Raw genomic sequence first — 252,445 nt, 5'->3', positions numbered from 1 at the left:
GGCAGTTCAAGGAATCTTTAATCCTCATTCATTTGGATTGGGAAAGCTGCATTCTGGAACAAGCTGTTTCTCTTTAAGGCTCCAGTTCTGGACTCAGATTTCTTTGGATAGTTGAGGTCAGGCGAGAATGAAATTGGGCTGTGGAAAGATGTTGGGAATTGTTTTACTTCTTTCTAGGGATTGTATCTTTATTGTTCTGAGAAATAGCTGTGGTTCTTACCACTACTGGTGTGCTGTATGTCAAATTGAGAAATTGATAGACCCTCCAGAAAATTACACAGAATCTTCCTTATTATTTATAGAGTTGTTAAATTCACTGAATTGAATCCACTGAAGCCCGTGTGCTTTTGAAATGAACTGTTGGTCATTTTCTCCCCCTATTTTTGTAAAGACCTCTGAAATTTCAATAGGGAATCATTCTGGGCAGGAAGAGTTTTTCCATTTCAGCCAGCATACAGTGTAGAGGCAGCAGCGGCATCAAAAGTGATTCCGGGGCACCTTCATGTACTTTGTAAGTTCCAGGCCAGCAAGGGCTGCATAGTAAAACTCCATTTCAAAAAAAAAAGGTGATTTTAATTTCAATGGCATATCAGAATTATCTGAGAGATCCACCAGTCCCCATCTCCTCTCCCATTACCAAGCAGCACCCTGTGTCTAGTGATCGTTTGTAGACAGAGCGCAGTGCTCACTTTTTAGTGAGGAGTCATTGGTAGGGAGCCTGTGTGCTGACAAGGTGTAGATGCTGAGACCTGCTTTATCATGCTTCTGTGAAAGTATCACAGAACGCATTTGTGGATTGAGGAAGAGACCAGTTTTATCTGCCATCTTTCAAGTTTTTTGGCCAATCCTGCGTATACCAGAGACTTGTGTTGAATCCTCTCCACAGCATAGGGCAGAGATGGGCTGCAGTCAGCTGTGGGGTATGGAACTTTTGGGTTTAAGCTCCAGGAGGGTGTCTAACATATGTTAGTTACTTTTTTATTGTTGCGAGAAGACACCATGACCAATTTGTAAAAGAAAGTCTTTAAGTTGAAGCTTAGGGTTTCAGAAGATTAGAGACCATGGCCTTCATAGCAAGGAACATGGGAGCAGGCAGGCAGGGGTGATGCTACAGTAGTAACTGAAAGCTTATATCTGGAGACACAGGAGAAGGAGGGAGGGAAGGAGAGAGGGAGGGAAGGAGAGAGGGAGGGAAGGAGGGAGGAATGGAGGGAAGCTAGGAGTCTTTTGAAACCTCAAAGCTCTGCCCCAGTGACACATCTTCTCCGACAAGGCCATACCTCCTAATCCCTCCTAAACAGTTCCACCAACTGGGAACCAAGTATTCAAACATATGAGTCTATGGCTGCCATTTTCATCCAGGCTACCAGTTTCCCATTTCAGAGTGGTTGCTATGGAAGCATCTCTTTGATGAAGAGGCCCTGTTACTGCTGCTGACCTCACAGCCTCCATGGTGGTCATTAAGTCACACCAGTGCCAGAGATACATATAACAAATGCGACTATCAAGGGGACCATAAATTGTAGCACTAGACAGGTCATTTTTGGGAGCTCATGTATGCCACGCCAGTTGTATTGGGCTACTCATTGTACCAATGAGTACTCAACATAAGGTACATGACTATATTTAAGGACATTTTACTAAAAGTACCCAAATATTAATTAAGTACTTGTGAACTCATTCTTAAGCCCATCATTGTTTGTGTCTAGAATATGCATTCTATGTGTAGTTATATATTAATTATATATATTAAATTGTTCATTCCTGCAGTCAGCCCTCTGACATGGCTTAGTCTACTGATTTCACATACATGACCTTTAGGGTTAGATAGGCCACCAGGGTTCAGAATCCTCCTTTACCTGGAATGTCTCCTAGAATGTTTAACTCTCCGACTTTCTTGTATATAAAATGAAAATCTCAAAGATTTAGGCTTAATTATGCAATATATAGTAACACTTGGCAAAATAAGTATTTTATACGCAACAGCCAGTAAATTGGTGTCTGCCTAGCTGCTTCATGCTGTAAGAGCAGGCTAGTTTATTCTGTGGATCCCTTTAGAGGTCAGGATTTTTGTTTAACTTGTGGTTGGGGTATAGTTCATTGGTTCAATGCTTGTTGAGCACACACAAGACCTTGGGCGCAATTTCAAGCGCACAAAGAAAACAAAATTAAACTAAAACGATCTCCTATTTAATGTAGAGTCACATTAGGGAGGTAAAGACTGGAATGTGGCCTTAGCTGACTTCTTGCGCTCTGGTTTTAGAGTAGCCCATGCTGGCTTTCCTGAGAACCATGAGCTGAGGCTGCGGATGTCAAACCCCAGTTGTACGAACACCTGCCCCCCACACGCACACATACACACTTTATTTCTCTCTTAAAGTCACATCATTATCCTGAAGTAAAGAAAAACACATAACATACACAGTGTGGCCCATTAGGCTGAGGCAGTTTGTCTCGACCACCTTGCCCATGTTCCCCTAAGGGTTGAGAGAGGCGTGCTGTACTGGGCGGTGACCCTGTTTCTGTCCCTGGAACAAATGCTGTTTTCGGTGGCGGTATGATCACAATTCACTTACTAGGAACTAGAAGATAAGTATGTGCGTTTTGGTTAGAAAAACACTGTTAATATTGGGAAAATAGTCCCCTGCTGATTTTCTTCTCTTCACTGGACATGTTGGATGTATTCAGGGTGAGACTAGAGTGGGTGCTGGGAGCCCTGTATCTTCCTTCCTTCAGTCCTTTTAAATTAATGAAAAGTATACTATTTGGAGAGATTTTATTAAAAAATTAAATCATGTTATTTAAGTGTTAAGGCAATGAGATGATGGAAATTACCTGGCATGGTCGGCCGGTCTTCAGAAACTTGTGATACGCGAAAGTAAGCATCGCCCGGTGCTTGTTGCTGTTACAGGCGCATGGGAAGCGTGTTTTCCTCAAGATGTTTGATGAGGATTTAGAGTGTTTTCTGGAGAAAATAACTGTCTTAGTCTACTGCTATGAAGAGACACCATGACCAAGGCAACTCTTAAAAGAAAGCATTTGCTAGGGTTTGTTTACAGTTTCTGAGGCTGAGAGCATGGCAGTAGACAGGCGTGGTGCTGGAGAAGTGGCTGAGAGCTCCGTCCTGAGCCACAGACAGAGAAAGGTACAGACACACAGACACACAGTATGACTGGGTCTGGCCAGGGATTTTGAATCCTAGCGGAGTGACACACTTCCTCCAACAAGGCCACACCTCCTAATCCATCTAATCCTTTCAAAGAGTTTGACTCCCTGGTGAGTAAGCTTTCAAACTTATGAACCTATGGGGTCCATTCTTATTCAGATCACCACAGTAATATTTCTTAGGCTTATTTTTATGTTCATGAAAACTAATATGATGCTTGTTTAAAGTAACTAGGCAGATGGGGTGAAACATACTTATTGGGAGCATTGTCCCTTTGTCGCTGGTGTTTTCTCCAAATACACTTGAATTTTAGAGTTCTGCCTCACTGTGTGAGTGGCTACGCCTCATGCACACTGACTGGCATTCTGGCAAGTGTGTCCCTTTCAGATACTTAGAGGAGCAGAATCTGGTCAGCACATTCCTGTCTGCTGTAATGGTTTACCTAGGCAATCATGTCGTGCGAGCATTTATCCATGTGTTAGCATAATTTAAACTTCAGCGTTGTCACGTGGGTATGGTCGCTCCTGAAAATACTGTGGCTTTACTTAGCTCCATCACCTGGAGGATTGTTTTAAAATGCAGAATTGTTGGCATTCTCTTAGGAATTCTTTTGCAGCGTTTGTCTGCAACCATCCTGTCTGGGGTACTCCGTGTTTGTAAACTGGAAGTCGTATATAACTGCATGTTATTACTGGTCACATGCGAATCCGCTTGCTGTGTTGCTCTCTGATAGCTCACAGAGCAATAATCTGAGAAACGGCACCCAATATTGAAGTACCTATGGTGTGCCTATGGAAGGAAGGAAGCCCTCTGTTCCCAAGGCACTGTAACTGTATCAGAGGCTGCCTGGCTCCCTTTACCTGTGGACTTGGTCCCAGGAGAGAGCAGATGTGTCTTGGAGGGTTGGTTTAAGGGTTGACAGTTTCTCTGAAGACTCTTCTGCAGTGTTCCACGTGATGTGCTTTCTCCAGGGCCCATCATGCTGCCAGTTATACAGGAAATGTGTTCTTCTGTATCCATCAGTTAAACTGTTTATTCTGCAGCGGTATTGTGTGAATAATATTTGTTGCAATGCCTTTTTTCCAAATTTTAATTTACTGATCTCTAACTTACTGGTTTATTTGGAGAAGAGCACCTGGATTCCAGGGCTGGACCAAAGTCTGTTAGTACGCACAGGGCTACTACACGGTAGAGAGCATGGACTGCAGGCTTTCACCCTTCTGTCCTGTCTCTGCAGAGCTGAACTCACTCAGGCACAGAGTGTCCTCTGGCACAGAGAAATCAGTGACTTTGTGCCTCCACGGAAGCAATCAGTCCACTCTTTGTTTTTTGATTGGACATCTAAACACCCAAGCCCAGAGGGAACTGGGTTACAGAGAGACGGGATGGGACCTGAAAACTTGTACTCCCAGAAAGTTGCTGAGTGTCCATTTCTGACCCAATGCTGAAGCCGCTGCTCTAGGGCCAGATACCGGGAGACGGTGGTGCCTATGCCTTTAATCACAGTACTTGGGAGGCAGAGGCAGGCCGAGCTATGAAGTTCAAGGCCAACTTGGTCTACAAAGCAAGTTCTAGGACAGCTAGGGATGTTACACAGAGAAATCCTGTCTCAAAAAAATTAAAGAAAAAGAAAGGAAGGAAGGAAGGAAGGAAAAGGAAGGAAGGAAGGAAGGAAAAGGAAGGAAGGAAGGAAGGAAGGAAGGAAGGAAGGAAGGAAGGAAGGAAGGAAAGAAAAGGAAAGAAAAAGAAGAACCTGCCATGGATAAATGGATCAGTATGCAAATGACCCTCTGAATGTGCACCGTTCATGTGAGTGTGTGGGTCGACGTGCTTGTTCACATTTGCAAAGGCCAGAGAGCAGTGCCGAGTGCTTTACTCTTACTTTCCACCATATTATCCCGTCAAGAAGTTGCACACACAAACACATATCCTATAAGCATTTTGATGTAGAAAATATAGCGATTAGAAATGCAGCTCTCTTTCATCTAATCTCAGCAGTATAGGTATACAGTCGTCTGTATGGTGCTTTATCACATTATTACCGATGTTAGTCATAGTTTATCTATCATTGGTCAAGACCACATGCTAGTGCCTGCTATTTTCCCGTCTTACTGCACTTCATTCTCACGACAGCCGTTGTGGGCGCACTGTGATTACTCTGCCCCTGTGTTACAGATGGTAAGCTGATACACAGAGAGCTCCCATGATTTCCCAAGGTTGCACAGCTAGTAATCCATAGGATGGCGTGGAAAAATCAGGCTAAGCAGCGTCCAGAGTGCTGGAGAGAAAGTGAAAATTATAACTCAGGTCTTTTGTTCTCTCTACCATGCTAAAGACTTCGGGATAGACTTGGAGTTGAGTGGCCACACCTAGAAAGAGAAAGATGAGTGGCATTGGGCCAGCCTGTTTACCCTTGCAGCTAGGACTTGATATTTAAGTTATTGTTGCTGTGGAAGCTGCATTTAAGTGAGGGCATGTTGGCAGTTCTTTGGAGAAATGTAAGAAATCCAAAGCATAAGATTTAGAAACAAGTCTTGTCAGTCAGGTGTTTATGATTGTAGGAGACATGTGACAGAGCCTGAAGACATCAAAAGGGGACGGGGCCGCATCCACAGTAGGTTTTCATAATGGGAATGTCGATGGGAAAGTATGATGGGGAGCATAGATGAGAGCACCTAACACCCCCCCCGACCTTTACATGTGTGTGAACAAGCATAGACACACGTATGTTCCCAACTCTTACACACTGCATACATGCAGGTAACACGGGTGCACTCTTTACCCAGGCTGAGCTTTTGTTAATGTCACCTTAATTGTGTCTGTTATTGACCCTTGTACTTTGAGCATATTTTAGTTAATTAATCAAATTATTATTTTATGTGTATGAATGTTCAGTCTGCATCTACCACTTGCATGCAGTACCATAAAATGCCTGAAGAGGGCATCACATCACCCGGAACTGTACGTACAATGGTTGTGAGCCTCTGTGTGGGTTCTGGGAGATGAACCTGGGTATTCTTCGCCACTCAGCCATCTCTTTAGCCCCAGTGTATATTCTTTAAAACAGTAATTTGAACCATTGGAATAAAAGTTATATACATCATGGCTATTTTCCTCTAAACACTTGAAAATGCATGGGAGTTTATCTTTGTAGCCACACAGTAATCAGCTATGTAAATCTACAATGGTGTCATAAGTTAGTCATGTATTCTGTTGGTTGATCTGCATTTTCTCACAGGACAGGATCCAGTCCCTCACTGATACTGTGCTTCGTTCCTTCCCTTTACCACGCTTTAATCAGAAAGAGTTTAATAGCCTTTATGTAAACATTGAACATTGCTAAGTGTGTAGAATGTAGGTTTTCAATAAGAGCCTCCTAGACAAAGAGAAAACACATGATTTAATCAGTATCTGTGTATGCGTGCTCGGTCTTACATGTTCCTCTGGTTCCAGTGTTACAGACTAAGCCCTGTGAGGGGAACAAAGTTTGCTGAAAGTATATATGGGGGTACTCCCTGCTGTGCTCAGTCTCAGCCTTTGGATGCCAGTCCACTGAGCCTGTGCAAGTAAAAACTGTCAGCTGGCAGAAAGCCCCTGGGCCCCAGTTCTCTGCTCTGAATCCTATTATAGGTTTAGAGTATGGAAAATTAGTTTATTATAAAATCTATTCTGAACTTAAAATTATCTTGTGACATGAAAATTACTTTTCCCTTTTTGTCTATTAGGGTGATTTAAGCCCTTTTCCAATGAATATTACACTTGTCGACTGCTGTTTTAAACTAATTATTAATAATTTAGTCAGACAATTTTAGTTCAATTTTGTCGATTATAATTTTCCTTTTCTTTTACTTCTTTCCTTTTCTGATCATTATTACCATTGCTCTTTCTGCTTGCTGATTGCCAAATGCTGCACCGGTTAGTATACAGTAGACAGACATGTCAGTCCTCATTTTACCATGAGGCTCATGGGAGAAGATGAGGTAGTTTTATTGGCTCCACATGACAGAGCTGGAATGTGTCACAGCTGAGATGTAGTTGGCTCTTCTGACTCTAGAGAACTTCTCTGTGAGGCCATGGCTTCTGTTGGCATTCTTCTTTAATCAGTATGCTTTGCAAGAGTCTAGAGATACAGATAAAAGTATGCCAAGAAGCCAGGCAGCATTCCTGAAGGTCAAGTCTATTAGCTAGAGACAAGTAATGACTAGGGCATTTTCAAAGACAAAAAATAACTATACTTTGATCGGTGGTGTTACCATTCCCAAAGCTTGTTCTTCGACCCTCTCCATCAGAAGTCTGAGCACTCTGGTTGCTAAACTGACGCAGACTTGCAGTGTTACTAATGCTAGACTCTAAGCTGCACAGGTGGACACGGCTGTCTCATTCATTACACAGCGCGTGCATCCCCAGCCTTTGCGTACTGTCAGGTACACTGCTGTTTCCTTACACCACACTGAAGAATGTCTTGCTTAATGAATGAAGGTGAAACCACATTAACCCCCCTTATATCCAGTTTATGAAGTAGAACTGTTCCAACACGGAATTATGAGGGTCGGTTTGCTAGGAGTGAGCACAGTCTTCTGGGAGACCAACTCAAGATGAGTTCCTCCTCTTAAAGCTGAAAAGGCTCGTTTCACTGTGTGTGTGCATGTGTGTTTGTCTATGTGTGTGTACATACATATACACGCTAGTTACCTTTTTGTTGCTATAACAAAATTCCCAAGAAAATCCACTGTATAGGACTCATGATTTTGAGATTTCAGTGTATGTGTTTTCTGGTGGTCTTAGGTGATCCTGCAGCTCTAGGCTCAGTCGCCACACTGGGAACGTGTGATAGGTTTGTCTTTGCGCCACCAGCTCACAAATAATGACACGGAGACTTCTTATTAATTATGAAAGCTCGGCCTTACCTTAGGCTTGTCTCACTTTCCCTTATAACTTAAATTAGCCTGCTTTTATTAATCTATGTTTTACCATGTGACCTTTAACCTTTCATTCTGTGTGTCCACCTTCTTCCATGTCTCCTTGGTATCTCTCGAGTGCCTAGATGTCTCCTCCTCTTCCCTCCCACCTGTACCTCCAGCCTAGCTATTGGCTGTTTAGTTTTTTATTACACCAGTCACAGAAATACTCCTTCATACAGTGTACAAACTTCCCACAACAGGAATGCTTAGGTATTCAGCCGTGGACTGAGTAAAGGTCTATGAGGTTCTTATTCTAGTGTGCAGACAGCCCTTGTGGGACTTGACAAATTATATAAACCAATCTGATAAATTCCTGTTTTTGCTACACTAGAAAAATGCTAATTAGTACAGTTCCCATCCCCTCATCTCTAAATAGATTCAGGTTTCAAATGCCTCGCTGTACTTCTTGCTACATTTCTTAGCATTGCTGTCTTGGGAGGGGTCCAGGGCAGGTATTTTGCCTGCATGGCTCTCTTTTCTCCTCCTCGGACTTTCAGAGGGTTCATACTGAATTCATGTATAGTCTTAGGATTGGTAGTACACAGTTGAAAGAACCTAATCCATCCATCATAGTCTCTGAATTGTGGAATACCCTACCTATCCTGTTGGTAAAGGCACCTCTGGCTTAGCAGATACCTGGGTATAGCCCGCTAGCTAGACCCCAGTAGTCTGTTTTATAAGCTGACACCAGCTTATAGGCAGTAGACATACTGCTGTGTAGTATCTCTTCTCACTGCTCCCCACAACCCAGTGGAGGTGGTACGGTGTAGTAGTTATGAATGGTTTCTAGACCAGTGGTTCTGTCTTTGGGGGTAGAACGACCCTTTCACAGGGGTCTCCTAAGACCATCCTGCATATCAGATATTTACATTATGATCCATAACAGTAGCAAAATTACAGTTATGAAGTAGCAATGAAATAATTTTTTGGTTGGGGCTCACTACAACATGAGGAACTGTATTAAAGATCGCAGCTTCAGGAAGGTTGAAACCACTGCTATCCTGTGGTTCTCTTGTGGTATGATTTTGGGCCTTTTGTAGACTTTCATCTTCTCAGAGATTAAGAACAGTTTCTTCTTACCATAGTTATAAAAGGTATCAAATAAAATTATGCAGATAAAGTTTTGAACCCACTGCCTGGTACATAGTGAGGTTTTATGCATATGCACATTAAATAAGCTGTTTTATTCCCTGTAACAGTGGATATTTAAACCCATCTATCCAATAGCTTTAGACTTTCCTATTTTTCATAGCAGTGGCAGGTGCGGTCTTAACATTTTTTATGGGTTTGAGTACTATTGCTTAGATATTGAACTAGGAGCTGACTCAATTGTCCAGCTGTGGTAGTTTTGCAGCAATACTACCTTAAATCATACCAGCTAAATGGTGGGGTCTAAATTAGAAAGTGTTTTCCGTGGTCTGGACAAGGCCCGTGGTGACAGAGCTTCCCCATTCTGTGACTAGGACAGTTTGCAGGGAGATCCTGTGAGCCATAGAGTCACGGCTGACCTTAGCCTCAAATTTCTCAGAGCCACAACACGCAGGCCATGTTGGCTTCCTGCCTGAGCAGAGACTGTGGCATGTGGTGTAGTTAGGATTTCCTACACAAGTTAGCATTTCCACCACCCAGTTTACCCCCACCCAACCAATTGGTGTGTTAGATCTCTGAAACCATCACACACAGCCTTCTGAATTACTGAATAGTGTAGATTTAGATACGGGCATACCGGAAGACTGACTAGGTGTCACTCTGTTCTCTAAAGATAGAAGTGATTCTCATTGATCTCTTGACTGAGTTAATGAATATTAATAATTTGCATTAATTTATCACAGTTTGCTTTTGTTTCCAAAAATATCTGTATTTTATATAAACTGAAATCCTTTGCCCACATTTTGGTTTTACTGAGCATTGTATGTAATAATTTAATAAGAATTTCAAACTTCTTTGTCTTAAATATATTTAATTTATGACTACCACTTTGTTGGTTTTCTTTCCCCCAAAGTTGGCAAATCAACCAACCACTCGAGTGCAAATGCACACACACACACACACACACACACACACACACACACACACGAGCAGCCCTTCCCAAATCAGGTTCCCACGTGAAAGTGCACACACACACGAGCAGCCCTTCCTAAATCATGTTCCCACGTGCAAGTGCACACACACACACACACACACACACGAGCAGCCCTTCCCAAATCATCTTCACATGTGCAAGTGCACGCACACACGAGCAGCCCTTCCCAAATCCTGTTCCCACGTGTAAGTGCACGTACTCACACGAGCAGTCCTTCCCAAATCCTGTTCCCATGTGTAAGTGCACGTACACACACGAGCAGTCCTTCCCAAATCTTGTTCCCAATGAAACCAGCACTGTGAGAGTCAGGTGGGGGAGGGAGTGTGGAGGAGATAAAAAGGCTTCCATATGCAGGAGCATTTGGAAAGAAACGTTATCCAGATGAAAGATTTATGTTACATATTAGCATGTGAAAGACTGGCCAATTCTTCTGCAAGACAAACTGTTGGACATGGTGGTTCTCAAGCCTATTTTGCTTTTGTCTAATAGTAGCTATTAACATCCTTCTGGAAGCGCTTTGGGAGAGCTTTAAAGTAATTACTTTTAAAGGAATATAGTCTTGAGTTACAGTTAGTTATTCTGACAGTTACTGTTGCCATGCTTTGTCACAGGCTTTTTTTTTTTTTAAAAAAAAGGGCTCATTACTTTTGTAATTATTTAAATTGTAACTGAGTTATTTCTTTCACTGTTTACAATTTGCCTTTTCTGCCTTCCCCCTACTCTCTTGGGCCAGACTAAGGCAGAAGACCTGTGTGCTAGCTCTTCCGTATTTGAAGAAGCCCCTTTTCTGTTCAGTCAAGCAGTTCTGTCTCCTTTGTTTCATTTACATGTGATTTTTTTTTTATCTTAAAAATATAGGCTTGCCAGGTGGTGATGGTGCACGTCTTTCATCCCAGCACTCGGAAGGCAGAGGCAGGTGAATCTCTGTGAGTTCGAGACCAGCCTGGTCTACAAGAGCTAGATCCAGGAAAGGCTCCAAATCTACAGAGAAACCCTGTCTTAGATAATGTCTCATCTTCAGTTGACACGTAGTAATTATATGTACTTAGGGTACAGCGTGACATTTCAGGACATGCCTACAACATGCAGTGGCCCGATTGTTCATTTGTCACATTTGCCATTCCTCCGCATTGCAAATACACCTCTCTCTGCCCCACAGTTTAGCTGTATTGGATGTTTCCTGACACACCTACATTTGTTTATTTTGTTGTTCTTCCAATCTGCTCATTTTTTTTGAGACAGAATCTCTACATGTGATTAAAAAATAAGTCATTTTTCTGAAATTTTCTCCATTGGTTTTCATGTTCATTTAAAATTAAAGTTGAAGGAAAATCAGCCATGTGGTCAGAGCACTGGGGAAGCTATCAGAATGGTGATCTTAGCTAATCTTAGGTGATCTGCATCCTCCTGCCTCCACCCATGCAGAGCTGTTGGCTTTTCACACTCTGCAGAGTTGCCACACTGTTAGACAGTGCTTAAGACTTAACTATTCTTCGTTCAGTCTACAAAGAACATATATGTTTATATATGTATCTGTGCCTACACACATAAACAAACTTTTGTTATTTTTGTGGAAACTTGGTCTTCTTCACTCTTAATTTGCCATAGCAATAGAAAACGATGGGAAAGCTCAGTTTTAATGGAGTTAAGAGCTGGTAATGATGAATGTGCCTTCTCTTGTTCAAGCCTGGGCTGTTCTGATAGCGGTAAGCATGCTAAGGGCTGTGGTCCAGAGCCAGCCACAGCCTCTTTTCTGGTATGGTTCTTGGATGATGAATCGTTTTTAGATTTTCAAACAATTGAAATCAAATTGAAGAGTATTTTGTGCTGCATGAAAGTATTTATGAAATCTGAAGTGTAATATTCATGAATAAAGCAAAACCCCAACACAGTACTCGTTGAGTATTGTCATACTACGGTACCCTCAACCCCAGTAGCTTTTTGTAACCTAAGTCTCCTGACTTTTGTCGTTTTCTTTTTCTTGTTTTTTTTTTTTTTATTATTGAATGTCCGACTTTGCACATCCCAGGCAAGCTCTGTACCTGGACTAGCTACGTGCCTAGCTCCTATCTCTGTCTCAGGATAAGGTTTTGTATTAGATTTGGGGCAGAGTTTTATGTGCATTTGCCTCTGCAGTGAGGAAGGGATCACGTCCTGTGTTTCCCAGAATTCCTTTGTGAGGGAGGCTTTTCCTTCCTATGAGAATGAGAAGTTCTACTACGGCTGCTTTTCTGAACATTCTTCCCTCTTTGGTTCACTTCACAGAGTTCTAACACATGCCCGTTCAGTACATTGCCTTGCTGCTCAGACAAAATTTATTTATGTGGTAATTATCTTTGACACAAGATATGGCTTGCTGGTTAGTGTTTGTCATTCTGACACAAACTCGGGTCACCTGTGAATGGGGGAACTTCTTCTTGAGGCACTGCCTCCCTAAGATTGGCTTGTGAGAGTTTGTTGAGCATCTTCTTTATTAATGATGTCACAGAGCCTAGCTCACTGTGGGTGGTGCCACTCCTGGGCAAGTGGTCTCGGGTTGTATAAAAAGCAATCTAGGAAAGAAAAATAGGACCATGATTTGTGGTAGTGTGTGCATTTTGCTGGGTCACATATGTAGGGTCTGGAGAGAGGATGATAGAACATGGAGCTATGAAGGGGAAATGGGAAGCATAGGGATGGGAGAGAGGAGGGTAAATAACATGAAAGATTTTTGGAAAACATACTATAGATGTGTTTATTTATACATACATTTTATATGTATACACAGTTTTATGAATGATATACATATAGTTTAAATGACATTAAGCCATGTTGGGTGATAATACTCTCATCAAGAACCATAGACTATGTAACAACTCAATAGAAAACCTCTCTTCTTTTGAGTTATTGGCCATGGGAGTTTAAGAGACTCTCAAAACAATATAGACTGTTGCTCCTGTATAGCAGAAGATGCTATACAGTTTGCCTAGGAAGTAAGGCAGTCACTAGTCCTACCCAGCTGTGAGGCCCATGAAGCACACAAGGACCTGCATGACAAGATATCCTCAGAGATTCAGTAGTGACTCAGTAACCAACAGCCATTTAAGGCCTGCTCAGTAGGAGGGACTTCATGTCTGGCATAGGCAAGGTCATGGGCCCTAGAGCAGAACCTCTATCTACCACTAAACTATTTGTTGTGCGGCAAAACTTTTATCTGGGGAAATGCTGCACACATGTCTACTAACCCCAAACAGGGAGCCCACGGCAGACCAGAGTTGGGAAACTACCCAAGTCCAATAGTAAGCCAGTGAGTGGGAGTGGGCAGAATTGGAGGTGGAGAAGATATACAAATACAGTAGTGTATAAAATTCTTAAAGAGAGAAAACTGGGCAAGCCATGTAGAAGGAGACAATACTGTTCTCTTGGTCTTGCTTCAGTTTCTCCCTTGGTGGCTGTGGTGGGCTATCACTTAGAAATATCACTTAGAAACTCACTCCTCCACAAGTTGCTTTTGGTCAGTTTTTTAGCACAGCCACTGAGAAGCAAACTAGAATGTGTGGTTGCCAGTGCTGAGTCACTGAAAGGTGGCTCTAAGGTGAGATTTCAGCAAGCATCAAGATTTGGAGTCTCTGCAGAACAACCCTTAGCAAGCCTTTCCTCCTTTGTTTAAATTAGACCTTGTTACCTTGTACCTACAACTTTACCATTTACTTTCACTCTGAGCCACAGACTCCTCTTAGGTCTAGATTGAATATTCATAGTGATTGAGACAGCTTTTGTATTTTTATCAATATTATGATCTGACCTTTTAAGTATTAATGTATAAGCATGACACCTTTTTCAGTAAATCAAATCATGATTTTTCTTTCTTTTTGATTTTTCAAGACAGGGTTTTTTTCTGTATAACAGTTCTGACTGTCCTGGAACTTGCTCTGTAGACCAGGCTGCCTTTGAGTGTTGGGATTAAAGGTGTGCGCTGCCACCTCCAGGCAGTCCCTGTGCTTTATGAACTTCATTATACTGCTGTTACTCCTTTTAGATTCTGATATACATACACACACACACGTATACTTGATATATGTATATAGATTCTGATATACATACACACACGTATAATTGATATATGTATATATGTATGTATGTATATATCAATGTGAATGCTTTGCTTCCTCACTTTTTAATACACAAGAATAATTTTGTTAAGATATAATTTACATTCATGAAATTTACTTGTTTGAACTCATGTGATTTGACAGGTGGTTTTTTGTTGTTGTTTTGTTTTCATTGGTTCACAATTTTATAGCCACTGCCATGGTCCAATTTAAAAATATTTCCATCACCTGAAAAATAAACTCTGCATCCATTTGCCCTGACCCCCCTGGGTTCCCTGGTTTCAGCTCCAGGCAGTCGCCGACACTCTTTCTTTCTTGCTAGATTTGCCTTTTCTGAACATTTTGACTGAATAGAATATCTTAGTTAGGGTTGCTGTCGCTGTGATGAAACCCCATGACCAAGGAACTTGGAGAGGAAAGCGATTATTTGGTGTGCACTTCCATATCACAGTTCATCATCAAAGGAAGTCCAGGACAGGAACTCAAACAGGACAGGAACCTGCAGTCAGGAGCTGATGCAGAGGCCTTGGAGGTGTGCTGCTTACTGGCTTGCTCCTCATGACTTGCTCAGTCTGCTTTCTTAGAGAACACAGGACCACCAGCCTAGGGATGGCATCACCTACAGTGGGCTGGGCTCTTTTTCAGCAATCACTAATTAAGAAAATGCACTGCAGGCTTGCCTCTAGCACAGTCTTATGGAGACATTGTTTTTATTTAATGCTCTCTTCTCTCTGAAGACTCTAGCTTGTGTCAAAATGACATAAAACTGGTCAGTATGCAGAATAATATATCTTTTGCCTCCGACTTTCTCAAGTAACAGTGTTTTTGAGGGTCAACCATGTTATAATGCTCTTTCCCCTTTTGTAACTCCACTGGTAGTTGTGACACAGTTTACCTGTTAATAGTGGGCAGACATTTGGGGTTCCTCTTTATGGCACTAAATATGCTACTGTGATCGTACGTGTGTGCCTCATTGTGTGAATGGTATATTCTCATTCCTAGGGGTATAAATGCTGGCTCACATTGTAAATCTAATTTAACAACTAAGTAGCTGCTGAATTGTTTCCCAGAGTGGCTATAGTATTTCATGTTTCCCTTAGTAGTGTGTGAAGGTTTAATCACTCTGCATTCTTGTTTTCACTGTCCTTCTGATTTTAGCTCTCCTTTTCCTCCCCACCCCCCCTCATGTGTGCGGTGCTGCCGTCTCTGTGTGATTTTGATTTGCATTTCTCTAATGACTAATGATGTCAAGCATCTTTTCATGTGCTTACATTCATCTGTCTGTGTTCTTTGACCACGTGCTTTTTCATGTATTTGCCTGTAGCTGGAGGTAGGCACACTAATAATGGGGTTTTCTTTACCATCTGTGCTTTTCATGGTGCATATAAATGGTTTTCTAGCTAGTTGTGGTGATCACTGCCTATAATCTCAGCAGCTGGGATGCTGAGACAAGAGGATCCAGAGTATGACCCTAGCCTGGGCTGCATAATTGAAGACATTATCATAAAAATAAATAAATAGCCTTCCCTGACCCAAAATATACTGCTGTAATTTAATCTAGTAATTATGTAATTTTAGCTGCTGCAACTGAGTTTATGGTTTCTTTTGAGGAAAGGCTTCAAATGAATCTTTTTGCATGTGGATACTCATTGAATCATTGCCTAAGCATCATTGCTGAAAAGGATGCCTTCTGCTAAGTTGCTTCTATTTTACCAGAAAACCTATGTTATTAAAATATTAAAAGTATGCCATATTATATATATAATACATCATAAATATATTGTAACAAATGACTTTTGCGCTCCATTCTGTTCAGCTTTATTGCTGAGGTCCGTCCCCATACCCTTCCTAAACAGCTCTTTTCTCATCATTTTTAGGTAGGTAATAGAACATGCAGAGGAAAACACGGACGCTTTTTTTTCCGTGAAGTTAGTGACTCAGCAGCATTCGTACAGATGTACTATGGGAGGTGCCATCATGGGTCCTGGGAGCAAACTCCAGGCCTCTTTGTCATGGAAGAGGCTCGGTGGATTGTGTATCTGTTTCTGGAGTTTCTCTTCGTAAGCATCAGCTGAGCAGGCACCAAGGTTCACAGTTGAGAGCATGGCCAAGGTTAATTGCAAAGTGCCCATGGCTTGTGTTTTTATTCATTCAACTTGCATTGTCTATGTTTCTGAAAGGCGCTTTGTCAGGCTGTTTAGAATCTTGTTCTTTTAAGGTGTTCACGTTAATGTGTATTGTGAACATAAAACCAATCTAGAAGGAAAGTGATGATAGACATCCTGAAATATATATAGACGGGAAATACTCATGAAAGATAGAGTTTTGTCAATTTTCCTATATACGAAAAGAAAAGGCTAGAGGAATGTATAAAAAGAAAAAGCTAGAGGAAAAAAGAAAAACTACCCAATCTAAACAAAAACCAGAGTCAAATAAAGCTTCACCTAATTGCAGAAAAATTCCCATCCTGACTTAGAAGAGTCACCATCTTGATTCAAAGAAAAAAGAAATATCTTTCTTAAATTTTCTAAAACTACAACAAAACCATTGAGAGCTTACCTTGATATACCTGTGATCTCCATAAAAGCTGTGCATAAAATTCCCTGAATCTTAGTGTCTTGTCAGTGCAGCTGAATCTTTTAGCTGCCACAGTTCCACCTTGTGGCCAGACCGGAGAAGACTTTTGTTTAGTTGATACTGCACAGGTTTCAAGAAAGAAACCTGTTGTTCCCTTGAAGAACTGATTGAGCCCACTATGATGTAACTATGTTGTTTCCATTGTCTCGTTGCCAGCATTAATTTGCATGACATCAAATGGGGTGTTTTTTCTCATAATATCTAAACATACCAACTTAGAATTCATAACAGGGAAAATTGTGGGGTTGAGTTTATTCTTTCACGATTCTTGAAGAGAAGAAAGAATACTGAAATTTGTAGTTCATAAAACAACTCACATAACTTCCTGAGAATATTCTTAAGCCTTCCTGTGTATTTTAAAAGGATCAGTTACTTGTCTGTAATTCATATAGCAATATCAATATTTAATCTTTTTTTTTTTTTTTTTGGAAAAGCGTTTTAAAGGAGCTGTTCTGGGAGAACTGTTTGGCCCATTTTTCATGCATTTGTGTGAGCTATAGAAGGAACCAAAGTGTTTTATTTGATAGTTTTCACTAAAGCCGACTGGCCCCTCCTTTTCGCTAATTGGTACAAGGCAGTGAAGAGTTCTTAGGACAAGCCTTCTTTTATCATTTATGCCTTTTAAAAGATCTCCGATTGTGTTTGAGAATCCTGTGTCCTTTAAGAGAAGACTGTGAGTCCTTTATCTGGTGAGCATTGCTTCTGGGATGTTGCTTCTGTATCCAGGACTCACTGACACAATGTTCTTTCTAGTTCTCTCCAACTCCCCTCCTCCAGGCCCTTTTCTCGACTGAAAGATCTGGCCTTCGGCTTTTGTGATTTGACTTCATTGGAGATCACAGTATATGGGAAACTCGTGAGAAACAGTGTAGGAAAGAATAATTCTCAGTGGCTTTTAGTTGGAACCCACCATTGTAGCAAAAGATTAAGAGAAATAAAACAAATCTGCTAACACATTTCACATATGTATGAGAGATAGATCTAGGAGCGAGGGAGCTTCGACTCCAACTTGTCTAGCATATTCAACAGAGAAGGGTAAATTTTTAAAGGGACAAGACAAATATATCACTGAGTCTCAAGGGGTCGTCGTGGCAGACAGAGGCTAGTTACTAAAGCGTGTTCTCGTAGCATCTTCTGGTGACCATCTACAGGAAGGTGCAAAAGAGTCTTCAGTGCCCAGTGCTCTTCTCTCTGGTTGAATTAGGAATCCTGCTTTAGGCTTCATAGAAAGTAGGCTGAGATTGTTCATGATTCTGCTTCCCACTAATTTTCCTCAGCTCAATGCCTCTACATATGTGGACCAGCCTTTTCTGGCTCCCTAATCTGAAGTGGTCTTCAGCGCTTCTTAATGTATAATGTATGAAGCTGCCTGATTTCCTGGTCCCCTGCTTGCCTTAACTCCCACCTCACTTTTCCTTGACTGGGTGGCTGCCTCCTTCCCTTGGTGCCTTCTATACAGTTTTGGACATCTGTCTCCACACTTCCTCTTCTGGACCTGACATACTCCTGTCTTCTTTGCTAAGTGCAATTCCGGAGACAAAAGTGGGGAGACCTACTCTGATTGTGGGCAACCTATCCCAAAAGGCTGGAGGTGTTCTCTTTCTGCTGCTGGCTTCCATGATGTCACGTGCTCAGCTGTGCCACTCCTTCCGTGCTGTGTGGCCCGCAGCATTGAGACCATAAGTAACAGTAAATCCTAGCTCCTTTAAGAGATTCTCCCGGGTGCTTATCCCAACCACAAGAGTCTTGATATGTATGAGTTTCAAAATTCTTGTGGAGTTTTTCGATGAACTAACATGATGTCAAACTTCTGAGAAAGACCATTTTGAATATTGAATAAGCAGATAGACATCTCTTCAGAGTTGGACTTGAGTTTTAACTTACGTAAAAGTTTAACAGCATGGATCTTTTGAGTACCAACTTTGTTGTTTTTCCATTTGTACTTTTCTGTTGGCTAAGCTGTGTATGGGTAACACAGGTCTGGCATAGTTACCTTTGTTCGTTCCTAGGTCACCTCCAGCCCCTTGAGTTTATTCTCATTTACTGTTTTCTTGTCGATTTATCTCCTTCCTTAGGTCATTCTCTTTAGAATAGATTAGCGTCCCCTGTGGGTGCGTGTTAGATCCCAAGCAGTACAGACATTTTAGACAGCACTGGGAGCCAAGCAATCTTAGTAGCACACACCTTTAATCCTAGCACTAGGGAGGCAGAAGCAGGCAGATCTCTTATTTCAAGGCCAGCCTGTTCTACAGAGTGAGTTTCAGGACATCCAGAGCTAACATAATGAGACCCTGTCTCAACAACAACAACAACAAAAACCAAATAAAAAAAGAGAGCCCTGGAAAATTCTGGGAAGATTGTGTGAACCATGGAAAATGGTGCTTTGTCTTAGTTACATAAGTTGGGTTGTATAACTTGACCTTAGTGCCCCCTGCAATGCTTTTACGTTCCTCGTCACTTCCTTGACTCCTATTTATCCAGACAGGTTTTTTTGCCTCATGGGGGAAAACTATCCAAAGGAGGGGGAAACAACTCTTAGCTTTAAATGGAAAGGAGAAGAACACGGGCAGTTATGTAACAGTCGTCTGGACTTAGCCAGGCCAAATGTCTATGACTCAGATTTTGGACAAAAGAAACAGTTAAGCCCCCTTCTGTTTAGATTTAACTATTTAGTTTCCATCCTTATCTTAAATTGACCACTTGATCAGAGCCCAGAGTTTGATCTCTCATGTCATTACCGTTACTGTCCTTCCTTGTGAAGTGAATTTTAGGCATCTTAAAAGGCTCTGTGTGTGTGTGTGTGTGTGTGTGTGTGCGCGCGCGCATGCGTGTGCTTTGTGTGACAGTGTACCTGTGGACTTAGAGGATGTTTTTCAGGAATCCATTCTCTCCTTTCACCCTTTTGATAAGAACAACGAAATTTGCTTTTCTTAAATTGGGGAGCAGGGAAACACTGCCTTTGTTTTGTGTGCTGCAGCTCTAACCCAGTATCCACAGCTATCAGGCTCTACTGCCGAGCTTCATCCTGCCCTCTCAGGGTCAAGGAGCATAGTTTACAATGTATATAGTGTAGCGTATAACTTTATAGTGTTTCTTTGGAAGGGTCAGCCAAAAAGGCAGGAAGGAATAAGTAGTCGCCACTATCACAGGTGATTTGATGTTGTTTTTTTTTCTAAAAGTTTTGAGAAATTTATACTCCCAGACTTAAGAGAAACTTCTTGTTTTATACAATTTCCTTAAAATTAGCAAATCATTAATTTAAAAAATGGCAAGTCTGTCTTGAGACTAGAGAATTTTTGTTTTTTAGTTTAGTTTGAACTCAAGGTTTCTCTTTCCACAAATTCATTTTTACCAATAAAAAAAACCTGAGGCCCAAATAGCTTTGGCAAAGGGTTCAAGGTCATGGATCAGAGTGATAAGCAAAGTTAAAATGAAGGTTCCAGATTCTTTTTTCCTTCATACTTAGTTTCTTCTTTTCATAATTTGGGTTTATGTGATACAATATTTTCCTTTTGAAGCATGCTCAGCTTTTTTTTTATTGTAGCATAAATATAATGGTGAGAAATGACATTTAATTCTGAGCAGTTTTCTGATGAGGGGGGCTTGGCGCAGTCTGTTAGCAAGACAAGTTGTGAAATTGCCTTTCTATGAGATAAGTGTTCAGAATCACACCCTGGTTTAACCCGTCCTGGAGGGAGAAGGATAGGAAATGGAATGTAGGCGGACACTGTGTCTGGCAGGATTCCGCAGCACCCTCCTCAGTGTTGGCTACTGGTCTTGGGAACCCGGCCCCCGGGACATGCTTGTTTACCTTTGTTTTGTGGGCGGAGGATGTCAGATCTGTACAACAAATTCATTTATTTGAGAGTTGAAGCAACTGGCTGAGCATCAGTAGTTACTGATGTCACTGTGTAACGGTGCTCCCTGCAGCTTCCTGGCTGCCCTGGAGATACAGGGAAAATGAGTAGGTTTAGGTGCACAGTGGGCATACCAAGCACCGAGAAGGTCTTACCAATCCAAGTCTGTTTGGTGGAAAGGAACTGGGAATCTTTATAGGGCTTTAATGTGCAATTAGAAAATTATATACTGAGTTCTTTTCATTAAGTGGTGTGCCTGTGTGTCATGTATGTTCCCCCCAAAAGTCCTTGATATGTTTATGGCATATATGGTGATATGTATACTTCTTGTATTTGCCATGTATGTAGAATGTGTGTTCCTAAAAAGGCCCTTGAAAAGGATTTTATTTCTGAATTATGGTTAAGACCCTGAGGGGGATTGTCAATTAAAGATATCTTGAGGTAAATATGATAACACGACAGTAAAACTTTTATAAAAATGAATATTACGTAAAATTATTTTCAAATCATATTTTTTTCTGCCCAAGAGAAAATATTTTCAGTATTTTCTTTACTGTGTTGTAATCTGTGATCCCGGTGCTGTTCCGTGGGAATGAGGAGGTCAGACTGTAGCTCCAGGTGTGATCTGTGATCCTGGTGCTGTTCTGTAGGAATTAGAAGGTCAGATTGTAGCTCCAGATGTGATCTGTGATCCTGATGCTTTTGCATGGGAATGAGGAGGTCAGACTGTAGCTCCAGGTGTGATCTGTGATCCTGGTGCTGTTCTGTAGGAATGAGGAGGTCAGACTGTAGCTCCAGTTTGTAAAGATGGAGAATCGATTAAAAGCAAGTCAGTTTTGCCATGACAAGCACTGCCTTAGCATTGGGGCCTCTGAGTCTAAGTTTTGCCTGTGTCTGTTAGTACGATGCCAAAGGTATATATATACGTGAGTGTTCAAAGATCCTGTGACTTTTGCATAAAGTCTCACACACTGGGCATAGAAACAAGTAAATTTAAAATATGACACTCTTAAGGCGATATATTTTCTAACACTGTTAAAATAAATTGCCAGGGATAGGCGTATGGCTTGGTAATAGATTTCTTGCCAAGCATATAAAGCCGTGGGTTTTTATTTCTATAAAACAAACAAAACAGAGATTATAGAACACACACACATACACACCCCACACAGATACGTAAATGTGTGTCCATGCAACATGGGTTATATGTCAGGTATTTATATTACAATTCATAACAGTAGCAAAATTACAGCTATGAAGTATCCACAAAAATAATTTCACCACAGCATGAGGAACTATAATAAAGGGTCACAGCGTTGGGAAGCCCGAGAACCACTGTGCTAGTATGAAGACCAGCTGGAGGCAGAAACAATGCTTTGTGTTACGACGACCCTGGTTGTGTCAGGGACCATGAATAAAGTCAAGATATTATGTATACTTAAAACTTACAGTCCTGAGGCTGGAGAGTTGGCTCAGAGGTTAAGCACACTGGCTGCTCTTCCAGAGGTTCTGAGTTTCATTCCCAGCAACCACATGGTCTCACCACCATCTGTGCCCTCTTCTGGCATGGAGGTGTACATGCAGGAGGAACATTGTATATATAATAAATAAATCTTATTAAAAAAAACTTGTAAGCCCATATAGTAAGTAGTTCATGATAGTACTTAGTCTGAGGTGTTAAAAAGTTAGTAGTTCTGGTCATCTTTATGAATAGTTGCTCTGAAAATCATTTTTTTGTTTTAAATTAAGTTTTCAAGTAATGAGAGAATAAAAATGCATAGGCGAACACCACGTGAAGGAATGGTAAGGCCGGTTCTGAGTTCCAGGACTGAAGAATGTTGTTTCTTCTGCGCAGGTTCGGAAACACGTGAACGATCTCTACGAAGACTTAAGGGACGGGCACAATTTGATCTCCCTTCTGGAGGTCCTTTCCGGAGACACCTTGGTAAGTTAGAGGTTTCCTCATTTATTTTGCTAAGCCTATAGTTCTGTGCACACGTGGCCAGGGTGTTTGCAGCACAGATGTTAGGCTTTTTGTGGCATTTATTCTTCACACTATGAATTTCAACCAGAAGACAAGAGTTCTGGTCAGTTGCTTCAGCATCCCATCTCCAGCGTCCCGTCTCCACATGACGCGATGTGGCCCTGAAGACGCCTTTGCTTTCGTGATAGGTTCTATAATTAACATTACTATTTTTCTTTGTGCTTCTTTTTTGGGTTGTTTTCTGTTGTTTTGTTTGGTTTTATTTTGGTTTTGCTGAAAAGAAGTCCATACACGATGTAACCACACATGGAAAGACTCCTGCTCAGCAAGGCAGTAGATTCCCTTTCTGAGAAGGGGGCTACCCCAGGTGTCCTCGCCTTCCTGTGTGACCATTTCTCCGTCTCTGTGATCTGCTCTCCCCCATTACACCCTGCTCATGCTCTCCTTTTCATTCCCGGTCTGTCTGTATCCTTGCTGTCCCGTCTTCTGTCTGTTATGTTCACTAGCCAAGGGAGCGAGACTTTTTGAAGACCTTACGGTTGGTGAGTGCACCAGCAGCATGCGAGTGTGAGCAGCATGAGGATGTGGAGGATGAGGACAAGGGGGTAGGTGTCACCCCCGTAACTCACTAACCTAGCAGGGCGTGCGTGCGTGCGGTGCTAACACGATAGGCCAGTAACTCACGGGCTCCGGCTCACAGAGGAGACGCAGGCACCCAACCCCAGAGCAGGCTGGTCTTTGTTGAGAAACTGGACAAAGGAAATACTTTCTCTTTAAAGGCTTCTTCAGAGCTGAAATGACTGACTTATTTAGACATTAGGGTTTTTTTTTTTTTTTACACTGCATATAAACAGAATACTGATGACTAGTGCACTAATTTTTTATGCACATTCGTTTCCTTCTGGAATTGATATTTCAAGCCTGACAACTTTCTGGAGTGGGGCTTAGGGAGATTTTTATCGGTTTCCTTAAATCATACCCATCTATGGGATGCAGAAGGGGCAAGATTTTAAGTATCATAGCCTGTAAGATCACAAGGCGGTCTGACACTTAGCTGACAGGGGCCGCCTACCTTCTCAGAGACAGATGAGCTGCTCTGGCCATCTGCATCCCACTCCCCACTGAGATTTCCTTGGAAATCGTCCTTTTATAGGATCCAGTTTGTGAACTTTCAGCCTCATTTCTGCCCTGACACTGAAATTATTTTTCTCTTTTATGGTCTGCTGTCTTTTATCATGGCACCGTGGATGTCAACAGCTTTTATTTCAGAAGTGAAGACTTCAGTTTCTTCTGCCTTTTTGCTTTTAGACTATTTCATGTATTTCAGCCCCATTCTTTGTATTTTTGTGAAGTGTTTTCCAGCTCCGATTCTTTTTTTCTTTCTGCTGATGTGTACCATTTCTTAAGGAGAATGGCAGTAAAGAAAATAACTATGATTTGATAACTTTTCCTGAGACTGGGAAAACAATTGCATTGCATCCAATGAAACACAGAAGTACAGAGTCCTTTCTGCCTAACATTAAGTCCAACTTTGTGTAAAAGCTGAAATAAAATACAGAGGAAAAGTATTGCATAGTATAAACTGCGTTTTCCTCTGAGTCACAGCTAAATAAACCTCTTGTCTTTCTCCTTGGTGTTTTTTTTTTTTTTTATTTTTCAAATACTAATTGCATGCTATTTTTATCTCATTTTCATAAATCCATAAGTATAATTAGAAAAACTGTCTTGCTGATAGTGTATATTAAGAAGGTGAAATGGAGATTTATGATTATTTTATAGCTAAGCACCAGTTGGCCAGGATTGTTCTGTTGGTGGACAACAAAGGTCTCCATGGTTGAAGGTTTCCCTTTTATTTAAAGGAAGCACTTGGAATAGAGCATATGTTTTAACTAAATTTAGAAAAAGTCCCTCAGACTTGAAATTCAGTCCAAGATGATAGAGAAGGATTAAAAACCTCTTTTAAAAAGTAAAACAAACATGTATGGGTCTACCTGAAAAGCAGATAATATATTTAAATTAGCATGGTCAGTAGTGTTGTAAACTGTAGTATCTTTACGCCTCTGATTTTCTGTCCTTAGCCCAGAGAGAAGGGTCGGATGCGCTTCCACCGACTGCAGAACGTACAGATTGCACTGGACTATCTGAAAAGACGCCAGGTAGGGGACTGTGCAGACGCTAGCCTTAGAAACACAAGTGATTAAATACACCTGCGTAGGATTATGTCGGGTAATGTGAAGGTTTAATTGGGTCTGTGCTATGGTGCATGTTGCTGAGGCAAATGTTTAAGGATGGTTTCAGACATCTGTTCCTACGGAAAGGAAGTTAGTCTGGAGTGCAAGCTCAGAAGAATGGGGTGTGCCTTATTCCCCCTTGAACTGACTCTCCCTGCTGGAATGAGAGTGCTTTGCCTGGGGAGTTAGAGCCATCTGAGTAGCAACGGTATGTCAGGAAAGCCTGTGGATGCAACAGTTCCATGTAGGGGTGCGGCCACACCTCACTTTCTACACTGCATAGATTAGAATATTTTCCTAGCTTATACCCTGCTTCTAGAAACAGGGCTAGTAGTGTTTGTACCCACCAGTGGGGCGACAGTCTTTTGTTGGTTGTGAGTAGATAACTGGCTTGGTCTTCTTTGTGCTGCTCTCGGAGACTAACTGTATAATTCATAAAGACCAAAGTCCTTCCTTGTGGTTCTAGACTCTAGAGGCTGGGATTGAAGGGCAAGACAATGACAGGTGCCCTGGCAAGGGCAGCCTGCATTCCCACATGACAGAAGGGACAAGGGACAGGGTGAAGAAGGATCGTCCTTGCCTCATCCTTCTCTATTAAATAAGGACACAAACTGTGCAACAAAACGACATATGTCTTGGTATTTAGTTCGCCTGTGTAAGGAGCGAGTGATGGAGACCATCACATTTGTCTACCTGAATGCCAGAGGTGAACAGTTGAGAAGCTTGGTTTTGCATGTCTGCTCAGCTTCTAGATATAAAGTAGTTTTTTAAGGCTGTGTAGTAGATGGACAAGCTGTTAAACTTGTGTATGGCTTGGGCCATTTTCTGCTTGGTTGCAAGGGGGAAATAAGCTCATTTCAAAAGAAGCTGTCCCCTGATTTTCAGATCACAATGTTTTACCCAGGCCCCATCTTTTGAATTGCATTTTTGACAAGTGGGTACTTCCAGTCCTTGTTCTAGAAAACCACAACACACCCAGTTTAGACCGTCTTTTTTTTTTTTTTTTTTCTAGACCACAGAAGGGAAGGGAAACAGTATTAGTGGTCTTTGCACTCTTTGTATGATTTAGCCTTTCTTTTCTAGGTAAAGAGAACTCGTGCCTGGTTCATAATGAAGTTTGTTTATCTCTCCTTCATCTATAAAACAGGTGAAGTTAGTGAATATTAGGAATGATGACATAACAGATGGGAATCCTAAACTGACTCTGGGATTAATATGGACAATAATTTTGCACTTTCAGGTAAGTCCGAGCTTTCTTCATTGCTGTTTCTGTGTCTTGCGTCTGGTTTTCAGGTGGTTCACGAGACGGTGCTTAATATCCTCTGAATGAAAAGCAAATTTCAGGCTATTTTCAGAACAGTACTCCGGTTACCTTTCTAGTGGCACGGTGAGCCTGGCGTCTCATCTCCTGGTCTCCGAGAGCTTCTCTATCTGCCTTTAAAGACATTCTTTTGTAATCTTAGAGCTGAGAGGTAGAGATCTGTTTTTCCTAAATGCGGACATGTTTCTCTTGTTCTTTGGGCGGTGCTACTTGTTTTAGTATGCAAAGAGTTTATGACCAAAATCCAGAGTATAAGAAATTCAATTTCCTCTAGTAGACACTAGATGGCAGTAGACGTATTCTAAAAAGCCAGATTAGAAAAAAGTCTCACCTAACAGCTGTGGTTTATATAGGTCTGAGGACAGCCATATGGTTTGAAAAAAATCTGACGTTGGATTTACAGTGAGCCTTGTGCTTTGCTTTAGTTCTTTGGCTGATCATCTCACAAAACGTTTGTCAGACCCTCAGTAGTACTGTGCTAAACAGCTTACTAGCTCCAGAAGGAAGTAGGTGGGGTTTTAAATCAAATCTTGGGGGCGTGGGGAGGGAGTAAAGGAGCTCTTTTAGGAACAGGATCTGAGCCCTATGGAAAGGGAAGAATCCTCTAGAATGAAAACCCAGGGCTGATAGGACTGGGCAAGTGGGGATGTGGTGTTGACCAGCCTGCCTACGGGACTATTGATGAAGGTGTCCAGTCGACCGGATTGCTGAAGTCAAGGCAAGCCAGTGAATAGCACTTCAGAGCACTAAAGGTTGTCATTATCAGAAGACCACACCCTGAAAAGCACAAAGAGGCCTCGGCACTAAACCAGGGCAAAGCTTTACTTGTGGGACACAAGCCAGACCATGCTACCAGACTGCATGAAGTAGAGGTGACTCAAGAGTGATTTCATGTACAGGACTCGGTTGTTATCTCCTAGACATCAGCGCATTAGGTCAGTCCTGTCGTTTTATCCCAGCTCCCAAAAACATACACAGAGTCTTATTATTACTTATGAATGCCCGGCCTTAGTGTGGCTTGTTTCTAGCCAGCTTTTCTTAAGTCATCCCGTCTACCTTTTCCCTCTGGGCTTGTACCTTTTTCTATTCTATATTCCTTTCTTTGTTTCTTACTCCGGGGCTGGTGGTGTTGCTGGGTGACTGGCCCCTAGCATCCTTCTCTCCCTTCTTTGCTTGCTCCTTTTCCCCTCTTCCAAGATTTCTCCTCTATTTATTCTCTCTGCCTGCCAGCCCTGCCTATCCTTTCTCCTCCCTCACGATTGGCCGTTCACTTCTTTATTAGGCCATCAGGTGTTTTAGACAGCTTCACAGAGTTAGGTAAATGCAACATAGAAGAATGTAACACATGTCTGCATCATTAAACAAATGGTCCCCAGCATAACAAATGAAACACATCTTCAACTAGTATCCATAACACAGCACTTTCTAAATTATGGTTGAAACTGCGAGGACCCAGATGGGAAAGTCTGGGGCCCCCTCACTGGAGGGAAGCCAGCTAGTTCATCACATGACTGATAAGGCAGGCTGTGTCTAATTCGACTATCACCCTGGAGATCACTGTGGGGCAGCTGAAAGAACTTCAGAAGAGGGAAACAATTTCATTCTTGGCTTTTTTTTAATTCTTTCTTGTGATGGCCACTCTGACTGAGCTCGAGGGAAAAATATTTTAATAAGATAAAATCTGATGAGCTAGCGGAGATGAAGGTGCAGCGGGCAAAGGCTCTTGTCGACAAACCCAAAGGCTCGACGCTGAGCCCACGTGGTAGGAGAGAACTGACTCCTGTCAGTGGTCCCCCGACCTCCAGTTGTGTGCTAGCATGTGCACCCTTCTCCAATAAATAAAATGTAATTCATTTTTTAAATCTTTAGTTCTATGTAAAATACATGAAAATAAAGTGGCCATCGTGCGGGAAAAGAGCCAAGAAACTGAATTACTTTCGGAGATGAGGGATAGAGGTTGGGGGTTGAAAATTGTATCCAAGAGGTGACATTTTGAAAAGGGAAGAAAGAAACTTGGCCACAGGGTATATAAATGGAGAGGAGGACTCAGGTTAAACTCTTTAGGACATCAGAAAACATATTGTGCGATCTAAGGTTGGTAGCAGGGAAAAATGGTTGACCTTCTGGATGGGTTTGAAGGGCAAGTGAGCTATCCTGTGCGCTAGTCTGCTGAGCAGAGCAGACCCGAGAAGTCAAGGGACAGAGATTTATCAACACAAAAAGGGTTTTGACAGTCTGAGTAAAGGGTCCCCTGTCGTCAGGAGGGCCCATGGGGACGATGGGGCAGGAGCAGGTCTTGCTGAGGAAACAAAAAGGAATGAATATTCAGAGAGATGTGTGAAGCAAAGGGAAAACGGATTGACGAAACCATGGAAGGAAAACAGGAGTAGAAAAGGCTGGTTAACAGTCTCAAATGCCACCAGAGATGGCAGAGGAAACATTCCCCAGCTGCTTGCAGCAGAAACAGGGAAATAACAGATGGGAATGTGGCTAAGCAGGAATCAGAGGCAGCATATGTAGACTCCGCATTTGAGGAACTCTAAAGCAAAGGGTCATTTAAGAAGAATTGCATGCTAAGCCAGCCATTGCGGTACTGCTCGTGTATCAGAGTCAGGGATGAGAGGCAGGAGGAGTAGAGTTTGAGTATGGTTGCTTGAATAAAATGTAAATGAAATAAAGGTCTTCTTACTGCTGTGCTAATCGAAGATTCCAGCTCCTGCCAAGCCCAGAGAGAAGAGTGGTCACCTTCACCCAGAGTGTGGAGCCTTTTATTTCCTCTACTTGTTGCATGAATAAGACAAAAATTTCAGACAAACCAGGGGTCTGTTTTTAAAGATGCGTCTGAGCATCACAGGTTGAATCTGTTCTTCAGTCTGGCATTCAGAAGGTAGGAGTTATACTCCTGACAGTCTCATGTCCTGAAGCACTGTATGCTCGATCACGATGAGGTGTGTTCTCTGTTAAAGGGTAAGCTAGCTGTAACCAAGGGTTATACATCCACTGGCAATATAAATACAAATCTAAGTGCGTGAAGAAAAGTTGAGGGGTTATGGCAGGCCCAGCAGGGCATTTCGGGAGAAGGCTGGAAAAGGTACCAGTTACCAGGCAGATGCAAAAGCTGAGCCATTTCTGGAAGGGAACGGTGCACGTGACTTAACCATGGACAGTTGCTTAGTTTAGCAGGGCCAGGGGGAAGTGGGGAGGAGTGCCAGCCACGGTTGCTTCTCCACCCTGTCAGTGCACATAGCCGCAGCCGGTCTGCATTTAATTGCTGCTCCGTTACTGTTGAAGCCATTGAAAACTTAAGAGCAAACAAGCCCAAGACTATGTCACTGGATAATGTTTAATTTTTTTTAAATAATTAAGAAACCCTTTTAATACAGATACGTTACAGACAGACACCTACAACATCTGTGTTAACCTGAGCTTTTGATTACAGATCTCTCCTCAGAAGTACAGCGTGTGTTGCTTCTGTGATTGGTGGAGGACTAGGGCTACCTTTGGGAGGTATTACCAGCTCTCCAAATGGCTTTGGCCTGTGTGTCAGTCCGTCTCATGTCACACCAATTTCCTTTGCACCAGGTCTATGACTCAGCGTTAGAAATATGCACAGCTCAAAGTATCAGTCTCCGTACTGGCTTCTTAATTTTCAACCGTGGCCCCACTAAAGCTGTTTAATATGTAACCCAAGTGCAATTACGGAGCAGAAAGTTGACCTGCCCTGATGTATGTGTCAGATGTGCAGGAACTTCCACCTTTAAATCACTCCCTATTCGTTTGCTCATGTGACAAACCTAAGGAGCAGGCATCCGAGAGCGTTATTATTTGAAAATATATCAAGCTGTATTAAAAGACTGGCTTTAGAGATGATTAAACTATTTTTGGCATTCAGTGTTTTGTCTTCCCTTCAACCCATTGTTGAATCTTATTTTTACTCCATTTTTTTTTCTGAGTTAGTCTTAACATAGAGAGACTCTTAAGGTTTTCATTTATGTAAGCCCTAAAATTAGTTGGTGATTTTTTAGGGGTGTGGGAGTCATAGAGGAGAGACTTTCTGCACTGGAGTTTGAAAGGCACTTTGAGACAGGACTTGAAGGGCACTTTACCATGAAGTCTTCCTGCTGTGTTTACTTTCCCTTTGCCCGGCTTCAGAGGTTAAGGCAGATGGTGATAGTGTGTGCCTGTTCAGAGGCGCTCTGTTAATCTGCGGGTGGTGGTCTCTGGAATGAAGTGCAGGCCTTGGTGTCCTGTTTGATTGTGAGTAGTCTTGTTAGTCTGAGAGGACTGGCGTCCAGGAATAAGCCACAGTGCCTAATAAGACACAGAGACCAGCTGGCAGGGTGCCACGGCATTTCTTGCAAGTGATTTTCTCATAAACAACATGGCTTCAGGCTGAAGAGGATGGTCACACAGTCTGCTAGGAATTACGGGTCAGAGTGGAATCTCAGGACTTGGTGGAGCCGGTCCTGGACACTCCGGAGTTTGAAATGAGTGAGTTCGTGTAGCCGTGAGTGCCTGTGGATCAAATGGGGAATGTCTGCGGCTGTGTTCGGGCTGAGAAAGAAGAACAGTATTTTGATCCTGCCAAAACTCCCTTGAGCCCTGAAAAATACTCTCCCGGAAGAAGATATTTCAGAAGAAAACCATCCCAGAAAGCTGGAGGTTACTCTGCTCCTGCGGAGCGAAACAGCAAAAGAGAAGGCAAGAAGGGTGGCGGTCAGCCTGCCAGGGAACAGCCAGCTGTGCCAGCCAGAGAGCTGGTGCCAGAGGACCCCGCCACAAGCCCCGCACCGTAGGGTGGTGTGCAGCCAGCCAGGACAGCTGCAGCAGATCACAGTGAGCAGAAACCTCTGCTGGGTGCTCCGGACAGGGGCTCCTACCGAGTGATAGTTTCCTCTGCTCAGAGCAGCCACTCAGAAGTACAACTTAGTGCCTGGGACAAGACGACTTCAGAAAAAGATAGCCCTTCCTGTCGCACAGAGACAGAGAGACATCTAGGCGATGTCAACACAAAGAAGAGACCATTCCCGAGAAAAGACAGCGTTTCTCTTTTCCAAAAGTCAGCCAGCTTAAGTTCCGTCTGTGTCACAGAGAACACACCCAGAAACAATGTGTTTGTGGGAAACCTGTCAAAAAGTTACAGCAGTATCCAAGAGCACCGCAGGAGAGTTCACCCTCATGAAGCACACTCTCCTCCGTTTACAAAAAGGAGGTACCATTCCCTCTGTGCTGGTGTGCCCTCGGTCTCCGGGGGCACACCTGGGAATGATGGATGTGAGGTAAGCGAGAGAGTGTGAACGAACGCTCCCCTTCTCACACCAGACTCGAGCGTTGTGATTTGCCTTTCTAAAATGCCATCTGTGTATTAGCTCATGTGAAATTGAAGAGTTTTCATATGTGAACACTGTAATGTCAACTTTTGTGTTAGCCACGTCTCTTATCCTCACTTTAATTTCAGCAGTATAAATATTTTAATTGTTGCATAGCTTTGGAAATCCCTGATTGAACAGAATACTTAGCTTTAATTTCTTTAGTCTGTGGCTCTTAATTTTTCTTTTGGAATAGCTGCAGAAACTTAGCTCTGTGTTAGATGAAAGTTAAATTAGAAAACAGGACAGCTGAATGTCTTGATGTAGACGGCATAGAGGATTTTGATGTTCCTAAGGCACACACACAAAGACCAGTGTTTGAGATACCAGATTGCCCAAATATTGCCTGTTAGATCATTGCCAGTTATACACATATACACACTGTAGTTCCCAAATACATTCAATTACTGAGTGTCAGTTAAAATATCAAGTGTTATATGTTATTTAAAGGAATAAGCAGTGGCAGGACAATATGCAGTTCTTTCCGCATTCTGCTCTTCTGGTCCATAGTCCAAGAGGCCAAATTCCAGTTCTCTATCAGTCTTCATGCGCAAAACATTCACATAATTGCTTTCGCTTGTTCTGTGTGTTGAGGGTGGAGACACAGATTAACTTGCCCAAATTCCATGGCCCTGATTTGACATCAGAAATTGTTGGGGCATCATGTCATTGGCACTGAGATATGACTCAAGCTACAGGAAGCTGAGATCTTTTCCCCTAACACTGATATTTAGCTTTGGACAAATCATTTGTCTTTCGAAAGTAAGTAGGTCAGTGTCATTTACTTCCTAGGGAAGTACATTACCTAAATGTCTTCTCCGTGCTGCTGATGCAGGGTTTTCTTTCTTTCTTTCTTTCTTTCTTTCTTTCTTTCTTTCTTTCTTTCTTTCTTTCTTTCTTCCTTCCTTCCTTCCTTCCTTCCTTCCTTTTTTTTTCTTTAAACTTTTCCTAACTTTATCTCTTACCCCAAAATACCCGAATACAAGCAGCATTCGTGATGCCCGACTTCATGGGCAGGTCAGGGCAGGTCATCGTGTCATTGGTGTGGATCGTTGGCGGTGGCAGTCAGAAGTTTGTTAGGGTTAGTATGCACAGTCATCACTGACCTTGGTGCCTGAGTTCCTGTGTATGTACACCACAGACATAGCCAAGGTTCTGCTTCATGAAGTTCTGTTTCTGTTTTGCGGTGGTTGCATTTATAAAGAAAACATCCAGTTGTAGCATTATCTGTGTAGATCAGGCATAAAGGCCAGTGCAGAAGAACACATGTTAGTTGCCCTGTGCTTATGAATGGAGCTTGGTTTGGTGTCTTAGATTTATTTCCCTCATTTGGCTTCACGTGAACTCTGTGTTTTTGTTGTTGTTTGGAAATGATTACAACCTGTTTAGGTGCACATAAGCCTTTTCGTCATCATCCTCATGCCAAGTATTTTGTGATCTGTTATAGCAAATGTGTTTTTAAGTTTCCTTGGAAAATAAATGTAGAAACCTGCCACTTAGGTTTGTTAAGTGATTGTGCTACAGCAGCGTGTAACTAAGTGGAATGTCGTCTAGATCAGAGTAGAACGAGACAGCTATGCTTTTATCCACAGAGAGCCAGCAGGCTCGGCTGTTGTCTGAGGTCCTTCTTCCTGTATCATTGCAGGTGTCTTCTAGCCTTGGTTTGTTTCGTTTCAGTGTGTTCCAGTGGGACTGTCTGTAGAACTCTGTCACAACAGACTCTTCACTTCTCATAGGTAATTAGAAGGAAGTTACCAGCCCAGCCCCTTCATTAGTGTCTTTCCTTCCTCAGAAATCTCTCCTTTGGCCACACAATTGTCTGTCTGAGGTTATTCTTCACCTCCTCTCATTTGATTCATCCTTGAACACTGTAGAGGTGGCTTTGCAGTAGAATTTGGTACGATTCTTTGAGCTCCTCTTAACCTGATTTGAACTCCTTTGGTCTTGTGACACTGGTCATTCTCTGTGCAGATGACCAGCCTACCTCTCCTTGAAATCCTTGCAGTCATATGCTGAGAGGCACTCCAGGCTAAGGGCTTCCCTTTCATACATGTCTGACGAGTATATCATATAAGCATACAAACATGTGTGGGACACATGTGTGGATTTGAAAAGAGATGGGTGTGTATGATTAGTACCCAGGATTAGTATCATGCTCCTAAATTAGAAAATGCTCCAGAACATGTTATGGCCTTGGATCTCCCCAGCAGTTCCATGAAATAGCCAAAATAGGTGGATCTCACACAGAGCGAAGAAGAGGAAGCGCAGAGTAGCTCTACAACCCAGTATGTTCTAAGATAGTACAGTTATTGTCGGGGACCAGCCTCCACAGAAATATCACTCTCCATGGTAGGGGTGTGGGGAACCTAGAAACATTAATAAAGAATATGAAGACATGAAAAAAGTAAAACAGGAGAAACAGAGACTAGTTTCTGGAGGGAGTTCCAGTGAATATTGGAACCACCCATATTTAATTTCTAATTGCTTAAAATACCCCTGACCCCAAAAGGTAGAGTAAGACAAAAAAAACTGCATTAACAAGGTACAAGGAAATGAACAAACCAGTGAAGGGCGCAGGCCACCTCCATACCATAGTTAACCATTTTGTTGCTGTTCTAAAACAAGTCCTACTCACACCCTAGACTGAAATATTCTGTAGGCAAACCTCTCCCTGGGTGGAATCCAATGTTATCTCCTTAATGGAATTGGAACTCTGTTGGATCCTTATACTTTTGTTTGAGGTAGAAACTTCTACTTCTCTATTTCTGAAATATAATCTGACTATTAACTACACAGTTGACAATAACCTTGAGAGAGCAGAACTCTCTGATATAAATCTAGCTGGGACCATTGTTTGAGGTAGAAGCACAATAAACTTGAAGGTATTAGAGGTAACTTCCAACTCTCTGACCTTTGGTCAACATGGTAATAGGCCCACATTTTCCGGGGCCTCCACAAGTTATTATGATTAGCTGATTTAGACAACAGTACAGTATCTGTTACGTCTCATTGTCAGAGAAGTTCTGCTGGGCATGGTTGCCAGTCTGTAGCCCTAAGTACTTACTAGGCTGTGGCAGGAACTCTGTTTGAGCTCAGGAATTTCAGGAAGTAGTCCACCATGCCCAAATAAGGGATGTGGACTGCTTAGCACAAGAAGCAGTGAGCCAGCCCAGTACAGAAATGGAATGGATCAGAACTCATATCGTGCCTGTGGTAGCCACTGCATTTTATCCTGTGCAACATAGTGAGACCACAGTTCTGTAATTTAAGGCAAAAAGACTTAAGAAAACTTCTAGAAGAAATCAGAGCCAGGGCTGATGCTCATAAGATCATCTGTGAAGGCTGGAAATGATGAACATAAGAGGCAAGGCTTAGGTACTCCTTGTGAACAGGTAGTCTTTGTAATGGATTAAGTAAAATGCTGCAGGATCTCCAGTGGTTGCAGCGGCAGAGACATTGCAGGTCCCCAAGCAGTGGCAATGGGCAGCGGGTCCCGAGAGCAGCCAGTCCTAAGCAGGGATTAGTGCAGTTCCCCAAGTGGCTACAGCAGGCCACAAGGAGAGACAGACAGATGGGCATGCCACTAGACCATGCCGCAGGTCTCCAAAGGCGGCTGGTCCCAGGCAGGGAACCATGCTGCGGTGGGCAAGAGATAAAGACATGGATAGGCATGCCATGCAGAGTGAGGTTGGCTATTTATTTATTGGTTATGGAGGGGAAAAGGAGAAGGGGAGAAGAGCAGAGAGGCAGAGATGGGGGGGAGGAGAGAGAGAGAGAGAGAGAGAGAGAGAGAGAGAGAGAGAGAGAGAAGGGAGTGGTGGAAGCTGCCTCTTTGATAAGGAGCTAGAAAAGGAAGGGACTCAGGCTGGACTGGGGGGGAGTGGGTGTGGCTTGTCTCTTAAAGGAACAGGACAGATCATTATATTCCCATCTCTTTTTTTATAATAAAAATGTGGGAGGTTAGGCATTTTTATTATAAAATGGTTAAATGAATTGGGGCGACAGATTCTCAAGACTGCTTCCTGCTTATTTGTGGGCATTGACTTTGGGGGGAACCTGAGAAGGCTGGGTGCTGGTCACATCCTGGCATAGGTGGTCTCTTTGCTCCTGTTCAGTTTTGTGGTATGGAAATGTCTGATGTCTCTTATACCTGTTTAAGGTATTGGCAGAACAGAGGACAAAGTTAAGTTTAGGAAAAAAAAATTATTATGACCAGGGACTTGAGAGGGGTGTATCTGATCTGTATAAGAATGGATTCTTCAATTCGGCTCCCTGGAACTCACAAGAATTCTTTGGGATTGTGAAAACAGAAGTTTTAGACATATGCATTACATAAACAGTAGCATATTTATGTCAAAATAACTGTGACAGATATTTTTGTACAATGAAAAGTATTTTTAAGACTATGGAAGGCAGCGTGAGAGAAATTTGATAATTTGTATTTGTCCTCACACCTTTGTAACTTGTAGGTCTTGTATTTGTATTTTACTGAAATTTGCTTGGTGAGGTTGTCCTTTTATAGTGACAAAACCTCTCAGTTGTCCAACTGCATCAGAGATCTTTGGAAGGATAAAATTTTACTTGAGTTACTGATTTAAAAGCAACAGAAAACTTACTTGGTTGGCACCTCGAGCTACTTACTCCTCAGGGTCCTCCATGGTCGCTGAAGGTCCTATTTGCCTTTTGCTGTTTAGCACAGGGCCTGTCAGGCTCCAGAAGATCCTGTGGGCTAAGAAATCTGCAGGAAGACAGGCCTACCTTGACCTGGGCAGCTAGGCTGTTGTTTCCAACAATTCTGTCCACTGTCTGGTGATCTTCAGTTTAGATGAAAGGCAGTTTCCCCCAGTGGTCAGCGCTTGGCAATTGAAGCGAATTGTGGATGGACGCTGTTCTGTGCCCACCCTTCTTCTGCCTTCTTGGGAGGAAGTAGAGTACTGCTAGGAGCCAAACTCTCTCTTTTTGTTATGAAAAATTTTTTAATAATTAAATATTTAAATGCCATATTCCCTAGATATCAGAGCAGTTGAGGGCTGTTTATCAGGTGTAACTACAGTATGAGAATCTGTCTGGAGAACTGAGTCTGAGCTTGACTGTACTGGCTTTTAACCTAACAACTAAGATTTACTCTCATAAAAGAACAGAAATAAGAAAAAAACTGCTTGCAATAGAAGGTTAATGGCAGAACCAACAATAGTAGAGAACAGCTTAATATATTTTAAACGAGGGTTGGATTAAATATAAAGTATTTTTGTAAGAGACTTAAAAGTATATACAAGTTTAAAACAAAACTTATTGTTTTTGTTGTCTGAAATGAGATACAATGAACAGACAATTATAGCATTTAACAGTAAGCATAGGTGCATTTAAGTTACATGTATGAACACACACACACACACAGAGTGAACAGGAATTGGGTGAAGTGGATGCCCTTGGTGGGCCCTACCAAAGGCATGCCACTGTGCAGAGCACACATGCAACAGAGTTAGGCATTGTCATTTCTGTAATTTCATATTCTTTCAGAAGCTATTGGAGTAGATCATGGTTCTTCTATTAACCCTAATGCTACTCTTCGGGTCCTGCTATGCTAGCCTCTTCCCCCACAACATTCATTTTCTGAGGATGCCTGTGAAGTGGTTCTAGGTGAGGCTCAGAAGGGTTAGACAGACCACTCAGCCTACTTGACTAGCACATAGAGAACCTCGCTTTGACCCGGTTGTCCAAGCTGAGTTTTTCCTGCCCACGCCTTTCCCAGTTTTACATTTCTGTGAATTCTCGTCTGTAAATGTACACTTTTTTTTTTTGTGCTTTCTTCCCCTTCCTTTCTGACGAACATTTACTGTATACTGTATGTTGGGTTAAAACAAGGCCCTGAGTTGAGTAGATCACCCTTTTCTGCATGGCACAGCCTACTGTTTGCCACAAGTGGGGACCAGGCTATAAGCCTAAGTCTTTGAAACTCCGGCTTCTGAATGGGGTTGAACTTCCTTCCCATGAGCCTTATGTGTTAGCTAGTGAAAGTAATACTTCCGTCTGCCTTTTGGTACTTGGATGAATTGCCGGTCAGGGGTGCTGATGTCAGCCAGGCATCCTCGAGAGGAGGATGAGGACTAGAAGTGTGGCTGCTGTGGAGATGTTAGCGGTGTCTGGACAAATGAGGAGTAGGTCTTTTGTTTACATTAACCTTTAGATCTGAAGTTTTGAAACCAATTCGGAGCCATCTCAGAATGTAAGGGGAACACGGAAACATTCAGTTACACTGAAATGGATATATTCATTATTATTTTTTCTTTATGGTTCAGTTTCAGAATTCCTAGGATTGTGCCAAACTCAGAATGTCTTCTTTCTGACCTGTGCTAGGCTAACCCTGCATCCTGAAACTGAAGATCATCTTTTATATAACTGAGTAATTTGTTTCTTTCTGAATCATTTTATCTTCTTAATGAAAATGTGCTTATTGAGTTTTGACTGCCTCTAGCTATTTAAGTAATGAAAATGTAATCACATAGGATTTGGACCCCAGTCAGCTTTATAATGTTTGTATTTTAAACTTGATGGAGGACCTATAAAACTGTGAACTCCTTTCTTTCTTCTACCAAAGAAACGGGTATATTTTTTTATGTTCGGACAAAAATGAGTATCCTGAGTAGTCCTCAGCTTAGCTTTAGCACTTTGTTTTTAGCAGGTTTTTTTAATTTTAACCTAAAACCCCAGCCTGAATTTTTGCCAATGTGTAAATCACTTTAGTCCTTTCCTCATGTAGGCGGTTTGTAATTGTTACGGTTTCATGGTGTCTGAGCAACATTTTCACTTAAAGTATTTTGCAGAACATTCTAACACATTTTTTAAACTTGGAAGCAGCCACTAAAAATGTGTTGATTACACTTATTTCTGCCAAAATAGTAAATGCTTTCTGAAAGAGTTGTCTTCAGAAGCAACATCTGAACCTGAAAATACGTGCTTGTGTCGACAGCTCTGCGTGGAAGCGGACTCGCCCACCGCAGTGGCAAGTGGTGTAGATCAGAGTTTAATTAGCACTCCCCCTTGTACACTGGCCTCAGTTTACCCTGGAGTACCCACTGTCCTAGACCTCTATGAGATGCCATTGCTACCTTGTTTTATACAAAAGGAAACTGATGCCCACAGAAGCCACTGGTTAGGAAGGATGGGATTCACTGCAGGCTGCCAGGTTCCGCAGCTGTGGCCTGGTCTCCATCTCCGGACGTCCCTGGGTGAAAAACTTCTTGGATTAGGAGCAAGATGGTCCGCTCCTTCTCTCCAGCTGTGGCTTCCGTTCTTAATACTATCAAAAGTCTCACATAGAATATTTTATTCTAATACCACATGCAAAGAAACGTAATTTCTGTTTGATGGCATTTTTTCCGTCCAACTCTGTCTTAGGGTTTCTGTTGCTGTGTATGAAAACAGTGAGCAACTTGGAGAGGAAAGGGTTTATTTGGCTCACACATCTACAGTTCATCATCTAGGGAAGTCGGGGCAGGGACATTGAAGCAGGGACTGAAGCAGAAGCCCGGGAGGAACACTGCTTACTGGCCTGCTTACCCTACTTTCTTACAGGACTACCAGCCCAGGGATTACACTACCCACAGTGAGCTCAGCTCCTCTCCCATATCAATCCCCAAGAAAATGCCCCCAGATCCTTGCCTACAGAACAGTCGGGGGCATTTTCTCAGTTGACTGTCCTTTCCTAGAGAGCTCAAAATGACGAGAGACTAGTCAGCCAAGCCCACCTAAGGGGTTAAGGACTTTGTGTTCTGTGTAGGTGGTCCTCTGACTAGCTGTCATTTCCACATAGCCATAGGTCTCAGATGTCAGGTCCTGTATTAGTAGAATGAGATGGTTCATCAGTGGCTAAAACTCCTAGGATGTTATGGAATACTTGTGGTAGAATAAAGAACACACTGATCTTCAGTCACAAAACTTAGAGGTCTTATTATCCCCATCTCTAAAATGGGTGTAGCTGCTTGTTATTACATGAGGTAATGTAGGAGTAGATTGGATGCAAGGTGCGCCATGGCCTTCATCCTTTCATCATCTTTTCCTGCAGTACAGAGAGACCCTCTAACTGTCCTCTGAAGCAAAGAGCTCTGTAAGTTTTCAGGTTTTACCGAGACGTTTTCTGCTGTCATGAAATCTTTTACATAGCAATAAGGATGCTGCATCCTGTCCTCCTCCTCCTCGTTTCTCCTGTTCTCACTCCTTTCTTGAACCATTGTAGATCAGTTTGTTTTCAAATTCCAGAGGTACCTTAAAGCTTCAACATATTCAAACAGAAATTCTCCTGTTGGGAAAAGCCGGTTCTTGAAGTTACCTTGGCTTCAATAAACACCTTAGTTGAAGATTCACTTCAAAGACATTGCACACTAGAATAAGAGAGGCAGATCTGTGTCGGGGACCATGCTTCGACAATATACCACTCTTAGCAGGGTAGAAAAATGTAAAGTAGGAGGAACAGAGATAAGAAAGAATCACTAAGACTTAGGCAACTCAGCTGAATTCACTGAATACTGAATGCAGAATTTATTTTCCATACACTTTTATACCCTAATACAAAAAGTGGAAGAAACCAAAAGACTGTGTTAATATGATACAAAGGACTACTTGAACAGTAACTTATGTCAGCAAGGCATTAATTCTTGACTAAAGCATTCTGTTGTTTAGGCACCCTAAACCAAGTGTCCGGAAGACAGTCTCTCCCAAGGTCAAACCCCCATCTCAAAAGAAGGTGCAGGAGTATGCTTGAATTTCCCACCATTGGTCAGGGGAAAGTGGATCTACCTGTATGGGCCATCTTTTTGTCAAAAGGACTAAGCAGCCACACCCTAGGTCAGGATGTGTAGCCCTGGTTGTTGTCAACCATTTTGAGCAACCTCAAACTCTGACATTCAGATAAGGTGGAAATAGGTTCATTTTTGGGCCTCCACAGATCTGCAGGTCTGTGGGGAGAAGGCTGTCAGTGAAGGAGGGTAACAATGTATTTATTTATTTATTGTAACAGTTTATTTCAGATAGAATCTCTTAGTATGTTTTCCAAGTTGGCCTTGGCTCTCTGGACACAAGTAATCTTTCTGCCTCAGCCTCCTGAGTAATCACACATCACCCCACCCAGTTTACTGGGAAGTTTTTTGGTTTTGTTTTTTAATGAACCCTCTGTCTCCCATATATGTGAGAGAGCCAAGTGTGTTGATGCCTCAAGAAAGCTCTGATTTTCTATGTATTAGCTGCGCTGTCCCTGTTGAAATGGACATCCCCCCGGGCAGGAGAGTTTGGCTGTAAATGTTGAGGTGGAAGAAAGGCATGCGTGCCCTTATGGGATGAGTCTCTGGAGCAGCATCTTCCCAGCAGTGGCCTCCTTTCTGTTAATACTGGAAGGTGAAGGTAATTAAAGCTGTTGAGTTAGTGGCGTGCACTCTGAGAAAATTTGAGAAAAACAAATTCATCAGTGGCAGTGATAATATGTTTTTCTAAATATGAGGAGAAATTTCACTCTCAGAAACCGTGAGCTGGAATTTAGGGAACCTAGTTGCGAGCAAAATGTTAGGCCCTGGGCACAGTGTCTTATTTACTTTCACTTTATGGTCTCCACTAAAGGGACAGCATTCCACAGTGGCTTTGCTTTCTGTTAGTTTGAATTCTGTGATTCCTTGACTTTCTTTTTATAGCCTTGCCTACAGGAAATAGCTTATGTTGGCTTTTCTACGTTTTGTACACAATAGCTACTTATCAAGTTGATAAAGCTTTTAAATTTTATTAAAAATAAAATTGCGATTTTTTGTGTGGAATATTAAATGCATACATGTTTTAAGTGTACGCATGAGGCTAGGCTAGAACTCTGTGTCAGAATGCTTCCATAACATGCTTGTGGCCTAGAACTCGGTCTCCCATAACCAAGATAAATTTAACCAAGTTAAATAAATGTGAAAAATTTCAGGGAGTGTTGGAGCTTGGGGATCAGCTGTGCTACGTGCATGTCATGATGGTGACAGCTTCTATAAAAATAGGCTCCTCCCTTTCCCGGTTGTCTGGTGATGTTGACTGCTCGGAGACCTTTCTCATTTGCAGATCCCGTGGCTTCACAGTGATGCTCTTGTTACTCACTTCCAGCAACTAGGACATTTAGCAATGCACTGTCAATGAAATCTGAGAACCCAGATGTGTTAGTGGAGTTTCCAGGTTATGTCCTGTAAAGTTTGGGACTTTTTGTTTTTGGTTTGTTTTGGTTTGATGATGAAGGTGAGGTGTAGCATCTCTACTTGGTACTGGTTCCCTGCGGGACCCTTGTGCACAGTGGTCAGTCTGGAAGCTTCTACTGGAAAGCCCAGCTGACTATGATCACTTCATTTCCTACAATGGCTAAGTTTGCAGAGGTTCAAATGACAGCATACAGTGTTTCTGATTTATACTTGGTCTTCTCTCCCCCAATCCATGCCTTTTCATCTAGTAGGCATCTACTGAATACCTATACCCACCTGATGGGTCTGTATTAGGCAGACAAGGAAGAGAACATTCTAAAGGTAGAAGTCATTTACAGACCTAGAGAGAGGGAGCATGTTGGGTTTTCTTTTTTTCCCCCGAGAGAGGGTTTCTGTAGAATAAAGAATTCACTAAGTCAGGCATGGTGGTGCATGTCTTTAATCCCAGCACTTTGGAGGCAGAGACAGGAAGATCTCTGTGAGTTCGAAACCAGCCTGGTCTACACAGTGAGACCCTGTCTCACAGAACAAAAAAACAAGCAAACAAAAAGAATAAACTGCACCGCTCACACAGGTAGGGCAAACTCTCGGTATAGTTGGATGGCTGTTAACTAATCTGCGGGCATTTTAGTAACTGGGTATTGCTCTTTGTAAGCCAGCATTTGTGGGGGCTCTAGAAAGTATTTGTATTTGATGTAGAAATCCCAAAGACTCTTCTTTCTAACTTAGAATCGTGTATCGTGGAGGAGTATATGCAGAGTGGTGGTGATGGCGGTTGCTGCTGCACACTCTGCTGTGCCAGGGCACAGCCCTGGTTTGCTCTATGACAAGCAAACAGCATTTCCTCATTCATTCTGTGAAGTTGGGATCGTCCATGTGTGAATATCAAAATGCACGCAATGGTTGGGATGCATCTTAGCTTGGGTTGCTGTTGCTGTGAAGAGACGCCATGACCACTGCAACTCTTATGAAAGAAAGATTTAACTGGGGCTTTGCTAACAGTCTCAGAGGTTTAGTTCTTCATTACCATGGCAGAGAGTGTGGTGGGGAGCATGGAGGCCTGCAGGCAGACAAGGTGCTGCCTACATCTTGATCAGAAGTCAACAGGAAATGGACTATGACACCAAGTGAAGCTTCAGCAAATGAGACCTCAAAGCCTGTCCCCAAAGTGACACACTTTCTTCAATAAGGCCACACCTACTTTAACAAGCCTACCCCTTCCAATAGTGCCACTTCCTTTGAGCTTATGGTGGCCAGTTACATTCAAACTACCACAAGGTGTTTCTGTGTGAATACACTAAATGAGTTAAAACTTTCACGTGTGAGTGGAACTAATTATATCTTGTAGTAGTAATGAATTGAAGTAGAATCTAAATGTTCACAGTTGAAGCAGCAAAGTAACAGAAGCTTCTGAATTTTCACAGTTGAAGCAGAAAAGTAACAAAAGCTTCTGAGAGAATTCGCTTAGTTGAAAAGTTAAAGAACATCCCCTTACGTTAAAGGCTGGTGTTAGCAGTGAATAAGAAGTTTTAAGCCCCATGCCAAGATATAACACAATGCCCTCTGGTTTCCATGAACAGAGAAATTCCATTCTGGAAGATGGCGGAAGTTTTGCTATGGCCAGGATCATGGTAAAGCCACCGGAGCAGTGTTTTACATTGAAAGTGACACTGGAGCTTACTTGGACTTCAGGCACTGCATTTGTTCAGGATAAAGAGCAGCTCCTTAACCTTGGGCAGAAAACAGCTTACACACCCCTCCCTCTGAAGGGACAGCCCTGTGTGCTTAACATCACTGCTTGGTTCCCCTAGTGCTCTATCTGTGAGCACAAGGACCTCCTTCCCTCCCACATCTCCCCCTGTGCTGTGGTTGAAGGGACCAGGAGTGTCGAGCAAGGCTCTGTAACACTGCGCTGCAACATTGCAGTTCTTGTTCCTTGTTCCGGGTATGAGAGTTACTGAGGGTGGGGTTGGAGGTGAACGTGGGTATAGAGGTTGGAGATGCATCATTGTTGACAGATGACTGTGCAAATGATGGGGCACTTCTCTGTGGTAGGAATATAGACAGGAGTGCATGAAGGGTAAAGAAAACTCCGGTTTCAAGCGCACTGAATTTTAAAGGTTGTAATGTGCATCACAGTAGTCATGCGTAGCATCTGAGGCTGGCATGGAGCTCGGCGGGAGCCTGTCTGCCAGAAGTTAATCTCTGAGATAGAAGGGCGTGGCTTGTTTGAAGCTCATACCAAGGATGCTGAATCTGAGGGAAAAGAAAGGACTGTGAGTTTTCCGTATTAGGTGGAGCTGAGGACTGGGCGTGTATACACACTCAAGTGCTTAACAGTTGTGGGTATATCATTTCTGAGGAGTAGAACAAGTGTGTCCTATAAATGTGAAAAGTTGAGGCCTTTGTACCCATAGGTATTGGTTTGAGAAATACTCCTGCAGGCCTAGAGGAGAGTTACGATAGTGGGGGAGACCTGACACTCAAAAATGAGGAGCTATGTGAGGTCCTTAAGAGGCGTTGTTTCTCAGGGGCTGCGATTTCTGGCGAGTCTGGAGTTGTGGGAGGCAGATCAGAAGTGAAGCGAGCACACAGCGTAGATGGGAAGGCTCAGCAGGCGATGGACAGTTACCTGAGGACGGCCAGAGAAGAGGAAAGCAAGCTGGTGTGGTGTGTTAGTGTTCAGGGCAAACCGTGGTTCATGACATAATTAAATGTGTGTTTTTAAATTAGAGTTTAAACGTAGTGTGTGTGTGGGGGGGGGTGTGTGGTGTGGTGTGTAACAGTTTGAACTAGTGTGTGTGAGTGGCAGTGTAGAATTCATCTGCTGGAAATTATTTAATAACAAGACCAATTATTTTCTGTAAGTGTTGCAGACCTGTAAACTCACCTTGACACCTCTCAGGGAGAACAGCACTCACGCCTTTACACTGGCACCTTATCACTGAAATGTACTGTCTTTCCTAGTTAATGGATAATTCCTCTTGTAACTAGGCTGGCCCAGAATGTTCTTCAATCAGCTAGAGACAGCAGAAACCATCCATGATACATTGAGAACTGGGAAGTGCAGGGTTTTGCTCCTCCCTTTTAAAAAGGAATAACAACAGAAATAAAACATATTCAACGTGTATTTCCTGTGTTCCAGGTGTTAATAAACCATGCTGATGCTGAATAAAATATCCAGCATACACTGAGCATGTATTTCCTGTGTGCAAGACATGGTCACACCATGCTAATTTGGAATTCTCATACAGAATGTAATAACTCTTATACTGTTTCAGGGAGGGAACATTCTTAAACAGCCGCATGACTTGAGTATGTAATCATGAAGAAGCAAATTGGTGTGGGCTGTGTCACTAAGCCATCTATCATAATTATTTCTCAGAATCCTCGGAAGTAATTAAGTAGAAAATAGTGGTAATTATTTTCCACATGGAAAATAAAAACACAATTATTCTGTACGTTATGTGTTATGTCCATGTACATAATTCTTTCCCATGATGGAGAGGTTAGTTAGCACAAGTTCCTAGGGAAGATGATTAAAATGGAGACAGTGTTTCTCTTTCCATTTCCAGACATTTAAAGGCCAGTGTGGCAGACTTTGCTTAGCTTGGAGCTCCACCAGGCTGACTGCCCTGTAGAACCCTAGGTGTAGAGGGAGTGAGGCCCCACCTTCATCTACAACAACAGTAGACAAGGTAGCATCTGCCAGCCTGGGAAGAACTCTAATGCTTTGTTCCTTGGGTCCTTGGATTGTCCACGCCCCTCCCTGGCTGTTGTAGCTGGGAAGAATCAGGAAGGGGCTTGGCATTGTCCCGTTCTCTACTTTCAGATGCTTGACTCTGTGTTTGATCTCTGGGTTCTTTGTTGTGTTTATATGTTTATAGTGTCTTAGATAGATTTTAGATGGAAAGAGGCCTTCAACCTTGTCATCAGCACCCTACCCCCTCATTTGATAGATGAAGAAGCTGGTTCTCAAACCAGAAACAGATCTCATTGCTCTGATTTGGGCCTTTGTTTCTGTTGCAGATGTTTCTGTTGTGATGATCACACACACACACACACACACACACACACACACACACCTCCTTGTTTGCAAATCTCTTCCAGGTCCTGGCTTGCTTTCTTTTCTTCATCTCTCGGTGTCAGACATTTCTCTGATGGAGGGAACACTCACATATTGGTGTTAATCCCACTGTGAATCTACTGGGGAGCCCCTGCTGAAGTCACTTTGTGCCCTGAGTAGTTAGCACCGTGCCAAGAAGGACCCAGATGGAAGAGTTGCTCTTGGGACAGTGTGTACCATGGAGCTCCGTGTTCTTTTCTGTCACTCAGTGGAAGGGACTCTTGGAGAACAATGCAGATCCCTGTCCTGTTTTGTCACTCAGTGGGAAGGGGCTCTCAGAACTGTGCAAATAAAACACACATGGAAGTTCTACTAAAACTGAACAAGGAGCTCCAAATAGTTTATAGGCTGTTAGCCAGAAATGTTACAGAATATAGTTAAAAATGAGAGAGGGCACCGCGTCCTTATTCTTGACACGGAATATTTGTTAGATCAAATTGTACATGGAGTAATGTATGACTTTTACTTCTGACCTATTTTCATCTGGAAAAAAATTCACTTAAGTTGTTTTAAGAGATCTCACTAGCAAAGAATGTTGAATTGTTTTAATGATGTTAAGTTTTGATATAACACAAAAGCAGGTTAATGCCTCAGCCCTGTAGCATGCAGACAAACCTGCAGGGCAGCTTCTGTTGGGTTAGCATGAGGGTCACCACGGCGTGTTGTGTCACCTTTGCGACCTACTTTGTGGTGTGCCACTAAATAAATTTAAACAGTACAATATAGTTACCCTGATTTGTGTTGTGTATAAACAAACAAATGAAATGAAGCTTTTAAAATATACTATGTTGACTACAATGAATCACTGAAAAGATATCTGGGAACAACTGTATAAAAGAACTGGTAAAAAGCAAGTTGTTGATTTGAGGTGAGAACTCTAATTCTCAGGGTAAAACAGCACGAATGTATTTGTCTAGCATCTGCTAATTAGTGAAGGCTTTAATAAGGAAATGCATTGTAGCACGAATTCTAATTGGTCTTAATAATAATAAAAACTTGGAGTCAGCTATCGAGGTGAAAGCTGAAGGATCAGAGAAACAGAGCAGCAGCTACTAGAGTTCTTACCTGTACCAATGCTCACCCAAGGGGCGATCCTGTCCCTATGAATCCTCAGACTGAATCTCAGATTGGATCCTCAGACTGAATGCCCTGAGCTCTTGTCTCCGCCCACCTTATTCCTTTCTCTGCCTAGCCATATCACTTCTTTTTTCACCTCCCTAGTGCTGGGATTAAAGGCATGTGACCCCAAGAGCTGGGACCACCTGTGTCAGCTCTATTTCTCTCTTAGACAGATTGTATCAATCTCATGTAGCCCAGGGTGGACTTGAACTCGCAGAGATCTGTCTGGCTCTGTCTCCTGAGTGCTGGGATTGAAGGTGTGTGCCACCACTGCCTGGCCTCTATGGCTAACTAGTGGCTTAGCTCTGCACTCTGAGCTCCAGGCAAGCTTTACTTGTTATAGCATAAATAAAATACCAGTGCAATGCATTAAACAGAAGTTCAATAATTTGCTTCAGGTATAAGAATAAAAGCTCAAGCTGTATTTTTCATATTTTGTGTGTTTGCTGTTACATGAAGATTTCTGGGAATTCTGTTTTACTTGTTTCTCTTACAACAATTCATTGTGCTGCCTCAGTTTGGAGTAGTTCGAATCCCTCTGCATGTCAGGGTTTTGTTGTTGTTTGTCTTTGTAGAATCTGTGTGCTTTACACTTAAAAATAAATTGGATGATTTTAACTTGGACACAGATAAGTCAAATCCGGAAGCCTGCTTGAAATTCAGTTTTCCTCTGTAAAACAGGGGAAATATATTTAGTATAAAAAACAAGAGTTGCTAGGATCAAAGAAAATAGGATTAAGTACTTGGCACATAGAAGATTTTAGTCTCTCTGCTTCCTTCTTCCTTCCTAATGATTTAATGCTTCTGTTATATTTAGATATCAGACATCCATGTAACTGGAGAGTCAGAGGACATGTCTGCGAAAGAAAGGTTGCTCCTGTGGACACAGCAGGCAACAGAAGGTTATGCTGGAGTACGGTGTGAAAATTTCACTACTTGCTGGAGAGATGGGAAACTATTTAATGCCATCATTCATAAATACAGGTATGGAATCTGTGTGTTTGCCCTAATGTAAATATAAGTCATTCTTTCATTTCTAACATTTTAAGTAACATGTTACTATTGAAAAAGCAGTTCATGTGCATAGCAGAAAGTCAAGATAAAATGAAAGACAGCGTAGGCCCACTGCTGAGTTAGTTCTCTAAACTGTAATGCATGTGTACACAGAGAGAGACGCAGAGACAGACACATACAAAGAAGGACAGACAGACAGACATGCACGCATGCGCGCGCACGCGCGCGCGCACACACACACACAGAGGAACATGACCGGTAGACAGGGAACAACAGAGCTGTATTATGTCTGGATTTTTTTCTACAATTTAGCAGGTATTAAGCTCTCGTGCCTACAGTCTGCAGGTCGATGATCTAGATTTTATCTCTAGGGAACTGATGAGTAGAAAAGCAAAGGTTTATAGTTCTCAGGCTTAACAACCCATGAATTTCCAAGTCATATCATTTTATCATTCTAAGGGGTGGCTGGACAGCTGATCTGGGCTTGGTGAACCGTTTTCTTAAGGAAATGATTTACTCTTACTGTTAACATTCGAATTAACACTGAGTGTATAGCATTGCTCTACTCATTAATTCTCACAGCATCCCCTCTTGTCTCCATAGTTATACGTGAAGTCAAGACACTGGGTAAATATTTGCCTAGTCACAAGACTAGCAGGTGGTGGACTTGGGATTCAAACCTGGCAGGCTCACTCTTGAGTCTGTGCTTTTACTATCTCACTAGAAATTAAATTCACAGAAAATGTTTCTTGAAAACTGTGGTTTAACCTCGATTATTTTCCTTGATTTTACAAAGAATGCGTTGTATTGAAGAACCAAATTGCAGTCACAAATATGTTAAGTCTAAGCTATAACCTTACTAAACTGAAAAAGGTATTGACTATAATAAAAATTGTACAAAACAGTAATGAACTCTTCATGGGTCCACACTCAACAACGTGTATTTTTAAACAGTCTGATAGCCTCCTTACTTGATGAAACAACTTTGGGATAGAGGTGGGTGGAGGTTGCTGAATTAGGAAGAAAACCTGGGTCAACCTGCCTGCCCTTGTCTAGGGTACAGTGCAGACACTGAGTCAGTCGCACGGTGGCACAGACATATCCCTGCCTGTCCCAGGCATTCAACACTGGAAGACCGTGGAGCTCTTTCCCTGAAACCTTGTAGGTAGTATAACAGTTGTAGAGAATAGCTTTTCTAAAATCATCTGCTTTAAAATTATTGATGCCTGTATTGGCCATGGTAGCCCATAATGGCAGCTGAATTTGAAACCAGCCTGGGTTCCATAGCAAGACCTTGCCTATAAAAAAAGTAGGTAGATGGATAGAATAATCCCTCTCTCTCTCTCTCTCTCTCTTTCTCTCTCTCTGAAATCTGTCTCTTCAGTACTCATTAAGGATTATATGAGCAAATTGGCATCCATATGTATTTTTTTCTAATTACTGAAATAAGTCACTGTACATCAGAGATCCTAAAAATTCCAAGAAAAATTAAATAGACTGTCATTGCTTATGGTGAGAAATGGAATCTTTTTAAAGACAATATTTTATGCGTGTGAGTGTTTTGTGTTTCTAACTACTAGCTTGCCTGGTAGGTACCCTTGGAGAACAGGGTTGTAAACCTTTGTGTGGGCTTAGGTCCTCTGGAAGAGCAACAGCCTGCTCAGAGCCACTGAGCCTTCGCTCTCCAGCCCAGACATTGGAATTGTAGTTCTTTTTCTCCTCCAGAATTCCTGGTAAAATTGAATGCCAGCTCTAAGCTTTCAAGGTCTCTGTTGCTGAAGTTCTGTTACAGTATTCTCTGTCCCATACTTGGTTTCTTTCGAAAAAAAAAAAAAAAACCTGTAAGAGATGTTTTAAAGCTTTGGGGCCTTTTGTAAGAGTCCCTTTTCCCCAGTGTGTGTAGGAACTAAACAGATAGGCTTGACTTGCACATATTTCTTTTTTTCCAAAGTTTATACTATTTTTTAAAACATTTATTCATTTATTAAGTGTACATGTTTCTGCCTGCATGTATGCCTGCATTCCAGAAGAGGGCACCAGATCCTATTACAGATGGTTGTGAGCCACCTGTAATGGTGGTTGCTGGGAATTGAACTCAGGACCTTTGGAAGAGCAGCCAGTGCTCTTAACCTCAGAGCCATCTCTCCAGTCTTATTTCTTATTTCTTAATACCTTAATTTACTCCAAAGACCAAGTAGACAAAGGCATTAACAAGGAAAGTATCAACATAAGTGGGTTTTTAGATATTAACAGTCGTAATAATTTAGGAGCCGTTGGTTTTACTTATCATTCCCATACATTTTTAATGGTTTCATCTCTTGTATTTATTTGGATAAGAAGCTTTACTATTTTATTGGATTTCATTTTGCTTTATTAATAAAACTTAGCTGAGCTAACACGTGGACCTGTTTTCTAAGCAAATCGCTAGCTGTTGGAGGACCATTAGAGAGAGTGATGGCTGCAGTGGCTGGGGTGGCTGGGGTAGATGGAGACTGTGGTTCTCACACCCTAGGAAGACTAGGGGTTAAAAACAAAAATATGTCTTTCCAAAGTAAGCAACTATTACTTCCCATGGTGATTGAGTAAGACTTTCATATATAATAGCTAAGGATTTAGAAATATTGATCTGTCATAAAAGCAGAATCATGACAGATTTTAAGCTTTGAAATTATTTATACACAGAGCAATAGGTTTCCTTATGGTATTTTCAAACATACTTTGGTTTTGTTGTATATACACACACATTCAAAATTTTGGATTAATATAAACTATTTTGTGAAAAGCCACTGGTCAAGTAAATTGCTTTAGATAGTCTACCATAATTTTTATTAGAATTATATCTAGAATATTTGAAAGTAAACAGGTTTGCTAACCTAAGTAGACAGTATGTTATTAACAATTCAGTATCCTAAAATTTTTCATAGGTTAACTTTTTAATTTTTATCTCTAAAGAACTATTATAGGAAATTAAATGTAGAGGAATTTTAAAGGTAACGTTGATTTTGTATATTAAAACTGTCCACAGAGGTAAAAAGAACATAGTTTTAGAAGATAAGCACTCACGAAACACATGCAGACCATGTAGGTAGATGTTTCTGCTCCAGCAGAAATCTGTATTATAATAAAAATAAATATTTTACTTTGAAAAAAAATTATCAAGCTGGGCTGTGGTGGCGTACACCTTTAATCCCAGAACTTGGGAGGCAGAGGCTGGTGTATTTCTGAGTTTCAGGCTAGCCTGATCTACAGACTGAGTTTCAGAACAGCTGGGGCTACAAAAAAAAAAAAAGAAAGAAAGAAAGAAAGAAAGAAAGAAAGAAAGAAAGAAAGAAAGAAAGGAAGGAAGGAAGGAAGGAAGAAAGAGTCTCATGAAATAGCTGTGCCTTCATTTTTATCAATAATAAAAAAATATTCAAATGCTTTTTAATATGCTCAATATTATATACTTTTTAAGAAATAATGAATGTGACTGTTCTGGATTTTGCCATTACTGACATAATTTCTACATGCTTACAGTTTTAAAAGATGTAAGTGTTGACCTGAGCAATGTAGACGTGTGTCCTCAAAGACTAATGAGAGCTAGCAGAGAACCATGGAAATGCCTGCATGTCTGGAACTGCCAACCGGGCTTTTGTTTCTTCCTGTAAATTATTGGGGGACAATGTTAGTTGCTTAATTTATGATTAGCTAACAGTAAAAACATGTAATATGTTAAGAACAGTTAAAATTAAAACATATTAAAATACTTGGCTTACGTAAGAGCAAAATCACCAATTCTATCATGTTAATATGTCACGTTATCTGGAAGAGATAAAGAGCCTAGATTATGGTCCAGGTAACAACAATGAGAAAGTAGGGAGATTATAAAGAACAGGAAGATTAAAAAGAAAACTTGGTTTTTTTTTTTAATAGATTACGGGTAAGTTAATTTCCCACTGTTAAGTGTTGTTAGGAGATTTTGTTGCTGTTCCAGTTCTTCAAGGAATGTTTGTTTCATTCAGTTCTCAGCAGAAAGCGTTGAAATAATAAAAATTACATATGCCTGCCTGTTTTGTGTGTCCAGTTCAAATAACTTGAACACTTTGATCTATAGTAAAACCTTGGGAGATTTGAAACACGCCTCCCCGTTAATAAGCTCAGAACTTTGTCGCTCGGAAGAATAACAGTGAAGACTGGGTTTGGTGAGTTTGGATGAAAAGACTGTCGCAGGAACATCCGATGAGTAGGGAAGAAGAACTGGTGATGAGCCACTAGCCAGCGCATCTCTAACAGGGTGTGAGTTAGGGTGGAGGTTCAGAGTACCCTGCCCACATTCCTCAGAGGTGGAGAGAGAGCTCCAGCCTTGCTCCTGCCCTATGTGTGCTCTGGTCTCTATCCTAATGAGGTAGAGCTCTGACTGAGTGCTTGAAGTTCTGCGCTTGAGCTAACTTCAGTCAGTCTCTCTGGACTTCCTGAAAGCCAGGTTCCACACAGCAGCCTGTCCACACATTCCCTCAGGAGGCCAGAGAGCTTGGAGAAATGTAGCTTGGCCCTGCAGAGCAAGGTGGAAAAACTCAGGATCTCAGGGCCAGAAAGCTGGATGTGGGGGTTCATTTCCACTTACTAGTTTCTGCTTGTCCTGTTCTTGTTTTAATTTATCCATTCATGTATTTCAATCTCCTGCAGAGTCTCTGCATTCTTTCCATGGGCATGTTTTAAACATATTAGCCAATTAAAACTGGGAAATTTAGGCAATAGTTTACAAGAGCGTGTCCTTTAAACTACTTTCTAATTAAGAAGGACATAATTTAGTATTAATTATTTTGCTCATAATTTGCATTTTCAATTAAAATTTATTGGGACTGCTATGCTTCATCATATTAAAAGTTTAACAGTCTTTTAATTGGGTAAGTCCCCCCCAGCCTGTGGTCAGAGTCATTTGTTTAATCATATGACCTGCAGGCTGGTGAGTCACTCTTAGTCTTGGATTCTGTCACTCCTTAGAAACTAAACCGGACTGGACTGGTTCAGTGCTGAGAGGAGGCCCTCCAGGGGCTGAAATGTTCTCAGAGGAAGGTGGTTTAGTGTTGACTGGCAGTTCCTTTCCCTCTGTCCTCAGGCTGTCCTGGCACAGGAGGGTGTATGTACACACCTAGGTGTTACAGGCTCTGCTCCCTGTGGCCAGAAACGCTGGTTGTTACTAGTACCAAAACCAAACAGCAACAGCAAAAAGTATTTCATTTTGTAAAGCCAACCAAATCGTTCATTTACAAAAATGAACTCAGAGTGATTGCACTCAGAGGAAAAAAAAAAAAACTGGTCACTGCTAACTATTAACACATTTCAAGCCCTTAAAGAGCCAGTATGCACTGCATGGAAAAGAATTCGTTTGTGTCCAAATAAGGAACATGGCTTTAGTGGCATAAATCTGGTTGCTGTTTTCATTGCATCTATTTTTACATGTAATTTGGGGGGGGGTATAGTTTGGCAAATAAGTATCAGAGGAAATTCCAGCCTGTTTTATTTTGTTTCTGTGTTCCTTGCCCTCTTGCCCAGACTAATCCACAGAGATGCCCAGTGACGAGCCTTGGGTTAGCCTTAAGACTGTGAAGTGAAGTCAGTGGTCACCTTGTTCTGCTGCTTCCGTTCTTGAGACAGAGCACTGAGGTGATTTCATGGCCGTAGGAGGGTGACCTGCGCAGCTGCCTCCTAGGAGCCCCATAAGCCTTGAAGTCTACAGTATACACTACTGACATAGGCCCCCACTTTTCTTCTGTCTGTGATTTCCCTTGAGGTGCCACATAGTTTTCGGTTCTGTGAATAGAACATAGTTTATTTAAAATGCATAATTAATGGACACCTTTTGGATTTTGCCATCAAAATGTTGAATTTAACTTTGTGTGTTGGGCAAATGTGTGGATCTGTGTAGAATAAGGTCCTGGGTCTGTATTGTGTCCCTGCCATGAGGCTTTTGAGAAAGAAGTGTGTCTCGATTCTTAGTTGTATTCTGCTAGGTCTGAGAACCTTGTCTCCTGTTCTCCACTTTACCTCTTTACTCACCAAATGATTTATGTTGATTTCTTAAAGACATACCAAAGCTGACGTCATAGGCATGTTTTTCTGTGTTTGATGTTCACGGTGTTCTTCAAAACACAGGTCCATTGTGAGCTGAGAGAAGGAAAGCAAATTGGGCAGGACATTTCAGAGTGACGTATCCACTTGAAAAGTTGGAATGCTACGCCTGGGCAGGGGGCTTGGTGGGTAAAGGTGCTTGCTGTGAAAGCAAGGTGACCTGAGTTCAAATTGCCAGTTCCTACAGGAAAGTGAGGCATGGCTACATGTGCCAGTGACCCCAGCATTAGCATTAGGTGCTGGAGACAGGTGGATTCTGGGAGAATCCTGGGCCAGCCTAGCTGAAATGGTGAGCTTCCAGCTTAACGAGAGTCCCTGTCTTAGAAAATAAGGTAGATTGAGATAGAGGAAGACACCCAGTATCCTCTCGACTTTCACACATGTGTTCATTTGCACGTGCACACACACACACACACACACACACTCTAGGATGCCAACAACAGAGGCTGCCGTGATACAATACAAGCATGCAGGCTGCAGTACCCGAGTTTCAGGCAGCCTGTGGCAAGCACTAGTCCCCCTTCTCCCTGTGAGCTGGAGAGCCCAGGGGGATGCTGATCCAAGTCTTGCTGTCTCTGAGCTCCTGTCTTCATCCTGCCTTCCCTTCAGGAAAGAGGTTTCCCCAGAGGAGTGGGGCAGGCATGGGTATCCTTCCCTGGGCCCGTTTGTTTGCTTCTCAACTTCTTTGCTTATAGGTTCATAGTCTCATCTTACTGTGTGATATGAAGTCGTTGAAGTTGTTTGTTTTAATACAGTGAAAGTAAGTTGATTCTCACCTCCCTGTTTGGGGGAGGTCTTGGGTTTTTTACAGATGAGATCTGAGCAGTTCACGCAACCTGCGTGTACTAGAAGGAGGCCCCTCTTGGTTAAAGCCAGCAATTTTCTCTGGACCTATTCAGGTTTAGGAGACAGTATGGAAATGCGTTACTGATTGTAATTGTTTAATTGCCTTTTAATTATCACAATTGCTAGACGTTAATCTTGACGTACCAACAAAGCTTGCATTAAATTATAGTGCTTCTAATCTTTGCTCTCTGCCTTGTTAATAGAGGGGTACTTTGTAGGGGGGAAAGATAGAATATTTTAAATAAACACCTAGTTTTGAGAACAAGAGAAAACTATCTTCATATTCTGTTGCTACCTAGGAGTTCTTGGCCTTGATTCTCTCAATATTATGCGTGCCCAAATATGTGTATAAAGGGATGCCTACACCCTTGTTACATAACTCCGTGTGGTTCTTCTGCAAGCCATGTTTATTTGCTGCGGGACAGGGGAGGAGACAGCTTACAGACCTTGGGGGGGGATGGGTGGGGAGGGAAGGAGGTGAGGTGCTCGTTGCTCCAATAAGAACAATTAGAGTGTGTGAAGTCTGAACACGATTTGATCCGAACAGTCATCTTCAGGAATTTGTTATGGTAACTGCTGTGCTGTCTCGGGAGGAGTGAGGCATAGGGAACGTATGTGCTTACTGTGTGATCTATTGAAAAGATGATGTTATGTAACATGTGCTGCGGGGTGTGTCTTTGTGTGGGGAATATGGTCTCCAGCAGAGCTGTGTTAATACTGGACTCTGGGTAATTGCAGTGGAGTTTTTTTGTCTTTATATTAAAACTTGATAGAGTGAATCTCTTCTTTGCAAACTGCTGAGTGTGTGTCATTTTTCTTCGCAAAGCCTGCTCCTGCATGAGCCCAGCCGTCTGCCTTGTCTGTGCTTGTCCCTCAGCTGTGATGCACACCGTGGAATGTCACACGTCAGGGGAAAGCCTGAGTGGGAGCAGGCTGGGATGACTATTAGTCTCTCTGCCCATTGTATTACTTCTTCCTCCGTTCCTCACCTCGTTACCCTTAACGGATGAGCTGGTGTCTGCTCTCAGGGAAAGTGGACACCAGCAGGTATAAAGATTTTATTCTCTCTTCCGGATATACCCCCACCTCCTTGCAGCCATCTTCCTCTCTTGTGCTCCTGTGAAGCACAGCCATCGTGCTCCACCTGTCTGGTGCCCCTGCTGCTGTGCGATGACTCCTCTCTGCCTTTCCTCTCACCTCCTTTCTCCGGGGTTGTTTGACTTTTCCCTCCTGTTGATCTTTCTCAGTGGATTTTAAGAATGATGGTAGTTTCTGCCAATAAAAGAATCTATAGATGTGTTCCTCTACAACCCCATTATTTGTGTGTGTCAGCACGTGCACATAGCGGCGTGTGTGTGTGTGTGTGTGTGTGCATATGTGTGTGTGTGTGTGTGTTATAGGGGTGCTTTTTTCATTCTCAACTAGTCTTTTTGGAAGAGTTGTCTGTCTTCATTTTTTCTCTTGATACTTATTTCTCCACTGTGCTTACTCTGAATCTGATTCCATAGTCCACTCCAACACTTGTAGGGCCTTGGGTGACTTCCACGTGGTTAACAGGTCTGGTCTTGCTTGTCAATGTCTGGCCTTTTGAGCATTCATTTCTTCTCTCTTAGCTGCTGTATTGGAGTGTTTTCACTGTTGTGGCTCCGGCCCCCTCCCTTCCTTCTTTTCTCTCAGCCATATTCCAGCTTTAGTTACTGCAATCAGCATTACAGAACAGGGTGCTGTGGGTATGATCTTCTGGTCCCCTCTTCCTCTCCCCATCTCTGCCATTCCTCTGCAAGCCACCATGGTCTCCAACCTGAATTCCAACCCGAATTCTATGATGATATCTGAACCATTTTAAATTTCCTTGTCTGATCTCAGACCTGATCGTTTACTCTCTTATTATAATCCTACTTAACGCACTTGAATGGCTTTCTGTAATCCTAGGGGAAAAAGTTAGCAATCCTGTAAGAGGTTCCTAGGTTCCTGTGAATCCACTTTTGGCCCCGTGCTAGTGCCAGCCTTGCTGTCTCTCCATGCCCCCCCCCCAGCTGCTCCTACCCTTCCTTTGCTGCCTGCACTCGATGAGTTACTCCGTGTTCTCACTGCCGGGTGAGGACATCCTGATGTGCTCCACTCTCCACACACCCGCCTGTTCTCAGCATCCGTTACCTGGAATGTGGTCGGTTAGGTTAAATCCCCTGTAACTGAAGAAGTAGACTCGCTGCTGTGTTGGGAAGAGCTGTGTATCTGCATGCCCAAAGCATCCAGTTACCGCTTCTCCCGGTGCATTTTCATGGTACTGTGCTGTGACAATAGGTGCACCTTAGCCTGCGTACGTTATTCTTCCTGCTTGGTTCACACCTGCTTTCTCCCGAATCCTCTTGAGACCTTGGGAAACCCACGTGGGTCCTTGAGCCTTGGCCCAGCGGCAGATGGGAATCCCCTACCTGCCACAGCCACCACATTTCCCAGTGCTCCATGGGTGTAACTGGAATTCTAGATGGTTTTGTTCCAGCTTGTGTAACTCCCGATTTTCCCTGTAGTAAGTGGAGTTGTGTATCATGTGTATCCTAAGGAAACAGAACAAATCAGGTCGAGATCACAGGACACCTGCATCGAAGCTCTGTGTTTTTTGGTTGTAGTTATTGTTTTTCCTTAACATGGCCTTCTCTCTCAATTATATTAAATTTGTCTTTCAATAAGTAAAAGCCTAATGAATAAGAGATTCATAAGATGTCCCCTCTTAGCTATTTTTCAGTGAGGCGTAGGCGGCATTAAGTACTTTGTTGTGCAACTGTCACCAGCTTCCATGTGTAGACCACTTCATCTTGTGTGACCTCCTGTTTCTATTGCAGTGATGCTAAAAACACCATGCAGTGACCAAAGCGCCGGTGGAGAAAGGGTTGAGTTTAGCCTGCACGTCTAGGTTATATATAGTCCAGCATTTCAGGGGAGTCACAGTGGCAGGCACACATCACATCTGTGCTCAGGAGCAGAGAGAATATGTGCAGACGTGCTTGGTGCTCAGCTTGGTCTCTTCACTTCTGCACAGTCCAGGACTCAAACCCACTACCATGTTCCTTTAAGCTGGGTCTTTCCACACCCACAGAAACAACAAAGACAGCCCTCCCACATGCCCTCAGGCCAACCCAATCTAGACAGCCCTGCACTGAGATACTCTTCCCAGGTGAGCTGTTATATCAAAGTGACAAATAAAAGCAACCATTGTGACTCCACCCCTTATCAACCTGGCACAGAAAATACCACTTTAAGCTCTAACCTTTCACCTTCAGTCTCAAAAACCTCATGTTTGTTTGTTTGTTTTTATAAAATATAGTCTACCTTTAAAAGTCCCTGAAGTCTTTAAAAACCTCAACACTTTAAAAGTCCTGTCTCATAACTGTGAGCTCCTGTTATCAAAAACAAGGTAATTATTTCCGAAATGTGTTGGCACATTCTCCAAAAGTGGAGAAGAGGGACATAGGAGCAATCAGATCAAAAACAAAAGGAAAATCCCGCAGTGCAAATGGCAAACCTGTGTGCAGCACCACTGTTGCCTTCTGGGGCTTTTAAGGTAATCAGCCGGGCTTCAAAGGGTGACTCTGTCCTCTGCGCCTGTCCACCTGCAGCATATACAGCTGTCCATTTAGGCTCAGGGAGGCTCCATTTTCAAACACCTGAGGTTCTCCTTGACCAAACCCACAGCCCTGACATCTGCAATGTCCAGAGTCTCCATTCCAGCAGAAGCTTTGCCTTCCCAGCTTCATGTTGCCGACTCTCTAGACCTCACCTCAGGGGCTCCCAACCTTTCCAGCCCCACTGTTCTCCACTACCATTCTCAGTCTTGTGTCCTTTGTGCCTTTAAAATCAGTTCCAGGCAGGCTTTGCTTCTGATATCATCCAATACTGATGCCAACCTGAGGTGTAGCCTCCTTAGCCCACAGCCATACCAGCTTGTGTGCTGTCCCCTCCGAGGAGCAGGGAATGCTTTTAGGATTTCTTTAAAGAAATTAATATCCCACCAGGTGGAGCCTCCAATAGGGTTTGCCCAGGATATCCTTCCTGTTGTCCATGTGCAGCACAGGTTTCACCAGAGCCTCTGAGCTCCTGCAGCTGCTTTCTCATCTAGCTAAATGCACCCCATCCTGCAGTCTCCCTGACTTACCAATGAAGCAATTGCGTTAGCTTTAGTGTTAACGCCATTCTTAAACTGGTTTCTTCCCCATCATTTAAGCTTTTTAAAGACAACATCCTCCCATCTCACCCACCTCCTTGGCACAGGCCACCCTGATCTGGACAGTCCCGCATTGAGACTCTACCCAGGCCTTTCTAGGTTGTGTTAAATTGACAGCTAAAAGTAACCATCATCGTGACTGCATGCGACCCAGTAAAGGATCTTCCCCCAGCAGCTAGTAGCCACTTTGAGTTGATATTCGAAATTATTCCCTACTGTCTTTTCAGATGATTGTGTCATTTCAAACCACTCTGTTTTAACTATTGTTTTTAATTCTAATTTAAAAAAAATCTGTCTTGTACTACAGACCCAGTAATTTTACTATGTACTTCAGAGTTCAACCAATCCACACCCCTCCCCAATAATCTGTATCTTTGCTTCTGGCTTAAACAATAAAAAACAAATACCAGAAATGAGTTCAACACAGTCTCTGGTGTTGTACCAAGGGGAGAAAGCAAAATATGCAGTGTTAGTATTTGTATGTGCTTTGTGTTTGCATTTATACTGTGGGGTTTTGTGCTAATAAAAAACTGTTTGAGGGGCTTCCTTATAATAGCTATCTGCTGTTTTCATTTCTGAGTTAAAGGGAATAAAGTCATTTTATTTAAAAGAAATAAAATAGGATTCAAGTTTTAAGAAAGATTGTAGCTTCAAAGGAAAATTCAACTTATTATAGATGCACAATGCTAACCTGAAGAGATATCACACTCACACACATACACACTTCACACTGACACACAGAGAGATGCACAATGCTGACATGGAGAGATATCACACTCACACACACACTTCACACTCGCGCACACACACACCAGGGCTATCAACAGGAATATGGGTGAGAGGTTACCTACAGTGTCAGGAATGACTCAAAGACAGCAGCATCACAGAAAGCCTAGCTCAGCATGGCCGACAGCTTCTGAAAGTTTCACTGTAGGGCATTTAGACAGCAGGTCAGCATGCTGGAGAGTGCCTTTAGGCAGGTTGACTGATCTGCAATCCTTCCAGGCACTCAGCTGCTTTGTCCCTTTAGTTACTCTTCACTCTTTATGAAACTCTGGGGAAAGAGGAGAGATTTGCTCAGTTTCAGGGCTTCCTGAAACTTGTGTGTTGTTCTCCTCTTTTAGAGCTTCCTAAGCTTCAGAAGAAAGTGCTATTCAGGTAGGAAGACCTGGGTATCCCTATTGGATATTTCTCCACAGCGCCCTACCTAGTTCTCATAAGTTAATGTAGTAAAGTGTCTAGAATCTGGGTAGTCAAATTGGGGTTATTCCCCACCCCAGGTCAAATCTCCTGTGGAATTTTAGTGTTTAGATAGCTTTGGCTGTTACTATAGAGATATTTTGAAATTATGTATCGATCCATATATGTTCCTATGTGTACATAAGTCTCACATATGAATATGTGTACATATATGTATGGGTGATTGTAAACATTTTTGTCTAAAGTGAGTGCTTTTTAAAAATTGGTACTATACAGACTTTTAAATATTAATTTTATTCAGACACTTAAGCTTATGGCAATAGCCATTTCTCCTCCTTTTATTTCTGTTACCGTGATTAACACCATGGCCAAAAGCAACTGGGGGAGGGAAGGATTTATTTCATCTTGTAATTTACAGTACAGCATTGAGAGAAATCGGAAAGAGGCCATGGAAGAACGGTGCTTACTGGCCTGCTCTCTATGGCCTGTTCAGCCAACTTCTTATACCACCCAGGATCACCTGACAGGGATGACACCACCCAGAGGAGGCTTGGTCCTCACATATTAACCATTGATCAGAAAATGCCCCCACAGTCTTATTTACGAGCCAACCTGATGGAGGCAGTTCTCAGTTAACATTGCCTGTTCTCTGGTGATTCTAGTTTGTGTCAAGAAAAAACAAACTAACTAACTAATTAACCAATGCTCTCTTTAAAATCCATTTTTACTTTATATTTTTATAGTAAATTCAGGCTATCAAGCATGTGTAGAATTAGTCTGCTCTTGTTTTTAAGACAGGATCTCACTGTAGCCCTGGCTGGCCTGGAATTCTGTACATAGACCAAACTGGCCTCATATGAGAGATCTGCCCATCTTTGCCTCCTGAGTGCTGGGATTTAACTGTGCACCACCACATCTGGCAATTTTACATTTTCTGATCGCACTTCAGCAGGAGTTCATGTCGTTTTGACCTTATATTTTCAATTTAAAATTTATATCATTTTCTCATGTCTTCACCTCAATTGTAATCATTTCTAAAAGCAAAGATGGGGTATGGTGTTTAAAAAAAAAGTATAATCCGTGGTGATTGGGTCATAAGATAAAAAAAATTGAGAGTTTGTCCATAAAAACACTTTCCTATAAAAACATCTATCATGTGTTTTTTGCCAGCATTGCTTTATATTATTAGGAAAATTGCCTATAAAATGGGACTGCTCAGCGTCTTAGGGTGGAATGTAGGAAGAGAGGCTTTGTGTGCCTGCAGTGTGGTCTGGTGCCCTTTTGAACTTAAACTAGGTTGAAAATGAAATTCCTGCTAACATTCCACAAAAGTGAGATGTTAGCTTTACAATGGGAATAGGTGTCTCCAGTGAGTGGAAAGTCCCCGAATTTCTTTGTGTGTATGGCATGTATGCATGGGTATGCGTGATGTGTGTGGTATACAGGTGTGTGCCCTTGAGCCTCATGTAGAAACCTGAGCAGGGTCTAGAGTGTCTTCTATTGGAGTCTGCTTTACTGCCTTGAGACAGGGTCTCTCCTGAACTGAAGCTCACTGTTGGCCAGCCACTCTCTTGGGATCCGTCTCTCTGCCACCCAATGTTGAGAGTATATGGGATCCGTCTCTGCCATTCAATGCTGAGGTTATAGACACACAAAGCCACTCCCAGCTTTTTATTTGGGTGTTGGGGAATCGAATACAAGCACGCAGGCGGGCAAAGCAAGTACGTTTTTCCACTGAGGCATCTCTCTAGCCCCAAACAGATGAAACTTTAAAGACTGTGTTACCTGACGAGATTGCCAGGAGAGGAGGAGGTAGATAGAACACCTCTGGGTGCTCCAGGCATAGGAGGAAGGCCACTGAAAGGCTAGCAGGGCCAGCCAAGCAGGATAGCAGTACAATTTTGAAGACTCCTAAGTTTTTTGTTTTTCCCAGTGGCTTTATCTCCTATACACTTTTATTAGGGCCAATCACTGTAGCCACTGCTCTGGTAAAGTGTTCAGTTCAAGAAAGAAGAGGGGGCTTGTTCAGACTCCCCATACTGTGCAGCTGTTTCTGCGCTGGAATGACATCATTCTAAAGGAAGTTTTGTGTTTTATTCTCTTGGTCAAAAACTTCATTCTTCAATGACTTTATTCATTCTCCTTGGGATTACTCAGTGTTTACGCTCTTTGCTAATGGCAGGGTTCTCATAATGGCATGCTGTTTCTTGTTCAGAGATTGGCAGACTCAAAGTCTGGTTTTTATTTCTCCAGGAAATTTGAATTTTGTGGAAGCAAAACAATGTTTTTATTGGAAGAACGTTAGATCCTGGTCTAGACTTTTGCACATACCTCTTCAGTACTCTTGACATCAGTAGATGTCATAGGTCTGTGATTTTTTTTTAAGTATTATTTGTAGAGGGCTGCCCCTTACGTGTCCTGCTGTCAGTGGTAAAGTGTGCCCACACTCGTCAGTGGACGTCACTGAGGAGTTTCTGATGAGGTTTCAGGATGTGAACAAATAGGAAGTGGAGCTACGTTTCCAGTTTATGAAAACCTCCTCCTAAATCCTAATAAAAGTGCACATAGATTTTTTTTTCCCTTTGGGTGTGGAATCCTGCATTTTCTTTAGGTTAAAAAAGCAAACAAAAAAGAAGCACACATTTGTGCTTGCCTTTCTTCCCAATATTGATGATACACTTGAGTTTCCTGTGCAAATGACTGCTAAGCAATGTTCAAGTAACTTACTACCCCCCCCCCCCCCCCCGACATCACCTGGAGCACATAGAGGACCCACTGTTGGTGTGTTTCCCTGGGGATTACTTTGAGCAAACCTGAGAGCCTGTGGGATTATAGTAGGCTTCCTCTAAAAAGTGATAGAGAAGTTCTAAGGAGATCCAAGGGTGCGGGTGCTGTCTGTGTGCATGGTGTGTGTGTCTGCCTGCCTGCCTTTCTGTCTGTGCATGTTTGTCTTTGTGTAGTTTGGTGTGTGCATGTATGTTTATCTGCATGTGTGCTGTGTGTGTGTGCCTGCTGTGTGTGTGTATGTGTGTGTGTCTATATGTCTGAGAGAAAGAGAGACTATGAGGGAGGTTGTAAATGCACAGGTGAATGAAATGTTGTGAGTCAAATTACTAACCAATCTGCTCACTAACATACCTGTAGATATTTCTTAATGAATGTATACTTTAGTAGGAGGATAAACTATACAAATTTATTAGGACTTGGCCCTTTGCTATCTTGGAATTAATCTTTGAGAGAGAATCTTACACACACAGAGAGAGAGAGAGAGAGAGAGAGAGAGAGAGAGAGAGAGAGAACCATAGATTACTAGGCACAGAAGTATGAGCACAGAAGTTGCTGCTCTCAGTCCATCCTAAGAGTACAAGAAGCTCAGGCAGGGACACATCATGACGGGTTGGGATGGTAGTCAGCGAGTGTCCTACAGAGAGGCCAGGCCAGCTCAACTTGAATGGAGAAAGGAGTGGAAACAGCAACAGCAAATCGGACATCCTGAGCAGAGAGGAGCACAGCCATGGCTCTAAACTAAGCACAAAACTGGCATCTGGGGAGAACCTGAGAGGATGCTGGCTGGTGAAAGAGAGGTGTTTCAGTCAGTTGAGGAGGACAGATGTAGTCATGAGCTCCAATCACGGGGCATTTATAGATCTGGGAGTTCAAAATATGCTCTCATTTTTATATTTCTCTTGTGTTCCTTTGGCCCATACAAGCCTCTGGGACAAGTAAGCAGTGCCAAGTGTTTAAAGGTGGCCTCGGATTTAATATGGGTGTAGTACTGGTGTTTGTGGGCGCTGTTATCTAGGAGGCTGATACTTGCACCTTTCAGGTGGAAGTGGCCTGTAAGAAACTAAACACTGTGCTTTTTTTCTAGGCCGGACCTGATAGACATGAATACTGTTGCTGTTCAAAGCAACCTTGCAAATTTAGAGCACGCTTTTTATGTAGCTGAAAAAATTGGTGTTATAAGACTTCTGGACCCCGAAGGTGAGGTGTTTTCTTGAGTCCTACCTCTGCTGGCATGTGCTTCTCGCCAGAGGTCACCTGTCAGCATCGTGAAATAATTCATTTCTGTTGCTGCTTTAGATGTTGATGTCTCTTCACCTGATGAAAAGTCAGTAATAACTTACGTGTCCTCCCTCTATGATGCATTTCCCAAAGTCCCCGAAGGTGGTGAAGGCATTGGTGCAAACGTGAGTATTGGTTTTCCTGCACTCAAGCTGTTGGTTCATAATTCAATTCAGTAATTGAATTGCTTGCTAATCAGTGCAGGGCTTTAAAAATGGATTTTAAATGCTGTGTAAATAGTTGGGCTCCTGCGCTATTTTTCTGGCCACACGTACATCTCACAGCGTTGTTCTGCCATTGAAATGAAAGGGTAACTGAAAAAGTTGTTCTGTGTCGCAGATAAAGGAAAGTGCTTGAGAGTCACAGCACATCTGTGAAAGAAAGTAGTGAGTTACTGGGATGTAAATATTTCTGTGTTAACCTGCTGTCCTTTAAAAACTGCTGGTCTCCTGTCTGTGTAGATAGGCCATCTCTCTGTAGAATTCAACTTAAAGTTGATCCGGGAGACCCTGTGAAATAAGTTGACTAGATAGTTGTTTTCTGACTTGCCTAGGTGAAGGTGTTTGACCAGGTGAGCAGAGCTAGGTTTCTGACACACAGTTTGGCTACTGTGACCTCACTAGAGTCACCGTTTCTCAAAGGCTTGTGAAATCTAACCCAGCTATGTGCTTTGACATGACCATGCTGAACAAACACTGTGTCTCTAAGTGAACACGATGCTGTGTTTGAGGGCGATGCCCCTTTACCACAGGCTGCTCCCTTCGTTCTCACAGATATAGAGATGAATATGCATTGCTTGGAAGCCTTACGCTCCCTTTTCCGATTGCTTGTATCACGGCTCCATAGTCTTAGTTCTAGATCTGTTTTGTTCTCTTCCCCTCGCCTTTCACAAAAAGATCCTAACCATTTGGCTCTCCTGGCAACATGTTCCTGTTTCACTGCTCCTAGCTATTGCTGCAGAATGGTTCCTGTGCCTCCTTCCTTTACTTTCTTGCTACCTCTTCTTCTTCATGTAGCACTGGGCTTGATAGCGTATGCTTTTCTATCTGTGCATTAACTCTACACATGGGAATTAACTTTGCCTACTGTCATGTCTTTAGTACCAGTTTGCAGGGTGACTGGTTGAATTCATTCACATGCCCAGTAGTCAAAACTGCATTTTAATTATCATTATTAGCAATTCCATCTGCAGTTTTGTGGTCTTAACCAATTATTTATAGGTAGAGCATTTCTGTGTCAGTGCCCTGCCTCCTTTGGGACTTGGATCTTTTATCCATCCCTGCTCTAACCACATTATCACTCATGGTTCACTGCTCAGAAGTCTCTGGTGACCGTTGCAAGGCACACATGTATCCTTCCCTCCAGTTATTAGTAGATGCTGTTTCAGTCATTCTAACATTAGACACTACCCCGCATGCCACTTAACTATTCTTACAATGATTCCCTCTTCTCCCTAGTTAGACCGGAACTTCTGACTGCAGATACTTTATCTTAAAAGTTTTGCTTTTTATTGTAACAGTGAGCATAATCCTGTCACCTAATAAGTGTTCTTCGGAAGCTTCATTACACAGCGGTTGTCAGCCTTCCGATTCCTTCCTTTTACGAGAGTTTGTTCAATGGGTACTTGAAAATCCCATCTTATCCAACCTGCCCCTCTCCGGTCCCTACATCTCCTGTAACTTCTTTGGATGTCAGATATTAGGAACTTAGATGCTCAGTGGTCGTAGGAGATGGCTACCCTGGTGTGTACAAGCTGTTGCTCCCCTTACATTGAGCCCTGGAAAACCTTCCAGATCATTTTTTGAAGCCTCAGAAGCCTCCTCGATGTAGTGCCCCAGACAGCCACTATTTTTGGACACTCATTGGGCCAGGGTTAGTGGCCAAGTGTTGATAGCATTTTGTTTGTATGGAAAGAATTGTAGCTGAGTGGAAACTAAGAAAGCGTTTACCTGATGAATGTCTCTGTCAAGCTTCAAGACATCTGCACTCACAGGAATATGTCTGACAGATGAGTGCAGTTACCCATTGACTACAACTGTCCCTGCTGTTTTGTTGCCTAGGATGTTGAAGTCAAGTGGATCGAATACCAGAATATGGTGAACTACCTCATCCAGTGGATTAGACACCACGTGGTCACAATGTCTGAGAGAACATTTCCTAACAATCCTGTTGAACTAAAGGTTGGTATATTGTAGAAGATCACTAGGATTGATTCGATCAAAAGCTGTAAAATAATGCTGGGTTAATCCCATAATCTTAGCATTCAAGAGAAATTGCCATTGGCAAGCCATCGATTTTAGTAGGCAAAGTTATAGCAGCAGCATCTTTAAGAAGTTTCGTCACCCAAGCTTTTAAGTTGTTGAGAATTAAAGGTATAATTTGAGAGCTTCTGAAGCTAACACTGCCAGATCTTACATGATGAGTGGGAAGTGCAAGGATGCCAACAGATGCTGGGACAGAAAGATCCCTGGGAGCTCACACACAGAGCAGTGATCAGGAGCATGCCTCTGCTTGAATCAGGTTAGAAGCTGCCCTGAGGGCCTCTTCTGTTAGAGTACAAGGCATATCCTGTATGTTTGGAATTTCAGAGTGCAGATCCTGCTGTGTTGCAAGTGAGTTTAGAGTCGATGCTCACAGCCTCGCGTTAGTGGCCAAGGGTTAGCAGACCTCTGCTGATATTGTCATCTTAGGTAAGGTCGTTGAGGTGGAGCTATCCCAGCAATATAAAGTAATTATGCATACACAGCTTTTCAAAGAATAAGCTTGTACACTTATATTTGAATTAGCAAAAGCAGTTTATTGTTAACAAACCACTAATATGAATATTGACTACAGAGTAGCCTTAATTCTTTGACTTAATAAGCTTTGTTTTAACTCTCAGACTGGAATTACAATAGCTGCAGTAACACAGCCTCATGAAAGTTCTTTGTTATTCCCACACATCTGTTCAGAACATCTGTGGTGTGACTCTTCTCATTACCACAGGGAGTTTGTCCTTGGCACAGAGTTACTTAGTATTGTTTAATTTTTTTAAAAACCTTTTTATGGGGTCTTATCATTATGAGAAGCCTCCCTATGTGGATATGAACTATTTGAGGGCAACAAAACCTGGCCCCTTTCTACTTCATATGGTGCCACAGTGTTTTGCACATGGTGACATTTGGTGACCAATGACTGATAGCAACCTACAAGATTTTGGTTTTGGTTTGATATAGTTTTTGGATTTAATGTACAAATACACATGTTTCTAAATGAATTCTGGGAGTGTGGTGGGGTTGTTTGTTATGTTTTTGTTTTGACCATTGGGTAAATTTGTGCTGATCTCTGGCTTCTGCAGGTCTTTAAGAATTGTAGGAGTCTGAGTATTCACACAGGTTGCTTGCTGATGGGTAATGTAGGAGAGAAAACATATCCTTAGGAATTAGCAAATAGTTTTCCATGTTCACAAGCCTCTACAGAATCTTACAGAAATGTGTTGTGTATTTTAATGTAGCATAAATTAAGCTAAACTGACTACCATGCATCTATTAAATGTGAAAGTGTTTTATTTATGCAGTTTCTAGAAAGGTCTTCCAAGATGAATCTAATAACATTTTAAGAGGTTCACAAATGAGATAATTACACAATTGGAGTGTCTATAATAGTAATGTCAACTAATAACATCCACTCTCCTTTGTCAGGAAAAAAAATCCCTGTTAAAATCGGCAGTGGTATGAAGAGGCCACAAATTAGCCCTCCTTAGCTTGCACGGGTTCCAAAATAGAGCCATGGAATGGAAGGGGAAAAGTCTTTTCCTTCCTTTATGCAAATTTCATCAAACTGTTTTCCAGAAACTAAAAACCAGTGTATGGTGTTTGGGAAGCTCAGTCTCTCAAGGATATGCTTTCATGTTTGGTCATCATGTGTTGTTCAGAGTCCTGTGTGGCACATGCTAGATCATGGCTCTCATCCGGTCCTGCGCAACCCGGCACACAGCTGCCCGGCAGCTGGAGCGTTGAGTCCGTAAGGGAGCTCTACTGAGTGCTCGTGACACGGGAAATGGTCTTTGCTCTACTGACATGATGAAAGCAGGCTTTGCGGGTGGGCCGTAACTTAGATTCCTTCTCTCTATAGGCACTTTATAACCAGTATTTACAGTTTAAAGAAAAAGAAATCCCACCAAAGGAGACAGAGAAATCAAAAATTAAACGACTATATAAGTTATTAGAGGTAAGTAAGCCAAGAATATCCCTTGGTCCTTTCAAGCATTATTTCTGAATTGTTTTCAGGCCTTTGCCGCACATTAATTATGTTGTTTCCTTCAGATTTGGATAGAGTTTGGACGCATCAAACTCCTCCAAGGTTATCACCCAAATGACATTGAAAAGGAGTGGGGCAAGCTCATCATTGCCATGCTTGAGCGGGAGAAGGCGCTCCGACCAGAGGTGGAGAGGTAGGGAAGCTGGCCCGGTGCGGCGTCTGCCGCAGACACGATCCCTTCTGCTTCTCCTAGAACTCGACTTTCACTTGGTTTTGTTGGTTGGTTTCTCTTTCCATGCTGTGTTCACGTCTGCCTGGGTACTTGTGTGTCCTTATAGGTGGAGGTCAGAGTTCAACCCTGACCTTTCCTCAGGAACTGTCCGCTGTGTTTTAGGAGACCTGAGACAGGAACTGAGGCTCACACAGATTGTATTTTCCAGTTACTCGTTTGTGTGACCTTGGATAAGTCTCTTAGTGTCTTTGTTCCTCCATTTCCTTATCTAGTAATGGTAGCAAGAACTCTTAGAGAATTAATTAGTAACTACATACAGGAACTGGTAGGTTGGTTTCCTGTATGGAATCTTGTCTAATAAGGTATTTATTACAGTTTAAGAACAAAAAGAAGTCTTTCTTAAAATAACCTTAAGTCACCAAGGCCCAAGTGTGGAAGCTCATAAGTTAGAGATTAGCTATTTTGTTTATTATTGAAGTTTTTCATATGGTCTCCTTCTCTGAGGCTGTGGACATACTTTCATTTAAAAGCCGATGGAGGCTGAGCGTATAGCGTATAGCTCAGTTAGTGGAGTACTTGCCTCCCTCCCATTCACAAAGCCCTGTCTTCCATCCCTAGCACCACATAAAGCTAGGTGCAGTGACACATGCCTGTAATGCTAGCATTTGGGAAGTGGAGGCAGAGGAATTGGAACTTCCAGATCATTCTCCCTTTGCTATGTTGTGAGTAGGAGGCCAGCCTGTGCTACCTGAGACCCTGTCTCAAGGAGCCACAACAGAAACAGTCAGCGAAGGTCTCTGGGTTCCCTTCTGCCGTGTGTGCAGTTCATGAAAATAGCACTGCCTGCTCATTGTTCTGCTGCTCTGAGTGTGTCCCACTGCTCAAGAAGGAACCACCCACCCACTGGGCTGCATGCTCGGCCATGTCCTATGACTTTATTTCCTTGTGGTCGTTATCCTCCAGCCTGCTGTAGTGTGTGAGACTTGTGCTCTGTGCCTCTCCTTCCAGCCGGGGGCACGTGTGGTCAGGCATCGCTCTGGCTGCAGTCTCTTGGGAGCTCACCTGGCCTGTGTTCCACCCGCCTCTATTCACAGGGGTTTTGTGTAGTTTGTTCTTTTGGCAGGGAATCCATTGCACGTCCCTATTTTTCTTAGTCCTAATCCTTCTCAGATTTCAGCCTCCCTGTTCCTCCCATCAGTGTCCCAGGTTGGATGACATGCCCTTTTTTATGACTAATAATTTATGAGTATTTTTCAAGAATGCCTACTTTGGTTATAACTTCATATTTATTCATGTTTCTTTCAAGCCACCTGTTTCTAAGAAAGTAGCTCTAATAATATGGAGACACGCTGTCGTTTTGTGTCCCTTAACAGTGCTTTTGCACAGTGCCAGGCACATGACAGAGACACCCAGTATAGTTGTGTTATGCTCTCCCATACTGACTTCAGTGCTGACATGGAATAATATGTTTAAGATACAAAGACAAGTTCCTCTTGTCAGCCCTTTCTTACTAGTTTCAGTCTTGTTAAAGCGTAAAGTTACCATGTCTATGTAAACAGAACATAAGAATCAAAATGAGCTTTAAATTCATGAGCTGCAGATCTTACCAGTGATTAAAATGAAGTGTTAAAGGAACCATTTGAATTAAAGATGCAGAGAAAAGATAGAGAATTTTAGTCACTGCATCAGTAGTTGAATTTTAATATGTGCTAGAATCCACTTTGTGCTGCTGCAACAGAATGCTGCAGACTGAATCACATAAAAGAAGTTTATTGTTGAGGGTTGTGGAATGGTACAAGTCTGCTATAGCCCAACTCTTGGGAAGCTAAACAGGAGCATGAAAAGCCTGGGCTGTATAAAAGATTGTCCTGTGCTTAAGACAAGAAAAAAGAGAAGAGGAAGCTGGTGACTGAGAAATGCTTGCGCTGGCACCTGATGAGGGCCTTTCCTGGTCGGTGGCAGAAAGACCACAAGGAGGAGAGTGGAAAAGCATGGTGGCTAGGGGACCAGACAGGCACAGGAGAGAGCAGATGCTCACTGAAGCAGCAGAGCCTTCTACCCAAGTCACTCCCTTGATAGTGGCTTTAATTTATTCATGAGGGTTGAGCCTTTATGATCTCATGGCTCTTAAGCACTTCACACTAGGATCATGCTTCCAACACAGATACACTCAACCCCAACAGCATGCTACTGGAAGAAAGCTCGAGATCCAGGAGCCGGTCTGTTCTGGACTAGGTGCATTACTTCACCTTGGAAGCTATGTGATTTTAGAGGTGTTCTTAAGTTTCTAGGCCTTTTTCTCACTGTAACAGTGTGTAACAATATCTACCACATTTGGTGGTTATGAATATGAGATGAGGTTATGTGTGTAAAATGTTTAATTTCCTGACACATAGAAACTGTATAGAAAGTGTAAAGTACAGCTTTTCCTGTTATAAATTGTTCTATTTTATCTGGTCATTGCTTTTGGAAAATTAAAATGTTTTAACTCGGAACAGAGAGACACCACTGTGGCTTTGTATGATTGGAGGTAGGGAAGTGTCTGGGAACTTGGTTGGTAAAAAGCCTTCCTTTTTTTTGACACAAGTTTTTGGTCCTGGCTGCATATTACAAATTATAGTAGCTGTGTGGCTTGGAGTGTGTAGAAGACAAACAGGAAAGAATTGATGTTCTTGGGCCCTCTGCTAGTCTGTGTGAAGGAGAAGCAAGTCCAGACACATTTGCCGTTAGTGAGTCAGTATTCTACTTGGATTCTTTGTCTTTTCAAATATGAGCTGTAGTAGTTAGAAGTAACATTACTGAGAGAGTTCATCATACAAAGAAAAGTAATTGAATGTTTTTCTAGTTAATTTAACATGATGGACAAATGACCTGATGGTCAAATGGAAATCAATTTTGTTTGTCATTAAATTTGCTTGCTGTGTGTCCTTGATTGTTCCAGCATTTTGCCTTGTGTTATCCAGCACATAGCATCTCTTCCCTGAAGTCCGGCTGTGATGCAGTCTTTGTGTCCTCTTAGCTTGTGGTTGGTATGGACAGAATTACCTTCACTGGTGGTCATTCCTGGGTTCCTGGGTACCGGAGTTGTTTTTTAGGTGGTTGCAACTGGTTGACTCTTAGTGAAAATATTTGGCATATCTTTTCCAGTGACGCCCAATCATCCTGCTCTGTCTGTACTTGCAGGGCTTTAATGCAGACTACAAAAGGCAAACCTCAGCAAGCAAATGAATGGCTTCAGGCATGATACTTCTGAATAGCTATCAGCATAATATTTGCAGTGTATTGCATATTCATGCTGAGGCATATTTAAGGATCCATTAAAGCCGTATCACTCCACCAAGGCCACTTTCCACCAGGTAGAACTTGAGCCTTCCTTCTCCGGTCCTACTTTCATGGTCCTAGGATATCATTTCAGGACTGAAAATGCACAGCAGTAGCTACAGTTATCGTAGCAGTGACTCTGTGTTTACTAACACTACGAGCACTCGGACTAGTCTAGATTCCAATGACAATCTTCTGTCTGTCCATTGTGGCCCCACATTGATCAACTCCTGCATTAGCTTCGGCAATGAGTCCTTTGACGGACACAGGTATGGAGTCAGCGGTGCGAGGCTGTCTTTGCTTCCTGGGCAGGGTCGGTTTTCACGACTGCTGAGCTCTTTGGCTTCAAAAAAAAGAAATTTCTTTTTTCCTTTTGTCTCTTTTAGGTTGGATATGCTGCAACAGATTGCTGCCCGCGTTCAGAGGGATAGTGTCATCTGTGAAGACAAACTGATCCTAGCCCGAAATGCTCTCCAGTCTGTAAGTTGGTTTCTGGAGCCAGAGCTTGCTGTAGAGGGGTGGTGTGTGCCGGGGTAAAGTGGAACCTTTCGTTTTATATGACTGATTCCTGGTACTCACTCCCTGCAGAAGCTTGGATAGATTATGATCAATATTTTCTCTCTTGGGAGGCAGTGAGTGAAAGAAAAACATATATTTGAACCAAAAGAAATAAAGACCAAATAGGCTTCTCTTCTTATATTTTGGACTTTAAAGCTAGTTTTAACCTTTGTTTTATGAAATTAATGCTGAGTTCTTTTAAATACAGGATTCCAAAAGATTAGAATCAGGGGTGCAGTTTCAGAATGAAGCAGAAATTGCCGGGTACATACTGGAATGTGAGAACCTTTTACGCCAGCATGTGATTGATGTGCAGATTCTGATCGATGGGAAATATTACCAGGCCGATCAGCTGGTGCAGAGGTAGGAGTGGGCTTTATACCTTTCCAATACCTGCTTCAGGAGAGCACGATGGGACTGTAGAATATGAAATTAAGTTTTATGTGAGCTGTAATAGTTTGATGAAATAAGTAGGATCAATATTTGCAGTAAATGTAAATTTGCTGTCATAGTAAATACCAGAGTCATCAAAATGAGTATTTTAAATATCTGTATTTATTTACAAGCATGTAACATATTTATGTAGGTCTTTGGTTGTGACCCACAGACAGAGTGAATATTTAACTAAGCATATTTAAGGCCCTGGGTTTGATCCTCAGGCCACCAAATAATAACAATTTACATTAGAAAAGGGAAAAGTTCCCATCTTTCAGTTAGTTTTGTGTTTACTATTATGAAAATGATTGTGACCAAATATTTGAAAAATATATGTGTATAAAATGGCAAAGCTGTGTAAGCTGGCGAGGTGACTCAGCTGTTAAAAGCACTGGGCTGCTCTTCCAGAGGGCCTGGGTTCAATTCCCAGCACCGACATGGTGGCTCACAAGTGTCTGTAACTCCCGTTCCAGGTTACCTGACACCCTCGCATAGGCATACACACGGGCGAAACGCCAGTGCACGTTAAAAGGGGAGGGAAGCTGTGTGCGGTGACACGCACATGGTCTCTGAGCTCAGACGCAAGTAGGCAGTCTTGTGAGAGCCAGATAGCAGGACCCCATCTTGAGGAGGAAATAGTAAACGGCAAATGCACAACGTTTCTGACAAGTTAATGGGGGCAGAGAGACCAGAACTTGGTCAGCGGTGGTCTCTCTTTCTCTGTGTACATGAGAAAGTGACCTTTGTAAACCGTGTTTGAGCCACTAGTTTCACTTTTAGGAATCACAAATTATTCTCTATGTGGGTAATAAGCAGATCTAATTAGAAAACTTTATGTTCATGCCAGAAATTTTATAAGAAATTGTATTCTCCTAAATATCAAATAATAAAACCATCACCATATGGTAATAATTATGTTTCTTATATGTGATGGTTATAAAGACCAATAATGTGGAGAGTTTTTAAAGCATGATATTCAGTGAAAACAAAACATGAGGCAACATTTTACTTCATGGTTTCAGTGATGTTTTTAAAACAAAATGGGTACTTCTTGAGTAGTGTAGGTTTGCAGACAACAGTTGAAAGCAGCACTGTGGAAGGCCTTCTTGCTCCCCACCCCCGCTGTTAGTGACTCGCTGTAGTGGTGCGGGACCGATAGCCCCGCAAGGCCAGTATTGGTGTGTGAGCTAAGGCCAGCAGTGTACACTAGCCTTTCGATCACACCATTTCCCTCTCCATGTTCCTGCAGGGTTGCAAAGCTGCGCGATGAAATTATGGCCTTAAGGAATGAATGCTCCTCCGTGTACAGCAAAGGACGCATGCTGACCACAGAGCAGACAAAGCTCATGATATCAGGAATCAGCCAAAGTCTAAACTCAGGATTTGCACAGACCTTACACCCCAGTCTGAACTCAGGGCTAACCCAGAGTCTCACACCTTCCTTGACCTCTTCTAGTGTGACTTCCGGCTTGTCTTCGGGGATGACTTCCCGTCTGACTCCATCGATTACTCCAGCTTATACACCTGGCTTCCCTTCAGTAATGGCTCCAAATTTCAGTTTAGGAGTAGAGCCAAGCTCATCACAGACTCTGAAGCTAATGCAGATCCGAAAGCCCCTGCTAAAGTCGGCTTTGCTGGATCAGAACTTGACAGAAGAGGAAGTCAATATGAAATTTGTTCAAGATCTCTTGAACTGGGTTGATGAGATGCAGGTAATGTTTATGTTTACCCCGGTTCCCCAGTCTTAACTCTGGACACAACTTCTCCATTTTTTTAAACTGGTATTTTGCTATTTAAGGTGCAGCTGGACCGCACTGAATGGGGCTCAGATTTGCCAAGTGTTGAAAGCCATTTAGAAAACCATAAAAATGTTCACCGAGCCATTGAAGAATTTGAAGCAAGCCTTAAAGAAGCTAAAATTAGTGAGGTATGTGAATTCTTAAAAATATTTTGTAGCTGTTCATTTTTTTTTACATAAAGACCTTATAACTCAGTGATTGACATAAGTATTAGTCAGAACTTGAGATCCTTAACTTCCGTGTCTTTCCCCCATTGTTTTAGATTCAGATGACAGCGCCTCTTAAGCTGACTTACACAGATAAATTGCACAGATTAGAGAGTCAATATGCAAAACTCTTGGTAAGTCTTTTTCCTTTGTTTGCTTGAAACTCTCCATTTCCATCCCACCTGTTTACTGACAATCTATTTCTTACATTGCTTTTCCTTAAAAAGAATACATCCAGAAATCAGGAGCGGCACCTCGATACGCTCCATAATTTTGTAACACGGGCAACTAATGAACTTATCTGGTTGAATGAGAAGGAGGAGGAGGAAGTTGCTTACGACTGGAGTGAGCGGAACACCAACGTTGATCGGAAGAAAGGGTACCATGCGGTGAGTGAGCCGCGCACTCCAGTGCCAGAGCTAGACCCGGAGCTGGCCGCATCTTCTGATACACTCCTTAATGCTTCCTCACTAGGAGCTAATGAGAGAACTCGAGCAGAAGGAGGAAAACATAAAAGCCGTCCAGGAGATCGCAGAGCAGCTGCTTCTAGAAAACCACCCAGCCCGGTTGACTATAGAGGTAAGAAAGTGAGAGGTCTGGGCTGAGTACGGATGGCTCTATCAACTTAAACCTCTTTCTCTAAACTACCAAGTGTTTACTCCAGTCTGGCTCAGAGAAAATGTTCTCAGTGAACCGTAGTGCTTCTTCTCTTCGTCCTGTCTTGGAAGAAAGGTAGCAGCTTTCTTTAGGCCGTGTGAAGCCGCTTTTGAGTAAATTCAACTGATTGGGATGGAAGGGTGTTGCTTGGTGGAGCTTATACATACTGTGTGTGACAAACAAAAATGTAGCTTAGCTTGAGGGAGCAAATAATAGTGTAGGTTACTAGATTCCCAGGCAGGAAAGCCCGTCTGAACTCAGCTCGGAGGCCCTGGGGTCATTCCCATAGGAAGAACAGGCCGAACATACAGTGGACACAGAGCTCCCTCTCCTGGGAGGCAGGGATTTGTACCTTCAATAAAAACGAGTTTCATAATTCATGAGGAACTAGGTGTGCTTTCTAAAGTATTTCCTTCATGAAAGATATACTCTGTATTAAATAATAAGCATTCAAATAGATGAGTTTTTAAATTCTTATTATAATATTATTAAACCTGGTAATTGCATTGATATGAAATTATATGTTCCTTTTCTATCCTCCCTACGTTTTCCTCAGCAAAGCACAGAAGAAAACTACAGATCTGTCTATGTGTGTTAACACACACATGGTGTAGCTCAGTAATACAAACAATCCATAAACAGGGAACACTGGGAGGCCGTGGAGAAAAACACACTCAGTATTCTAAAAATGTGATGTCAGGCAACACTAGTGAGTACGGAGTGAAGACAAGGGTGCATTTTATAAATAGAGGGAATAATTTGCATTTATTTTAAATTAAATTTTTCATATAGCCATAATTTTTTTCTTATTCTAAGAAAAAAATCAAGGAATTAGAAATTTGGGGAAATTCTTCTGGACTAATTTAAAATTATATACAAATTTTAAGACTGATTGCATAAGGAAGAACTCTCAAATAAGAAAATTTACTACCCCAATTTTCATGATTCAGCCCATTAGAATTTTTTTCCATCTCTTTGGATAAGTAGAGTGTTTTGTCATTTGAAGCCATCAACGCTGATCTGGGCATGATGGCTCATGCCTGTAATTCCAGCCTATAATGAGAAGCTGAGGCAGGGGGATTGCCACAAACTTGAGGATAGCCAGGGCTGTATGTATACTGGCATCCTTTCTCAAAAAAAAAAAAGTTAATAAAAGAAGGAAACTGCATCAGTATAGCCCTCCGCACCCTACTTTCCCGCCCGGCGTTCAGTGTGTGTCTTCTCTCCAAGGCTTACCGAGCAGCCATGCAGACGCAGTGGAGCTGGGTCCTGCAGCTCTGCCAGTGTGTGGAGCAGCACATCAAGGAGAACACCGCCTATTTCGAGGTATGTGAGTGGAGTTGCAGCTGTATAGATGGCCCTGAGCCTGCCTAGACCACAGCGCTGCCTGTGGGGCTGAGGTGTGGAACACACGGGGAAGGGGGGAGGAAGCAATACTTTCTTTACAGGACGTCAGTGCTGGTGTCAGGTCTGAGGGGAAAGTTTAGCTGTACGAAGAGATCCTGTGGCTGGAAGATGGCTTAACTGGCACATTGTTTGCCGTGAGTTCCACCCCCAGAACCCACACTTCAAAAGAAAAAAGTGAGCTGCCCAGTGCTGTGGGCAGGTAGAGACAGGAAGATCCCTGGGGCTCGCTGTCCAGCCAGTCTTGCCAAATGAGAGCGTTCCAGGTTCAGTGAGAGACCCTGGCCCAAAAAACAGGGTGGGGAGAAGTGAGGAAAGCATCCAGTTATTGACCTCTGATGTATACACACACACACACACACACACACACACACACACACACACACACATGCACACACGCACAATGAATCTTTTATAAAGCCTTTAAATGTTGTAAATAATTCTACAATTTTTTTTTCTCATACTAAGGGAAATTATTATAGAGTCAACCAAATAAATATTTCAGTTTATTCTTTAGAAATTTTCATACATTCTTTGAAACTTCACCCCTACGTAAAAGATTGGTTGAGCCCTAAAGTAAAACAGACTTCCAATCAAAACAATATAGATCCAAAGCACAGTATACATGTACAGTTTGGATAATTAATATTAATCTGTAGCCATCTAAGTGCAAATGTTTTTTTAGTTTCAAAAAGGATGATGCTGTTAAGTTTTTTTGTGCTTGGGTTCTGCTCTCCCCTGTCAGGGGCACACAGAGGGCCCGAGTACCCGGATTTAACAGCTCTGCCTTCCTGGCGTTCAGTGTAGCTCAGCTGTCGAGTTTTCTCTTTCCTTAGTTTTTCAATGAAGCCAAAGAAGCTACTGATTACCTAAGGAATCTGAAGGATGCCATCCAGCGCAAATACAGCTGTGACAGATCGAGTGCCATTCACAAACTGGAGGACCTCGTTCAGGAGTCCATGGTACTGACGCGGAAACTGTCGATTAGTGGTTCATCAGACATCTGCGTGTATAGATTTGTATTTCATCAGCACTGTTAGCTCAACCAGGCCTTTAGTGTGTTTAGTTTTTGTAGTGTGCTTTATATGGTGTTGTTTAAACTGCTCTAGCAGTAGTCTGTGTGGTCAGTCATTCCACAAGGAGATCCTTGGGAAACACCTGTGTCTGCCCAGTTTTCAGTTCTGGAGATACAACCGTGAACAACAGAGGCAGGACCTGTTCTCCCTTGTGGTCCTAGATACCATAGGGTAGCTGCACAGTAGTATGCTAAATAAAAAAACGCATAGAGAGGATTACATAGCATTAATGCCACACGGGGGGGGGGGGAGGAAACAAAGTGAGGAAGGAGGGAGTCAAGACAGGGTGATGAGATGCAGAAAGTGTAGCATCTTTATAGTATCAGGGCATCTTTGTAGTATCAGGGCATACTTTGGTGATAAAGTTTCATTTGTATAAATCCCTGTGGAATGGAGAGTTTGAATCACTAATCAATCTGAAAACCCCGCTGTGTTTCTAGGAAGAAAAAGAAGAGCTTCTGCAGTACCGAAGCTCAGTGGCTTGCCTGATGGGGAGAGCCAAGACAATAGTGCAGCTGAAGCCACGGAATCCGGACAATCCACTCAAAACTTCCATTCCCATCACTGCTATCTGCGACTACAGACAGATTGAGGTACCTGTCATTCTTAAAGCAGACCAGATTCTGTGACGAATCCGTGCATTTTACAAAGGAGGTCATAATGCTTCCTAGTCATAAGGCTTTTCTCTGCCTCATAGAAATAGTAATTCTTAGCAAGATTGTGTATACATGAGTCAGTGGTGACCTCGGTTTTTCCTCTTTCATTTAAAACCAGATAACCATTTATAAAGACGATGAATGTGTTCTGGCAAACAATTCTCATCGAGCTAAGTGGAAGGTCATTAGTCCCACCGGGAACGAGGCTATGGTCCCATCTGTGTGTTTTACTGTTCCTCCACCAAACAAAGAAGCAGTTGACTTTGCAAACAGGTTAGTATTGGTTTGGGGCTTGCTGAAGGTTAAAGAAGCAATCAGTGCTTTGTCAGGGACCCACAGGACTGGAAGTTCTGTAGAGCGAGTACTTAGGGGGTATTTTAGAAACGAAGATTGTAGCATGTTTTCAGAAGGGGTAAAAAGGCTTAGAAATCTGTATTTTCCTGCATATGTTTCAGGATTGAGCAACAGTATCAGAGTGTCCTCGCTCTTTGGCATGAATCTCACATAAACATGAAGAGTGTAGTCTCCTGGCATTATCTGGTCAATGAAATCGACAGAATTCGAGCTAGTAACGTGGCTTCGGTGAGTATAAATGTGCACATTAATCCAATGTTTTCAAAAATGAGGGGTGCCTTGTCATTTGCAGGGCCAGGCTTGCATTTGTTCTGGAAAAGCGTGGAGCCCCGTGGAGGCTGATATTCCGCAGTCAATGAGTTCTTGGGAGGGCCTGTTGGGGGTGAGGCATGCTCGCCAGGTGAGGGAAATCCAGAGCGCATGCCTTGCTCAGTGCTCACTGAGGGTGAGAAATTAGAAATAACCAGGCAGTGGTGGTGTATGACTTTAATCCCAGCACTCGGAAGGCAGAGGCAAGTGGATCTCTGTGAGTTCACGGCCAGACTGGTTTACAGTGCAAGTTCCAGGATAACTAGGGAGATACCCTGTCTTGAAAAAAACAAGAAAGGAGGTGGAAGAAGAAGGAATAATAATTAAAACTAGATGCATGGACAGATAGAGTGGGTTTATTTTAATTTCATTTATTGAATTCTGTCAATGTTTTTATTTGTCTTCCTTTAATAAACACTATTGTAAAGAATTTGCAAATAAAAAACAATCATACCCCCAAGTTGACAGACCCAAAGTCTGTACATCTGGATGGCTAGACTGGCCATTCTGAAGCTGTGGCGCTTCACATTCGACTTTACCATCAAACATATTCTGTATTCACTTATCCATCACAAAACCTGACAGTCCATGAGAGAGCTGAGATAAAAACCAAGTAGTTTTATCCCATCTTTCCTGACTTCAGTCCTTTGCCTGTATTCAGTCTTCCTCACCCAGGTACTTACCCTTTCTACTCGACTGTCTACATGGCCTACTGTACACACACGCACGTTTGTTTTCTTATCTATGTATGTATTAGAGGTGATGCTTCACACATGAGGGAGACCCTGTGCTTTTTATCTCCCTGAGATTGTGTGGCTTCCTTTCATATTACATGTTTTTCCATTTTTCTACAGTGTTTTATTCCATTCTATATGTGTACCAAATTTCATTATCTGTTCATCTATTGGAGGAAAACTAGGTTGGTTCCGTTTCCCCACTATAGGGTATAAGCCTAAAATAAATAGAATATTAACTTCAGATGTTTCCTCTAACTGTGACTAACTGAAGTATATACAGTGGTATCAACTGTGATCTGAACCATTCAGATACAGCTCTTGGCTTTATGTCTTAATCAAAGGACCTTTGTTCTTTCAGATAAAGACAATGTTGCCTGGCGAACACCAGCAGGTTCTGAGTAATCTCCAGTCTCGTTTGGAAGATTTCCTGGAGGACAGCCAGGAATCCCAAATATTTTCAGGCTCAGATGTCACTCAGCTAGAAAAGGAGGTGAATGTATGTAGGAAGTATTATCAAGAGCTTCTCAAGTCTGCAGAAAGAGGTAAACTGTGGGGTCTGTTGTTTACTTGCCCTGCAGGGGTTTGCTCCAGGCCTTTTTTTCTGCTCTCATTGGAAATCCTCTGGTTATTGCATCACATGGCTGGGATATGTAAGCAAGATTAATGAACACTATAGAAATGCATGTGTGCAGGGCAGAACATAAGAGCAGGCATATGTGCAGCCCTGAGTCCAGGCACAGATCCACCAATAACAAACAAAACTTTTGAGGTAGGAAGATTCTAGAAGGGATTATTAATTCAAGATGCCAGCCAAGCAGTGGGACAGACGACATGTTTTTACCTCATCTGCATTTTAACATTTGTCCTGCATTGCAGGGCAACACTCAGGATGAAGGTCCTTAAGGTGCATAAAAGATTTGATTTTCCTCTGTTCAGTTTTACACAGGAGTTAAAGCAGAATGCTTTATTTAGTTAACATTTATTTGATATAGATCTTAGTCTTAACTCTTCATACTATTTAAAAACAAATGATTTTTATTAATGGTATTCTGTTTTAAAATCTTAAAACATTAACACTTTCTTTACCTGCTGCTTTTTACTTTTGGATTTTTTTATTCAATTTCATGGTTAATTGATAGCATATAATTCATATTTTTGTGAATATAGAAACAGAACAATACCTTGTTTCCTTTGGATATTTCCGTGATAATTTGGTACTTTAAATGACCATAGGGAAATTTGATTAGTATTTTTTTTTAAGTTTTAAAATTCATATTTTAAGATTTCTGTTTTAAGGTTATACCTTTAACATTTCTGCTAATAGAACTGGTTTGCCTCAGTAAGAATAAAGTTGTTTCATTGAAACTTGCACAAGAGCTTCCTAGGGATGAGAAGCCTGTAGCTGAACATGTTTGCTTTCTCAGAGGAGCAAGAGGAGTCGGTTTATAATCTTTACATCTCAGAAGTGAGAAACATTCGACTTCGGTTAGAGAGCTGTGAAGACCGGTTAATTCGGCAGATACGGACACCCCTGGAAAGAGACGATTTACATGAAAGCATGTTCAGAATCACAGAGCAGGAGGTAAGAGTTACACATGTGTTAGAAAACCCAGGTCATTTCCTCTTAGTGACCCGATGTTCTGCGTGCTCATCTGTGACTTCAGTTCCTGGGGTCCAGTTGTACATATCTTGCTGGATATAAATTAAGATCCTATAATTCTCCTGTGCCTCTGAGTTAGGTAAACATAGCATGTTGCCTTTCACCTATCCTCATGGACTTCATTCAAAGAGAGTCCTTGTACACCTGCTGTATACAAAATTAGAGGTTTAAGTCAAGGGATCTAATAATAAAGACATTCTTAATTATAAAGCTCCAGGCCATGCTTCTGTGTATTTGGTAATGAAAAAAGTTATACGGACACGTGTTGGTCATAACACTGAAATGAATTGTTAAGCAGCTGTAAGAAAAGTTACCCACATGGGATGATAACTTATAGCCTCCGTTTTCTTCCTTGACTAGAAACTAAAGAAAGAGCTGGAACGGCTTAAAGATGATTTGGCAACTATCACAAACAAGTGTGAAGAGTTTTTCAGTCAAGCGGCAGACTCCCCGTCCGTCCCCACTCTGCGATCAGAGCTCAGCGTTGTCGTCCAGAGCATGAATCAGATCTACTCCATGTCTTCCACCTACATAGAGAAGTAGGTTGACATATCTGCCTACTGTCCTGACGCTGGTTGCTTTTTATGAACAGTGGGTTTTATCTAAGAAACTAGACTGATGGTGTTTCTCCACGTCCAGGGGAATTGCCCTGGAGTTCTGTAGATCACCTTATGTCATCTTTAGGGTTTTCCTGTCATGCATAGTGTGACCTAGAACTGTCTTCTCTTCGCATCAGTAGATCTCCCCTGGGGGTGGAGCATAAGGTGGCACATATTAGGAAGAGCGTCGACTGAATGCCAGACGTAGAGGAGACCAGTGTTCCTGTGTCACGAGTTACAGTGATGCTTTAGGGCTACAGTATGTTTATTTAAAAAAAAGTTAAAGAGTATGGTCTAGTATTTATTTCTCTTTTAAAGGTTGAAAACAGTTAATTTGGTATTAAAAAACACTCAAGAGGCAGAAGCCCTGGTCAAACTCTATGAAACCAAACTGTGTGAAGAAGAAGCAGTAATAGCTGACAAGAACAATATTGAGAACTTAATGAGTACTCTAAAGGTAAGAGTCTCACAGAAATTCTGGACATGTTTTCAGGGTCATAGTTCTGAGTATTTCTCTAGCACAGAGCTCGAGTTTCAGACACCCAACCTGAAGTATCTGGCATAGAATATGCTTCTGCATGTGCCATCTCCATTTATTTCTAATTCTACAGCTTCCTGTAAAGAAGTGCATTTCTCTTTATGTAGCTGTACGTCACATAGTTATGTATACATTTTAGCATTAGGTGAATAATGTGTTTACTATATGACTTGTTGATACATTTCATGATGTTCATTGATGCGCGTATTTTAGCAATGGCGATCAGAAGTGGATGAAAAGAGAGGGGTGTTCCATGCATTGGAGGATGAGTTGCAGAAGGCAAAGGCCATCAGTGATGAGATGTTTAAGGCACACAAAGAACGGGACCTTGACTTTGATTGGCACAAAGAAAAGGCAGACCAGCTGGTTGAAAGATGGCAGAATGTCCACGTGCAGATTGACAACAGGTGGGTCCCCTTTCTGTTCAGGGGCCACATGGGTTGGATTCCCTTTGGTGCAGAGGGCAAAGTCTAAACTTAACAGGCTTTAACTGACATTCCATAGCTAATGTGTTAACTGCAGGATTGTTTCCTAATTACATTTTTTTCTTACATGTGTGCTTTAACAACACATGTAACAACACGGGAACTGGAGTTACAGACAGTTGTAGACCTACTAGCCTAAATCATCTGTAAGAGCAGACAGTGCTCTTCATGCTGAACCATCTCTTCAGCTTCAGAAATAAAAAAAAATTCAATTATGTATAATTAAAAATGCTAGTGTATCTTGGTTTCTTAGTTAGGGTTTCTATTGCTGTGAAGAGACACCGTGACCATGGTAACTCTTATAAAGGGGAACATGTAATTGAGGTAGCTTGCAGTTTCAGAGGTTTAGTCCATTGTCATCATGGTGGCAGGCAGGCAGGCATGGTGCTGGAGAATGAGCTGGGAGTTCTGCATCTTGATCCTCAGCCAAGAGGAAGTAAACTGTGTACCACACTGAGCATTTCTTGGGCAAAGGAGATCTCAAAGCCCACCCCACAGTGACACCCTTCCTCCAACAGGGCCACACCTATCCCAACAATGGCATACATCCCAATAGTGCCCCTCCCTATGAGCTTATGGGGGCCAATTACATTCAAACTGCCACACCTCACATTTGTATATTCTGTCTTTTTAAGAGAAAATAAAATAATGCTCTAAAAGTTATTATGAACAGTTGATGTTCAAATAACCATGAATTAGCAAAATAAAGCATAAGCTTATTTCTTGGGCTCTGCATAGCAGTTTCTGCTGGACCTAAGAGAAGAGAAGAGGCTTTTAAGAGAATTAAAACCACGGAAGAAAATGGAATCGATTTAGGCTTCATCTTAAAAGGAACAAATAATGCCCTTTCATGCTCATTTTTATGTTTATATTAATATAAATTAAATGCCTTTATGATATAGTACCTCTCAAGAAATGAAGTTATATTCATACATATTTTTTTTTCTCTGGAAAATACATGATGAGTTTGTTTAGTGTTCTGATTTTAAAAAAAATCATAGAAATGGATGTTTAATTTGCGTTCCTGGAAGCCTCCCTCTAAGACCATGTTGAACCATCCATGGAATTGCATTCTTCCAAAGGTGAACTGTGATTTGGGGTGAGCCTCAGCTGTTCAGGATGCGTTGACTGATTATAATGCAGTTAATGTTGCTGCCCTTCAGCTTTAGTCTCAGTGCTATAGTAAGACAGCAGCACCAGTTAGCAGCCCCAGAGCAGAATACCTCTGTGCGCCCTGATGCTGTACGGAGTGCCCCAGGAATCTGTCTTAGGTCGCCCCTGCACATCTGCCCTGCTGTGCATAGTGACTCTTGGGTCTCCACTTGTGTTTTTCTCTTCCCATTCCCTTCTCCTCTCCTGCTGGAGCCTGACTATTTGTTGCTCTTCTTGTAGGCTTCGGGACTTGGAAGGAATTGGGAAGTCGCTGAAGTACTACAGAGATTCTTACCACCCTCTAGATGATTGGATCCAGCAAATTGAAACTACCCAGAGAAAGATTCAGGAAAATCAGCCAGAAAACAGCAAAGCTCTAGCCTTACAGCTGAACCAACAGAAGGTACCCAGAGAAATACTTGTCCTGTGATTCTATTTGCATTTGGTTGGCCACGAGCCTCATCTTTCTCTCCTGTGCTGGAAGAAAAGGCAATTATGTAGACAACTATGGGGGAGAACAGTCTACATGAGAATTCTACACCCCAGACCTACCTGCATTTATTTTATTTCCTGGAAGTCATTTTTGAAAGCACAGATATTTAACAGAGTGTTGGAATAGTTTTCATGTACCTCATCTTCCTGATTTCATAATCTGGGTCTAATTTTTCTTGATACTTTTCTGGCAACATAGTTTTATGCTTGCTGAATTAGTAAGCATGGCCAGACGTAGTAGGCAGAACCCTTATTATAACTGGTGGGAGGGTGAGCATTGTAAGGATTTTGTTTTCATCTGGAGTGGGTGTCATGAAGAACACCAAGACGGCTCTGCACGATTCTCATTTCCACTTAGACAGCCTCACAAGGGGTAGATGGCTTAGGAGTCTTGTTCTGGAAGTGTGTTGTTTATCCGCAAGTCAAGGCCACGTGGAAGGTGTGAAGCATTGAGACTTGCAGTGTTGAGTGGCGTGAGTATCTCTCAGTTCCTGAGCATGAGGTGGAATGGGATAGAATTCCCATCGCTGTTTCTCTAAACTGTGTTTACAGATGCTGGTGTCTGAGATAGAGGTGAAACAGAGCAAAATGGACGAGTGTCAGAAATATTCCGAGCAGTACTCAGCCGCAGTGAAGGTGAGAAAAGTCACTTACTTGAGGCAAATTTAGTGTTTACGTGTATCGTGCTGTAGTATGTTTTTAAAGCAGTTCAGAGCATTTCGTCCCGTGTTAAAGAGCATTTGAACCCTTTTCAAACCTCAGTCGAATCTTTTTATACTTACCTAATAATAATTCTTTGTGAAACCCTGACAGGTTCATTTTCACTCTCCATGAATGCGTGAAAATGTACACACACCCTAGACATACAGCTCTGAAACTTGTTTCTTATTGCTTTCCTTTTTTCTCTCTTTAAAATGGAGAGAACACTTAACTTGTACTTAAGAGATACTTTCAGGGGCTCAGAGGTTAAGAAAGTTCAATTCCCAGCAACCACGTGGTGGTTCACAACCATCTGTGATGAGATCTGGTGCCCTCTTCTGGCCTGCAGGCATACATGCTGAACATTGTATACATTGTATAAATAAAATCTTAAAGAGATACTGTCATTTTTATAGGATAGTATTGGCAGTTTCTTAGCTTCCCGACTCCACAGTTCTGTTGTTGATGTGGAATAAGTGGAGGTTGCTATACCAAGAGTATTCTGCAGTAAATATTTTTGTGACTTCTAAAGACAGTTCGGATCTTTGCTGACCACTGTACAGGTCTCTACTTACGTCAACACCTTACAGATATCTCTAAGGTCAAATAGATTTTTTTAAATATTTGGTTTTCTTAATTTATTTCCTTATTCAAACCTAATTTGTTGAACTGCATCCTAGTTCTCTGGGGTGAGTCACTGTGGACGAGCTTTCAGGTTTCGCTTGTAATGAACTTGATCATACTGACTCTCTGATGCAGGACTATGAACTGCAGACAATGACCTACAGGGCCATGGTCGACTCGCAGCAGAAGTCTCCAGTGAAACGCCGGCGGATGCAGAGCTCAGCGGACCTCATTATTCAAGAGGTAACAGACAGAGAGGAGCTGAGGGCGGGCAGAAAAGAAACATTATAAAAACAGTTTTACTTTTATCATGGTAAAGCATCCCTTTTGTAAAACTGGCCATTTTAATTATTTTTAAATGATTTAATGGAATTATACATCATAATTTTTTACATTCATCACTATATACTTTTAATACTTCTTTCTAACCATCCCTGATAGAAAGTTGTAGTTGTGCTTTCTTGTTAGACTTTCTTGGACTGCCAACCCTCAAATAAAGATACAGAGACTTATTATTAATTGTGAAACTTAATCTTAGCTTCGGCTCTTTCCCAGCTTTCTCTTATAACTTAAATTAACCTGTTGCTATTAATGTACAGTCTGCCATGTACTCAGTTACCTCTCCTCTGTACTGTATGCACAACTTCTTCACTGTCTCGCTGGCTTCTCTCGAGTGCCTACTTTCTTCCCGAAGTCCCGCCTATTCTCTCCTGCCTAGCTGTTGGCCATTCAGCTCTTTATTAAGCCAGTCACAGTGGCAAATCTTCACACAGTGTAACCACAGAAAGTGCTGTAACACTACATTTTATTAAGTTTCCTTAAAACCATCACCTGCAGGGTGATGGTGGTACATGCCTTTAATCTCAGCATTCAGTAGGCAGAGGCAGGTGGATCTCTGTGAGTTCAAGGCCAGCCTGGTCTACAGGGCAAGTTCCAGGATAGCCAGGGCTACACAGAGAAACCCGTCTCAAAAAGCCAAAACAAAACAACAACAACAACAAAAACTTTTAAAATAAAGGTTTTTTTGTTTTGGGGGGCAGTTAAGGGTTGAGAAAGGGTTTCTCTGTATATCTCTGACTGTCCTAGAACTCAATCTGTAGACCAGACTGGCTTCAAACTCAGAGATGGACTTGCCTCTGTCCCCAAGTGATGAGATTAAAGGTGTATGCCACCACTGCCCAGCCAAAGATCATTTATTAATGCAGGGGGGGGGAGTGCTTATTAAACTTAGAAAGAAGTGAGTAGCAAGCACCTTACTCCTGAAATGCCACTCTCTTTTGGATAAGTGTGTGCATTATTCTCAAAGCCCAGTTGGTAGTGAGGGCATCATTCAGAGTTCACTCAACTCATTATTAACAGAGGTAACATTTGTGTCATTTCTCTCTTGCAGTTCATGGACCTGCGGACTCGATACACTGCCCTGGTCACTCTTATGACACAGTATATTAAATTTGCTGGCGATTCACTGAAAAGGCTGGAAGAGGAGGAGGTAACCTTTACCAGTGAACTTCCAAGGAAGCAGGAACTAGATTTGAGCAGTAACTGTAATGTTTTGGGAAGGCGAATATAAGCTTCATGATAATATGGCTGATAGCTAATATGCAAGTAGTTAATTAGAAGCTTACACTGGGAAAGACGGGAAGCTTGGACATTTACTTGCTTGTTTTTAAGAGTCTCCAAAAGAGAAAAGCATTTTTGAATTTTTACCTCAAATGGACTGTCTTTAGTTCTGGTTCAATCCCCCAAGTCCCAAAATCAGTTCAGAACCCTAATATGATAACTGGTCTCATAAATGGTTCTGTTTCAGCAGGAAGATTTTGGCATTTGGGCAGAATTTTGTCCATTTCCCTCATGGCTGGGAAATTCTTTCAAACTCAGTTGCTGCCCATACGGAGGCCATAGAGATGCACTGTGTGCACACATGTGTGTTATGCATCTTGGATTGATATACATCTCTAAAAAATTAAAATTATTACAAGTAATTAAATCTAAAAGATAAGCTTAGTAGTAGATTCTTATTCAAAAGAATGGACTTTTTAAGACTTGTGGAGTTTTGCCCTTTGTGTTTTGCCCCAGAATTATATTTGATCAAAAGAGTAAGTATGGTTCTGATTTGAAGGACTTCTGCAGCTTCAATCCTGAATTTAAAATTGTGTTGAGAAATAGGAGGAATAAGAAGTGACTTGTGAAAATATATTACATGAAAGCCATTGATTATGACGTGAAAGGATCATTCCGTGCTCTATTCTTTTGATAACCTTTCCTTTCCTCATCCAGAACAGACAAAAATAGGTAGAAGAATGCTAAAATGTGTAAATGGTAAAATGTGGGGACTGGCCATCGTAATTGGACTGTTGAAATTCTACAGGTGTTGCTCCCTGGCACGGTACTAAATATGTGTTGAGAGAACAATCACCAGCACCTGTGAGATGGTGGTTGTTTCCTTAGCTTCTGAAATTGCGAACATTTTCTAAGCTATTTTAGTCTGTTCTGAGTCAGCAGTTCTCAGCACTAACCCACTCATGGGCGCACTCCAGGCTTTATAACCAGCTTTCTTTGCGAACACAGAGAACCAGCTCCTTTAGTCCTTTAGTAAATATAATGCACTTATTTTCACTACATTTTGAGAGATGTTATTCCATTTTAAATAGTGTTTAAATCTTGCATGCAGTTGTTAAACATAAATTCATTTAAGTCCTTTCCTATTCTCACAGTATATATTTAATTGTACAGATGTGGACCATTTAGCCCAAGTCCTGCAATAAGATAAAAGTTGACAGAAACAAAGATTTTCAAAGTCTTCAGTACTAATTATTGCTGAAACACTGAAGATTTATGGTGAATTAGAAATGCAATCAATATAGGTTTGAAGACAAAGAGTATAATTTAAAATAAAATTTAATACCCTTCTGTTTAAGGACATATTAATGGAGTGTCCTTTAAGATATCTGTAAGTCAAACTTTAGACCCCAAAGAATAGTACTTCTGGAACAGTCTTGAAGATCCGCAGTATATACTGCCTGAGAGCAGCGTTTTCCATAGTCCACATTTTAGCAAAGATAGGTGTAGATTTCAGAAGGAACGAATAGTGTTGGAGAAATCTAGAACACTGGTTTAGATCTGTATTTGATATGATGGAGAAATTCTGTAGCCGATGCAAAAACCCAACTCTATAAATTGACCTCACTGCATAGAACTGAGAGAGACCTTGTGAGGGTATGATTTTTGTGAGAAAGTTTGATGTCTACAAGATGAACAGTCAGCAATTGAACTAAATTAGTTAAAGACATATTAAGCACGTGTGAAAAAAATCCCAGTCAACCAGACAACATAGACAATTACTATTAAATAACCAGACAATTACTAATAAACCTCCAAAATGACTCTAAGTAAGATATTGAAGACTCGGCAATGGATTTTATTTTTATTTTAATTTTTGCTGAGGTAAGCAGAATTTCGTCAAGTGAAAAAGACTCAAAATACCGTGACAAAAGCTAAGCAATGCAAGTAAGATTTGATACGAGACTGGTTCTTAGAAAGAATTATTAAAAATTAAAATGTGCATTTTTGCTTTTGCGACAGTGGTTGTCTGGGTAAGCCCAGAATGTCCTGCAACTCCATATCCTCCTGTCTCAGCCTGAGTGCTGAAATTACAGGTGTGCATGCTTGTGCCCTGAGAAAACCTCATGTTTTAAACATACAAAATGCTGCAGTGTTCCTAAGCATCGACTTTGATACATAATTGAAAGAAACACCACCACAACCCAACAGTTGTGATGAGATTTTCTTATCCCCGGGGAGGTAGATGGAGGATGCTGAGCTTTTAAGCCCCAAATTATCAAAGAATCAGGAAAGTGGAGGAAGAAAAAGATTCGTTATAAATTAGATCCTCAAAATCCACATATATCCCAGTGAAAACAAATCAGAACTACAAAATGATTTCTGTGTTCCTACTTAGTTTCTTATTGCAGTTACTTTGAGTTGGCACGAAGCCAGCACCGTAGCGATGCCAGCTGAGAGAGCTAGCGTGTGTCTGGAAGCTGGTCCTCGCATGGAGCGCTTCAGCTAGAACTTCCTTTCTCAGTCCCCCCAGCTGCTAACCTGTTTCCTTATTTTCGTTTGATGGAATGGATCTGAATCCCTATGTATATCTCTAAAACATTTGCATTTCACAAGTATCTTTGTGTTTGTGGGATGTCTAAAGGTACTTGACAGAGTGGATTTCAGATGAGGCACGCCAGCGACAACAGCAAAATCTGTGAGTGCTTGAATATCATCTTTTCTAAAGCCAGGGACTGGAGCTGCCTTTACATTAGCAATTCTCGTCGTTGTAATTGTCACGTTTGCCATCGTAAGCAGTGCCTTGGAAATGTCACGATTTATGCAATTCCCCTTTCCTGTGTTAAAATATTATCTCTGAATCTGGCTCTCTGTTCTGAAATTCTGCTTTTTTAGTCATAAACATGGAACTGTGGGTACCATGTTTAATTTCCGCTGGTCTCGTTACTACATACTACATTGTCTTCTTTTTCCCCTGCATGGTGGTTTTGTTTCAAGCTGCCATGATTGACTTGTGACAGCAGGATGGTATCATATGAGCAGAGGTTAAGTTTGACATCTGTTAAAGTTCAGGGTAGAGTACTTTCTTGCTTCAAAACTGCAAGCCAGCTAATGTTCTATATGAAAGTACTTCTGAGGGGCAAAATGGGGTTCTCTGGGAAACATGTCCTGCAGGTCATCTGGGAAACATGTCCTGCAGGTCATCTGTCTCCTCCCTGCTGGCTTGGTGAAGTTTCCGTTCTGAAGAAACTGGTGCTGGTGGCCACTGCTTCTTCTGCACTTGAGTTCCCTTGGTCTCCTGAGTCCATGAGCATGCTTGAGAGGCTGCGGAATCCTTTTCGGTAGAACAGCTTTGACGCTTTAACTGTTTCTTGTAGATGAAAAGGTCTAAGGAGAATTCTGAACACGGGGCGTATTCAGATCTGCTGCAGCGCCAAAAGGCAACCATGGTTGAAAATAGCAAACTCACAGGAAAGATCAGTGAGCTGGAAACAATGGTAGCTGAGCTAAAGAAACAGAAATCACAGGTAGAGGAAGAGCTCCCGAAAGTTAAGGAGGCTGCAGAAAACGAACTGAGAAAGCAGCAGAGGAACGTGGAGGACATCTCCCTGCAGAAGCTGAGGGCTGAGAGCCAGGCCAACCAGTACCGCCGAGAGCTGGAGACCATTGTGAGAGAGAAGGAAGCTGCCGAGCGGGAGCTGGAGCGAGTGAGGCAGCTAACATCCGAGGCCGAGGCCAGGAGAGCTGCGGTGGAGGAGAACCTCCGCAACTTCCGGAGTCAGCTGGAGGAAAACACCCTCACAAGAAGAACCCTCGAAGATCATCTCAGGAGGAAGGACTCGAGCCTCAGCGACCTGGAACAGCAGAAACAGGCGTTAGTGGAAGAACTCCGACTAAAGCGAGACCACGAGGAAGAACTCTTGACGCTGGTGAAGCAGATGGAGAAGGACTTGGCCTTCCAGAAACAGGTGGCTGAGAAGCAGCTGAAGGAAAAGCAGAAGATTGAATTGGAAGCAAGAAGAAAAATAACCGAAATTCAGTATTCATGTAGAGAAAATGGGCTGCCTGCCTGTACACAGGCTTCATCATGTAGGGCTGTGGCGGGTCCCCAGAAGCATGACAGACAGAAAGAGGAGGAGCTTAAGCAGCAGGTAGACGAGCTGACTGTCGCCAACAGAAAGGCTGAGAAAGAGATGAGGGAGCTTAAGTATGAACTCAGTGCTATCCAGCTTGAAAAGGCTTCCTCCGAGGAAAAGGCGCGGCTGCTGAAAGACAAACTGGACGAGACCAATAACACCCTCAAGTGTCTCAAAGGGGAGCTGGAAAGGAAGGATCAGGCCCAGGAACGCTACTCCCAGCAGCTCAGAGAGCTCGGCAGGCAGCTGAACCAAACCACAGACAAAGCTGAAGAGGTCAGACAGGAAGCCAACGATCTCAAGAAAATTAAGCACAACTACGAGTTAGAATTAGAATCTCTCCATCACGAGAAAGGAAAACTCCAGAGAGAAGTGGACAGAATCACGAGGGCCCATGCACTAGCTGAGAGGAACATCCAGCATTTAAATTCCCAGGTTCAGTCTTCACAGAATGAGAAGGAGCTCTCAAATGAAAGAAGACAGCTCTGTCAGAGAAAGTCGGATCATCTACAGGAAGAGTTTGAGAAGAGCCATGCACAGTTGCTTCAGAATATAAAAGCTGAGAAAGAAAACAATGATAAAATCCGGAAGCTCAACGAAGAGCTTGAGAAAAGCAACGAGTGTGCAGAAATGCTCAAACAAAGGGTGGATGAGCTCACGAGGCAGAATAATGAAACCAAATTAATGATGCAGAGGATCCAGGCGGAGTCCAAGAACATAGTCCGGGAGAAACAAGCTATCCAGCACAGATGCGAAGTGCTGCAGATTCAGGCAGACGGCTTTAAAGATCAGTTACGTAACACCAACGAGCACTTGCACAAACAGACAAAAACAGAACAGGATTTCCACCGGAAAATTAAAAGCCTGGAAGATGATCTAGCCCAGAGTCAAAATTTAGTAAGTGAATTTAAGCAAAAATGTGACCAGCAGAGCATCATCATCCAGAATACGGAGAAGGAGGTGAGGAATCTGAGCGCTGAGCTGAGCGCTTCCAAAGAGGAGAAGCGGCGGGAGGAGCAGAAGGCTCAGCTGCAGCGGGCTCAGGTGCAGGAGCTGAATGACAGGCTGAAGAGGGTGCAGGATGAGCTGCACTTGAAGACCATCGAGGAGCAGATGACCCACAGGAAGATGGTCCTGCTCCAAGAAGAGTCGGATAAGTTCAAACGCTCGGCAGACGAGTTTCGGAAAAAGATGGAAAAATTAATGGAGTCCAAGGTCATCACCGAAAATGATATTTCTGGCATTAAGCATGACTTTGTGTCTCTTCAGAGAGAAAATTGCCGAGCGCAAGAGAACGCGAAGCTGTGGGAGACAAACATCAGAGAACTCGAGCGGCAGCTCCAGTGCTACCGGGAGAAGATGCAGCAGGGCCAGCACGTGGAAGCAAACCATTATCAGAAGTGTCTGCAACTTGAGGAGGAGCTGATAGCCCAGAGACGTGAGGTTGAAAACCTCAAGCAAAAAATGGATCAGCAGATAAAGGAGCACGAGCATCAGTTAGTTTTGCTCCAGTGTGAAATTCAAGAAAAAAACACAACCAGGGATCAGACCTCCGCATCAGGTTTCGATATGGCAGGGAGAGAGTGCCACCACCCCTCAGAGACTTCCTCTGGGAACTCTGCACACCTCAGCCTGAAGTCCAGATGTCCACTGTCGAGGTGGACTCAGGAAGCACAACAGGTAGAAGAAAAATGGCAGCATAGGGTCACTGATCCAGTTCCAAAGGAGGTTCAGTTCCGGCAACCAGGGCCTCTGCTGAGCACGGAGGGCAGCCAGCCATGCTACTCAGAGTATTTTTCTCAGACAAGCACTGAATTGCAGATAACTTTTGATGAGAAAAACCCGCTTTCAAGACTGTCTGAATTAGAGAAGATGAGAGACCAAGCCTTGCATACTTCCAGACCACCTGTTAGGTATCAAGATGACAAGCTCGAAATGGAATTGGTGAAGCTATTAACACCCTTAGAGGTATACATTGTTCTGAGACCTTATTAGATATATCAGGCCAGGCTTTTTCTATTTCTTTGTTCTCCAGGACTACATTTTTAACAGTTTTGAATGCTAAGCTGTATATAGTTCTGAAAAGAATATAGTACTATAATTTTCCATCAGTTTGGCTGCATTCTTACTATGAATTACCACTGATTTATGAATGCTTGAGATTGTACATAAACATGGATAAATTGACATATCTATAGGCGTATATATTTAATGTGATTACATTTTTTAAAAAAGATCTAGAAAATGGCTGTGTATGCAGTTCAGTGGTAGAAGACTTCCCTAGCACGTGCAAAGCCCCACAAGGAAGGGGGAAAGCTAGATGAACCAAATATTACCTTTAACTTCTAGCATATTCTGCGGCCAGGTTTCATTTCATTCTTTTTCCACACACTTTAGTGTATTTAATTGTTAAAACCCGAGTCTCTCAAAATATTATTCTCCCCTTATCCTTGGTTTGCCATTCTTCACGTATTTATAAATCAGGGGATGTGTTTGGGTCGAGATCATTTACTAAGGTGCCATCGTGTTCTTTAGGCAACTTTTAACTTCTTAAACGTTCCTATTGCAGATAGCTAAGAACAAACAGTGTGGTATGCACACAGAAGTCACGAGCTTAACACAAGAGAAGAAGCTGGGTTCCAATGCTGGCGGCTGGATGCTGGAAGGGTCCAGGGCATCTGGTGGACTCAAGGGAGAGTTCCTTAAGAAAAGCATGGGGCCAGAGACTTCCCAGAGCTTTGACCTTAACCAAGCATGCTCTGTTAGGGAGGACGAGTTCCAGTTCCAAGGGCTCAGGCACAGTGTGACTGGCAGGCAGCTGGTTGAAGCGAAACTTCTGGACCTGAAAACAGTCGAGCAGCTGCGACTGGGCTTGAAGACGGTTGAAGACGTTCAGAAAAGTCTTAGCAGGTTTCTGACCAAAGCCACCTCCATTGCAGGGCTTTATTTAGAGTCTACCAAAGAAAAGATGTCATTTGCATCTGCTGCCCAGAAAATCTTAATAGACAAAATGATGGCTCTGGCCTTTTTGGAAGCTCAGGCTGCAACAGGTTTTATAATCGATCCCATTTCCGGTCAGACTTACTGTGTTGAAGATGCGGTTCTTCGAGGCATTGTTGATCCTGAGTTCAGGAATAGGCTCCTGGAGGCAGAGAAGGCAGTTTTGGGATATACACATTCTTCTAAGACACTGTCAGTGTTCCAGGCAATGGAAAATAGAATGCTGGACAGGAAGAAAGGTAAACATATCTTGGAAGCACAGATTGCCAGCGGGGGCGTCATCGACCCCGTGAGGGGCATCCGTGTTCCTCCGGAAACCGCTGTGCAGCAGGGCTTGCTGAACAATGCCATCTTACAGTTTCTGCACGAGCCGTCCAGCAACACAAGAGTCTTTCCTAATCCCAACAACAAGCAGGCTCTGTATTATGCAGAGTTGCTGCAGATGTGTGTGTTTGATGTCGATTGCCAGTGCTTTCTCTTGCCATTTGGGGAAAGGGACATATCCAGTCTCAACGTAGAGAAAACTCATAAGATCTCCGTGGTAGATACGAAAACAGGCGCGGAACTGACCGCGTATGAGGCTTTCCAGAGAAACCTGATTGACAAAAGTATCTATCTTGAACTTTCAGGGCAGCAGTACCAGTGGAAGGAAGCCACATTTTTTGACTCCTATGGGCATCCTTCTCACATGCTGACCGATATTAAAACTGGTCTGCAGTTCAATATTAGTGAGGCTGTTGAGCAGGGAACACTAGACAAAGCCTTGGTCCAGAAGTATCAGGAAGGCCTTACCACACTAACAGAACTGGCTGACTTTTTGCTGAGCAAGATAGTTCCTAAGAAGGATTTGCATAGTCCCATCGCAGGCTACTGGCTGACTGCTAGCGGGCAAAGGATCTCCTTACTTAAAGCCTCCCGTAGAAATTTGATTGATAGGATTACTGCCCTCAGATGCCTCGAAGCCCAGGTCAGTACAGGGGGGATAATTGATCCTCTGACTGGCAAAAGGTACAGGGTGGCTGAGGCTTTGCATAGAGGCCTAGTTGACGAGGGCTTTGCCCAGCAGCTGCGCCAGTGTGAACTGGTCATCACGGGCATTAGCCATCCTGTCACCAATAAAACCATGTCCGTGGTGGAAGCCGTGAACGCAAACATCATAAGTAAAGAGATGGGAATGCGATGTCTGGAATTCCAGTACCTGACAGGGGGCCTGATAGAGCCCCAGGCTCACTCGAGGCTGTCAGTAGAGGAGGCGCTGCAGGTCGGTATCATCGATGTCCTCATTGCCACCCGGCTCAAAGATCAAAAGTCCTACGTCAGGAATATAATATGTCCCCAGACCAAAAGAAAGTTGACTTATAAGGAAGCCTTAGAGAAAGCTGATTTTGATTTCCACACAGGACTTAAGCTGTTGGAAGTTTCTGAACCCTTGATGACAGGGATTTCCAGCCTCTACTATTCTTCCCAGTAGGGCCTTTAAGTAACCCTAAGCATGCAGAGGCAATGCCGGCCGCCTCCCGCCATCTGTTCAGAGCAGATGGTGTCTGCTGAATGTGCCATCTAGGAACTGTGTCACTAGCTCGAAGCACTGATTCTTGTAGGCTAGAAATAGCTCCCTGCTCAGAAAACACAGACATCCTTAAATTGAAAATAATAAAAGATTAGCTCCTAAAAATAGTTAACTTTTTTTTTTAATTATCTCACTAAAATAAATGGGCTTTACCTAGAAAATGGGGTCAGCATGGTGGCCATCAACACATTCCCAGACTTCTTCAGTCCTTTCGAGTCCTTCCACTGACTAGATTCAGCATGTTTCTGATGGGGTACAACATGCATACTGAAAGAGCATCTCACAGAGCATCACAGGAGCGAAGAGAACACGCAGATGTGTCCAGACACGTAAGGCTGGAGATTGCTTCCTGCAGGCTGCGATGTTCTTTACATATTAAAGTGTCCTCTGTAATCTCTTATTTCAGTTGAGACATTGGAATTAAAATCTGACAAGTCCTTTGTGTATTGGAGGGGAGGGATCATCTCTGTGTTGCTCACTCTCCCTCTGAGTCCTGTTGTCTGATGGTGTTCGCGATTGTAATGCTAATGTAAAGGCAGCAAGTCCCAGATCTCTCGGTCTCATGAATAAAGCTGAGTCTGCTTATTTGTCATACTCATGAAGCAGCTGGGTGGTCAGAGTGGTGAATAAAGACTGATTCTCAAAGCTTTCCCAGCTACCTAGACATCTGCGGTGTGACATGGTGAACATGGCTAAGTGTATGAATAAAAGATATCATAACCTATGTGCATGATGGGAAAACATTTTTGCATTCTTATTTTCTCAGCGAGGTTAGATTCGTTGACAAGCTCAGTCATCAGGCATTTACTAGAATGTATCTCTCTTTTTTTTTTTTTTAACCACTCGTACCTGTCAGAAGTCTTTGGAAGAAGAGAAGAAACAACATATTGAAAAAGCTAAAGAATTGCAGAAATGGGTATCAAATATCAGCAAGACAATGAGAGATGGGGAGAAAACTGGGAAACCTCTCTTCTCTAAGCAACAGGTATTCACAGAGGTCCTACTGCTGACTGGGTAGAATTTACTTCTGCAAAGCACAGCCTAGAAACCTTTACCTCAATTTCCCCCAGGGTTACAGGCTTTTATAATAAAGATCTAAGAGGTTGGGCCATTAGGCAGTTTGCCCAAAGAGTCATAGTTAGAATGTGCTGGTAAATGGTGTCCTATTCCAAAGCCAGAACCATTGGCATTGACGCCGCTATCAGCAAGCCAATGGGTTATAGGACCTTATCGTACCTAGATCTACTCCCTGATTGGAAAGACTAGGATTGTTGGCCAGTGAAGTCATCAGTCCTCCATGCCACCCACATATGAAAGACATGGAGAGTACCATCGAGGATGTGAACGTTGTTGAGTGTTTAGTCATTCTTTCCTGGATCTTTTCAGTTTCCTAAGGAAACAGTCACTTAGGGTTAGTTGGGAGACTACATCACGGAGGCACTTTTGCTCCATAGTGCACCACTTGAAGCTCAGGACATTGGCATTAATGTCTAAATTCTATTGGTGCTGTTATTGGTGGTGGGAATTCCCTCTAGCTTGTATTTTGTTGTTGGGTTGGTCTTGTTTTGCAGAGACAAGGTTGAGACTATTCTCATCCTTGCTATGCAGCAGAGGCTGGCCTTGAACTCCTGATCTTTGGCCTCAGTTTCTCAAATGCTAGGATTTCAGACATGTGTTATCATGCCTACACATGGACACCAAGAGAAGCTTTTGTGAAAGGAATAGTTTTCCTGCAGGAGGCCAGCTCCAACCCTTGCCTGACATGGGTAGTTTCTAGAGCTATCACTCAGTCTCTGTGTTTATGTCTCTTCTAGCTCTGCCTCAGTACTTGTACTTAGTTGACATTGACATGGTCAGGAAAGGTATCAACTCTCGTCTATTACTGCTTTTGATATAAGGCCAAAGAGATCTGATTTGGGGTTTCTCTTGAAAAGGTTTATACTAAGTATATACTTAAAAATATCCATTGGAAAGGGAGCCAGTTAGTTCATAGTCTTTCATGGTGTGTATCAGTCAAATGGAAGAATTGAGAATTCAAAAAGCATTTATATTTGGTGTGTCTTAAACCAAAACCCTTCAAGGTAATTTGCCTCAAATATTTGATTTACAGCACCTTATTCCCAAGTTTTTCCTTACTAACAAATAGGAAAACATTAAAATAGGCACATAAGCCCTAGGAAAGATGTCTTAAGAGAATGTATTTCTTCAGAAGCATGAATTATATGAACACCTGGTGTCTTCACATTTTAGCCACAAATTCTCTAAAACACGAGTAAGATTTAGATGTAGTATACACAAACACTTTTAAGTAAGATCATGGCCTTAACTGGAATTCTGCCAGAACACTTGCTCTTTCTCTTTTAAAGAAAAATGTAGTTTGATATACATAATGAGTTCTCGAAGATTCTATTTGCTTTCATGATTACCTACAGCCATATAGAGTAGATATAAATTGACTAAGTAGTATACCTGGCATCTTTTAGTTGGCCCAGTATTCCCTCTCATTCCTGATCATTTACAAAAATGGATGCTTTGATCAAATGAAAAGGGGTTAAGGAAAAGTCTTGGAAAAACTACTTGTCTCTCAACCAAAGGGTTTTCCTTCTCCTATTGCCACAGATGACTAGGAATAGAGGCTGTTAGCCTGAGCAGGTATCTCTTGATCTAGAGGCCTACTGAGTACTGCTTTCACCATAATGAAAGGAGCCTCTGGAAGGAAGATCCTTGTCCCACGGTGTCCTTTTGAGAATGATGTTAGTGAGCAAGCACTGGGTTTCTGGCTTTTGGTACCGACATGGTTGAGCCAGGGCAGATGCAGGAACTGTGTGGTGTTGCATTGATGTGGTAGCAGTGTGACTGGAGGGCTCTGCACTTTCTCTTATACTGCTCACAGCCAAAAGGCTATGTGTGTCACCCAGAAAATACAGCTGTCACTTTTTATCTTGATGAAAATGATGTGTTTTTAAATTATTATTTAATACTCATTTTGTGGGGGAGTATTAGAATGTGCCTTCTTTACCTTACAGCTTTCCAGTAAAGAAATCGCAACCAAAAAGGAGCAAATCTCTGAAGCTCTTCAAGCCACCCAGCTTTTTTTGGCTAAACATGGAGACAAGTATGTTGGATCTCATTGTCCCTTTCGTTCAGTGGAGGGTCACCTTCTAAAATCCATCCAGCGGACAAAAGGCAGTGCGTCTTAACCAGCATCTCAACCGTGGGCACAAACCAACCAGACTTTACTTAATAAAAGATGAGTTTAGCAATCTATCACTGCTAGTCTTCACTGTGCTGCGGTGTACCAATCCTCATCTGTTTCTGACCAGCAAACTGTCTCAGACAGGTTGAAGATGAGTAGCCATTGTGTGGCAGTTCAGGCTCTAAGACAGGTTCTACATAGTGCCCTAAAACTACATTTGGGAAACTTCATACATGTGTTCTTTGTATGTGTGTGTTTGTGTGCGTGTGCGCACGTGTGTGCACATACATGCACGTGTGGATGTGTGTTTCTGTGTTTTCTAGTCCTATTTTTCACAAGTTATCTATTTCAACCAGTAATTGAAACAGAGAGAAGGCATTTTCCCCTTGTTTTGAATCCTCTTGGAATGACCTCCTCATGGTTATCCTGAAATGATTTTATGTTATTCCTTGAAGAATCTTTCTCTGATCATCTTGCAGTAGTTATTCTGGTTTTGTTTGTTTTGTTTTTATCCTGGAGTGTAACTAACCTATTAGTTTAACTCTTTAGTCTCTTTCCTAAGCAGAGGAACTAATCCTATACAGGCTCTTTACTTTAATGCATAATCATTTCAAAGTCTGTGAAATAATTCAGGCTCTGTTTTAAGATTGAGTAGCAGAGATGTTTGAGGCAGTTTACATACTTGCACCCTTGAAGGCTGACATTACCTCTTGACACTTTATGCCTACTGTAGACTGACAGACGAAGAAAGAAATGAATTGGAGAAACAAGTGAAAACTCTTCAAGAAGGATATAACTTATTATTCAGCGAATCTCTGAAACAACAAGAATCACAGCCGTCCGGAGATAGGAAAGTGAAGGAGAAGGTAACGTTACTCACAAATGTCAGGTCCGTTCAAGAGTCTGGTTTGTGCATGACTGAAAATTAATGGCAATGTACCTCGAGGTTTATACGTGGAAAATACTTGGAGAGAATTTATTTGAGTGTTTGGAGGCTTTTGTGTTTACAAAGTTCAATCTTACAGTGTGCTGATCATCATTCATTCTGCGCCTTCTTAATCTCTGCCTTGCATGGTGAAGGAGAACGCATTCATTCCCTAACTCTTCTTTTTCAAAACCATTCTTTACTGTTAGGTATTTTATTATAAAATATGGCTAGGAAAGAGCCTACGGTTGATATGCTGTGGAGCCTTTTGGTTGTCTGAGATACCCACAAGAATTATTTGAGTGATGGGGAGCTACATCTTAAAGTGAGAATACTCTCATATCTTAAGCAAAAAGAAAAAAAATAGCAGAAATCGTTTAAAAATTGTCCGGCTCACAGTCATGTGCCGAACACAGTGTCTGATAGTTAAAAGGTGTGTGTTATTTTTAACTCCATGACTTCTAGGAATACTTTCACATAATTTGTTATGTTTGGGGGTATGTAACAAATTTCCTGCCTCCTTAGGTTTTTTTTTTTTAACTATCCTTGCAAAGGTTTGTGTGCTGTAAACATCAATAGCATGGAGTCTGATGCTCTCTCATATCACTAGACCCTAATCTCACCCAGATGTAGAAAGCATGATTCGCCTTCTAGATGTGTGTTCTATTTTCTCACTGTCCGCACCCACTCCTGTGTCCTCACTAACCTTGGTAGTGTGCCCGGGTATTAAGTTTTCAATTCACAGATGCATGTTGTTTTCAAAGCTTTATCACATCCTGTGCTGATGAATAGATCACTGACATAGATCACTTGTGCATTTGAGCTGCCTAACATTCACAAGCTGCCTTGGTAAGTAGAGGATTTTTTTTATGATTAAGTATACTATTATAAAACAAAACCACCGATGTTATAACTGCCTTGGGTACCAGACTGACCCAACCTCTCTGCATTTCCCTTTCAGCGGGATAGAGTGATTGCAGGCACCATGAACCAGGCAACTGGAGAGGTCCTTTCCGTCTTCCAGGCAGTTTTAAGAGGCCTGATTGACTATGAGACAGGAATCAGGTTGCTTGAGGCACAGTTAGTGATTTCTGGTTTAATTTCACCAGAATTAAGAGAGTGTTTTGACCTCAAAGATGCTAAAAGCCATGGCCTCATTGATGAACAGATTCTGTGCCAACTGAGAGAACTGAATGAAGTAAAGCAGATTATCTCCACTGCATCGCCGTCCACGATTCCTGTGCTACATTTTCTGGCTCAAGGCATGATATCAGAATCCATGGCCATCCGAGTTCTTGAGATACTGCTTTCGGCAGACTCTCTGGTGGTTCCAGCCACAGGCGAGCACCTAACCTTGCAAAAGGCTTTCCAACAGAATTTGATCTCCTCAGCATTGTTCTCTAAAGTTTTAGAAAGGCAAAATACTTGCAAAGATCTTATTGACCCATGCACTTATGAAAAGGTATCTTTAACTGACATGGTACAGATAAGTATTCTGCAGGCAAATACTGGGATTTGGCTGTTACCCGTGAGAGCGCAGGAAGCGGGCAGAATAACACTGAAGTGTGGAAGAAGCATCAGTGTCCTGAGAGCAGCTCACGAAGGGCTCATAGACCGTGAGACCATGTTTAGGCTGCTAGGTGCACAGATTCTGTCTGGTGGTCTGGTCAATTGCAACTCTGGTCAGAAAATGACTGTCGAAGAAGCCATGGCAGAGGGAATGATTGACAGAGACACTGCAAGTAGCATCCTCACCTATCAGCTTCAGACAGGAGGAATCATGCGCTCAAACCCTGCTAAGCGCTTGACAGTAGACGAAGCCGTGCAGTGTGACCTGATAAGTTCCAGCAGTGCGCTTCTGGTTCTGGAGGCCCAGCGGGGCTACGTTGGACTCATTTGGCCCCACTCTGGTGAAATATTTCCCACATCTTCTTCCTTAGAGCAGGAGCTGATTACAAATGAATTAGCCTACAAAATTCTGAATGGGAGACAGAAAATTGCTGCTCTCTACATCCCAGAAAGTTCTCAGGTCATTGATTTGGATGTTGCTAAGCAGCTGGGAATCATAGATAATAATACAGCCTCGATTTTAAAAAATATAACACTGCCGGACAAAATGCCTGATTTGGGAGATTTGGAAGCTTGTAAAAATGCCAAAAGATGGCTCTCTTTTTGTAAATTCCAGCCATCTACAGTTCATGACTACAGGGAAGAAGAGGATGGTTCTGATGGTGAAGAGTCAGTCACATTCCAGAGCTCAGAACAAACGAAAAAGTTATTCCTGTCTTATTTGATGGTCAACAGCTACATGGATGCAAACACGGGACGGAGACTTCTGCTCTATGATGGAGACTTGGACGAGGCTGTGGGCATGCTTCTGGAAAGCTGCAGTGCAGACCTCAGAGCCGACACATCCGGAAAAGAACGTCTCTCTGTCTTAGGCATCCTTGGTGCCTTCCCTAATGATACTTCAAGTAGAGAAAAGGATGAGTGTTCGACGCCAGCAGCTGGCTCTGATAAATGTCCTTACAGACAACCTGAACATAAAGAGGCTCTTGACAACAGAGAGCGTGCCGTAAATGAAGAGCTTTGTAAAACAGAAAACAATGACAACAGCAGTGAATTGTATTGGCCAGAAAACCTAATGAATACCACAGCAATTGTTCATCAAGGCAATAGTCCATCTAGTGTGTGTGTCCCCAAACCTGCCTCATATTCAACACAGCCTGCGTTTGCAGAAGGGAGCATGCCCAGACATGATTCTGATGACGTACTTCACGACTATAAAAATCAAAGTGAGCTTGAAACAAGGGCACATCAGGATGAACGTAATCATTCTAAAACCACTCAAGATTTTGCAGGTAATTTTTTGACTTCAAAAACTGGTAGACTTTGTAACTGGAATGAAAGAGAGAATGAAGATTATATGCAGAATGGCTCGTCTGTCTTTGACTATTCCCCCCGGCTGAGTGCCCTGCTAAGTCATGATGAGTTGAGGCACAGTCAGGGGCGTTTCAGTGATCCACAAGCCCCACAGAATGTGGGCTATATAGGTGAAGCTTCCCCGTCGTCATTCAATGACCAAAAGTTGTCATCTGATACAAGTACAGGAGACAAATTCCAAGACCAATTTCTGGGAATCGCTGCTATTAATATCAGCTTCCAGGGGCAGCACGGTGGACAGAGGTCTTTAGAGGCTGGGTGTGGCTATCCTCAAGAGCAATATCACAGTGATGAGTACCTGTCAGATGCTTCAGGTGAGCACAGTGATGAGTACCTGTCAGATGCTTCAGGTGAGAGTGGAAATGCTCAACCAACAGATGAAAACGAGAGAAGCGCATCTGCAGTGGAAGAACGCTCCTGTACTATGGCCCCTGGGGATGGTTCATGCAGTACCAACACACCGTCCCCTGAAGGAGCCATCGATGCCGGTGACTATGAAACATCACTGCTGGCTGATCAGCAGAGTGACACAGGAACAGACACTGAGAGTGATGATTATTTTTATGATACCCCCTTGTTTGAAGATGATGACCATGATTCTCTAGTTCTTCAAGCTGATGATCATGATTGTTTGCACCCTGAGGACTACGACGTGATGCAGGAGGAAAATGATGGGACCCCTCCTCCTGCTGATGTTTATTATGACATTTCAAAAGGGAAGGAAAATGCTTTGTTTTCCCAGGGAGGTATAGTTGACAGCTTAAGTGTGGCGAGCAAAGTGCACTGTTCTCAGGAACTTCTTGTAGGTATGGAGAAACCTGAATTACATTTGGTTGACCAGAAACAGTGCAATTCAGTTGGCTCAGACAAAGTGGATGAACAGCTAATGGAATCTATACCTAAAAGGGAAAACCTGTGTGACCTTGGCAATGATGCTTCCGGCTCATTGACTGATGGTGAAATTATAGGAAGGAAAGAGGGCTCGGGGGCTTCATTAACTACCAATGATGTTAGCCGGAGAGGGAGACGAGAAGAGTTTGACACTAGCCAAGAAAGTCAATCTGATACTGATCATGGAGGTTCTGAAGAAAGTAGAGAAAGTTATGGGCATTATATATATGACGGTAGTGACACGGATGAGGATGACGGTGACACTCACAGTGGGGACTACAGCAGTGAAGATGGTGGTGACGGAGGAGGGGGACAAGGAGTAGAAGATGGGAATGGAAAGCCCATGCACCAAGTTGAAGATCCCCAGTTGTGTGCCGCTGCTGTAAAGGAACGCAGGGATGGAAACCAAAGTCTCGGTCACACAGTCCTCCTAGATGAAATGCGCCACGCAAGTGTTTTGCAGCCAGAATCAACTGGCGAGAGAAGTCAAGGCACTAAGAGAAGCAACCATCCAGAAATTAGGACTGAAACTGATGAGGAAAGCGAAGTAAGTCTGTCCAATCACATAGCAACTAAAGACGTCTCGCTGCCTGGTGCTAAAGACAACACCTTGGAAGAAATCTTTGAAAGTGTTTTATCTGACAATACTGGTTCGGTTTCTGAATTAGAAAGTGATGCAAAGAACACAAAAGTCAAGTTGATCCAAGGGCCAGAATCTACAAACATTCTAAAAGCTGAAGACGGGCATCTTGAGAATGTATTACCCCAAATCAGTCCATCTTCGGATAAAGTCGTTTGTGCTGGAACTGAGTTACTAGGCGGACCTTCTGAGGAAAGCCAGTTGTCATCCACAGTAAATGACAAGGGTCAGCAAGGAGGCAGAAGAGGTCGGGTTAAAGGCAGAGACAGCAAAAACCATCCGCTGGTGGATGAAACATCCATTCAGGAAATGGGCTTGGGTAAAGAAGGGTTGATAGAAGGCCCAGGAGAAGAGGAAAGGTTTCTCAACCCCTTTCCAAACACAAGGGCAGCAGAGAGCCTCAACATGGATGACAGTCAGTTTGTCCGTCAGATGACAAACACCGAGGAACTTAGTCACGGAGGGGACCTGAGAGCAGCAACTGTGATTCTTGGAGATGAACCCGAGAGTATGCCAAGGAGGGTGCGTGCGAGTCCCGTCCCGTCTGAGACTCTTGCAGAAATATTTGACATCTCTGCTTCTAAAGTGACTCCTGCTTACTCGACTTCAGATGCTACGTCCTCCGAGGTGAAGAGCCATGTGGGAGATGATGCCTTTACAGGAGGACTGGAGACAGAGAGTGGTCTGCTTACTTCTTTAGAATATGGTGACAAACGTACAGAAGCGGGTATACTAAACAAAAATACCCCAAGCTGTGTCTCAGTGGTTTCTCCTCCCATGGAAGATGATTTACAGACAGTAAATAATGCAGAAGAGAAGTCTGTCACTCCCCAAGAAGACTGGCCTCCAGGTGCCGAGATCCAGCAAAGTGATCCTTGTATCAAAGAAAGTATCTCAGAATGAAAAACAGGAACTGAAGAATTCACTACAGGAAGTAGTGACACCACACTGTCACCCTCGCCTCTTAAAAGTGTGGAGGACTGTGGAGAAGGCACCAGTTTTGTGCAGTCTAAGCTGTGTCTGAACGGGGTGGGAAACAGCACGTTAGGTGTGGATTGCTCACTGTTACAAAGCAGCGAGGAAAAGGAAAACACGGAGAGATGGCCACACAGAGAACCAGCCTTCTCTCCAAGACTCCACGAGAGAGAGGTTCGTGCTCCTGAGTGCTTGCTGGCGTGTGTAGATGATGGGAAGGGTGTCTTTCAGAGCATATTAGAAGAAGATCATATGAATCTCCAAGAGGTGACAGACCCTTCAGCTTGCACAGACTCCAGAATTTCAATTCAGAACTTAATTAAAGGAGGTGTCTTGTCTCAGTTGCCAGATAAAGTATCTAGTGTACCCGGTCCTGGTGTTTCCCCCTCAAATAACTCATCAGAACTGAAGGCAGAGAGTGGAGGTGATCCAGTCTGTATTGAGAGTCTTCAGTTGGACCTTCTTGATAGACTGCAGCAAAACCAGCAGATCCAAGAGACCCCAGGCACATCTGAGTTGATAAAAGTATTAACCCAAATGGCATGTGATCCAAAGGAGAAAGGCATTGCATCTGAATTATTTCCACCTCAACTTAAAAATGCTTTTCACAAGCTGCTTGTTGATGGGAATGCCGCTGAAAGAGAACAGGCTGAAGCCTCAAGTCAGAACCCTTGTGCTGCTTCTGAGCTGGTGGAAGAAAAGCCGTACAGCTGTAGTGAACCTCAAAGCAAAGAAGGAAGTCACTGCTCCCTGAGTCCACAAACTGTAAGCGACACAGGGGCAGAACACTCTGCTTTGCACATAGCAGCATTGCCAAGAGGTGAGAAGCCTGAAGAGCTATGCAGTGAGCCTCCAGGTCATTCAGAATGTATTTCTGCATCAAAAGCAATGGCCTCTGATGACAGCTCCGTGGAAAAAGTGAGTTGACGTATGCTTTTTTTCCATGACAGTTCCACAATAAACATGTTGGGATTATCCTATACATTTTGTTTTCTTTAATTTTTTTTCATAAAGACTACTAATTACTGTATCCAAATTTGTTTTCAGTGTTCCAATGAGTTGCAACAGTGTTTACAACATACTGAGAAAATGCATGAATATTTGGCTTTGCTTCGAGATATGAAACCCCCCTTAGACAGCCAGCCATCTGCGGATAGCAGTCTAGAAGCCTTGAAGAATCAGCTTGCGCAGTTAGAGGTAAGAGTGACCTACTGACATGCCTGTCAGCTTTCCATCAGTAATCAAGTTAAGGAGGAGATTTATTTGGGTTCTTCACTTTAGAGCCTCTAACCTATGATCTCTTGGTCCTGTAGTTTTGTGGCAAGGCAGTTCATCAACTCAAACTGAAAGGCAGAAGAAAGAGTCCATAGTGCCCCTGTCCCCTTTGAGAGTACCCCTCCCCTGGGATCTGAAGTCCTCTTGCTAAGTCCACTTCTTAAAATTTGTAATCCTCCCCTGTAGCACCAAGCCAAGGACCAAGGTACCAGCCATGGGAAACATCCAGATCCCAACTGCAGTAGCTGGTGGCTCATGGATACCATTTCATGCACAGTTGGAATGCTTCGCTCTTGTGTTTCGTGTTTGGGTTCGGGCTTTCTGCTGTTAGTGAACAGGTGTGCACTGTATTTCTCTGCAGACATTTGAGCTGGGATTTGCTCCAGTTGCTGTGTTTTTAAGAAAAGATCTGAAGTTGGCAGAGGAGTTCTTGAAGTCTTTTCCTAGTGACCTTCCCAGAAGACATCGAGAGGCACTGAGCAAAAGCCACGAGGGTTTGCAGAATGCCTTCTCGTCCCTCAGCAGTGAATCCTCAGAGAGAAAGAAGCTGATCATGCTCGCAATCGAGGCTGAAATGGTAAGCGTGAAATGGTGAATTTTGAATAAATGTGATGGGGAATTTAAACCATACTTTGACGGGTTTTTTTTTAATATTTTTAACAGTTCTCAACTCTTTTGTTGTTGTTGTTTTCTAGTCTAAGCTCGAAGTTTGTCATAAGGACTTCCTACATAAACTCACCTCATATTCAGATTGGGTGTCAGAAAAAAGCAAATCTGTGAAGAATATTCAAACTGTGAACGCCCAGGATACTGAACTTGTAAAGGAAAATGTGAAGTTTCTTAAGGCAAGTGTCGAAGTACACATGACAAAGTACAAGACATATAGATTTAGTGTAAAGTGTTCAGGACGAAGACAGCCTTCCCAAGACTATAAGGGATTATTTCCTGTCTTTGGCTTGAAGAGATGTCTTTTCAGTTGCTCTAGGTCTGGAAGCTATCCCATACCCTGTACCAAGTTCTCATTACCCCTGACAAACTAACGTTTGTGTTTATAAATGAATTATATACGTACAAGATAGTAAAATGGATATGTAAAAGGTTGTACAAAGCTAGTCAAATTATAGGAATCATATTTATATGGTAATTAATTTTGGGCTGAAATTTTTTTTACAGGCTATTAGTTTCAACAACATTCCCATTAACACTGTTGGGCTCCTTGCTTCAGAATCAGAAAACTAAAATTATAGTGTGTTAATTCACATTTTGTGATCTTCATGAGCTTGCTATTTGTTTTCACAATTGAAAGGCTAATGGAAATATTAGCAGCTACTTTGTGATGTTAATGGGCCTTTCATGACCATGGATGAACCTGCTTGGGGTCTTTTGGGTTTTTTGTTTTGTTTTCATCAGTTATGCATTAAGTGTGATTTACCAGACAAAGACCAGATATTCTTGGTTTCTTTTTCTTTCTATGTTAACTATGTCATGTTTAAATACTTTATCATTGGGGTGGAGAAGTGGTTTAGTTTAGAAAGTGCTTCCACACTTCTATGCACGTATGAGGATCTGAGTTTGAATCCTAGATTCTGTGTTAAGTCAGGTGGGGTAGCACACATCTGTAACACTAGTGCTTCTGTGGGAAGTGGGAGGCGGAGACAGGAGAATGCCTGCTCTTTTGTTGACCAGCTGGCTGGGAGAAAGCAGTGAACAACGCATCAAAGGCCCAGTCTCGAACGAGGCAGAAGGCAAGAACCAACACCTGAGGTTGACCTCTGACCTCTACCCTGGTGCCCTGGCATACGCATACCCATATTCACACACATACAAGCACACACACACACATGCACACAATCGCATAGATACATTACCAGGTGATGGATGAGTAGGTTTGTTGATGACTACTGAGAAAGGATCATTAACCCTTAGCGTGCTGATAGAAGGAGCGTATTTAAGCAATTGACTAATGCTGTAGAACTTCCTCACTGCCACCTACCTTCCTGACAACTCGTACTTCTTTTTCCCCAGGATGTGCTAAGAGACCTCACCCATACCAAAGTGCAGCTTGAAACGACGGCCTTTGACATACAGTCCTTCATCTCTGACTATGCACAAGATCTGTCTCCCAGCCAAAGCCGACAGCTGCTGAGACTCCTGAATACAACCCAGAAGGGTTTTCTCGACGTGCAGGAGCTGGTAACCACCGAGGCTGGCCGGTTAGAGACTCGCTTACACCGAGAGCAGGAGCTCGGTCATCAGAAGGTCTGCCTTTTCTGTGCAGTTGTGAAGTGCTCTGTGTGGCCCTGAGTGGGTGTGGAGTTGACTCTGCAGTGGGTATAGGAGGGCACAGCATAGTTTCCCATGTTGATGTTGTCATGCTGTTGATGGTTTTCTAACAGTGTTTTGTCAGGCGAGAGCCTTAATTTTCTCCCTGGAAATGGGTACTGGAGCAATCAGAAGTGTCCAGGAGTAACTGATGGAGGTTTAACTCTGGAGGTTCAGAGTACCATTTCCCCTAGAAGGAGGAGGGGTGAACAGAGCCAGGGCTTGTGCTTCAGAGTACCCGCCTTGAGCGGAATTGCCTGGATTTGTGTCCTAAATGCTCTACTCTGTCTGCTTTGTGTGACGTAGGAAGTCACTCACCCTCACTCTGCTCGTTGGTCAGTTGGAAATGGTGGTGTTTATCTGGTGATCCTGTGAGCACTGATAGAGGGGTTCCTAGGAAACAGCCCTGGGCCTGACCCATGCTGAGCTCTTAGCAAACAGGAGCTGTGTTTACTGTGGCTGTGATCTAGATAAAAGAGTGTGCATGGGGATAGGAACATAAAATACAAGTTTCGACTTGTTAGTCTTTGAGAGTTCGTGAGTTCAGCACTGTGTGCTGACAGTAATGAGCATAGGACATGCGGATGCAGTAAAAGTGATGCATGTGAAGCTCCTTTCATTCTCGGAGCATCCCGGCGTTGTGTGTCGCATGATAACCCGTATATACATATCCATATGTTTACTGACAAACCACAACTAACTTCTCTTTTGGTGTCCTTTTGCAGAATTAATTATGTGTGTTGCAGGTTTCAAGAGCTTAAGAAAATGGAATGTTTCTTCCTGTCGATCAGAAGTTCCATCTCTTACACCTATGCATGGCCAGTATTCTGTCACGCGCCTTCGCCTAGACAGGCTCTCCCGTGTGGATGGGACACACTCATACTGCACTCTCTGTCTGTCCTCGCTCAGTTTGCACTCCAATGCTATCATGTTTACAGCATACTTAAAAAGCTTAATGGAGGGGGTTTGAAAAGTGTATTCTGATAATAGGCTTGCTCACAAGTGGTTTGGAGGTCACGCATTGAAGGTGTTTTGGGTGTTCTCCCTCTTAGGTTGTGGCGGAGCGTCAGCAAGAGTACCAAGAGAAACTCCAAGGGCTTTGTGATCTCCTCACCCAAACTGAAAACCGCCTGATCAGTCACCAAGAGGCCTTTGTGATTGGAGATGGCACGGTGGAGTTAAAGAAGTACCAGACCAAGCAAGAGGTAGACCTTTGGTAGCAGCGGCTGTATGTCTGTTGGGTCTGGTTACAATGTCTGGAAGGCCACTGGGATTGCTGAAAACTTATCAGCTCTATCAGAAGGCAAGGCATTCCCAGAGGACCCAAGAAAGAGCTTTAAACTTTATACTAAAAGCTAGATTTACACTTAAGCAGGCCACTCCCAAAGTTAATGTCACTTGGTAGTGGTGTTATCCACAGGCTCTCGTGCAGGTTGAACACCCCGGAACTAGGGGACCTCCAGGTAGAGCAGGGAGAAAGGCCTTATTAAGATGCAGCAGGGTGTTGTGTTATACAGGATGAAAATGCATAAGGACAGGACTCCCTTGTTTTTAAGAGGAAACATCCCGGGGGCTAGTTCTGCTTCCCTGACAAAGGAAAGCCAGCTCCTGGGGGAAGCTCCCTTTTAAGAGTCCTAATTGCCTGGGCTAAGATGCAGTCACTACATCATGCCAGGTAGCGGTGGCACAGGTCATTAATCCAGCGCTCAGGAGGCAGAGGCCGACAGATCTCTGAGTTCGAGCCCAACCGAGTTTACAGAGCAAGCTCCAAAACAGCCAGGGTTACACAGAGATACCCTGTCTCAAAAAAACAAAGCAAAACAAACAATCCACACTATAGGATATTCAACCTGGTGTTAGAAAAAGAGAGCATGTCAGTTCTCCGATGGAACTATTTTCTTTTCTTTCCCAAGTAATAGGTAGGTATTAAAATCAAGTTTTCGCTTGAGTGTGCGTGCCTGCAAGCATAGCACTTGGGAGGCTGAGGAGAAAGACCACATAGTGAGACCCAGTCTCAAAACATATATATCACTGTTTTGAAGTAGAGTAAATCTCACCACAAATACATGTTCTAAATGTGCTTATATAAATCTCACGCAAATTTGTACAGTTCATGTGCTGAATGCCTCAGTATTTTCAGTGTTTCACAAATACTCATTCCTTAACATGAAAAACTCATACATTTTTAATATTGAAATTTCAAATTATATGAAAATTAAAGTGCAGCTAAACCAGCTCACACTACCGTACTCTGCATGCTTTCTCAACTGTATCTGCTAAGTCTCTCTGCCTACAGTGAGTCTTTTCGAATACAGCTCTGCAAGAATTGAAATGATGTAATAGAATACTTTTTTCTCATGTGTGTTTTAAGGAATTACAGAGAGATATGCAAGGAAGTACGCAGGCTTTGGCGGAAATAGTGAGAAACACGGAAATCTTTTTAAAAGAGAGTGGCGAGGAGCTGTCCCAAGAAGATAAAGCTTTGATCGAGCAGAAACTGAACGAGGCGAAGACAAAGTGTGAACAGCTGACTTTAAAGGCAGAGCAGTCTAGAAAGGAGCTGGATAAAGCGGTGACATCAGCCATCAAGGAAGAAGCCGAAAAGGTGCCCGTCCAAGTGTATGGTACACGGTTGCTAACGCTGCATGGTAGCTGCTTGCTTTCATTAAGCCTGTCAGGTGGTGAGCAGCACTTAGCCCTGGGAACTGAAACGCTGGAGATACGGGTCTAAAGTGGCCAAACACAAACAAAGATGGGAAGATTTGGCTTTGCTTAATTTCTCCTTAAGTAGAAGCAGGTTGAGAGACTCTGGACGTGAGAAGTGCTGTCAACTCTAGTTAAAAATTCAGAATAATATGTTTGAAGGCCATGTAGACCCGGAGTCACTGCTTGTTACCTTAGTTCCCATATGTTTCTAGTATGTGTTAGTTTTTATAATTCAGGATTACGTAAACCTTTTGTAATGTGTTAAACCTAGGCTGTGTCTGTAATATTCACGGACCTTCCCTACCCAGGTTGCAGCTGTGAGGCAGCTGGAAGAGAGCAGAACCAAAATAGAAAACCTTATGGACTGGTTGTCGAATGTCGAGAAAGACTCAGGGAGGGCAGGGATGGAGCACCTGCAGATGATGGAGCAGAATGGAACTCATTTGCATGAAGGTGATGGCAAGTCGGTAACTGGAGAAGAGGATGAAGTCAATGGCAACCTGCTGGAGGCAGATCCTGACGGTGGGACCACGGAGGAGAACCTGAACCAGCAGTACCAGAGAGTCAAGGTACGCTGTGTAAATGGTGATGTCGTCACAGTCTGTGTGTATGTCAATGACAAGTCAGGCAGCTTTATACAGCCACAGAGAGTGAAGACTTTCCCGACCCCAGGTTCACTGTTTGTCAGATATAAATTACTGTGGAAGTTCTTAGCAAATAAAAATAGTAAGAAGTTAATCATGAGGTAACAGCTTCTGTGCACAGGTAAAGCACTGTTTAAGAACTGAAAGAGGGCATTAGAGTTGGCTTATTCTTGCTGAGGGTCTACGCTCCATTCCCAGTACCCACCTCAGGCAACTAAAAACTGCCTGTCACTCCAACTGTCCTCCAAGATCATCCATAACAGACATATTCACATAAATTTTTTAAAAAATGAGTTCCATAATTGACCTCTCCAGAGTGGTGACAGTCGTCCAGCACTCCTGCCGCTTTCTGAGTCGCTTCATTTTGTCTTCCTGGCTACTCTTTGAGGTTTGAAATTTCCATTTTATAAGGCAATTGCAGCTTAAATACCTAAAGTAGCTTGCCCAGGTTGCATATGGAGTAGAAACAGAGTTTGGCTTTCTGGCTGTGCAGCCTTGAGCTCATATCCATTCTAAGCTGAGTGTGTTGATGTTTTTCTTTCTTTCTCTCTTTCTTTCCTTTTTTTTTTTTTTTTTTTTTGTCTTGGTGCCTGGAATTCAGCACCTGATGACTATGTTTGGGAGGATTTGGATTTGCAGGTCTTTGGATTCTTCTAGGACCCAATGGGATAGTCTCAATGAGATTTTTTTAGAAGATATAAGTTACGCCCAAAGAGTGGGGGTACTCACTGATAACACTTTCAAAATCTTAGGAGTAGGACCTCACTGTTATTGTTTAAAAAAAAAGAACTCCTGAAGGAAGTTTATGAGTTACGATGAAAATGTCATGAAAAGGTAGCAACTTAACCAACGTAATAAAAAATTATCAACAAGTGTACTTTAACATGAAGAAGTCACCTAAAACAGCCATTGCTTTAGACCATAGCATGATGTTTTCCTTCTGAGATTTAAAATCCTTAAGAGCCTATCTGCGGTCTGAGTGGGGACACAGCCAGAGGGCCCAAGTTAGTAACGGTGCTGGGCCCCAGGTCTGCCAAGTCCCTCTCCTCCCTTCAGCCTGAGATTCCTTATAGCAAAGGAGGGATGCTGACCTGATGATATAAGGTGCTCTGTATGTCCATCCTATCGGATGCAGAACCCTGCTGGGGAGGAGCATATGGAGGTGATTCAAGTGCCAAAGACCCAATTTGTGGGAGAAAATGGTTTGAACAAAAGTGTGTATCCGTGATACGGAAGGGGTTGGGCACTGCTCCAGATGGTGAGAACGCTGGCTGCCTGAGAGCAGGCTTGCGTGCAGGGTGTAGCTCTGGGTGATTCTAAGCCCCCGTCACTCTACTGTCCTGACTCATTCTGTCCCGGGTGTCAGCACTGCTCTAAGTGCTGGGCATTCCATCCCGGCACTTGCCTGCTAAGGAGGAGAGGGTGTCATAACACATGATAACTAAGTTATGTGGTGTGGTCGAAGATAGAAAGTGCGAAGGGAGAGAGCTCTTAACGAGTTGGTCAACTGTAATTTAATGTAATGTGGTGTGGTTTTTAGTATTTAAACCAGCTAGTTAAGATAAAACTGTGTTGATGAGATTTATGCAGATATTTAAAGGGGAGGTGGGAGCTGCTAGGTAGGTGTCTGTTGAAAGAGCTGCCACCATGGAAAAACACGAGGAGGAAAGAAAAGTACCAATATGCCTCCCCAGGTGGGTGGGGTAGAGGCAGGAGCAAGCGAAGACCTGGTGTAGCAGAAAGAGCCCTGCTGTGTTAACCAGATCAGGCCCATGTTAGCCATTAAACTGGGAAAATTGCTCTAAAGGTTTACTAACCTTTACTTGCCATATTTGGGTAGCGTATTTGATGAAACTTCTTATAGGTGGGGAGGAAGGAAGTTGAGATGCCTAATGCCAACCTGCTCTCTGGAAACTGAGACTAGTGGTGGTTCTGTGTACATTCTTGTCCTGTTGGCAGCACCTCTTCCCAAGAGCTCTCTGCTTTCCTGCCTCAAAGTAGACTTGAACACCGAGCATGAACCACGTTCTAGAGGAATTCTTTGTATGTGAGCTGAGATGGTCCTTAAAGCAAACCTGTAACACACTGACCTCCATGTTCACTGTAAGAAACCGAGGTCATTGAGACCAGATGTCTGCAGTGGGCTTCCTCACATCTGCTCCTTTAATTCTGCTGGGCTTGCTAGAAATGCTGTTCTTGTTTCTCTGTCTCTAAATTAACCGATAAGAGGATTATATGTGTGGTGGCTTGAGAAGTGCACCGAGAAGCAGGTTGGGTTCTGGAAGCCCAGGCACCCCAAGGCCACAGTGTTCCCAAGCTCTAAGTTGCCTTTGACCTGTTTCCACACAGAGCCAGCATGACAAGATCATGGCTCAGCATCAGGCGGTCATCATAGCCACACAGTCTGCACAGGTGCTGCTTGAGAAACATGGCCACTATCTCTCACCCGAGGAGAAGGAGAAGCTGCAAGCAAACATGCAGGAGCTGAAGGCGCATTATGAGACGGTGCTGGCCGAGTCTGAGAAGAAGGTGAAGCTGACACACTCCCTGCAGGAGGAGCTGGAGAAGTTCGATGCTGACTGTGGGGAGTTTGAGCACTGGCTCCAGCAGTCGGAACAAGAGCTGGAGAACCTGGAGGCGGGTGCGGACGACCTCAGTGGCCTAATGGACAAGCTGACGAGGCAGAAGAGTTTCTCAGAAGACGTCATTTCACACAAAGGCGACCTGAGGTACATCACCATTTCTGGAAACAGGGTGTTAGAAGCTGCCAAGTCTTGCAGCAGGAGAGATGGCGACAGGATTGACAAGGACGGCAGCATCGACACGTCTGCCACCCACAGGGAGGTCCAGACTAAACTGGACCAGGCGACACACCGCTTCCGGTCTCTCTACTCTAAGGTAATTCTGTTTTTCCTTTTGTTTTTAGTAGAGGTCAGTCTGTGATACATTTTTCAATCTGCCCTCTTCACTTTTGCTTTGTATTTTAGAAGTTAAAAAAAATAAACTGGCAAGGGGAAATAGTAGTTTTGTTCATCTTCACTTCTGGAAAATGTCTTAAAGATTAGCAACTTCAAGTTTTCAGAGAGTTTTACTAGAAGTTTTTGTTCTCCAATTATTCAGTACTAAAGGTGACCACCAGAGTGAGCATATGAGCTAAGCAGGAGGAGGGGCTCAACCTCTAGTCGTGTGAAGTTTTCATATAGGATAATTCCCTTCACGCATATTACAGAACTGTTTGTCCTACAGATGTATTTGATCAGTATGCTCTCATTATTAATGACTAGTGTTTATTAGTGATGAGTGTTCTGTGTTGCTTCATTTATTACTCTGGAAAAGAGTCTTATTACAAATAAAAACTGTATGCCAGTTGTGGTGGTAGGAAAAGCATAGTGAATTTGGGTTATCCTGGGCTACATATCAAGGTCCTGTTTGAAAATGCGGAGGGAAAGGACATAAGAACGTATTTCCCTGATTGCAGCATAGACTGTTCAGATCACCCACCTGCATAAGAGATTTGAAGAGCACCTTTGCAGCTTGGCTGGTGCTTCCTCGTAGTGTGAGTTATTTGACAGCATCGTGTTAGTCTTGTGCAGCAAGTAGAATTGGTGTATAAGGCTCTGTAAAAGTGTATTCATCAAGTTTCTGCATTTTATGTATAAAATATATACTGCATATTATTTATATAGATGTGTCTGTATACACACACATATATATTGTCTGAAAACTTAGGAGGTGTGCCCCAGTAAGTCTGCTTCGTCCAGTGATTCCTTCTCGTTTGAGATCAGCCACCAATGCTTTTTAATTACTGTAAGTCTAGAACTATCTCCTTATTTATAGGTTCCCTTTTGACTCTTCCACACGAAGGAAAAAACTCACTTTGGTTGATGTGTTTCTCCCCCAAGTTCCACGGCTCATGCATCTCAGATTATTTGCTATGTGATAAAGTAGTGGGTTTCAGCCTCCCTTTCCGTGTCTTCTTCCGTTTTTAGTGCAGCGTTCTTGGAAATAACTTGAAAGACCTGGTGGATAAATACCAACACTATGAAGACGCTTCCTGTGGGCTTCTTTCCGGGCTGCAGGCCTGTGAGGCCAAAGCAAGCAAACACCTACTTGAGCCCATTGCTGTGGACCCCAAAAATCTGCAGAGGCAGTTAGAGGAGACCAAGGTAAAGGAAGGAGGGAGGGAAGGAGAAACAGCTGCTCCGTGGTCCTGTGACGGCCTTCCCTTCTCTGCACCAGTGTGGTAGTTCCGTGTGGAGCAGATCCTGTCCTTTCAGAGGGTTCCGAATACACTGACCTCTCCATAGCATCTGTCCACTATTACTGGCATTGGTGTTACTACCTGCATTCTGCCTTACCCACCTCCTACCCCCAACGAAGCCCAACCCGCTTACTTACTGTTCGATTTCTTAATCTTTCTTCCTTTTCCATTAGAATTAAACTCCGTGAAGGTGGGTGTTTGTGTCTGTGGTGTTCAGTGCCGTTTTCCCAGTATCTAGATCAGTCGTTCTCAACCTGTGAGTTGTGACCCCTTTGGAGGCCAACAGTCCTACCTCAGGGTTTCCTAAGACCATCTGTATATCAGATATTTACATTATGATTCATAACGGTAGCAAAATTAGAGTTATGAAGTAGTAATGAAAATAATTTTATAATTGGGTCTCACCTTAATGTGTGGAACTGAATTAAAGGGTCACAGTGTTCGAGAGGTCGAGAACCACTGATCTAGAGGCTTACCCAGCCCAGAGTGCACAATGAGTATTCGTTCAAGAGTGACCTGTGGAAGAATGTTACTGTAATATTCAGAGTGCCTCAGAGTTAGTGCTTGGGAACTGTTATGTTCCCTCGTGGAGGATAGAAGTACACACCTTGTCAGACCTGTGAGGCTGGACAACCTACATGGGTGTTAGGAATTACAGGATCCAACCCTCTTTATACCCGGTTCCCAGTGTGGAACTGCACCTGTTCACCCGGAGATCGTAGGAACCTACCCCCAAGGCTTGTTCGTCTTAGTGTACATTATCAGTGTGAGTCACCTGTCCCAGTTAGCTCTCGTCTGGTTTCTCCCTTTCTTTCAGCTTTGGGTACAGAAAGCTTTCTGGGCTGTTCTCACCTCCTTGACCAGCCACATTGTTTCTGTCTCCCTTCCCCATCACAGTGTAAACATCTCTGGAGTTGCTGCAGTCTGCTGTAGCAGTTTCCTTGACTGTCGCAGTTCCTTCTACATAGTTCCATTTGAGTAGTCTCGTCCATTGCCAGCCTGCTCGTTTCCTCCGGCACAGTGTTCTAGGAGCCGTTCTAGGTGTTCTTCTTGTCCTTTGTTCCCGCCCCCTGATGGCCGGCCATTCTGTCGTGGGCTCTGTTCAGCAGCATAGCCTTAGTCACCGTGTATTAGCGTGGCTAATAAGCTAAGGAATTAAATGGTTTACTTTATTTGATTTTGGTGTAGAATTCACATGTTTAGTAAGTCATACTGTATAAGTATCATGGCTTTAGATAACTTGAACAAATTCATTTGGCTCTTCCCATCCCTGAACCGGTCTGTATTTTGTGGACCAGACCATCAGAGAAGAGGATGTAGCCTCAGACCTTGGTAAGGTCCTGAATGCCCTGTTATGGCTTAAGTTACTCCCAGCTGAGCTCTCCATTTCTCTCTTCATTTCTTTCTCACTGACTCTCCCCCCCCCCCCCCCCGATTCCTTTATGGCCTTACTTAACACTTTCTTCAAAGCCTTCAATAATTCCCCATTCTCCCAGACAGACTGTCAGATCCTTAGCCTAACATTTGAGGCCTTTGCAGCCCTATTTATTCATTCATTAATATATTCTCATTCTCTCACTCGTTGACTTGCTGGGCTATTTCTGTGCTTTCTGTTTGTTCTATGGAGAAGCACTCTGTCTTTTCAATTCTGCAGTTTAAACAGTACCAACATCATCACCACTAACAGTGGTCCTCGGGCCCTGCAGCTCCTCCTCTAGCTCACCTTCCACCAGCATCATCACCACTAACAGTGGTCCTCTGGCCCTGCTGCTCCTCCTCTAGCTCACCTCCCACCAGCATCTCCTCTGACCTTTGAAATGTAGCCCTTCTTGTAAGCTTGGTAGCTATTTTTTCCCTACAGAATGTAGCAAAGCTTTTTGAATTTTGAGATGCTCAGTAACTTATTGAATTAAATAAATAAAATGACACAATATGAAGTCAAGGACCTAGAGTCAGAAATAGTTCCTGGGATTAGTTGGATTTTGGTTTTGTTGCTGGTGTTGAGGTTCAGGATTTGGAGGTAGGAGTGTTATACAAAATATCAAAGTGGAAATTATAGGAAAACAGTAACGAAGTTACAAATCACAAGTAGAAAGACTGTTAAGAGCCCTTACTCAGTGTGTCAGCACTTGCTGTCTGGATTGGTTGTTGCTTCTCTCTAATCGCTTTATTCTCAAGTCCAGAATAAGTTTAATAATGCAAGTTGTATGTTATACACTTTATTCTATCCAACTTAATTTATCTTTTTTCCCTTATTGGGAATCTGTAGTCCTTCTGAATATAATTGAAAACCACTTAATCCCACAGGCTTTGCAAGGACAGATATCGAGTCAGCAGGTTGCTGTAGAGAAGCTGAAGAAGACAGCAGAAGTGCTCTTGGATGCCAAGGGCTCCTTGCTTCCTGCCAAGAATGACATCCAGAAGACCCTGGGTAAGGTCTTAGCTTGTTCCTAGTTTCAGATGGGTACATTGGAAATGGAGGTGTTTTATAGAGAAGGAGAAAGTGCTCACACATATATGTTGTATGATTTGTGGTCTCTGCATGTGTGTATGAAATAAAAATATCTTCCAGATGACTTCATGTTTCCCCCAAATAGGGCTGAGTTAAACTCTGAGTAGGAATTTTCAGTGAGGAGAAAGCCAGCCTATCCGAAATGAGCGCTTCTCTTTCCTTAAAGACGCAAACATTCTGATCATGCACCTTGATCAGCAAGTAATTAAAAGGCACATGTATTTACAAATTCATGTGCATTTTATTATCATATCTAATTGTAAAGCACAAAACTACAACATTTTAAGGCACATGAAGAAAGTGTGAGTGTAGGTTCTAAGACAGAGTGGTTCTCAACCTTCCTGAGGCTGCAACAACCCTTTAACACAGTTTGTCATGTGGTGGTGACCCAGCCATAAAATTACTTTCATTGCTACGTCGCAACTGCAAATTTACTGCTGTTATGAATAATAATGTAAATATCTGTGTTTTCCGATGGTCTTAGGTAACCCCTGTGAAAGTGTCATTTGACCCCCCGCCCCCCGGGGTTGCTACCTCACAGGCTGAGAACCGCCTGTTCTAAGGTTTTGTTCTTCTGTCCTGATAAGCCATCACGTCAGCCCATAGCAGACTGTAGGAACTTAAGCTCGGGGCTGTGAAGCAGAAAGACTGTCTTCATTATGTTTCTGTCATTTGAAGAGGCATTTTTAATGTTTTCTATATTTTTTAAATGTTTTTTATTTTATATTTATTTATAATATTGATATATTTTACATCAAAATTTAGAGCTTCTGTTTGGCATCATTTCTAGGAATGTGTGAAACTATTTATGATACAGAAAAATTTCCATAAGATCTTTTTTATTTCTAAGAAAAACAGTAGCTTTTAAAAATACATGTTATGGGTGATTTGTTGATTTTAAAAAAAATGAAACACAAAAACAAAAGCTTGCTGTGTATCCAGGGCTAGACTAAAAAGTAAGAGTTTGTCGTGAAGTATTTGCTAAACACGTAATGAATCTGTTAGGAACTGGGCCAAAAGATAGACACCACAACAAATATTTTGCTAGTGCTTTTTATTGCTTGGGAAATTATGCAAGGAACTGATCAAACTATACCCATGCACACGTATGCACGTGGGATTCCAAAGTCCTCATCTCCAGATACCACCATTTTAGGCCTTAGACCTAAATACATGTGTGTGTGGTGGTGGCGGGGCACATGTCAAGGGTCACAGACATGCAGTTCGTAGCACACAGCACTCACGGTGTATTAAGTTTTTGAAAGCAGCTCATGGATTTGGCGTGGGAAGTCATACATCATAGCTGAGCCGAACCCCTCGTCACGCTGATGCACAAGCACTGCCCACCTCCCTGGAACAGCCCAGCTGCCAATCACAAGCTACAGTTTAAGGCGACTGCTCTGGGACTTGCAGCTAGGGGTCATTCTTGACTTGGGAACTGGATGCTTGTAGCGTCTTGGTGCACATTAAAGGCAGCCCTTCTCCCCAGTCAGCATTCTCCTCATTGCCATTGTGTTTTAGCAACAGGCATGTCAACTTTCCAGTCCAGGGAGAATGTGTTCGGCTGTTTTCTCATACTGTAGCTTACAGCAACTTAAAAGAAATGGTTTTTGCTGTTGAATCATGAATGCACCATAGGCCAAACACAAGCACAGAAGGGAACTCCTCTACAGAGCTATTTAGGCCATAGCTTCCAGTGCTCTGTTAGACACTGCGTTCTACCAAAACATTCAGAAATAACTGAAATGCTTTTTTAAGTCTTTGTATAATAAATGAGATTTTAAAATCATGATAAAAACAAGTTGTTTTTCAGAGAGAGACAGAAATTTAGTAGCCCTTTTCTTGGAACCTGTAGCTGGCCCACAGTATAGAATGTTAAATGTCAAAACGCAGAATTTTGTATTCAAGAGAAAAGTAGGCAGGAAGGTAGCATTTCCTTCCTTCCTTCCTTCCTTCCTTCCTTCCTTCCTTCCTTCCTTCCTTCCTTCCTTCCTTCCTTCCTTCCTTCCTTCCCTTTCACCTTAAATCTTTAGACTTGAACGTAAAGTTTGTCTCATGAGAGATAAGTTGTTCTGTTAAAGTCATTTTGCCTTTTGTCTGCTATTAAACTTGTAGGTGAGTTCTGTTGTTTATGTTTTAGAAACACAGTCATAGCTTTAAGTGGATTTACATTGTTAGCCTTTTTTCTCAATGCATTTGCATCTTCTGTGAATTTGAAGCCTCTCTGATTATGATAAAAGCTAAATATGAACATGTATGTGTGTACACAGTTATATGACAGAATATTCTCATTGGAGAGTAGTTGTATGGGACTGTCACTCACCACCCCCAAATAATAAGTCTTGACATACCAGTCAGAAGCAAGAGTGAGGGCTGTGGCCCACGGTTTAGACCATGCTTTCTCTGTAATACTTCATATGTTTATGCTTCCAAAACCTTTCCACATGCAAATGGTAGACATGTGAAATTACTCTTTAATATTTCATTTTTCACTCATTTGTGTCTTTATAAAAAGTTATACATTATTTGATTATTCATTGAAAATGTATCATTTAAACTTTTTTACATGAAAACCTAATTGTTAACCTCAGAATGCATTTGAGAAGGACTAAGTTAAGCAGAGCTTGGTGCTTACTCGTCCCCTCTCTGTGTGGCACAGATGACATTGTCGGGAGATATGATGATCTGTCCAAGTCTGTGAATGAACGGAATGAAAAGCTTCAGATAACACTGACCCGCTCACTGAGTGTGCAGGATGGCTTGGATGAGATGCTGGACTGGATGGGAAGTGTGGAGAGCTCACTGGTCAAGCAAGGTCAAGTGCCCTTAAACTCTGCGGCTCTTCAGGACCTCATCAGTAAAAACATTGTGAGTGACCTTTTCTGGGGGAAGGAATTCTACTTGCAGTTAAAAACAAATGATTTGTCTCCAGGAATAGATAGGCTTAAAGACAGAGATAAGAGAGGCCTCTGAATACAGCCACGTAGCAAGCAGTGCTTGTTCAAATGAATGTGTAAATGATTTTTGTGATGTCAGTTAGGAAAAGATTTATGTACTTTTCATTATTCATTAAGGAGGGTCTGAACCTACACTGTCTTATCTCATTTATCATTACTTCAGACAGCTGCTCGTGGGGTTCATCAGATCAATCTTGCTGTGGCTAAGCCTTTTAAAAATTAAGAGCATGGCTAATCCCCAGACTGCATTCGATCTCAGGGTTTCTGGGTAGCAGCAGCCCCCTGCGTTCTTCAAACAGCCAGCCAGCTGTTCTCCGCACTCCCTTAAAGAGCTTTGGGATTGGCTTCCTCAAGGGGAAAATCAAACGTGTCACTCATTCCCAACTGTTAGCCTTTTCAGTCACAGGTTGTTCGAGCTTCTGGTGCTGTGGAGAATCATGTTCAGACCTCTGCTGCATTATTTGTGGACATCACTAGAATATACATACAATAATTGCTGTGTTTCAGATGTTGGAGCAGGACATTGCAGGCCGTCAGAGCAGCGTAAATGCCATGAATGAGAAAGTGAAGACCTTTATGGAGACCACAGACCCGTCCACTGCATCCTCGCTGCAGGCAAAAATGAAGGACCTGTCTACCCGGTTCTCCACAGCCAGTCAGAAACATAAAGAAAAGCTTGCCAAGATGGTGGAACTAAAGGCCAAAGTAGAACAGTTTGAAAAGCTCTCAGAAAAGCTCCAGGTGTTTCTAGACACACAGAGCCAGGCACTCACTGAGGTGGACATGCCAGGAAAAGATGTTCCGGAGCTGTCTCAGTATATGCAGGTGTGTAGTCCGCGGTAGCCACGATGTCAGGCATGTGGACTGGTTAAGACAAGGTCACACGTTTGTTGACAGTCTACCTACCCATCATCATTCTAACTGCTTCACGCTTGCTTCTCCTTGAAGCGTTTGTCCATTGCATAGAGTTAACCATTTACCACACATGCCATAGCTGTTACAAATTTCACTGTGCATGCCAAAATCACAGAGAAACAAAACGGCAGTGTATGTTCACGTGTGCCCTGTATCCTAGCTGCACATTCACAGTCTGTGGAGTCCTGAGCACTAGGTGTTCTCCATGAAACCCCAGCCAGAGGTACTCTGCTCCTGTGCACACCTCTGGAGAAATGTGATTCTAAGGTCCCGCAGCATTTATACTGACAGATGTCAATCCTTTGCAGGAATCCACTACGAAATTCTTAGAGCACAAGAAAGATCTCGAAGCTTTGCACAGCCTCCTGAAAGAGATATCCAGCCATGGCTTGCCAGGGGACAAAGCTCTGGTGTTTGAAAAAACAAATAATTTGTCAAAGAAATTCAAAGAACTGGAGGATACCATCCAAGAAAAGTAAGCACCTCATTCAAAATATATTTTATTCCATCTGGTGGTGTTCAGTAGCTACATTGATTTTATTTATGGGAGTATATGACTGAGATGATTTCCAAAATGTGGGGCCTAGACTCTTGCTGTATTCATGCATTGAATATACAAAGGAGGGCTGGTGGGGTGTGACTGGAATGATCCGGCTCACCCGAATCTATGGTTTCTTTGCCAAGTATTGCCTTTCTGTTTGCAGAGACAGAAATAACCACGAAAAACAGTAGTTCTTGATTTGGGGACTCAGTTCAGAAGCTACACATAATTTCAGTGTGTTCTTAATCGCCCGTTTAATATAACAGCTTACTTCCTTAGTGAATGCTGGGTTAAGTCATCGACTAACTAATGTGACCTGTGTTCTCCTCAGGTCAGCAGAAGATACATGGGTTTTTTTTTTTTTCTGGATCTTTGCTGGCGGGCGTTAAGCATTATATAAGACGGATCAGTCAAAGCTGCTAGAGTTTATGTAGCATTATAGAGTATTGTTATGGATGGGTCATAGATTTTTTGACTGTTTCCTGTCTTTGTCTATAGCTTTGCTTAAGGAATCACAAGTGGTTACTCAGCTGATTTCATTGGCCGCATAAGCAAAACTCAGCCTGAGTTGTTCTGTGCATTTCAAAGGTGCTTGTTAAAGCTGAGCCTGGTTTAGGGATAATGACCATTGGAGCATCTGGTTCCGCAGCCTAACTTCTGGTTTGCCTTTGTTCGTTAGAAAAGACGCTATCGGCTCTTGCCAGGAGCAGCTGGGTGCTTTCCGAGTCCTTGCTCAGTCACTGAAGTCCTGGATAAAAGAAACAGCAAAGCAGGTTCCCATTGTGAAGCCTTCTATGGGAGCAGAGGACTTAGGAAAATCTCTGGAAGAAACTAAGGTGGCTCATTGAACCTGATCCTAACCTCTGCTTGCCTGTGGTAGCAATGAAGTGTGGGGTCCTTCAGTCTAAAGTGGTGCAAGCTGATCTCATAAATGCCCTATAGTGTCTGTGGGAACCAGTAATGGGATTAGCTGAACTTTTCAAGGAAGGACATAATCCCTTTGTTAATTTGATTTATGAAGAAGATGTGTCCGTGAGTCATTAGCCTCCCTAATATTGATGTTTCCTGCTTCATCAAATTTCAGCTTAGTTCCCATCCTTTTATTATGCCCTCCCTCCACGTAGTCAGAGAGAGACCCCTGTCTGCATGTGCTTGGTAACCAACCAGTGGTGGAAGACAGGTTAGTCATTTGATTGAAATCCTTGCGTAAATAGTACATACATACTTCGTTGTCTGGCTCAAGTCATGAAAGTTATGAATGATTGTGTCAGGTTTTCTTGGAGTGAAGTCATGTATCTTTACAACTTCACAGAAACGGTGGTAGTGAAACGCAGCGTGAGTTGGAATTCTCTCTGTATGCCCCTGTTCATTTTTATTGTCCTGTTACATACCCAGTGATGCGGCTGCACCTGGTTTAGCCCTGCAGACTTACAGTTGACAGTTACTCTGGAACATTCCCGTAGCCCCAGGGCACAGCCTGGCTTCCACTGTGTCTGGGGGGCAGAACACAGAATGGGCCTTGCCCCGTTCTCCTCTGCCAACAGTGTTAACAGTCACCCGGGCCCACAGTCACTGCTGCTTTGAAATCTGCCCAAGTTCAGTGACAACGTACAGCTTTGAAGATACGCGGAAGACTGAGAGATAATGTGTTTTTGTGTTTAAAGAAATTACAAGAAAAGTGGCGTTTGAAAGCCCCAGAAATTCACACGGCAAACAACAGTGGGGTCTCACTATGTAACCTGATAAGTGCACTGACCACCCCTGCCAAGGCCAGAGCAGCAGTCAAGTCAGGTATGCGCTTTGTTTCCGTGGCCAGTCTGTAAGAATTAGAGCTCTCGTGTTAGTTTTGTGTATTTCTAATTAATTAAATAAAAAGTCACCTCAGAAGGCAAAAGGCATAAGACAAATGATTCTTAAAAGCACATTGAAATCTGTCATGGAGAGATGGGGATGGCTCAGTGCATAATCTGTTTGTGTGGAAGCCTGAGGATGGGAGTTCGAATCAGTATTACTCACACGTGTGTTTTACACCTGCTTGGGCATGGTGGCCTGCCTGTAATCACAGCATTCAGGAGGCCCAGACAAGTGATCCTCAGAGCAGACTGACCAGCTAGACTCACTGAATCCTTGACTTCTGGAGTTGGCAAGTGACCCCACCTTCAGAAAATAAAGTGGGAAGTGATCGTGGAAGATACGGAACGTCTGTGGTGGGCCTCCACATGTAGGAGCACACACAGCATGCACGCCTGCACATGTGCACTCACAGATGTAGGAACGTGTACACACACACACATCTGTCATGGAAAAATATCTGTACTAATTTTAAATTAGTTTTAAAATCCCTCCCATGTTTGCTATTTATTAACTACTACATGTAAACTATAACCACATTGGCATGTAAGGATAAGAAGGTGATACTGAGAAAGGGGACTGGTCAGGTTCCAGTCTGCTTGCTTTTTATTGTAATAACATGGAGCTGTTGAAGTTCTCTGTGTGTTATTTCTGGTCTCATTGTACTGGGTAGTAAAGGAATGAATTTGGTTTCCTAGAAAAGAAGTGAGCAAGGGAGTAGGCTCTTCTCTGAAGAGGTTATCTCTCTCTCTATCTGTCTATTTATCTATCTATCTATCTATCTATCTATCTATCTATCTATCTATCTATCATCTATCTCTATCTCCCTCTCCTCTCTCACTCTCTTTTTGTCTGCTTGTCTGTGTATTGTTCCCAGAGCAGTTGACTCTGCAGCCTGTGGGTCAGCGTGCACACACATCTCAGCCTGAGTCCCGGCTGATCCCACTTTTCTCAGTCAAATGCATACAATTGTCAATTCCCAAACTAGTTTAATATGAATATAGTGTTTAGATAAGGCATACTTTATTGAGGTGTGTTTTTGTTTGTTAGTTTTTGTTTTCTTTCGAGTTGAATAGACAGAAGGCTGATCCCATATCTCTATTGTGTGTCTCTGAGTGCCCTCTGGTTTATCTAGTCTGACCAGGCCTCCAGCTGTCCCTATTGTGAGTGACACCCATGTTCCAGCTGCACTTTTCTCAACCAGTCGTTGATTCCACTCTATTAATCCCTTTGAAAGGGATGCCCATATTATATATGCTGCAGTGATCTCTCCTTTCGCCCCTAATCAGATTTCCTGAGATGCCAAGTTGATTTTTCTTAAGAAAAGGAGTCCTATTGTCTTTAATTTATCTTAGTTCCTCCTTATTTGTAACAAAATCTATTCTCTGCTGTGTTTTCTTTGTTTGGCCTTTAAGAATTAGACTCTGGGATGCTTTCCCTTCCATGTAAAATGCTTTGTGTGTGACTTCTTTTTAGTGTGTGTGTGTGTGTGTGTGTGTGTGTGTGTAACAATGCAAGATTCAGATATTTAAATGTTTCTGTTTTTGTGCTTGTTTGGCCATATCTCTGCTTTGATAGACAGCCAGCAGATGCTAGCATGAGAAAGTTGGATTTTATTAACAGTGTGGTATGGAAACATGCCAATACCAGATAGTTATGATAATAAAAGACGAATAGCTATTACGACTCACTAAGGAGTTTGATAGGCCACAAGTTAACTACCTGTGGTCCCATACTGCTCTTACAGGTTAGGCTCCGTGGTACGCATCAGCTTTACTTATTAGTTCTTCTGGGCACACAGCTAATAATTAGTAGAGTTGACATTTAAATCCAGGAGTCCTACCCCAGGCCCAGGCACTACCGCTCCTGTATTCTCTCTTCTTCAGCATATGTGGACTTAGCAAAGGCTTTTGTTTCATCTTTATTTTCATTAGGAAAAGCAGACTTTCTCTTCTTGGTTACTATGCTTTATTTAATATGTGTTTGCTGGGGACCTCCTAAACTTCAATAGCTTTATCATTAAGATGACTTTAGCACAAGATGACTTAGCTACAATGTTTAAGAATTAACTATTGATTAATTTATTAACAGTAGAAAGTAAGGCACAGCCTCACTGCTCTAGGAATAAACAATGGAGTTCTTAAATGGCCACTCAATGACAGTTTGCTTTATGCCATGTATTGTTTGTGAAATACTATGACAATCTAAAGTTGTTTTTGTTTTTGCAGGTGGAGTGATACTAAATGGTGAAGGAACAGACACAAATACTCAGGATTTCTTGGCAAATAAAGGTGAATAGGAACCTTATCTGGTTCATAATGAAGCTTGCTGTTTCTGAGAAAATCCTCTGCGAGAGCCTTAGTTATGCTGAAATCTTAAACTTGAATTAGAGTGGTCACAGTCTCCATGGATATATTGATAGAATATTCTGTAAACCCTGTCCAACTGTGATGAACCAAACTTTAATGTTTCACTTTAGTACTTGGTTTTATTTTCTTGTTGTTGATTTAAGATATATTTCTACTTGGAGTAGCATTTGATCTGATTTATTGTTTAGTACTCAAGAAATAGAATTTAAGCTTAGAACTCTGACATTTTATTCTTATGCAGTGTTCCTGAGTCATTTTTTACTAACCAGCAATATGACCTGATCTTTTGATCCTAAAATGTCTATGGTTTATTGTAGCTTAATAGAGACAAAGTAGAAGGAAGTACTGTATAATATAGTTAATTCTATGACTTTTCTCCAAAAGCCCTCAACAAGCAATGGTATATTTTTCTTCCCACTCATAGGGTTAACATCTATTAAAAAGGACATGACAGACATAAGCCACAGTTATGAAGACCTTGGCCTCTTACTCAAGGATAAGATAACTGAACTGAACACTAAGCTCTCCAAGTTGCAAAAGGCTCAGGAAGAATCGAGTGCGATGATGCAGTGGTTGCAGAAAATGAACAAAACTGCAAGCAAGTGGCACCAGACGCCAACACCCACAGACACTGAATCCGTGAAGACTCAAGTCGAGCAGAATAAGGTAGACTGGACGTAGGGTAAAAAGGGCCTGTGAAAGAGATCTTTGGCCCAGAGAGCAGAGCCAAAGAAACACACACTGCCCCTCAGCAAATCAGGAACTGAAACCAACCAATCCCAGGGCACGAAAATCAACCAATTGAAATCCTACCAGTCTCCACCCTGAAAACCTCCACCTTGTAAAAATCCAGCCCTAACAAGTCCTGTGAAATTCTAAAAGAATCCTAAGAAAGCCAAAAATACGTACAGCTCCTAAGGGAGATTACCTACAGTTCTGAAGGGAAATGTAGCCCAACCCAAGTGTTAGAGGTGGGGGACCATTTCCCTAGCGAAGTTACAGTCCTTGCTCCAGGAAAGGTTTCCCTAAAGCAAATGTAATAGCTCTGCTCCAACGGGGAAGGGTCCCCAGCCAGGTTGTCACAGCTCTGCTCTGCTGTGCTCCAGAGAAATGTTACACTCTGTTCGGCTTCCCTGGAGTGTGATACTTGCGGGTATTCCTTGGCTTCCTACTACCAGGATACCTTTCCCTTCGGAGCTGTAATGCTTACACTGGTGCACAGAAGGAAGACATCATAAAGAATGGACGGAAATTCAGAAGCAGCCAAGGTGGTCCTGTGCTCTGTTCTGTTTTCTACTTAGATCCATCAACAAATAACTTGAGAGTTTTAAAGTCTGCCTTTCTGTAGATTGGGGCAGTTGGTAGTCATTTTTTCCTGCCCACTGACATTGTAAAAAGAGCCAAACTGTTGGGTTTATGTGACTTGGCCATCATTACGTTCACTTAAATCTGGGATATTAACTAGTTAACTTTTGGGAAAGATTTAGGTAAGGGTTAAATATATTAAGGGCCTGTTTTTGTCTACTATAAAATGGGGTAGCTAATACCATCCTCGTTAGTGGACAGTATTTCTGTAGCCGTCAAAATTGGGAAGGTAATTTTCCATGGTGGCACTGTGATGGCAAAAATGTATGCAAAGTAGAAACCTGCGTTTGACTTCTATTGTGTGTTTGTTCCCAAGTTGAGTCCAAAGTTCCGGAAGCCTTTCCCAAGGCCTGTCAGTCACAGTCTCACTGAGAGCAGCTGCATGTCCTCGTAGTAGTTTGAAAGCAGAAAATTCTCTTCAGTATCAGTCTGTCATTCCTCCAAATTAGCAGGTTCCTCTGTGGGGTCTCTGTGTCTCACAGTTGAAGATGGGCAAAGCAATAGTGAGAATCAGCGGTCCCATACTCCAGGTCCTCACCCACTCCAGCATTTAACGTAGGGGGTTTTCCTCTCTGGGTCGTACAGAGGGTAGGAACGCTGCATAATTGTGCGTTTTGTCTGTGGATGGCAAACTTCTGTGTAGGTAATTGCTCTTTTTTTTTTTCTTGTTAGTCCTTTGAGGCGGAACTGAAGCAGAACGTAAACAAAGTGCAAGAGCTGAAAGACAAACTGACTGAGCTACTGAAGGAGAACCCAGAGGCTCCCGAGGCCCCGGCCTGGAGACAGACGCTGACGGAGATGGGTAAGTGTAGCCTTGCGTGTATGGCTCACAGGTATCAGAATGCTTCTCAGAAAACACCTATAGTCTCAGTTGCTTTGGGATTATCTTTAAATGTTTCAGAATCTGTTTTTTGAGTAATTAAAATCATGACGTTCAAGTCCATTGTTCTGAGAATTGGCATTCAGCTGTTTTTATGGGAAAGGTGTATTGGCTGATGATAAAATGCTGTGCACTGAGTAACGTCTTCATTGGTGTTTATTTGCTTTTTACTAGCTTTGTGCTCATAGGTGTTATGCCTTAGTATGTTTTCTTCCATTCATTCACCTGGAAAAGGCAGGCTCCCCTCTCCTCGGTGAGGAGGCTTCTGAGACTCCTCCAGCCCTGTCTCCTTAGCTCTTCTTTCTCTCAAGCCAATGTCTTCCCCTTCCCTCCCATCCTGCCTTTGTACAAACTGCTCGTAGGAGTAGAATTTCCTTCAAAGGCCTTTCCAGTTTGTGTGAGCTGCGGAGACTAAGAAAGCAGAATTTCCCACTTCACTCTGTTTTTTAGAAGTTTCTGTAAGTTAAGGTCTGTCTGTCTAGTAGCCCTACTGTGTGCTGTGTGTAGTGTACGCCATGGATCGTTCTTGGGATGACGTGACTTTCAGTCGTTCTGTTAGGTTTATTCCCTACCTTCCTTTCAGTGTTAGGCATCATGGGCTCAGAAACAAAGTGTTGTAAATTAATGTTCGGCGTTAGAGAGGATCCGACTCTCGAGACTCTTGCTGCGTCATGGTCCCCCAAGTCAGTGGCTCTCCTGGGATGTCAACATTACTTGAGCAGAGTGTTGTCACACATTAGTAGAGAGGAGGGAGTGAGGAGTGTACATTCCTAAAATGCCTCCTGATGGTTTGGATATTTCTGCATCCTGTCTGCTTTTGTTAGCAGTCTCTCTAGTCAGATTATATTGGATTAAAACTTGCCATACAGAAGGATGCCATTAAATAAAAATCACCTACTGTGTTCTATCAAAGTTTTCATTAGTATATTGTGCCAAGTGACCAATAATAATAAAAAAATCTCTTGGGACCAGTGGTAACGGCTCAGTCAATAAAAAACTTACACACTCGAGCACAGGGATGGTTCGGTCCCCAGAACCCGTGTGAAAGCTAGACACAATAATACGAGACTGTAATCCCTGTGCCGAGGATGCAGAAACACATAGCTCTGTGGGGCTACCTGGCAGCCTTGTCTGCTAGGCAAGGGTCAGGCCAGTGAGAGACCCTGTCTCATAGAAAAAAACAAAGGCACATGGCTCCAGGGTCAGCAGCGATGGTTCTCCTTCAGCTTCCACAAACGTATGCACATGTGTACCCACACAAACACATTTTAAAAAACAATAAAATGGGTTTAAGGCGAGCCTTGGTGCTCTGACAGCAAATGTGCAGCTCAAGAGGTTGTGCTCTGTGGAAACCAGGAGAGCAAGAAGGCTTCCTGGCTGAGGGGATGGTCCTGTGGGATGGAAATGACGGACAGAAATAGGAGATGACGCTGGGAGGTGGCCCAGTATGGCTTACGTGATCATGTGCGCTTAGGGGAGAACATTAAGATTGTGAGGGCCAGATCAGAGGAATCCTCTCAATATAGACGCAAGATGAGTGTTCCAGGGTTAGGCTGTGACGGGCCCTGAGTTCAGGCAGATGTCTTCAGATTTTATCATCTAAATGATGAGAAGTTATTGATCAAAGGACTTGAGGAGGGAAGTGATATGTTTAAAAATGGTTGTTTTCGAGGGAAATTATTTTAGAATTAAATGGCTTACCACTGAGAAATAGCTGGATATGAGTTACAAGACTATTAAGCTTTGTCTGTAGTTTCAGAGTGTTTCAGAGGACGCGCTTTGTATCCGCGTCCACCTCTGCACCGCCTGGGAACTAGGGAGAAATTGAACTCGCAGAACCCCCACTCCAGAGCCCCTGTGTGTTACCAGTCCCAGCAGGTGGTTCTGTATTAGCCGAGTTCAGGAAGCACTGTGGTGTAGGAAAAGGATGATATAGACCGCGGGAGAGCATGGCCCTGAGCATATCCACGAGGTGCGTGGGCTCTGATGGCATAGCAGAGCCGTCAGAAGGCCGTCGAAAGTCAGTGTGGAGCCTGAGTGGTTTAGAGTACACACCGCTCTTGCGGAGGACCTGAGTTCAGGTCTTAGCGCCCACTTCAGGCAGCTCCAACCACCTTAACTCCAGCTCCAGGGGATCCAGCACTTCTGGCCTCTGAAGGCATCTACACCTACAAAATCACCCCCGCTGCATGCATACACAGACAGACAAACAGAGAGGTAATTAAAATAAGATGCCTTTAAAAATCACTACGAACTACTGCACCTCAATGAAAAGGAAGAGAGGGTGGCCTTTGAAATAAATATGAAAACAGGGGCAAAGGTCAGTTTTTCGAGGGACATCACTAAACGGTTCCCGTGATGGCTGTGAATGCAGTATGGCACAAAACCATGCCGAGGGTTTGTCTGTGTGGTATTCCTTTGCCACTGTGTTGTCCAGCTCTCCAGTGTGAACTTCTTAGAAGTCGGTGTCACGCCGCGGTCATGAGGTAGACTGCCCTTTCACGGGACTCTGAGATCTCGTGCTTACCTTTGCAGCACTTGGTTGGAGTCTAATAGAGAGCTTGAGGGCAAATATTCAAATCTGGAAGCCATTTACTTAGACATATTTGAGCAACTTCAAAAAAAAAAAAAGATTCAGGGTTGTGGTGTGACTCGGCAATAGAGAACTTGCCTAGTATTCACACAGCCCTAGGTTCAGTACCCAGTAACACCCACCCTCCCTCCTTCCCTCCTTTCTCTCTCTCTCTCTCTCTCTCTCTCTCTCTCTCTCTCTCTCTCTCTCTCTCTCTCTCTCTCTCCTGTATAGGACTTTTAGAAGGAATAAGAGATCACAGGAACCTAATTGTTTTGGACAATGTTAATATTTTTGTCTTGTAGAATAGGTTCGGGTTTGTTTTACTTATACTGGGGTTAATACACAATTACTAAATCCATAACGTTATAACAAAGAATGAAACAGCAGGTGTGGTTGATGTGTGGGGAAGGAAGCTGAGACCTGTTATTTAGAATGAGCAGCATTAGGAAACAGAGCCTCAGGATCATGGAGGCCACGATCAGGCCTTGAGGAGGGAGGGAGAGCATTAGGGGGATTAACACATGGCACAACATGACAAGACCACAAGATGAGGACCATTATAGCAATTCCTAGAACTGCCATGGACAGCATGACAGAGAAGCAAGCCTTCAGAGAAAAAGCCCCCGTAGAAAGGAGGTGTTTTGATGTCTATGGTTTAGGACTCCATGGCTTGCTCCCCTACATCTCCTCCAGCCCATCCCTATTGAGGTCTGTGTGCTCTGAGCAGGGGCTGTCAGTCCTTGGTCTCAAGGCACAAACTACAGGTGGTTATGGCTGATTTCTCCAGACTTCATCTCCTGTTTCTCAGAATGGCAGGCTCGTGCTCTAATAGGTAACACCTGTGGAGTTTCACATACTTCTTTTCAGTTCCAGCTGACAGGAAGGAGAGTTACAAGGCGTGAACGAAGGATAGATGGTCGCTTACTGGTGGTGTACTTGCCTAATCTTAAGGCCCCGAGTCTAGATCCTAACAGCGAAGGGGGCAGAAAAGCAATGCTATCATTTTGAATCACACGATTACAGTTTTCCAGGGGGGGATATTAAACGTACAAAAACCCAATACCAGTTTCATCCTTTTTCTTGCAGATACTAAGTGGCAAGAGCTCAACCAGATAACAGCTGATAGGCAACAGAAGCTGGAAGAATCCTCCAATAATCTAACCCAGTTCCAGACCACAGAGGCCCAGCTAAAGCAGTGGCTTTTGGAGAAAGAACTGATGGTCAGTGTTCTTGGACCCTTATCCATTGACCCGAATATGTTGAACACACAGAGGCAACAGGTGCAGGTGAGTGCTATCTGAGAACCAGCTGGACGCAGCCCCTTGACTTAGCAAGACAAATGTGCTCAGTGTAAATACATTAGTGTGGCCAGTGTGTATCTTCCTGCTGTGGGTCGTGTTAGCTAAAGCAAGACCTTTGGAGAGCTACAGCTGGAAGACAGCCACGGTATTTTCCCTGAGCCAGCATGGGGAGCAGATCCTCCGCCCACTGTTTGGCCATGCTGTAGTTGTTGCAGGCCCGCTGACCCTCAGGAGACCCTGAAGGGTGAGCGTGATTGCCTAAGCCACGGTGATGCCGCTGTTCCCTTCTTGCTGTTCACAAATTCTCTGTTCGGGCTTCGTTCATTTCGATGGAAACTTGTAAAACCCATGCAGTAAGGTCCTGCTCAGAAGACAGAGCAGAGTGGGGACAAGGACAAAGACTGAGGGGACAGAGGGAACCTCAGAACCCGTAGTCAACCTCAGAGTCTTAGTCGTTCACAGATAAGCCCAAAGAGGAAAGAAAACCTGACATTTAAGTCAGACGGAAGAGCACAGGTTCCAGTTGGTTTCTGCAGTTATGGGCTGTGTCCTCAGAGCAGGGAGGAGGACAGGTTCCAGTTGGTTTCTGCAGTTATGGGCTGTGTCCTCAGAGCAGGGGGGAGGAGCTCCTTTAAGCCAAAGGTGTCGCCAAGTCCCGGGTGTTCTCGTTCATTCTGCTCATAAGACAAACAGAACAAAGACAGAAAGATAACCAGGAACTATCTTGAGAAATACTTGCTTGTCATCTTAACGGTCTGAAAAGGATAGATAAATAAATGTAAAAATAGATAAAAATATAGAATAAAAGATTAAATACACCACAAGGAAGGCATTTGGGGGTCATTTGTAATGACAGTCACGATGAGCCTCTACATTCTGAGCAATAAGATTTTATCTTTAAAGCTCTTATAATAAAGATTGTAAATGTTTTTAAGTCCACTGTTTTGGGTTTTTTTTTTTAATAAGCCAAGCACACTTGAGCATACTAAGCAGTTAAGAGTTACCCTTGTGTTTTCTTCGGTGTAGAATACTAGGAAATATTGGTGAAGAACCCAGGAGTAGCATCTCGTGTGTTTCTGGAACGTGTGACTGAGCATTTGTTCATCTGCTCACGCTACAGCTTATATTATTAGGCAAACATTAAAACAAAATTCAAAAGCAAACTAGAGAGGTTTGGACCGTTTCTATCCATTTGGATACTTAAATTTATGTTTCTTATAGTTAATTATACAACCCTATGTTTATTTTCTACACTTATTCTAGATTCTGCTTCAAGAATTCGACACTCGGAAACATCAATATGAACAGCTCACAGCAGCTGGCCGGGGCATCCTGAGCAGACCTGGGGAAGACCCTTCTTTACATGGGATGGTGAACGAACAACTGGCAGCTGTGACCCAGAAGTGGGACAACCTGACGGGACAACTGAGGGACAGGTGTGACTGGATTGACCAGGCTATCGTCAAAAGCACGCAGTATCAGGGCCTGCTGAGAAGCCTTTCGGGTACCCTGAGTGAGCTGGATGAACGGCTCAGCAGCAGCCTCACCGCGGGCACACTGCCTGACGCTGTGAACCAGCAGCTGGAAGCCGCCCAGAAGCTGAAGCAGGAAATAGAACAGCAAAGCCCACACATCAGGGCAGCCCAGGCACTCTGCGAGGACCTGTCGGCGCTGGTTAAAGAGAGCTACTTGAAAGCAGAACTGAGTAGGCAACTGGAGGGCATTGTAAAATCGTTCAAGGATATCGAACAAAAGACAGGTTGGTCTCCCTTTGCATATACCATCTTCCTGGTAAGAAATTGTGAGCCTATGCTGCTGTTGCGAGCACTTGGTGATAATTCGTGACTAGGAAAAGACCCTGCTCCTCGGGGCACAGGTGGACAGAAAGAGTTCTGAGGAAGTTCTGCATAGATCAGAGATGTTCTGCACACATTCCAGACCTGATGCTTTAACTATGGGTAGTCCAAGTTGGCCTTCTAAATACATAGACTCCTTTGCTGTGTTACATTGTCTTATTTCAGCAGAAAAGCAGATGAACAGTTAGTTGTTTGAAAGGCTTTGTGTCTTTTTCCCATCTGTTATTACTTTGTGTGAGTCTGTCACAGAAGGCTTTTTTCTAGAGAAATGTGTGGGTTTCTCTGTTTTCCTCGCTCACCTGCAGCAACAGTTCTGTGACAAACCAGGTACAACGGCGTGCATGAAAGGTCCTGCCCAAGAAGGACATGCTTCACTGTCTGTTCTGTTCCACGACCTTCTTAGGCCTTGCCTCTAGCCGGATCTGATCTGTTTTGTAATTGGTTCAGTGTTCATGTTGATTAGAGCAGCCATTTCAGGCTTCTCTTACACAGAGACAGCATAGGACAGTATCCAGGATCTGCGTGTGCGGGGGTCCTGAGCTTCATCTCAGAACTGGAATCACCTGGCAAATAATTTAAGCCCCGAGAATATAGAAAAGCCAGAGAATGGGGGGGTGTATTTGATATGAAAAGGGTTATTGATAGCACACAAGACCTGCACAGGTTCAAACCAGACAAAATTCCAGCGCCGAGGAGGGGAAGTGGACACATAGCCCTCAACTAAGAAACTGATGTATTTTCTACTGTGGCGTATCAGTGGGTAAATCAACCACATTCCAGGGCAGGACTCATGCCCAGATGTAGTTGATCAACAAAAAACAGATTCCATGGATTTCTGTGCATGCATGTGAGTGTGTCTGTGCGTGTGTGTGTGTGTGTGTCTGCATGTGAATGTGTGTCTGCGTGTGCATGTGTGGGGGGGTTGGTCTTACTGAATTTCTTTTTTTGTGTTTTGCTTGTCTTGATTATTATTACTATTATTATTTTAGAGAGAGTAAGAAGAACTTGAAGTTGTGTGGGCATGTGGGGAGCATCTGGAAGGAGTTAGGGAAAGGGGAAATATAATCCAAATATATTTATCGGGGAAGGGGTGTTTTACATAAAATTTTAAAAAAGAAGTGAGTGATTAAGACAGTCCAGAACTGCGCCGTTGTCAGCTTGTCATGCAGGCATGGAGAAGGCGTTCTGGGAACAAGCCCAGTATGTCATGCCCACACCTTATACCTTCTTTTTTACCTATTCCCGAGGCTTTTGGTTTTGCCTAATTGCTGCTTTCTTTCCCCCAGCTGCTGCCTGTTTTATTTGTCTCTCCTTTTCCCCTCTATCAATAGCTCAAGTTCACTTCCAGTTCCTCGAGTCAGTGCTACAAGTTTGCTCTAGGATAACTGTGAGCCATCTCTTGGAGGTTTCTGTTGGCTTTTTAGAGATAGTGCTAAGATCTTCATGTAAAATAACACATTTGTGCTTTCCCTTTAGAGAATCATGTTCAGCACCTTCAGTCAGCCTGTGCAAGCTCTCACCAATTTCAGCAAATGTCTAAGGATTTTCAGGCTTGGCTGGACACCAAGAAGGAAGAACAAAGAAACTCTCCCCCAATATCAGCCAAATTCGATATCTTGGAGTCATTGCTTAAAGCTCAGAAAGACTTCAGCAAAACTTTCACTGAGCAGTCTAACATTTACGAGAAAACCATTGCAGAAGGTGAAAGCCTGTTATTAAAAACACAGGGGGCGGAGAAGGCAGCCTTACAGTTACAGCTCAACACGATGAAAACCGACTGGGACCGGTTCAGAAAGCAGGTGAGCGAAAGGGAAGAGAAACTGAAAGATGCGCTGGAGAAAGCCCTCAAGTACAGAGAGCAGGTGGAAACTCTGCAGCCGTGGGTAGACAGATGTCAGCAGAGTCTGGACAGAGTGAAGTTCTGCTTGGATCCCACTGAGACGGAGAATTCCATTGCCGAGCTAAAGTCCCTGCAGAAGGAAATGGACCACCACTTCGGAATGGTGGAATTACTGAACAACGCAGCCAATAGCCTACTCAGTGTCTGTGAGGTGGATAAAGAGGTGGTTACGGATGAAAATAAGGCATTGATCCAGAAGGTAGACAGGGTCACCGAACAGCTTCAGAGTAAGAAAGTCTCCCTAGAGAACATGGCGCAGAAGTTTAAAGACTTCCAGGAAGTCTCCAAAGAAGCCGAAAGACAGCTCCTCGGGGCGAAAGAACAGCTGGATGTCTATCACTCCCTAGGCCCCCAGGCATACAGCAACAAGCACCTGACCATGCTACAGGCTCAGCAGAAGTCACTCCAGACCCTTAAGCATCAGGTAGACTTGGCAAAAAGGCTCGCCCAGGACCTGGTGATGGAAGCCGCAGAACCAAAGGGAACCTCCGATGTTTTGTTGCAAGCAGAAACATTAGCTGAAGAGTATAAAAACCTGAGCCAGCAAGTTGACGAAAAGTGTTCTTTCCTCGAAACCAAGCTGCAGGGTATTGGACACTTCCAGAATACCATCCGAGAGATGTTCTCTCAGTTTACGGAGTTTGATGACGAGCTGGATAGCATGGCTCCAGTGGGCAGAGATGCAGAAACGCTACAAAAGCAGAAGGCATCTATCCAGGCCTTTCTGAAGAAGCTGGAGGCCCTCATAGCAAGCAACGACAACGCAAACAAAACCTGCAAGATGATGCTAGCCACAGAAGAAACCTCTCCCGACCTTGTTGGAATCAAAAGGGACTTAGAAGCCTTGAGCAAACAGTGCAACAAGTTGCTAGACCGAGCGAAAGCCAGAGAAGAGCAGGTGGAAGGTGCGACTGAGCGGCTTGAAGAGTTCTACCGCAAACTGCAAGAGTTCTCGACTCTGCTCCAGAAGGCTGAGGACCACGAAGAATCGCAAGGGCCCGTGGGGACAGAAACAGAGACGATTAACCAGCAGCTTGACGTGTTTAAGGTAGGGAAGTTTATATATTTTTTTCCAAATGTTTTTATTATTAAATGAAGATTCTAATTAGTATGGAAAGGCATTTTATGGGGCTCCTTGTTGTTGTTGTTTTAACCTTCTTAAATGACTGGCATATGGCATATGTCTGAATGAGTACATATGGTTATAATAGTCAGATATTGCAGGGCAGTTCAAAGGCCTAGATGAGTCAAAGAAAACTTGAGGATGTTCCAGGCAGGCTTCAGTCTGACCTCAGTGTAGTCATTTCTGATGCTTTTTGTAGTTGACGTCTGTAGTGACCATAGCTGTGCTTTGAACTGAACTTCATATGTTTTTGTCCCAGCATTTTCCTCAGTGATAAATTATAGTTTACAGTGGTAGTCTTTTTCCATTCTTTCTCTTTTTAAATGAGTCTTCTCATCCATCTTAATTTCTTCTCTAAACTTTTCTTGTAGAAGTTTATGGTTTTCTAAAGGCAGTGTGATTTTTCATGTTGTAATCCCAGTTTTATAACAGATCTTCAGCTCACGTCTGATGCCGTTCGAAGAAAATTGTTTTTGATAGGACCAAGTCGTGTCTGCCACTTGATAGCCTCAAAGATGCTTAAAAAAAAAACAAAAACAAAAACAACTTGTTGTTTCAGTCTTTTTGGATTCGGGGCCACTTGTAATAGTGAAAGCCGAAGCAAATATAGTTGCATGTACAAAGAGAGGTTCATTCCTGGAAGCGAGGATGTCAGGTATCCTCAACAAACTATCGAGTATTTGCTCTGTGTGTGCCACAGACCTGAAGTTTTCATGGGTCCTGCTCTGTTTCTGAGATGTGTTTTACTTTCTAGCAAAGACTAGTAGAGGGATTTTGCATCATTAACACATAGAGGATAAAGGAAGTGCAAACAAAACCAAGATATGTAAAACTACAGGCTAGGCTTCCAGTGTAGAGCATACGAGAGACCTCTTGTTCAGTGCTCAGGTTCAGATGCTTCCCATGGAAAAAAAGAAATTAAATGGACTTCCAAACTTTTTTGTTGTTGTTACATCTGATATGCTGTTTCTTTTGCCTGTCTTTAGTAATGGAGCTTAAGTGAGGGAACTGGGGAGGTAACTTGGAATATCTATAACCATTGCCTGCTGTTTATTGTTGGTGCAAGTTGATGTCCTGCCAGCAGCTCCCAAATAAACACAGTGAGGCCAGTAGCTCAGGCTTATTACTAGCTAACTCTTACATTTAAATTAGCCCAAATTTCTATCTGTTCTTTGTCACAAGGCTTGGTACCTTTTCTCAGTATGGCATGCCCATCTTGTTTCTCTCTGCATCTGCTGGCGACTCTCTGACCCCACCTTCTTCCTCTGAGTGTTCTCAGTTTGACTATCCTGCCTAACCTTATTCTGTTCAGCCATTGGCCAGTCAGCCTCTTTATTAATCCAATCACAGTGACATATATTCACACAGTATAAGGTAATAATCCAGAGTTTATTACATGCCTTGGGCACACAGTCCATTCAGGGTTTAAAACCCTCTGATTCTAGGGACTAAAGAGAAACAAACATAGATGTCATTTGTTTGTGTATACCCGAAAAAAAAATAATGACAGCAAGTAGCAGGCCTGTACCTTGGGTTCAGTCAGATACTTTGTAGTATCAGCCATGCAAAGGAGACGCTGTTCATCCATAATTAGTATTACAGGCCTGTGCACAGGGTCATACAGGTGATAACATCACACAGCCTGGCTGTTTTGAGGAAAATCATACAATGCCTTATGTGCTGTGTTTTTCACGTTTTGGACCTGATGTTTCCTCTGGAAAGTTTTGCTATCAGTCATATCATGGACTTGAGTAACCAGCGGCTGTTGCCCTTCACTCTGGCCCAACACTTCAGGAACGCCCACTTAAGAACAGTGTTCTGTGAAACTGGGTGCCAGGAGCTCGGTGCACCTGAGGCTGCAGAAGCTGTGTGGTGCGCACATGAGGGATGTGATCACGAGCGTCCCAGAGAGTGTGCTGCTGGTGAGGCGGGACCAGACAGCTCTTCACTTTAGTGTTTTCTCTTTCCCTGTTGAAGCGGCACAAGAGCTTGCTGATAATGCAGATCTTAATCCAGTTTCTGTTGGGCCTTAGTCTTTTGTGGAAATATTTTTCAGTATATTTTTTGAAAATTTAAAAAACAAATCAAGTGGAGTAATTTGCATTGCGTGAAAAGCCAGTCATAATTTCTAAGAATGAAACCAAAAAGTACCTAAGGACTGGGCCTATTTTCGTTATGAGCTTTCAGATATAATCCCGTTTGACATTAATCCACCGAGTAGCTCTCCCTCACCCTAATGTCATGGATAAAATCCTGTGGTGGTTTCTCTCGGTACACAGTGAACTGCTTGGGAGCAGGACTAAAACTTGGCGGTCACTAATTTCCACATGACTCGCCAGTGCAGAGCCCAGCATTCACCCCATGTGATGTAGACTTAAGTACCCATTTCCCTGCCCCCTTCCTCCAGATTAGAACTGAAGAAACTGCTATTTATTTTTACTTCATTTCCTTAAAAAGACAAAATTTATGTACGGTAAAAACAAAGAAATCAATTCAGCTACACTGACTAAAAACTTGTTCAAACCTTCTGATTCACTATCAGTCAAAAGAAGATTCCAAAAAAAAAAATTTGACAAAAGATTGTTGTCCCTTTAGTTAATGCCAGTTTTTAAACTATATATTTGATTTCTTGGGTTTTCCTAGTGATTGGATTAAAGTGTAAAGAATGAGGTCCTTTTTCTGCTGTTGCTTTTCCTTCTATGCCTCTCTACTTTTGCAATTCAGTTGTGCTGCCGAGTGTCCTCACTCTGTGGACTGAACACCAGAGTCCGTGTCCCTGTGTCCTGGAGGAGGGAAGAAGGCTGCTTTGGTGCTCCGGGGCCCTGCTTGCAGAGCCCTAACTTGGGTGTATTTTCAAATGAAAGATGTGTTAAGTCATAGAGATGCTCACCCCCCCCCCTTTTCTTTTTTTGCAATTTATTTGCTTCTATGTTTGAGACAAGGTCTCCCTGTGTCTACCTGGCTGTCCTGGAATTCACCAAGTAGACCAGGCTGGCCTTGAACTCACAGAGGTGGAGGTCTGCCTGCCTCTGCCTCCTGGGTGCTGGGATTAAAGGCACACACCACCCCTGCCCGGTATTCACACTTTTCTTTATCAATTATGTAAGTGGTTTTATGTCATAAGCAGTCCACCAGATCCTTCCATCATCATAGTCGGTATCACTGCACTGAACTGTTGATTTCACACTGATCTCAGTGACTATCAAAGAAACTACAGTATTAATAGATAGTGTCCCATCTTAGCTAAGTCTGCACCCTTACCTCTCTATACCATGGCAGAATGATACCAAACAAAAAACACTTAGACCCTGCTTCCTGTTCATTCTGGCTACTCTTGCTTTCTCCTTTGTGATTCATTTTTTCCACACAAGTGTCTCTGGTACAAGTCAATATTAACGGGCAATTCTATTTTCAAAATGGAAATAACATTTCATAGATCGGAGAATTTGTAATTCAAGTTGAAATCAGAGACATAAACCAGAACACATAATTACACTATAATAACTTTAGTCTGGTCCAGGTGTAGGCATTATCTAAGCCAGGCAGTATTTGAATATTGAATAAATAAAATGCAAAATATGGCACTAGAGACACCAGGAAGTTTGCACACAAGTTCCTTAAAATAATGGTTAAATGATCCCCAAATACCTACTGTGATGTCGCCATATTTTTAAAAGTAAAATTAGAATTTCCAGAAAGAGTTTTAATAGTAATATTCAAAGATGAATAATTTATCCATCTGTGTTGAATACAAGGAGAATTAGATAACTCTGGTTTAGGAGAGGCTCTGGGTGTGGGGCATGTCTTAGTGGACTGATTTCTGTCATAGACTGCTGGCCAGCAGGCTGTGCGCCTCCCTTCAGTGTTTATAAAGGTGAAGTATTTTCACCATGGAAACTACCTCAAGTTTATAGCCTTATAGGAAGGTGACATTCTTTACCCCATCAGAGTACCCTTTAGGAGTAATACTACATCTGGTGGGCGAGGCAGAAGCCCCTAGTCCCCGAGTAGAGATCACACCTCCACACCTAAGCTAATGAAGTGTTGTGAGTCCTCTGTTCTGATCCACCCTAAGTGGCTGCCCTCTCTCCTCCATCACGTAAGAAACATCACACACTACAAATCTGGAAGGACTGTCAGTGGGGGCTGGAGGGTCGGCAAGATGGCTGCACTGGTAAAGACCTTTGCCACCAAGGTCCGATGTCCTGAAAGAGAAGAACCAACGCCCACAAGATGACCTCTGACCTCTATGTGCATGCTATATCTCATTCTTATTCTCTCTCTCTCTCTCTCTCTCTCTCTCTCACACACACACACACACACACACACACACCCATCTGTAATCATTTTAAGGGCAAGATTACATTGTTTCTTTTATCCCCATTTTGATAGGAAAGTGTTTTCAGATTTTGCTTGGCTGTGTCCTCTGAAGGAAGTTGAATGGGGTTATTAATGTGTGCTCTTGCTTGGCAGCCTTTAAAAGCATGAGCTTTTAGACATTTTTGTCTTTTTAATTAATAAGACCACTGCCTTCTGTGCAGAATCTTTTTAGCCACCTAGAAGCCTCACTCCCAGAGGTGGGACAGATGTGCGCTGCTAGCACTGCAGTTGTTATGGAGGGATCACCAGTGCTTGTTGGAGAGACCGAGACACCGGGCAATCAGTGCTTCTAAGCATGCTCCTTCTGTGCTGCTCCCTGTTAGCCGTGAATTACTTCCTGCTCAGATAGACGGCCACTGTGCCCACGCACAGCCCGCTGTCACTTGTGTGGTGGCTTTGGTCTAGAGACTGTGGGGCACTCCCAGCTTGTCTGCTTTAGAAAGAGCACCAAGAACCCTTGCTCTCCGTGCCTGTCTCATACCCGCAGCACAAAACCCCTCTTTCTCATTTGGTTTCTTACCCAGATTTCAGCAATGGTTAGACTGGGCCAAGCGAGATTTTTTGTCAGCTTTTGTAGATAATATAGTTTGTGTTTACATATTTTCCACTTAATGGTGTAGTAAGCATCATGTCCCGAATCTCTCAGGTCTAAAATTTCCATGTTTCAAGTTTATAGAATTAGCCTTTAATGACTAACATAAAGTAATTTGTGGCACTTGGTAATAAGATTACTTGCAAGAACTCTCCTTTAAAAGGATTTCGCTTGAGAAGTAGGAAGCGACGGCAGGGTGCTGTTCCGCTCACGTTCTGTTCGCACTGATGTTGGGCTTGTCTGAGTAGACGGCAGGGGTTCAGCCGGCTCATCTCTAGACAGAGCGAGGGTAAGCTGCCGCTTGAAGACAGCACTGAGATTGTGTGCGTGAGCTGTCGGTGTCAGCTGCTCAGAAAAGCCCTCTCCGTTAAGTGTGAGCGCTCTAACGATCCATGGTTAGCGTGTAGCATAGCATACCGCGTCCAGATCCCACCAGCAGTGGGGACTGTCACTCTTGAAGTAGCTACACGGGACAGATAGAAGGTGAAAGACGAGTCAGCTTTTGACCTTTATGTTAATCTAGCTGTAGCTTTCTGTGCGATCTCACGCAACACACACGTGTGAATTTACTGCTAGACGTCTTGATATAGTACAAATAATACAGTAATTAACTTGAACCAGAATACAATAAGCTGCAATCACTGAGATGATAAGAATTCACGGCTACACATAATCAGCCAGCGCACATTTTCCCGAGGTGCTTCCTGCTTCCAAACTGTGCTGGGTCCATTTTATTGTCTTTATTTCCCATTACGCTGTGAGATGGGGAAGGACAGTGATGATGTGACGTCATTTCCCCAGTGCTTGCCTTTGGTGATGAATTATCCATGAAGTTTTTACAATGCACTGCCTATCTCAAACGTCAGTTTCTAGGTGTCGCTCGGCCTTTCGCAGGGCTGGAATAATATTGTGTTAATGACTCAGTCTGAGGTGGGCCGAGTTAAGGCCATTCTTTATGAAAAGTTGCTAAGGACCTAACAGTGTCCCAGTTCCATGGAAATTATCACTACTTCTTTGTATGCGTCTAAGGTGGTGGGAATTTGAGAACACAACCCTTGATTTCTGTGCCTTCCCAGCCTTGGGCTTCAACATGGCGGTTGTGTCCGTCCAGGGCTTCAATATGGCGGTTGTGGACACATTTTTTTTCTCTGTGCTTGGACGTCACAGACTCGCAGACTCGTTGAAACATTTCAGTTCTGTGCCATGAAAATGGACCTCCGTGTTGGGGTGTTGGCGGGTATTTTATACCTGCTTTTTCTGTATGAATGTCGGCATAAATGTACTTTCCATCGTAATGATGACCACGTACTGAGTGCATCTAGTAACTGTTGAGTGTGGAAATATTTTAATTTAACTTAGATGTTTATAAAATAATTTGGGGAACTTAAGGTATAGAACATTTTTATAAAACTACCGGAGAAATACCACAACTACTTTCTTCATTCGGAGGTCAGCACCATTTTGTCTTCCTGCCTTTGTAGCTAGGTATTTTTCTGGCAGTGTGCTTTATTTCATACAAAAATGGATCAGGTTTATTAAATAATTCTTGTCATTTCTGCCAAAAAGGCCAAGGTTTGGCTTGCTGGACAGTATTTTTGTAAGAACCTTTGCTGAACTGCTAAAAAATCTGTAGATGTGATTTTTATTAAATAGCCTGTGTTCATCGTTTGCCTGGGCCTTGCGTTAATCTCAAGAGGTCTGTGTGGATTTTAGTAACTACAGATATTCTTGTCAGCAGTGCTGGGGCGAGGTGCCCGCAGGGGCCCTTACTGTGGAGAACAGTCAGGTTTGAACTCGGTCTTTAGAGAGGAATGATAAAACACTCGACTTCAAAGTGGTACTGTTGGTCAAGTAACTGATTCGTCACCGTGGAGAGTGGTTTCAGCTGAAGGGCAGGGACCTGGCCACTCCCCATCCCCCCCCCACAGACACACACACACACACACACACACACACACACACACACACACACACACTTTCATTTAGCAGTCCCGTCTGAGCCAGCGGTGGGAATGACTGTCCCTGCTCCGCTGGTGTCAGGTTCTACCCCTGCCCCTGGGATCCCTCTGGGATCTGAAGCCGGGAGGGGTTTCGGGATATCTGAACCCGGCTGCCCTCTCCCAGCTGCAGGACCGGCCTGCTCAGCGCTGATGTCACCAAGCTGTTGCTTTACAGCCTCTAGGCCTCGAGATTCCTCCCCCTGAAACCGCTCTGGGCTGGGGAAGAAGCCGAGTGGGCAGGATGACTGCGAAGTTAAGTCACGGGAGGGCGTAGCGGGGAGCCGAGCGGGCGGCTGGGACTCGCGCCCTGGACCGGATCAGATCGATGCCGCCGGGGCTGGGTGTGCTGCGAGGCCCCGCTGCCCTGTCGCAGCCCGAGCCCCGGCGGGAGCGGCCGCAGCCTGCCCTGGTGGAGGACAGTGGCTGGGGCTTCAGCTGGATGGGAACTGCCTGTGCCTTGGAGGAAGCCGGGAGCTCTTGCGGCAGCCGCCTCAGGTGGAAGAAGCCTTCTTCAGAAAGACCAGATAAGAATCTTGGGGGAATTTTTTTTAAAAGAGAAGTTCGGACATGCTTTTTGACGGCTTAATGGTTGCTGGATTTTACTGCCCTCCCCTTTTTTCTTTCGGGTAATTCTGGATAACTTCAAAGAAGCTTAATATGGGAAGAAAAACTGCCTTTTGGGTCGAATTTATTTATATACGGCTCCCCCTTCCATTTAAAAGAAAAATTTAACTTTTTCACAACATCAAACTTAACTTATTTTTCTCCGACAATCTGTTCTGTGCCTTCCGATCTGAACAATACATGGCTCTTGTGTTTGTCTGCATTTCTGAAATTTATTTGTAAAGGACATGGAGTTTTGCAAGCCATCTTTAAGTGGATTACAGTCAACCAGAGCTCTGCCGAAGTTAACCTTCAGCCTGTTAAAATGCTTGCTCGTTTGGAAATTTTAATCTGGAAACCTCACGCAAAATTAGACCGAAATGCGCAATGAACTCAGAGTGGAATGTTCTGAGTGTTTAAGCCACCGTTAGCTGTGTGCTTGTTTTGGTCGGCTTGGGAGTGAGTGAGGGGAAGGGAACTTGCACAGGAGGTGCAGGAGCTGGAAGCTCAGGCTCTTGCACTTTATGTCTGGGACCCAGGTAAAAAAAGGCTGTATCTTCATTTACTCGGATGCACTCGTGATGACCGCCAGCACCTCAGACACCATGCCTTGTTATTTATGCCTTCCTGCTGGGTGCACTGCAGCTCTATGCACAAGTAGACCCTCTTGGGAAATGTTTTACTGCATTTCTTCCATTTGGTGTCAAAAGCGGCAATATTTGTTTTGACTGTCTACAAAATGGGGAAGCCACTCAGCAGACCAGACTGTTTACGCCAGAATCCTCCCTGTGTAGGGAAGGGTGAAGAAGAGGAGGATTTGAATATTGAAGACTGCTATGTCCCACAGCGGTCGATCTATGACACAGTTAGACTAAACGAACAGATAGACTCAGGTTCCAAAGGTAGCCTGTCTTCTAGGCATTTTACAGAGCGGACTTTACCCTATAGTCACAGGACACTGGACGGTAGTTCTCTGTGCTCCAATGGTGCCCTTTCCTCTTCCAGTATATTTGAGCTGCGAGGTCGGGAAACCAACAGACTAGATGAAAAGATGATCTTCGATGCCCTCAAACTAAATAGTGATGTCATTCGAAGTACGGGTGTCCCCAAACCCAAGTCTCAGGCAGAAAAGAGAGAGCACAGGAGGTCATGGCGGATGTTTGTTCCAGCCAATTTTATGGATTATGCAAACAAAAGTGAAAGTTCTTTTGTTGAGCCTACTGATGTGTCAGATGCTGCTACCAAGGCCAGCAAGTGCAGATGGGGCACTAACTCTCAGACCTCAGAAGAGGATGACTCTGGTTTATACAGTCCCCCGGCAGAGAAAGAGGAGAAGCAGGGCCCTGTAAGTGGGGACCAGCCACAGACGAGAAGCCTGTCTTCTGCTGAAGATATTCACATATCAGACCCGTATAGGCCACTGTTTTCTGATGATTCCGTCCATGAGCAGAAAATCCCGCTGCTGTCGTGCAGGAGTGCCCACCCTGGGGACAGCTTCCAGGTGATTCCGCGGGACGTCTCTCCACTCGACGGGAACAAGTGTGTGAGTGGTCAGAGGGTGCCCCATGGTGAACATGGGTGTGTGCAGAGCGAGTTGAGAGAGAGCACAAAGTGCCACACATTGGTTGTACCGAGAGATGGAGGAGACAAGTGTGTTTCCAATTCTGAAGAAAAGGAGACAACTTTCAGACAAGGGGAGTCGCAGATCACGACACAGAGTAGGGAACGTATGAAGGAACGCCTCGGCGGTTTAGAACTCTCTCCCACAGACCTGGGAGAGCCGCATGCAGACTTTGCTAGCACAGGTTTGCTAGAAAATGCGATACTGTTGACACAGTATGAGTCAGCAGAATGCAACAGGGCATCTAAGGGTGAAGTAGGGGCCCCCTTTTCTGCCCAGGAGATCGAGGTGACCCAGAAGAAATGCTCCCTCCAGTTCATACCAGTAAGAAAGAAAACAGGGCCCAGAAAAAGAGGGGTCCAGGCAGGAACATTGGACACAGTCTGCAATGGCTTCCAGGTAATTAATGGAACTGGAAAACCGCAGTGGCAGCTGCCCGTGGTTCTGTCTCAGCGTGGTCAAGAATGATTTTAATGATGACCAAACACAGTCATTCATTTGACGACTTTGATTAGCGCCCTGCCAGATGCCAGCAATTGATAAATCTGTTGGTGTAACAAATTAATTAGGGATTGTTGGGGAATGATTATTCCCAGATGTTTGGGGGGCCTGTGGCGGTGCAGACAGTGGCTGTGCAGCCCATTCAGAATTCCCCCCTGTTAATTTAGGTTAATGCTAGGTTTTCCCACAAATCATGGTCTGAAGCAGTGCCATTTAAGGGCAGTTGTTTTGAGTCTATTAAACATCAACTGGCTTAGTCATAAAGGTACCAACGCAGTACTATATTGTTATGGTCTGCAAAGCATGCCACCCGGCCAGCTTTCCGGCACCCTACGGGAGAGGAGAGAAGCTATTGTCTTCTTGCAGGCATTGTCGACCCTAACTCCTTAGGAGCTGCGGACGAGCAAAGAAAGTAAAGAGTGCAGCCTGTGATAAGTGGAGGTTATCTGTCAAGCCTGTAATTTTTTTTCTTCCCACTCTGATTCAAGTTGCCTATTTTGGTGCTTCCCCTGAGCACCGCTGGTAGCCTTTGCCTCAGAGTCAGCTTCATTTTATTTTAAGGCTCTCTGTGTTTGTGTGCTCTGAGTGAGTGGGGTATGGGGCAGGTCTTTATAGGGATTTGTTACCACTCAGAGATAAGGAATCTAAACAGTGTCAGGAGTACTGCTTGTCTGGGCTCCACCGTCCACACCTTTCCTTGAGCCTGCAGTAAATGCTCTGCTAGTTTAAAGGTTTAGCAACATACCTTTTCCCTATAAGATTTTATAACTGATGTGAAATTTTTTTTTCATAACATAGCTATTGGTGTAGTCATTTTTAAGAATTTTGGAAAATGATCACAAACTCGCGTGGATCTGCTCTGATCCAAACCCTTCATTTAACCTAGATCAGGGTTGCAGACAGTTTACTAGAACTTAGTATTAGTAAGGCTTTTGCTCTGAAAACGAAGAGAGAAGTTTTTCTCTGAAACATTATATAACCTACAAGGGTGCAGCAGTTTTCTTGACCCTGTGCATATTTTTTTTGTAAACCGTTGAACCATCCCCTTACTTAGCTCCTGGAAGTGGCAATTTAGATTGTTCCATAGAAAAGAAACAGAGTCACACACAGTGCCAAAAAACAAAGTCTTTCGTCACTACCCTCTCGCAGTTTTTTGCTGACGTACTTAGCAAGTTACACCTTCCTGCAACACAGGAGAATGTCTGAGGTTGTCTCTGCAGTGACCGGGGCTCTTCTGCTGTCTCCGTTACATGCAGCTAACTTCTTACAGTTGCTAATTGACATAGACATCCTTAGCCAGCATGGAAATGTCTATATGCATTTTCAGTGGGAGAAGCAGCTTGAACTTTTTGTTACCAGGGACGTTCAGAGGAAACAATGGCTCGTTTGTTTGCTGTTCCCAGTGTATTTGCTCTTACGGTTAACATAGAGGAACCTTGAATGCTTAGCACCAGGCCACGGCCTGGGGAGTGGCCTCCTGGGCCCCTGCATCCTTTGCCATTATTTTTCACACTTTACCTATAATTTTCCCCTGAAGTGCTCTTATAATATATCTGCCTTTATTACGTTTCCATATGTTCTGTTTATCCAGCCATTAATTATTATTATGGTTTCTTTCAGAATAATGACTCAGAATCCCAACTCTTAGTCTACCTTATTATCTGTATAAAAATTTCATCAGTGAGTTAAAAATAATTGACTTTTTTTCTCATAATGTTCTCCAAACCCAACATTATAAATATTTATATTACCTGTGGGGGAAAAATTGGTGTGTTACCTTCATTGTTAACTGGAAAGGGCATCTGCCCAAGATAGCTGTATCTTTTCTGTGTTGATACCAATTCAACAAGTAACTATTGAGTACATATTACTACTAGGCATCCTAGCAGGCCCAGGGTATAGAACTGTTAGACAAAAACTAGTAAGTTCCATTTCTGTGGATTTGTATTTTAATCTCATGTAGTACATCCTTTCCACCCACAAGCAGCTGGGGGACCATGTGTTGGGTAGGATGGACAGTAGGGGAGAGGGTCCCAGGAAAGTGTTGACAGCAGGTTCATGGGTAGTTGCGAGCAAAGAGAAACCACAGCTGATGAATGGGTCCAGATCCGGGGGCGAGGGGCCATGAGTGCAGGGGTCCATCACTGGAGTCACGCCTGCCTTGACAGTCCTCTCAGTGCCTTTGCCGTAGGGCTCTCTTCCTCGGTCTATACGATCATTCGAAGATTTGGTCTTTCCGGGCTATCCCCGGCTTTCTCATGTCCAGTGTTTGAGTTTTAGTGAATGATTAATTCCTGCACCTTGTCCTCAGGAACTCCTGCTCTGTCTTCCATTCTGTGGGTAAGGCTTTCCACTAGGATTTTTTTTTTTTTTTTTTTTTAGGATTTCTTAATTTGGCCTATTGGTTTTAGGTTTGTTTGGTTGGTTTGTTTTTTCCTTTTCATTTCAATTTGAATTTTCTGCAGCAATCCTATGTCTCTATTAGGTTCTATTTTCGTACTTTGGAAACTCTTTTGTTGTTCAGATCTTTGTTTTTGTACTTTTGGGGTATATTCATATCCTCTTTGAGTTGACTGAACATAGTTTAACCGTTCTTTCACATTCTCTGACAGTGACTCCTTCCACGTTGTTTCCATTGGCGCCATTACATATGGATGGGCAGTCTTGGGGAGAGACATGTTGTCCTGGTTTCTACACTAGAACTTGTGTCCTGAAGTTAGTTGGTGAATCGAGTTTTTCTTTCGTGTTTTATGATTAAAATTCCAGGACCCCTTCTTTCGATGGAGGTGTTTGCAATGTTCAGGAAAGAACTATGTCATAGTAGGCATGGGGTGTGATTTTCCTCGGGACACTTGATATTCAAGGCCAGAGCTCTACCCTTACTCTTAGGGCCAGGTACTGTTCTAGGTCGGCCTCCTCTCTGCCACTGGCCGCTATGAAACACCCTGTGCATATGGGTCTTACCGTGTCCCCTTGGGCATTCCCCTGGGGCTGCACCTTCCACTGCTGTGGTTGTGGGACTCCTCGTGTGCCCTGTGTCCTTTTCCACTTGCTGCCCTTGTCTTTTGGCCCTTTGGGTAGGCACGCACTTGGCCTCTTGACCTACTTTGTTGTCCTGCCAGCAAGTTTCCACTTGTAATTTGAGTCCCAAGCTTCAGTTGTTAGCCAGCTATATCGCACCAAGCCTTATGAGCCCCATGAGAATTCCTTGACTCGAAAGGGGCATCTTATCCTTTGCTCCTTAGCATTTTTTTTGTGTTTTTTTTCCCATAGAGTTAAATTGTGATGATAGGAAATTCCATTATACTTACCTTGGTTTTGTAAGCGATCTTATTAAATGTATATAAGACATATTGTTAAGTGCCACAAATTTTTATTTCTTACTCACAAAGTAATAGTAAATGATATCTCAGTAACAGTGGCTCCCTTCACTTTCCTACTGTGTAATGGGCAAGCACATGGTCTTTACACATTTGGTGGTTGTTAGATAATATAGTTCTTATGATGTGGGTCTCCCAACCTGCAGGTGTTCCAGAAAGAAGAAATTGAAGCCTTGCAGGTGAAGCAGCAAGACGTGAACTGGTTAGGGCAAGGCCTCATTCAGAGCGCAGCTGCAAACACCTGCACCCAGGGTTTGGAGCATGACCTGGATGATGTCAATGCGCGGTGGAAAACGCTCAATAAGAAGGTAATTGCATGGTCCCTTGAGCGCCTTAGTGGTTGCTCACTGTCCTCTTCCACGACTAGTAGGCATTTGTCCTGGTAGCCGCTCGTGCCCAAGTGCGCGTGCCCTTTTCATGTTGCTGTGCACTAAATGGCCCCTGACAGTAGATAGGGGACACGGATGAACAAAGTTCGTGGGTTGACTTGCCCTGCCATGTTCTCTACTTTGACAGACCCAGCAGGTATGACTGTAGGCAGCCATGGTGGATGGCGCTATGTTAAAAGAGCATGCAAACCTCTCATGCCGTGGTAGCTCCTTTGTCCTGGTGACTCACAGACATAAGGGATGCAGGCTCTGTTGTGTTAATTTCTCTTGGGGACATCCACATGGACATCCATTCACCCAGATGGGCACTAACAGCAGACTGAAGTGGGATTTCACTGAAGTCCAGCTTTTTGAGACCAATGAGTTTATTAAGTGTTTTTTTTTTAAACAGGGTGCAAGTGAGAGGTTACTTACTAGAGCATGTGTGACCCCCCCCCCAATAGCTAAGTCATCACAAAGACCCACCTCATCGTGGATGGCATTAACCTTTCAATTCTATACAGTTCAGCGTCACCCAAGATCACTTGAAACTGGGGGCTAGGGTAATAGGGATCCCAGAGTAGAGTCTCCAGACCTCCCTAGGGAGTGTCAGCGGCTCCGTTACCGTTATCCCAGACCTGACCCCGCTGTTGTTTTGCTCAGCTTGCCGTGGCTACAGTGGCAAAGTCCAAGAATGGCATCTTGTTATGAACAGAGGGGGAAGCACCACAGGGCACGTGTGCACACATAGGCACACACGTGCACACCGCAAAGAAAAGGTCTGGGAGACGGTAGGTAAAATACCTGCCAGAGTTTGGAACCCCAGCACCCACCTAAAAGCAGATGACATTGACCTTTGACCCCAGCACTGAGGGATGGAGACAGTGGAGACAGGTGGAATCCTGACCTATCTGGCCTAAATGGCAAGCAGTTGGTTTGTCTCTGAAATTAAGGTGGAAAGTAAGAGAAGACACAAAGTCCGTCTCTGGCCTTAAACACACATATACACATGCAGAGAGGGAGGGAAAGGGAAAGGACGTGACCAGGTTAAGAAACAGCTGTGAGAAGTAGTGTCCAGTGGGCAGATTCCCTTCTTTTTTTCTTTTAATGAAACAAGTAAATAAGTTGAAACAACTGGAACTTTGCAGGTGGCTCAGCGGGCAGCCCAGCTGCAGGAGGCCCTGCTCCACTGTGGGAGGTTCCAGGACGCCCTGGAGTCCCTGCTCAGCTGGATGGCAGACACCGAGGACCTTGTGGCCAATCAGAAGCCTCCATCGGCTGAGTTCAAAGTGGTGAAAGCCCAGATACAAGAGCAAAAGGTAAATTAATGATATTACCATTGGCTTTTATATTTAATGTTTAAAAGGACAGTCGAAGCGTACCTTCTCACTTGAACTAACCCGATGCCATAGTAACGGTTTCTTGCCACTTGCTCAGCTGGCACCTACCTACTGCCACCTTCTCTGGTCAAGGCATTGTTCTGGCTGTGAGAAATACAGCCCTGGATGAAAACAACCAAGAGTCCCTGTTGAACATAAAGTCTAGTGGGAAAGACAGGCTGTGAAAGCCAGTAAACAACGTCAGTATGTAACCTAGAGTATTTCAGAGCAGGGATGAGGGGAGAATCTGCAAGTGACAGGTAGGGTCAGGGCAGGAAGAGGGGTGTTGGGAGTAGCTTTACATGGAACAGCCAAGAAACCCTTCACTGAGCAGGTGGCATTGGGACAGAAGAAATCGTCCCTCTCTAACACATAAGATTTACCCATCGAGTTGTCCTTCTGTAGATTAAATACTGGTGGGTTCTCGAGCGCTGACGGCGCAAATCCTCGGTTCGCACCTGCTGGGAATGTAATGCCGCGTGCTCTGATGCCGATGGACAGAGAGCCGCCCAAGACAGCGTATCCAGTGCTGGGCTCGCCATCGTGTAGCGGCTAGACATGAAGCTTTTAATGACTTTTCCAGTGATTTAATCGCAGCTGCGATTTGAAATGACACAGAACAAGGCAAGGCACATGGTATATTAGTAAGGTTGCTTGTGTATGACTTTTTAAATGGGGAGTAGATTAATTATTTGAAATTGAATTTATAGTTTCATTACATATAAAAATTGTAATCCAAGCTGTGTGTATGTGTGAGGTATGCAGGTGAGTGCTTGAGTGGAGGGGCCGGAGCAGGACATCAGGTGCCTCCCTCTCCTCACCTTGTTTCCTCTGTAGACAGGGGCTCTCAATGAAACAGGGGCTCGCGCTTCAGCCTGGCTGGCACGGGGTTCTTTGAATCTGTCTGTTTCCACCCACTCACTGGGTATGTTAGGATTGCAGGCACATGCAGTCCTGTCTGGCTTTTTGTGTGGGTCTTGGGGATTCAAACTCCAGTCTTCAAGCTTGCAGAGCAAGCTTGTGTGCTTCCTGAGCCATCTCCCCAACCCCTATAATCAAGTTCTAGTTTACCTTTCTAGCCCTGGTTTAATTTAGTTAGCAAGCATAATAACAACATGTATTCTCTGTGTGTGTGTGTGTGTATGTTGTGTTGCTAGGACTTAAGCCATGCTAGGAAAGTGCCTTACCACTGAGCTATTGCCTATTTCAAAATTAAGATTTTAATTATAAATATAGATTTGAAATGTAAATAAATATAAATAAGCTTTGTTAATTTTATTATTAAATCATTCTACAGTGTACACACGTGTTAAAACATTGCATTATAACCCTTAAATACATACACTATTTGCTAGATTAAACTTTTTAAAAGTTTAATTTTAAACTTTTTTTTAAAAGTTTAATTGGCTGCTTCCTTTAGTTCTACATTCCATATCCGCTCTCTAAAAATTCTCTGAAAACTTAGCCAATTAGGAAGTTATATGAGAAATAAAGCCAGGCCTTACGACCCAGGCCTATAATCCCAGCCACGTGGCAGGTAGAAGTAGGAGGGTCACAGGTTCTCAGCCGCAGCTCGGCCCGCAGCTCAGTGAGAACCTGTCTGGAAACTGAATGTGAACAAGCAGCTTGGGGATATGACGTAATTGCAGTGGCCCGGGATATGTGAGGTGCTGGTTCCGGCTCTAGTACCAGACAACGAAACAGGAGGGCGAGTAAGGAAACATACTGGAAACCCGTTGTATCTGTGTGGTTTTTAATTATATACTGCTACCTTGAACTAACTTAAGTTATTCTTTTAGGCTGGTTAATAATGCCTGGTCAGTAGAATCCACTTGTTGACTTTGTCTTTTTAATTGCCAAAGGCTTTGTTATTTCCGTTCACCAAAAGTAACCCACTTGGGCTGGCAAGTTTGCTCAGCACCCGGGTAAAGGGCTTTGCCACCAAGCCTGACAGTCTGAAGTCCTCATGGAGGCACCGGAGAATTGAATCTCACAAGTTGTCCTCTTGCCTCTACAAGTGTGTGTGAGTGTGCATGCGTGTGCACACGCGCGCACACACACAAATGATAAATGTAATTTTTTTAAAGTATCCAAATAGTTCTCCTTGCTACCTAAACCTTGTGCTTCCTTATTGTTTACCCCGTGGCCTGAACTGTGTCAAGAACATCTGTGCCTTTCCCTTTGGAAGTGTGCTTTCCCCTCAGTGCCCTTCTTGGTGGTCTCAGTCTCACAGTATTCTTGTAGCTTGTTACTTCAGGGTAACTGTTAAATCTTTGCTCCTTAACTGTCTCTCGGGATCAGAGTAAGGAAGCAGAGGCCTGTCTGGTTGAGCTCCTGCGCCTCGTTGCCGGAGCCCAGTGCTTATACACACAGTTGCTCAGAAATGATTTGTTTTGATTAGCTAGGGCAGGGTGACCCTGAGTCTGGCCTTCAATTAGATTTAAATTGAATTTCCTTTTAGCTGCTAAGTCTTGAAACCTTAATCTTTCTGGCAGCTCTCTAGTTCCCGGTGCACCCCCACACTCCCTTCTTTTTGGGTGTCTGAGAGCTCTGCCTAAGTTTTCATCCTCAAGTGGGGTTTGAAATGCTGCTACTGCCGCGTGGAGGGCCACGAGCCTCCCGTACAGCCTTCCGGCCTGCGGGCTTTTCTGATTGTAACCTGCTTGCCTGTAGTGCGTTGTTTCATGTTAGAAGGCGATTTGCAAACACTGGTGATTTATGGAAATCTTTTATATTGGTAGATTTGATAGCTTTTGGGTACTTAGAGTATTACAGTTTTATTAAAGTAAGGAGGACGTTATAGTTTTCCTGTAGTTCAGGCTGCTTATCCTCTGTGAAGATTGCAGTGACCCTACCACTGAGAGCTGTCTCTGGTGAAAGCCACACCTCAGTGTCTGGCACTGCAGTAGCCATTCCACCAAATGCTTTTCTCTTTCCTTTGTAGAAGTGGTTTTTTTTAATGACACTTATTTATTTATATGGCCTGCATGTGCCACAGCCTGCATGCGGAGGTCAGAGGACAACTTGTAGGAGCTGGTTCTCCCCTTCACCACGTTGGTCCCAGGGATCAAACTCAGGTCATCAGGCTTGGTGGCAAGCCACCTTGACCTGCTGAACCATCTCACTGGTCCCAAATGGATTATTTTTTAAATCCTACTTCTCATCTTTTTTCATATATGTTCTATCTATCTATCTATCTATCTATCTATCTATCTATCTATCTATCATACATAAGATATAAATACTTGATATTTGCCTCTTAAAATGTTGAACATTCTGTCTGAAGCTTCTGCAGAGACTGCTGGAAGACCGGAAGTCCACTGTGGAGGTCATCAAACGAGAAGGAGAGAAAATCGCTGCTTCTGCAGAACCTGCAGACAAAGTGAAGCTGTCAAGGCAGCTGAGCCTCTTGGACAGCAGATGGGAGGCCCTGCTTAGCAGAGCTGAAGCAAGGTATTGCAAGGGTCCCTGTGGAGCAGCCACAGTGCACTGAGGGCTTGGGTTGGGGCAGCACTTCCTTTAACCCGTGTTCTCTACGTTTGCATATTCATTATGTGTACAGGGGTTGCGGTGCCTGCCCCCTCATTCTTCTGCTGCCCTGTGGCCACCAGCTACATCCCTGCTTATTATGAAAGCGTTTCCCTCGCGTGTAATGCGTTCATTTGTGTATTGCTTAGCCCTTCTCTTCCTACCGTGAGTCAGGCACAGGCGCATGCTGGGTTCTGAGGGTTCTGAGGTTCTCAGTCACCTCTGCCCCCAGATAGGTGCAGACCAATAGACCTACGGCCATTGAAAATGATGACATTTTTATTGCATTAAAATGCAAATGCGTGGGATGCAGGAAGCATGTAACAGGAAGGAGTTTGGAGACAGGGAGTGATGGCCATGTTTAAGGGAGGAGTCAAGAAGGAAGCAGTGGGTGGGCCTCTCCCTCCAGGACGACAGTAGAGCAGAATGCAGCTCTCCTGGGCTCCTGCTCACAACCCTTTGCTTACAGAGTCGCAACCAGTGCAGCACCTCCTGTCTGCAGTGCGGCTGCTTTGATTCACAGTGACTACGAGGCGTCATGTGGAGTGATTGGGTTGACAGTGAAATAACGGTACTACGTAAATTCCTGCCTCTTCAGAACTAGAATGACGGGGGAGGCTTTTAAAATGTGTGTGCGCTAATAGCCGTGGAGCCCAGTATGGTGGCGCGCACACCTTCAACCCCAGCACTCTGAAGGCAGAAGCAGGTGGGTATATGTGAGTTATAGGCCACCTGGATCTACACAGCATCTCAGGCCAGCCAAGGCTATATAGTGAGATCCTGTCTCAAAAAAAAAAAGGCATGGAAATTATATTTTGTTCCTGCTGCCAATTTCTGTAATTCCTCTCAGCTTCATGGGAAATTCATTTCCTAGATAATATTATTCCTGAAAAAGTGAATGTGTTAGGAAGATGGGACAACAGCCAGATGTCAGCAGAGGACTGGCAGCTCGGCCAACGAGGGAAACAGCAGTAGAAACAGAAAGACTACTTGGATGCTCTGCAGCCCTGTGTTTCTGAAAACCCTTCACCTTGTAAATTAATCCGAGGAGCTCTCCTATTTTTGACATTGAAGTCCACAAAGTGTCAGCGACTGCTTTTGACAAGTGCACTTGATGCTGTGTTTTTCTAGTAGCAGTCACAGTTCTTCAAGTTTGAAAGTCCACCTCTGACCACTTTGTTCTAAATAACTTAGCCAGTGCCGCTTCCATTGAAATCACATCTAGGTGCTTCCAGCAAGTCCAGGCATGCCTGTGTCCTCAGTAGCGCCTCTTGTCATTGTTCTTACTGCCGCTGCCTTTAAGAGTGGTCAGAATTGACATGCATATTCTCGGGGAAGGTGGCTTTCACCATCGTCGTGTTCATGTGCTGGGTATCTCATTTAATCTCGTTTGTTTAGAGCTATTTTAACATGGCCTTTAAATGTCTGCGTGTTAAAGCTTAGCCTTACTTGATGTCTTTAAAGCCGCGTTTAGAATAGAGTGGAAGGAGCGTGGCTGAAAACACTCGCTGGCGATGTTGCCCATTCTCCATCCCTGACTGACCTATATCTCGGCAAATGTATAGGAACCGCCAGCTGGAAGGCATCTCGGTGGTAGCGCAGGAGTTTCACGAGGCCTTGGAACCGCTGAACGAGTGGCTCACGGCCGTAGAAAAGAGACTGGCAAACTCTGAGCCCATAGGAACCCAGGCACCGAAGCTGGAGGAGCAGATTGCACAGCACAAAGTAAGATGCCGTGTGTCGGTGGGGCCCACGTTATCATCTGCTTCATGGTTTTTGTGACATACATTTGTTATTTTATGCATAATTGCAAAGCTAAATCCATTTTTAAATCATCCTTTGGTTCTGTTTACATTTTCATTTGTCCATTTCTTTTTGTTTTGCTCTGTTTTCCTTTCTTGAACTTTGTTTAGGCTTTAGAAGATGACATCATCAATCACAATAAACATTTACACCAGGCTGTTAGCATTGGCCAGTCCTTAAAGGTTCTGAGCTCCAGGGAGGATAAAGACCTGGTGCAGAGTAAACTAGACTGCTCTCAAGTGTGGTACTTTGAGATTCAAGAGAAAAGTCACAGCAGGTCTGAGCTCCTCCAGCAGGCCTTGTGTAATGCTAAGATTTTTGGGGAAGATGAAGTTGAGCTGATGAACTGGCTGAATGAAGTGCATGGCAAACTGAGCAAGCTGTCGGTCCAGGATCACAGCGCTGAGGTCCTGTGGAAGCAGCAGGCTGAACTCCGGGTATCTTCATTTATTTCTTTTATGTTTTTTTTTATTTCAGTTGTTGTTAATTTATTCATTTTTTAGTTGTATTTATTTCATCTCCATTATGATTTATTATACTCACAAGAGACTTTGTTGTGTGTACAGGGTACTTTTAATGACACATTACTGAATCCATCCATTTAGCTGGCCTTTGGCTTATTCAGTGTGATTACTGTTGTATTCAAGGGCCCATAATGAAGCAGTACTTCAGTGCCCCCACAAAGGGAATTTTTACAAGGCCTCGGTATTTTCTAAAAGGGGAGCGCTGTGAATCATGGTCGATGAACACGGGGCGTGGAGCATGGGTGGGAAGAGAGAGGGAATGGCGAGCGAGCTTTTAAAAGTGGGAGACGTTTCTCCAGATCTGTCCCCAGAGCCCAGTGGAAGCTCTCTCAATCTAGTGAGTGCTGCTTCTGATTTAAAGTTGTTTCCCCCTGCTTCCATACCAATGGTACCTGTGTTCTAGGCTCTGCAAGAAGACATCCTCCTCAGGAAACAGAGCGTAGATCAGGCTCTGCTGAATGGCTTAGAGCTGCTCAAACAAACCACAGGTGAGATGCGTGGGCTAGTCCACAGCCAGCAGCCTGTCAGGGTAGTTCAAGGGCAGGGGTGGGTGGGGTGGGGAGACAGAACATTTCCTACCTTGTGAGGCAGCTCTAAGGCTTCACCCTGCAGAAAGCTTTGAAGGTCAGCTGAGTGGGTTTTATGTGTGATCTCACTGTGTTCTTGGTGGACGCCGTGTGGATTACTCATAGCATCAAGTGCTTGGCATAGGCGCTACTCAGAGAAGCTTGCTCTGTGGCTGTCTTAGTCTTCCACCGCGAGAGCACTGGCGGATACATAGGCTTAGAAATCCATTTTCTTGTTTTGTTTTAAGGTAGGTTTCATTTCTCCGAGCTTGTGCCACCAAGAAAATAGACACATGGCTCAATATCTACGTGAGAGGTTCTTGAGCAACTCAGAGAAACTAAGTTATTTTAGCAATTCTTTTGGTTTTAGGAAAGTCCTTACCTGTCTCAGCAGTGCGTGTGTGCACAGGGCAGATATCCTTGTGGCTAAAGACGTGATAAAGTATCTAGACCTTTGAGTTAGAAGTCTGAAGCTTAGGGCATAGCTGATGTATGTCTGAAAAGGAAGGACAGGCAGATAAAGATCCCCACAAGGGTAGAAGCGAGGGGTGCTGAGCAAGCACAGTAAGGTTGGACATCCCGCCTGACGAAACCCTGCTTATAAGTCAGGGACCTGAGCGCAGGCTCTTGTAGCCCTCGCTCTTGAAGACAGACAACTTTGTAAGGTAAATAGAATGTTACACATAAAAGTTTCTCTGGTCCTTGTCATTTCCATTTCTAGTTTTAGTGATGATATTATGGCTAGCAATCCTGAGGAAGAAGTAAGAGTATCTTTTGGGTCAGATCATCTTTAGGAAAATGTTTCCTCTCCCTCCCCCCCAAACGTATCATCGGTAGTCCCTGAAAAAACTCCCTACCCTAGCTTTTTAATCCTTCTATAAGAAACAATAAGTCTTGCAATTTTAGGTGATGAAGTTTTAATAATTCAAGATAAGTTGGAAGCCATTAAAGCACGGTACAAAGACATCACCAAGTTGAGCGCCGATGTAGCGAAGACTCTGGAACACGCTCTGCAGCTCGCCACCCACCTGCAGTCCACGCACAAGGAGCTGTGCTGCTGGCTGGACGGGATAGAGGTGGAGTTGCTCTCCTACGAGACTCAGGCCCTGAAAGCAGAAGCCTCAAGCCAAGTCCAAGAGAGACAGAAAGTATGTATCTGTGCTTCTCAAAGGAAGGCATTTGTTACCCACAAGGGGCGTGTCTGTGAGGATCCCAGTTTGGTTGTCTTGGTGGGCGGGGCCTGGTGGAAGCAGGCAGTAAATTGACTGTTCAGACAGAGCGTATAGACTCATGTAACTGGGAATATGGTTTCCTGCCCAAGATAGAATAATGAAGAAGGAAAAAAAAAAAAAAGAAGATGACCATTGTTTCAGAGATTTGTAATTTGTTTGGGAAAGCACTTCTGTCAGAGATGGGAGGCACGGGTGGGTTTTCTGGCAATATCACAAAAATACACTGCCTTCCCAAGCGTTCTTTTCAGATCCATTGCGGTGGAAGGGGGTTGGTGAGGCTGCAGAGGTGCAACGCCAGCATGCCCTCCCTGCAAGCCCTGTTCCTCGGGAGTGTGACAGCTTTCTTGTTTTAGCGTTGTTACCTGATCACTTACATAGTAACTTGTTTGGGTTTGGGTTTCCAAATTGTAAATATTTATTTTCCATTTCAAAGACCCGATCTTGCCGTGTTGACAAAGGAACTGTTCTCTAAACTTCTCTGGAAACACTTTCATTTTTGCAAAACAGCTATAAATAATGGAGGTTTGTTTAGCTCAGGGAGAACTAGCCAGGCCAATTACAGCTTTGTTAGCCAACAAAGGACCCCCAAGAACAGAGGAGAGCCTGCCCGAACCTTTACCCATATGTGTGTGTGTTTTCAAGGAACTGAAAAGAGAAGTGAAGAGCAACAAAGCCTTACTGGACTCCCTTAATGAAGTGAGCAGCGCTCTGTTGGAACTCGTACCCTGGAGGGCCAGAGAAGGACTTGAGAAAATGGTCGCCGAGGACAACGAGCGCTACCGATTGGTGAGCGACACCATCACTCAGAAAGTAGAAGAGATCGATGCTGCCATTCTGCGGTCTCAGCAGGTAGGACCAGTATCTTGTTGTCTAGGCAACAGACGGTCTCCAGCTGCCCCGGGGTCTTTACCTGAACAAACATGACTAGTGCCGTATTTCCATTCTGATTACCGTGCTTCAGAAATGAACTCTGAGATTTTAATAGAATTTGGCTGGGCTGCATCTGAGCACTAGGGCGCTGCTGATCTGCATATAGCTAGCAACCATCTGCCCCCATTACATCACAGGCAGCACCCTGCCACACACACAGGGAAGCCCTGCTTTCCGAACAGAATGCTCTGTATCTGCATGTGTGCGTGTTGCTCATTCTAGTATCCTGCCTAGACTCAGCCTTATGGATCTGAGAGTAAATAGTTCGAGTCAGCATATAGGTCAGTGTTAACTGTTCCCTGGCATGCTGCTGTAGCCAAGAAGAAGCCTTTGTTTTCGAAAGGAAAGAGTTTTCTTGGTGACGTAGAGTTTTTTCCAAGGATGACTAAAAGGGGGGGGGGGGGGAGATGATAGTTTCTGACCTGTCTGTGACTCACATGGTTTCTGCTCCAAAGTTTCAGAGAATTCTGCTGTTAGCCACAGCCCCAGAAAATGGTGGGCAGTGCAGCGGCCTAGAAGTTTATTGTGCATTGTCTGACCCCTGTTGAGATCACTGTGCTGTTTGCATCCAGTCATCGGGCTTGGATTGCAGACTTGGTTCAGAGCTCTATGGTTTCGGATACCTCCAGCAGGAGATGTGTGACTAACCTCTTCCATCACACCACGCAAAGGCAGGAAGCACAAGCAGACTGGGAGAGAGTCTCTGGAGTTGCTTTTCTAGCATCGTGTAACTGTAATTTGTAGGTTCTGAAGCTTCACGCTCTCCCTTACTTTATTTTAATAGTCGAGGCTCACAGAGGCTGCTGGAAGGAACACTATAGCAAGGCCCTGCTTAGGAAGTTTCTCTGAGGAGCATTCATGCCCGAGGAATGTGTTCGCCCGCCTGTTTTGCAGCTTGCAGGAATTTGTATGCCTCATTGTTGTAGGAAAGTGGGCATATTTACTTATGAAGTTTATTCAACTTTATTAAAATACTTTTTCCATGAAAATTTATTTGAACATCCCAGAGCTGGCACCAAAGCCTTCTCTGAGTAACAAGACAAATATTCCGTCCTTTGAGAGCAGGTTTCTCAGTGTTCAGTTATTTGGGTGATATGAAGCAGATACGGGCTGAATTAACAGGTTGAGATCATATTGGTTAGCATGCATTGGAGCTTGCTCAAGCACTAACTACAGACCAGCTGTAGTCAAAAATGTTTGCAAGTGTTTCCCAAAGATTTAACAATAATAATCAGATTTATGTCGCTGGTCTTGAAACTAAAATATTAAAACATCCACCCTTAAAGAGAACAGTACTGGCCAGGCATGGTAGCATAGGCCTTTAAACCCTGCACTCCAGAGGCAGGGGAAGATGAGTCTTCCTAGTTTTTATATGGGTTAAATCTTTGATTTCATCTGCTTGTATCCGTTTTCAATGTGGCAGGAGCAGCTGGGGTTGTTGCCAGGGCAGATAAAAGCACAGGTTCCCGTGGACTCTAGAGCACATGCCTCATCTTTGTTGGGTGGGGCTGGTCATTCCAGCTCTGCACAGTGTGGGAGGCCATGATGGTCTGACATCTGATGAGGAGAACTCTGACTCCTCACTAGGTCTGTTATGATGCCACCAAAGTGGGGCAAAGGAGAAGTGCCTCATTACTACCTGACAGGCTGAAGTCCAGACTCCCCGCTGCCCTCCGTTTACACTGGAGAAAGGAACTTAGTTTTGAGTCAGTGGGAATAAAACTTTGGCTCCTGCTTAAAATCACCCTGAAAGGGATATAGGAACACTGTCGCAGATTCAAAGGTGAAATCCAAGGCTCCTCGTGCTACCACTTGGCATGAGTGAGTGGGGCTGCCATCTTGCTCTGTGGCATTTGATTGACTTGAAGTGAGGATTGTCTGTTTTCTGCCTCGCTAGGCTGCCCCCCCCCCACCGTGTGTCCGTTAGCTAGAGAGAACTGGACTCTCCTGGGCCTGCGTCTATATGCATTGGTGTGTAGGGGCTCCTTATTTGTTTTGTACTTAATCTTGAATAGGTGAGATGCAAAAAAATACCACCCTTGGGTGTTGATTCTCAAGATCCCAGGTCCAAGACACTCCGCCTTCCTCTTCGTGTTGCAGGAGCGTTCTGTATGTCATGCTGACATTTTTACCTTTACTTGTCTTGGAATGAGGAAACTTGGTCTGTTCCATTTCCCCGTGTGTTTACATTGTGTTAATGTAGAGCCCTTAAAGTGGAATTATTTTCTGGCTTGTTTTTCAGCCCCACCCTTCTCTTCTCTCGCCTAATTATCCTCCTCTACTCCCATTTTGATTTCCAGCTTCTCTTGGGAAGTGGAACGTTCGGGCAGTCCTGGATTTGGCAGGCTGCGTGTCCATTTCCCATGAGTTCTTCCAGCTAAAGCTCTCATGCTTCCCTTTATCCCTGGCGGCTATAGTATTACCCACCTTCTGATCCCTGCTTGGTTCAGAATGGCATTGAGAGTTTATCTGATGGGAGACACTGAAAACGTTTGTGCGCTTTGACAGCTCAAAGGGACAAAAACAAAATGTGGGGAATATTCATAACTAAAGAAGCAGAATATGAAGGTGTTCATAAGGTAGTTTACAAGTCTGACTTTCCTAGTTTCTTGGGGGAAAGTCACTGAATTACCAACAATATTAACTCTGGATTTTAATTTTCTTCTATTTTTCTGTACTTTAAAAATTTCTGCCATGCCTATGAGTTATGAATTATGAATTAATGATGAGGAAAAACAACTGAAACATTTAGGAATGATCTTGTACATGGTTAAAGCCCAGTATTAAATGAGATGTTTACAAGTCATATATGAATTGTTTGAGTGTATTCTTCATTTATATATAAATGCACATACATTTATATATAAACACATACAATAAAGAAATGGAATTTTTTCATTCTTTTATCAGGAACAAGGTACTTTAATGGCATGGTGCTACCTACCCACCTGAAAATTGGAGTCATATGAAACATTACTTACAATGGTATCTAATTGTCAGGTTTTAGAACAGTTATGTTTGGGTGCTGAGACACCGGAACAGAAGGCGGCAGAGCTGGCCATCTTCACATCCTTGCTGTGCCCGTGACCATACAGCAGGACATAAGAGCTTGAGAACAGAGTTCTCTCTCTATCCCTCAGCCACTCACAATTTAGTTTAGCGTGCTCTGAAAGGAGAAGCTGAGAGTCTCCAATTAGGAAAGGGAGTATCTAGAAGCAACAGAAATAGGTAATTTTTCTGGCACCAGCCACAGGAACTTTCTGACCTAATTATTATCTTTTGTTTAGTTTGAGCAAGCGGCGGATGCTGAGCTATCCTGGATTACTGAAACAGAGAAGAAATTAATGTCTCTGGGTGACATCAGGCTTGAGCAAGACCAGACTTGTGCTCAGCTGCAGGTTCAAAAGGTGAGGAAATACATTTCCAGTTGCCGTCTAGGTTGTGCGTCTCCAGGCTCCGCGTCTTCCAAGACCCTGTCAGGGTCACTTGCTGTTTTCAACTGCTTTGCCTACTTGCCTTCACGGAATCACACACTTTTCTTTGTATTTTGTCTTTGTTTGGTAAATCACAGGCATTCACCATGGATATCTTGAGACACAAGGATATTATTGATGAACTTGTTAAATCTGGGCATAAAATCATGACCACCTCCAGCGAAGAGGAAAAGCAGCCAATGAAGGTATCACCTTGTCCGTATGCTAAGCCCTGACCCTCAAACGAATAGTATCCGCTGAGCACTGAGTTCCAGAAGGGCACTTTGTGTGTATCTGCAGCTTCTGTTTAAACAGCAGAATCGTGACATTTAAAGCAGGCATCTTTTCGGGTTACTGAATAACCACGGAAACCCATCCCCCAGAGGACAGTCAGTGTTGATACTTCTGTTGAAGGTTCCTCCACTAACCCACGTTGAGCATTCAGTCTGTCCAGTCAGTGTTAGCTGCGTTACTGTTACGATGCTTGTGAGATGTGCCAGCTATGGGGCATAAACTTCTGGAACATTTGCAACTTTTAAGCCAGAACAAAATCTAAAATACATCGATCTTCATTCTGTATAAAGTTACTCTAAGCCAGTAGGAGAACAATGAGGTAATAGCTAAGGAAGCTATAGGTATATGTGGTTTTAATAATTCTGCAGATTGATGGAAAACCATCCTCAGGTAAAAGTGGTTAGCTCAGCTTTATATGGACATCTGAGTAGCTTAAAGAAGTGACTGAGTGTTAATACTACTGGGTAAGTATATGACCCCAAATAAAGATAGACAAATATCCATGCCTTAAATTACATTTTAGAAAAATACATTTCTTTTCAGGTAGACCACAGATAAAATTACAGATTGTACACTATAATGCTGTTTTCTCTTTCTCCTTTTTTTTTTTTAACAAGGGTGGTTTATTAGTCTATAACTAAGTAATATTTTTCAAGGATTCAGAAAAAAAAACACAGATGATCATGAAATGTTTTCTGTTCCTACTTGTAGCTTATCGGGCGATCAGCCTTTGTGCTACCCTTGTTTTTATTGTGAGTGTGCATCACACTCTCAATCCCTGCACACACAGCTCTAGTGTAGAGCACAGTGGCCTACTGGGATTCCCATGCACCTACTCGATTTTATTTTGAATTCTTTTTTGTCCTTTTAATTTCATTCTTAAAAGATAATCGTCCTTCTTCTGCAGATAATAGTGTTAATGCTGGTCCACATGTGTGAAACTTAACTTTCTAATGCAGAGAACAGTGTAGGAGTACCCGAGAATTCTGCTTACTACGTCTGCAAAATTCAGTGACTCTGCATAAAAATTCAGGTGCCCTCTTTAACACGCATGCATGCATAGAAACAGTCAGTCCGAACAGGTTTCTTTTATGTATTTATCTCGCGTACATTTTGCTGTGTTCCTGCTCTGTGTCACATGTGCAGAACTAGTCTGAGCATCCTGAACTTCAACTTCCAGCCTGGCGAACATACTTCCTCATTTTGTCTTCTAGAAAAAACTGGATAAGGTATTGAAGAACTATGATGCCATCTGCCAGATAAACTCAGAGAGGCACCTGCAGCTGGAACGGGCACAGTCCCTCGTTAGCCAGTTCTGGGAGACGTACGAGGAACTTTGGCCATGGCTGGAAGAAACACAAAGAATCATCTCCCAGCTGCCTGCCCCAGCCCTGGAATACGAGACTCTGAGACGGCAACAGGAAGAGCACCGGGTGAGAGCTAGAGGCCCAGCCATTAACTGGGCAGTGGTCCTGACGGTGTGCTTAACATGATGTCAGACACCAAACAGCACTAGGGGCGTCTGTAATGCTGCGGTGTAGTCTGCACTGCCTCACGGCCGGCTGGGTAGCTGTTACACACCGCAGACATCACAGCTTTCCTGCAGTAGTGTGTACTTTATCCTGTCTGGGGAGGGAAAAGAATACCATTTTTCCAATGTTAGCAACATGAGCTTTTTGAGGTGCTTTCAGTTACGTATGTTGAATCGCGTTCCGTGTACATACGTTGAATACATTCTGTGCTTGTATGCTGTGACCAGAGCCATCTAAAATATTAAAAAGTGGAGTAGAGGTGTACAGAAGGACCATCACACATACACAGCCATTGAGTCTGGAGAAAATGGACAATGTGTACATCTGTCAGAACAGCCATGTCCCGAGAGCTATGGAAAGGAAACCCGCTGAAGTATCAGCGTAGGTTGGTGGCTAAGAGTCGAGATGAGATAGTGTGCTTCCATGCTGGCTGTTAGCAGGCCATCACCACCTCCACTATGTCAAACAGTGAAGGTGTGACCTAATTACATGAAATGGATATGGAGCTCTGGCATTATGGGATCGTCTCTCTAGCCATCACTCAACTGTTCATGCCACTTGACACTTAGAAGAGTTTGGTTGAGAGAGGGTTCGAGTCTCGGGAGAAGATCTGGAGTTCTTTATATTTGTGGGCTTAAGAACAGATCTGTCCTCCTTGATCTGTATGTGATGTATTCGGAGACTAATCAGGAGGAGGTGAGAATCGCCCAGTCTATGTTACAACAGCTCTTAGAAGACACGGTAAAATTAGTACTTCTTTAAAGACTTGTTTTCATGCTATACATATGCGCCTTTTGCCCGCGCCTATGTTGGCACCACATGTGTACAGCCAGAGGCCAGGAGAACTGTTGTACACTCTGGACTGAGCTGCCGCGTGGGTGCTGAGAATCAGAACCAGGTCCTCTGCAATAGCAGCCAGTAGCCCGGCTCCTGCCTGTTGATCTTGTTTGTGTTCTTTAACACACTGGCGTGGAAGACTGTCTCTAGTGGAAGCACTTATTCAGATATACAAGCAGTTTAAGGCAAAACTAAATGTTTATAGAGCCTAATCCAAATCATTCAACAAGCAAAAGACTTAAAAATGGTCTCCAACTGAATTTAAGTGCCAAGGTTTGTTGTGCCAGAGATCCTGGCCACCGTTCATCAAATGACTCTTAGTGTAAAATAGACCGTGAACATCTCTGTCATAGGCGATTCAAAAGACTGCTTTTAGAACAACACCTAGTGATAAGAAATGGCTCGGTAGCTAAAACCTTAAAAAATAGAATTGATTTTCTCTTGCATAATCTGAACTTGCAACACAGACATAAGGTTCTGTAGCCTTGTGTGTCTGCAGAGTCTTCATACTGGATAGTTTTCGCAGCCCCCTCTAAAAGCCTTTCTTCTCTGACTCCAGACCTGCTGATGAGGGAAGACCTATCTAGAAATGAAAATAGCCTCCAGAGGCTGTGTTAGCAAGTGCTATAGACCTTTCAGTCGTGTGAAATCTCTCCAGCATGACGGCCTCAAGAATTATTTGGTTACATGTGAGGCAAAGTCATGTGGTCTCCACACTCCCCACCCCTCACCCCTGAGAGAAGTTCTCTCTATGTAGTCCAGACTGGCCTCAAACTCACCATCCTCCTGCCTCAGCCTCCTGACTGCTGGAATTAGAGGCTTATAACACCACGCCCAGGCTGTTGGCTCACACACACATGTCCAAGTAGGCACCTAACCAATGTCCTCTGGCCTGTCACGGGATGCCATACAACAGGTTCATCACACTGCCCCCGGGTTAAGTCACCTCAGCAGCACCACACTGACCAGCTGGCCAGGCAGGTCAAGAGACCTCAGCCAAAGTCTTGCATTTTCCTTGAGAGTCTTGGTTCTTGGGTTCAGAGTTATTGTCCAAGCATTGCCTTCTGCAGTGCAAAAGAAGAACATGCCTGACATCATCAGCTCTCCCTTCTGTGTCATTGATGTTGGCTGATAGAGCCATTGCCTCTTCCTTTCTGTGACACAGCACAAGGAATATGGAGTTTTCACTAAGATCTAGACCAAAACAGCCATGATGTAGATCCCCACAGCCATGAGGAAGATCCCCACAGCCATGAGGAAGATTCCCACAGCCATGAGGTAGATCCCCACAGCCATGAGGTAGATCCCCACAGCCATGAGGTGGATCCCCACAGCCATGAGGTGGATCCCCACAGCCATGAGAGAGATCCCCACAGCCATGAGGGAGATCCCCACAGCCATGAGGGAGATCCCTACAGCCATGAGGGAGATCCCCACAGCCATGAGGAAGATTCCCACAGCCATGAGGTAGATCCCCACAGCCATGAGGTAGATCCCCACAGCGGTTCCCCCGTGCTCTTTGGTGCAGTACATTAGCTTAGACTTTACCATGCGTGCTTTTATAATTGAGCTCGTGTGTAGAGTATTTTCAGTAGCCTTTCAGACAACTTTAAAGCATCAAACCCCTGTACATTATCTCTAGACTGCCTTTCCTGGGCGTGAGCCCTCTTGGAAGCTCCTGCTAGTGGCTGGAGTACAGCAGATTGGTTAGACTCCTGAGGACGAGGGCATGCTGACGAGGGGCAAGTGGAAGCCCTCCCTACTTAGAGGCTGACCTGAGAGTCTCTTAAAGGAAAGGCTCCCATGGGAATGGTTCTGGAGTGGCCCCATGAAGTACTGCTCTTCAGAGGGCCCAGCTTTATTCCAGCTCCCAGCAGCTTAGCAGGAGTGACCCCACTTGAATTCCAGCTCCTCTCCCGGTGTAAATACCATGTGTCCTTCAATCAGAGGACAGAATTCAGCAACGTTTCTTACGATACATATTGTCTTTAAATGTACTTTAATAATCATGCTTAACATGTAGTTGTGTGTTTGATAAGCCCATTACCTTTGAAACTTTAGCAGTTTACAGTAATAAATAGGGGGTTGGAGAGATGGCTTTGCAGTTAAGAGCATTTGCTGTTCTTCCAGAGATCTGGCTTAAGTTCTCGGTGCCCACATGGCAGCTCACAGCCTTACCTGTAACTACACATACACACACAAATAAATGTAATAAAATAACCAACAGAAATGTCTTGATATATTTAGTGTCTATATGTCATGTATATATAGACTAGGTTCTAATTACACATATATAATGTAATGTATATAAGTATCCATCTGATACTGGTTCACCCGTGTGTGAATGGGGTACCTGTGGGCTCAGGGCACTCCCGTACCTCTCTATCTTGAGGTTTTTAAAATCCCGGTATTGTCTCTTTCTTCCCCCCAAGATTCTTCCTAATCTTGATGTCCCTTCCCCCAATCATTTCCGTATGTATTATGAGTGTGTAGTTTGAAGCACCCGTAAGCAGTGGCTCAGGCAAGGCGTTCAGACTCCTCTCCTGCAGATGACGTGATGCTCTTGTGACAATGGGCCGCTCTTGCTATGAACTGCACATTTACTGTTTGCTTTAGTGCCATCTTGTTTGTGACTGGACAGTTGCTTCTCCCCCTTGCAGAGGCATAGATAAGCGCCTGGCGGCGGGGAGGGCATTTGTTTAGCATGTCTTGTTGGCTGGATGCGTTGGAGATGGGACCAGTTGCAATATGGAGGTGTGACTCTGAGATACTGAGAAGCTGTCTGGTTTATTATAGCAACTACGAGAGCTGATAGCAGAGCACAAGCCTCACATAGATAAGATGAACAAGACCGGGCCGCAGTTGCTGGAGCTGAGCCCAAAGGAAGGCGTTCATATCCAAGAGAAGTATGTGGCAGCTGACACCCTTTACAGTCAAATTAAAGAAGATGTCAAAAAGCGAGCTGTGGTGCTTGATGAAGCCATTTCTCAGTCAACCCAGGTAATCCTTTACACTAGGAAAAAATTCGTTTCCTCCCCACAGCCAAGCCTACCAAGCATTTTCCTGGACCCTCTGGTTAAATTTCATCTCAGGTGATGTATCGACTGTATTGTCTCTGAGTATAGTGCCTCTGCTCTCAGAGCTGGGATTTGCTTGCAGCCAACTCTTAGGTTTCTCTGCCTACTTCAGGGTACAATAAAAATAAATAAATTTCAGCGAGTAGGATACCCACTGGGAGCAAAGGTCAAATACTTGCTTCAGTGACCACACAGTATTTGACGTCGGGGAGAGAAAAGAAACTATTACAGTCACTAATAATAAAATATTTCTAACAAAGCATTTACAGGAAACCCTGAACAATAAGCCAAAGGGGAAAAAAGATAAGAATATTAAGTAGGAAACAGAGTTTTTGTAAATACTATTTTTTAAGAAGCTGACTTTTTGCAAAACTTTAGGTTTGCCATTTTCAAAGTTTTGATTTTTATCGTTAGATACTGGCTTTGGGGTGGCATTTTCTGTACTCCCAAGTGTGTGTTCTGGTTTCCCTTCTGCAGCTGCAGGAGAATACTCTGAGGAGAAGCAGTATAGGGAGGGGTGGGCTTGTTTCTTCTTACACTTCCAGGTCCCAGTCCCTCATTGTGGGATGGCAGGGCAGGGGTTCAGCAGAACTGAAACAGAGACCAGGGAAGAACACGGCTTAGTGGCCTCCTCCACGGCCCATGCTTAGGCAGGGTTCCTCTGCAGCCCTGCGCCATCTGCTCAGGAATCGAGCCACTCAGTGAACTGGGCCCTCTCTCCATAATCAATTACCAGTGAAGACCATCCTCCATAGACATACCCATAGGCCAGTCTGATCTGGTAACTCCCTCAAGTGAGACTCCCTTCTCAGATGACGCTAGGTTGTGTCAGTTTGGCAGTTAGAGCTAAGTAGGGCAGTGTGGGTCCACTCAACCCTGACGCTAGTGTAGGGTTTTAGAATAAACACGGTTTCATAACATTGTGTAATTGTGTATGATGCTTTTATAAATATAAAATTATTTCCTATATCTAATTGTATATTTATTTGACCATGAATTGGATACAACATTGGACATATTTTTATTTTGTTTAATTTCACATTTTTTCAGTTTAGGAAATATGTAACTCAAGGAATCCCTTGAATCTAATCAATGCCACCTATGAATTTTGCATGCACTTGGATAATGTTTTAGGATTTCAAAATGTTCGTTTTAAATGAATAATCAGTTTTGACAACCAAATGTGCATCTTATAAAAAAAAGAAGTTGAATTGTGGTTAAAAAAATAAGCAACAGGTTAAGATTTATATTGCTGCTAAGGAGTGTAGACTGTTTCTTAATGAAAACATTCAATTACTGATGGGAAGCTCAGTGTTCTCTTCATGAGCGTGTCACACAGAAGTGCACCGAGGTCGTGACCTTAGGCATGGCTTCATACACCAGCTGGAAGTGATCCGCGTGGAAGTGTTGGCAGAGGGGCTTCAGCTTTTAGCTGAAGGAAATGTTGTAGGCAGCAGGACAGTGACCCCATTGTCTTGCCCGTAGTTTCATGACAAGATCAACCAGATCCTTGAGAGCCTGGAGCGCATCGTGGAGCGTCTGAGGCAGCCGCCATCCATCTCTGCTGAGGTTGAAAAGATCAAGGAGCAGATTGGTGAAAACAAGAGCGTGTCTGTGGACATGGAAAAGCTGCAGCCGCTGTACGAGACTCTGAGGCAGAGGGGAGAGGAGATGATTGCCAGGTCTGAGGGCACCGAGAAGGACATATCTGCCAAAGGTAGTGATTTCGGAGTGGGGAAACAAGCTCCATGTTCCTTTGTTTGATTGGTTGGTTGGTTTTTTACATAGGGTCTCCCTCTAGGTAGCACTGGCTGGCCTGTAACTCACTATGTAGGCCAGGCTGGCCTCAAACTCCCAGAAACCCCATCTGCCTCTTCCTCACAAGTCCTGAGATTGAAGGCACGCCACCACATCCGGTCTCAGCTTTTAAAACAGCTGTGGATTTGTACGCTGTCCGCTGCCAGCCTGACTGCATAGCAAACTGCCAGGTCTCTAAAGAGCTTGCACAGTGATGTGTCACTGTATGAAAGTCCTTTGATGTCCTCCTCAGTTTGTGAAATCAGTTGGTTGAAGACAAAATGTGTTTACATAAAGACCATATGTTCTCTGAGCCTCTTAGGCTCTCAGACTGAAATAAATGCTAATAAGCCAAAGCTGGGGATACAGTGTTAGTGTCATAGCTAGCATGCCTCCTCCAACCCATAACCACCAGAATGGTCACCATAGCCACTCATATTAGAGTTGTGATCTGTGAGTCAGAGGAAAGGTGTGTATATAGTGGAAACAAGCGTATTCCAGAAGCAAGCCAGAAGTGCAAACCCTTGTCCTGTTCTTGGGCCTGAGCAAGCAGTTCCATCCTTGGAGAGCATAAGAAAACACGTCTCAGATTAGTTACTTATCTTAGGTTAGTTCCTTACTGTCTTTGGGATTAAGGCCAGCTTCATGAACTTAAACGTGGGTAAAGTTGGGTCTTCTTGAGCTCATGTGGCTTTAAATATCTACTTTTGTAAGGAAAAGTCTTGGTTCAGCGAGAGCGGACCTATAGATTTTGTATTGTATGGGACAGGTTTGGGTCCATTGATAATGCACAGGCTGCAGCTGGTCAGAACCTGTTCCTGTTCTATGTATTTAGCAAATCAGGTAACTGTTCACTGTATGAGCTAAAGTTTTGCTTTTGCTTTTATGAGGACGACCTGCATCTTTGCTGACATTGTTTTGCTGTGTAGCCGTGCAGGATAAGTTGGACCAAATGGTTTTCATTTGGGAAAGCATACACACGCTGGTGGAAGAAAGGGAAGCCAAATTGCTGGATGTTATGGAACTAGCAGAGAAATTCTGGTGTGATCACATGTCATTGGTTGTTACCATAAAAGACACTCAAGATTTCATCCGGGACCTGGAAGATCCTGGGATTGATCCCTCAGTAGTAAAACAGCAGCAGGAAGCAGCTGAGGTAAGGGACAGAACTCATTTCAACTAAAAGAAAAACCATGACGTTGTGCATGCTAACACCTGATCTTGTATATGACTGAGAAAATCATGCTGTTAAAATTTGCTTTGGTTCTGAATGTGAATGCGCAGTGAGAACCAAGATATAATGGCCAAGCAGATGTCACCTGGAGGTGGCTCTTAAAATCATATCTCTGCCCTTACACGGCTCACACTTGGTGCAGGGCCTCCCAAGCAGCCTGAAGCACGGGATGTCTGCCCTCACCAGCCTCTAAAAGTCTTCCTGTCTCTGTCCTGCTGAGTCAAGACCCTCAGATGCCCCCACTGTCTGCTGGGTCAAGAGCCCTGACTTTACCCAGGGCCTCTACCAGCTTCGCTCTCACCGGCTGGTGCCCGTGTGGTCACAGGCCCGATCTGCTGCTCCTTTACCTCTGTGCTCTTTTTAGTGTCCTTGAAGCCTTGCACAGTCTGTTTCCTTGCCTCGCTGTGTCATTTCTGCCACCGCTGCGATAGGCTTCGGGGTTGGGTTACGTTAGTACCCACCCCATACACTTATTTTGTTGTGTATTTACCCGAACCGCTTGCTGGGCTCTGGGGCTCTGGAGAAGGCTAGGCAAATATTTCCATTTCCAGTGTTTGGTTTAGGGCTTTGTTTATGCTCATTAAATATTGCCGAGTGGGTGTGTCTAACCATGATGGTGAAAACAAGGTAGGGTACTTCATTTCTCTTGTGACGGATCAGCCTTGATACCTGGGTGGTGACACACCGTGGAGCTTCAGAGCTAGCTTACCATGAGTTTCCCAGCGGACACATTACTTGGCATAAAATCTCTGTGCTCCTAATTTGCTGCTGTCTGTTTTGAACACATACAGGCAAACTAGTTGGGAGAAACAAAATGCCTTCCAGTGCTTTACTATATTGGGGATGTTTTTTAAATTGCTCTGGTATTTCGTCTTTATTAGTAAAGATTTGGTGTCGAGAATATTGTTTTCTCTAAAATATTTCTTTTGTTTTCTTGTTGAGAAAATGACTATATGAACTTGGGAAATGAGACAAAACGATGCTCATCTCACCTAGGAATCCCTCTGGACAGCTAGCTCCGTGTGGCATCTTTTCCTGGTTTTGATGTGGTTTTACATGGTGTTCTGAGGCTCTGTTTTGAATTCTAGGCAATAAGAGAGGAAATTGATGGACTGCAGGAGGAGCTAGACATGGTCATCACACTGGGCTCTGAGCTCATCGCTGCGTGTGGGGACCCTGATAAGCCCATTGTCAAGAAAAGCATAGATGAGGTACTGGTGGACGGATTTTCCACTTTCACAAGAATTTCTTTCTCAAGACTTGACAAACTAACATCTGTTTGTTACAAACAGTTAAAACCATACATTTGACACTCAAAGGATTGCAACTTTTTTTTTGGTAGTTAAATTCAGCATGGGATGCTCTCAATAAGGCTTGGAAAGACCGGGTTGACAAACTGGAGGAGGCCATGCAAGCTGCCGTTCAGTACCAAGATGGATTGCAGGTGAGATGGTTGCTGTGCCCGCTGGCCGGCCTGAGCTGGAAACAGGAAATGTTATTGGTGCATTTATATTTTGGTACCAGCCCAACCCTGTGGCTGTGTGCAATTGCAGACAGATCTGTTCCTGTAATTGCCACAGCTACTTCGACTTGTCCTTCTTAGAAGATATTTCTTACCTTTCGGACATATGGATTTATATGTACATGTAAACATGGGTTTGTACACACATTAGTGGAATTTACTTTGAAGAGAAGTAGTCTAGTGGCTTTTTTTTTTAAAGTGAGAGTAAATGTTCCCACACAGTATTTCTCAGAATTGTTGGGCACCAGGCAGTGAAGTGTCATGGAACAGAGTCTGAGTTCTGTTCTAAAGTTGAGTGAAATAAGATGAGAGGAATAAACATGAGCTAAAAATATCACCAAGTTTAACTGATGTCAGAACTCAAGAGAACCGATGCAAAGCCGTGTTTGCTCTGTGTACTAAAATAGATTTTTATTTTATTGACTCAAAACCGGGTGTATCACGGTGCTTTCTTTTCTACATGATTGTTACAGTAGTTGTTTCTTGTCTTTTCAAGGTTCTCATTCAGTTCGTTAGCCAGATAGAATCTGGTCTTTTAATACTGAAGTTCTCTTGAGGCCAGCTTAGGGATATTTCTTCCCTACCTCCCTCCATGTCCTGTTTCCTAACAGGTTGGCAGGAGTTTAATCTTTCATACTCCCTACCACATGGAAAAACCCTCTCTTAAGTATTTCCATAACACTTAAGTGAATATTATTTTTAAAGCTCATATGAGAACATTTTTTCCTTTTTCTTCATGTCACTTCATCCTATAAGTATCACCAGCCAGGCTTTATCTCAGCAGAAAGGGTTTTGAACTTTGGAAATACATGAAATTTTTCATGACATAAAACACCTTGTTGTAACTCCTGTAACATCCCAAGCAAAGGAAGGATTTCTTTCTTAAATAACCTGTGGCCGGTGATAACCACGTTGGACTCCCACTATGTAAGGATGCGTCATAATGACAAGTCTTTTGAGTGGCATTGTCTCCCATGGCTAGAGATGGTACTACCAAATATGTGAGGTCACCTGAGAGCCTTGAGTAAGGAACCATGATTTGATACAGACTCCTCACCAACAGCAAGAAACATAAGCTCCATCATAAGTCCTATGGTAGCTATCATAGGTGCTAGTTTCTCCATAAGGTGCAAGGCTTGGTTATAAGGTGAGATACTTATTCTTCCCAAGTTGCTGCTAAAGTGATTAGGGTTGGTTAATGGTCATATAAATAGACCAGATCGTTTGTAAGGTTTCTCTTCTGTCAGCTTCATCAAAATGTAAAATTATTTAGATATACATTCATTACCTTTTAAAAAAAATACATGCAGTAAACCTGCGTATAATGTGTAGAAACCTAGGAACAATGTAGTGGGCTCTGAAGCCTGTTGCAGTTCACAGATTCTTAATTTTAATGTTAATCTAGGTAGTATAGGAAGGTGAGCAGAACCGTAGTGACCTTCTTGGTTATTTGAATGAGTAGATACATTTGGATCTTTTTCTTTTAGTTTATTTTTATATAAGCAAATGAGAATTTGCACTTTTGTGATTGAACATATATAAGTTCAGGTTATATATTGAATATATATATATATTCAATATATATATTGAACATATAAGCTCAGGTTGTCAGGGTTGGCAGCAAATTCCTTACCCAGTGAGCGATTTCACAGGCCCTACAACCGTTAGAATTTCTGCATATAGCAAGTTCAGATAGGCGTTTATTTTTAAAAATGAAAGATTGTTTTATTTAATACCTATTCTTTTTCGAATGAGCTTTTCTTTGAAAGTGCCTGATAGTTTAAGAATAGTTTTTCTTTTACCAGCCTTGGTGCAGAATTGTAGGTGACGTTTACTTGGTATTTGAGGAGCTGTTTTATATTAAGGCTTTTATTCAGGCGAACTATCTTAGTTTTATAAAGTAGGCGCCTTTCATAATTTCTCCTAGTTATTGCCTTTCTCTGTAACCCCAGAAGCATGGCCGTTCCAGAGCAATGGTGATAACATGGGAAATCTGTCTTTCAGGCAATATTTGACTGGGTTGATATCGCAGGCAACAAGTTAGCCTCAATGTCTCCAATTGGAACGGACCTTGAGACTGTCAAGCAGCAGATTGAGGAGCTGAAGGTACGTGTGGGGCTCCTGGTTGGTAAAGAGCCGCCTGTATCGTCAAGTTACTGGTTCATCAGATTTCTCACTTAAGTTTAGTTAGCTTGCATAATTAAAACATTATATATTGACTTCAAGATTGTACTGTTTATTTCTGTTGCATGTTTTTTTATTTGTGCGTTTGCACGCAAGTGTGCCACACATGTAAGGAGGGCAGAGAACAACTTGTGGTCAGCAGCTCTCTCCTCCCACCACGTGGACCCTGAGGATCAAGCTCAGGTTGTCAGGGGTGGTAGCAAATTCCTTACCCAGTGAGCGATTTCACAGGCCCTACAACTGTTAGAATATCTGCATGTAGTAAGTTTAGATAAGTGTTCATTTTTAAAAATGAAAGATTGTTTTATTTAATACCTATTCTTTAGAGAACTATAAATAAACAAAAAAGGGGGGAAACAAAACTAGTAACTCTCTCCAAAAGCTGTATACTTAAAAGCAACTATGCCTAGGATTTGAGATACAGCTCTTCAGATGTCCTCATATCTTAGTGGAGGTTGTGTGTGTGTAGAGGAGGAGGGCCAGATTTGGATGGTGAGACTATTATAATGTGCCTCAGTAGTCTGTTGTAATTAGCGTAACTGATATATTGCTATAATATTAGCAGTTAATTAGCATCCGAGATTCAAATAAATGTTTTCTATTGTTGATAAAATGTTGGTTGGCATAACAAAGGTCACGAAGTGCCTGTCAGTCATATAGGAAGACCAGGGAAAAGGGTGTAATTCTACAGCTACATGTGATAGCTCAGGTCTGGAGTCCCCGTACTTGGGAGGCTGAGCTGAGAAGATTGCTGTGAATTTGTGGCCAGCCTAAGCAAAACAGTGGTAAAGGCCACCCACAGCTACAGCAGGTCCCTTTCTTGCCAGTAGTAGTAGTAATAATAATAATAATAATAACTTATTTTGCATCAATAGTAAGACATAGAAATCATTATTAATGAATATAAAACAGCTGTAAAAACATAAAAATTATGAGGGAGTGCATAATGTGTACTTTTTTGAGAATAGGAATTACTAAAGCTCTTAAAGTCATTATTTCTGGGGTTTCACATTTATTAATATAAAATATTAAATGTAACATGAAATATTATAAGAAGTTTCTCCATGGGATTTATTAAATTTTATTATACAGACTAAAAATGAAACACCCAAAGTTGTAACTATTCATAAAACTTAGAATAAAGGAGGGAAACCTCTACCACTTTTGCTTTCAGTAAGAAATGTGAATTTTAGAATATTCACATTTAAATATGAATATTCTATGTGAATATTCATTTCACATAGAATATGTGAATTCTATTCACATAATAATATTCACATAGAATATTAAATGTGAAATATTAAATATTCACATTTAAATGTGGTTTAAAGTTACTGATTTTTTTTTTTTATCCTTGATACAAGAATGCCAATTGCCAAACTTTATTGTCCTCAGGGAAAGCTTATTTAGAAATCCTTAGCCACGCCAGCTCTCCGGATCTTTCAGCTGCAGGCCCACCAGCCTGCCATCAGGGTCTCGTGCTGGGGGCAGCTGCAGGCGAGGTCTCGTGCTCGGGGCAGCTGCAGGCGAGGTCTCGTGCTCGGGGCAGCTGCAGGCGAGGTCTCGTGCTCAGAGCAGCTGCTGGCACAAGGGCTTTGCTCAGTTCACTCCAGCAGGCAAAAAAAGCATCTCAAAGAAAATCAAGGGGCCAGGGATCCATAGCTCCCACATAAAATAAAAACAAACAAAATCTATGGCAGGTGTGGTGGCACAGGCCTTTAGCCCCACCACTAGGGAGGCAGAGGCAGGAAAATCTCTGTGAGTTTGAGGTCGGCTTGATCTATATAGTGAGTACCAGGACAACTGGGGCTACATAGAGAGACCCTGTCTATATATATACATATATGTGTGTGTGTGTGTGTGTGTGTGTGTGTGTGTGTGTGTGTGTGTATATATTTCCTTCCAGAACGTGTATAGCCTTGGGTGAAGATAAGGGCCAAGCACACACGGTCTGAGTGTAGTTGCCCTTCAAGAATTCATCTGTGGCAGCATTTTCTGAGCTGAAAGAAAATGGGTTTTGGATTATCCAGTGTTCGGCTTCAACTCAAACCTCACCCTGCTTCTGTTGGGGCAAGGCAACTCATGGTTAGTTAGTCCCGCAAGGATGAGCTGTTTGTCCATCTCTCAATGGCCGTTCAGAGTCAGTCTGATTTCTCATGCCAATGCTACCGGTATGAGCCAGGTCACTTTGGGAAATGGCATCTCCTTGTGGATCTGTTTACCCATCTACAGAGTGGGAATAATCATGATACTTACATTATTGGGCTCTTAGAAGATCAAAGTGAGAAATGCAATTCATTTCTTCCTAAAGAAGAGTTATTTGAGGATAGATAGGGTCTCGCCGTGTAGCCCAGGTTGGCTTCAAACGTACAACCCCACCCCCCCACACACACACCTCAGCCTTCTGACTGCTGGGATTACAGGCATGCCATGTTGTGCCTATCCTGCTTCCAGATACTGGAGGGCCTGTTTCTGGGTAATGGATACAGCATAGGAATGAGGCAGGCAGTGCCCTTGTTCTCAACGTGTTCATATTCTGCAGTGCGTTCAGCAAATTCAGGCACCGTTTTTATCTCACTATTGGTGACAGATAGGTACAAGCCTACCCCGTGGCTCCCCAGTCTTCCTGGGCAAGCATGGTCTGAGCATCCATCCTTGAGGTATAATGAGGGTTCCAAGAGCCTCCTCAGCCTGAAACCAGCTTCCAGAACACCTGGACATAGCACACGTGCCGATTATCTGATGCTCCTTGATTTAGGATTGTGTTTGGTCCTTCTCCTCTTAGTGCGGGCTGGACTGACACACTCTAATATACCACGGCCAGCGATGGTGGGGTGTGACCTCAGAGGCAGAGCACAAGACAATTTGCCATTTCTTCCTCATTCTGGCTCTTGGAGTGGGGTCACTCTCTGTAGGGGAAACCTCTGCCGCATTGTGGAGACATTCACGGAGACCTGCCTGGGACTCCGGTCTTTGTGGCCTTCAGACATCCCCTAAATCATTAACTCTTCTAGGGTTTCCAAGTCCTCAAGTCTTCAGGCCCATATTGACATCCTACGGTGACGCTCTTGGTGTCTAGCTCACCAATCACAGTGCTAGGGAGTCTCAGCTCCCATCCTCAAGAGAGACAAATTCTTCTTCTAGGTGCCATGGTGGTTTGAATGAGAATGGCCCCTAAAGTTACTGATTTTTTTAAATGTTCCTGTTTTCTTTTTTATAGCAATTTAAGTCAGAGGCGTATCAGCAGCAGATAGAAATGGAAAGGCTGAACCATCAAGCGGAACTTTTGCTGAAGAAAGTCACAGAGGAGGGTGACAAACACAGTGTTCAAGACCCGTTGATGGAGCTGAAATTGATATGGGATAGCCTGGACGAGAGGATCGTCAGCAGACAGGTGAGGGCCCAGACATAGGACCAGACATCGTGTGTGTACACTCTCGGCAATATAAAACAGCCATTGAAAATCAAACTAGCAGTTAAGAGCAATAACCGTTAGAGGCATCTAAAATTTTCTTATTAAAACTCCCCCCTTTGTGCCACATCTAACCACGTGTGTGTGTGTGTGTGTGTGTGTGTGTGTGTGTGTGTGTGTGTGTGATACCTCCAACTAGACTTGTTGATTACAGATATGGCTAGATTCGTGAGCCACGCGGATGGACTCGGACAGCATCCAGCAGTTGGTGCTTTGCATTGGTTTTGTAAGGGCCCATCATTCATGATGTCCGACTCTAAGTGGATTTTCTCCCCTGATTCTTGGCAGCACAAGCTGGAAGGTGCTCTCTTGGCGCTGGGTCAGTTCCAGCATGCCCTGGACGAGCTCCTGGCGTGGCTGACACACACAAAGGGCTTGCTGAGTGAACAGAAACCCGTCGGAGGAGACCCGAAAGCCATTGAAATTGAACTCGCCAAGCACCACGTACGTACTGTCTCTGCCTGTTATTTTCATGTCGGAGTTCTTCACGTTTACGATTTTAACAGAGGTTATTTGGCATTAAATTGCTTGAAAGGGTTAAATAGAGAATGACCTAAAAGCATCCAGGCTGAAAACGCTGTTGTTCTACCACGGCTTTTAACACCCCGGTCCCGTGGATGACAGTTGCTTTCCAGAACGACTCTTCATCAAAACACAGTATGTTTGTCTCGTGGTGTGAGCGTATAGAAGCTTTTACGCCTTAGAAATCTGGCAATGGTCTTAAATGCAGCCTACGTCAGCAGTCAGAATTGTGTGTCGTAGAGGTAGAAAATCAGACGCCCAGTCCAGTTGTTTAGTCGGGAGATCTGTTCATCTGACTCGCTAGAGATGCTATTTGGCCTGTTTGCTCTTCATTTCTGAAAGATCATTGTGTAGTGACTTGGGGTTGCCAAAACCAGTGCGAAGAGAGAGTTTCCACCCTCTGCTCATGGTCTCCCCCTGCCTCTGAGCGTGAGAGGAAGGAACCTGACAGAACTGTCCTGTCAGTGTCCACACTGGCAGAGTCTAACTCAGGCCTCGAGGAAGTGTTTCCCGCAGTGACCATGCCAGGGTGCGTGCTCTCCAGAATTGACTCCCCACTCAGCTGGCTGTGTGCCTCTGGAAAACACTGACTCATCGGGTCCCTCAGAAACAAAGGCCGTACTCCAGGGGCTGCCTCCCTTATCTGGAGAGCCTCCGGGCCTGGACTCCCCTCCAGATGTGTGATGTCCTGCATAGGATAAGAGATGACATCCTTTTCTTTATTACTGCCAAGCATACGTCGGAGAGTGTGGGGTAGGGCCCTGATGACCTCCTGGCTAACATAAGAGAAAGGGCTCCTTTCAAATTAGTAGTCCTTGCTTCCTTTCAATGAGAGAATAAAAGATTGTATTTCTCCTTTCAAAACAGTAATTATAAAACATGTGTCTTAAGGTATGTGATAATCTTATATTAGGAAAATGAATATAAAGGAGTAAAAAATCCCTTAAAACCTTCAGATTAAATTAAACTTAAAATGGACTTGAATCAGTGGAAATGCTTCAATCATCTAATTATAATCTCTACAGAAGAACGTAGTGCATCAGTCACAAGGGCATTGTAGTGAGAATACCTGTCAGCGTTTGGACGACTGGCATATCTAAACTGAAGGTGTGTCTATCTAGGAAGCCTCAAAAGTTGAAGGAAAGGGAGCTGTCACGAAAACTTGCTATTAAAACTTCTTTGTTATGAGGTTTTTGTTTCAGAATATTTCACAACCAGAAAATAAAGCAAGTATGATGGACTAGAGGTGTGGTTCAGTTTACGGTCCTTACCTAGCTTGCATGAAGACTAGGTTTGATCCCTCAGTGGTACCTAAAACTACCTGTGCTATTCCACGCCTGTATTACCAGCACTTGGGAGGTGGGAAAAGATTAGAAGTTTCAAGTCCTCCTTAGCTGTGTGTTGACTTCAAGGTTTGCTTGGAATACATGAGACCCTCTCCCTGCCAGAAAAAGAAAGAAAAAAAAATAAGCAAGCATTATAAGTACCATTACTGTGTTTCCAGCTAATGATCATATTGACATTTTCAGGTGCTCCAAAATGACGTTTTAGCCCACCAGTCCACAGTAGAAGCGGTCAACAGAGCAGGAAATGATCTAATTGCCTCAAGTGCGGGAGAAGAAGCAAGCAACCTCCAGTACAAGCTCAAAATCTTAAATCAACGCTGGCAGGATATTTTGGAAAAAACAGATCAAAGGAAGCAGCAGCTGGATAGTGCCTTGCGCCAGGTGAATGAAGGGAATAAGCCCTAGGCTCGCTCTGGTGTCCAAGTCCAAAGTCATGTGGATTTGCTTCATTGAGTCACAGATGGATATTTCATGTTGATACTTAAAAGAGAGGAGTAAAAATCAGTGGGATAAAGAACAGAGCAGATGAGAAGGCGGCGCTCCACTTCTTAGCTGACCTGAGCTCTCTTGATGGGGTGCACAGGTAGCGAGCCCCTGGTTCCATACGTTACGTGATGCAGAGAGAGGCTGACCTTGCTTGAAGGTGATAGTATTTCTGACAGAAACCTAACACTCCCCAATCACTGCAGGCCAAAGGGTTCCATGGTGAAATCGAAGATTTGCAGCAGTGGCTGACTGACACAGAGCGTCACCTCTTGGCATCCAAACCCCTGGGAGGTTTGCCAGAAACAGCCAGGGAGCAGCTTAACGCACACATGGTATGTATGATATTTCCTACGGCTCTCGCCCAGGTAATGCATAAATAATAGTGGAAGAAGATACGGTCAAAAGGTTAAGTTTTGTGGCAGAAATCATTGTGTGTAAATGCTAGACACAGCACCATTTAGCAATGAAAAAGGTTTTAAAGAAGTGTAGTGGTTTTGAGTAACACAGTCACTTTCCCTCCCTCCTTCCCTCCCCCCTCCCCACACATGCCAAGTTATAAGCAGTATGAAGAACATCTCTAAAATTATCAGGCTAGACCTGGCATATGCCTATAACCCTATGGCTTGGTTTTGCTGTTTGCCACTGGGCAAGACCCGTTTGCTCAATGACGAAGTAGTTTTGCCTACCGATTTGTACCCTAAGAGTGCTCATCTTTCTGAAAACTGAATGATTTAATAGCTCAGTGAACTCAAGTAGTTCATTACTTCCCTGGAAATGCTTACATAGCTTTCACATCATTCATAACTCATTAACTAAGAGTTAATTCTATCTTGAGAATGTTACACTTTCCAAAAATTATATAAGAACTTGAAAGCAGAGAGCTCATCTTAAGAACTTCCAGAAAACTACACATAAAATACTTAGTTTGAAGCCCTGCGGTGGTGGCGCACGCCTTTAATCCTAACACTCGGGAATCAGAGGGATCTCTGTGAGTTACTTTGTAGACCAGGCTGGCCTTGGGCTCAAGGACAGCCAGGGCTACACAGAGAAATTCTGTCTCGGAAAACCCAATCAATAAATAAACATCTAGCAGATTCTAAAACTATAAGGCCGTGGCAGAAGTTTCCTTTTGTTCTGCTTGTGCTAGAAATGAAGATGAGAACAAGATGTGGAGTGATCACATCCTGAGGCTGCCTTAGGGGCTAACGCTATTTTAAAATGATGCTGTAAGTGTGCCTCATCTTTAATGTGCTTTCTTGTAAGGATGAGGAATATAGGTTTGAGCTGCTGAAAATGTACTTAGTGAGCTTTGTAACGGCTCAGATCACTAACTAGTGTACTTCAGATGGTTAGTTGTATAAAACTTAACTCGATTTTAAAAAAAAAAATTGAAAATATCAGTAAGATGTGGAATGTATAACTTTTAGTCAAAACTGATTCAACCCACGTTATAATTCAATCAGTGTGAGAAAAATTGAATTTTTTGGTTTTTAATTAATTATAAACGTTATTTCATTGGTGTTAAACTTTTAATTTTAGCCGGTGTTTTCTGTATTTATCATAGAAGATTGACACATCATCCTAGTTTGTAACTTTTAGAAATTTATCAATGAAAATGGTATCTCAAGTGTGGCTCCACTACTCTGGCAATCTCTGTATCAGCCTGAGCATCTTTCTGTACTGGTTCTGGGTTTTCTGTCCTTCACATGTTTGCTGAGTACAGGGTTAAACTGTACCAATAATTATTTAGTTGTTGTATCATGGTAAAAAGGACATAGATGTTTCTCTCGGTTTTCAGAGGAGGAAAACTCAGAGAAATTAAATTGCTGGCACCGCATCACAGATCACACTGGTTACCATGCAGCGAGACCCTTCTTGGCAGCATGCCAGTTACTGCTGTAGGCCTTAGCACGCAACATGCAGTAGACAGGGAGTGGCTATGAGCATTAGTGCTGTTTCGGTATTGGGTACAGTGTAGCTGCCTGTCAGGGTTGCTCTGTAAGCCAGAAAGAGGACTGAGGCTCAGTGGTTAGGAGCACTCATTGGTCTTACCATGAGCCCAGGTCTAGTTCCAAGCACCTACATGATGGTTTATAACGCTCACCCTCTTCTGACCTCCAGGGGCACCAGGCAGGGCTCCAGGCACACACATGTGCACGTGCATTTAGGCAGACAAATGTACATTCATACATATTACAAGTAAATATTCTTTTAAAAAAAATGTAACTTACATCTTGTTCTTTGGCAAGTCATATGACATGAAGGCCTCTCATTTTAGGAAGTCTGCGCTGCCTTTGACATCAAAGAAGAAACATACAAGAGTCTGATGCAGAAAGGGCAGCAGATGCTCGCAAGATGCCCCAAATCTGCAGAGACAAATATTGACCAGGACATAAACAACTTGAAAGAGAAATGGGAATCTGTGAAAAACAAGCTCAACGAGAAGAAAGTACGTGCTTCGATCAGTACGGCAGAACTGCATTTGGTGTCATTAGGGCCTGGGTTATGTTTTATTTCCAGCTATCAGGAGTCTAATTTTCATGATCCGTGTCCATATCTTTTTGCATATACTTGGTGTTTTATGAAGTTAAACATAGTATTCTAACCCAAGAGAACAGAGGTACGGTACGGATAAGGATTTATCACAGGTCAGGTGTTACTCGGTTTGTGCTCTGGTAATTTTTAAAACATTGAAGCACTCGAGTTCTAGGTTATGAATAGTTGTATTCTGATCACAAATTAGATGAAAGAGAATGATATGATTGTACTTGGGCTTTATAAGTATTAGTTTTATAAGTCAGTTGATTAAACTGAAACACACCATCTTCCTTTACAGACCAAATTGGAAGAGGCTCTCTACTTAGCAATGGACTTCCACAATTCCCTCCAGGACTTCATCAACTGGCTCACCCAGGCCGAGCAAACCCTGAACGTGGCTTCTCGGCCAAGTCTTATCTTGGACACAATCTTGTTTCAGATCGATGAGCACAAGGTACGTGGGAACTCGGATGGGAAGCACCTGGCTTCCAGAGACCAGTCTGCCTTCCTGTCTGTCACAAGCATCAGTTTAGTAATTTGAAAACTCTCTTTTGTAATGTGTTGTTTTATTCCTTGAGGACTTCACACCTGTGTGCGGCATATTTGATCACATTCCTGGAGCTCCCCGAATTCCTCCTGGACTCACCCCGCACCCTCCCCACCTGAGAACTTTGCGTTGTCCCTGAACGCGAGCATTGTGACAGTGGTACGCTTTTAAAGTCAATCCATTTCCCCGTGTGTCTAATGATGTTCTTCTTTTGCGGGAAAGGTCTTCGCCAATGAAGTGAATTCTCACCGTGAGCAGATAATAGAACTGGACAAAACTGGAACCCACCTGAAGTACTTCAGTCAGAAGCAAGACGTGGTGCTCATCAAGAACCTGCTGATCAGCGTGCAGAGCCGGTGGGAGAAGGTGGTTCAGCGGCTGGTGGAAAGAGGACGGTCCCTGGACGAGGCGAGGAAGAGGGCCAAGCAGGTAGTAAACTAGAGTGATGTTCTCTGGCCTTGGCAGTCGGTAGCTGAAGCTGCTGAGATGTGCGATCACAGGACTTTTACCGCAGGTCGTGCCATGCAACAATAAGAAGCCATGGTGTTCCTTTCCTGAAAGGGCAGTGGCCTGCCTTTGGACTCTTGACGTCACCTTTTTGTGCTGGCAGCCATGTTGGGCCATGGGGACTCATTTTGAAAAGCTATAAATGGCTCAGCTTCATAGATTAGCATCAAGGCCCATTAAGAACTTAGAGATTTTTGTTTGCAGTGTGTTTATTTTTGCCCTTGTCCTTTCAACCCCTGTTCTCTTAATCAGAGAGGGGCACCAGACCCTCTTCTGTTGCTAACTCTAAGTCAAACTTCCCTCACATCGGAGCTAAGGAGCAGACCCGCGGCCTCCACGGTGCTCCCCGAGGGACCTTTCTTGCGATGCCCTCTTCCCAGGCTGCTAGGCAGCGGCCTTTATTTCTTCCCAACAATCTTGGTGTGGCTCCATCTCACGTGAAGCTAATTACCTAGATCTCTGGAGGCTGCTTTTGGTTTGATTTCGGGACTCTCACAACCCCACACAGAGCTTTCCATTCTCTCTTAACCTGCCGTTAACTGACATCTGAACTAACCACAGACAAGAGGAAAATTACACATCTTTCTGCCCTGTGAGGATAGAGCCACCTTATTTGGAAGAGAATTTTTCTTTTTTTTTTTCTTTTTTTTTTAACTAGAAACTTAGTGTGATATTGAGGCTGAATTTTGTGGTTTCTGCTTTTGCCTCATTCAAGCTCCTGTTGTCTGGCATTGGCGACATTGGAGTGTGGTGTCTGGGCGATGCATAAAGGCTTTAGAAATGCCATAAGCATTTCTGACACCTTCACTCGGTCTCTGAAATAGGATCAGTCTTTAAAGATTCTGTTAGACAGTATTGACTCTGAACCTGGCATGTTCCTCTCCACAAGTATTTCTTGAGTTTGAACAGCTAACTTACAAGGCCTGTTGAATACAAGTAGCTGCTTGCCGTCTATCCTCTCTCCATCTGGCCAGTGATGTGATCTTGTTAGCCAGCTTTGTATTCTTCTGCCTTCATTGCAAATGGATGGTGTTTGTCCTATTTCTGTGGCTTAAGCATAGCTTTAGAGGGTGGGCATCAAAGCCTGTGTATTTTACACCGCTCAACAGCCCGCTTCCACACCTGTTTAGAGCCAAACCACCCATCACTTCGTGGGACTGTCCTCTCGTTCCTTCCCTGTCCTGGGTTTTGTCTTATGGACTGATGTGGCTCTCCGACTTTTACTATCCTCCTTTTCCTTCACATTTAAGTTGATTAGCAATGTGAGAGGCATGTTCTGGGCAGGGAGGCCAAGTCTGTGATGAGCTGTTCTTTAGTACACTCTCGCGGCTTGTGCTGTAAGATACTCGTGTTGCTATGGTTATGCAGCTTTTGTTACTTCATGTCAGTGTGTTTGTGTGTCCAGGGATCTTACACTCATTTCTTTAGCTTTTGTTCTGTAGCTCTTCATTTAAATGTATTATAAGAAATACCGGGGGGCTGGAGAGATGGCTCAGCGGTTAAGAGCACTGCCTGCTCTTCCAAAGGTCCGGAGTTCAATTCCCAGCAACCACATGGTGGCTCACAACCATCTGTAATGAGGTCTGGTGCCCTCTTCTGGCCTGCAGGCATATAAGCAGACAGAATACTGTATAAATAATAAATAAATAAATATTTAAAAAAATAAAAAAAAAATACCGTGACCCGATGTTGGTGGCACACACCTTTAATCTCAGCACTCCAGAGGCAGAGACAGGCGGATCTCTGTGAGTTCGAAGCCAACCTGATATACAGAGCAAGTTCCAGAACAGGCTCCAGAGCTACAGAGAATCCCTGGGGGGGGGGAGGGGGGGAGAGAGAATACCATGTAACCAGTTTTGTAACTGGTGTCCAGAATTTGTATCTGATTGCTCTTCTGGAAGATAAACACAAGATAAACTCTGCTATACTCAAACATGCGCTGACCTACAATGTTTTCAAGTTCCTGGTTGGCAAACAGAATTAGACATGGTTAGAATGCTAGCGTGGTGGTAGTGCACATCTGACCACCGGAGGTGGGTGAAGGCTGAGTGAGGCCCTAGAGCAGGGGTGAGGGTGTGAGGGGCACTGAGTGGGGCTCCAGAGCAGGAGTGAGGGTGTGAGGGGCACTGAGTGGGGCTCCAGAGCAGGAGTGAGGGTGTGAGGGGCTCTGAGTGGGGCTCTAGAGCAGGGGTGAGGGTGTGAGGGGCTCTGAGTGGGGCTCTAGAGCAGGAGTGAGGGTGTTGGGCTACCTCATGTATAAAAGAGATAGCCTTCTTTGTTCTTGGCGTGTTTAAAGAATAATTCACAAGTGTTGGACTTTTTCCTCTTATTTCTTTTTCTTGACATAGGAGTTTAGCACAGAAAAATGTCAAGCTATGTAAAGAGACAGAGAAACAAAACATATTCTCTGGGAGTTTGTGTTAACTGCTGAGCTAAAGGAGGCAGTGTAGTGGCGGCAGGGCCCCTAGAGCTCCTTCCCTGCCTCTTTCCTGGACTCAGTGACCTGGTTGGCTGACTCAGGCCACAGCCACCTGTGTCCAGTGTGGCAGGACACTCCGCAGTTTGCTCATGAAACCTTCCCCGTTTGTCTTCGGGGGAATGTATGAGTTGATGGTTTTTAGTGAATCCGTTGGTGGTGGTTTCTGTTTTACTAAATTTCAAGCGTTGTGTGCTTCACAACTTTCTGAACAAATGTGGTCTCTTTACCAGTTCCATGAAGCCTGGAGTAAACTAATGGAATGGCTGGAAGAGTCCGAAAAGGCCTTGGATTCTGAACTGGAAATCGCCAATGACCCAGACAAAATCAAAACACAGCTGGCACAGCACAAGGTGAGCCACTCGTTTAAAACGCGCACTCTGCGTTTCAAGATCGCCGCTGATCCTTTCTTGTCCGTGTGTGTATTCATCACCGGACCAGAAGAAAGGCTGCAGTCTAGAACAGTGGTTCTCAGCATGGGGGTCACAGCCCCAAGGGGGGGTCAAATGACTTAGGCCTTCCCAGGATTGCCTAAGGCCATCAGAACGCATGGGTGGTTACATCATCATTCAGAACACTTGAGCGCTGTCATTCAGCTTTTCGTGGCAAGTCTTTTGACAGACTGGGGAACATAGTAAAGTCTCGTCTCATAAATAAGTAAGATCCTTCTAAACAGAGAGGTAGGAAAAGTTGACTGATGCTATCTAGGAACTGGTGTGTGAGTGTGGGTGTGTGAAAATTCCATTTCTTCTCTCAGAGGAAGAGGTGCCAGCTTCTTTGTGAGACTAGAAAAATGTAAAAACGGTGTCTCAAAAAATTACTTCCACTAGTCCCTGAAGAGCACGTTTCTGCCCTGCTCAGCTCCTCCGTCCTGGTGCCTCTGTTATAAAGTGGTCCCTGGTCGTGCGGGGGAGGGTGTGGGGTGAGCCGCTGAGCCTGACTGCTGTGAACACTTTTAGAGTTTCAGACTGCTGCATGGAAATCACTGCTTAGAACTTGGCGATTTTAAAACGACTAGAAGACATAATTTTCACATGTGTTCTGTGAAGTCACCCAGAGGGTCTTGACTAGAGGATGATAGGAGGAAACATGTGTGCCCTCGGGCTAGACGAGGCTTCAGGATTGCCTTGTTTAGCTGGTGGCTTCTGTCTGTGAGCTGCCACAGTGGCCAGCATCATCCATACTCCTCTGATGGGAACATTAGACCCCTGCTCTAAATAAAATGCTGTTTTTTTTTTAATTTACAAGTGGATATTATGTAATCTTATAAAAGTGACATTGCATCCTAAAGTTAGAGAAACCCAGAGAAACAAATATGCAGAGAACATTAGAGTCGCCATTTTACCCGATGTTATTTATTACCAGTGTTTACGACTTCTCCAAGACACATCTTTAAGGCAGCCCATAAAAGCCATTTTGAAGGAAATCTGTGCTAATCAGCATCGGAAAGCTCTAGTCTGTCTACTCCAATAAATTGTTTAGTGTGTGTCTGCTTTGGAGGCGATCCATGTCAACGCCTTGATGCCGAACACAAGCGGTCCATCCAAAACAGCGTGAGAGCAGTCATCACTGTAACAGTGGGAAGTGTAGCTTTTAAAATGCAATAAACATGCATTGGATAGTAGTAACCTTGAGATTTGCTGCAGTTAGCAACTTTTGGGTGACATATTCTGCATAACAGATATATTTACATTACGATTGCTAACAGTAGCAAAATTACAGTTATGAAGTAGCCACGAAATAATTTATGGTTGGGGGTCACCACAGCATGAGGAACCTCATTAAAGGGTCACAGCTTCACGGAAGTTGAGAACCACTGCTCAAGAGGTGGGTGGTACCTGTTTCCTAGCCCGTCACAGTGTCACCTTGCTGGTCCATCAGTCTAGACAGTGTATGCTAAGTTGACCTTTCTTCCTTTTTATTCCTGAGATTGTATCTTCAGCAGCAATGGTCTCCTTTTTCTACTCTTTTTGTAAATACTTACAAATACAAATACCTGCTAGCTAGGAAATGGTACTAAGAGGCCCACAAACACAGTCCTGGTTCTTATAAGTATGATTGAGTTGTGTGGGAAGAAAATAAGTCATTTCCTTACACATATACATACATAAACATGAAAGCTGTAACTAAAAGGTAAAGAGTGGTACCATATAGATGTTACATTAGTACCACATGTCTTCGTGAGGGTTTCTGTTGCTGTGAAGAGACACCATGGTAGATCTTATCAAGAAAGCATTTAATTGAGGGGCTCGCTTACAGTTTCAGAGGTTCCGTCCATTGGCATCATGGTGGCATGCAGGCAGCTGTGGTGCTGTAGGAGTAGCTGAGTCCTAAGTCTTGGAGGCCACAGGAAGTCAACCAAGACACTGGGCAGTATCCTGAGCATAGGAAACCTCAAAGCCTGCCCTCGTAGTGACACACTTCCTTTAACAAAGCCACACCTCCTAGTAGTACCACTCCCTATGAGATTATGGGGGCCAGGTACGTTTGAATTACCACAGCACAATGGCCATTTGATCCTGGGAAAGTAACATAACCCTCTGTGGAGATAGAGGTTTATACAGCTGGAGAGAATGGGTAAAGGTTTTCCAAATGGTCTATCCATCAGACTCTAGAATGGCAGTCCTGACTTCTGGCTCCCAGACAAAATGACCTGTATGGTAGTCTGAATATCCACATTAGGTAGCAATAGGGATGTCCAACAACAACAGAAACCTATCAGAAGTTTGCGTTAGCTAATCACCCTGTCCAGCTAGATTCATCGGTATGTGGCCATGTTTTCCTCTCTAAAACCTCACAGTCATTTTAGCACAGTTATTGCAGAGTCTGTGATGTCTCCAAAAGTATTTGGGCTGAGGATGTAATAACTCCACGGTCAACAGCTTGCCTGCTTTGCACAAGGCCCTGGTTTTAGACATCTCCCTCCCTACCATCAAAAAGAAGATTTGAAATTGTTTTCTCAATAATACAGATACTCCTAGGGTTGCTGAGTTTCTGAGAGAAAGAGCAAGCCCTCAGTTGTCAAGTTTAAGATTGCTTTCTGTCCTGGGATGCCCCTGCATGAAACAGTGCTGTGTATCCGGCTTGATTGCCTGCTGATGGCCTCCATTCGTAGAGATGCCTCTTTAAAAGAAAATGATTTGTCTTTTGGTTGTTTCAAACACTTTTGCAGTACATTTGACCCTACTCGTATCTTTGCCTTCTCTCATCTTCCTCCCAAGTCCCCTTTATACTTTTTCTTTTTGGTTTTTGTTTTGTGACCCAGTGGGTTCAACAAGGGCAACCCATGAGGACTTGAGTGTGGATCTAGCCAGTGGATCATGAATAACAGTGCAATCATTGCATTACTGAAGACAGGGATTTCCTCACCCCCAGTAGTGTCCCTCTCCTACCAATGACTCCTCATGGACCCCTCCCCCACCTGTGACTGAATATTTACATTTTTGGATTTAGCCTCATGCAGGTCCTGTATAAGCAACTGCAGCTGCTATGACTTTATGCATGCCATGGCTTTTCATACCCATAAGACAAAGATTCATGGCCCTCTTCCCTATTGTCCAACTCATATTCCTTCTGCACTCTCCTCCACAGCTTTTGGGGGGTTCTTAGAGGGAGTCATGTGTAGCTTGCATGCTACAATACCAACTTGCCAGGCCAAGTATGTCCACTGGTGCAGTAGTGGCATGACTGTTATGGGGGTAACCAGAGGAGTTGAGATTTGCTATGAAGTGTTTTTCTAGGGATCTGGTCAAAGACCCATGGCTGGGGAGGTCATAGACGCAAAAGATGAACATGCTACCTTTGTTTCATTAAATGCACCTGTCAGTGTGCCTTCTTAATATTTATATTATACCCGGAGGTTAGTGGTGCCCTAAGCCTCGACTGAAGAAGCTTCTCTTTGCAGTGAATGACAGTTAATACAGAGATGCCTGACTGGTCATGATGCTGAGAACAAAGACCCTGCTTTTAACACTTTTTGCCTATTGGTAAACAAACAGTTTCAAGCAGCAACTTACTCTCTTCTTTGTTAAATATGTAGGAGTTTCAGAAATCTCTCGGAGGGAAGCATTCTGTCTACGATACCACCAATCGAACTGGACGTTCTCTGAAGGAGAAAACCACACTGGCTGATGACAACCTGAAGCTGGACAACATGCTGAGTGAACTCAGGGACAAGTGGGACACCATATGCGGAAAGTCTGTGGAAAGGTAGGGTGTTCCTCCCGGCAGCTGGCGACGTTATAGGCCTGCCTCAGATGCACAGGAGGTAGTTTGTGGCCCTTGGAGTCCTTTGGGCAGGGAATATCTGTTTTTCCTAAATACCCCCTGAACATATTGAAAAGACTGTCCAGATACTGCTTATTTTTACCTAGGTCTGCTTGCTTACTTGTAGACAGTTCCACACTGTATTCTAGGGGCCTCTTGGTTCACTGTGTAGCCAAGGCTACCCTTGAACTTACACCGATCCTCCTTTCTCAGCTTCTCAAGTGCCAGGATTACAGCAATGCTACCATGCCTGGCTCCCAGCTACTGTTCTCCTTCGATTTCCATATAACTGGTAGAGTAGTTATATTAAAATACAAGCAGGAGCCTTATCATTTCTCTCTCTCACACCCCCACCCCCAAAAGAACTTGCTTTTGGATATGAAATAAAACAAGTTCCATAACGCCTTATGCAAGGCAAAACTAGTCTGACCCAGCATTAGCTCAAGCATCCAACCTTCCTTTGTCCCAACGGACTTTTGTGAGGTCCCAGGACTTCCTTTAAAACTTCCAAGTCTTTAATAAAGTACAATCATAGTATAAAAGATCAAACACCCTGTGTTTCACTGATGGTTAGCTCTAGTTACTTTTGTCAGGAAAGTTGAGTATCCTTATCCAAAAGGCTTAAGATGAGAAATACTCAGATTTTGATGGGGTTTTTTTTTCCTTCAGATTTTGGAATATATACCATGAAATATCTTGAGGCTAAAACTGACTCTAGTCTAAGTTTGAAATCCATTTGTTTCATATATAACTTACATATATAACCTGAGGTGATTTTTTTCTTTTAATTTTTTTTTAATAAAAGAAAGGATTTAAGTAAGCTTACAATTCCAGAGGATTAGAGTCCATGATGGTGGGAAAAAAGCATGGCATCAGGAACAGCTGAGAGCTCACATCTCAGACCACAAGCAAGAGTCAGAGTACACACTGGTATCCTTTAAAGCCTCAAAGCCCACTCGCAGTGACACATCACTTCTAAGCAGGCCACACCTCCTAATCCTTCCCAAACAGTTCTAGCGACCAAGTATTCAAAGAGCCTGTGAACTCCATCTCATTCAAACCAATTTGTACTCTTTCATCCTGTAGGTAACAGAGTGAAGACCATCTGCTGTGCTGGGCAGAACCTTTGATGTAATTGCAGGTGTCTGTTCTTGTTTTCTCTACTTCTAGAGTCTTATCTAGGAAATCTACCTGTGCCAACATCCTGAAGTGCTTTATCCTTATGCCTTATTTTAGCTCTAGCGTGGTTTTGTTTAGGTTTCATGGGATACATGAGGTCTCTTTTGCTCTCATGTGATTTGGAGATATTTTCTCCAGTTTTGCAAAGTTGCTCTGTGCATTACAGTCACCCATTGATGCAGTGGGGCCTAAATCTCCTTTTTATGTCTAGTAGTGTTTGGTTTTTAGAAAATTAGGTGCTGTTCCAACACTTGGCATATAAATTTATATCTCATTCTGATTTTCTCCTAGTAACTTTGAATATAATTTGCTCATTTTTTTCTATTTATCTTATGCATGTGATTTTTACTGTACTACAGTTGTTACTTTCTTCCTTATTGTCATGTATCTGTTTTCTAGTGGGATTTACTCATGGTCTCAGTGATGGTGTTTCCTAAATTCCTTCTGTTTCTGGGTATAAGAGTCCCTTAAGCATCTGTTGTGCTTCTGGTCTTCTTATCACAGAAGGTCCTAACTTCCAGACTGTGAAGGACAAACCTGCTGGCTACAGACGTCTTGGTTGGTGGTTATTTTCTGTCAGGACCCAAAATACACAATTCCATGCCCTCCTGGCATTTAGGGTCCTTCTGAGAAATGCTGCTGTTAGTCTGTTGTATTTACCTTCAAATGTGACTTTGATATTCTTTCTTCATCTATACTTTTAACAACATAAGTATAATAGGTCATGGTAATGTGTGTTTGATGTTCTAAATGCTTTTCGTACCTGGATATCCACGTCCCAAGGTTTGGGGAGTTTTCTGCTGTTGTTGTACTGAAGTGGTTTTCTGTGCCCAGGGACTGGAGTATTTCACTGATTCAGGGCAGCCCAGAGCTCCTGAATTTTCTCTCCATGGTTTCCTACTCTCTTTCTTTTGTACCCTAACTGTTCAAAAGACTTCTCTTCAAGCTCTGTTATTTTTCCTCCTGCCTGATCTGATCTGTTACTGAGGCTAACAATTAATTTTTCTTACTTTTCTCTGTTGAGAATTGTTCACCTGGTGGAATGGGTTTTTTTTTTCCTGTGGCAGATTTCTTGTGCTTTCTCTTGATGATGTGTTTTGGGGGTACCAGTCCTGGGTTGACTCACAGCATGGAGTCGGCCGCTCTTTCTTATCACAATCTCCAAGGCTGTTCTCCACCGTACTTCTTCCTCACATGATCCCAAGAAGACTGCAGGGCTAAAATTAGAAAGCCAATTTGTCTTATTGTATTTTGTTTTTGTAAAAGCACATTATGGAACAGAGTTTTATTGTATGGGATTCTGCGGCATCATGTTGGCGATGAAAATCTTCAGATTTGGGAAATTTTTAATTTGGAGGTTTGGATTATAGATTTTTCAACTTGTATCAAGATGAAGTAGAACGTTCAGTTCTAGGCAGCTTCACACTGAAACAGCATTAAACAGATCTTTCTAAGTAAAACTTTAGAGTGCATATGTGTATTTAGACTCTACAAGGATCAGTGATTTACAATATGGGGTTAAGGGAATTTTCCTGTAACAGATGTCAGGCGTGTAAAGGAATAAAAGAGAAAAGCATTTTCTAAGGATAGCAGAGGAGACGGTAAAGACCCCTCACTCTTCCACTTCAGGGCCACCAGCCGTCACTGGGAACTTCAGCGAGCTAATTTGTCTCCTCTTTTCCCAGACAAAACAAACTGGAGGAGGCCCTGTTGTTCTCTGGACAGTTCACAGATGCTCTGCAGGCCCTCATTGACTGGCTGTATCGCGTGGAGCCCCAACTGGCAGAAGACCAGCCTGTCCACGGAGACATTGACTTAGTGATGAACCTGATTGACAATCACAAGGTATTGCCGGCCAGAACTTTCTATTTATACACAGCATTGACAAGAATACAAGCAGCCAATAGTAGCCTTTTAAACTCTGAGAGTGTCTTCCTCCGTCACCGTCTTCCTACTGAAATGTGTGATTGAGCAGACGCAGAAGCCATCTTTAAAGGTGATGGGGGCGGGGGCCGTTACTTAACCAGTGGAATGCTGTTCTTTTAATCACTGGATCTGTGTCTGCTCTAGACTTGAAATGTAATTTCATGTTGTGGCTCTGTTTGGGTCTTCATTCAAACAGTTGCATGATAAAATTCAAAACTATGCATTTAGTGATTTAGAAGGACGTCATTGTCTAGGTGTACAGGCAGGAACACTCCAAGAGGTCATGAGGTTCCTCTCGAACTGTAGTAGTACACGAATTAACGCTAAGAGAAAAGAAAGGAGCAAAGAAGGAGCATGCTGGGGGTTTACCTTGGTTGCCTGAATGCAGGGTTAGTGCTCGATTTGATCCCTGACACTGCCTATGCCCAGTGGTAATTCATACCTTTAATTCTAACACTGGTGAGGTAGAGACAGGAGGAGTTGAAGTTCAAGGTTGTCTTTGTGCCATGAGATACTGTCTCAACACTGGTCTGGCCCACAAAAAAACAAATAAAATAAATAAATTACAATGCTTTACTTTTATTGAAGAATATTGGTGTGTGTGTGTGTGTGTGTGTGTGTGTGTGTGTGTGTGTGTGTGTGGTTTTTTGAGACAGGGTTTCCCTGTAGCTTTGGAGCCTATCCTGGAATTTGCTCCGTAGACCAGGCAGGCCTCGAACTCACAGAGATCCGTCTGCCTCTGCCTCCCTAGCGCTGGGGTTTATTGGCATGCACCATCACTGCCCAGCAAAGAAAATATTCTGATGTGTGATAAGTCCAGGCATGGCTAGACATTTCTGCAGTGAATAGTGGGTGATGTAGTGTTACTTGCTACACAAACGCCACATTGATAAGTTCACTGTCTAGATACTTGCTATCTGAAGCACTTTCCAGACTTTACACATTAAAAACTCATCAAATATGATTTATTCATTAAGGATTAGTAATGTAGCTGGAAGACGCCAGTGCTGTCCCGAGTGATTATGTAAATAGTTCCCTGCTGTGTGTATTGGTGGGCTGTCTGTCTGTCTGTAGTTGTGCTTACTGTTAAACTGTCAGACCAAAGCCTGTCAGGCTGCTCACACAATCTGTTTGGATTGTTTTGGATAAGGTCCCTCTGGGATGATTTTTTTTTTGACAACTAAAATAATTTTATTGTAGATAGAAAACTGGTTCTGAATATCTGGGTTTTTGTTTTGGTTTGGTTTTGGTTTTTGGTTGAGACAGGTTTTTTTTTCTATAGCTTTGGAGCCTATCCTGGAACTAGCTATTGTAACCAAGCTGGCCTCAAACTCACAGAGATCCACCTGCCTCTGCCTCCCGAGTGCTGGGATTAAAGGCCTGTGCCACCAATGCCTGACCTGAATATCTGGTTTTATATACAGACACTTAGATTTAAAAAAAATGAAGAGCCCTGGGTTCAACATCACTTCTTAGAGTGACTCAAAGAAGCCACATCACTTTTAAATTTGCCTAAATTAAGAGGGGGAGGTGGGATTTCCCCAAAGCCTTCCCATTGAGGTGACAGGTCTACAGTGTGAAAACACAGGTTAATACTGAAGATGCTGTGGGGAAAAGGCTAGTTAATGTCACTTTAAAAAATCCTGTTCTGCCAGGCGGTGGTGGCGCACGCTCTAATCCCAGCACTCAGGAAGCAGAGGCAGGCGGATCTCTGTGAGTTTGAGTCCAGCCTGCTCTACAAGAACTAGTTCCAGGACAGGCTCCAAAGCCACAGAGAAACCTTGTCTCAAAAAACAAACAAACAAACAAATAAATAAATAAATGCAAAATCCTGTTCCTTATGAGAATGTTATCAAATATAAATACATCTATCCAAGACAGTGTTAAATCCTCAAAGAGGAATCATGAGTTGCTTCCTACCTTGTGAAGATTCTGCCAAAAATGTGGTCATTAAAAACTGTAGGCTGTAAGCATATATACGTGGTGTTTTGTAATTGACAGTTAACTTAACTTACCGTTAATATGTTTTCCTTAGGTCTTCCAAAAAGAGTTGGGGAAGCGGACCAGCAGCGTGCAGGCACTGAAGCGCTCTGCCAGAGAGCTCATAGAAGGCAGCCGGGATGACTCCTCCTGGGTCAAGGTCCAGATGCAGGAACTGAGCACCCGCTGGGAGACTGTGTGTGCACTTTCTATATCAAAGCAGACACGGTTAGAAGCAGCTCTGCATCAGGTAAAATCCGCATAACCAACAGCTAAGTGTAATGAGGGAATGTCTGGGGCCTCAGCAAGAAGAGCTCTGGTAGACTAGGTGTCCAGTGCTGGTCCTCGTCCTCATCCCAGACATCAGTAGTCTGCCTCATCACTCTCTGTGCCCTTCTTCCTGTTTCCTACTTTGAGAACGTAAAGTACTTGGCAAGGGTGTCTGCTAATCTCTGCTTAGTTCTGCTTGAGTAATATCTCAGCTGGGCAGCCCAACTCCAACTGCCACACATCTAGCACTAGGCTGCAAGAATGGTGACCTCGTCTTCCTGTAGGCCTTCCTGATGTATCCCGTCTCTCTTTATATTTGTAAAACACAGTAACATGTCACTGTCTTCTTAACAGGGGTAATGTCTATAATTCATTCAAGACTGTTTTCATGGCAGGGGCACATGTGTACAGGTCTGTAAATGTTACTAACAGGTGTACTGGATATCTTGCTTTGTGTGTGTGTTAACTGTTAGGCAGAGGAATTTCACTCTGTGGTCCACACCCTCCTGGAGTGGCTGGCAGAAGCAGAGCAAACCCTGCGTTTCCATGGTGCTCTCCCGGATGATGAGGATGCTCTCCGGACTCTCATTGATCAACATAAGGTGAGTCCTTTCCAGTCGGTGAGTCAAACAAGATGGGGAAATGGAGAAGGTAAAGAGAAGAAGCCCATGACTGCACATAGCAAGGGCAAGAAGAAACTCACCGTCTGGTACATTTGAGAATGTGTCTCTACCCTCCCTGCTTACACACCTGTTCACATAGGCCTGCATACCTGGGTAGGTAGAGGTGGTCTCTTAGGTGCTCTTTTGAAAGGAAGTGGTCACTCTAGAATTGGGTACTCAGTTTTCTCTCTCTAGGCCGCACGTTGATTTTTCTAGAGGGTCATTTGGCTTCTGATCAGAGTCAGCCCATTTTGTCACATTGTATGTGTGTTTTAGGAATGATGAGCAGCTTGGCATTTACAAAGTGTCCCACTAGAACTGTGCATTAATAACTTTGGCATTTATATGCAAAATAAGCAACTCACGTAAAGCCTTAGAATTTTATTCTTAAGCCTCTTCTGCTTTGGGAGGTTTACTTTATGTATGTATTTATTTATTTGAATCTTGTGTGTTGCGGGCACCACCCTGTGCTTACAGAGGTCAGAAGACAATTTGGAAGAGTTTGTTCTTTCCTTCTGTCATATGGGTCCTGGGGCTCAAACCTAGGACTTCAGACTTGAAGCACCCATTCTACTCACTGAGAAGTCTCTCTGGACCCACTTCTCATTTTTAACCAAGAGCCTTATAAAAATTCTTATAAGAACTAACTTGTAAAATAAATTATAAATTTAAAGCATTAACTTCATAGTGTTGAACAACTAACCAGGCAAAACTGTAGCCACTGAGTTATCAAGCCCAGCTAAGCTAGTTTTCTACAGCTGTGCTTGGGACTTGGCAAAACCCTCCCAAGCATAGCAGATGGTTTTTAACCTTTGACTGGAAAATCAGGAATTTACAGTGCTCACACCCTATGCAGTGTTGATGTCAGCACTTCCGATTAACTGGAAAGATTTTCTCCAACACCGCTTAATAACCTGGCCTTTCAGGGTCATGTTGGAAGTACATCATTCTAGTATAGCATGCATTACATCATCCGATTCAAACTTTAATTATTGCCCTTCCTCGTAGAAGGGTTAGCTGACTGTGGCAAGGAAATGTGGCCTTGCTGTTAATGATGTGATACAGGCTTGCACGGCATTACCTGGAGGAGGAATGAAGGCTTTGTACAAGGTTCCATGTGAATCTAGACTGTAAGAGTAGGCAAAGTGTGGCGGGCTCATGGCGGGTTTTAGATCAGCTCAGTATTTAGAATCTAGTTTATATCATTGGGGGCAGACCACCAGCCAGCATCCAATCCCACACCCAGGTCGAAATGCTTACTTATTTTTAGAACCCAACAGTAAACGAATGTCACTAAAACCTTGCGTTCAGCCAGCACCAGCAGCTGATTGAAGTGTCTGTTCTGCTACAGGAGTTCATGAAGAAACTGGAAGAAAAAAGAGCCGAACTAAGTAAGGCCACTAGTAAGGGTGACGCTCTTTTGGCCCTCTGCCACCCTGACTCCATCACCACCATCAAGCACTGGATAACCATCATCCAGGCCAGGTTCGAAGAGGTCAGTGTGCCTTTCCTCGTCTCTGGTGGTGGTGGCTGTGAGTCAGGCCAGGGAAATGGGGAATTTCGACAGTCGAGGGCAGTGAGGCCTGGACAGGAGAGTGCCCTGTTGTAGACTGCTCTCTGGGCGTCAGACCCTGATGGTATCTGCGGCTACAAAAGCTATGGGATCTGCATCTGTGGCCCTGAGACCTGAGGAGGCAGATGTTTGGTTCTCTGTAGGTTTTGCCCTGTTCATGGTGTCTGCTGAATAACGCCACACTGAAGAGTGCTTCAGGGCCGTGTGTGCTTGTGGAGCAAGTGAACCAAAGAGCACAATGGGGATTGGATTCCTGTTTAAGAACTTAGCACTTTAGATTCTACTGTTTCCAAAGGCTGCCTGTAATACACACTTTGGTGCTCTAGAGTGGGTATATTGAACTTGACAAAGCACAAGGACCAAACAGGAGTAAACCCAGATGCTGTATACATCGTTAGCCATCTGACGGTGATGAACACCCTTGAAAGGGGGTCTTGGTGCTTCCTCAAGCTGGACCTTAGTGCCGGATCTAGAATAGAAGCTTCACAGGTCTAGCTCAGAATGATCCTAATTTACATTTTAAATTGGTAAAGCTTATGTGTTTATGTTAATGAAGCTATTCCCTGAGCTGGAAGAACTTCAGTGAACCGTGTGTTTCTGCGACAGGTGCTGGCCTGGGCAAAGCAGCATCAGCAGAGGTTAGCAGGGGCGCTGGCCGGGCTCATTGCTAAGCAGGAATTGTTGGAAACTTTGCTGGCGTGGTTGCAGTGGGCCGAAACTACGCTCAGTGAGAAAGATAAGGAAGTCATCCCGCAGGAGATTGAAGAAGTGAAAACCCTCATTGCTGAACACCAGGTAGATAAACATGGCCCTCACCCACTCGCTGTCAACTCGGGTGTCTTCTCCCTCCCGTTGCAGCACTTCTCAGACAGAATCCCGAGCTCAAGCCTGGCGTCTCTTCCCGGGACCTCTGGGGCACTCCTCTGCCTCCTGTAGCTCCAGAGCTGCCACTTAACTCCCTTCAGTTCTGCCTTCTTCTCCACTGTATCCTCAGCTCCAGTGTTCAGTTCTGCCCCCTCGTCGGGCAATCTCATTCCTCCCTGTGGCTCTGCCTGGTAGTTTATTGTTTCGTGCGCGTGTTTCCTCTGTTTCCTCAGATGGCCAATCGTGCGTATACCAGATGCAGCCTATGTAAAAGGGCATTCATGTTCTTTCTCAGCGTGACATCTTACCCTGTGTACTTGACTCATTTCAAACGCTGAAATGCTGGCATTCGTGTGCTCTGATTCATAGTTTGTTTAATTATTGGAGCCGGAGAGATGGCTCAGAGGTTAGGAGAACTTTAATTCCCAGAACCCACACTGGGCAGCGCACAGCCGCCTGTAAATTAAATGTCGGGAACTCCGATAGCCTCTCTGGCCTCGGCAGGCATTGCACACGGTGGTGTGCATACTGACAAGAGCCTCACATACATCCACAGAGCTAAAAATAAAATGTAAAAATGTTCTGTCTGTATTACGGGTGTCTAGAGTGGTCCAGAATATCTCAGTTTACGTTCAGAGGCATCATAGTAGCTCAAATCTTCCAACGTGATAAATATTGCAGCAGCATGCGGCCTCTGTCTTCACCTGTCTGCCTCATCCTGCCTGTCCTCCGCCTTTGCCACATCCCCCGCCTGCAGGGACCAGACCACAGTAAACGTTAGCTTCCTTAACCTCAGCCCCAGGTGAAGTCGCTGCTCATGACCATTAAGTATATATGTGTTTCACTTGGCCACCTCCCTCCACTGTACGCAGAGTCATTCCAGTGTTTAGACTGTGGATGGACTGGCCGCGGCTCACTAACTTCCCAGGTGGAAGAGCTCAGAGTTCAAATCGAGTCGGTGCAGATAGTTAGGAGCACTTGTCTACGTTGTTTTCAGACTGAAAAGCGGCAGTGTCGTTTTTAAACTGATTTTGCTTTTGGTCAGGTGTACAGCTTTGCGTTCTGTGGAAATGAGGAAACGCCACTGCCGCGTTCGTTTATGGTGGCGGTCCTGTAACAATGGCAGCGCAGTCCTCTCGCCATCTGTGGTTTTGATAGCAGTGTTAATTTGATCTATACTGTGATTTAATGAACACCGGTTTTCCTTTCAGACCTTCATGGAAGAAATGACCAGAAAGCAGCCTGACGTCGATAAAGTCACCAAGACCTACAAGAGGAGGGCCGCCGACCCCTCCGCACTGCAGTCCCACATCCCAGTCTTGGACAAGGGGCGAGCTGGACGTAAGCAGGGGCAGTTCCTTAAGGACGACTGAGCAAGCTAGTCCCTGTTCCTTTCAGTTGTCATTTGAGATCCAAGAGAAAGTACTGACTCCATGAACACTCTACCTGAGAAGGTTTTCTTGAAGGAAGTGTGGGCTTTAAGTAATTAGCTATTTCTTAAGTGAATTCAAAGGCCGGGGCCTCTGCTTAACTTGGTTTAGAGTGTACCTTGCAGATCTGAGGAGAAACTGGGGAAGTTACAAGAATCTAAATCGTTGGTTTGCTTTCCTTCTGAGCCATCAAAACTGATGATGATCTGGGTGAAGAATGGACTGACTCCTTTCACTGTCCTGTGGCTTCACTCTGTTGACTAATCTCACGGCCAGTTCTCACCCACAAAATGGCATTCAGAATGGTAGCAGTTAGTGCCAAGAATGTCACAGAACGGTCTCTGATGTTCATTTTGTATACTTTTTTTTTTGGGGGGGGGGGTTTCGAGACAGGGTTTCTCTGTGATTTTGGAGCCTGTCCTGGAACTAGCTCTTGTAGACCAGGCTGGTCTCAAACTCACATTTTGTATACTTTTGAAGGGTGTCTTAGTTTTTTGAGTGGAGCAGAGCTGAGACCAGGTGACTATAGCTGGGATACTTGAGACTCCTTGCTGTCCCCACCACCAACCGCCTGGGAAGCATAAGATTGAACAGTTTGCCTCCTTTCTGATAGAGTCTCCTCATCTGCAAATGGGAGTACTTTGTCACCTCTTTGCACTGACCGAGCTCCTGTGGATGGAGCTTACATATTCCCAAGCATGTAGCCTCGTGTATTTGAGACTACATGCAATATAATCTTGGGCCAGTAACGTTTGTAGATCATATTCTGTCATTCATTTAGATGAGAGAAATGCACTTGTGAGCTTTGCTGTGGAGACTTTTGTTTTGGTTTTTCAAGACAGGGTTTCTCTGTGTAGCTTTGGAGCCTATCCTGGAACTCACTCTGTAGACCAGGCTGGCCTCGAACTCACAGAGCTCTGCCTGCCTCGGCCTCCCAAGTACTATGGAGGCTTTTAAAAATAGCCAGAAAGAAGAAAGTGGACTCGGTAAATGTGGGTGTGTGGTATGAGAGGAAACACACACACTCAGTGGAGAACGGATTTGGGAGAAGGGTGGGACCCAAGCATCTTCTTGGTGTTGTCATCTGTGAAGCAGCAGACTGATTCCAGGGACAGCCATTTCTCTGCCTCGGTCTCTAAGGAGGCAGGTGCCTTCTCTGTAACCTACTCTAGCATGTGTCTCAGTGTGCCACCCCATCGCTGAAATGGCATAGATTTAAGTAGGAAAATGTTTTAAACATTAGATATATAGTGTTCTCGGTATTTGAGTGGCCCTATCAAGACACATTTCTACAATGCATAAGATCAGAACGTGGACCTTAATAAAGAAGAATAACTAGGTTGGGATGGTTTTCTTTGCAGTTAGAGTCAGGCTCAGCTGGAGCCCAAAGCACCCAGTCTCTGTACCCATCAGCACTGTGGCGTCCTGACTGGAGTTGTATTTTAACAGGGAAACGCTTCCCCGCATCAGGCTTGTATCCATCTGGACCACAGACACAAATCGAAACTAAGAATCCCAGGGTTAACCTGCTGGTGAGCAAATGGCAGCAGGTCTGGCTCCTGGCTCTGGAGAGGAGGAGGAAGCTCAACGACGCCTTGGACAGGCTGGAAGAGGTCTGGAAACTCATATGTTCATCTCCACGGGGTCTCTGCGTCTTCCTTTTCTGTGATGGGCTGCACAAAAGCATGGGTTTCTCTTACATAAACAAAATCTTAGGATCTAAGTGCTCTTGTTCTGAAACAAACACTAAGATTGTATATGTTTCCGTGGCTGGGAAGTGGTGGCACACACCTTTAATCCCAGCACTTGGGAGACAAAGGCAGGCGGATCTCTGTGAGTTCGAGGCCAGCCTGGTCTACAAAGTGAGTTCCAGGACAGCCAGGGCTACACAGAAACCCTGTCTTGGAGAGAGAGAGAGAGAGAGAGAGAGAGAGAGAGAGACAGAGACAGAGACAGAGACAGAGACAGAGACAGAGACAGAGACACAGAGAAAGAAACTTATCTGTGGGAATTAGATCCAGGGAACCAAAAACTAGAAGACTTAAGTTTTAACAACTGAATGCTGATCTGTAAGGACTTTCTAACATAATAATATGTACCCTGTGGTGGAAGGTCTTTATTTTTTGTGTTGTGAAAGAACAGGAGGATGGGTTGAGTACATGCCAAGGCCCGCACCTTCATTGGCACTCTGGGAACACACTTGTGTGACCAGTGGCATGAACAGTATGAGATTATGTAGAGATTTTACTTGCAAAGAAAAATTAGTGACATAGCGAAATAAACATGGTAAAAAGCCATTGGTAAGATCATGACTTTCTTCAAAGTGGGAAAAATATGTGTCACCTGGAGATCGTCATCAGTGGCTTTAGTCCACTACTAGAAAAGAGAACTTGGTGCTTGGATCTGTGCACACATAGTCAGCATTGAGTAGGTTATTATAAAAAAAAAATGACATTGGGAGGGGCGTGTGCGGTATGTGAGAGTTGAAAGGAACAATGTGGAGTGGATACTATGGTATTTCATTGTGTGCATGTAGAAAATTATCAAGATTAAAGACAAAAATTTTAAGATAGTTTGAGCACAGCACTAACTCAGCCAAAACATTTGCCCTTTTCAGCTGAGGGAATTCGCTAACTTCGACTTTGATATCTGGCGTAAAAAATACATGCGGTGGATGAATCATAAGAAATCGCGAGTGATGGACTTCTTCAGGAGAATCGACAAGGACCAGGATGGAAAGATCACTCGGCAGGAATTTATTGATGGAATTCTTTCCTCAAGTAAGTCCCAAGGCCGATGACTGTCGCTGGAAGACTTTGTGCAGGAAGTAAGCGCACTTTAAGGTTATGGGGCCAATAAACTTGTGTTGCTAGTGAAGTATTGCCTTTTAAATTGGCTAGGAAGTCACCAGCTTGGAAAAATGTGTAATATTTTTGTCACTTGAGTCAGACACTCTGCTGCTTTGTATGGCCACCCTCCTCAAGCTGTGTTATTAATATAAATAAATTAGCAATATTTGATTCTAAAAGTTTCTTGTGTATGCTACTTAGCATCAGACGCAAACCAATAAATACTTTAATTCATTTTAGCTCATAATTCTTATATTCACAGTAATTGAACATGAGTGTCCTGAGCTAGTTTGTCTGGCAACCCTGCCAAAGCAGCAAGAGCTACTGACCACTGTGTGTCCCTCCAGCCCCTCATCTTTCTTCAAGATAAATTTGTATTATAAGTTGTTATTTATTATACTGCAATAGGGTGGCTTTTTTTTTTTTGAGCTGTTCAGTCTCCCTGACCAGCCACATTAAGAATAAAAATAGGCAGTCAACTATGTCGTGAGGTGTAGTTAACGAACTACCTAACCAGCGTTGTTGGGCGCCCTTCAGAGTTCCCGACGAGTCGTCTGGAGATGAGCGCTGTAGCCGATATCTTTGACCGAGACGGCGATGGATACATCGACTACTATGAATTTGTGGCAGCTCTGCATCCAAACAAAGATGCCTACAAACCCATCACAGATGCCGACAAAATTGAAGATGAGGTACGTGTCGTCTGTTCTCTGGTCACTGCTGCGCTCGTGTGTTCCCGCAGGGCGCTGGTGCGGCCCGTGTAACCAGCACATCAGTCCCCAGGGTCCCACTGTGACATACCAAGGCTAAAGTGAATGTTTCGCCTTCGTTTTTTTGACAGGTCACGAGGCAAGTAGCTAAATGTAAATGTGCAAAGCGGTTCCAGGTTGAACAGATCGGCGACAACAAATACAGGGTGAGTGTTCAGGGGCCCCCCGCTCTAGCCCCTGCAGGATCAGAAGCTGAAGGAGGCAGCCGTCAGACCCACATCGCAAATTATATAACGTGTCTGTTACAGAGATAGCTTGCATTTGAACAGCAGGCCATATTTTTAACCTCTGTAATGTGCACATAATCCTTCATCTTTCTTTACATTTGTCTAGTGTGTGTGTGTGTATGCGTATGCCACAACATGCATAGAGGTCAGAGGACATCTGTAGGAGTCAGATCTGCTCAGCTTTTTGTGTCCTAGGGGTTGGACTTGGGTCCTCAGGCTGGATGGCAGTGTCCTTACTGTCGGACTCCTTTCACCCCCACCCCCACACACACATCGCTTCAGGAGAAAATTACTATAAGATATTACTCAAACCAAATATTAAAGCTGTCCCGCACTACTTCTTACTCCGTTAGGATTAGAGCAAAGCTTCAGGCTTCTAAATAACAGCTATTCCAAACCAAGGTCACAAAGTCAGTATTTTTTTTCTTTTTGTCTAGAAATTAAAAATACAGACCCATTTTTATAAATATGAAAAAGATGCAGCATCTTTTCAATTTATGTAGGTTTTTTTTTGCTTTTATTCAAAATCTAAATGAATTTGGTTCACATTCAAAACAGAACAATGTGATTTTATCTTTCTGTCTTTGTTTTTTGTTCTTGTCTCGTCTTTGAAGCATCTTTTGGTAAGCAGCTAGGAGGAAGACATGCTGCGCTTCCTTAACACGGCACGTTATCTACAAACCCAGTGCTCTTTCGTTTAAAAAAGATGTTCCTCTGCTTACCAACCCTTTTAACTTCAATTTGAAATCCTAAGTTTTTTTTCCCAGTAAATTTGTAAGAACAGCAATGGTTTGGTTTGAAATCTGCACGTCTCTAAACTAGATTCTGTGTCTACAAGTCCAGGGCGTGAGCCTGTGTGTAGTGAGTGTGGGTGTGAAAGAGAGACAGTGTGTGTGTGTGTAAGAGAGAGAGACTCTGTGTGTGTGAGAGAGAGAGAGACTGTGTGTGTGAGAGAGAGACTCTGTGTATGTGTGTGCGTGTGAGTGCATGCATGTATGTCTGTGTGTGTGAGAGAGAGAGACTGTGTGTGCTTGTGTGAGAGAGACTCTGTGTGTGTGTGTGTGTGTGTGTGAGAGAGAGAGAGAGAGAGAGAGAGAGAGAGAGAGAGAGAGAGTTTTCGAGCCATATAGGAAGTTTCCTGTTGAACTAATTTTGTCTTTCTCCCATTTTTCATTTTTTTTATCAGTTCTTCCTGGGAAATCAGGTATAAACCAGTGGAATCTCAAGTTCCCAATGATTTTTTTTAATCTTTAACTCATAGCCATTCAAGCTTGCCATGGCCAGTCCTTCCATGCTGTCTTGCTAGCTACTACAGTGTTGGTTGGTGTGCTGTCCCTGTCGGCGCTATCAGAGTCCTTGACCCAGGACCCTGGACTGCTTTGTGTCCAATGAGGAGATTACTTTTAAGTGAACCAGATAATGAACCGTAGCTGATTAGCTGGCTCCAGTGATGTAAACACAGCGTTCAAGTCCCATTGTTGCTAATACTGCTGACAAATTAATCTTCAGGTGGTCACTGGAACACAAACTTGATTCTCCATACATCGCTGTGTCTGGGTGTTCAGGACATAGGGCATACAGTAGCACCGAGCAGTGACCATGGCAAGAAGTACCAAGAGGTCTTCATGGGGCCTCACCACAAGTGATACGTGTGCTCCCAGTAGCTAACTTGTTCTGAGTTACTGCTTTGCGGTGCGTGCCAGGTCATGTTTGGTGCTGTCGTAGCCAAATGTTTCCATTGACATCTAAGTCAACATGAACTGCTCAGTGGTGCTGTGCCATGATTGGGAATTTTGAACTACACACAGGAGAAATCGCATTTTAATGGACACACGATCAAGATGTTTGTGACTGCACTCTTCAGTCAGGAGCATACTGTGTTGGGTAGCGATCACTGCTCCATTGTAAGTCACGTGACATCTTTCCCCTCTTTTATTAAGAATAGAGTCTTTTCTCATACATGTATCCTGATTACAGTTCCCCTCCCTCTTCTCCTCCCAGTTCCTCTCCACCTCCACTCCCCTTCTGTCTCTCTAAGAGAGAACGGCAAAATATGTATGACACAGCATAAAGCAAAAACTATCATAATGAAGTTGGACACTGCAAACCAACAGAAAGAAAAGAGCCCCGAGAACAGGCACAGGAATCAGAGACACACTCATTCATATACCCAGGAGTCCCATAAAAATACTGAACTGTAAACTGTATTATACATTCAGAGGACCTGGCTCAGACCCATGTTGGCCCTGGGCTTGCTGCTTCAGTCTCTGGCCACACTGTGTCTTGAAAGTTGCAAATTATCTCTTACTTTCAATTTGCTCCACCAGAGATTTAGAGTTAAACAACATCATTACTTTGAATAGAATTTTCCCAAGAAATATTTTAATTGACATATACTAGTTATATGTATGTGTACATACATATATATACATATATACATATATGTATATATATGGGATAGAGTGTGATAATTTAATTCTTAATGCATAATATGTAAGGATAAAATCAGGGTAACATACCTATTTGTTATAACAGATAAAATGTTACTTTTTCATGCTTGGTATTTTCTGAGTCAACAAGTAAGGTAATATCTTTTATTTTCAGAGAAAAGAAAAGATTCTTACCTTCAAAGATTTTATGTGCTGAAAATTCAAAGAGCAGTATGAGTCCATTTTTCTTGTCTCACGGTTTGGCCTTGAGAAAATTAGAGGAATTCTAGACACACTGTTAGTTGGCTGGAGAATACCTTGGTAAAGTAAAATCTGAAATTACCATATTTAATAGAACCAAAATACCATTTTAGGAAGCATTTTTAGTTGTTTCCTTAAGTCTAATTTTGAACCTGGTCTTGAACAAGCTTCACCTGAGCCCATTATCTGGTTCCTTAAGAGTAATTTTCTTCACGCCTCTTTTCCCTTTGCTTACCAGTTGCAGCACCAATTTTTGTCTCTAACAACACAAAGACAAGTTTTAATTTTTAAATTCACATTTCAGAGGCAGTTCACCCATAGGGATATTTAAGTTTCTGTGTTTTAAAATCGAACTTAGAGCTAACTAGAGGTGTAAGGGGAAACACCAAGTTCCTGCTGGTGTGCTTATGTGGCCTGCTAAGTGCAGGTGCCTGAATGAAGTCTGGCTGGCTCTCTGTTAGGGTTCACACCCTAAAATCTAGTGTTAAAGACCATAGAAAAGTAGCAGGGGTTTCTACTTAGTGTAGTGCGGGCAGGGAACCATCACGGGCAGCTCTGCTAGGAAGCTGTTGGCCCCTGACAAACTTGTTTTCTGTCACTCACTAAGCTGATGAGCTGGAAATTCAGTATGGTAGTTTTCACAGTTGGACGTGAGCCTCTAAGAAATGGTTTCCAGGTCCAAACTCATCAGACTTTCAGAACACGTAAGCCCATGACCAGAACTACCTGTGATGTCGCGTTTGTTCAAGACTTGGATAGTCTGTGTGCTCCCAAGTGATTGGCGCTTCACTGAAGGAGCACCAACGGTACGGACAGCTTTGAGTAAAACCCTCTTAGACTTGGGAGCTGTGTCGTTAGTAATTTGTCAGTACCCGTTTTAAGACTGCGGGAATATATAAAGTGGCATGTTAACCCAACCACTGGCTAATGGATTTACCAGACCATTAGAGATCCAGAAATTTTAGTATGAAACTTTTATTAGACACAAGCATTTATTACTTTATCCCCAAGTCAGAACTCCCCTAGGGAAAACGAAGGAGCTCAAGACTTTTCCCACAGATATCAAAGGAAAGTAGTTTTAAATTCAGAGGCAGTGTTCCCAAATCAGTTTGGTGAAGTCCCTACACTTCCTTTTGTGTAAGTCGTGGGCAAGTGGACTTGTGCTTCTGTTCATGGCTGCGCTTAACGTCTAGAGACATTCTCGGTTCCTGCCTTGTGAGTGCTGTTCCTATTACAAGGAGGAAACATGATTTGTAACTTTAGAATGAAGCTTCAACATTATACTTGATTAACCTTTGTGATCTTTTTTTTTCCCTCCCAACTGTTTCCTTTGAGCTAAGTCGGCATGCAGCAGTCTAATGTAGATCATGACAAACCCCTCTTGAGATTTCACTAATTAATCACTGTGAACTAAGCAAGCAATTGAGTTGGTTGCTTACGCCACTGCAAGCTGCACGCCACCCTCTCGCTTGTCATCGGTACTGACAATTAGAGGTCCTTTCTCTCTTCGCTGCCTAGTTTGGAGACTCGCAGCAGCTGCGGCTGGTTCGGATCCTGCGCAGTACGGTGATGGTTCGTGTTGGAGGTGGATGGATGGCTCTGGATGAGTTCTTAGTGAAAAACGATCCATGCAGGGGTAAGGAGACGAACGGGGCGTCAGCGCCGTGAAACCATAGCAGTGCCCAGTGTTCCTCATTGACAGCAAATTGGGCCCAGCTTGAGTCCCACGGCCATTGTTTCAGACTGGTCTATAAAATACATCCTTCCTTCTTCTTTTTTTTTTTTTCAACTAATGGGATGAATTTGATACAGGTAGGTAGGAAATACAGTCTAGATTTTCTGTGTACGACCTCCTGACTGTAGTTCTCAAAATGAACACTTCCACTCACCAGGGCAGACTTCTGTCAGTCGTTGAAAGAAAAACCACATGGTAACGTCTGAAAATGACAGGGAGTAAAAGTCTAAAAGTCAAGTTTTTTTTAAATGAGGGGAGAGGTGGGGAAAGTAATACATAAAAACAACAGCAAACCCTCACTGAAGTTGAACAACTGTAAATATTATTTTGTAGCTTTCACCGGCTCTGAGCCCAGGAGTTTTAACTTGGGTTCTAATATTCCTAGTATCTCTTTTTGAAGAGTGTACTGTTGGTTTTAATTATGTGTGTGTGCATGCATGTGCAGTGTGTGTATGTATGTGCCAGTGTCCACAGATCCTCCAGAGCTGGCGTTACAGGTGGTTGTGAACCACCATGGGCACTGATACCAAACAAGGGCCCTTTGTGAGAGCCTTCTCTCACCAGCCCTAATATTCCTATTTTCATGTCCTAAGTCACTTGATTCTTAATTCATCATATGGATATTTGATTACAGTTTATAATTAGGTGCCATCTATTCAGTAAGCATTTGTTAATTTTAAACGAGAAAACACTAAGGTTGATGATTTGTCTTAGTCTGTGAACTTGTTATTGTTCTTTAAAAACATCTGTTCAGCTTTGCCCGTTAGGCTCCCAAGTGGAAGGTCAAGCAGGAACCCTTCCTTTCAATGCTGGCACCTGGATACAGATGAATCCGAGTCAGCAGGCCTGTCTGTCAAGTCCAGAGTGAACTGTCACGCAGCCACATAGCAACCCTGCTCTTTGTTAGCTAAAGATGCAGCTTAAAGAGGAGTAGAGCTCTCCTGCCCCGTCAGTCCTGCTTGCTTACACTGGGGATGTGTTCAGAGAAACATGTCAGTCTGGTGTTTTCAATACAGTGCAGACATGAAGCATACTTAATACCAACCTGAACGGTTTAGTGTCCTCTACACCAAGGGTGTGTGGCTGTGTGGGGGTTGGAGGCGGCGGTATTATTACCTGTTGCTCCAAAGAAAGCAAGGTGAGATTGACTGGAGCACAAGATAAAATTATGCAGCCAAGAAATGCAGCCTTCATAAGCTGCACAGGCGGCTGGCGGTCTGAAACGGCACACTCTCATAGCAAATACAGTCATAAACGAGGAGCCGTCATCGTTAGCACGATTGCAGCCTTGTGTCCTCTCTGGAGCTGTGTTACGGTTTTGTCTGGCTGGTGTTGCAGTAGGCTTGGTCATACCAGCGTCACCACAAACACGGCAGTGGTGTTGCCGCAGCACACCTGCAAGGTGGCTGCTACATCAGGCAGGTGATAGGAGTTTCTCAGCTCCATTAAAGTCCGTTGTTAAGCAAAACGTCAGTTTGTGGTATGTGTCTGCACTCTGAAAAGAGCACGGGCCAAGGTAAATAGTGCAAATGTGTCCTGTCCTGCGGGATCACAGAGGACAAGCTAGCACGACTGGCCGAGCTTTGCAGCTGCTTCTCCTGGTGGAGCGGACCTCGTAGGGCTTCTTCTCCTGATGCGACTTGTGTCCTGAATGTGTGCTGAAGGCTGCATCTGAGCACTCTGCCTACCCAACTGCTGAACTGTGTTTCCTCTGCTAACAGTATTCTCTAATGTGACTGGTATCCTGTGTCATTTTTTCTAGTTCATCATCATGGGAGTAAAATGTTACGTTCGGAATCAAACTCTTCAATTACTACTACTCAGCCTACTATAGGTTGGCAACCCCTCTCTTTGGCTCTCCCCCTCTCACTTTTCTCTTTCCTTCTTTTACATTTTGCTTTCATGATTCGTTTTAACACAATATGCTTCATTCACGTGTATGGCTTAACTCCCATCCAGCGAGCTGGGGCTTCTAATCTGAAATTAGAAATTCTGAAAAAACGCGACACACCGGTAGTTTGTCGCAAGTGTTACCCAAGTGATGAAGCACATGCTAACACGTTGCCCATCGGGTCCTCGTGGAGTGTGCTCCATGCGTATATGTGTTTGTATGAGCGCTCATCACTGACTGCCTCGTGGTGTTTGTTCTGCATGTTGGTAAACGGTTCATTTTTTTTTTAAAGGCCTAAAATTAAAATACTAGCTGCCCTCACTTCAGTGAAAGTTCTAGAAGTTTTTAATGTTATCTTCATGACTAACAAACTACCTCTGATTTTGGGTAATTGTTTAATCCCAGTGTTAAATACTGGCATTCTCCAGACCTCAGCAATACATGTAAAAAGACACAGCCCTGCCTTCCTGACTTGTCTGTTTGGTGTGGTGTAAGGGTGACCCAGCGTGTGGGCATCAGTAGCTGGTGGATTAACAGTGGCATGAGCTTCCCATTGTCATGCTGACTTTGTTTTACACTGGTCTATTCTTGCTGGCGTCTAGTGGTGGAGTAAGCGCACCCTTGCCCATCTCCACGCTCCCTTGTATCCGAGAGGAATGCATTTGTGAAGGAATGCATTTAACTTCTTGTTATGCTGAGTTGGAGTTGGCATGGCAAAAAGATGTCCTCGAAGTTTTCAGCGTGCTCTTTGGTGTCAAGTGCCCCCACCCCTGCAAAGGCTGAATGCCTTCTCTTCTTTTCTGTGCCTTCTGCTGCGTGTGTGAATCCAGCTAAAGGACGGACCAACATGGAGCTGCGTGAGAAGTTCATCCTAGCAGACGGTGCCAGTCAGGGGATGGCTGCCTTCCGGCCACGAGGCCGCAGATCACGGCCTTCATCCCGCGGGGCTTCGCCCAACAGATCCACTTCTGTGTCCAGTCACGCTGGCCAGGCAGCCTCCCCACAGGTGCCTGCTGCCGCCAGCACACCCAAGGTAGGACTCTGGGCTGTGGCCTCACCTCTCCCTGTGCACTCGCTGTCCCTAGCATACTGTTGGGTGTTTGATCTCCCTGGAATGTGTAGGACCAGCCTCAACCATTTACATCTCTTAACACCTATTTTTTGTTTTTAATATACTCTGCCCAGTGACCCATGAAACAGGTGTCTGTACTACAGGGTTACCTGTCTAGGGGCTTTGTCAGCTTCCAGGTTGAATTTTCTGTTTAAAAGCTTCGTTTTTTGTTGTTGTGTTTGTTGGGGGTGTTTTTTTGGGTTTTTTTTTTTTTTTTTTTTTTTGGTATGTATGACTAGCCATCCGCTCTCTCCACCTTTGTTTTCATTGCCTGTGTAACGCGAGCCTCCCATAAATGCCTCTTCTCTGTGGGTTTGTTTTTGATCTGCCGTCCTTTACCTTTGATTTGCCATTGTTCCACGCAGATTCTCCACCCTTTAACACGCAATTACGGTAAACCATGGTTGACAAACAGCAAAATGTCAACTCCTTGTAAAGCAGCCGAGGGCTCAGACTTTCCCGTGTCGTCAGCAGAGGTATCGTAAGGCCCCAGATTCCGGTCCTAACAGCCTTCTCTAATTGACACTGCCACCTACTAACACTGCCACCACTACCTTAATGTGTGTGCTTTTAACAGTACTTTTAACAGTCTGTAAAACAGTCCTCGGGGGACACGCGAGTGAGAGGCTGTCAGAAAAGACCGTTCACACCGTCAGGCTGGACACCTCCTGTGGTTCTTGTTCCCATTCATACTTAAGTCTCCGTGTATCATTTAAACGAATGAAACACAAAATGTATATTCAAGCCCATGAGAGTTTACTTTAATGTTGGCGAAATGCTTTTGTCCATAGATTTAATTTGAGCGAGAAGCTTAGCGTGTTCCCTTGAATGAGAATGAGGAACAGTGTCATTGGCAGCATTTACAGGAGAATTACTTAAGAAATTTTAGTAAGTGCTCACCATGGATGGGGCCTCTGACCATCTGTGGCATTCATGTCTGCTCGTTCACGCTGACCCAGGTGCAGGCACCAGAGCGATGAGTGTGGGAATGTAGACAGCCAGCTGTCATTTTCAGAAGGTGTCTGTATTATATTTTAGGAGCGAATATTATGTGAGCATACCGTAGCAATGACTTGGTGTACAGGGAGAAGCTATTTAGAATATTTAAGATAACGTTTGCCAAGATAAACTCACATATTAGATTGTCTGCATTCAATTAAAAATCAACCATCTATTTTTGAAAGAAACTTCTGTGAATTGATCAATACAGACACTATTTTCACATCCTTGATTAAAACCACATAATGGAGGAGCGGTCCCTAACTCCTCTTCTTGGAAAGAAGGGGCCTTTTTTTTTTTTTTTTTTTTGGCTTAATGGTTAGATATAATTTGAAAGCCAAGGCCCTTGTATAAAAGAAATGTGGTACTTTTTTAAAGCTATTAATGGTTTTCATGACTGTTACTGAATCCTCACGTTAAAGACAATTGGTGGGCAGAGAAAAGCTCCTTGCCTTCTGTTCTCAGTATCAGTCACTGCACAGCCACGCGGAAGAATTGAGACAAATACAACCTCCCTTCTAACATTGTCTGTCCTCCTCATTCCCCTGGGTCCTGCACTCCCGATTATTCCCTTGGGGTGGGAAACACTAACCTCATAGATTACATCCACAAATGTCCATTAGTTGTTGTGAATCTATTATGTAAAAACTGAGACGCTTTTAAAGGACCTCAAATGACAGGTTTGAAATTTCTATGTTCACATTTTAAAAAAAAAAAAGTAGGCCGGTTGGTGGTGGCGCTCACCGTTAATCCCAGCACTCGGGAGGCAGAGGCAGGCAGAGCTCTGTGAGTTCAAGGACAGCCTGGTCTACAAGAGCTAGTTCCAGGACAGGCTCCAAAGCTACAGAGAAACCCTGTCTCGAAAAAAACAAACAAACAAACAATGAGTACCAAATGCCCCATTAAAGTAGGGGCCGGGGAAAGAAAGGACTAGATTGGTAAGTGCCCACTGTGCAAACAGGAGCCCTGAGTTCAGATCCCCAGAACTTACCTAAAAGCGGGTTGCGTGGGGTAGAGCTAGGGAATTGGTGAGAAACCCTGTCTCAGCAGAAAGCAGCAGAGGAAGGTGCCCAGCATCTGTCTGTGGCCTCAGCACACTTGTACTCACGTGTGCATGCACACGCCCCTAATAAAGCCTAAGTACATTAGTTGAACTGATGCAAGGGTCTGTTTAATCTTAAAGGATAACCTCACAACATTAAAAAGGAAGAAAGAAAAAAGCAGTGTGCCTTCATGGAGCATTGTGTGTGTGTGTGTGTGTGTGTGTGTGTGTGTGTGTGTGTGTGTGTGAGAGAGAGAGAGAGAGAGAGAGAGAGAGAGAGAGAGAGAGAGAGAGAGAGACTCCAGTCACAACGGCCAGAATGTAGGGACGGTGCTCCTGTCACGCATAGGACTGGCTTCTGTAACGCCACATGATAACTCCAATCATCATCAGCGGCGGCGCCCTGGGGGCAGTTTAGATTCTTTCTAGATGAAGAATTTCACTAGATCCTGGGTGGTGAGGCGATTGTGAGGCCTAACTCTGGCTAATATGTAAAAGCAGGTTGACAGTGTTCCCATGAGTAAGTCATACATCAACAATATGCTGGAACCAGGCAGTGGTGGCGCACGCCTTTAATCCCAGAGGCAAAGGCAGGTGGATCTATCTCTGTGAGTTCCAGGCCAGCCTGGTCTACAGAGCGAGTTCCAGGACAGCGAGTTGCAAAACAAAACAGACAGAAAGTGCTGTGCTGGAGCTCGTGTGGGCAGTGCATCCCAGCACTCAGAGTGGGAAGGAAAGGAGAGTCTGAGGTCAGCCTGGGCTACATGCCTGTTTTTAAAAGAATATTACTCGCACTTGGGTAGGAAGACAGAGGGTAGGAATCAAATACTAACTCCTATAAGTGCAATATCAAATGATAAGATCAGTATCAAAAGTTCTGCACATGCTTTATTAAGAATTTTAGACTCAATGTGGAGACTGTTTTCAAAATATAGTCATCAGTTTTTTAGCTGTGTTTACTCTGTGGCTCCTGGGCTGTGTGCCCCTTGACAAATATGAAACCCTTATACACTAGAGATGGTATTTTTAGCTGCAGAGAAACCGCCCTGCATGTTGTAAGTGACTCCTCAGAGTTTGAAGCAAATATGCCGAAAGTATTGCCTGTAAGTCTTGTATGGTTGAGCCAGTACCACAAAGAGTAAACAACACTATGATAGGTCAAGACGTGAACACATTCAGTGTGGACTTAGACGCTCACACTTCCTTTTTAAGCTTTTCCGAGCTGTCTTATTATCGGGTATCCTCTCCTGCTCTCGTCGTCCCGCCTCGTTTTCCTGAGGACATGGACGGCAGAGGAACGTTCCAGCACAGCTGCAGCTCTCTGTTCCCTTCCCTGCACAGCCACCATCCTGGGGACAGCTGTCTAACACTGTAACACTGAAAGTCCGAGATACTAACATCCCCACTGCTCAGTCTGCCTTGTTTCCCTCACCATGACTTCTGTGTTCTGTGGGGGACTTCGGCTTTGTGTTTCCTCTTCCATCACGAAGCCATTTTCTTTAGGAGGTTTACTTTAGGTCAGTCATAATAAAACACTGGAGGAGGAAAGCAAATGAGAGCCTTGGCTAACTGAAGCATGTCTACCTCCTCATAGATACATAGGTACATAGATGTCCAATCATGAGTAAAGTATGTCAGTGGAATAGCGGGAAACACGGGCAAAGTCTCACGTGGTCTCTGCACTGGTCACACACAGGGAACGCCAATCCAGGGAAGCAAGCTGCGACTCCCAGGGTATCTATCAGGGAAAGGCTTCCACTCCGGGGAGGACAGAGCCTTGATTACAGCAGCAGCTGCCAGAGTCCGAACACAGCTTGCCGGTGAGTGTGGCCATTTCTTTCTTGAACAATGACCTCAGGCTTAAAGTTCCCTCTCTTCCTCATTTGAAAGGGAATTTTTTGACAGTGCTGTATTCTTTTGACATGAAATGAAGCCCTAATCCTCCGACAAAGACAGGGTAAATGACTTCTAGCAGAGTGACTAGGAGTCTGTTTGGACAGTACCCAAGGACGCTGGGGCGTAAACATAGCTCAGCACTGCACCCCTCGCTCTGGGAACCTCTTGCCACTCAGGGAGCGCACGGGGCTGTGCCGGGTAACCGTTACTGGCCCTTCCATCAAAGACTAATGAATTTAGGGACACTCCAGCCCTACCAAGCTCTGAGCTCAACATGAGGGACACTTCACACGTTCCCTCAGACAAGACTTATACCTGAGGGTCTGTGGGCACCTCAAACAAGGGGTGTTCTTTGTGTCTACCTGTAACGGACAGGTATTAAGTTTTAAATGGGGTAAGTCCAAGCTTACCTTTGGGGTGCCAGTCTAGATGTCGTTCTTCAACGTTTGCTCAGGATTGAGGCTGCCTGCCCTTGTGTGATAACAAGAAGCCGCAAGACCAAAGGGCTTGTATGCGAATGCTGAGCCCTAGGCAAGCATGTTGAGATTAAACGTGGCGCCTCTGTCTCCTCTCTCAGAATCCAGGAAGACTCCAAGCCGCCCTGGAAGCAGAGCTGGAAGCAAAGCTGGCAGCAGGGCCAGCAGCCGCCGAGGCAGTGACGCATCAGACTTTGACATTTCAGAAATCCAGTCTGTGTGCTCAGACGTGGAGACTGTCCCACAGACACACAGACCTGTGCCCCGAGCAGGTTCTCGGCCGTCCACAGGCAAGCCGTCTAAGATCCCCACACCCCAGAGGAAGTCACCTGCCAGCAGACTAGACAAGTCTTCGAAGAGATAGTGCACCGGGCGCCAACAAGCCCTCCCCCGAGCATTTATTATTTAAGTGAATGATGTAAAATATGATGTAGAGATTACTGTGAAATATTGCAGGAGGCAAGTTTTAAATTCTGCAGATGGCCTTATTTGTGTATTTGTCTTTTTATTTGATCTGTATCACTTTTTGGTCAGATTTTCTGGGGTAAAAGTCACATCATATGTGATGAGGAAGAAAGAATTTAACATGAACTGATAATGTTCCTGCACCGTCACGTGTAGACACACACACTAAAGGCAGTTACTGTACCGACAGGTAAGTCTCCATCCTCTCAGACAACCACAGCGCTACATAGCTGACATTAAGGGATACCTCATGACACTTCTTGTTTCTATGAAAATTCTGAACATCTGACAGACATAGCAGGGAAGTCTTTCTTTTGAGATGCTTTAACTGTAAATTAGAAGGAAAACAAAAGGAAAAACACATCAACACGCAGTTCTTCAAGCCGTAACCAACGGAGAACGCCAGGAGATTGCTTCAAGCAGCTGTGGGTACCGTGGTGTGCAAGCACCTCCCAGCATCCTTGTTCCATTGCTTTATTTGCAGCCAGACGTGCCCTGGGTTATCCGCCGTCTCTACTGTAAGAAGTGATGCAAAATGCATTCGTATAAACGTGAGGTTTGCTTCGCTTGGGTGGACAGCAGCCCCTGTATCATTGAACTCATTTTGTAACAGCAATTTCGCTTGCAAAAAAAAAAAAAAAAGCTATGAAATAAAACATGTCCCTTAACTTCATTGCTATGGAATTAATTTTTTCCCCAGGGAAAATTGGTGTATTTTTTTATGAACAGTATCAATTTGGAGTGACCAAAAGATACTTTAAAAGTGGGTTTATTTTGATTTCTCATCTGGAATAATCATGTTCTGGTATTATATCTACTTATATTTAATAAATATGCATTTTAATTTATTATGTATACTCACATACTAGAGAAAGATATTAGTATGCATTTAATAAAACCTATTCACTTGAATATTTGGAATACTTGATTATTTAAAGTGAGCTTCTCTGTTTGTTTCCAAGGATATGCTAATAAGTGTGACAGGAGTGTGTGGGAGGTGTGAAAAGAGTTAGCGCTAGTGGGAACCCCCGCCTGTAGGTATTTTAATATGTTCTAATTATACGCCCACTAGTGGTAATGGTCGTCAGGCTGCAATGGTCCTGACCTCCTAGAGTCAAGGGAGACTTTGTTATATGAGTCATGAGGAAGCATGACAGAAGTGAGATCTGTAACAAGATGGCTGCTCTTCCTGTTAGTATTATGATAGTCTCCTAGAGTCTGTGTGAGTTTTCTTTGTTTGTCTTTAAGCAAATTACACAATTTCCCTAAATAAGAAAATAGCACAAGCTGTGATTAGAAGAATGCAGGTGGCTCCTTTGGGCGTGGCAGATCACAACATCCTCTGAGCACAGAGTTCAGAAAAGGGTAGCGATGGTGTTTGGGTACCATGGAGAAAGGCTTGGTGTTTCCCCTACTTGGTATGTCATCCCTGCAAATTGGTGCCTTGTCTGTGCAGTGGCTGTGCTCTTCTGTCAAGGCAAGGAGAAGATAATTCTAACCGTGAGACGACGTGGTAGCTCCTGCATTTCATTACATCACCTAAAAAGGAAGCTGAAATGGCTGTTCCTTTCATGTGTTGCACAAATTCGGTTTTTATTTCAAAGACAAAGGAATGACTGGATACTGCTGCTGTTAAAGAGGTAAGGAGCCCTTGGGGCTGGAGAGGTGGCCTGGTGCTTAAGGGCACTGGTTTCTCTTGAGGAGGACCTGGGTTCGGTTCCCAGCACCTACATGGTGGCTCACAACCATCTGCAACTCTGCTTCTAGGGGATCCAGTGCCTTCTTCAGGCCTCGGGCATCACACATGCGCATAGCATACATGCATAACATACATGCAGTCAACCACTCATACACGTAAGATAACAATTAAAGAAAAAAAGCTAGAGTCTCCCTTTTTGCTAGTAAAATAAGCTTTTTGAAGAAGGTGGGTGTTTTAAGGTAGTTCAGAGAAGCCGTAAGAATCTTACCTGGTTATCACTGCCCTGGTGGAGACTACAAACCATTGGGAGTTTCCTTTCTCCACCTGAGTCTGCACTGCTCACAGAGTCCTGGGTGATCCTAGCACAGAGCCCCCTACCCACCTCCACACGGCCCTTTCTGTTCTTTGTTCTACCTCTTTCATTTTCCCTTCTTCCTCAAAATGCAGAGCGTGGAGCCCAGGGCTGTAAAGCATGGGTGTACTCCCAGGTACTCCAAAGGTTAGGTCGCTTGAGTTCAAGGTCAGACTGAGCTACTTAGGGAGGTCAAGTCTTAAAACCAGCAACAAAAACAGGTCATTGGGATGAATCTCAATCCTGAAAAGTTAGCTGGTGTAGCGAGCTGCATGGAATCACACCTGATGGAGATGTATAATCAACTCCTGAGGCGGCTAAGGCCTGACCTATGCTATGATCACGCAATGATTATCAGCTGCTTGCATATGTGTGAACCTATAGGCAGTGCCCACCTGGCAATCCGGGATTGGCAGCCCATGCCTACTTAAGGGCTGGGCGAGGTTTGCCCAGGAGGAGAGAGAGAGAGAGAGGGAGAGAGAAAGTGAATAAAATCCTGGAATAAAACTGCAGTGAGAAGAGCTCTGGGTGTCGCGTCATCCTTGCGGGTCGAGGGTGGCCGTGACAAGCTGGAGTATCAGAGAATCCAAATCCTGGGCTGATGTTTTTGTCTGAAAAAAAAAAAAAAAGAAAAGAAAAAAAACCCTCAAAGCTACTAACTGTCGTGCACTGTTCCTTTCTTTTGAAACAATGGCTGGTAACTGTTGGACCTGGCCAAATGGCAAATGTGGGTTACAAACTTGGCAGGTTTCTCTGGGAAGCCAGGACTGACCTTTAAACAACAGAAGGGGGAGGGGGGGGAGAGGAAAGGGATCTGTTGTCTTGTTTCCCCAATTTCAAATATATATATATGTACATATATATATATATATTTATCCACATACATACATATATAGTCCCAAGTGCAGGACGTTTACCTCCTTGTGACCAGTACTTTGAAGTGTTCTCAGGTGAGTGGCCCAGCTGTTACACACCTTTGGTACTTGCTGTCATCCTGATGGGTTGCCACCTGGATCCCACAATAGCAGCAGGCACTTTCGTTTTATTTATCAGTACTTTAGGAAACAAGTGCCCTTTAGTCTAGCAGAAGATAACTATTGCTCCAGCCTGCTTAGAAGTAAACAGTCGTGTGTGTGTGTGTGTGTGTGTGTGTGTGTGTGTGTGTGTGTGTGTGAAACACGGCCTTGAAATTCTGGGTGTGAGCTGCCAGACTGCAGGATAACGGCATCACAGCTCCTGCCTGCTAATATTTGGAAGATTGCTACCGATATGCTAAGTTAATGTGTGCAAAACGTGTACAAAGGAAATGCTTCCTATCCGCCCTCCTCTCTCTCCCTTCCCCTACTTCCTCCCTCCCCTGTCCTCTCTGCCCTATGACAGAGGGAGAAAAAAGCAAAAATATTCATCCTGGGTAAACCAGCAAGGATGAACCAAAGAAGTTCCACCCAAACCGGACTTAGTGAACCCGTGGGTTGTTGAGGTCACTTACAGGCACAAGGATGCATGACTCAAAAATAACTCACCGAAAAGCTCGCCCCAGTGGGCAGCGATTCAAAACTGCATCCTTGGAGCTCCCCGCAGGACTTCCAGAGGGCTGGAAAGACCCTGCCTCCCCACCCCCTTGGCTCACGTGATAGAGATCGCCCTAGGGATGGGTTTCACCCCAGCTCTTCAACGGAATTTTACATATATGCCTTTATTTTCATTTATTGAAAATTAAAGTAATTTAGAGGTTAAATTTTCCAAATATTCCTCCTCCCAAAAAAAATATTCTCTTAGAATGTTACTATTCTTAAAATTTTAGCATTTTGCCCTGGGGTAAGGAGGACTAGGTTTAGTTGACATGATTTTGGAACCAATCTGCTTTTGGTCTCTGGACTCTTCTCACGTGTTCCCCTGAGTAAACAGTTTTAAGGGTTTGTGTTATGGGGGATTAAGGCTACTTTCTGCGAATCTTTAGTCTTCTTGGTGAAAGAATTTAACAACTGGCCTATAAGGAAACAGACAGTTCTATTCAAGTTGGAAGGAAACGGCAGGAACAGACACCCTATCCGTTTTGTAGGCCGCCGGGAGGAGTGAGGTGGGGAAGGAAGAGGGATGATCTGCCTTTGGGTTAGGGTCCAGAAACCAAGTAGGATCAGCAATGGATGTGTTAGTATGACAGCCTTGAAAGGAAGGGGATCCTGGCAGTCAGAAAACAGGGAATGCCTAGAGCTTGGGAGGGAAAGGTGTCCAATAGAAGATTAGTGAAGCTATGTTCTGGTGCAGGATGGCTTCCCCAGCAAAGCTACAGTCCTTCCTATGGGCAAGGGTTCCCTGATGCGAGTGTCAGCTCTGCTCTGCTCTGGAGAAATATTACAACTCTGCTCCAGCAAGGGAAAGGTTCCCCCACCACCAGCAGCCAAAAGGTTACAGTTCCGCCCTGTTCCTGCTCTGATCCACTCTGCTCAGGTGAAAATGGTGACGTTTGTCCCCTCTGGAGAAAGAAAGTCTTTCCAACACAATCCAGGAGAGTGGCTGCCTCTGCCCGTGTGGAAAAAGGACAGCCCCAAACTGAACAGGTACCAGGTTTATACAGGATCTCTTAGGGGTGGAGCTTTCCAACATGGAGATTTCCGGGGTGGGGATTCGTAGGATCTCAATTCCTGTGTTTGGGACGAGCTCAGAGAAAGATTGGTTTTCATGCTCAGGGATTGAGTTGAATTTCATCTCCTGAGGTGGTTAGGGGCACAGCGTGTTTCTTTGTCTCTCGTCTCAGGGCCAGGGCTTTCCTTAACGGACCCTTTTTACCCTACACCAAGTAGTACCAGCGGAAGTGCAAATGCCCAGAGTGTGATTAAGATTTTGGCAACTATTCAAAAAGTAGATTGAAGAGTGTGGTAGTTTGAGCAGGAGTAGCTCCCATAGGCTCATGGATTTGTATGCCTAGTCATCGGTGAGTAACCTTATTTGAAAGGGTTAGGAGACCTTGTGTTGCTGGGGGTGTACTTTGAGGTTTCCAAACTCCAGGCCAAGCACAGGGTCTCCTTCTCTCCAAATGTGGATCAGATGGGGACGTAGCTCTCAGCTATTGCCCAGCGCCAGGTGTGCTACCACGCTCCCTGCCGTGATGGGCATGGACTAAACCCCCAAAACTGGAAGCACACCCCCAACTAAAGGCTTTCTTTTCTAAGAGTTGCCTTGGTCTCTCTTCACAGCGGCAGCACGGTGACTGTGACAAAGGGTCAGGCAGGAAGACAAGTTAGACTTTCTGAGTTAGGGAAACAAGCAGATCTGGTAAAGATCAACAGATAACTGCCCCGGAAGTTATACTAACCAGCTCCTCTGGTTAGTGTAAGTACATTGTCTCATTCAGATTATTATTATATTCGCTTTCCTGAAGGGTGGTCTCCTGGCCAAGTGATTGGCAGGCCCAATTGGAGGAACTCTTTTTTTGTGTGTGTGGGAATGAGTGGACTGCGCGCTGTGAAACAGACACAGCAGCAACCCAGAAACACAGCACATTTATTATGTGCAGTGGACAGAAGGGCATTGTTACTCATGGTAGGGGTCTCTGTGGGGAGCAGTCAAGGTGCAATAACACCAGAGAGGATTTCATCCATTTGACATACCAGGCTTCCCTATCTCAGTCCCAAGCAGCAACCTTCCCCAGTTTATTGCCAGCAAAGGCAATGTCTGCTCTCCAGGTCATAGACACAGAACTGAAAACATTTAGGACAGATGCTGGACACAAAACTGACTGCCTTGGGCTGTCTTTTGGACCTGAGTATATCCAGAAGCTCAGGACAAAGTTCGTCAAATCTCTGTACAAGGACTCGGCTTCTATTGTCATAGCACTCCAGAGGGACAGGGTGTAGTTCCTGGGTGAGCTTGTTCAGTTTGGCTGTGTGTTGAAGGAATTGCTTCAGGAGGGGCAGAGACAGTTTATTATCAAAAAAAAAAAATGATCTTGAGACGCTGGGAGCATTGGCTCAGGGGCTGGCATAAAATCACTAAATGCAGAATCCTCCAGCCAACATTTCTCCAAATCCAGAGTTTGCAAGGTGTCTTTGACTCTCTCAAGAGTTTTACAAGTGGTTTAAACACCCATCAAGAACTGTGTAACTCAGGAAGAGATGCTTAAACTGAGAAAGGTTCAGGCACTGGGGCAGGTAATCCAGGTCTCTATGTATGAGGTGACAGAAAGTGATGGACAGGGTCTCCAAGGGCTTCTTCAGGCACCCGAGCCACTCTGCCAGGCTGCCAAGCAGAACATAAATATCATCTACATAGAGATGTTGGAGGCAGGGGGATTTGGGTAATTGTGAGAACAATGTGTTCACACACTCCTCTTTCAGCTCTTCAGATTCTCTGACCCTGAATGTATTCATGATGCCTTCCAGCATGAGTGCGTGAAAGTTTCTCATCTGTCCCGGGTATGGTCCAAAAGGAGGCATGTCTTCTATCCATAAATTTCTCACCTTCAGCTCGCATATACAGTGGAGGGATGAACTCTTAAAGGGGAAGAAGACTATAATATTTGGGGCCACTTAGAATACCATGTCTCCACCCAGGGCCAGAGGTAGAACTCACACCATCCTTCTGTCTAGCAGGAAATCTCTCTCTTTTCATGGACCTTAATGAAGCCCTGATAATTCAACCTTTTTGCATGGTATTTTAAATCTTAATTAGGGGTAAAACTGATCCTTCTCAGTCCAGTGCTACCAGGGAAACAGGTGGAAATGGGAGTTCATCCTCAACAGTCTGCAGGTGTGCTAATGTCTGCCCAGCTACCTAAGCCCTTTGTATTGAATTTCTTCTTTTTTTTTTTTTTTTTTTGCAGTTCTTTCATTTTTATTAGCTCTCTAATCAAATCTCATTAAGGTGACATTTATCTTAATGATGTTGACATCCATCCGTTTTTCAATGTTCCTGGTTGTGTCTTTTCTCAAATCTGGTGCTATCCTCTGATTTTATAATGTGGCTGAAGTTATGAAGGAGATGGCATGTTGCAGTTTCCTCTGAAATGGAAACATTCTAGCTTTCATGGAAGCTCCTTGAGCAGGAAGGTCAACAAATGAAAAAAAACAGGAAGTCCCTGAAGTCAGGCAGTTTCACTAGACCCCTCCCTGCAGAGTAAGCAATAAAAGCTGAGAGTCTCTCTCAGAAGAGTGAGCTAAGCAGCAAAGAAGACTGAGACCAGACCAGTGCCAAAAGGGGTTTAGACCAACTGAGTCATTGGGAAAGGACACTCCAACCTGTTGAGCTGGCTGCAAGCTGTGCAGTGTGCTCCAGGTTCCCATCTTTTGTGAACTGTCACCCATGCTGGGGTGGGCTTTTGTGATACATCTGTCTTTGAGTCATTCATTGCTGCTCCTGTAAGTAATATACCTGTAAGTTACCCCAATGAAACTCATGATTCACCAAGTTGAACTTCGGTGGAATCCACACTTTGATCTGTCATGGGCTCTCAATTTAGGGTGAGTAGACATTTGTGGTGCATCGCCCCAGGAAAAGTCTTGTCACACAACAGGAAGGAAGGTGACCAGGGTCTGACCTTAAGTAGATTGAACTGTGTGTATTAGCACACACAACAAGTGGCATCCTCTCTTTTATGGGAAGTTGAGGGGACTGATGGGGAAAAGCTGGCTGGGACCCTTTGTAAGGGCAGGGTCGGGGCTTAAAAATGAGGAAATCATTGCGGCTATTACCCAGCTCGCAAGTCTTCTGCTTTCTCTCCTTCCTGGAACTGTTTGCCCAAGGAAAGACAGATCCAATATATTTTCCTTTCTGTGTGGAGCAAAGTCAACTGTAACCTCATAGGAATCCAGCTTTACAGCTGTGGCGCTCTACTGGGGGTGGAAAAAGAAGAGACCACCATTCCAACTGAAGTGTCTGACGAGACAAAATTTACACCAGGGTACACTGGGAAGAGCCAACACACAGAGACAGGAAGTGGGGAGACTGGTATTGGCACAAGACACCCCATGACCAAGTTCTCAGCACAAAGGATATTTGTTTGACACGGAGAGACAAAGGTCAGGGAATAAGAGACAAAGGTGGGAGATTGAGGATGAGAGAGAAAAGGAAGGGAACAAAGGATTGGGGAAAGGAATATAGGGAGGCACGAAGGACTGCTTCTGGATAGAAGGGCAATGCTGGAGCCATGTTTGCCATGCTTGGGCTAGCTAGAGTCCCTACAAGAAGGGCATTTTGTTATGACTAGATCACAGGGACCCCCAAAAGATTACCATGGAGGCTGAGTCCCATATAGAAAAGTAAAGAGCCTTGGACTCTCTGTGTGTCCAATGCATTGGCATGATCAGAGAGCCCTGAGCTCAGTTGCTGTGGAGTTTTTATAATAGCAGAGGTTGGGGTGAGGGATTTCTATGGTTCAGGACCCCTGATTGGCTGACATTTGTCTAGCGGGTGCCCTGATGAAAGGGGATGTGTGTGCTGGGCTAAGGGACATCAGGTGATCCTATCTAAAATGGTTGGAACAGTTAGGGATTTCCTTTGGCATGTTATTAGGTACTCTCCCTTTGAATGGTCCATTCCTCAGTGGTCTCAGTTTGTGGTCTTTCTGGAACCAGGTAGTCTGAAACTCAGGCCTCATGGCCGGGCCCTACACATTTGGCTTTTATTCTAAGGAAGGTAGTGGCTGTGTCTTTGCCCCAGTGGCTACTGGAATCAGACCTTAAAGTCTTATTGGCTTGTCTGAAAAGAATGGGTGCACAGGAACGGAAGGAGGAAGGGGGAAAGAGTCACTGCTCCAAGCCATCAAATTCCTATTACAGAGCAAGGGGTTTTGTGTAAACGCAGGCTTTGCTAGATGGGGAGGATTAAAACATTTGCATGTAAGTCTTCCAAGGTGGAGGAAATTAAAACGATTTAATGCCTTGTCCTAAACACAAGTTTTACAGTATTTGACAGAAGAGACTCATAGCTGATATGTCTTACAGGGGGAACCGAGGGGACATGGTTCTTCTTGAAGCCAAAGCTCTGGTTCCATTGATTTTCCTATTTCCATTCTAATGTTCTAGAATCCGGTGATGATTCTGTCCTAATATAAATGTTCTAGAATCCGGTGATGATTCATTCTGTCCCAATATAAATGTTCTAGAATCCAGTGATGATTCTGTCCCAATATAAATGTTCTAGAATCCGGTGATGATTCTGTCCCGATATAAATGTTCTAGAATCCGGTGATGATTCTGTCCCAATATAAATGTTCTAGAATCCGGTGATGATTCTGTCCTAATATTTGCCCATGAAGCTATTGTTCAATGTATCATTCAGAAATCAGACCGAGGCCATCCTTGATCTTCATGACTTGATGAGTTCTGTGTCTCAGAGAGGGGTGACTAATCAGAAGCCAAGATTGCTGAGTCTTGGCATAGAGTAGCTCCCCCAAGCCACACAACCATAATTCAGTCTAATCTTAAACAGCACTGACATATTATCCAGTGAAGTATGAGACTCATGAGACATTGGCAAGAGATTTGTCACTTGCATTGGTTTAATAAAATGGTCCGTAGCCAGGCAGGAAATATAGGTGGGGCAACCAGAATAAGAGAATTCTGGGAAGAGGAAAGGCAGAGACGCAGTCACCAGTCAGATGCAGAGGAATCAAGATAAGAATGCCTCGTTGAGAAGAGATACTAAGCCATGTGGCTAAACATAGACAAGAATTACAGGTTAATTTAAGTTATAAGAGCTAGTTAATAATAAGCCTGAGATAATAGGCAAAACAGTTTATACTTAATATAAGCCTCTGTGTGTTTCTTTGGGACTGAATGGCTGTGGGATGAGGATGGACAGAAACTTTTGTCTACACTAGTCTCTTCTTAATCACCACTAACTTCTCAGCTCCAGCTGACCAGCATCAATTGTCCTAATAAAGTAAAAGATTTACTTTAGTGGTTCTGGTTCCTTGTTAATAACATCTAATTCTTCAGTTCCAGCTGACCAGACACCACAAATTCTTCACACAAATGGCCTAATAGAGTCTTTACTTCCCTCTGAAACTTCACAAGCCATCTTCTCTACTGCTCTCAATGTCTTTCCATGTCTTACAGAACAGCTCACTGATTTTTCAACATTCATTGATATTTTAGTCGCTCTCCAAAGTCCTCTCACAATCCTCCCAAACACAGTCAGGTCAGGTTTGTCATGGCAACACTCCACTCTTGACCCCAAGTTGTTATAAGTACAATTGCTGTGATGAAACAGCATGACCAAAGCAACTTGTGGGAGATTCTTCTTAGTGTTTTAACTGTACTACTCCATGGCTTCCTCAGCCCTTCTTCTCTCATCCAAACAACCTGCCCCCGGGGTGGCACGACCCACTGTGAGCTGAGTCTGCTCTCACCAACCATCCATCAACAAACTGCTACAGGTCAAAGCCATGGAGGCATCCGCTCTATCAAGATCCCTCCCCCTCAGATATGTCTAAGAATATGTCAACTTGACAACTGGCAGAGACCGGATATATTAAAGACATTAAATACCTTTCTCCATCACAGAAACACAAATTAAAACTATTTTTAGATGCCATTTCACCCCATTGAGAATGCCTATCATGAAAACAAATGACAACAAAATCTGGCAAGCACGTGGGGAAAGAGGTATCCATATTCACCGCGGATGAGAATATAGACTGTAGACTGGTATAGTCACTGGACAGAGATCAGCATGGAGGTTTCTCAAAAGCTAAATGTAGAACTAGCATATGACCCAGTTGTGCGACTTCTTGGCATACACCCAAAGGACTCTATGCCCTACCACAGAGATTCTTGCATAAGTGTGTTTATACTGCTCCATTCTTAATACCCAGGAAATGGATCGCGTCTAGATGTCCGCCAGCAGATAAAGGACAATGAAAATGTGAGATTATATATATGTGTATATATATATATATATATACATACACTAAGTGGAATTGTATTCCTCTGTAAAGAAAAATAAAATTAGCAAGAAAATGGACAGAGCTGGAAAACGTAGTAACTCAGACTCAGAAAGATGCATGTTCTGTAGCATGTGTGGATCCTAGCTTCTCACTTATAATCACATACAAATTTAGAAAGGCGGTGATTAGAGTCAGGGAAACTAGAAACAGGCTCACAAGAGGTGAAAGAGATTTTTAAGGGAGCAGAAGGGAGAGAGTGGATGGAAAGACAAAGAAGACACAGGATTGAAGCTAGGAAAGGGAACTCTGGGTGGAAGCGGTCAGAGAAACAAAGGCGGGGTAGTAGGGGAATCAATCCCTAAACCATGAAAATTCCATATGGAAACTACTCTGCATGCTAATTTAAAAAAATTTTTAAACCATAATTCTAAATGTGTGTATATCTAATGGCGTCTCCTTAAATGATAATAAACCAAAACAAATGAACAGGGAAGTCAGTCCACAACCACTGATAATAATAATTTTGAAATGCTTCTCTCTCAGAGATTAGTGAACATCTCAGTCAGTAAGCACAGAGCCTGCTGAACAAGCATGAGGACCCGAGTTCAGATCCCCAGCGCCCATGTAGAATGCTGGGAGCTGTTGCAAGTGCCTGCAAACGCAGTACTGGGGAGGCGGAGGCAGGCAGACCCTGGGGCTTGCTGGCTGGCTGGCATTTCTGAACTCATGCACTCCAGGTTCAGCAGAGACCCTGTTTAAAAAAATAAAAAAAGGAAGTGATGGAAGAAAACACTCAACACGGATGTCTGATTTCCACATACGTGTATGCACATGTTCACACATAGGAACACACTCAAATAAAAGGTCAGTATCCTAAAATGTCAGGATACTTATTCACTTTGTATCAAACCTAGCATACTTAGAAGTCTTCAGATAGCTACCCACAGCCACACACACCTGCACGCACGTACGCACGCACGCACACATGCGCACACACAATCACGAACGCGTGCGCACTAACACATGAGCTGTGCGGTCCCTGAGCTCACCTTTAACCCAGAAGATGTGGTCAGTATTAATGAGCAGCCATCCTAACTACCCAGGGTTTAGAGGCCTTGTTTTATCTCATTTGCATTTTCTCATTCTATGGCCTCAGCTTTTAAACAGAAAAGGACAGCTCAGCGGATGGTTCTCCTTACCAAATTTCTGGGGTCGACTGAAATTGAGTTTTCTTCCTTCCAGCACGCCAACCATACGACAGAATCCACAGGACTCCTGATAATTCGATCAACTTGGCAAATGAACTGCAGACTCAAGGAATATCTAAATTCGATTTTCTTGTCCTGTGTGGGCTTTGTTTCCTTATCACCACTGTGGCCTGATTCACTTTTCTCATTTTGACCCAGGCTTTCTCCCTGAGGAGTCTGAAAGGCACCCCTCTCAGGAGGAACTTCTTTTATTTGATTGTTTTGGTTCAGAGATAATTTTGCTTCAAGGCTTCTGGTATTTTTCCTCACATGACACGGGCCTGTTCCACCACGCATTACCGCAGTCTAGCCTAATGCCAGTACCACCTAGAGGCCCACTGCGACACCAGGATGTCTCCAGAGAATGACCAGTGGGGATGGGAGTCACTGCTTCCTTAGTCTGCAGCTCCGAACAGAAAGAAAACTCAAATAGCTACAAGTCCCCAGTTACCACGTTGCTGTGTGGCAACTCCCTGTGGAACAGGCAGACACCCGTAAGCTCCTCTCGTGGGATAATAGGTCTGTGAGCCCAGACCCATGCCAGGCGAATGCTGTACCACTGAGCTCCTGCATGACCAGCTGCTGTTAGCCAGGAGGTTAGCTCTGTAAGGGACGGACCAATAGACCTAAAGAACAATGGGTGTGTCAGTTCCAAGACCATGGTAATAGAAGCAGCCAACTCTAGATGGGCCAGCTCAGGGTCCCCAAAATAAATGTAAGGGATGACGGGTCATAGTAGTCCGTTCTAGCTCGTGGACGTGGAGAGAGTCTTGAGGGAGTGGATGGATGTCATGGACATGAACACGGCCATGTCAAGGACTGTAATACTTTAGATGCCTGGGAATAGCAAAATCGCCCCCTGGTCTTCCTTCTTGCTCCGTGGTATGTAATAAACACGTTGAGTTTCCAAGCTGCTACTGGTGCATCTTTGTCCAAGCACACGGCCCATCTGGCCCCAGCTTTTCTGTATGCATGTCTGTCATTCCTTCATTCCTGTTCACCCCAGCTCGGTAGGTTACTACACTGTGCAGGTCACTGCACAAGCTAGATGAGATTAACTTCAAGGCTCCCTCTCTCTAAGAGCTTGAGCAGAGTGCTGCTACCCTTCCTCTGGTGAGCTTTTCTGCTTTAGGGGTCCTTGAACCCTCGAACATGTTCCTGCATCTCACACATTGACTTACAACAGGCTGGGTGAGACGGTCCCTGAGGGAAGCTCTCCCGGAAGCGCCCACCCCATGGAGCAGAAGGAGGGCACAGCAGGAGAAATGAAGTAAGAGACCCTGGCCTGCCAGGGTCTGGGCAGTGATGCTTGGCTCAGCCCATTCCTTTCCTAGAATGCATTCTGGCTCCCTCATTTGTGCTAATTTGACTCTGGTCTGGCTGTCTGCTCCTGCGTCCCACCTGAATTATTTTCTTTTGGGACACCAGAAGCAAGTCAGCTGCTGGAGCTGAGACCAGGGGAAACATTTTATGTTTTCTTCCTCTCTCCTCCCCTCTTTCCTTCCCTTCCTGCCTTTCTTCCATTTTAGAATTAAATAATTTGTTTTAAAGAAATTTTTCTTCCAAATGTACCGTCAACCGAAATAATATTACATGCATTCATAATCGGAGTAAGGCTATTTAAAATTGCTGTGAAAAACAAGAGCAAAATTCTAGAATTACTTCAGGTTCTTGTCCTAAAGAAATCTGGTTCATGAGGCAGGAATGTTGAATACACAAATAACACAGAGCATCTGTTGATACTAACTACCCTGTGTCTCCATGTAAAAACAAGAAGAAAATATAAGAGATTATGTTTAAAATATTCTAGATGTCAAAAGTTGTCCTGACTGATTAATTCATGCAGATACGCACCCACCTCTTACTTTCCTACAAAGAATGAGTATATTTTTAAATTACTTATTTGTTTGCTTTTCAATATGTATGTGCTTTGCCTACATGTATGTCTGTCAACCACATGCATACCCAGTGCCCTTGGAGACCAGAATGCTTTGAAATCTCTGGGACTGGAGTTACAGACAGTTGTGAGCCACCACGCGGATGCTAGGAATTTAATCGAGGTCCTGTGGACGAGCGTGAAGTACTCTTCACTGCTGAGACACCCAGCCCCTAAATAAGTGAATGTTTAACAGATTCTCGAGCCCAGCTTGCAAAGCAGTCATAATTCCTGTGCGGTCAGGACTCCTGCAGAGTTCTTGAGTTTCCCTTTCTTACTGTACAGGAGGGAATTCCTGTGGGTATCTGTAAAACCTGCCTCCCACCGCATCCAAGACAACTTCTGGGACACAGATATTCCACTTCTTATATGAGGCTTTGCAAATACATCAGCAGAGGCTTTGCCTTCAATTAGCCAAAGACTCCCACTTCCTGCTCCTCCCATTGTCACACATCATCATAATTCATCTCCATAATACCTTCTGTGGCCAGCTGTTGCTATGGAAGCTGTTGCTATGGAGTCTGGAGGTTGTGATGATCTGTTTCCCAGATCGGCCTCTTGAAGCCCAGCTGCTGCAGACTCTTCCTTTTGCTCTACATAATCTACTCTCGGCTCTTCATCGCGTCGATTTATTTCATCTGTCAGGAATCTCAATTGCTGTTGCTTCTTCCAGTCTTTGAGCTCTGTATAACCCATGGCGGGGAACTGATCCATTCTTTTTCCATCATCTTTCGTACTTGAAAGTGCGGGACAAGGAAGAGGAAAAGTGGAGCTTGATCCTCTGTAGAGGCACGATGTTTTTAAAGCCATTTAAAGCAAGTAGGTCTTACAAGTGTTTCACTGGGCTTCTCCACCTCCTCTTTTGTTACGCGTATACACGCTGAGGGTTTGCTAGCACTTCTGTTACAATAGGATTCGTATCTTATGATCAATACACATCTTATGAGAAATACACATATATGTGGAAGGAAGCTTGAGTGGACCAGTGTGTTGCAGTGAGGATGACCTCGTTCCACGGGGAACTGTGGTGCATCTCGCTAAGTGGGGCATTAAGACACTTGGTTTCTGCCTTGTGCCGGTGATTTTGAGGAGCGTTCAAGGCAATCTGGTTTTGTTCTATGTTGGATACTTCCAGAAAACAGACCCGATTCTGTGGCTGTGTACACTGACTTTTCCCACCCCTGGAAGGCACAGAAACATAACCTCTCAATGCATTGCCATTTGTCCAGCTGTCCCTGCTAAGGCAATGCCTGCATCTGTAAACACCGAGGAAAAGATTCAGTTAAATGTTTTTGGAGTCCTGTAAAACAGTCTCTGTTTTGGGCCCTCGTTCTATAAACGGAAAGTTAACAGTGCCGTTTTCCTATTCACTTAGAGCCGCCATCCAGCAAAGCCTCTGGCTGGTCATGTAGCATCTTTTCTATTTTTAGCTCTTTGTATCTGCTCCAGAAAGTGATGAATTATCCTTACAGATTTGCCTGGTTCATCCGCAGACGCAGTTTTAGACCTCCCTGGATCCGCTTGTGTCTGACTGCCTGAGCAGGGTCCTGTTTGTTCTTCAGGTCCCTTCCACTTAAGAAAGCTCTGCGACTTGTCTACTGTGCTGTGCGCTCCAACATCGCTGAGCCGCTTTTTGGCTCTCGTCTGTTTTCTTTCAAGTCCGTTCCCTTGGGGTGAAATTTTCCTCCTGTGCTTATTCCATTTGTCCTTTGCAGCAGGACTGACCGTTTGCTTCTCAGAGTATGACTGCCTTTTAACAGGGTCCAGATTATGCCTCCCACAAATAGATGGAAATGGGGTGGCGTGTACCGCACAGCTTTTGACCTCTCGAACTTGGCATCCAGTCACGCCCCTGCTTTTGCCAAGGTTGCCTCACACAAGGCTGCTTCCTGGAAGCTCACTTTGTAGGGGGGAATGGTTCTTGAGGAGGTTTTAGCTCACACATCACCTCACAGCCCCCAAAGGATTATTAGCCAAGCACCGCCTCTCAAACCCAAGGGCCTCCTTGGCCTCGTAGACGGACTCACGAAGGGAAACCGGTTTTTATAGCTGGAGCATTGCTTGGTTTTTACTCAGAGTAGAAAAAACAACTGTATTGAACACACAGCAAGGGAGCAGCCAGTAGGAAGGGAATGCAATGCCTGGTACGGGCTTGCAGATTGCAGGAGTTCCATCTCAGAGCGACCCACTCTGGAGGCTTGGCTCCCACCACCCAGATGAGCACAGTCTTGTTTGGTCATCATTTAAGTCTGGGCCAGAATTGGCTCCTGGTACAAGGTTGTGATTAATTTTGATATTGCCCCTGCTCAGAGTTGAAGTCCCCTTCAAACTCTGAGACAGCTCTGAAAAACTCCAGGTATGGTCTAAAAGGAGTGGCTTTAAGGTGTTTTATAGACAAGTCATGGACCAGGGCTTTATTACGGAAACCCCACTGTGGGAACTTTCTGTTTTTGGCTTCTCGGTTATTGCCCTCAGCAAAAAAATATTACACTGTCCTGCTGCCCATCAACAGAAGTGGAAGAAAGATTCAGAGTGGCAGAGTGGGAACCCCCACACCCCAAGAGTAAGTCCTAGAGCCGGAGCTTAGCCACATCTGTATGACTTGGGAGGAAAGAAAAAGGACCAGAGACGATTGGCTTGTGTGGTGTTCAAGGTTCATCTCTAGGACTAGAATAACATCTGTGGAGAGACGACATCGCCTCATTCATGGGAAGCTGCCTGTCTATATCCCATCCGATGTAAGGACTGGACCGTAGAGCGTCGGGGGCATCTCTCAGGATTAACTGCTGCTGTCTGTATAGGACAGATGACCGACCTCAAAGGCAAATATTTAGGGTGGCAGTGGGAACCCTCTCAGGTTCAGTTGCTCTTGCCTGGATGTTTTTGAGAGTTGACATCAGTCTGAATAAATTGGCATAAATGAGCTAAGGAAGACGGTTCCTTGGTCAAATTAGTCATTCCAGTACTGAGTCTTTCTTACTGGTGTTAGTTAGCTTCAGAAGCAATCGTCTGACAATCTTTCAGCAGTCCCCTCCATATAAACCAGACAATGCACAGCTGCCGGACAGGTAATGACTATGTTATGATGCACTCCTGTGGCTTGTGACTATAACGTGGGCGTTTCTCTTGTGCCTCTCACTCCGTGACTTTGTGATGGAGGTAGTGGCAAAGCGTGGCCTCAAACGCCTATCCAGTGATTGTTCGCTTACTAAGTGCTTAGGAGACATGCTCACCAACACGTGGGGAATTTAAAGAAGAAAACCACAGCAGCGCAAATGTCTGTGCGTGGATGTTGCAGGGAGAGGAGATTGCCAAGGCTTTCTGTGATTAGCACCGCACTTTGCTTCTTTTGAACGCCCAAGAAACCCCTTTGGTGACTTAATTTCTGAGCATCTCCTGAGGGTACAGAAACAGGCAGTAGTAATAATCCCAATGTACCGAGGAAAGCGACTCTCCAGGACAAGGTGACGCTTCAGCGAAGAACTACATTTGAGAGAATTTTCTGGGAAGGGGTGAAAGAATTCATTCTATAAGGGCAAATTCTACATGAGACCTGCCTGCCTTCGCCTCTGAATATTCAGTAACCAGGGCTTAAAATAAAACGCAAGTGCTTTATCTGTGAACTGGTGTCCATTAGGGGTACTCGGTGTCCCCCCCCCACTTTACTCTGGGGAGTGTAATAAACCTATGGTATTTGTTTATTATTTAGGATTTTATACAAGAAGTACAATGTATTTTCATCGTATCGCTCCTTAAACTCCATCCATGACTCACTAAATCCCCTTCTGAAACGCACGTCTCCTTCGCATGTATACTAACTGAGTCCAGTTAGGGTTACTCATACGTACGTGGGTGTACTGCTGACTGGACCTGGCAACTGATCCTCCCTCTGGTTTAGCGTCTGCTTTCATCCTTTGCTGGATACTAAGTCAGGGCTAAGCGGGTGTCGTAATTCTTTGCTTGTCATTAGCCTTTTACATTGATAAGCTGGTTACACCCGCCTGACACCAGATTAGTCGTCTTGGCCCCTTGCAGGATTCCTTTCCAAACCGCGAAGGCTGTAGCTGAGCACTGCCGGTTGGAGCTGCTTGGCACACAAGCTTTTCTTTCTAGCTCTGCTTCCAGGGCTTATCTAGCATTCCAGCTCTGGGGGAAACTGAAGAAAGCCTACAGGCCAGAAGGAGGGTAGAGTCAGAGCTGTGGTGCTGACAGAGACGGCTGTCAGGTCCCTCCAGCGTGAAGATTGCAGCCCAACAGAAAATGGCCAGATCCTCCTCCAAGACAGAACTTTGACACAGTTTGCATCCATCAGTTCAGACAGCCAAATTGTGCCTCCGAGAGTCACTTTAGCATAAAGGATGAGGGTGGTCCCTGGAGGCAGGGGTCCTGCTCAGATGGTCCTTTCTATTAGCAGAGCTGGAGCCAGCTATAAACTAGCGAAAGCATTCTCCCAGGAAGCATTTCAGAGGGGGCAGAGGTAATGGAGTGCAGGACTTCTGCAAACCTGAACGTGGTCTGCCTTTGAAGTGTCCCTATCGCTGAACCTCAAAGAAGTCAACTTTAAATTAAAACGCATACAAAGGAGCTTCATCGGCTGTCTACCAGAGTTGGTAAGAAACTGTGAAAGGATGCTAAACATGAAAGGTCATGCTAACCACATGACCTCCTGAATGCTTTCGTAATTAAAGAGAATCTAGAAGAAGGAAGCCAAGGAACAGCTCTGGTAGAAGTAAGAGCCAGAGGATGAGGACGTCTGCTGTGAGACTGTCGTTCTAAAGGTGACAGGGAAGCCACACCATGAAATCTCGACAATATGGCTGCCTGGACAAGACCTGGATAACTCCAGCAACAGTAGACATCCCAGTGCCGATGGGGGGGGGGCCTCACAGCCTCCCCACCCAACTAGATAAAAAAAACTGTGAGCAATTAACAACACCAGGCTGTACTTATATGTTTGTTTGTTTAAAAGCTTGCAGAACAGCAGTGGTTAAAGAAGAGGAAGCCATGAATTTGGGGGAGGGAGGAGACATGGGAAAGAAGAGGAGGTGGGAAAATGATGTAGTTATATTTTAATTAACTCTTTAAAGTTCTGCCTTGTGGAGAAGTAAGAAGAGCCAACAGAGCTAAAGAAGTGTTCCGAGTTGCTGAGCTGACCTGGATAGAAACAAGTTTTTCTCCCACAGGGGAGTCTCACTTCTTGCCTGTTTGCTCTCCCTGCCTCTATTCTGTCCCCTTCCCCACACAGGTTTCATCAAATCGTGCTTACAGAAGAAGGCAGAACCATCCTGAGTTATGTGGCTCTGAGCTTTTCTGGTCACTGCCCTATCTCCGCCACCCCTGAAGGCTCCAGTCAGTGAGGAATAGCTGAACACCCCAAGCAAAGGACACGGTAGCATTCCCGGTCCCTGTGTCCTTGCCTTCTCCTGGCTGCCCCAGGTGGTGAGCTGAGACACACGGTGTGTTTCAGAAGCCCAGCGAAAAGAGGGGAAATGTCCTTCTGGTTATTTCTTGAAACTGGAATGTTTGTTGTGGTCCTTAAGAGAGCAGCAAGCTGTAGTGGGGGAGAGAAGTATTTCTGTAGTCATAGAGACCAAAACTTGTGAGGCTTTTGTCTCTCTAGTCTCTCTTGCACACCCTCACTCTGCTTTTCGGGGTAATTTTATTGGGAGTTAATGTGAGCATTTTAGCGAGAACACATGTGATACTGTCTACCCGCGATGAGTCTGTGTATCATGCCTGAGCAGGAGGGACACGTCACAGCTAAGGGAGTCCACGCTCTCCCTTGAGCAGTTCCGAAGAGGAGCCTGGGGTGGTGCTTTTCCTGAACTATAAGCTAATAAAATCTCCCCATATCTGAAAGAGTAACTTTTCTCAATTGGAAAAAAAATTAAATCAAAATTTGGGACTCTTGTCACTTTGTGTACTTAAATGGCTTTGCAATAAAACAAACACACACACACACACAAAACCTGGCACTATCAGGTATCAATGGGTCTGTAACTGGATGGAAATTTGTAAGGAAATCCTATTGTGTTCTAGAGGATGAGACAGTATGAGGGCAATGTTTTTATCTTTTCCGTACTGCTACCTTCTCATGGCTTATTTTCATTTTTTAAATTTGTTTTATTCTGAGCTCTTCAGACAAGTGTAAGAAAGTATCTCAGGGTCATTTTGATGACATTTTCCTGATGGCTAAGGGACCTGGAAACAACCTAGATGCCCCTCACCCAAAGAATGGATAAGGAATGTGTGGTACATTTATACAATGGAGTATTACTCAGGTAAAAAAAAAAAAAAAAAAAAAAAAAAAAAAAAAAAAAAACAATGACATGAAATTTGCAGGCAAATGGATGGAACTAGGGGGGAAAAATCATCCTGTGTGAGGTAACCCAGACCCAGAAAGACAACCAGGATACAATCCACAGTCCCAAAGAAGCTAGGTAATAAGAACGACCCTAAGAGGGTTACATGGATTTTCCTGGGTAGACTAGGGGTGGGGTGGGAGATGGAGGTGTGGTAATACGGTGATGTGAAGGATCAGGTCGGGCGGGTTGGGGCAGGATGAACAGGGAGAACAGATGTCTTGATGAGGGGGCTACTTGAGGGTTAGGGAGAAACCTGGTGTTAGGGAAATTCCACAAGGATGACCCCAGATAAGACTCCTAGCAATAGTGGAGAGGGTGCCTGAAATAGCCTTCTCCTGTAATCAATCAGATTGGTGACATCAGAGAGCATTCATCCAGTAACTGATGGAAGCAAATGCAGAGATCCACAGCCAAGACCTGGGTCAAGCTCAGGAAGTCCTGTTGAAGAAAGAGAGGAAGTAGTGTACTAACCAGGGAGGGGTCAAGGTCATGACGGGGAAACCCACAGAGACAGCTGATCTGAGCTCGTGGGAGCTCACTGACTCTGGACCGACACTTAGGGAGCCTGCATGGAACTGACCTAGGCCCTCTGTAAGTGTTTGACAGATGTGTGGCTTGGTCTGTTTGTGGGGCTCCTAGCAGTGGGATCTGGACCTGAGCTGGCTGTTGGGAACCTAGTCCCCGCGCTGGGTTACCGTTTCCAACCTTGATGCAGGGGGAGGAGCTTGGTCCTGCCTTAACTTGATGTTCCAGGCTTTATTGACTCTCATGGGAGATCTGGCTCTTTCTGAATGGAGGGGGAGTGGATGGAGGGTAGTGGAAGGGAGGGGGAGGGCAGGAATGAATGGAGGAGAAGAGGAAGGGGAACTGTGGTAGATATATAAAATAATTCTAAAAATTAATGAAAAACCAAAACATTTATTATTTTAAGCATATGACATTATCAGTGAACCACATGTGTGCCTGGTGACCTTGGGGGCAAGAAGAAGGCATCAGATCCTCTGGAGTTGGAGTTACAGGTGGTTTTGAACTGCCGTGTGGGCACTGGGAATCAAGCTCAGGTCCTCTGGAAGAGTAGCTGGTGTTCTTAACCACTGAGCCATCTCTCCACTCCCCATATCAAAGTTTAAAGCCATGACTGACACACAAGATGTCAAATCCATTTAATGAATGAGATGGCAGACATGAAGTCACCCCTTTTATCTTTGCAGGCTAGAGCTAAAAGACTCTTGCTTAGAATATTGTTTTTTACCAGATGAATTAATGTCTGGTATTTATCAGATGAATGCACACAGAGAATTTTGGAGAGTATAAATAGATGTTACAGAGAATGCAACTTGTAGGTAGACTTTCTGTCCAGACTGTGCTGGTCAGCTCTGTCCCACCAGCCTCTTCCAAATAAGCACACAGAGACTTAATTACAAATGCTCGATCAATAGCTCAGGCTTGTTACTAGCTAACTCTTATATTTTAAATTAACCCATATTCCTCATCTATGCCTTGCCACGTGGCTTAGTACTTTTTCTCAGTACAGCACGACCATCTTACTTCTCTCTGCATTTTTTTGAGACTTTTAGACTCTCCTGCCTAAACTCTACCTGTCCAGCCATTGGCCAGTCAGCTTCTTTATTAAACCAACTCAGTGTCATATATTCACACAGTATAAAGGAATATCCCATAGTTGCTGGCTGGAGGCTGGCTGGGGGAGGAGAAGAGGAGTGTCTAGGAAACTACTTCAGTTCTTCTAAGCTTTAAGTTTATTTAAGGAAAATGCTTGTAAGCATTAACTAGAGCACTGTATCCTATTTGGAAATTGAAAAATGTCCAAGAAGTAGAACGTGAGGAACATCTGGCCTCTCTGACAATTTAGTGAGTGTGTGGCAGATGTGTCTGTAATACAGCATAATTACTCTTCCACCAGAGCCAGTGCTAATCCTTCAACAGTTTCTTACCACGTTAGGCTCAGCCTCTGGGATTCTATCAGTCCCATATGAGGAGCCAATTTTGTCCGTTGGAAAGAAAGCAGGGTGACAGTCACCCACACGTGCAGGAAGACACAGACAGTTCACAGGATCACTGTCCCTTATGCCTAAGCCTAAGTTGGCATGCTAAGTCATGTTAGCTGTGAACAACGCCCACAGCAGCCTGGCACTCCCAACTGTGGGTCCCTGTACATGTTTAGTTAATTTTTAAAACTTAACTATCAGTATAAGTCCAGATATCTGGCATTCTTTCATTCTTTTTCCTTTTTTCTTACAGTGTTCAGTGACTCCCTCATAGGAGTCTGAATTACAGGCCTTAACCCGGGCACTATACAACTGGCAGTAAAGTTTATTAGCATCCTTAATTTGTGACTTTTAATGTTTTACTTAGAAAGCAGTCTCTCAAACATCTGGAGTAAAAAGGAATTAAGACCCAGAAGTTACAGGACTGAAATCGGCTTTATTTGGGGGCATGCTATCTGAGAGGCTACAGATGATCCATTTTATCGTTACCATCCAGTACACAGTACATAAGGAAGCTTTTGGTTCCCAGAGGATACCAGTGAGATAGCAACGTGGAGAAGCACTCACCTGGCAGGAAGTGGTACCCACATCTGTAAACCCAGCAGCTGGTAGGCAGAGGAAAGGGGGTTATGAGATTGAGGCCATTCTCAACTACACACTACTCCACACCAAAGCCTTGTTTCAGGTAAAGAAAAGAATGAATGAACCTGTGTGTTCCGTCTCCATCCCCACAATTTATGCATGCTCTTAATCATCCTGTTCTGGGTATGAAGGTAGATCAGTTAAAAGATGGCTGATAATTTTAAAATGGGTCTCTAGATTAACTTGGCTTCTAGTTAAGGTGAAATGGCTTGAAAAAAAATTAGGCCAAAGAAAGAAATGGCCTGGTCATAAGCTAAAATTCTGAAAATTTTGGTGATGGCAAGTTGTAAGAATTGGTTTCAGGCCCTCTCCTCTGAGTTGCTGTTAGGGCAAACACCTCTATTGTAGGGGGAAATCTGGCCTCTCTTAGTACATCCCTATACTTTTGGGTCTTTTAAAAATTGTTCATTAAACTTAATTATTGCCAACTTCATTCATGCGTGAAATGTATCGTGAATGCGTTCACACTGTTACCATCTCTTTCCCCTCCCACCCTACAGAGCCCAGTGAATGCCCCTCCTACTCACGTCTATTATTTTTTATGTGGGTCTTGTACATGTAGCAGGAGCTGCTGAGTATTCATGAGCACACCAGCTACATTTTCTAGAAGGAAGTGTAGTAGGGGACCCTCTCCATTCTTAACCTTTAAACTATCTCTTTCCCCATTTCCTGTCATGATCCCTGGTCTTGGAGGGGGCAGTATAGATGTCCTGATTAGGGCTGAGTACTCAATAGTCATTCTTTCTTAGCATTTTTGCCTAGCGACGGGTCTCTGTATTAACTATTGCAGACTGCAAAAAGAGCCGATAACAGCACTAGCCTACAGGGATAAATATAAATATTTAGACGGCAGTTAGGCTACTGTCTTAGTCAGGGTCTCTATTGCAGCAATGAAACACCATGACTACAAAGCAAGTTGGGGAGAAAAGGGTTTATTTGGCTTACACTTCAGCATTGCTGTTCATCACTGAAGGAAGTCAGGACAGACACTCCAACAGGGCAGGATACGGGAAGCAGAAGCTGATGCAGAGGCCATGGAAGGGAGCTGTTTACTAGCTTGCTCTATGTGGTTTGCTCAACCTTCCTTCTTATAGAACCAAGCCCAGGGATGGCACCATTCACCATGGGCTGGGCCCTCCCCCATTGATCACTAAATGAGAAAATTCCTTCCAGCTGATCTCAAGGAGACATTTCCTTAACTGAGGCTTAACTGATGACTCTATATAGCTTGTGTCAAGTTGACACACAAAACCACCCAGTACAGCTGCACATCTATTTAGCTTCAATTACTCTGTAGGGCCTGTGACATCCTACCCAGAGGCTTTTACCCAGGTTTACAGTAGCAAGTGTGCATTTCTTCCCACGAAGCAGGCCGCAGGAAGGAAGCAGGACACCTGATAAAAAAAAGTGGTTACCCCAGAAACGGTGGTGCCCCTTGTGCACCAGCGGGAACATCATGCCTGGAAGTAACCTGAGCACAGCAGTCCTCAGGATCCACAGCTGGGGGGGACCATCGGCACCTTTCCTAGTCCATCGGCCTGCAGGGAGGATATTCCCATCTCAGCTGTGACTTGATTCACCCGCGTGCTCTACCCCAGCTGTGTCATCTTCAGCCGCAGGGTCTTACCTCTTACCCTTTGGCAGGTAATTATGTCCCTATAACTTCAGTATGTGTGGCTAACATATAATTTTATTCTAGTTTTTATTTGTCCTTTGTTAAGCATGCGAAAACATGAAAATGAACTCTTTTTACCCTATAGCATTTTTTTTTTGCTTTGGTTTTTGGTTTTTGAGTGAAGGTATGGGAAAGGCTTTGGAGGGATTCAATTGAATGTACATCCAAATATGGAAAATTAGTGCTTTCTGTGATTTTTTAAAATATTCCAGCCTCTTCTCCTAAACAAAAGGAACTCAGCCAAATTACAAAATGGCTAAAGAATAAGCAATTTTTTTTTTCTGCTGCATCTGGCAAAATCTTACTTAATTTTCTTCTTTTGGGTCAGGAGACTTGCCAGCATAAAACAGTTACATTCGCACTGTGAAACCAGTGTCCTCTGGCAGCCTTTAAGTCTGGCACAGGCGGCATGTGAATTACAGATAGTGAAGGGAGCCCTTGGGGAAGGCATGACTTCACTGTGAAAGCTCACTAGTTCAAAGCCACTCCCGGCTAGTTCTCAGCTTGACTATTATTCTTAATATGGTTTCCTACTTTGCATGTCTTCTATGGAGTCTCAAGAGTGCCAAAACAGACCTCTGCAAATGACTCAAATCTGGAAGGAAAATAGGCTCTCCTAACCAATTCTGATTTGCCGCCATCGCATTCGGAAGGTTTTCAGATGCTAACTGCAAACACTTGCGTCCCAAATTCCTTGCATCTTTCATCGTTTTTAATGGGAGAAGAATCTGGTTTGGGTTTCTTTACTCTTTGACGGCTAACTTGCATCCAGGAGATGGAAATGGGAACCTTTATTTTCTAACTGAAGGGAGCACTGCCGTTCGAGGAGACATTACACAGCCCACTCTCCAGCGATGCCTTTCACTTTGGAGATACGCAAGAGAGAAACATCAGCCTCCGTTTGGTCCTGCAACCACCCAGAGCAGCAAATCCTCTCCGAGGCTGGCTTCACTTGAAAACCGCTCGGGACCACAGACTTGTGAGGCAAGATGTGGTCTGAGTCAATGTTATGACCCTCAATCAAATGAAGAAAGCGTTTTCATTTAGCCCATTTCCAGACTTTGGCATTATGTCTGCATATTTATTGTTTTCATCAAAGCAAAGCCTTCAATGTTTTAGCATAAGATGGCCCTGTGCATGGGCATGGGGTAGAATGATTGTGAAGTTTCCACTCCACTTTTCCTGGTAGACAGGCTTTAGTTGGCATCTGCCTCTGAAAGCATCTTTGATTAGCCATCCTGGGCTACACAAAATTGATCTAGTCTAAAAGAGTAGCAGAGTCAAGTGGTGATGGCTCACAACCTTAATCCCAGTATTTGGGAGTCCCATGCCTTTAATCCCAACACTAAGAAAGTGGAGACAGGAAGGTGTGTGGCTGGGTGGAGAGAGGAATATAAGGCGGGAGGAGAAAGGAGCTCATTACAGACTGAGGAGGCAGTCCGAGGACAGACTCATCCCTTTGGTCTGAAAATATTTTTTCCCACATTTTTCTTTTTCAAAGCAGTGATTATGGGAGGCGGGGAGGAGGTGGAAATTTTTTCAATAAATAAAATAAAATAAAATAAAAGCAGTGATTATATTTTTTTAAACTAAGATTTTATGTTTTCATAGTTCAGGGGTTCCATATTTGTTATTATCGCTTACTATGAAGGTATAGCAAACACCCTGGCTCCCTTTCCACTTCACATAGACAGTGATTCACCTGTACCTTTCTTCCCTGATTTGGCTTTATCTGTGTATCTCTGAACAACAAGTTGGGTTATTAAGGTTAACAACAGCCTTACTTTTCTGTTCATGTCTCTCTTACAGAAGATGCAAATATAACACTCTTAACCATCTCCCAAAGAGGCCCAAGGTAGTGCAGATACTTCCGTGTGGATCTATCCACACCCACACAACTTTCACTCCCTTATTCCTCTAAGCATCTGTATGACAGTGTGGAGTAGGCCCATGTCAACTGTACTCATAGCTAGGTAACACCCTATATATACAATGATGTTTTCTTTTTAAATCTTTGTTTCTACTCTAGCTAGCATCGTGTGTGTGTGTGTGTGTGTGTGTGTGTGTGTGTGTGTGTGTGTGTGTGTGTGTATGTGTTCTAGAAAGCATCCTAAGATAACTTTCAGGGATAGCTTTTCTAATTTGTTTCCAAACTTTCTTCCAGGTACTTAAATCAGCTCTTGGATGTCATCTATTATTTCTTGGGGAGTCACTCTTGGATGCACCGTGTGATTCTTTGATTTGCTTTCGCTGGCCTTCTTGGGTTTCTTTTAGACCTCTTCTGACTAGATCAAGCTTGGTAATTTCTGTCTCCCTCTGTTGACCAGCTACTTTATTTTGTTGGAACTTAGTCTCTGATAACTTCCCAACCAAAGCCATGTAGATGATAACTATTTGGGAAATGGATATTTTAAAATGTCGTGGGCTGTAAGTATAGCTCAATGTTAGAGTGCTTATCTAGTCGTAAAAGGCCTGTGATCCAATCCCAAGTAATATGCGTGCACACACACACACACACATACACACACACATATCCTTGCACTTACAGTGTAAGAGTCAAAGTTATGTTTTAAGTTTTAATTACTTATGCTTAAAAGATCCATAAAACAAACAAACAAAATGCCTCTACCCAGTAAAGTCCTTGCCAAAGGACAGATACTTCCCAAGATGCTGGACACTGTTGTTCAAAAAAGATAAGAAGTCGCATGTTTTCACTTCCTTAAACAAGTTTGGTTGACCCAACTGCACCACCTGTACTTGGTCACCTGGAAGCCAAAAGTACGTGACCTTTGAGTTTTGCCTTTATAGGCACCTAACCAGCCTTGCTTGTGGCCATTTTCTGGGAACCCCAGAATGCACCTGGCCAGAGTCTACCATCCCGGCCAGTATTTAATTAAAGCTTGCTTCAAACTTGGCTCAAAATCGTGGTAGCGATCTTAGTGACCAGTGGGATTAATAACAGCTGTTTAACAGTTTAGCCTCTTTAGAATTGGCAGTTTAAATGATTTTCCCTTGGAGCTTTTGAAGTTTTAAAAATATCCCCCTAATTGTGTTTTACCAATAGAAGTTAGCTTGGTGGAAATAAAATTACTATGTAAAACAAATGTTTCTGAAATGCATTTTTGCAAATAGAGATTGTTACCTCGATAAAATAACACACAAAATACAATACTGTAAGCAAATTTGTATTTCTAAATATGAGCAACAAAACTTGATTTTAAAATGTATGTTTCCCATCTCCATAAGTATTTTTGTTTGATGTCAACTTCTACCAAATAATAATTTGTTTTCGACACGAGAAAAAAAAAAACCTCACTATTTCCCCTCACCCCATTGATGGAAAGTAAAGTGGAAATAAACTCACATCTCCCAGTCTAACTTGAAGACTTACTTGAGAGTGTCTGTAAGCGAGCACTCTGGACACCAACGCTACCCTGGCATTCTGCAGGGAGAGATCTCCAATGAGAGAAGGGAGTCTAAAGCCCACATTCTGTGCACTGTAAGTGAAAATGGATGGCTTTGGCTTTTGCACATGTTGAGCCGTGCAGCTTCAGCTGATGTTGATTTAAAGCACACTTTATTCTTTGCACGTGGAGGAACGTGTATTACTCCAACAGGAAGGAATGACAATGCATGCCATTCCATCAGAAAACTGTCTGATGAAGGGACAGCTGGGAAGATCTGGCAGGCCTCAAATTTGGCAAAGCCCTTGTTGGCAAATTAAATATGGCAACTCAAATATTTCATCTTCAGGCAAACCTGTCTAGTGCTATAGCTGAATTTTAAGACATATTTATTTTGATTTGTGACGGTTTTGCCTGTGTTGTGGTGGTTTGAAAGAAAATGGCCTCCCAAAGGGAGTGGCCCTGATAGGAGGTGTGGCCTTTTGGGAGTAGGTGTGGCCTTGTTGGAGGAAGTGTGCTACTGTGGAGGCGGGGGCTTTGAGGTCTCATATATGCTCAAGCCACACTGAGTGAGACAGACTACTTCCTTCTGCCTGCACAAAATGTAGAATGCTCAGCTGCCTCTGCAGCACCACGTCTGCCTCATGCAGCCGTGTCCCACCATGAATGATCGTGGACTAAACCTCTGAACTGTAAGACACTCAATTAAACGTTTTCCTTTTTAAGAGTTGTTGTGGTAATGGTGCCTCTTCACAGCAATAGGAACCCTAAGACAGTGTTCTGACTGTATGTGTGTATGTATGTGTACCACAAGTATGTCTGGTGACCATGGAAGCCAGCTGGGGTACTGGATCCCCTGGAACTGGAGTTACAGACAGTTGTGAACTGCCATGGGAATGTGTGGATCAAACCCAGGTCCTCTGCAAGAGCTGCAAATTATGTTAATAGTATATTTTGATTTATCTCTGTGATATGGTTTGATCATTATTAATTTTCTAGGAATAACCACTTTATGGAAGAGTATAAAATAAATGCAGCAAATACGTTTGCTGCAATTGGGATTTTAAAATTATTTGATGAAATAATCAAGAGAATGTCTTCAACTTATTCTCCGGTGACCAATTTTTTTTAAGTTATTTAAGTGTGGCTATATGTGTATATGCATATGTATACATATATATTTCTATCATTTTAAGTGGGACATCGTACTAACACAGTACAGTAATCATTGACCTCAGCTAGCCTTCCTGTATCAGGAGGGGGACATTTCCTGCTCTGCAAGTATCATCAGTTAAAAATAAATCTGTCCTTTATCCAAATCCATAGTCCTAATCAGTAGTTAGCTAATTAGACTTGCTGACCTCAAAGGAATTTGCTATGAACAATATTTGCTGAAGGCTCAATGAAAATCAATATCCACCAACACACAGAAAGAAAGTGGACATACAAAACTCATAACACCAGTAAAAACTGTAGCATGATAGTGCTAAAGGCACACTTTAGAATTTTAGCACATCTAAAGACAAAAGCAAACTTTTGCTGCTGAACTGCTATGTCAGAGTGGATGGATACTTCTCCACCAATCTCATAAAAAAGTAAACATACACTCCCATCCGGAATATAACCAAGAGCTATGCAGTAGACTGTAATCCTGGGGGAATCTGTGGGACCCCACTGCTGTGGTTTCAGTGAAATTGACCCCCATAGGCTCATGTATTTTCATGCTTGGTCCCCAGTTGTTGAGCCGTCAGGGAAAGATGAGGAGAGCGATCTTGTTGCAGTGGATGTGACCTGTTTGAAGGAGGTGTGGCCTTGTTGGAGGAGGAAGTGTGTCATTAGGGGTGTGCTTTAGGATTTCAAAAGTCCTCTCCAGGCCCAGTGTCTGTCTCTCTCCCTCCCTCTACCTGCTGACTGTGGATCAGGTTATAGCTCTCAGCTGCAACTCCAGCACCAAGTCTGTCTGTGCCTCCACACTTCCTGCCACGACAGCAGACGACCCCTCTGAAACTATAAGCAAGGCCCCAGTTAAATGCTTTCTTTTATAAGAGTTGTCTTGGTCATGGTGTCTCTTCACAGCAATGAACAGTGACTTAGACACCCACTGACCAACAACTCTGAAGGAGGTGACCCCTACCTGGCCCTGAGTCTGTTATTTGATAGCGTCTAATGACTGAGAAAGGCATTGTCCTTCAGTTATAGAGTAGCTCCATTTAAATTCCTTCTTGTGCATGTCTATTTTAGGAAGCTTCTACAGTAGTGTTTCTGTATGACTTCTTCAAAGATCCTTAATGTTAGATCTCCCTCTTCATACTCATTCCTCTGCCCTGCCCTCCATCCCTCGGCCCATTATCACACCCCCCCCCCCCGTTCTGTTATTCCCCTTCTCCCCTCCACACTGGCTGAGCTCTGCCCTCTCTATCTTGAAATCGCTCCAATGGGGCCCTTTACTAGTTTCTGTATGACTATCACAGATACCCCAGCTTAAATACGCATGTCTAAGTATTCAAAGTTAGCATCAATATCTGAGACTGTATGTGGCATTTGTCTGAGTCTGTGTTACCTCACTCAGGATGTCAATTTCCATTCACCTGATTTTTTTTTTTTTTTTTTTTTTTTTTTTTTTTTTTTTTTTTTTTTTTTTTTGT

At 43.6% G+C, this 252,445-nt stretch overlaps 1 protein-coding gene across 1 annotated transcript; it reads left to right on the top strand.

Annotated features, from left to right (window-relative positions):
* Positions 1-22,654: 22,654 nt before the first annotated feature.
* Positions 22,655-222,499, top strand: Dst (dystonin). The gene is given in 97 exon segments (XM_050134804.1): positions 22,655-22,740; positions 24,858-24,935; positions 26,158-26,250; positions 47,974-48,140; positions 64,421-64,533; positions 64,633-64,739; positions 66,675-66,794; positions 68,728-68,823; positions 68,919-69,046; positions 72,793-72,886; positions 73,173-73,327; positions 74,649-75,111; positions 75,198-75,326; positions 75,461-75,538; positions 75,632-75,793; positions 75,879-75,983; positions 77,292-77,387; positions 78,302-78,427; positions 78,982-79,134; positions 79,316-79,470; positions 79,653-79,779; positions 80,956-81,139; positions 82,022-82,179; positions 82,618-82,796; positions 83,175-83,313; positions 83,608-83,801; positions 85,272-85,434; positions 86,076-86,159; positions 86,982-87,089; positions 88,237-88,335; positions 97,969-98,097; positions 100,139-100,227; positions 101,042-101,174; positions 102,195-107,600; positions 107,730-107,879; positions 108,319-108,534; positions 108,653-108,802; positions 109,983-110,216; positions 111,332-111,484; positions 112,651-112,884; positions 113,294-113,554; positions 115,979-116,527; positions 117,619-117,795; positions 120,198-120,321; positions 123,062-123,270; positions 123,867-124,184; positions 124,583-124,749; positions 125,495-125,651; positions 126,480-126,606; positions 128,895-128,957; positions 129,460-129,701; positions 131,073-131,202; positions 134,942-135,141; positions 136,420-136,915; positions 138,489-139,960; positions 153,259-153,420; positions 154,629-154,799; positions 158,146-158,312; positions 159,953-160,112; positions 160,301-160,627; positions 161,118-161,202; positions 162,187-162,428; positions 163,155-163,361; positions 166,730-166,849; positions 167,014-167,121; positions 168,424-168,642; positions 172,375-172,578; positions 174,141-174,372; positions 175,382-175,608; positions 176,775-176,897; positions 177,029-177,130; positions 179,213-179,314; positions 182,613-182,786; positions 183,153-183,308; positions 184,916-185,113; positions 185,422-185,550; positions 187,497-187,667; positions 188,055-188,210; positions 188,526-188,732; positions 191,520-191,639; positions 195,326-195,495; positions 198,417-198,576; positions 200,693-200,887; positions 201,381-201,509; positions 202,921-203,064; positions 203,749-203,937; positions 205,218-205,347; positions 206,886-207,049; positions 208,054-208,216; positions 208,823-208,977; positions 209,127-209,201; positions 210,469-210,486; positions 213,491-213,608; positions 215,470-215,541; positions 216,429-216,631; positions 220,447-220,570; positions 221,224-222,499. Coding segments are annotated over 96 exon segments (22,362 nt in total). The 5' UTR covers positions 22,655-22,740; positions 24,858-24,875; the 3' UTR covers positions 221,487-222,499.
* The last annotated feature ends 29,946 nt before the right edge of the window (positions 222,500-252,445 follow it).

This window comes from Alexandromys fortis, unplaced genomic scaffold, assembly GCF_014885135.2.
Source record: "Alexandromys fortis isolate MF-2015 unplaced genomic scaffold, M_Fortis_MF-2015_v1.1 scaffold_20, whole genome shotgun sequence".
Classification (NCBI taxonomy): Eukaryota; Metazoa; Chordata; class Mammalia; order Rodentia; family Cricetidae; genus Alexandromys; species Alexandromys fortis.
The sequence above is the reverse complement of the archived record's forward strand: the minus strand, read 5'-3'. Positions and strand labels throughout refer to the sequence as shown.